Source organism: Lonchura striata, chromosome 10 (genome assembly GCF_046129695.1).
Source record: "Lonchura striata isolate bLonStr1 chromosome 10, bLonStr1.mat, whole genome shotgun sequence".
In the NCBI taxonomy this organism is placed as follows: Eukaryota; Metazoa; Chordata; class Aves; order Passeriformes; family Estrildidae; genus Lonchura; species Lonchura striata.
The window spans coordinates 11,826,886-12,115,243 of record NC_134612.1 but is presented as its reverse complement, the minus strand read 5'-3'; positions in this window follow the sequence as shown (position 1 = coordinate 12,115,243).

Below are 288,358 nucleotides of genomic sequence, written 5' to 3'. Positions count from 1 at the left end.
GGCGAGGAAAAAATAGGCACTGACTGAGCACTTCCCACCTCTGGCACTGGACCAGGAGTCACAGCCAGCACTCCACAAGTGCCAAACCCAGGAGTCAGAAACAGCCCAAGAACCACCTGGGCTGTACCATGGGGAAGATTATCTTTGCACAAATGATTTGTTCCTCAGTCCTCCCATCCCACCCTCCCTATGAAAATAATTACAGTGTACCCATCGAGCACAATATCAGAGGAGATGTTCTGTAGAATGTGTCTTTTTCTCAGCATAAAGCAAAATGTCATTTAGGTCCATTTCTGCTAAAACCCTGGCTTTGGGAGAAGAGCCTCTGTAGGAAAAACAATTGCTGCTGGGTATAAAAAATCCAGCTGGTTTGATAGTAATTATCTGTTGTTGGATTTGTAAAGTATTTGCTGTATAAATTATCCAAACATTCTTTTTTCCTTCCCCAATATTTTTGGTTTATATTTGTCTTTCCTTCAAATTTAAACGTTTTTAAACTTTAGTACTTTTAAATCCCTATTACTAGTTTTTAAAGGGATTAGGGTAAATGACTTTTATTGTGCAGTCACAATACTATTGCTTTCAAATACATCTTGGATTTCCTGTTCAAAAGAAAAAAAAAAAAAAGAGGAGGAATTTAAATAATTCACAGCAAAGCTACAATGTCTGCTTCTGCCCTGATGAATGTTTCCCTTTAGGAAAGGCAGTTCTCTTAGTAATATAACATCTGGCTTTCATCTTGAATAAATACAACAACTCAAAAGTGGGAGAGAAAGAGTAGAAAAATATGAACTTTCTGGCATATGAAGCAGCCAAAAGGTCTAATTAGCAGAAATAACACCTCACAAGCAATGCTGCTTGAGGAACTGCCATAAATGGATCTTTTGGGACAAGATGGTTCAGAAGGTCCACTTGGTCACCTTGGAGAGCTGAGGGGAGAGGGATGGCAAGAGGGGCAGCAAAGAGCTCGGGTTTGTGGCTCTGACATCCCAGCAGCTGCTGCTGGAGGGCCCTGCAGGAGCCTTCCCTGCAGGAAGGGCAGCAGGAAAGCTGTGCAGTGCCACTGGCAGCCCCCTTGGCTGCCCTTTGCCTCTGTCAGACAGCGTGTCCCACTTCTGCAGCACACATCTTGCCTTCTAAAGTGCAGTTTTGAGAAATAGACACCTGGTGTTTAGAGAAAAGTAAAGAAGTCATTTAATATTTTAGACTTTAACGAATGAAATAAAAAAAACCCACAAAAAATCCAAACAAACAAAAAACAAAATCTAGAAATAAAAATCCTCCAGAAAACCAGTGAGAGGGCAGAGATTTGACAGATGTCCCAGAATAATTTTGTTCCCCTGCTGCAGAGTGGGAGAGTGGGTGGACACATGAACGTGCTCCTGATGGAGGTATGGACCTGAATCAGCAGCTGCCATGAGCAGGGTGTCCCCAGCCTGAACCCACTTCATGTTTCTTGCCTCTCTGCTTTCCTGTGGGGAGGGCATTGGTCTGCCCTGGTCCATCAGTGAGCAGACAGACCAGGCTGGCCAGGGCTGGGGTTTTGTGTGCTGTTCTCCCTGCTGGCTGGGAGTGCTCTGGATGTGCCACAGGGACTGCGGCTCTGCTGGGCTGGCCATGGCAGCATGGGGAGGATAGCACAGGGACCTCCTCAGCTGCTGGGACATTCCTGAGCAGAGTTTGGTGCAGCTCAGAAAATCATTGTGTTCACTGCAGCTGCTGACTGGAAGCTGAGCCCAGCCTGCACAGGAGTGGCTGGCACCAGGGCAGTTGGATGTAAATGCCTTTTCATTTCTGTTCCATTTGAGCTACTGTGTAGCACTTTGCTCTGAAAGCTCTTGTAATTTAGAAGTTTTAAATTTAATGTTATGACTTTGAAAGGCAGCTAATATAATTTTTAAATTTCATGAAAACTTATCTATTTATTTTTTTTTTTTTTTTAATTCTTTTAGCCTTGCACTTTAAGGGCAAAGTCCTGGGAAATGAACCCAAGAGCTGGATCTGTCTCAGGGTCTTGTATCTTCTCCTTTTATTTGGTCTGCTTCTGTCACCCTTAAAATTCTCTAGCTTCACAGTATGCCCCTATAAGGTAAAATTCAATTCCGTCTTTCTGCAGAAGGAAAAACTGACGCACAGAGCAGATAAATTACCTGCCCAAGGTCAGAGTGTGACTGAGGGAACACTAGCACACTGATGAAACCATTTCTATTCCATTTTGATAAGCCTGAAAATGGCTCTTGTTGGGAAGCACTGGAATGGAATATCTGTAGCAATGGGAAAATATCTTTTTACCCCTTTTTCATGTATACCTTTAGCTTTTTACATCAAACCGTTACATAAACCTTGGTGATAAATTTTAGCTGCTAGTGGGTAAGCATGTATGAACAAAAGTAAATTTATAGGGAGCAGGCAAAATGTTGCAAATAAATTTGCAAGAATCCACTGTATTCTATCCTGCAAGACCACAGGGACCAAGCCTGCTCCAGCCTGCCATACAGAATTGTCACTCACAGATTGGTGTCTTACAGCAGTTTCTGAGGTGAGGGACACCAGGAGGATACAGTCAAGTTTTTTCATGATGGCCTGTTTCCATTAACTGAAAGCAAAGACCTCACATGTCAAGATCTTATGTTTCAAGAAGCTCTTAGTTGTTGACTTGACTTTTGCTTGACAGGTACAATATTGTTAATGAAAAGAGAGGACTCACTTTGTCACTATGGTGAAAACACAGAGAAAGATTTCTGTTGTGGGTTAGACTTGTTTCCTCTGGCAAAAAACCAGTTTTGTATCTGTTGTGACTCTTCTCTTCCTAAACATATAAACATCAGTTGCCCAGAAAAGTGTCATCAAAATGGAAGGAGACATTTCACTCACCCCCACCCAGGTATCAAAGCAGTGGAATTTTCAGTGCATTCTTTTATTCCCCTAGCACGTGATTTCTTGTGGTTTAACCTCTGGGCCCTGAGAGCCAGGCAAGTAGCTCACTTATCTGCATCTTCACTTTCCTTCCCAAAGCAATTCAGTGGGCTTGCACTTTAGTGCATTTTGCTGATAATTCCCACCTGGTGATATGTCTTAGAGCACTAACTAGATTGCTGCAAAGAACTCTTGGTGAAATATCCTGTTTAAAACAGTGATTATTTGAAAACCATGTAGAGAAGGAAGTTAGCCTAACAGAGATTCACAACTCCTTTGAGAGCCTATCCCAGCTCCCCCCAGCAGCTGGGGGCTGCTGTCACCGAGCCCAGACAGAACATGGTGAGGTGCTCAATGTGCTGTGAATGCTGCTGAACCCTTAGGTGGGACCAAGAAAACACCAAGATTCTCTCAGGGGTAATTGCAGCTCTGGACATCTTGTGCAATTAGGAGGAAAATGCATTCCTGGATTCAGATACTGATACTCTGAGGTTTACTTTTTCGTCTTGAAAGGCATAAAGATCACGCCAGTGGTTTTAACTGGAACACGTACAAGCTGATTTTTCCCACTGTCCCTGCATGTCTGCAGGAAATTACAACCAGGAAAGAGCCAAGCTGTGATAACTCCATCACCACAAGGGTTTGTCTCTCGCTGCCTTTAGCCCTCCATTCTGATGTGTCTGTGTTAACCTCCTTACAGTGCTGGCCCTGGCTCCGGCCGCCCCGCGAGCGCCGCGGCGGCATCAGAGAGCCCCGAGGATGATGGGGAAAGCAGCAGCAGGAGATGTGAGGAATTCTTCCTAGACACAGGACTTTCTCAGCAGCATGTATTACTCAGTCTTTCCACTTGTAATCATCACAGAGTGAGTCTTTCCTTACAAGAAGGAGAGGCACAGTCCTGCTGACATTTAATGCTCTGGCAGAGGGCTACAGACATCAGTGGGGAAAAGACCGAATTTTAATGGGTTTTGTCTCTTAAGTAAAACCTCAAAATGAATTATTTTCTCCTTGTGTATAATCGTTTCAGTAATCTGAAAATATTTATTTCTGTCACCAACAGAATAATTCTTCCCTTTGACAGAGAAGTGAAGCTCACGGTCTGTAGAGGTACCATTATTTTTGGGAAAAGGAGGTCTCAAAGGCACTTTTCTACGTGATTACAGTAACTCCTGGGTAGCCCAACTGCACTCAGGTGTCACCTCACTCAGGGGCTGTCCCACTGCTGTGGTCATTAAAAAACAGCTCAACATTTACATGAGGCTGGGTTAAAATTCATCTTTGTGAAAGACTGCATTATTTAAAAAACCCTCAGAGCCCAGCATCATTCTTGAAATCAGTTACCTAATGGGCTTTTTGATTTTTAATTATTACTATTATTATTGACTGTGTCATTTACTGTACATAAATAAGTAGAAAATGATCTCTTTTGCCAAGCTTTTTTACTGCAGTAGTGGAAATCAGCTTGTATAATACTTGCCTTTTATTTGGCTACTTGCTCTGTTTTCACACAGAAAATTGTTATAAAAAAATTCTTTTAAAACCACATAGCAATGTTTTAATACAACTGCCAAAATAATTATGATACTATTGGTAGTGCCTTGATCTTTGCAAAAATTTTCTCTTCAGCCTTCTGAGGAGGGTAGAGAGCAGAAGATGGAGCAAATTCAAGAGCTGAACATTTTCAAATAAAGATCATCTGAAGATCCAAACCCCCATGGCAGACAATGGCTGCAGCCATGGACTATGGGACCACCACTGTCTCAGCTGTTTTCTCCAGCTCTGGAGGCATCCTGTGCATAAATGCTCTTCCTCTTGCTTTGCTCATGGCTTAGAATAACATTTAATCACTATCAGTGCTTGTGCCTTCATTGGAACTCCTTTTGTCTCAAGTATCTTTAAATGGGAGCGAAAGTGATATTGGTGGAACCCATCAATGCAATGGAAGTTTTAGTGAGCAGGCAGACACTGGACATTATTAGTTTCTCAAATCTGCTTAATAACAATCCCTTGTATAACATGGTCTACTACTGCCATATTTTATTAAGTTCAGACAAACTGAACTGGCCTTCAGCAAATAGCATTTGGCTCTTGAACCAGGAGGAAATAGCTTGGTATGGTGTCATCATATTACAACAGTGATATGGTGGCTAGAGGTCAGAAATCCTGGTGTTTGTTCATTTGTATTTAATATATTGAATTTGTGATGCATTTTCTGAATTCCTGTCAGTGCTTTTCTCAATCAGAATTTCACCCTAGTTCAGGAGGAAATGCAATCAATGTGTGGCCTGTGCTCCTACAAACAAAGGGCTTCTGAAAATGTTGATATCACCGTGGGTAGGTCCAGAACACTCAAGCTGCTCCGGGTGTGCTGAACACGTGGCCAGCCCCTGCCTGCCCTGGGACCCTGCTTTGAGTCTCATCAAGGCAGGCAGCTGCTGCTGGCCCCAAACGGGTGAGAGACACGAGCAGTAGGGACTACAGACCTGTTCATCACTTTGGGACAGTGCAGGCACACAGTTTGTGGTGATTGGGATGGGGCTGTGGGAGCTCATCCCCAGTGGCTCAGCTGTGAGCAGCAGGTGAGCAGCACTGACACAATGAGCCAGGGAGTGCCCAGGGGCACTGACCAACCCCCAAAGGGAGCAGAGGGCACACAGGGGCACTGCAGCAGCGTGAGGGGATGAAAGGCTGGGCTAAAGAACAAGGGCAGATGCCTGCATTGCAGCCTGCTGAGGTGACCTGATGTTACTCTGCATGGGCAGACGCCTGATGCCTTCTGAAGAGGTAAGGTGCTACTCTGTGTGGGGTGAAGATTTCTGAAATTATATGGTGGCACTCTGGGTATTGTGGCTGTCTGAACTGTGGTTTATGCTGTGACAGGATGGCCTCTTGCACAGCCACCCACAAAAAGCTGCTTCTCCCTATGCTTAGAATTTGGCTATAAAATCCCCAGACCTCCTGCCAGCTACAATGGTTAATGTGCCAGTTAACTTTTCCTCATCTTGGGCTGCTGAATTTCTTGTTGCCTTCACTGCATGTCCCACTGAGGCCATTTTGGTGCTGCTTACCTTAGACCCTGGGTAGCTGCATGTGCAATAATCAATGGCTTCTCTGCCAATTGCTCCTTCCAGGCCAAGGGGAGCAAGGCTTCACTTGCTTCCTGTACAATAATGTCCCTGGCTCACCCCAGAAAGTTTTCAAAGCCAGGCTCAATGGGGCTCTGAGCAACCTGGTCTAGTGGAAGGTGTCCCTGCCCATGGCAGAGGGGTTGAAACTGGATGACCTTTAAGGTCTCTTCCAACCCAGGCCATTCTGTGATACTGTGAAATTCAGGTTAACTCTCATCTTCCTAAGCCACCCACAATTGTTTCTTCTCCTGTGGTGGAAACGTCCCTGTGTCATGTCTCCCTGTGGATTTGCTGGCAGGGTGAGAACATCTGCTTCTGCTCTCTGTTCCTAAACACCAGTGTATGATGAGACAGACTCAGCCAGTGGTGTTTCCATATGTTTATGGTTATCCATTTATTAATGATAGAAAAATCTCATGGTTGGGGATGAAGTGAGGGGAAGAACAAGATAACAGCATAATTTTGGTTGTTTATATTCTATTTTCTTGTATAAATATTAATTATTTCACCAAGAATTGTAAGTGATTTATCCACAGTTTATTAGCTTTAATATTTTTTACATTGAGGGAATCACTGTGACAACTGACCAACAGAAAATTAATTAGGATTCTGAATCTCTACTGCTGGTATCTTGGGGCTCTTTGCTTGGCACTGGAATCAAGCCCACATCTGCACGTGGGTTTTCCTATTAAAAGTGTATAGAGTGAAAAGAACGTTAAATATTTTTATCCAAGGTTCAAGACATGCTAGACAGGACATTAAAAAGATGTTTTCTTTGTTCGGGTTTATAATTTTGAGTGTTTACCTACCATGGATTTACAGAGGGTTATTTTCCTGTTTGTTTTGGAATGTTTTGTGTGTTTTTTGATGCTTAGAACACATCCTTTATTGCCAATTTCCTGTTTGGGTTCCCAGGATGAATGTTTGTCTTATATTTTTAATGAGGCTGAAATTAACATGGACAAGTTTGTTTAGCAACAACATACCCAACTCTTTGCGTGTCAAGGTGCCTTTTTTTTGTGTCCCACCATCATCAGCTCTTGCAGCAGGATCAGGGAAAAAAGCTGGTAATTAACTTCTGATGGAGATGGAAAATGAAGCATTGAACCTGAATCTCCGCATTCACGTTGCCATAAAGTGTGAGTAACTCTCTCTAGGCCAGCTGAATTGTATCAGAAGGAGGGAATTTGGGCAGTGTAATTCGCAGTCTTGCACAAACAAGATTTTTGAGTCTGATCTAAGGATCAGCTCTTGATTTTTGAACATTTAGCAATAAGTCTTCAAGGAGCTACAGTGACAGAGTAATTAAAAAAGGGAAGTAAAAAAGTGTTCTCCACATTCCAGAAGGTATTGAAGGGAACATCAACTTTTCTCTCTATTCAATGGGTAGTTTCTTCCTAGGAAATTCAGTTTCTGAAAATAAGTGAAGTGTTGTATCAAACCAATTGGCAGCATTGAATGAGAGCAGTGGTTTCTGTCCCTGTGTGCTTGTCTGACAGTCAGACCTTGTGGCTGGCTGCTTCAGAATCAGGATGGAGAAGTCAGAGATGGGGTGGCAGTTTTGAGCTCTTTCACAGATTTCTCCCCTGTAAGCCTCAGTAACTCACTCTGTTTTGATTTTCCACATAGGAAAATAGTTTGCCATCCCCTTCCTGTCATGGCTTCTTGAGGGCTGGTCAAGGACAGGGATGCTTCCACTGCAGCCTAATCTGGCAGCATCCAGGGTAGGAACCACCTAGCCCTTGGCTTGCATTATGCAAGCACTGCCTTGAACCTGATGAATTTAGTGTTTTATGTAACTCAGCACAGCCTGAGCACCCTCCAGCCCTGGCCAGCAGCACTGGGGACTCTCCTTGTGTGTTCCAGTGCACGTTTCTGGATGCTGTGTGCTTCTGAAAAATGTTCTTTCTGTGACAAGAAAGACCCTCAGCTTTTCTTTTAAAACATTACTATTAAACCAGTATTTCCTAGACATGCCAGAGTAGTGGTTATGTGTGATGGTTGCTAATATTTGGATATTAGTGTTTGTCTAAGAGATGTCTTCATTCTTGTGCAAAAGGAGCTGGATGAATGTCCTGCTTTCTCACTGCACAGTTATGTATCTCTCCATAAAACAGAAAGGGGAAAGAGCCCTGGCAGCTCCATATCTGCTGATGCTTTGCAGCTGCTGAAGACTGTGCTGCCACAGAATCAGGAGAGCCTGGAAGATGTGGGGTGTGAGAACAGAGTTAAAACTACTGCACTCCTATGGCTTTCAATAATGACTCTCTTTTCTGTATATTTACGTCTGTTGCTGTGCAGGGCAGTGTCAAGAAGCTGTGTGGTACTGAGGGCACTGAGCAGCCTGTGCAGCAGAGAGCAGGGACTGGGCCTCCAGCTGACTGCTGCCAAATATTAAGGGGAATAAGAGATGGGTTTGCTGGACTTGAGGAAGTTTGTAGCCTCTTGTGTGGATAAAGGTTATACAGGAGCTTTCAAAACTTGCAAAATCATTTCAGCTCAAGCAGGGAGAGGTATGAGATGAAAGCCTCCAATGTGTTTCCAGCCAAGGAGCCCCTTGGAGCTGGAGGAGGGAACTTGACTGGCAGCACCCTCACAGAGCCACCATGCCATGTGCCAGTGCTAACAGTGTCCTCTGCAGGACTCCAGATTATTTTAGAAATGGTTTTACCTTCAGAAAACATCAACGTTTTTGCATCCCACTGGTGAGCTTTGCCTTCTCTTGGAGCAGGGCTTTTGTTCACAGGGAGAAGACACGAGCAAAGATGAGCATTCTCAGGTGCTTCTGCCCTCCATTTATTTTTCATTTCCTGCTGCTGTTCACCCTGCTCCTCCACAGAGGAAGGTGCTGACTCGTTCCTCTCCAGTCTGGGGAGATGCACACTCAGCACCCCTCGATGCTGACCCTGTCCCACAGCAGGGACAGGAATGGGACGTTGTTCTCTGCAGTGTGCTCCCTCCAGGCCCTGTCAGCAAAGCATGGAGAAGGTCATGCTTGGGGCAGGATGGGGAAATGGCTTTCAATGGAAACAGAGTAGGTTTAGATTAGATATCAGGAAATAATTCTTTACAGTGAGGGTGGTGGAACAGGTTGCTCAGAGAAGCTGTGGCTGCCCCATCCCTGGGAGTATTCCAGGCCAGGCTGGAGCGGCTCTGGGCAGCCAGGTGTAGTGGAGAGGAGCATGGAATTAGTTGATCTTCAAGGTCCCTTCCAACCCAAACCATTCTGTGATTCTATGATTCTGTGATCACTTATTTGCACTTGCTAACAGAGTAGATGAAATAACAAAAACATTTGAATTTGGGGCCACTTTGCCATCTCCCTGAAAATACTTCTCAAAGGTGTGAATAACTCTGTAAACACGCAGCAGTGGAAAGCCTGCACTAAGATTTAAACCACTCAGATCCCAACATCACAGTGAATTAAAGCCAAAATAACCATGCTGTGCATTTAATCAAACAAGGTCTATTTCAAGGAAAGCTTTGATTTTTTTTTTTTTTTCTCTATGGCTTTTTCTGCATTTTGTTTAAATACACTCTGGTCATATTCTGCCTCTGACTGCTACAGTCTGATGCTCTCTTTGGAAAGACTTTTGATAGTTTTGGAAGAATTTGTATATTTATACTTCTAATTCTACAACTCAACAAATATTTTAATTTCTGATTCAATTAGGTCTGGCTCTAACCCAACCTGAACATCCCCTAGGCCTCAGGAATGACATTTAATTTTGAAAGCATTTTTCCAGGCTTGGCAAGGTAAGAAAAATGAAGCTCTCATTAAACATAGGAAGGCAACATGTTGTTTGGTTTGCAGTTTAATAATATTGTTTCCAAACAGCTTCTCAAGGAGTCACTTTGGTCTTGTACAACAAAAGCATTCCTGTTTCTAGACATAGTAAAGATTTGCAGAATAAAGTAAGAAATGCTATTTACAGTGAACAGAAAGTCCCCAGACCCTGTAAAGAATATATATGCATAATTTACTGAAATAATGTGTGTTTTTCAAGGTGTTCACTTTTCACATTCTCTGCAGTCCATCAAGGCATAGAAAGAGCAGAAAGGCTCAATAAAAACAAAATGGAAAAACAAGGAAAAATTAAAAAAGACTGAAAACGGAAGAAAATTTATATAAGGCAGAAATGAAACACTACCTTCCTTATTTTGGAATGCCCTTTTAATCCCTATGCCTATGGTTTGTTGGGTACCTGCCCCAGAGTTACCTGCATTCGTCATTAGTGGCATTTGGCTGGTCATGGGAATTCTGGCTTTTCCTCTACTGCTGTACATAAAATAAATACTTTGCTTTGTCTCCTGCTGCTCATTACCTGATTTGAGGGGGTCATTTATGGACACTTCATTTTTTTATTTTCTTTGGAGATAAAATATAATGCTTGTCAATGTGGCAGCTAGAACAGTAAGCACACAATTATGCAATGTTATGTCTTTTAAGTGACACCGTTCTGAGGAATGTGGCACAGCCAGTTTTAGAGCCTGTGGTAGCTTAATGTTTAGATGATGTGTAGAATGAATGATCTGCTGAAGCCCAGCTCAGAAGGTTCCTTCCCAGTCTGCAGAACTCATCCTTCTCCTTGCTGGTGCTGTGCTACTCTGGGTTAATATAAATCATTTTCTCATGCTAAAAAAAAGGGGTTTGTCATCTCCCTGATGGGATGTGGTGCACATTTCCTAAGTGTGTACCCAAAAATTAGTTGATGGAGAGTTTTATTCTGGAAGAGTAGAGGGTAGGCTGTTGAAATATTTTTAGATGCTTAAACAGGGAGATTCCTTGAGGGATTTTTGGGCCCTTCCTGGGATCTGTGATAATGTGGTCCAACACCTTCAGTGGTCTGGTTGTGTTGTTTTCTCTGAGTCTCAGAGAGCCCCTTGGGGGTAGCACAGAAATCATTCTTTATCACACTGGGAGTTTTCTGCTGCCTGCCAGGCAAGCAAGTCAGCTTTGAGCAGAAGTCACTGTCTGCTGGGTTGGAGGAGCCTGAGATCATTACACAGGGAGAAGTTTGTGTCATTATTCAGTATTTTGCTGACAACATAAACCTGGAAACATGATTTCATGGACTTTATTTCACAAAGTAGCCAATGCAAATAGTATTAAAAAAACTGATACCGTCAAACATGCAGACAGGAGCCTGAGGGAGTCCATGGGGCCCATATGGCCAGAAATCCTGGCCAAAAACTCTGCCAGGGAGAGGGAAGCCCACTGCAGACATGGATGGCTCTTTTCCCATGCTTAGCTCTGGTTCCTGGCCACCCCTGGTGCCAAAAAGGGCTTTGACAGTCACCTGGGGTGCTTTGCTGAATGTGCTGAAGGCCATCACAAGAAACTGCAGTAGCATCTGCTCCTGCCTGGTGGCACAGACCAGCCAGGGCTGGCTCCTGTGTGCCAGTGCCATTCCACTGCTCCCCACTCACCACCAGCACAGCTTGTGCTGACGAGTCTTCCTCTCGTGGTGCTTCTGCACTTGACAGTGAAGTGGCATTTCATTAACTCCATAACACTCTCCTCAGCTACACTGACATGCTGCAGAGCTACTGCAGAACTCTTTTAACTATGTTACCTTAGGTAATTTACTCTGCTAATTATCTTCAGGTACTTTCCATTATTTAAATGTGTATGGTTTAATGGATGACAGCAGGAAATAAATTTTGCCTTGCTGCTGGTACCGAAACAGCCACCCAAGAATTCACTGCATCCTTCAGCTGCCACACTGAAATGCACACAGAGAAAGCAGATCACTGCAACTCAGCCTGTTGCCATAAAATATAACCTTTTCAATCCATTTCTCAGCAAATCACTATTAATGACCTGAAACAGGCAATATTTGTGAACATTGCACAGAAAGTATAGTAAGCTGTATCAAATTCTGGATGTTTAATTTTTTTTGGAGACTATTATTTATTGTCAACAGTACCAACTTAATGGCAGCAGATGGGTTTACTTAGTTGCATAATCCCAATGGCAATAGTCTGTCTTCCAGAGAGGAACCTTGTCTAAGTGAGCAGGATTAGTGCAAGGTGTTATTTTTCTGGTAGTATCAGTGTGGTACCTTCAAACTTGATGGGCCATGAAGAGAGACAGTGAGCCTTTGTATTACAAGAGATCAGTGACACAAGCTGGGGAATGTTAGTGATGGGCAGGGAATTAAGCATTCCCAGCTAGTGAGCAGGGTAAGTGCTGTGAGACAAAAATCTGTCCAGCTGTGTATCTGAACACATGGACAGTGTTTCTGGAGTTCAACTCTATGTAAAAATTTTATTTCTAGTGCCTAAAATTCTTATTCAAATGGAGTAACTTTGGAAAAATGGGGTTGTTTTAAATCAAAGAAGTTAAGAACAAAGACATGCAAATAAGTAAGTCTGATAATACACATGCATCCCTAGGTAGAACATCTTTTCTCTGCAAAGAGAAAAGAAAAAGCCTTTAATTGGAGTAAAACCTTCAAAAGGAATGTTTCTACATAAATGGGGAGGGGGGAGAAGAGGCTGTTTTATTCTGTTTACAACTCCAAGAATGGATTGTGATAAAGACAGGAAACTGGAACTGGCATTATGAGTAAGATTATTTGTTCCTTGCTGAGGGCCATTAACATTGTCAGCAATTTGCATACAGGAAAAAACTCAGCTGCCTCCCCTGTTGAGATTACAACCTGAATCCATCATTGGCAGCACACCTCAGACACTTCACAGTAAATTCAACACCACAGTAGATAAACTTTCAAAAAGTTAAGAGCTTTAAGATTTTATCTGCAGCACGTGTCAGACTTTTAAACAAGATCAGGTGCCTTTTACTGTAAAAAAACAGACTTGAATCTGGTCTATTAGAGGCAATACCTCAGACACGGCCTCCAAGTAGACTTGCTTTCCCTCCTGCAGGCAGCCCAAACCAGATAAAAGAATAAAACCACTCAAAAGAAAACAGGAATTAGTGACAGCAGAAGAAATCTGAAAAGGCTGCAGTCTCAGCTTGGGAATTCAGATCAAGTCTTGTTTTCTCTTAATTAGTTGAACATTCATGGCTGGAAAATACCTAGAATGTGATAAAAATGCTGGGGGATGGGAGGCAGTCACATATTTACCTTTCTCTCCTGGGTTAGTGGCTCCATGAGGGCTTTCACTGCCCATCTGGGAAGGGAAGGAGCGTTTTGGCTGGCTGAGGGGCTGTGCAGGCTGGGGGCACACAGCACCCACTCACCCTCCTGATGGGGACTGGAGGAAGGGGGTGCAGCCGTGGATGGGCACACCATGGATGGACCCATGCACCCCATCTGTCCAAAGGCTCTTGGTTCTCTTAAACTTCATTGTAATTATTATTGGCCCAAATCCTCCCTCCCACCACTCGATTTCTGCATGACAGATATTGTGCCCTGTTACGTCCCAGGTAAGGCTTCAGTCCTCTGTCCCTGCTGCTGTCAGGAGTACAGGGTATCAATGGTCTGTTCTTACTGCTTTGCTACCCTCACTCATGACATTTCTACCCCCACTGCCCTTTTTATTTCCTATATATTTTTTAATTCCATTTCAATTTTTAATCTCCCTCAGGGAATGGGCTACTTAACCTATGGGTCACCTACCCTATATAGCATTTCATTTGTACCATCATGACTTCCACATATAAAGCCAACCTCATCTGTAAGTGCCTGTCTGTAAGTTTGAAACTTTTTTGAGGGGTGGGGGGGGAATATTATTTAGGTTGTATATTTCACTGTTTAAAATTTTCCTTTTATTAACAGGCCTTCATGAAGACAGGAAAATATCTTTGGTACTCATCCATCCACTTTTCTAACACAGTGTTGAGCTGCCTTTTAATAATTATTGCAAAATAGGTCAGGGAAACTAATTTTTTTTTTTTTCATCTCAGATCATCTTTTATTGTGCAAACCAGCTGGCCTTTGCAGCATTGTATCAGTTGTGCCTTCATAAAACTCTGCAGCCTCTCTGGAGAGTTTTGAATGAGGAATCCATTTTTCATGGCATAACACAGATAATCAAAACAAATTAGGCACACAGATAATTTAAATTCTTAGAGAAGGTGTGACCTTATTTCTAAAAAAACCCGCCCCAAATAGAATAACATCTTTAAACTTAGTAGAATAAAGATAACTAAGTCTGGATTTTCCAAAGAATAGCGTGTCCCAGATGAGTAGCATTTTCCTATCTCTAAGTTCAAGCACATAAACGCTTCCTGAAATGTGTCTTGGCCCTCTCCCTGCCCCAGCAATGTTCAGGCTTTTAAGTTTTGTATTTAGCACCTAAATCTGAAATGCCTGTTTTCTGAGTGCAGCTGTGCTGGTACAACAGCCACTGCCAGCACTCCAGGAAAAAAGTTGCCATTGAAATACTTGGGCTTGGCTTTTCAGAGCTATCTTTAAATTGTTCCTTCCAGTGTTTATTCAAATGGAGTCTTGGCTGCTCCCTCCACTGAGGAGGATTTCTGCTGACTCCAGCAGGCAGCTTTTGCTCCCCAGAGATGGACCTGTCTTAGAGCATCTTGCCCATGCCAGCAACCCGTGGAGGCTCTGGTGGCCCCCAGGCAGTTCTCAGGCGTCAGCATGTGCAAAGACTTCCCATGGCAAGTTCTTGAATGTGAAGGAGCCCCTGGTACAGCACACAGCTGTTTGCTCTTGTTCAGTAATGCCTGCTGGTGGAAAGGCCTTGGAGACATTTAGGAACTGGAGGGGACACTGCCTTGGAGGCTGGCCCTGCCCCTCTGCCCTCAGCACTGGCTTGCTTGCAGGAGGACCATGCTAAATTCCTTCAGTTTCTATGGGTTTGAAGGATTGGAACACTTCATTCTGAAAAATGGTGGTGAGCACTGTGTTGAGAAGGATGTATGGTAACAGTGGGGCAAGGTGCAGGAAAAGTCTGTGGCATGAGATCTCCCATCCATCTTTTACTTTGTTTTGCAAGATGGGACAGAATGGGAGTGGGATTAAGGTAACCATTTCATGGCTTCATTAAGTTAATGAAGAAAAGGTAATGGAAGTATACAACTGCTTTCTGCAGATGTTGCAGACTCTCGTTTGATAACTTTTATTTATTGCCCCAATATCTGTTGAGGTAAACAGCAAATGCATAACTCTGCAGCCTCTGGCCAGCTACAGAGGAGTGATGACTTCAACACTTTCAGATGCGTTGCCAAAGTCCTATGCCCATGCTATGGTTTTACTTCCATAATCATGAGTGCAGCTTTGTACACTGGAGGCTGTGTGCCATATGATGGAAGAAATAACACATCAAAAGGCAATCTTCACTGCTCTCCAAAGCAAAGCTGAAGTGCTGTGTGCTCCCAGCCCAGAGCCCTTTCTTTACAGCCTTTGTCAGAAGCCAGCCAGCTGGTGCTTCCAGTGCTGGCCCAAATTGTGACATTAACAAGTGAAATGGTGGTTACTGCTTCAGCTGTAATAGCACAGAGGATTTCAAAGCAACAGAAAAGTTATTTGAGAAGTAAAGTAGAAAACAGCAGCAAACTCCAAAGGGGGACAATCACTTGGAAGTTTACCTTTGCCCTGCTCCTGGCTATGTTTGGAGTCACTTTCTTTTCAGCCCTAGTTTGAAGGAATCGAGTATGTGATTATTGCAGCCTGCCCACAGCAGCACAGGATAGAAATGTATAGAAGAGTTTGTGGCATTTTCCTCCTTAGCTCTGCTGTGTTTTTGATGGCTTCTGGTGGCAGTGCTGTGGATATTAAAAAGAATTGGCACGTGCCCAGCAGCTGCTGCTCTCCTGTACAGCAAACTAACAACTGCTTAGTGTTGGCAAGCACACGAGCAGCACTGGTTTGGGAAATGCAATAAAAGAAATACTCTAACATACACAGTCTGTCGTTCCTTGGCTTCAGAGGAAGCTGGAAGCTCAGCTCAGCCATGCACAACTCTGCTCTACTTCCACATCACTCCTGAAAAAGCAAGACAAGTATCATACCAGTGGGAGTGTATCTCTCTGGAGACAGCTAGAAAGGGGACCAAAGCCAGGACCTGCCGGCGTACAGGCTGACAAGGCTGTAACACTGCCTTCAGTTGTGACCCTTCCAGGCTCAAGTATCTCTGAGGATTGATCAGCCTGATGTGTGCAGAGGGAAAAAAAGTGTCATTGATTCATTTATTCCTGGAAAATAATTACAGAACATTTTAAAGTATTTTGTAATATTATAATGGGCTTCTAGTTACGTAAAAGAGCTGAAGCAGTCTGGTGAAAGATGGAGTATGATTCTGTGTTGCTTTCTTTACCTTGAGCAAAGCGTGCATGGTTGGCAGTTGTTCACAAATCTAGATTACTTTTAATGAAATGGCAATTTTCACACTGGGGAAGAATAATTCAGGTAGTTGCATAATAAAGACCCCACTTTTATAAGCATCACAATCTCTTTTTCTGCCAAATTTTACATTTTGAAACGCAGGTCCCAGGTTTGGCTTTTAGTGGCTTCCTGAACTGGCATTCCTACAACTCAGACGGGTTTTAGGATACATATTGTTGCTCAGAATCTGCTGTATTTTTCTAATAAATAGTCACTTGACTCAGCTTCTTATTTAACATACACTTCATTCACTGTAGAACTTAAATTCACTTTCCAAGTCTGTTTCAATGAGCAGAGAAATGAGCAGTGATATTGTGTTGAATTTAGCTCAGCATTTTTCCTCAGGCTGGCTGTCTCCCTGACTCCTTCTAGAAAGGGCTGTACTATGCATTACCTTGCTGTGGACAGTTACACTGGTCTGCCTTAAATCTAGGAAGGCTCAGTGAGCTGGAAGAAAATACTTACTATTCCTTGATATTAGTACATGCCAAAGAGTTATTTTTTTTTCCCAGCCAAACCCTATCTCTTATATTCTCTAATCTAGCACAGAAATATAGCAGTTAATATACAGATTTTTATCTTGGCTGAAGGCCTCTTAAAAATGACACTCTTATCTGTTATCCATCAAAGAGTGTCAAAGGCCAGATCCAAAGTAAGCGGATTTCTAGGGTTTGCCTTCTTTCTGTCTAGAAGTGATCCAGGGCTTGAAGACATGCCAGGAAATACATAAGTTTTCAAAATTGTACTGTTTTTATATATGCATACAGACAAATAAAATGCAAACATAATGTGTATATGTTATGTAGCTGCTACAGAAACAATTATGAATATCCAGATATGAAAGAACTTTCTTTTTTCTTTTTTTCTGCTATAAATAAATGCAGTTCTACAATTCTTCTGAATATATGTTTATTTTTATCATTGTGCTGGAGAACACTTTTTTTTCCCCCACTATATATTTCTTTCTCCCAATAGAAGCAGATTTTTTTTTTTTAAACTTGTCCAGCCATTGTCTGGTACAGTAATATGACTCATCCCCCAAATACTGGGATATAGAATAAATCATCTGCAAACCACGTTTAATGCCATTCTTAATAACATAGTTCCAAGGAGAGCTAATCCTTTGTATTTTTTTTTAGGAGAAAGTGAGTGTTTTCCTCTGGAAATGTCTTCACTGGTCATTGAATGCCTTTCCTGTTCACTTTTGAAAGAACACAATTAAATATCTGATTAGATCTGTCAGCACACTCAGGAGAGCAGGAAGTCATGGCTGGGCAGAAATACCTTTCTACAGCAGCAAGGACTCATTTACTCCAGGGATCCATCAGCCACACAGTGCTGCTATAACAATGAACCCAAACAAATGTTGAATGATATTTTAAATATGCTTTAATTGATGATATTTTACTTTTCCTCAAAAGGAAAAAAGTAATGTTTGCCAGCTGGGATGGCTGGGATGCTTTCCTCTGTCTGTGGGGTTGGCTTCAGTTAGAGCTGCTCAAGGAACAGTTTGCTGGCCTGGACAAACACTCACTCCTGGCTTTTCCCTGCTCCCGCCCAGCTGAAATGGTGGTGATGGGTGCCCAAGGGCTGTGCCATGGCACCCTGTGTGCTGCACAGTCCCTCAGCCCAGTGCCAGGACTTGGGATGGAGCTGAAAGGAGTGGGCTGCTTCTGGCTGGCTCCCTTGGCTTCCACACCAGTCTCTTTGTCCCGTCCCTTCCTCCCCAGGCCAACAGCAACAACCAGAATTCAACCATGTTAAAATGATATTGACCTGTTGGAGGAAGTCCAGAGAAGGCCACCAAGGTGCTTAGAGGGAAGGAGCATCCCTGCTAACAGGAGAGGTTGAGAGAACTGGGATTGCTCTTCTCTCAGGGGAAAAGAAGGCTTTGGGTGATCTGATTGTGGCCTTATGGATCTAGAGCCTTTCTTTCACATTATTTTTATGTTTCTGATATCAAAGACAAACTGTGTGTTGTGAGCAATAAGCTTGTTGTGCTTGAGTAAATGAAGCATAGTGGATTTTCATAAGAGTTAGTTATTTTAGAGAGATAAATGTGCACCATCATCAGCTTTAGATAGTTCAAGAGATAAAACAATTAGCACAATGCCTTATGAGGTAAATTAATGTACCCATCAGATTTTTTTTTAGCTTTATTATAGTGTGTGGGCAGATTTTCAGGACTTTGATCATATCTAGATCTATTAATCAAACACAAATTCACTCAAGGTGAGAAGAAGGGGAAAAATAAAAGCCATTTCTGATTTGATATTAATCACAAGTTCAATTCTAAGGTCTGGTAATTATTTGAGTAGGCCCTCCTTTTGCTAGCTAGTCAGGAGACATTGAATTTTATTAAATGGGATTACTGGGTCATGACATTCACTGTATTGTGAATAGCACTTGATCAAGGAGAGTACAATGAAATAACCTTCAGACAAGGTTGTTGACACACAAAGACATCTTAAGTCAAAAGCACTTTACCATGGAGGCAATCCATCAAACTTCAGGAAAAATTTCCTTTGTTTGTAAAAGAAAGATACTTAACTGCAGTCTCACAGATCAAGTTCAGAACTCCATTTTGTGTACATCAAATAGCTGCTCCTCATGGGCTCAATGCAGTGAACAGTCTGGGGATGGGCTCTGTCTGCAAGCCTGGATAGACAGCCAGCTTTAATGCCCAACTCCCAGTGGAGTTTTTTCTGAGAAAAGCACAGGTTGTATTTGCTGCCATCTCTGCCAAACCTGGGGCTGTCACTCCCTGCTCTGCAGACCACCATTGTACCTAAAGGAAGAAGGTAAAGGGATGACTAACCCATTGCAAAAAGAGTAGTATACCTTTCTCTCCCTAAAGGGTATGCTCTGTTAGACTGAACCACTTCATCTTCAGGGAACACTGGTAACAATCAGTGGGTGATTTCATGAGTATTAAGGAGAGGCTAAGTTGAAAGACATTTGCTATGAGATCACAGACTCAGTTACGGGTGGTAGAGTGCCCCTATGACTGTCACATAACCCAAGCCACCCACCTGAATATTCCTAAAGAGACTGCCCAGTGCTGGCTCTCCATTTCCATCTAGCAAACAGCTTGAACACAGTTTGTGAAACATGAAAGCAATTTCTGTTGCCTCCTCCAACACTGTGTAGCAGCTGTTTGTGACACAGCTGGGTACCAGGGCTGGGCCTGGCTTCTGTAAATGGGGGGTGGCACTACCTGAGAGCAGGGCAGGGCTGGCATCGTGTCAGCTGAAATCCTGCAGACCATGTGAGAACACTGACCGAAGCCATAAAGGTGAATATTTTTGACACACTGCTGATCTAAGGCTGAAGTGTTCAGGACAGGCAAAATTTTCATTGCCCAATGTATTACCTCAGGCAACAATCAAACTTTGGTATGGCTGCATTTTGAGGGCAGTGCAAAGTGGATTGCTACAGAGGTGGTGCTGCTGGAGGGGAGGCTGTGCCACAAAGAAAATTGCAACATGGATCATGAGAAAAGATTAGGCAATGCAATTTAATCATCTTCCAACAGTTGCATGCAGCAGGGTATGGCTGCCTATTGGATGTCAGTGGTTGGGGCAGAGTGTCAAATGAGTGCATTTCAGCCATGTGTGTCACTGATGAACCAAGAAATCAAAAGTTCACAGGATGTTCTGAGTATGTACAAGATGAAATAATTTGAAGAGGAATAAAATGAGGTAAGGAGCAGGGAAAATACATTAGGAAATATTAAAGACCTTTTGCAAAGGCCCATTAACAGTTCTACTCAGGCACAACAGAGAAGAGAGTGAAGTGTGTGTCAGGAAGATTGAAATGAGTCACTCAGATAAAACACTGCTGTGACCTAAAGCCCCATTTTGTTGCTTTTAATGGCAAAGTACTTGGAGCAATTTATTTTTCCTCTCTAAGGTAGTTTAGTGCAACATGGAAATTGATAAGGATGATGCTGAATGGTTTTATCACAGTAGAAAAAGGAACAATTTAATTAATACAGTTATTGTATGGGTGTAAACTGGAGCTGTTTATTTACTTTTTTTTTTTTTTGTAAGATCCTATGAAGTCATCCAAGGCTTCTTGGAAAGTGAAGAAAACAAAGGAAACCCTTAACCAAACAAAGCATTCAGGTGGAGTGAATGTTCAGTGTGCCTGAACTGGTCACATTTAACTTCAAACATCTTGTCATCAGCTTAAAGAACAGTATCAAGACATCTATTTTTATCTGTCACTTTTTACTTTTCCTCCATGCAGCCTCAGGGCAAACCCTGAGAAAAATGCATAGCACACAAGGATGCTGGGGTCTCAAAGCTGTGCAATTGCAGCTTTGGTTATTCGTGCAAAGATCTGGGAGCTGAGAAGGAAACCCTTTTGTAAGTGGAAGCCAAAATGTCAAACACAGCTGGTCCTTGTCTCTTTTTAGAGTGCAGTATCAGCCTCAATTTGGCACGATTGTAGTTATTTCATTAGCAACTCAGAAGGTGAAATTGCTCTTTCAAAGGTGAGCTGTTAAAATGAAAAGATTTCAGTTCACTGCAGCCTGGAAGGCATTACAGCAGTAGTGAAGCTCTTTGTGTGACAACCTTCCTCCTCCACTGTGCCTTGGACAGTCTGAAACCAGTTCTGTGAAGAATAGTCACCTAACCTGGTTATAAAATCTATTGCAGGGAAATGCTAATGGCTGGTAATGTGGAGGAACAAAAAGAGAAAAGGCCAATTCATTTCTATGAGACTCAGCAATGGATCATGGTGTGACACACTATTGGGACTGCAGAGGAATGAGCTCCTCTTAGTGCTCGTGGATTCAGTGATTATTTATGACTGCTAACATCCATCACCCAAAGGGCAGGGTAGTGGTGCTGGTGCTGCATCATTTCTGTCCCCATTGGAAATACACAGGAGCGGAGTGAAGGGGTGTCTGAGAGCAGATTCACACACTGGTTCTTTGGACTGACTCTTCTACCATTTCCTAGAAAAGTATTGAGTAAGAAAATTATTACTCATGGCTTTAAATTTTAGGAGGGAGAGCTGTGATATGTGAGAAACAGGTCCTAGGCTCTACAGCATACACTGGGAAATTCTGACATCAAGAGAATAATGCTCTGCATAGCTCACATTTCTTCCCCTCTGTGTCACCTGGCTCCTTTTCCAAAGCACATGCACACAGAAGGACCATGGCAGGGCTGGCAAAGGACAGACTAAGAGAGGTAAATCTTCAGGAAAGAGGTGGGATTTGGCCCAGAAGTTAGTTGCTCAGGATCACTATCCAATTGCTCTGTGACACCTTCAGGTTAGGATACAGGAGGCAAAAGCAAAACCAAACCAGCTTTTTTCACTTTTAAACTTTAATTGCAAGCATCATTTTCAAATGCAAGGCTGTAGATTTGGGGTGGAGGCCACAGCATGTGTAATTTTAGGGAAGTCAGAGAAGTGAGAGTTTACTGTGGCCAAAGATTTAGGTCTTAGTAATGGATGTTGAAAATTGCAAGGAAAACAACCAGTTTAAAAATAACCCTGCATCAACACTGCTAAATTAAAAGACTTATTAGTAGCATTGAAATAACTTAATAACCACTTACATCAAGTTAAAACAACTCCCCTCTTTGACAGCAGCAGATTTCTGCCCTTTCTGGTGAGGCTGTTCTTGCTGTGTGCTCCCTGTCACTTGGGACTAGGATACAGCGAGTGGAAAGACGATGGCTTGGCAAAAATGACTCAGTTCTCATTTGTAAACTGACAATTGTGTACTGGAAAACATGAAGAGCAAACCGAGTTTGCTTTGTAAACAGTGGGAAACCTCAGCAATAGCTGCTGTAACTGTTATGTAACGCCTGAGTGAGGCACTGATTTCTGGGTGACGCCTGTGATACCGTAACAAACACTGAAAAACAGAAAGAGAAAAAGCAAAGATGAAAAACAAGTAAAGCCATAAAGAAACCTAGAGTATACGGAAGCTACTCTAGCAAATTACTGAAGAGATTATTAGTAGATATTGAACTCAAAAAACATAAGAACCAAGCATCATGTATCAAGAAAGACAATTCCCCATGGTCCGTGATATGAATTATTTTGTGTGAGGCTTTGGTGCACTCTTAGGCACCAGCTCAGCTGTTAGGCTGAGCAGAGGCTGCCTCTGTGCCCTGCCTGCCTCCCACAGGGCAAGGCACAGAGCAATCCTGCACGTCTGCTCTGGCCTGTCTGCCTGGGCTCATCACCCAACTGTTCTGTGCCCTCTCTGGTGGGCAACACAGCTGTCCCTGGGTGAGGTTAGGCTGCTTGGCTGTTAAACCAAGCAAAACAGAAGCTTAACAAGAAGGGAAGGAATGGAACATTTCTATATAAAACAGGGTTGGGAAAGCTTACAGCAGGGGTTCCTTGGACGAGCTCAGACTTGGGTGAGCTTGAGCACCCAGCACCCATGAGGCTGCTGTTCCCCAGATGGGATATTGCAAGTGCTCCCTCTTCAGTGTTCTCTTTTTCTTACAATAAAAATAATAAAAGGGATAATATTGAGCAGAGATTTTTGTGGAGTGATCATGAGCAATCAGCAGTGATATGGTGCCTCTTTAATTTCAGAACCTACTGGGTGATCCATCTTTGGCTTTGATGTTCATGGTGTGTGTCACACCCCTTGCAGGGACAAGATAGTCTCATGTGACACAGAGATGAGAAGTGAAGTTGAAGGCTTCCTTTCATATTATGGTTGGCATTCTGTGTAGTTTTACCTTGTTTTAATTTTTGCTCACAGGCTACAATTATCTGTACAGCAAAGGCTCCAAGAGTGATAGATCAACTAAAGGTAAATTTGAAATTATTCCAGCAGGGGAGATAAAATGCCTTGATCTGCACAATATTATGGTGTTAGTCAAAACTAGCCAGTTTTTGAGGCATGTGCAATAAAGTGGCCTTTTCTGTTATGTCTCTTAAATATAATGGGGCTCTATTTCTATCCTGCCAGGCTAAAAAAAAATATTAGAGTTTAAGTAAAGCAGAAATGAATTGCTGCTGAGCTGCTGCATTGCAAGTGAGTCTATGGTTCAGTAAGTCCATGGTGAAGTTGCTGCACAGTGTTAACACTGTCTAAAAAATAAAGCAAAAGAGGTATAATGAAAGCCTCCCAGGTTTATTTTCTTTGAAAATAATTTTGAATTTAGGGTCTAACCTTTATCTGTTGAATACAACTACAACCAGGGTTGAAATTTTGGGGTTGTTTAATATAGGTATAGTAAAATAATAATGGAAGTATGTAGACAGGAGCTCCATCTGCCCATACTGGTCCCCCTAGCCACATGGTTTCTTGGCTGTGAGAAGTAGTAAATTGCAGCCATTGTCAGGAAACTGGATTTTTATTGACAATAGGGCCAGTTCCACAGATCTGATCTGCTAGGGAATGAGTACATATCCACACTGTTTTCTCTGAGTGAAGCTTTTGTACTGAGAATATTTCTGTGACAAAAAGAGCCTCTTTGATTTGACCTTTCTACCTCTTGCCAATAAAAAAAAAACCCTTTAGAAATTCTTAGACTATCTTTAACCCCAGTACTCCCTTAAGGACTTCCTGGAATGACCTTTTAGAAAGCACCTCTGAAGCTGATCATGAGCTATAAATCAAACTACTTTTGAGTTCCATTATTTCTATCTGAATTACAATTCATTGCAATTTGCAGCAATGATTTACTCTAATTAAGTACACTTTGAATCAAATACTGACTTACAACACAAGGTCCTTTCCAGAAAAAATATTGACACCAATTTCTCAAGTGTGAAATTGTAGCAGACAGTAACAGATTTTTAAATTACTGTTCTTCTGTAAGGACCTGCACATACAGACCAAGGGTTGAAAATTCCTATTTCTTTCTGATTTACTTGGCTCCCACTTGTCTTGAATGATCAAAATCATTTTTGTATCTGATCCATCAATGATTCTGCATACACTGTGCTATCATTTCCAGAGTTTCTTTGGTTCCTGATTACTATTACAATAAAAAAAATCAGTCTTGCAATTATGTTTAGTAGATAGAAAGGGCTAGTTATGGCTAAATTCTACTTTTTGTGGCTTTGGAAGTCATTCCTAATGTGGTGATAGCCTTCCCAAGCTGATGACTTTAAAACAATAGTACTGTACTGCACACTGAGAGTCCCATGCAAGCTTCCTCTGACTCATGATGTTCCCTCAATACTTAATGGATGTTTTATTCACAAAAAAAGGAAGCACAGGATTAAAATTTAAGTAGAAACAAATGATTTTTGGTGCTGACTTTATGATATATTCTCTGGGTAAAGGCAAATCATAAAAGTATTTATTTTACCACATTGATATTGTTCTAGTTTTGGATTTTTGAATGCTGATTATGATAATTGGCTGGTGTGGCCATGAGCTAGACTGGGGTAGATTTTCTCCTAATCACACACATACTTCAGGGACCATTGATGCCCAAAGGTTGGTGCCATGCTCACGAAACCATATTGTAGGTGCTCTGACCCACTCTGGTTTACAGCCAACCAAAAGCAAAAAGCTGGAATTTGCAGGACCTGAGGGGAACAGATGAGCAGGAGAGGAATGGAAGGGGAGAGGGGAGCATTGACCAGTTGTCTTGCTCCTGATGACAGTGGTGTGCATGTTCCTGAGGCCATGCTGTGGGATGGGAGGTGCTGCTTCATCCCTTATCCTGTTGGGCTGTTGATGTTTGGCCAGGAATGGGCTTCCCCAACTTCTCAGTTTACTTGTTTGTGCATCAGTTTAATACTGCTACGACAGAAGGATATTACGTGAGTTAAGGAATTCATTAACAGATCTCTTCAAGCTCATCAGTGCAATTCATTACAGGAATTACAAAGCATTACTTCTGAAGATGAAAAATGTTGTGCCTTGCTGCATCTCCTGCTGTTTTCCTCTCCTGCCTCCTTCCCAGTTTTACTCTCTTTGTGCTGTAACGCTCTCGGCAGAGTACACAAGGGTTGGCCTCTGTCAGACCAGGTCCTGATGGTGTGGCTTTCCCTGACCACCAGGCATCCAGGAGAGACCACCAAGCTTGTTATACTTACATCTATTTCAAAACTAAACTCTGTATTTTAAGTAAAAGCTTACTATCTAGCCTGATTAGTTTTGGTTTGCTTTGGTTTTTCCTTTGGGCATGCCTTGATTCCTTGAATGCTCTGCAGCATCCATTGCTGGAAAACGTTGAGATTTTGCTTCCTGACGTACACAGACTTTTCTCCAAGACATCTTTTCATGGAAATTCATTTTGCTGCTGCCATGATGACTTTAAAATCTGTGCCAGTTTTGTCTTTTGGATTTGATTCTGTGAAGTCTTGCACAGCCTCCACACCTACTGTCATAAGTGGCCAGAATTAGAATTACTCTGCATGTCAGGCATTGGTACTACAGGTACTCAATCTAAGAAAATATTTTGAGAATTAAATGGAGAATGAATCATAATGAGTAAGGGAAGCTGGTGCCAGATAAATGCAGACAGAATTATGACTGCTAGACAGCCGTGTTTCCAGCTTCTAAATTTTATCTCGACTGTGGTGATAAAGACAGATTATCATTATGTGTGCCAGATTTTATGCATGTCTTTCTTTAAAGCATAAGTTTATGCTGGAAGGATCCTGGAGGTTCCTGATGCTTAATCTTAGAAATACTAGATCAACGGAAATAAAGCACTCCGGAAACAAAACACAAATTATATTTTCAAAATATTTTTTTTTGTAATTTGATCCTCCCATGTAAACAAGAGACAATAAAACCTTCTGGGAGTCTTGTTAGCCAACAGTCTCCAAACTGCAATGAAAGAAGGATTTCAAAATTATTTCACAATTGTGTTTGGATGAAACATGTGTTTACTGTATGTAAATGAACAAGACGTTCTGTTCTTTTAGGGTTCATCAGATCCTTACTGTCTTAGCTTGTTTGGCTTGTGCAGGAAAGTGCGTCTTCTTCAGAAGGTGCTGGAGAAACAGTTATTTTTCCGTGGACATTTCCACAGTTAACAAAAAAAAAAAAAACTTTCATTGAAATTTTTGCCTCAGAAGTCATTTAACTTGATCTTGCCTTATTTGGCTTGCTAGAAATAATGACAAAATAAGTTATTTAATGAAAGAGACATGGAGGCAAAATTTCCTGTGACATTAAATCGCTGTTGCAATAGCTCTCATTGTCAAGCAGCAGGCACTCAAAATGTGACTAGTCCCAACTGCTTGAAGCAGTTGATTTTTTTATGAGAATTTATCATTTCTTATCAGTATGAGAATTTCTTTTAATAGCCTGGGTGCCTGCCTATAGCCAGTCCCTGGCATGGCATGTGTGCCAGCAAGCTTCTTTCCAATCTATCAAGGAAAAAGCTGGGATCCACGGCAGACTGATAAGCTGCACTGTTATCCCATTCTTTGGGCAAAGAAGCTATCAGTAATTCACTTTAGTTATTTGTTTTTCTGGTCACTGTTATGATACCAATGCTGAGTTAGGGAGATTTTGCTGTTGTGGTGGTGGTTTGCATCTTGGATGTTTTATCTGGGTGCAATCAGAGGAAAAAAAATCTAATTGGGATTGCAAGTATACAGTACACAGGCCAAAAATGTGTATGCTTTTGTGAGCCCTGCTGCAAAGGGTGACTGCTGTGGATCAGAGCCTGGGGCACTGCATGAGGGTGAAATAAAGAGCATTTTATTGTTCTTCAGCCTCCCCTGTATTGCTGTGCCACCACCTCCACTGTTGCTAGAATTCCAGCTCAGGCATATGTGTTCACCTCTGCTGGAACAGAGGATGTGCCTCATGGAAAGTGCTGATGGATCTGTTAATCCAGGCTAGCAATGGCCTTGAATAGCGTTGAGGAAGAAGTGTGGAGCTAGACAGTGATTTATTGCTCCCAGGCCAGGAAGCAACAACAGTTGTTGTGTGCTTAGGCTGCTGACACATCCCTGTAACCTGAAAAATTCCTCAGTCTGAACTGGTTTTTGCTCTTCCCACCTTTCCATGCAGGTACTCTGGCCAGGCTGGCCATGCTTGACTGAAGGCTACAAGGAGCTGGGAAGGAGAACAACACAAGTGATCCCCTGCTCTGGGCAGAGAGCCTTAGTAATAACTGCTTTTATTGCTGTCCTTCATCTTCATCTTCATCTTCATCTACATCAATCTTACAATTTCAAATCACTTCAAGATGATAAAAGCATGTTTGTAATGAAATTTTGCTCAGTGTCATGAAAAGAATTTTTTTTTTTGTTCTTTGTGTGAATATTGAATTGATTGTTTAGTTTCTTTCCTTGCCTCAGTCCCACGCTACTCATATTTCTAGTAAGGGAAAAACCCAAATCTTTGTTTTTCCTTTTACAGCTTTATAGCTGGGATGTTGTTCTGCTTAGCAAACACAGTTTAAATTACACAGGCATCTTTTCCCATTTTGCTCTCTCTAAGTCTAAATCTCATCTAAATCCATCAAAACACTGCACAATTACCAGTCCAGCAGTGTTTTTTGCAGTAACTCTCAATTTCAATATTGCACTAAGGGAAAGTGTTACGAATGTCCTGCCTCCCTTGCAGGGTCTGCTGATACCATTTATGAAATGTTAAGGTCATTAAGGGCATAATTTCCTCCCCAGGCAGGTTTAAAGTGGCTGGTTTTGTGAGATCCTGAGTATCAAAAAAATTACTTTCTTCTTCATCTGAATTCTGTAGGTTTTTTTGGTAGGTTGCAATTCTTTAGATTCTACAGGTTATTGTGTACTGGGTTTTTCATACTTAGTTTGCTACCTATTTATTTGGCTATCTAGAAACCCAGTATAACACTGAAAATATTTCCAAATAGAAAATGTAACTAAGTACCTAATAAATGTCTATGAAACCTCTTCCAACCCATCACAATGTCAGCTGGTTTGCATTCATATGGTAATACAGGATAGAGCTACCCAAGAGAGAAGAATTATTTTTAAATAACATGTGAATACTTATTTAGTCATGCACTGGCAGCCTTGGTACAAAGCAATGCACACTTGAAAAATCTTTTTTGACATTAGATACAGGGATTAATCTCAACAGCTACAGATAGATGCTTCCCATATCATATGGCATTTAAGTAGCTGTCAGATACAGAGCATCTTTTAGAAGGACTTAGTTTGGGTTTTGATATGGATTTTTATTGCCTTATTTATTTTGTACCATCTTCCTTACATTGCTCCAACAGTCTGCCTCTTTTTCTATTTATTATATTATTCACAACCAAATATGGATTTTGCAGCATCTGTCTGTTCCAGGTTCCTGCTCTCCTGCCATCTCTTCTGTCTCTTTATCTATTTGATTGTTTTGCAATCTTTTACCCATTATCTATGTAAGCCAAGTTTGGGGATTTTGCTTTCACACCCTGCTGCTCAGCCTGCTTTGTGTAATTGGAGGATGGGTCCCACAGCTTCCAAACAACCAAAAGCACCATGTTGGAATGCAGGCACATCACCTCCTTCATGGTGCCAAATACTGCAGTAAGCAATCAGAAATTGCTCTTAATTAAATGTTCAGCATCAGTGATAGCACTATTAGTTATTAGACTGGCTAACAGAGCTTAAACCACAGGTGGCTAAACCATTCTAAAATTATCTTTGCACTAGATATAACTATCAAACATCCTAACTGGGCTGAAATTCTCAGGAGAAGGCAGGACTTATGCAAGGCTTCAAGATTCAAGAGCCTTTTGATCTACATGAGCCCAGCCTCCCATTTCATCCAGTTCACACTCCCTTGCTGTCCTTCACCACACTGAAGGAAAGGGAGTTTCCAGATATTGGCTAGAGTTTGTTGTGCTAATAAAAAAAATCTCATTTTAAAATAGGAGTGTTATTTCAAATGTTCTCTTTTTCATCTTTTCCAGAGGAGAAGCTGGAACTGCAGAAATGGGCTACTGCATCTGTTGTTCAGGCTAGTGCTAACTAGGCAGCAGTGTGGGTGTCACACATAATCCACTTTTACAGGTATGAGTCGGGGACACGGCCCCTAAGGCCCAGCAACCTGCAGCCCTGCCCTCTCCTGGGGTGGTGATATGGGCTGTGACCTTCAGAGGAGCCCAGGGCCTCTGCAATGCCCTGCTGCTGGCTCTGGGCAGAGGTGTGGCTGCTGTCACCCCAGAGGAAGCAGAGCACAGCAGTGCTGACCATGAGACTCCCCCACACCTCTGCACCTGTGCAGATTTACTCAGACTCATGGGCCACAGAATTGCATGGACTTGTCAGACACTAAAGACTGGGAGGCTGTTGGCACTGGGGATGGGGAAGAGACATTGAAACTTGCCTGACAAAAATGGTTCAAACTATCCACACCAGAGGATGTGAAAGGGGAACTTGCCACAGGGCAGGCAGTGACCACATCCTCCAAATGTGCGCAAAGGAATTCTGCTGAGACTGCTTTCCCAGAAATGCCCCAGCAAGTCACTGCTTCCTGACTGGCTCCTTGTCCTCTCTTAGTCATAACTCGGAGATAGTGAACCTGAATGTTGTAACTGGGATGCAGGTTAGGATGAACAAAACCATCAGGATGGCAATTTGAATATATCTTTGCTCGCAATCAGAACAAAAGCAAAGGTTTAAAAAAATATGCAATGAAGATTTCATGACCTTCCCAGTCTTTGTCCATTAAACATTTGCTCAGTAATACTCCAGTGTACACACAACCTGGCCAAAAAATGAACTAAATGTATTTTTCAATGTGCAGCCATCAAGACTATACTCAGGTATCGAGTACTGATACTAGAGATGTTTTAACTGAGAAATCCACTTTTTTTAGTGCTATTTGGCCATTAGAGTGAACCAGAAGGTTACTTTTTTTTAGTTGTTTTCATTATTTATTTTTTATAATTATACTTACTCAACTGTTACTTTTTAATCTGGACCTTTTCATGTTTTTTGAATTTTAAAATTTGTTAAACAAGTTTCTATCTCTAAAACCATAATTAAGAAAAATAGTCAAGTAGAGAACTAATGTAGAAGCAAATAGTTCTGAAGTATCAATTGTAGTTTACAATAGACAAAAGTCCATCTGTCACTTTATTTGATAGAAGCTAGGCCCTATCTCAAAAATTCAGGGAAATTAATAGCATTCAGTTATTCTGACCTTCCAAAATAAATAGCAATGCCCTGAAGACACACTAAAAACATATCAGGAAGTAGAATTGTTTTCTCTGTTTTAAACAACATTTCATTCAATGGAAAAATAGCCAAGGAATACATTTTTCCAGATGATTTAAGATGGAGTATGCTGATACTTGTCTCTCAATAGCAACAATCAAAATAGCATGGTTTTGTAACCACAGTGTAGACATTATCTCCACTATTAGCCCATACTTCTGTAAGAGTAGGAGTTGCCAAAAAATGGCACTTCTTCTTGTACACAAAAGCATTTGGTTTTTCAGAATATGTTTGGGGAATTTCCCCCCATTTTTCCTCAAAACCTCCCTACAGGATAGTAATTAGTAATAAATGATAAATCCACGCAAGAAAATTCAACTCAGAACTCAATATGTAAGACTCCAAACTTGAAATTGCTTTTATACTTCAGTCTTAGAATGTTTTAAGGAAACAGGGTCTGACAGACTACAACATTGTCAGTCAAAGCTTCCCTAAAATCAGAGATATGCTCAGGTCTAATTTTTTAGTTTGGAATTTTTATAAATAGCACTTTTTAAAACCAATAACAAATAATTTAAAAATCTTTGTGTAAACACAAATGGAGGCTCTCCTCAGTTAAGAAATGCTTTGCAGTCTCTAGATTTGCATTTGTATTTTATTCTCTCAGTTTAATTCAACCAGCCAAATAAATAAATAAGTATGAATTTGAATAAATATTAATCTCTCTGTGATGCAGAGAAAAGCAATTGTATTGCTTTAGTGCAGGAGGCTGGGCTCATGCTCCAAGAATGAATGCTGCTTCTGCTCAGATGAATAAACAGATGAGAGGACTTCCAGCCCATGCTCCACAAGGAACAGTGGAAAGATATGCTCACAAAATTTGGAAATACAGAAATAAGAAAAAGATTACATTTTCTTTTCAGCCTTTCTGGTTTTAATAGGAAGATGCTAAGGAAATTTTTTAGAATGCTGCCAGAAACCTTAAGGGAATGGTGCTGAAGTTCTGTGCAGCACATCAGAGAAGCTGCCGTCAGCATTCTTGGCAGCAGCTGTATTCCTGTCCTCCTGTGGTAGAGGAGTGTGCAAAAGTTGACCCAGACTGGATCTTCATGGCAGGTGGCCATTATTAAAAATCATTATTTCCTAGCATGTACTACTCACTAGTACAAGGTTTTTACCTACATTATCCAACTTTATTTTGCTGTTAATACTGGTTGTTATTCAGTCCCTAAGTTGTTCTTGGCTGCTCATAAAGTCTAAAAGGACCATGGAGAGGCAAAACTGTCCTGGGGCTATTCTACATTTCATTTCATTTCATTCAGTAATGAAATACCCACCCCAGAAGTTCTGAAAGACAGACATATAATGGTAAGGAAACTTTTCTTCCCCTTCTGTTGCACATACAGTGTCCCCATGGACCTGAGTCAATATTTCTGGAAGTATCTGTTTTGTACCAGTGATTGTGTTCCTTCTGAGACCTCCTCAGACCCACAATTCTATCTGAAATCAGCTCTGCCTTTATCTTTCTCCTCCTGAATGACCTGGCTCTCTTGAGCTTTTCTGATTTGCTTGGCAGCTTTATGAAATAATGCCTTTTAGACTGTATTAAATAATACTTCTATTTTTTAAAAATAGATGTCTTTTATACTGAATTAAATACATCTGAGAATTTTTTTACCACTTCCTAAAGCAGGAAGATGCAGCAGTTAATACAGCTCCTATTCCAAATGCTACCCTGTCTCTTTGTTTTGTCAGAAAGATTTATGAAGGAGAGCAGGGGTCATGCACATTGCAAATGTGCTTCTGCTAAAGCACTGTATTCCTGAAGGAATAAACACAGACAGTGCTGAATTACTTTGTCATCATTAGAAATTTTCAGAGTCCCATAATGTTCGTGAAAGCAGACAGGTTAGAACTGCACAGACCAGAAAATAAATGCTCACACTGAAAAATACATGGAACTCCTTAGTCCAGTGCACACAGCTTTCTTTCCTCAGCTGGGAGGAACAAGTGAGCTGGGCTGCTGCAAAGGAATGCAGGTTTTAGCTGCTTCAGTGGCTGATGGGGGAGGTTTGCTTGCAAAAAGACTCCTTGGTGTGATAATTTCTCAGCGAATGGCTAAGGAATGTTTCTTTTGAAAAAAACTGCTAAGTATTATAAATAATTTTCCAGAAAATGAGGAAAACAGTCTTCTAGGTATTAATGGATCATTTCAGTGCCCCAAAGGGAAGTTTCTATGCTTTGCCTTTTTTGAATGTGAAAATGGGATGTGGTAATCACTGCTCTTTTTAAAGAAACATGAAGATAAATCATTAATTTGGCAAATATATATTGAATAAATGCTAGTATGTTCTTGTTGCCTCTTCTTCTTTATCTGTAAAATCATTTAAAATATTAGCTTGAAAAGTTTGCTTTGCTCTCAAGATTGAAATGTTTTGCTTAGCCACTGTCTCACTCTTGAATGATGGTCCCTTATACTCCACCAAGGCAGATGATCTTGAGGCAGTGGTGTTTGCTGGGGACGTGAATGCACTGCTCTGCTGGATCATCTGGCTTCTTTTTCTCTCTGAAAAATACATGTACCACAGTGAAAATTGCTGCCACATGCTGTTAATTAGTAGCAATGACATACCAATTAATTACTACCAATGCCGGAAATTTTAATGGGCATCATTAGCTAAAAACCCTGTCGTTTTAAAAAATAATCTTTCCTGGATTCTAGATTGAAATAATTCATTCTGAGTGATGTTTTCCTGATATCCAGCAATAATCTAGACAAGTTGTTTCATTTATTACTGGTACCTCACAGCACGAAGACTCAGGTGTGCCTGCCTCCAGGTCTTCCTTTGCTGCTCACAGTTCCAGACTCCTGATTTGTCTCCATTACAGCTGCAGGAATCCTTTGTAAATCTTTGCTGTGTCACCCCTCTGAAGGATACTCAGAGCATTCACATTTTCTTTCAGGACTGAGATCCTTTCTCTTGTCCTTAGTTGTCTAATCTGCATTGGCCAGATACAGAGTGGGTTTGACTGTCCAGGGCATGTGAAGTGCAGCTCCTTTCTGTGTCCCTGTGCAGAAAACAGCATTTCACTTCTGTATCTCCAAAGCAACTGAATGTTAAGTGACACAAGTGCTACATCCACACAGGCAGGGCAGGTAAGAAAAATGCCCTGCTGGGGCTGTGTGTTCAACCTCCCTGATACAGAGATCTCCTTTCTCAGGTTTGCCAAGAGCCACCACAAATGTTTATGGACTCTAAGGCTTTTACTGACTAGCCAGTAAAATAATTCATTAGGGTAAATTATTTCAGTTGGGAGGGACCTACAATGATCATCTAGTTCAACTGCAACATTTTCTGATGCAATTTCCACTCAGTAAAAATTCATATATTTAATTTTACTTTGTTATAATCAAAAATTTATCCTATATTTTTAGAATATATTCACTGGAGTTGCAGAAAGATGCAAAAATATGACAGAGGGAAAAAAAAACCCAAAAACTCTTCACAGTTTGCTAGTAAAAATGTAATATGTGGGATAAAACAGAATACCATGCTCCTGTACAATGGATTTTGCATTTCTGTCCCTTTAGAACTTTTAAAATACTTTGGGATTTGGGTACCAGCATGATTTCCACGTATCCATGAGGTGAAATATCAAACCTTTTTCTTTCACTACTTGTGGAAATAGATTTTTTCTCCTATATTAAATTTCTGTGAAATAATATTATTGTCCAAGTCATAATCACTCAAAATGCAACAAGTAATTAATTGTGTCAATAATTCTGGAATATTTAATATGTGTAAATGTATATATATGTATATACACACACACACATACATACACATGTGCATCTTATCTAGTATATAGTAGAGATTAAGTTACAGAATTTTATCTGTAAGCCACTGCTACCAGCTCTGCAGCTTCCCTTAGACTCACAGAATGGAGTTGCTTTGAAAAAGCTTCCAAGGGAAGAGATCTATTTATCATACTATTTTCACAGTTCTTGAGGATCTTAAGCAGATATGGCATGCAAGGACTCCACTTGGCCAACTATTCAGATCACTCCTGTCTGAGAATTTATTGGATTTCATGAATTTTTAGGTAACTAGAGCACCATCATGAAAATGAATACAGGTAGAGCTGAGCTCATCCTTGCCAGCTGCTAGGATGAGAATAAGAAATTGGGACCATGTGACCATTGAACAGGGTTATAGCATAATGAAAGAGAGAAAAAACAGAAAGAAAAAGAGTGATACTAACAGAGAAAACCATGTATTTTGATGGTTTATTGAAAAATTCTTAGTCCTAGAATCTGCCAGGACTCTCTTGAGGCTTGTTCCTGTCACTGCACTGATCCAAAATAACAAAGACTGCAGCACTTAAAATATTTGTCTCATAGGAAATAGCTTGCTAGTGCAGGAGGCAGCTTTCTCATGTGCATTTTTCATGTCCTGCTACAAAAGATCAAAACATTGTGGAGGCTGTGTATTCAGTTGAGAAATGTTAAAAATGCTATTTCTGATGTAAGACATACTTTTGATATGATATCTACTGCACATCTAAAACTGTCAGGCTACAATGAAATTTGTCACCTCTATTTTACACTTGTATTAAGTGAGAACGTGACAATTGACCTCTAGTAACACCAAGTTTGACAATTCTTGTACATGTAAGTGTTACCAGAATGGTTTTATAAACCAAGGCTGTCAAACACATCCTGTTGTAATCTTCTGGGAGAGAGAAAGCTATACTGTATTTTTTAAGGCAGTATTTTTACTGTCTTACAACTCTCCTCAGGTCATATTAAATAATTTGCAATTAATTATTTTGTTAGGCAGAAAAGCTTGTCAGTGCTGAAACTAAGAATTGCTCTGTCAAGTTAGAGGTGCAGGAAAATCAAATTTGTAATTGAATCCATGTATCCTTTCAAAATGAAATAGCTGAGCTAAAAGTAAGCAAAGTGAAATGTTTAAAAGTACAAGGGACAAGTGATATCCTAGCTTCTAACTTCAAAAGCCATGAAAGGGTGGCCCAGATTTGTGTATGTAATTCTGCAGTTCACTTTTCCCTTTTGCACATTGGTATTTCTCCAATCCAACTGAGCCAAAGTTTAGTGTCTGTTTGACTCCATCTTGACAGCCTGGGCTGAATTCTCTGCTTAAAACTGGGCACATGCCAGAGGACAAAGCTTAGCTGGGCTTTACATTACATGCTTTACACCAAAACACCTTGTAAATGCTGAAAATAGTGATTTGGGGTTTTCTGCTCTGTTCCCAATAGTTTTGGAAAAGCACAGAAAAATGTCTAGATTGAATGCAAACAGACTGAAATCCTCTTGCACTCACTGAAAATAGGGAATTCTCACTGAGAGTTACAAGGAAATAAACTACCTTTGGTATGCTGATATAAACTTTGGGTGAAATCTATGAAAAGATGCAATTTAGCACAAGGCATTTTCACTAGACTTTCCTAACAGAAGAAAATGATGTTAAGTAGGTAGAAAAGGAAATTAATTAAGAAGAATGGGAAAGGAACCCCACAGTGTGCAGGGCAATGCTGGGTGCCAGCAGCCATTAGTGGAAAGCAATAAGCAGCACACCTGGACCATGTACTTCATGGAAGAAGGGGAGAGCAGTGGGAGACAAGTCACAAGCCACTGCACTTCCAGGTCACTCACTCAGTTAATTTTACAGTTTTTATTTGAAGTCAGAGATCTGTATTTTAAGGGCTGATAACATTGTATTACTAACCTGATTAATGGGTGTAACTCTAGCTCAAGCCTTTAGGAGCCTCCATATCTCAGTGCATAATATTTTTCCTTCTGCAGTCTGTCACCTGTCAGCAGTGCCTAAGGACAGTCTAAACCAGGCTTCACTCACCTGCTGGCCAGTGCTTTGAGATCCTTTGTCAGAAAGCTCCTTCTGGCAGTTATTTATAGGTCAACATTTGGGTGAGCTAATTGCAGGCAGGACCCCTGGAAAGGTAACTAAACACTTATTGCTCGTGCTGTGAGGAGAAATGATTATGTGAATTACCAAATGTCATTAATGTGCTACTCTTGGACATTTTGAACAAGCACTGCTGCATTTGGCTTTGGGGGAAGTGCTGCTCTGTCAAAACTCCTGGTGAATGTCTCCATCTCATTAAACTGGGGGATACTACTATCCTCCTGGTGTGTTTTCAAAACTTTTCCAAAATAGAAGTGCCTCAATCTCCCTTCCTTTTCAGGGAGTTTTCCTAAGAGCATTGATACCTCACACAGGCTCACCTATTTTGTACCAGTCAGACCCTGATTCCTGAATGGCACTTTTACCTGACATTGCTGTGCTTTCTGGAGCTAAGCTCAGTAAATGTGAGCTCATTAGCAATACCTTCTCTATTCCCCAAATTATCCTTGGTAATGATGCTAACTCCTTGAGAGTGGACTATGATCCATCCAGGTCCTTCAAATAACATGGTAATTAATCCTCCCCCTTTGTGCTAAACCTCTTGTTACCCAGATTTTCTGGCAATTCCTTTCCCTCTGCAGTGTTTCACAAACACCATATTGGGTCTGAGCCCCAAGACCTGCTGCAAGGTGGACATTTCAGTCAGGGACTGACTGTTCTGTCTGAAGTAATGCAAAAATAAAGGTATTCAAGTTTTTCTTTCTAAGCTGCTTTGATGAATTTGCTTTATCTTTGTTAATACATCCTATGAACTATCATTTTATCTTTACTTCTTGCTTTATAATAATCAGAAGTTATTTGCAGTTTGATAATATGAAGGGTGCCAGTTGGGCAGAATTGAAATTTTGCTTTGATTCAAACAGTTCTCCCTGTTAATTGTCATATGGTGTTTTGGAAAAGTCTGTTAGGTTTATTTAGTTTTATTTGTTTAAGTTGTGCATAACACTTGCTATGCTTGACTGTCCATTCACAACCACATGCCTAAATTCAGAGTAACTGCTGTCAAGCCATTGGGATTTTACTTATACTGAGTTGTAAGAGAAAGAGTAACTGCAGCTTCAAGGTTGAGTCTTTAATCATATTGACATCCAGTGGATTTGGCTCTGTATCAAGTCCTGCATTTCTTTAACAGGTATTAATAACCAGTTAATACAACCCAGTGATGTAAGTAGATGCCCCATACAGATTAAAAATATTAATCAGATAGTAAAAAAAAAGGAAATCTTTTTTTAGCAAGAATATTTATCTACTTCACAATTAAGCTCCCACATGATTTTGCTCAGATTTCTTCTAAAAAAAACTCTGTATTTATATGTCATTATTAGCATATGTTCAAGATCAATTTATAATTCAAAAATAACCCACATTTCTATAAAGCAACAGTTACTGAGGGTTCTTAAAACAACTCTGCAATGATCACCTTTGGAGTATTAATTTTTAAGGAGTGTGAGTTTCTGATCTCAAGTATCATCTCCATGGCTTATGCATGTTCTTTGTGACTTATGGGCATGTACAGATGACCTAATTTCTGATGTGATTGTCCACCTTTAGCATTTGGACTTTCTGCTTGTTTGCTGTTTGATGAATGAGTCCCTGTCAACAAGACTTGGTGAAATTAGTGGAATTCTTGTACTCCATGACTGTATACAAGGTTGAGTAATTGGGGGTCATTACTGGAGCTGTTAAAAAAGGAAACAGTGATGTGGGAATCTATGTCCTAAAGGCACACAGTAACCTGAGTGCCTATCAAAAACAGAAAAAGTTTAAATAAAAACAATGCAACTCGGAGGAACTGCACAGAGCAGATACAAATACAGGTTTTTCAGCAGGTGAAAAGTTGCAGTGGCAGAGACAAGGAGTGTGATTTTTAGTTTATCTATTGTTGAACACAGGCCCAAACACTGCTGTAGTGTGCTGTAGCTGTAGTAAGAGACCATCCATTCAAAACAGCACTTCTACCAGCTCCAAAAGCTGGATGACTTTTCCTTCTAGGGGACAAGAGTGTGTTGGTGTTTATCAATAAACAAAACTCAGGAATATTGCTCTGAAGGAGATACTGCATCCAATAGGCTTTCCAGCAAATAGTATTTTATCCCTAAGAGATGAAGGAAGTACTTTGACCATGCACATACCTCTGTCAGATCTGCTCTGGAGAAGCCTTTTCTTCAAGTGCTCATGTTCCCTCCAGAGCAGATGAGGGGCAGATCACACATGCTTTGCCATTATTATCCACAGGCTGTGCCTTCAGAGATGGAGTCTTACAACATTGGGTAATGAAATCTGTAAGGTCACTTTACCTCTCTTTGTCTGACAAAGAATTAACACTCCTGATGATGCTGAAAATTTAATTTTGGTATCCTTGAAGTGAAATAGGGAGTGAAATGAAGTGGGGGAGGTGGGGGAAGGGCAGGGGGAGAACATGGGGAATGTTTATTACCTTGTCCTTGCCAGAAAAGCTACAGGATAATCTTTCTGGGCACTATTAGTGTTTGAGGTGAACTGAATTTATGGCTCATAGTCACTTGCTTATTTTGGAAGTGTCTCTGAACTCATATATTTTGGAATAGAGTCCAAGACGCCACTTCTGGCATTTAAATCCCGTAATGAATCACAAGTTGAGGATATGATTCAATATCTTAAATTGCATTATCAGATTTGTGACTCATGGTTAATGACACCAAGTCTGGCAGGGTTCTCAAAGATGCCTTCAGGAACAACAATTTTTGATCATTTTTCTCGTGGTCAGGAGGTGAAGGTGGTGTGCACTGGGGTCACAGAGCTCTGTTACTGCAGACAACCAGTGTGTTGCCAAGGAAGGGCTGTGTTTGCACTTGCAAAGAGCTATTCTCCCTAACTCTCACTAGCAGTTCCACACTATAGCAATAATTTCAAAATGAAATACCCTCAAAATATGGCATGTGTGCTATTCTGTGTACATAACAGTAAAAATGCTTTTTATCCCTCTGTCTCTTCTGCTTTTCAGGGTACATATCAGCAGAGAGGAAACACAGACTGCCCTGGTCTTTGCACCAGCATCCTGCTGTAGGTATCATTCCTTGCTAGGATGACCTATATCCCCTCATGCTCCAGGACTGTGTGACTGGCAGGAAGTGCAAGAGAGGCCAAATGACAACGTCTCAGATGTGTGCTGCACAGCTAGCAATGGCTGCACTAGCACAAGGCATTAAGAACCAAGTTTCTTAAAGAGGTTTTTCTAACAGGAAGAAGAAATGAAAACCAAGAAAAATGGCATTTTTAAGGAAGGAAGTTGAGGAATAATCAACTGCAACTGTAGCTACTCAGAATATGCCTTGGAGAACTCAAGTGAAGAGGAAGAAAATGAACTAACTATTCATAATATAGCTAAACTAAAGAAGTCTTTGAGTTACCTTCACAGTCCTTTTGCCAATTTGAGAGGAATAATGCTATACCCAATGGTATCAAAGGCTGTGCTGAGATCCAACCAACAGCAAATACTCATTTCCTAGTTTTCGTTGCATATTTAGTTATCTTTACAACATAACCACAGGAATTATTCCCTGGTCTCTCTAAGGACTACTCCACATTAAAACTATAAATGATGCTGTAAGTCAGGTATTGTAGAAAATGTCTGAAAGAATATGAACAGAAAGAAATTGTAAACAGCCCCTTTCTTGTGAACTTTGTCTACAGATGCTGACAGACACAAAATCATTGTAGAAAATGTCTGAAAGAATATGAACAGAAAGAAATTGTAAACAGCCCCTTTCTTGTGAACTTTGTCTACAGATGCTGACAGACACAAAATCATTCAAGTGGCTTTGCTGCAAGAAGGTCTCTGAGATCTTAAGGTTACAATTTGGGTAACACTATTCAGCAGAAGACAATGTACTCCTAAACCTCCTTAGATGATTCAGACACTAAATAGTGCCACCCACATCTGATCTGTGTTTGGCTGAACTGCCAAAACATTAAAATCTGTGAAGAAAGCATCCTATTGAATTTAAAGTGGGTGTTCTGCTTTGAGAGAGCTGTTCTTAAACCAAACACTCCAAGCAGGGGGAAGCCTAGGACAACTCAAAGTCTGGAGTAGGTAGTTAAAGTGGAAGTTAAATTAATTTCCTCATTGCTGACTCCTGTTAAATGCTAAAAGGCACAAAGCTAGTGTGTGAAGTAGCAGAGGACATGCAAGTTGGGAAATTTTCCACTTCATGTCATTTCAATAGAGGGTCTGTTCTTTCAAGATGCTACAGACCTGGGTCCTAAGGCAGAAAAGCACAAACACCCCTCATGGATGGCAGACCTAGTTTTTTTCTGATTCTTTCAGCTGCTAGGCTTTCTCACAAGTATTCTTGTGCTTTCTTTCCAAACAGCCAGTGAGGCTCAATGAAGCCACAAAGCCACAAAAACATCTTCCTTTCACTCCTTCACTAAAGCTCTGCTCTCCTTACCAGGGGTTTGGTGGCAGTTTATTTCCCAGTGCATGAGGGCTGCTGCCATCCACACTGACCAAACACTGGCTCATGGTTTCTGTGTGATGCTCCTGCTTCATGGAACCATGTGTTATCTCTGTGATTGTAAATGCAACATGGCAGGAAGTCTCAATTTCTGTTCACAGCCAAAAACTAAAATCATTGGCCAGGAAATGGCTCCTAAGCATAGTAGTAACAAAACTACCATGCTCATGTAGCAATGTTAAGAATATCCTGAGCAGCCCTGAAAGACTGGGAAGAGGCTGATCAATAGCCTGAAGATTAATTTTTTTGTAGACAAACATGAGCAGACTGTATGTGCCTCAAGCAGGCAGGAGGAAGAGCAGGTTGACTATAACAGATAATTATGATGCATTACTTCATTTTTATATCAGGAATTGTTCTAATTTCTTTCTGCTATATTATAATCCCTTTACTGATGCTCAGGGAATATTTAGCTTCTCTGTCTTGGGCATGTCTGAGTGTCTTTCTTACTATGAAAGAAAGATATTTTAGCATCATCATCTAACATACTGGTTTACTTTGTCCAGGCTGGATAAAACGAGTCAAAACCCAAACAAGAGGTGCCACATGTTCAGTGCTTTCTCTGCTGTGAAAAGGTGTTCATTTTTCAGATGCAGATAGAACAGATGGGCTTGGTGACAGCTTGACTCGGATACACACTTTGAAACCTGTGCATTTATCTGGAGAGGAATTGGTTGGTTTTGTACAGACTATAATTTTGCATTTACACAGATCTAAACCTTCAATTTGTGCTCTTGTTTAGGAAGAAGCACTTCAGTCATAGGAACCAATTACTATGGTTATTGTAGGCCTGAGATTTTTTAATTAAAAGAAACATTTTTGCTATTTACACCAGTAGTAATAGTGAAAATCTGGATGTGACAAGCTTCTGTTAAAATAATGTATTCACTAGGATTCTCTTACAACCCAGCCCTGGCACATGTTTTTTCTTTCAGCATTCATTCTCCTATTCCTAAAATGAGCTGCCAGTCAACCTCACTTCTATACTTGTACCCTTCCAACAGCACTTGTCTAAACTAACACTTTTCTTTAGCATAACAGCAATTAAAAAACCCCCAAAACTCAAACACTATATTATAAACCTAATACACCTGCATCATGGCGAATTTGTTTTAGTTTTTGCCCAGTTTATTTCAAGAAAAAGAATGTTCAGATTTGTGTTCCTTTCAAGAGATAAAATTAAGAGTATTAAAAATCATTGTCACTATACCACTAAAGAAGAGCCGGGATATTCTCTTGTTTCCACTTGAATATCAGTCTTTGAAAGTAAGGTGGGGCTAACAGTGATTTCTCTGCTGGCTTTTTCATCATATTTAGTTGCCATCCTTGCAATGCAAACCCATTTTTTCAACATACTTTCATTCTGAAGAGCTTAAAGCTTCCCTGTAGCATTTTATTTACCAGAGCACCAGTATTGTGAGGGGGTCATTCCTCTCATTAAGATATATGATATGAAAAGAAAATGCAAAAGAGAAAAGCACAAGAACAGCAAGAGTTCTATTCCCACAGACCTTGCAGTTTTTCTAACCATTGTCCCAACCTGCCCCCAGGGAGCTCCAGGGAATATGATGCATCCATTGCTGCTGCTCTTTTGTCCTGTGACACTGATCTGTTGCCCAATAAAATATCCCTCAAAGGACAGCATGGTATCACAGCTGGTTTAGAACCTGAGAAAACCAGCTCTTTGCATAAACAGGCTCTGTCTTCCCTTTGTCCTTTTAAGAAATGTACCCAAGGATACATTTTCTTGGTATTATCTGCTAAACAGTGCTCTCCACTTTGTGCAAAGCACAATCAGAGGGTCATTAACACAAGTGAAGGCTGTCACATAATGTAATATCCTCTGCTCACCCACCTATTTTACGTACCTTTGTACTTGTCTGAGTAGATTAGGTAAAGTACAATAGTTTATAAAGAAAGAATTTCATACAAAGAAACTTACTTTCTTTTGTAGTTTATCTTTTCTTTTCTCTGTCATGGATCCGCTCCCTCCTACTGTAGTGAAAAGGGTACATTAAAATTAATATTCTAAGCTGGGGTTTTCAAAGCAGACTATGGCAGTAAAGTGTCCGAAAGCCACTGACATTCAATGGGAGCTAAGTCCTTAACCTCTTTGAAAATTCTTAGCCCAAATCCATTAAGCATACTTCAAAGAGATAATATTCACAATTCCACGAGTAATTTTCCTAACAGCCTTTTGTTCTCATTTCTGACAGGCCCTTCCTCCCTAGATCCAAGCCCCGTATTGAGGTACAAAACCAAATTGCTTCCATGTCCCTTGTAATTCAGACCTCAGCTTTAGTTCTTTTGAGGGATTTGTTTTTATATTTAATGACACACAATAATTTATGTCTATAAGACACAAAATAATATTCTGCAATATTGCTTTTCCATCTCTAGCTGGTCTCATCGGTCACTACACCTCTTATAATTGGGTGTAACTGGGGCTTTATAAACACACACCAGTTCACTCAGGTTTTTTGACTCTTTACTGTGAAAAGTGAATTCCCATATTGTGTTTTTTTGTTTACGGTCACTTGTGATATTTTGACAAGAATTAATTCATCTCTACCAGTCTACCTCCCATTTTGTCAGCCTTTCCTTCTAAAACAGCAGTTGTGACTTGTCACATCATTTACTTCAGTCATTTATACTGATTTTTCTCTTCACACCCTGGCAATCATAACATGAGAAGGCTTCACTGATTAAATTAATCAGGTACAGAAAATGTAATCTGACCAGAATTTTCGCAATTAGTGATAAAAATACACGATCAGAAGGCAGATTTTAATTGCACTGAAAGTCAAAGGATGTTGTAGTAACAAACCCTTACTGAGAATCTGCTGCACTACATTGACACCTTGTGGCTGGTTCATCTTAATGCAAAGTATTCACCCAGACTAGTAGGAATATGAGTAAAACGTAAAACCTGTGGGGAAAATATTTTAATTTTAAATACTCACAGTGAATGGGAGCCTGATGAAGGGAATTGATCAAGCTCCACTTTAAATCTCAGTCTGACCCAGCCCAAACTCAAGTATATATGTTCTTCAGTGCTGAACACAGAACCAAGACCTATACATTTCTGATTTTCACTACAGTTCAGATCTCTGTGGGATCCAGCCTTGAAGTGTGTGTCCCAAACTTACCTCAGGCTGCCCTTCTCTAGCTGGCATGGTGTATTTCAGCTTCCACAATGAAGATAGTGGGATAAAGAATGAACAGATTTTGTTGCAATGGTATCTGCTGCCAAAATAGAATGAGATTAAAATTACATTTACAGAAGGGAATGCAAACTTTAGTGTGTGTGTGTGAAATAACACTCTAGAAAGGTCAAACAGAATGAAGATGCAGCATGAGCAGTCTTTTTCCCTGCCTGCCCGATGGAGAGGAAATGGCACAGTGCAGGAAGCCTGTTTCAAACAGGCAGATGGGCTGTGACATAAACCCGAGGCAGCTCATCTGCTCAATATGTAATCACCGTATTTGAAACCATTTTCCTACAGTCTTCCTGAGAAACACAGAACTACCATGAATTCACATAGGAAAGGAACTGCTGAAATGTTCATAAAGGGAAGGATTTGAAAAGGAGTCAGATAAATCACTTACAAAGAGTGCTCTGGCCAGCAGTCAGTGAATCACTGAGCAACATTCAATGACTTCTTAGGAAGACTAAATCCATCATATGAGCCTACTCTTCCCCAAAACCCATTAAATGTGCTTTGGATCATTCCTTTACAAACCTGGAGACTTCCTATATCAGTCAGTGCCATCACATGAAACTGAAGTTAATTGTTTCACTGAAGAACCACACTTGAATGACGACTTCCACAAAATAAGGGCTAGTTATCCACTTTTTGAGAATGGGAAAACTGGACATCAGGGAATCCCTCCTTTCTCCTGCTTATTTTCCCCTTGGAATAACGAGATGAGGCTGCTTGGAGGCCCTGCTGCTGCCTTGGCAGAGGTGTCAGTCACCCACAGCTGGAAAGGGCATTCACACCAGGATCTGTGGTGATGCTCTGGTGTCTGTGGACCTTGAGCACTTCTGGGATACCTTTGGGCAAGAATGGCTGAGTTGGGGACCAGCCTGCATTGATGGCAAGGGCCCAGTTCCAAAGTCAAGGATATGAAAGGGAGGAAGAAGAGGGTGGGAAGGATGCCTGGACAAACTCGGTCTGCACCCATTTGTATCTCTATCCAGAGCTCCACAATAATTGTTTTGAGGTTCAGACAGTTTGTCATTAATTTTCTGTGTCTAATTTTATTAATTAAGAAAATATGTGGTCTTTTGGCCACATGGGAGTATACAGTAACACAATTCCATGAGGATGTGGTTAGGAGTTGAGTGATCTGTGGCTCTGCCCATGGGAGAGTTTCTAGAAAAGCAAATATCTGCCGGATAAACCCTGCCTCTTGTCATGGATCACAGCCAAGTAGCCTCAGCTTAAGGATAGCTATTAACATTAAACAACCAGTAAAATTTTGTTAGTTCAAATTGCAGTAGAGTTAAATGATGATTCTTTAAAAAGAATTACAGTAATCTATTCATTGCCATGGAATAAGATATAATTAAAGAGATTCCTCCAGCAATATCTCAATTACATATATTTTTGTTCTAAACTGGCTTTTAAAAGATTCCTTAATTGAACCTTAATTTACTCACTACAAAACTGTAGCTCAATGCAATAATAAGTATCCTTAATACTGCCATGCAAGGCACTACTGGAGAAGAAACCAGTCTTTGAGGAGAGGTGTAAAGGCAACATGTCCTAAACAAAACCTGAAACCTTGGGCCACTGCTGTTGGATGTAAATTGATTATGAACTTCTCTCATCTCTCCATAAACACTTATTGCCAGTATTCAGTAAAGGAAAAGACAGCTGAAATTACAGAGTCTTTCCCCTCTGAGTTAAAGAAGGTGTGGTGTTTGGAGGAAGGTGGAAAAGGAGTGGAAATGTCCTTGGGAAGTCAAGAATCCTGAAGTACAGCAGAAAGCTTCAGCTGCTCTCCAGAGTAGTGAGGACACTGCACATCCCAGTAGCAGGATTCTTTCCTACTCTTATATAGAAGTGATATGTGCAACCTGCTGCATTACTGAGCAGCCCAGAGCTGGGGCCATTCCATGTGCTCTTTGCATTAAAAGTAGTTTTCAGTCTTAGCAAGCTCTTCAATAGAATTCTTCTTGCAACACACCCAGACCTCTTTCTCACAGCACACTATTCCCAGCAGCTAGTTTGCATAAATGCATTGTGATTTGGAGACTGAGGTAAATTCACGTACATACCTGTGAGCTGTCCTATGTCTGTTGTCCCCACCAACTGTTAAATTTCCCAGGGATTTTAGTTTTTAAATTTACTAAGCCAGAACAACCAAGGAATATATTCCAGGCCACACAGAAAGTCTGTGTTAGGGAAAGTATATCAAGGTAATGCTTTAAGCACAACCAAGGTTCCCTTTTTCTTTTTTGTTCTTCTCTATAAAGAACCTATGAAATCTTTTCACTCCCTTTTAGATCCCTGCCTTCCTACACTTTGGAATCCTGCCCAAATCCCTTCCTGCCTAACAGATATTCTCACATCCCCTGTGCTCTGCTCTTCAGATAACTACAGGAGTGAGCACAGCAGCTGCCTGGATGACAGCCATCAACCCAGCCCTCTCTGCTCTGTGGTTTTCCCAGCTCTTGCAATGAATACATACTGACTCATGAAAATGATAACAGATGTGAAAAAATTACAGCTTTACCACCTGTTGCTAGTGTAATGGATTTAATTACTGGCAGACAGCTTGAATTATTTTGAGGTCTTTTACAAAAGGAAGATTTCTTTATCCCCCGTGGGAGATCCTTGTTGAGAAAATTGTGGTTCCATAAAGGCAATTCACAACAGGGGATAACCCTGCACCACAATACCCTCTGGTTCCTTACAGATTCCTCCCCACCAGGAATTTTCCCTTGCATCTTTCTCTGATATGTTAATTATTTATTTGCCTAATTGACCTGATGAATGTATCTCAGTTATATACTTTCAAACTGTCCTTAAACTGACCATAATTTCAGGGTTGTTTTGCCCACCACACTGGTATTCACCCTTATACCCTTATACCCATATTATATATGGGTGCTTTGGCTACCATAATTCAGAAAAAGAGAAAGAGCAGTAAAACTCAAGCCATAGTCACTCCAGGTACTCATTGCAAGTGGAAAGATAACTGCAAATACATCCTGTGTGGGCATTTTTAAATTCCAACTCTGACCTTGTTCAGTGAAATTGTTTCTACTCAGCATCTGTATGGGTATCTGAAAATTTCCATATTGCTACTGATAAGTGTGAGACAATGGATTTAATTGAGCACTAGTATGTTCAAGCTAGATTATATCTTCAGTATGTGCTTGAGACTGGGAGACTGGGAAAGAATATCCTTATTTATAGCATGATGTCTGCTGAGTGGCCATTGAGTTTAAGAGGTTAAACTGAGCTTCTTCATTATGGATTGACCTCAGAGTATCCACACAGAGAAGGCAGAGGGCAAGCTGGAAAAGGAAGATCTTGTGCTATGCCCTCTACTCACTGGTGGGAGGACTTGATCTAAGATCTGGACCTGTTTGGAGAAAATTTTGACTGAGTCCTTTGCTATCTGCATCACCTGAAAAGATCAGTGTGGACTCTCATAATTTCTCTCTGGTTTGGGAAAAAAGAATAAGGAAACACCTGTACAATAAACCACTTTCTGCATGTTGTAACACAAAGCTTCAGTGAGAAAACAGCCAGCATGAGACACAGCACTTGTGTGTGTGTCACACTGAAAAGTACCACTGTGTAAACAACTGGCTTCAAGACACCACTACAGATATACTGCCAATTTAAAATACACTTGCTTAGTTAAGTGAGAGCTGCTGGAAGAGCAGTAAATGGCAGAAAGCTGTGACCCCAGAGACAAGGAGAAAGGAAAACAGGGAACCAGCAAAAAGGTAGCACTAAGGGCCTTAGCAAGCAACAGAAGTGGATAAAAATACATGTTAAATCTCAACATATATGCTACTGAATTTTTACCAAATAAGAGCTAGAAGAAAGAAAGTAGAATCAAATTGGAAAGCATGATATAAAGAAGATGTAGTCTGTCTCTCACTTTTCTCTCACTTTTTGTCTCCAAGCCAAATTTTATGCATAGAGTGGTGTATTTATTTTCTTTAGCATCATTGTCAGCTATGGTGGAAGGTTATTTGTGCCATCATTATCAACTTGGTCTTATTGATTGCAGTCTGCAGCTCAGATTTTGCATTTCTTTTGTCTAGTAAGCTCTTCCCAGTCCTTTTTTTTTTTTTTTTTTTTTTTTTTGGTCATTATAGGACCATCAGTAATTGTTTTGTGTAGTTAAAAAAATTGAAAAATTGAGAGAGAGAGAATAAAAGAAACATAGAAGGAAAAAAGGCTTCTTTAAATTCAGCTGTGTGTTCTTCAGGAAGCTGATCACTCCTCCTGAAAAAAGATATCAGGGGTTGCTTAGCAATAGAAAGATGGCATCCTGCCTGTCAGATGACCCTTTTCAGATGATTTCCTAGATAAGTACAATAATTGGAGGGAAGCATCTTTTGTGGTTGGCTGCCCCTTGCAATGTCTAGGTTAACACAAGGAGAAATGCTATGCTTCAGCTACTGTGCTGCAGCTGCTGGCATCTCTTTTCTGGGGAATTAGAATATAACAGTACATGATATTGCTTTACTTAGCATTATCTTCAGCTAACATTATTTTTTAAATATTATTTTTATTCCTATAAAGACATATTTAGGAATGGCTGCCATCTATACAGACATAACAATACAGAAATTGTTTCATTAATGATCAGGAACTAAAGTTACTTCTTCTGAAAGAGAGGTTGTTAAAAGGCTAATTTCCCTAAGCAAGAACGTATGATACAACAAAAGTTATAATGAGAAAACCGACACGTGAGCACATTTGTCTATTGTGAGTTCAGGAGTTTTTGTAATTCCAAGTGGTGTCTGCTCATAATTCCGCTGTCACTGTTACAGCCTCCTTAATTTTATTTCTTTTTCTCCCCGTTGTTATCACAGGGAAGAGCGCAGAATTTCCTCCTCAGAGCTGCATTTCTGCGTGCGGCCATGCAGTGGCACAGGAGACCAGGGATGTGTAGAACGCGGTGGTTCTGAGGCAGGAGCTGCTCAGGTGCGAGGCTGGGCGGCCGGCGGCTGAATGCCACTCCCAAAGGCCGCGCCGATGGCTCGGCAGCCCGCGGTGCTGTGCCCGCCCGATGGAGCGGGGCGCTGCCAGGACAGCGACAGGGACCGGGGCAGCGACAGGGACAGGGACAGGGACCGGGGCTGGGGCAGCGACAGGGACCGGGGCACCGACAGGGACCGGGGCAGGGGCAGGGGCCGGGACAGCGACAGGGACCGGGGCTGGGACAGCGACAGGGACCGGGGCAGCGACAGGGACAGCGACAGGGACCGGGACAGGGACCGGGGCAGGGACAGGGACCGGGGCAGGGACAGGGACCGGGGCAGGGACCGGGGCAGGAACCGGGGCAGGGACAGGGACCAGGGCAGGGACAGGGACCGGGGCAGGAACCGGGGCAGGGGCAGGAACAGGGGCAGAGACCGGGGCAGGGACCGGGGCAGGGACAGAGGCAGGGGCAGCACCAGGAACAGGGACCGGGACAAGGGCAGCGACAGGGACAAGGACCGGGGCTGGGACAGGGGCAGGGGCAGAGGGAGGCAGGGCGCTGCCCTTGCACTCTTTGCTCCCCCCTGCGCACAGAGCTGGCACCATGGTCTGTGGCACACTCTGCTCCAGCTCCTGCATTGGCTGTGACACACTGCTCCAGCTCCTGCATTGGCTGTGACACTCTGCTCCAGTTTCTTCATTGTCTGTGGCTCTCTGCTACAGCTCCTGCATTGGCTGTGACACTCTGCTCCAGCTCCTGCATTGGCTGTGACACTCTGTTCCAGCTGCTGCATTGTCTGTGGCTCTCTGCTCCAGCTGCTGCAGGTGTTGCCTGTCCCGGCTGCCGGGTGGGCAGGGCCTGGCTTGCATGGCTGGATGCTTCTGCTGAGGCGTTCCCTGCTGGGTTGGTGGCACTCTGAGACACTTCTGGCAGGCCTGCAAAGCTTTGTGCCTGCTCTAGGAAATGGCAGTCATTTCTCTCCCTGCTTGGGAAAGGCTCAGGGTGCTCCGTGCCCCATTTACCAGCTCTGTTAATCGCCTCCCTCCATTAATCAGGCTCCTGGACTCAGAATACCCATTCCACACCTGGTAAGGAAAAGATGTCCACAGGTCCCCACTGCTCATCCTTGGTACACACTGGAACCATCCTCGGGGCAGACCTTCATCGGGTGTCAGAGAAATGGCAAAGGCGTTTCATTCAGGTGAGGACAATGTGATGAGGGCTCTGACCCTTCCTGACATCCTGGAGACTGCAGCAATACCGTGGCTGCAGAGCCCTCAGTGCACTCAGGACAGCACTGGTGAGGTCTCTGTAAATATATAAATGGAAGATGAGTCCACTTTGTGCAGCCCATGCTGGGATGATCATTCTTTCTGTACTCCAAGGAATATTATGCCTCATACTTGGATCGTTTTCATGAAAGGAACTATTTCTTCCCTTTGGTGGTGCCAGGCAGCAGGAAGAAGGGGGAAGAGTCTGCATGAGACTACTTAATGCCTTTGTAGAATTTTATTTCAGGCTTTTAAATCTCCTTGGTGTGAATGAAACGGGTTCAATTTTAGAATTAATCTTGGGTTTTAAAAGAGAGCTTTCTTCACATTTTCCTAACTCTAAAATTTAGAAGGGACCTGAAATTACAAGTCAAAATCAAAGCAAAAAAAGCTGAAAGGAAGCATTGAATTCTGACCCCTTCCATTGCCAACATCATCCCTCCTGCCTCTTTAACCAAGATGAGACACCCAGGAGTTTATTTTGAAACTCAGATATGTCATCTCTAGAGCACAAAAATAAATTAAGTGTCCAGGCTTTGGATCTATTTTTTCTGGTACAAAGACTGATAAAAGGTGTAACTACACAATGAGCTGATTCCAATTACCCCTAATGATAACCTCAATGCCAGGAACTACATTCCTCTACATTTAAACCCTTGTGCTCAGAGACACCACACACATCCCATCCACACAGGTAAGGACACAGAGATCCTCCAGGTGGCAATATAGCCATATTTTCCTTTTTTTTTTTTAATCTCAGAATTTGAGAGACAAGCTGCTTAGATTCTGGACAGCAAGAGCTTGTGATTTAAATTTATCTGTAAATATTGCATTTCTTTACTCTATTTATTTATAGTGACAACTATTCAGCGTGTGTGTATATATATACCTATGTATGTACATCTATTTAAAACATATGTCTTTGTGTATATACATAGATGTACCCGCATTTACTTCCCACTATAGCAGTGCAAGCTACATGTCTGCATTCTGCTCTGCCTCAGCTGAACTCTGCTGCAGATGAAGGAGGAAGATGTCCTGATGAGAAGGAACAAAGAGGGATGACATCCGTTTAATTTCTAATTAATTAATCCGTCGTGATTAACACCTGACATTGAAGCAGTTGTGTTTAGTCTCTGCTGAGTGTCTGATCCAAAGATAGCTGCAGTGAGTGTTGCAAGGGAGAATGATCCAAACTCGGTGCTCCAGTGGAGATGGTGTCCCAGTGTTTTGGCAGTGGGGACTCCTCTGGATGTGCAGGGTGGCACCTTCCCTCACCCTTCTCTGTGCTGGTTTCTGCTCAGCTCCAGAGCAGGAAAACAGGGAAATAGGCTAAAGGGAAATCTGGTTGGTAAAAAAAATTAAAAGGAGGCTTCTCTTTGCATCTTGCTACTTGTAAAATACACAAGTGTGAGCTGAAAGCAGGTGTAGTACTACTGGACTCAAGGAAATGCAAAATTTAAATCAAGTTATTCCTTTGCAATGTAGTCTGTCTTGGCTGTACTCACACTGAAGTGGATCAGGAATTTTTCCAATGCATTCTAGCTTCCATAGCACGATAAGGTACATCAGCTGCAGTTTAGATTTGGAAAAACGAATTACTGACAAAGCATTATCATGAGTTTACTTCTTCCCATAAACCCAAGTGGCATAGTTAGCAGCATGCATATTTGCCTCAGGATGCCATTTGGACTTTGACATGCCTCCTGGCTGGCTCTCACCCACAGCACACTGGGGTTTACATTCGCTTTCCTGAATCTTAGATTTCTGCAGACACCCCAGAAATGTTCTGATTCATTGTCCCTGTAGCTCTTGCTGGTTGGTGAGCAGCCAACATCAGACACTTGTGGTAGAATATGGTGTTTACTTTGATGAATTAATAAATTATATAGCTGACCTAATATCTTTGAATATAAAAGTAGAATTTCAGCTTGAACATAAAATGTAAATCAGTGGTTGAAAAAATACTCCAAAATAGCACCACAGAAACCAGAGGAATTGAATTAATGTATAATTCAAACAGTTTAGCTAGGAGCAACAATTCTATTTTAATATTGTGAATGTTTCTAAATAAAAACCATGTTCTGATGCTTGATTTCTTTTTCTTTGAGCCCATTTTTTGTTGTTGTTGAAGATATGAATGGTAATTAAAAACAACAGTGAATTATGAAACTATTAAAAGCTGAGATTAAAAATTAAAAAATGGAAATCCTGTGATTTATGTTACTGAGCTCCTAAGGCACATTTAAAGCAAACTCACCAAGAAATTCATGCTACTTCCATGTCAGCCATTTTATTCAATACAAACCTAATTTACTGAAAAGATGTACTGTGTTCCAGTTAATACTCAGTTAAAAATTTAGTTTGTGGCACTGGTCAGTATATTAACTTCTGAGCCCTATGTTGTTAGTGGCCTCGGGGTGTAAAGTATGTTAGAACTTGCTAAAGATGAGTATTTTATCTCACAGAAGGAAAGGTGATGTGTTTGGGGTGCGCTCTGCAAAGTCAGAGATTATTTTTAGAAGTTCCACAGTCCATTTATGCAACCCTTTTTGTGAGCCTGGGAGTGCCACTTACCTGACACTCATGGACTCCAAACCCAGCGCAGTGATCAGCTGCAGTGCCTGGTTGAGCTGGGATTGCTTTTAGGACCACAGAGCCACCAACACCCCCATCATCCCTCAGCTCACCATTACTAGAGTTTACATATTACATATATGTAAATACCACACAGGTTACTGCTCCAGTTAATGACCTCTGTCTAAGCAGGTTGTTTGGTCTGGCATGGTTTGAAGCTCCTGCCTTGATAACCCAGAACGTTCATGCATTATGAACTGGATTTAACAACAGGATCTAATAGAAGGGAGTAATTAAATACCTAATTGCTGTTGCATAAGTGCTTTGAAACCCTCCTGCGTTCCAAATTTATGTAAACCACATGGGAGAGAGCCCTAGGCCCACAGTGAATTTCTTTAGGTTTTAAATAAGAACTTAAGAAATGAAGCTCCTGCAGTGTTTCATTATTTTAATTGATGCAATTACTGTAAGAAAAAATATAATTAGCCCAATTTCTGTTATTTATTTATAAAAAATTCAGGTGCAGCACAGTGATATTTTTCTTAGGCCTTCACATGATCCATCAATAAAGAAAGATGATTTCAATTACTCAGCAGCATGGAGACAAGGACTATTACTAAATATCATCCCACCTCAACAGACAAGCAGATAACTTTCTATATATTGATACAAATGACATGGATATTTTGTTGAAATGCCATGACGCAGAAATAAAGACTATATTTGTTGTGGTTTTATTTTCTGGGAATCCAAGATAAAAAAACTGCATGTCCTCTTTTGGCTAACACGGAAACCCTAGGGGACAGGTTTATGAACTGCTAGAAAGCATTCTGCATCTGAGTAATTCAATTCACAGAAGCTTCATTTCTCAGCTTTAACAAATTACAAAATAGATATATATAAACTCAAATTTTTGCACTGTCACTGTTCCCCACTGAAACAAATAAGCTGTAGAGAGACTAATGGCATGAAGCGACCAACATTCAACTGGCACCAAATGAACAAATATCTACAGGAGCAGAAACCTGCTTCATCACCTACAACCTTCTCCCTAGCCTACCACAAAAGCAACAACTCCAAAGGACTGGCTTATCCAGCATGGGCTGCAAATGATCACTGTCACAATTACTTTACTCCCTTTTCCTTCTTTACAGTTCATAAACAAAATGAGATCAGTCTGCAAGCAGACAGCAAAACCTAGATGAGGAGATGGCCTCACAGAGTATAGAATGTATACCCATGCTGATGTTTCAGGGATTGAAACATATACTTTATGAGGCATAATTGCTACATGTCTCTCTCATCAAGGTATATTTTATCTTGGAGTGCTGTGCAGCTGATGTTTTGAGGTTTTCACATAAACATCTATTGAAAGGAGAAGCCAACAGGTCAAACTGCACCTTACTGCAGAAGAGAAAGCACTGAGCTTCAACAGTATCTTAGAGAATATATACACTGATCCAGGCAAAAAAAAAATGTTAAAAATCAAAGTCAGAGCAAAATGAAAAAAAGAGAACCATGGCTTACCCCATATATCTTCTAGCTTACATGTTATTCACCTTCTGTCCCCAGGCACCTTGAGAAGGGCAAATAGGATTTATTGACACAGAGGAGTGGTTGCAGTTTGTAAAATAAAGAATCTTTTGTTGTAGAGTGCTGCTACCCTTCCTTTAACAAAGAACTTGCTGCTGCTTACTGCATGAAAGATAATCTACCCATTACTCTGTTTATCACTTCACTGTATTTCTCATCCAGCTGCTGTTTCATCTACAAGCAGCTTGAAGCAAGCATGATGTTTTTGGATTATGTCCTTTGAAAAGATCCCATTCCTGTGAAATCCAGGTGCCCAAAGGGAAAGTTTATGCAAAAATAAAATGTAGTGGCAAAACATAAAAGTGCAGTCACAAAACGTTGAGGACAAATACACAAGTCTGAACTGTTTCCTGGCTTTGATGGTCCTGACTGCATTGATCTCTGGAAGAATCCTTGGGTGGAACTAAGAGCTGACCCAGAGGCAGTCACCAGTAGCTCTGTAGGAGGTCTGTCCTGCATAGATTCATGTAATGAAAAAATAGATAACTTTTTCTTTTCCTTAATTAAGTTAGAGTCCTGGAGGTTCATACTCCCAATGTGATACATTAAAATCCTGCTATAGGATTTGCCTAGATATATCCTTAATTATAGTATCTTGACTTCACATTGATGCAGCTTCTTGAGTGCATTTGTATTGACAAATTGGAGTTATAAAGGATAACTTGGAATCTGGGAAGTTATAAAAAAAGAAAAGCAGCAGGGAGGTAACGTATAGGCAGAATCATCTCTTTCATATGGCATGCAATGCTCGGGGTTTTAGCACAGAGAGGTGGAGTGATGGAGTAGGAGATGGAGTGGTCAAACCTTCTTTACATTGTCTACTAGACACTGGATCTGTCAGGAGATGCCCAAACCTTAGCTAGAAAAGGAAAAGCAATATTCTCATAGCTTTGAATATCTAAAAGGATTGTGAATACTAGGATAAGAATTAAAAATGCTCCAAAAAAGTATATTGTTCAATGTCTGAAGCCTGTACCAACACTGAGCATATATGTTATTGCTTTTATGGTGATTTTAAATAATATTACTGGAGAAGTAAATCATCTAGGGTGATATTAATGAGAAATTATAGCAGAGACTGTAGGAGAGGTATTGCTCTCATATGGGATCTGTGCTGCATAGCTAAAAAGCATCAGAACTTCTTCTAAAATGATTGATTTTACTATTGTTTCATTTTGCTCACAATATCATACCTTTTTGTGTTTTTAAAGAATATTTTTAATTTCCTTTTGTTAATTTTCATTTTCCTGTTTTAAGATGTTGTTTATTGACAAGCTTTGCTTTAATCTAATTTGACTAAGCTGTTCTGTGTCCATTCATTCCTCGGTTACCTCGCTTGACATGCCCTTGGAAGTGAAGCTGCAACTCCACTGCTGCACTTTCTTTGCCTGTCACTGCCATTATTTGCTTTCTGCTTAAAGTATCAGCTTGATAATGATAGCCCTTGTTGTTTATCATGGTGTCTGAGCATAACTAAAGCACTGGGGTAGAGGATCATGGACTTGCTCAAAAATAACTCCCGATAAAGTAAAATTAATGAAAATGTGTTGCCTTTCATTTATAAATGGAGGTTCTGCTGTCCTGACTTTGGGAGCTTTGGTCTCCTACACAAATCACTCCACTGTTGTGACTTCTAGGAGCAGAAAACTGCCTTTGTGCTGTAAAACACTGATCTTTTCAGGTAGGTGCTGCTGGATAACTGCAAATTCTTGCAAATGCTGGCCACACTGTGCAAATCTTTCCGAATCACATCCACATTAAATCTGCCATTACCTGTAGCAATATCCTGCTGATCTAGGCTTCAGTTTATCTCAACAGCTCCTCTACAGGTGTTTTTGCAGATTGCTTTCTTTAACCCAAGTGTTAATAGTTACAGAGTGGGAATATTTGTCATGTTACTAACACTTCTGACAACCTGAATAAGCAACAATATTATAAATAAGGCAGTTTCCATGGTTAAATATACAGATTATACAATCCTTATTCAACCAAATCTTTATAATTACTGAGTAAACATTGAGTAAGAAAAGCTGGCTGAGGAAGCATTGCAGAGGTAGCTCAAACAGCTCTGCACTGAAGGGTCCTTCATGATGATGAACATTGTAGCAATTCTTCTTAACAAGCTGTGTATATGTTAATTCATCAGCTAGTGCCACTCTTTTTTACTATTATAGAAACAGATATAGCTGTCCAGTATCTAAGCGTAGCCCAAAGATCTTATATTTTTTAAAGGTAAGACTTGTAGAACTTACTCCATACATAGTGAAGACTAACTCAAATATATTTCATGGTTGTTTTGTTGTGTTGGACATGACCATTAAAATAACATGTATATCATCAATAGCCAAGTTAGTAAACTGCAGCGAGGGAGAGAAAAGAAAATTAATTGCCAGAACTTTGACAATGCCTTGTGCTTTGCTCACTTCCTGAGATTTTCAGCCTCTCAAAGAGCTGGATTAATACCCTGGGGGTCCTAGCCTCTCCCTAATGGAAATGTTTCAGTGACATTTTTTGTTCCCTTTGGAAAATCAGGCATCTTTGAGAATACTATCTCTGAAAATATAGAAAACACTATTTAGCTATTAAGTACTTTATAGAGATTAATAATTTCGTTAATACAAGTGCTTGTAGCAATTCCTGCCAGACAGGACATTTTAATCCTCTCCTTGAATTCCCTGTATTTAGCTAGGTAGCTATGCTAAACATGAATTCCAAAGAAGCATCACTCACAGAACTGAGTATTTTCAGGTGTGGTATGCTGTTGTTAATGTCTATGTGACCTGTGTGACAGGATTAGTGCCTAAACTGCCATTCTGAGACTATGCAAAACAAACCTCCAATTAGCTTAAGGAAAAATAAAATAACAGATCTCCTCTAGGGTAGATACATTTACTTCATATTTAAGAAAGTCATGCTTCAGTTATTTTATCAGGGCTTAACAGCTCTGCCCCTGGCTCCAATTTGTTGTTGACATTGTAGTCAAAAAAGGGCAGAAGATGACCTGTTGTTCAAATAGGAGAAGGAAAATGAGGTAATGTCATTATGGAGAACACAATGTACCACAGATATGGTACAAATATGTACCATATAGCTCACAAATATGCTGAGCTATCAGCTATTCCAACTCAGCACTCAAGGCTGCTACCTGAGAGATCTCTGAGAAAATTGAATAGTATGGGGTGGGGGGAGGTGGGAGGGTGGGGGGAGGTGGGAGGGTGGGGGGGAGGGGGAAAGGAGTATGCAGAACCTCATGGTTGATTCTGTAAGAATGAAAAAGAGGAGGAGGAATTCAGCTCAGAGTAAAGTCCTTGCTTGCAGACCCGTTAGGCAGCACATCCAAAAGTGTCTGAGCACTGCTCCTCATCCCAAGGGTGTGGACAGTGGACTATCCACTTGAAAGGCAATTTAACACGCACAGAGAAACAGGCTGGTAACAGCACCTAAACACTGGCTCCACCCTGGCTGCAAGGGTGATCTTCCACAGGAATCCCAATCACCCAGCAGTAGAACAAGGGCACAGGGCTGCTTTTATAGACACTAAAAGGTAACTCAGCACAAGCTTTACATTATCTATCAACAAAATTGTTTTGCTCTTTTATCTTCTGCTGGTGTTTTTTTTTTTTTTTAACCTTCTTATAGTGAACTGAATTCTAATTCCAGTTTTCATTCAAATTGCTTTTAGATTCAGCATTTTAAAATATTCTTCTGTGTTCAGCACTGCTCTCCTGCCTAAGCAGCCATTCCCCCCATACCTTGTGTCTCTAACGTTTAGAGCAAGCAAGAACGTCCTCGCTTAGCCTCTGTTGTAGAAGACTACACAAGCTAAGCTTGTCACAACCTTTGTGCCAGATCAGTTCTCCCTTTCCTGGTGATCTCAGAAACACTGTTCGTCATCTGCTTCAGTTTATACCCATTGTTTTCTAATGCAACATGTCAGGATGCTTGGTGAACATCAGCATATCTAACAGGCTTTGAGGATAGCACTAGAATCACAGAATAACAGGTTGGAAGTGACCTCAAGAAACATCTGGTCCAATCTTTCTTGGGAAAAGCATTGTCTAGACAAGATGGTCCAGCAGCCAGTCAAAATTAATCATAAAAGTATCCAATGTTGGGGAATCTGCCACTTCCCTGGGAAGTGGTTAATTGTTCTCACTGTGAAAAATTTTCCTTACATGTCCAATAGAAATTTACCCAGGATTAACTTGCGCACCTCATCTTTTCCATGTGACTCTTTGCAAAATAGATAGTCTTCCTCTTCTTTGTAGCCACTTTATAAATACAGGAACATGGTGCACACAAATAGTTCTCTATTCCTGGGTGCTCTTCCCCATGTCATGTTCAGAAATGCTTAAAGGTAAACACAGATGTTTGGAGAAATCTGAAAGATGTACTAACTATTTCAGCATATATCAACCTGATGCTGAAGAGCATCTGGAAGAAAGGCTGTGAGAGAAAACTGCCTTCAGAAATGCTGACCAAAATCCATGTCTACTCTTCCTCTCTACACTGCTGCAAATTTATATCAGGTTTCATATTGCCAGTGGATTTACAGGGCCAGACTCTTGCACAGAACTAGATCATTCCCGTGGGTTCCTTCCAACCCAGACCATTCTGCCATTCTATGATACAATATTGGGTAGGGTTTAAATTATAAATACAGATGTAGCACAAAGATTTATGCCAAAGGTGTCTTCCCCACAACTGAAGGGCTTGGATTAACCCTTTCCTTCTATTCTTTCCTGCTCTGCCAGATGAGATGGGCTCTGTGCAGAGAGGTGCAGTACTCAGTCCTCATATAATTGACAACAAAAATAACTATCAAAACAGCTTTTAAAATTATTTTCTAGGTAGCTCCTGCATTCTTCCCATTGCACAGCTCCTACTGAGCTGTGAGCAATAACCATGCTAGAGAAACTATACTTTTAAATTTCTTTTACCAATGTGTCTAACAGATTGCCTCAGCCCCTATAACCTAGTATCTCTGCAGTGACTTCAGTGTTTTGAAAAGCACTTTGACCTGCTGAAAAGCTGATTTGTAACATCATGACTTTTAAAAAATCTAAAATTAGGTTTTATTATAATTTTTATGTAAAACTATTGTTTAAAATTCACATGTCATACAACACAAGACGACAAGAACAAAAAAGGAAATGCGTAATTTCTTTTAAAAAAAATCTGAACTTTGAAAATTAGCATTACTGTCAAGAAAACTGTTGCTCTGTGGCAGTAGGTACTGCTTCCTTCCCTAGAAAGTACTCTAAAAAGTGATATGGTTATAGCATTTCCTGTTCCACTTTACTCAGCTGCTCAATATCCAGATCATGAAATACATGCATCTTGCAAAATAGCTGTTGCTATGGAGACCTCAAATATTTAATTGGAGAAAAAATAGCTGAATAAACTTTCATTTACAAGCTAACAGAAGGTGGTTGACAGCCTTAACTCAAGGAATGCTTTCTTTTGTTTTGCTTCCCTTTTACTTCCTATTTTAGTTTTGTTATATATTCACCAAAATAAATGTTTCCATCTATCCTGTTTTTCTCTGTATTTGAACAGGAAAGGTTTTTAGGAAATCCTGAATGAGAATTTAACACTTGGGATAGGAATGGTGGCTGTTGTATGTTTCTAGTTACAGTAGTACTAATATTTGAATAGGCTCATTTTCTGCTTTAACCGGGATAAATCAGTACCCTGTACACACATATTATGCAATATTATGACTGCAGAAAAAGTCTATATTCCTTAGCTGTGAGCAATTATTCTCCCTTGCAAATGCCTTCAATGTCTAGGACCTACCTGATGAGTTTGAGATAAGTGAATATACTGCTCTTTAAAGATACCCCAACTGTGAAGATACAACAACTATTTCTCATTTACACATAGATGAGATAAATCAGCTGGGTTGAAGATAAATGTCTCAGCTCCAACCTATTTGTTTTTGGGGAGGAGAAGTCTGTGCACATATAACTTTTGCAAGAACAGTTGTGCAAATCAACCAGAATTATCACCTTTGTTTACACGTTCATGAATTTCAATTTTTTTAAACCTGAGCTGATTCAACTCTCTCATTTGCATTTCATCCTTTCAGAAAAGTTCAAATATCTTCCCTAAGTAATGTCTAGAAACCAAAACTATGTTTCTTTCAGAGAATTCAGAAGAAATTCTGTTTCCTGACGAGCTCCACACACAAGGATTGGCAGAGTTCTGCTTCTCCCCTAACCAGCAGTGCTGCCTCCTAGAACAGCTGATAATTGCAGTGTGTCTGGGGCAGGAGAGAAACTCCAGCAGAGTTCTGGTCTGGACTGCAAAGCCCCTAGCATGGAGCATGGCGAGTTACTCCAGCCCTGACTTAGCCTCTGGATAGATGGCTAATAGGGTAAAGTCATGGCTTGGCCATACAGTAGGGCCTGATGGCCACATGTTCTACCATGTGCTCTAATACTGCTCATAAATTTCCTTAGTAAATTAATGAAAAATTAAAGGGATACTTTGCTATATCTACAGATTTGATCAGTGGGTTGGCTGATTTGCCTCCCTGCTATTTGCAGTTCCTGGATAATTTTCTTCCAAAACTACCAGTAAATCTAAAGAATAAAATAGCAGTATTTGTACTGCGTATGGATCTGAGATCACTGAATTTCAGTGTACTTACAAATACTCAAATATACCTAAAAAGGAACTCACAGGTGTCACAGAAATGGAATATTCACTTCATGGTTCCTGAATGCCTGAGAGACTCCAAATGTTTGTTCAGTTCTTCTGTGATATCTGATTTTGAACTGTATAGTTGCTTAACACTTAATACAGTAAAAATTAGTAAAATGGAATTTTACTAGTACTCATTGTATCAGAGAATGGTTCACAGCTTTTAAATGAGATTTGCTGTCTTGGAAACAACCAGCTTTCTAGAGGAAGTAAATGACAATTCCAGAATTGCTTCCTCAAGGCAGAGGAAGCCACAACGATTATTGAAATTAGGAGAGAGGCTTAGAAGCAATTGGAGGATGTAGAAGAGACATTGAAAGCCTTTACATGGCTTCAGTGATAGACTCTGCAAATTAGTGAATTTGCACATTGCTTTGGAGCTGCATCAATGACAATAAAGTTGTAAATCCCTAGAAAATTAGTATCAATACATCCTGACAACTGCACCCTTAGAGTGATTCAAATAATGATTTAAAAAATTGACTTATCCACCAAAAGCTGGTCCTTACATAAGACAATTAGTTTGGGAAAGGGAAAAATAGTTGCAATATGGGAATCTGAGCAAAGAAAACCAGGCATGATGGACTTACCACATGCTGAGGCTCCCCAGTCATAAAAAATATTCCTCCAGAGCAGAACTGTGCTTATCTGTTTTCCAGGGATTTTGAGAGCTGCATACATCCAACTGTGCATTCACATTGCTGTGTTGAATATTCCATTAGATGCTGCTGTATTCCCTCGTGACTTGCTGGAAGTAGCAGCTCTTTTTCATTGTCCTGTGTTTGAAGTTTTTTGAAAAGAAATCCACAACTCAAACAAATGGGAATTATGCCTCCCACTGAACCATCATGGGAACTGTTGATACACTTAGACAAGCACTGTGATAAAGGATAAGAAATGTAAATAAATTGTGAATTGAAGAAAAAGCATACACCAGCTATGCTGCATGGATCTCATGAGCAGCTTCATTTGTCTTTCATGAAGGCTCCCTGGTGTCCAGGTGGGTTCATCCATGTCCACAAGGGCTTGAGCTGCATTCTGCACACACTGGAGGTCCATGCTGTGCTCTGATTCCCCAGAGCAGACACACTCCAAGTGAGGCTGTGAAAAAAGGAAAGCTTAAAAGTAAGTCTGACTTCTAGCAGTGTTTCAGGTAGACTTACAGGATGGGGAAAATTTTTAGTTTTTTTTAATTTTTTATCAGAATAAAAGCAAGAAATTAAATGCTCTAAATCTATTCTACTGTTATGGCATCTGTTTTTACAAATATAACATTTTTTAGCAAGAATGATCCTTTTTATTTGATAGCTTGTCAATTCTAGGGAATTTGAGGAATAAGAATTAATAATATTTAGGTAATTTATCCCTGAATGTAATCTGTAATTTTGTGGAAAAAGGGAATATGTGTACATTGTGCTTATCAGACTCTTCTCTGTGGTCTTCACTTTGCCCTTACCCTGGGCTCTGGGCAGTTAGCACAGGGAGACAGATGCTGAGCTGGCATTTCCTCTACCTAAAACTTGATTTTTATTTCCTTTTTAAAATATGTATATCAAAAACTGTAAAAACTACAAAAATGAAAAAAAGGCAAATCCTCAGCTTCAAATAACATGTTAGTTCCTAATTAAGACAAATTTTGATGATCTAGCAGACAGTTTTAGAGAACTGCAGTTACAGATCTATTTCTGGATTTCTATTTTAGGTCTCAATGCCAGATATTAAGTACTTTGCTATGTTTTCTCAATTTAGATAGTCTTGCTGGCTTCAAATGAGTCTACTCCTGTGTTTAAATCCCTGGATGAATCAGCTCCTTAATCCGCCCTTATTAAACAAATTGCATTATGTATAAGGAAACTCTCAGGACTTGTACTATTATCTCTTGTGGAAATATTTGAGTTAACTCAATGTCAATAAGACCCACAGCTTAAAACCTGTGAAAAACACAGAGCTTCACAGAGCAATAGAAATTTATTTAAACAGCAAATATGATAATAAGCTGGAACAAGAGTGCTAGAAGGTTATTTGTCAATATAATCTTAGGCATCTTTGATTTTCCTGTAAATTTCAAACTGATATCTGCATTAATAATTTTATGTCATATTACATCACAAGGCAAAATTTTTTTTAATGAAATGACAATATTTCTGAAAGGCCTTTGGCAATGTGCAAGCAGATATTGTGCAGAATCTTAGCATTTTTAGAATTTTATTATTTTTTTTAGACATCATGAGTTGTCTGCAGCCTACCATGAATTGTAGGGTTTGGCTACACTGTTAATCTGGAAGCTATACATTTAATCTCTCTGTGGTATGGGACAAAAAGTTATTCATGGAAGTCCTAGAATAATTTTTATCTGATCTCAGTGAGGACAGTTTAGTTTTAGAAAAATTGTTCCATTTTAAAAGAGCCCTGGCCCAAGAAATAATGAGAACATAAGCCATGTTTTTGTTCAGCTTTACACAGTCCCACTTATTTCAGTCCCTTGAAAACAAACTGTGATAATTATTACACATATTATAGATGAAGAAACTCAATTTCCTTTAGTCCCTAAAAGCTGAAAAATACTATTCTAAATCAAAGGAATTTACTCTTGGGCTTGTCAAAACAGCATGAACATTACAGGTTCACTGAAGTCCTGACTGTAAATGTCACAGTCTTCTTATCATCACTGAGTTTTGGAACCTGGAATAATTTATTAGTATTATTTTGTAATATTTTTTCTTAGCAGAGCAAGAGACAAGGAAATTGTGTTTACATATGGTTAGGTTTTCTTTTGTTTTGGTATCATGTCGTTATCACAGTGTCTAGATGCTCAGTAGATTATATATTTACCCTGTGTGCAGAAGGGCACAAATGTATTGCTGCAATCCAGGTCTTGAGCACACTCTGTGTTTGGATAGAGGCATGAGCTCCCAGTGCTATTTCTATCAGCCCTGCAATGGAAACTGCTCACTCCAAATTAACCTGACTTTGCTGGGGAAGTCACTTGGATAATAAGGCTCAGGAGCAGACATAGAGAACACAGCATCAACCTTGGACTATTTGCTGCTGCAGGAATTAAAATAAGTTCAGCATGATGTTTCACAAAGATCCAGATTTATCCCACTCTCTCCAGTGTACAGTTCTAATAGTATTACCTGCTAAAAAACCCTCAAACCAACAAACCAATAACAGCAAGGATACTTCATTCAAATAAGATAGATCCTGCTGGAAATTCCTTCTCATCTGATTTTCATTGAATTGCATTTAAATATAACCACATCTGGATAATAGAGAGACATATACTCATCTTCAAAAGAAATTATTTATAGTAAATCCCTGAAGATAACTCCAACATTATATATTTCCTCTCTATATAGCTCCATGTGTTTATTGCTCTATATTTTCCTAGTACTACTTTTCAGTAGAGACTGTGTTAAATATATAGGTAAAGAATTCAGAAAGCTGTAACAGAACCCTTCATATTTCCTTGAAACTGTATGTCTTAATAGTATTTTTTCAGGTGGAATGTGAATATTTTTGAATTAATTAATTCAGAAAAAGACCACTGACTTAAAAAAAATCATAAAGACCTGCATAATCAAATTATGGATCAAAATATGGATTGCCATATTAATATTCAACTGAGGAATGATAGCTAGAAATGTGCTTCAGCTTCAGTTTCCATTATTCTTGGCTTTAATATATTGTGTGGTTGTGTTTTAGGCTCATTTCTATCAGACTCATTTTGAGAGTCAGAATAGTAGGAAAAGCAAATGAATAGTTCAAAATATAGCATTTAAAATTGCTATGAAATAAAATCCATGTATTAGGACAAAAATGGGAAAAGTTCATTATTTTTGGTATGCTATCTTCTACTGAGTTTCATTTTCCCAAAAGAAGAAAACTCATAAAGAAATTAACTGCAGAACTACATTCAGGCCTGCAAACTATTACAGATCTTTGAGCTGCATAGAAATATATATCTGTCCTAGAATGGAATAGAGCATTAAGTATGTAACTACAGCTATTTAATAAGATCAACATCTTTTGACTGAGTCCAAGAGAAAGACAGCTACCAAAATAAGGTATTGTATCAACAAAGGTCTAATCTAATCCATGTTTCCTTGTTTGCAAGCTTTGCCATTACTTGTTTTTATAAACACAATTTTCTAAGGCTGGATATCTGTTTAAGGTCGAGGGTACCACTTCTGCTAACTGAACATTACAAGACATGCAACAAGTAGATTTCCTTGCAATGTCTGGCCTTGGAATGGGACAATTTATTAGCACTTCTTTTCACTAGACAATTAGCTGAAGCCAGGTACTTGAGCTATTTCTCTTCAGTAAGGATAACTTCAGTAAAAGGCCATACAGTAAAGTAACATAAAGGTCAGTAGTCTTATGGCAGTTATTTATCCTTCTTGTGATAATTCAACTTCTACACCTCTCTTTGTCCTCTAGGAAAATTGCTATTACACATGCTTTAATCATTAGAGGAATGGCCTGTGCTTTACAGAAATGATAGAGCTGTAGGAGACAGGAGAGGGTTAAAGTCATTCAATCAGTGTCTGTCTCTGGCTGGTCATGGGAACAGCTGATTTGGATCCAGCCTTCCCACAGCAGCCAGTTCACATGGAAAACGTCACTGTAGCACTCACATTAATGGCTTTTGAGCACAGAAGGACCTCACTTAGGAGGGTCTGAAATATCACTCAAGGTAACCTGGTGGTAAAGAGAAATTCATGCTACCAAACAAAACTACTGTAATTTTGTATCTCCAAATGTACCTCCAATATTTGCAGTATTCTATTAATCTGGTTTTGTTATTGGTTCATCTGCTGTATGGTTTTCATCAATTTCTCATGAAAATGTTTCATTTGAGGTAGTTGTATTTTATCACAACTCAGGAACAATGGACCTACAGCAGCACATTGAATCTCAATCTCTTCAAAATAGTGGAAAAGAACAAACTAACAAAAATAAGCTCCATCCGTCTCTATTCCCTACAATTATATAAACTACCAAACATAAGCAATTGTTGACTTTTGCTAACATCAGTGTGGAATCTTAATGAGTAAAATCTAAATGAGATAAAATGGAGCTAAATATTTACTGTTGGGGCAATAATTTCCAGTAGCAGTTGGCAGCCATGTGTGTAATGAAGAATACTTTTGCAATAAAAAAAAGCCCTGCAATCTTTTCCTTAGCTGCAATAAGATTTGACTGGAGCAGTAACAGCTTCAAGAGGAGAACCCCTAAGTTTGAAGAGTCAAGAAGCTCGTAAAGATATACTGCTAATCCAAGGTGGTTTAGAGTCAGTCAGCCCTCTCAGAGGTTTTTATAGAATAGTGCCAAGACAATATATATTAAAAAGAAATCTGATGGTTCCAATGAGTCTTTTTTCCCCTTCACTGCTCTCCTATTCCAGTTAAAATTCATGGAAACATGGTACTCAATCTTGATCTGAGCTCTGCACAGCTGAGATTTATTAGGACAATAATCAGCACAGCCCCTGACTGTGAGTTCAATAACCATAACGCTATTTGAAAAGTTGTTTATAGTCCTCAAGTTTTTATATAAAACACAGCCAGTTTTCAAAGTGCCCCAGTGCCCCTCAGTACTCAAGCCTCCTGACTAGTCAAGTGAAATTGCTGTCATGAAAAGAAATCCTTCAAAATCAGAAACATGAGAGATGTGCTTCCAGGATGTGAAGGAATATGCCTTAACTCTCTCTTGACTCCTGCATTTCAAGGTTGCTTTGCATACTTCACAGCAGCTTTCTCTGCACGTGTCTGGCTATTCCTTCAAGGCTGGGCCAGTCAAAATAGCTTAGCACTGACCTGTGCTGAAAACTTGATCCTTTCTTCTCTTTACAAATTGCTTAAAAGTCTCAATAAATGCATGTGTTGTTCACAATTGCTCTAGAAAAATCTTTTAAGGTTTTTTCAGTTTCTGGAGTGTTTGTCCAGCCAACTCAGATGGCTGGCTCCTTGGCCTGTGTTGTTAGTTTTATGGGCTTAGGTGGATGTACAGCTATTTTTGCCCAAGTGGACAGCTTATGTGTTTACAGCAGAAAATGAGCTACATTTCTATCCCTTGGTTTCCTGAGGCTAAGGAAATAGATTAATAGGATACAAATACTAACTGGGCATAGGATAAGGACTAGTTTTACTTGCAGCCTGCCATGTTATTGATACATTTTAAATACAGAAACACTGATCCACTTTTGATTTGACACACAAGATGGCTTGGAAATGATTTTAAATTGTCACTGTTATTATTTTTTTCCTTTTTTCAGTTGTATTTTGTTTAAGTAAAAGTGGCAGTTCTGGTCAAGTTGAGAGTCTCAGTACACATTCTTTTAAAACATAAAAAAAACCCCATTTTGTGTGTCCTATCAATAGTGGAAAATAAGAGTTTAAAAACAAAAGCAGCATAGTATAACCTGAAGCTGATTATTCCATCTTTAATTCTCTAAAATAAAATAAATCCCTACACTTTTCTTTGTAACACAGAAGGTTCTGAATGCTTTTGTATGACTTCTTGCAAAACATTACAATTTTACAGTTTATTATATACTTGGTTGATTTGTTTTTTTGGGTCTTTGCTATTTGTTTGGTTTTTTTTTTTCTCCCAGAAATGCAGACATTGCATACTAAAAGACAAAACTTTTAATATAAATAGGTTTATTCAGCACACATCTTTTCTTCCTGCTGTCAGCTAGAATTGACTGTCACAGGAAAGCATCATGTAGAAAATGTGCCCTATACAGACTTCTAAATTTGGAAAATCTGCATTTTTCCTTCAGCACAGGGCTCTGAGTCTTACTAATTCAGAGAGGAAGGCATCATGACAACTCTGCATGCCCTGCTGAAACAAGCTGTTCTCTCACCCTCCTCACACACACGGGACAATCCAATCCCCACTTACCTGAGATACCCTCGTGTTTGTCTGTCATTCCATCTCCTCTGGACTCTCGAGAGCCTACTACTCATTTCATAGACAGGGATCAGTGGGCTTTGTATGAAAAGGCAGCAACAGCAGATTAGTAAAAATATTCATTCTTTGGAATTAACAGTGTGATGTCCTTCACTATGGAATGCTGGGCATGTCAGGGGAAATGTCAATCTCTGTACATCTGCCGCAAGATACAGGGCCTTCAGTCATCCTCATTCCCATCCCTTCCTCTCCTGCTGCACAGAAATGTGATTATATCCACCAAAATCTAAAACCTGGCTATGAAATAACTCAGAAGTGCTGCAGTGAGTGGTGGTTAGTGCTGCTGCAGCCTCTGCCCAAGGCATTGCCACCATCGTGTGCTAAGTGTCAAAGCTGTCAAATGGTCTACCTAGAATTCTCTTGTTCCGAGGGGCTGCATGCAAATCTCTACAGTGATACCCCAGCTGGTGCAGAAAAAGCCTTGACACTGTGCTAGCCCTGTTCTACACAAAACTTTGGACTTCTATCACCACTTGTAATGACAAATCCAGAACCATCACAATGGAAAAAGTTAACTCGATCCCAGCCACTCCCACTACACTCAGACTATGTGACTTTTGTAATGGCTGCTCAGATACACCATTTCTCTGTTTAGAGGAAGGCCAGAATCACTTTTTCTGCTATAGCTATATATATATATATATACATATATATATATATTTAAATGCTTTTCAATAAATCCAAACCATTGCCATGTGTCAATTTCAAAGCTAAAGAGTAAGTGGAGTTAATTTTCTCTAGGGACATAAAAATATTAATAGTTTATAAGCAGAGGCGTCCCCAGAATATCTTCCAAAGCAGGAGTGTGAAGGATAAACTGAGCAGTAGTTGCAGCTGGATGAACTAATGTAGATTAATTTCCTGCAGTTTTCTGAAAAGAAATAATCGAGGAAGACATGCTATTATCCCACAGTAGGAGACTTCCACTGGGAAGTATTTGCACAAAGAGATTTGTGCAATCACAGGAATCCACATCTGTTTTTGTCCTTCTACCCCCTTTAGCCTCTACTGACAACCCCCAGCCCCCTTGGATCACTGGTTTATTTCCAGCCGTTTGAGGCCACTTTTGGCCTCTACTTTTTTTCCTGTCTATGGTCCACTACTATCCCCCACCTCCGTTCAGCCTCAATTTTATTCTGGGACTCCAATGACCTTTGAGTCTACCAAATCCTTTCATCTCTACTTTTTCTGGTCTCACACAAACTTTCAGCCTGCCACTCCTTTCAACTGCTACATATTTTCTGGCCTTGCCTCTTTCTCCAAGCCTCTTCTTTATTTATTTTTTTTTTTTTTTATTTTGGGTCTCCTTTCAAACCTTTTTTCTTTGCCAGTACAAGATGTCAACAATTTGAAAGTGGGACACAGGCCTTTTTTCTGGTTTTGAGCACTAATCTGTATAGCCAAGGGCAATTGCAGTCTGCTTTTAAAACTGTTTTTTTCTCCCAAGATTGGTGAAAAAGGCAGACAGCAGATATAAACTGGACTTCTCATTTCACTGCTCTCTCCAAAGAGTCAGAATACAGTTTGCCTAATTAGACCAAATTCTGCTGTTTTGAATTATGAATTTGTGTTTATCTCAATGAGAAGGCTATGCACTAAATAAAGACAGTAATATTTAGCCTTATTTGTTATCTACTTTTCTCCTTCCTCACTGCTGTGAAATTTTTGTTGGTATCAATTTGCTGAGGAATCACTACAGCAATTTGTAATATATAAATCTTGAAAATTTTGATGAAGGAAATTTTAATTTTACAGCACTGGAGTCAAAGGAAATTTTGTTATTAATAACAACCGGTGCAGGAGCAAGGCAAAAGTTGTCTTTGAGACATGCAAGCCTTTGAGAAATACATCAGATAAAATACCAGAGACATGCTTTCTCCCTTAAAGATTTTTAAATGAGCAGCACTTACTAGAAAAGTTTGACTTGGCTGGAAGTATTTGATCATTGCCCCAGCTTTTATCAGAGGTTTATTACTTGAGAGAAAGAACTCTTTGTCTAATTTAACCATTTTTTCCCACTGACAAGCAGGAGAATTTACTGCATAGATATTTTCAATAGCCCTGCAAAATTTGCTGTGTGCAATGTCCCAACACCCTCTCTCTATGAAAGAAGATTGAGCAGAAAAGACAGGAGCTGGCAAGGAGTGTAACAGGGACCTTTCCCCCCTTGCTTCATCCATTTCCCCAACAGCAGGGACCCTCACATGCCACTTGCTGCTGCTTCTTTTCAAATATATTCTTTAAGGATTTTGAGCCATTTCTCACTGCTCCATAGATAAAAAGCAAAGAGGTCTAAGTGCTTGAGAGTCATCACAGCCCCATCAGACCCTGCTGACACCCCTGAAAGACTCCCCCAGACTCCACCTTGCATGCTGTAAATTTAATGTCCATGAGGCAGAAGCACACTGAAAATCCCAGGCCTCTTTAAAAGCAGCTAGGTTACTCTTCACTCATTTGTTTGGCATTTTGGGGGAGTTAGCTGGTCTCTCTCAGCACTGCAATTAGCTCACTGGGTATTTTGGGGCATGGTGGATGCTTTTCTTCAAAATCTGCTAGGTGCTTATCACAACAGAAGACTGGCACACAGGTAGACAAAACTTGTGTCAAGAAGGGCCACCAGACCCCTGAAGAATGGTGTTGCCTTTACAAACAAAAGAATTCTAGGTGGAATATTAGCTGGTCATTTTTACCCTGCTGAATTCAGAGTGAAAGGAGAAATGTATCCTTAATTTAGACTTGATATTAAAGGTAAATATTTATGTCTGTTGATGGAGGCACAGATGAAATGTCTATTAACATCTGTCATAGGAGGCTGTGGCTGGAAAAGAAGATGGCATGGGTGCAGTAATGGCACACCAAGGAATTCAGCTACATGACCTGTAGCATTTAGAAATGACAAAGCATGCTCTAAATGTCTTGATATGAAGAAAGTGTCCCTTTTTAATGGAAAAATAGAATTTAATACTCTACTTGAATATTTTTTTGGTGTTAATGTAAGTAATTTTTTATATAAACAGCCATTATTATCAGAATTCATAATATGTTTTTTTCTTATTTACTGTAGTAAATTAAACAGGATCAATATGTAGAAATAAATCCACATCTTCATTTCTGCAGAGGGCAGATGTGAATTAAGGAAAGATTGGTTATAAGAAATATTAATCTTGATGCAGAAAGGCAAGGAAACTTAAAAGTCTTCTAGCTCACCCTTTTTTTCTAGCCTGATGTATATATATATATATATATATATATATATATATATATATAGCAGTATCATTCTTCCATTGCCTTTAGATTTCTGCTTTCAGTATAAGATCTTTTTCCATGCTGTGTCTTTCTTGCCTCTCAGTCTGGATGTCATAGAAAAAAATGTAATGAATAATAGCAATTTTGATAGGGATATTAAGTTCTATTCCTCACCCTTAAGGCAATCTCTGATGATTACAGACAAATGACATAATGGGGAAATGAAATCTTTTATCTGAGGAAAAAAAATAATTATCTGAGAGTCACTATGAATTACTTTTTTTCTGAGAGTGACCAAGTAGGACTAAAGCATGCCAGCAACAGAAACAAGGGGCAATGGACACAGACTGAACACAGGAAGTTCCACCTGAATGTGAGGAAAAACCTCTTTACTTTGAGGGTGACAGAGCACTAGAGCAGACTGCCCAGAGGCACTGTGGAGTCTCCTTCTCTGGAGATACTCCAAACCTGCCAAGATGGGGTTCTGTGTAAACTGCTGTAGGTGACCCTGCTTTAGCAGGAGGCTGGACTAGACGAGTTCCAGAGGTCCCTCTGGAGTCAGTCTGCGCCTTTGTGACTCTGGGATCTCTACTTTTATCAACTACAGCCATGTGTTCATATCATATTCCCTATCAGTTGGCCAGTGGCACACATTTATGAGAGACAAAGGTAGAGATAACAGAACAACAGAAAAGCAGGCAAAAAAAGACCAACAAAAAGATTCTACCAATTTCATAAGTTAAAAAAAAAAAAAAAATTGTAGGAAGCTTCACCTTACAAATAGGGAAATGGAAGCAGAGAATTCAGTTAGGTGTAAGTATTGCCTTCTACCCAGTAATTGCTGATAAGATCTCAAATGTTCTGCAATCAGCCACAGCCTCAGCATTGAGTGACTCACCTGTAAACTGCAGTAGTTTGCACTGGCATTAACACTGTCATGTTTTATGTAAAGCAAATGCAAGCTCTAAACTTTTTCTGCTACTTGGCTTCCATCAAATCCAGTTTTTTCAATACACCTCCCCCCCCCCCTCCCCCCCTTAGTTTTAAATTATTAATACATTTTGGGGTATAAAAATGGTTACCTCATGTTTTGGATCAGGTCAGAAACATTTTTCACAGAATTGTCTCCTATCTTCAACTGTTCCATTCTGCAAAAAAGCTGCGTGTTGCCAGAGAAGGATTAGAAATTAATTTACAAAGAACGACTAGGAGAACACATTCAGTGAGTCTTCTGCCCAGCTTTTGCTCACCTAATACACAGTCTGTGTCAGATCCCACTAAAACCCACTGGGATTACCAATGGGGTCAGTGTAATTGAAGTCTATAAAAAATTTAATACTCCTTTTTTTGTTTATAAAAACATATAAGAACAGCTAATACATGTTTTGCCTGAAACATCAATAATGCAGATAGTATTTCAATAACTAAAAATGAATTATTCCAATGTTAAAAAGTAAAAATGCTGGTTTGCTAAATTTTGTATATTATCAATTTTTTTTCTGTAATAATATAATGAGAAAAGGTTTATTGGAGTGAAATGAGAGCTTTAGAAGATTTTTAAGATTCTTAGTAGACAAAATTGCACAGAATGATCACCCCATAGTGTAATTATTCCAAAAATACAATTAAAAGACAGCATTGAGCACTTTCAGAGTGCCCAAGGAGACTCGAATATGTGCTTTTGGAACTGCTGGGTCAAAACACTGTTGTTATCCTCAGCAGTTACTGAAGGCAATAATTTAATCTCCTTACTAGATTTCTTAACAGTCTAAAGCACTCTGTCAATGAAGATTTCGTGTGTCAAAGTGATAAAAGTCAAATTTTCCATTGCCTTTTAGTACTGTAAACTAGAAGTTAAGGATCTGGAAAATACCCTCATTTAAGAAGCTAATTTCAAGGGAATTAAAGAATTAGCCAAAATTATTAAACGTATTATGGTATAAAAGAAGCCTGGAAACTCAGAAAATTATTATGTTCAAATCCCTACTTGCAATCACAAAGGCATTAAACACTTTCCTTTGCTAATAATGAATATAAATGCTTTGGAGATCATTATACATTCTTGAAATTTTTAGACATTCACTTTAAACCCTTAGAAGAAGATCTTATCTCTAATGTTCATAGGAATGAAAAATTGAAGGTCCATGGTTGTCAAAAATCCAAGACGGAAATTAAATTATCATTCCCTGTAACTGCACATACTTTCTTTCTTCTTTAGATTCTTAAATATGGTTCCTGATCATTTTAGACTCTCAAATGAAGTGTTGGTGATTTTGACCTTGGAAATGAATAACTAACTCAGAAATAATCACCAAGCTATTTATTTGAACAAGTCTCAGGCAATGAGCTCATAGGGAACCATTCCCTTCCTTGACTTTCAACTCAACAGTTAACCTGAACAGATCAAATTTTGGATGACTGAAACTCTAATCAAAAATAAAATTGTAAAATAAAATTAACCTCCAGGTCCAGTTATAAAACTATAGATTAAACAGTTAGTGGGATTCAGCAAGTGGGATTCACCAGTGACTATTACACATTAAAACTTCTACAGAGATTGATGGATAAAATTCAGCCATTTATTTACTCAGTTTCTCATCCAGAAGCTCTGTATAAAAAGCCCTTTGGGGAGAAAACGATCTAGGACATCTCAATTAAACAATCTGTCTTACTGCTATCATAGAGAAACTTGGAGAAATGTCAGAGAATTATTTTCTTTTGTTTTAAAACAATTTTTTTTAATATAAACTATTTTTTCTATTTTTTTAGCTTTTATTTTAATACAATCCTTCTGACAGCCTCTCAGCCCCCTCAGTATGACCTGCTGGTTGGAAAGGTAGCATGAGGAGGTAAACTGTGGGGCTAAACTGCAGTGGAATAAGAGACAAAATATGTTCTGAAAAGATGGGGAAAAAATTTAAAATCCTCATCCTCTAACTTTACTATCTTCTAGTTGTGCCAGAGTTACCTCACAATCATTTTTTATCTGATAATTCACAATTTTCAAACTTCATCCCCATCCTTAGCATTACCATAGATAACATATATCAAACCAAAACCTGAAATGGACTCTCCATTTATTTCAGCTCTCAGACAGGTGGGATTGAGTTAAAATACAATGAGTAATGTTTCTTTCTTTGTTGTGAAATTCAAAAATTTACATGATGTGCCCATCACCTTTCCTCCAGTCTTCAACATACACAGGCATTGTAAAAATAGTATCAGCTAAATCTTTCTTGCTATTAAACAGTTCCATCCACACCACTTCACTTCCACAAACTCCATTCACTTCCATTCCCTGCTGGGACCTGTAGTTATATGCTGAGTGGGTCTTACAAAAACCCTGCATGAGTTCTGGTTCAAACACACAACCCTCCCACCAAAACCATCCAGTGATCTCTCCATTCTATTTTTTTTTAAATGCAACTGTTTTTATACAGGAAAATTTTGCATCATGAGAAACTTGAGTGAGACAGTGGTGGACTGTAAATCTTCAGGGAACACTGATTATATTCTACATGTCTCCTACGCTCAATCAACTGTCACTATAAAGAAAATATTCTCCACTCACTGAAAGTAAGAGTGGAGCTATGTTGTGGTCCAATCTCTTCAGAATTTATCTACAATTTACAGGTATAAGTAGACAGCTACAGACATAGTAAAAATGTTAAAAACCATAATTTGATAGTAAAAATGTCCTTATATGAAAAGCAGCAGTGACACAAGCTCTGAAGACTTTTTTCCTTATTACTGGAGATTACATCTCTTTTAACTTTACCATTTTATCTTCAGAGAAAGCTGATATGAAAATCGTTAGAATATGGATTATGACAGTTCAATACATTTGTCTAGTCACAAATGCCAATTTGCATTTCTTTGTTATTTCCTACTCTTTATAATCTTTTATTGTCATTTCCAATAATGGCCATCATAAGTGAAGAAATTCTCAGACTTTTCATCCTCAGATAAAATGGAAAAGAAAAAAAAAAATCCAGAAACTGTAACTAAACACAAACCATGCAGAACAAAGACAATGAGGGTGGCCAGTTTCTAAAACTTGTTTTGTTGCTAATTTAGTTTTAGGTTTTCCTTCAATAGCTATATGTAAAAAAGAAATAAACTGATCTGATATTTAAACACAAGAAAAGATTCTGAGTTTTGAAGTTCCATTACCTCAGTAAGCAAGATTAGACTGAGACCATTAAATGTGCAATTTGCCACAACTACTGTGAGGAATGACAATATTTTGAAATTAGCATCTGCAGTGGTTCCCATTATTGCAACTTTGCTTCTCAGTAGGCAAGAATGCAATTCTTCTCCCTTTTACTTACCTATTTCTGTTCACCTAATGTTAAGAAAAAGACCAAGCCCAAAATAAAATCCAAAACAAAGGCAAAAATCCCAATAGCTGAATACTATAGTGCTATTTTGCTGTAAAATGTCAACGTGAGCCATTAAAACTTTTACAGATCAAAAGGCATTTTAATAACTTTCCTTATGGCTTGAAAATTAAAGTAAGTAGAAAAGACTGCTATTTCCTATGGAAACAGAAAAGGTTTAATTTTCGCAATTGACATAATTGTGGTAAAAATGCACGGTGCTCTGCAAAAAGTATTTAGTACGAACATTCTTCCTTTAGATATCACCAAAATAAACTGTATCTTTGTTCCTTCATATTATTTGTCTTTTCAGAGTAAAGTATAACCAAACTTTTCCTGTGAGGACTGAGGTTCAGCACCTACCTTTTGTTAAATCTCCTGAAACCAACACTGAGAAAAGAGCCATACACTCCTGCATGTGTTTATAGAGGTTTCATTCCCAGAAGTGTTGTCATGAGTTACATCGGGATAATTGGAGCTATTTATCAGCATATCCTAAATAAACAGGTTTGTTATATTTTAAAAAGTCTAATATCATACAGTCTGTGCTCAATGAAATGAATCAGAAGATAATGCTAAAGGTACTAACATTATTGGAAAACCTAGGCTTCCAGCAGAGTTAGAGAAGCGCCTATGTGAAAGCTACTTAAAACCCGTGACTCAGCTTCTGCTGGCAGCTCTTCCAGGGCTGCCCTGGGCTCAGGGCTGCTCCCAGCTCTGCAGCCAGCAGATCCAAGCCCTGGTGCCAGCTTGTGCAGTTGCAGAGCTGTCAGGGTCGGCTGTGTGGCAGCCTCAGAGCTCATGGCCTGTTGCTACTAATGTCCCTGATGTCCCCATTTATCCACCTCCTCAGTTCCAGAGCATGAGGAACAACCTAGCTAAAGGTGTAATCTAAAATATAGCCAGCAGTGAAGTAGTAACTACAACATTACAGGTCACTGACTTCCACAGCTATTGGAATAAATGAGATAGACTCTGCAGACATGTACTGACATGGCAAGCAGCTGACCAGTTGGCTGGGTTGAGTGAAAAACCTTCTGTCCCAGAGCTATAGGTGATTGCTGCCCATCCTGCTCCAGCAGTTTAAAATCCAATAGAAACTGTTAAACAAGATATACTAAAGACTTAAAAAAAAAAAATCCTAGAGAAATGACAGATAGAGGTATTTTATTTCAATGGAAGAGGAGCAGACAAGTTGGAGCAGTGGGTTGCCATCATAAATCTGTGTAGGAGCTCCCTAACTGGAAAAAGCTCACAGCCCCCGGGACCATACCTTTTAGTTGCATTTCATTCTTAGTGAGCATCAGACTCATGGGAAGCCCCAAATCCAGAAAGGGAAATAAGTTAAGGAGAGAGGCAGGCTCACACCAAATGGCTTGGTTATTATTCAGATAAACTGTGTTTATTCCCTCTGTACTTTACAGTTCAGATATAAACCAGAGCTTCTGCTGAGCAGGGCTCTTGTCACAGCATCCTCCCTAGCTCTGTTTCCATTTTCTGTATCTATTTCCAGTGTGCATTAAAATAACTCAAGTTCATTTGCAGCATCAGCTGTGATCTCTAACTACTGTTATTTTCATATCTAAAAATAATTCAAGTTTATTTATGGCATTGTTTTGACTACCCAACTGCTGATGTCAACCAACATCATAGAAAGAGAATCAATGACCAGGCTTAAATTATTTTCAACTGCAGACAAGAGAATTTGAAAAGATTGATGATAAATCAAGATGATTCTGCAAGAAAGCCTCTGGAATGTACTGGCATTTCAATTTTATTAAGAAATAATAAACAGCCTCCAGCAATAATATGTTTCCACAAGACAGTTGTGCTTTAGCAAGTATGTGTGTGCCAATGATAAGAGTTATTTCCATACTTTTCTTTTGACGTGAAGCATTCAGGCCTTGCACTTGCACAGCTGAAATGCAGAAACTTTATGAATTTAAATTTTTTTTAGGATACAAAATTGTCTCAAGAATTCAGTGGCTGCATATGGAAACTGCTTCTGGAAATAAATTCTAGTATAATTTTCTATTGAAAGTACTTTTTATTTAACTTTTTAAATCCTTATTATTTTCACTTTTAATAGCTTAGTTTTAATGTGGAACTTTTGTATTTCTGTGTCATAGCTGGAAGAGCAAATCTTTGTTACAACTACATCAGTGAATTGTGGCTGATTCATCCCTGACTCATTTTGCTAAAGTTCTTAAATATATCCATTTTCTGGTCTCACTTCAAGTAATTTATTTTAGGTCTGGGCTTTTTTTTCATCTAGGTAGAAATCCCTTTTCTATTGGCATTGCATAATTTAGGCTGAAAAGAAAACACAATCAAATTTAGCTGCTCAGTTCATTTTGAGAGGCTGAGTAAAGCCAAATATTGGACTTATCTGTGTGTGTAAAAACAAAGCCAAAATGTTTGTCCTGGAGTCCCTACAACAGTGAATTCCATTTGTGCAGTACCTTCATGGTCCACTCTACTCTCCTGAAACTTTTCAGTTGTTTTTAGTGTGAAAGGTCAGAAAGTCTCAGCACTGACCTTTGAAACAGATTTTTTTTTAAAGTTAAATTTTGAGCTAGATTGGAAATTCTGCTGTTTTAATTATTTAAAACTAGAAAAACTGAAGGCATGTCCTGAATCAGAGTCACAATAGTTCTAGACAAGAAAGCAAACTGGATCCTCCATCATATGAATTTAGAATTGATGTTCAGTTCCTCTGTGTTATCTTCTTGAAACAGTCTGACTGGCAAAGCAAAAAAGCTCCTTCGTTGCTAATTTTATAGTGCTATTTTTTATTGAAGTTAATGCCATAAAAATCTTATAGAAAAGTTTGCATTAGTTCTGCAAAACAGAATCTGTCTCTACTATCATATTTTAAAATATTAATGGAAAACTTTTCTGCAAAAGGAACCCCAAATATTTCTGAGCAAAAAAATTTCTAATACGAGATGTTTGCCAAGGATGATGTTTTTACAAGGACCCCCAAAAGGATATTGAATGCCATTGAATTCATGGGATTTTTTTTTCTTGCTATTAAGAATTCATCATTTATTGACATCTACACGTTGATTAATGATCTTTAGCTACTAAAATAATCTTCTTATGGATATGAGTGAGCTAAAGAAGCATTAATGTGTACCAAAGGTAACACCAGTAACACCAACTTAACATACAAGAAACGTTCATATCAGTGACAAATCATTTAATAATACTGCACAAGCTTAATCACTAAGGAGGAATGAAAGGGTATGGCAAGGCTTATCTCCAATTTGAAATGGATTTGCTAACTTTAACTTAATGCTCTCAAACACTGTAGCGTAACAGAAAGAGGATCCACAGATTTGTCATTCATCAAGTGTTTCTACAAACCTGAATTTTCTGTGACTAAAGATCTGCTATTAATTCATTTTCAATTGACTGATTCTAAAGACGCAGAGCAATTTACATGAAAATACTAATTTTGAACATGCTTTTAATGAAATGCTTATTAAGGGCAAACACTATAATTTGAAGAGCAAAATATGTTATTTCATTGTAATGCATTTAATTTTATGCTGCTCAGAATCATGATTTTAAAACTTCTCCCACAAATGTACATTAGTTGCGCTGAATTTCAGACACATAGTTTTATTTTTCCTTGTAAACAACCCCTGCCTGCACTATCCAGCGCAGTCTTTGTTATGTGCTACTCAGAGGAGCCAAAAGCCTTCAGCACCATCAGCTCTGGGCACGGGAGCCTTGGGCTTTGCAGGTGTCCTGGCAGCTGCAGCGCATGCGGTGCTGCTGCGGCAGAGCTGCGCTGCTGGCGCTGCTGCCGCGCCTCACGGCTCCCCTAGGCCCTGCAGCCAAAGGTCTGCCAGCACAGGCACTTGTAAGAGGCTTGTGAACAAACAGAAATAAAAACCAAAGCAAGGCCGCTGTTGGTGCGGGATGTCCGCACAGCTCCCTGTGATGAGAGCTAAAACTCCTCGTTTATATCATGGGTGTGCTGGAAGCTTGGAGCTTGCAGCTCTCCACGTGATAAAGGCACGTTCCTACAGAGCTGCACAGGAACCTTGGTCACCCCTCAGCCTCTGGCCTGCACGAAAATACGACCTCCCAACCACCCTGTCTTCCTGGGGGACAGAACTTTAACTCCATTCTTATTTGACCTGAAGCAGAAGCCATCTGGAGAGAAAATATCAAAGAATTACTGATGAATAGTTTTCCTTGTGGTTGAAGCAGTTTTATGTTTTTATTAGTCCAAGCCTAGCTGAAACTACTTCCAGCAAGCGACACAACTATCCAAACATGCCAACAAGGACCTGACTCAATTCAAACACTTCCAGCTCATGTTGCACTGTCTGACCCCAAATGTAACTCCTGTGCTTTAGAAGGGAAGTAAGAAACCTGCACAGAGAAGCCTCCAAGCATGAAATGTTAACAGAAGTCTCCAGTCCTGTCTGAAGCCCCTCATGTACTTCAGATGTGTGCAAGGGATGCACCTTGTAGGTGGGGTGTGGCTTCTACCCCAGGTCAGGCTGCAAACAAGGTGCCCAAAAAGAAGAGACATCACAGGTGAAAAACAATAGAAACAGCAAACTTTTTGTATCTGACACTTAAACCATGACACCAAGCTAGTTCAGGTAGCCACTAACATCCCATTACATTGGTATCTCATGCACATACAGGGAAAAAGCTGATGTGTTAATTCCTAGCATGTTTGTATTAACACAGCTTTTATGATCAGTTAAACTGGGCCACAGCATGGTCCTGTCCATGACAAATTTTTTGTAGGTATGAACACATGCATAACCCAGAGTACAGGAACTATCCATTTATTATAAAGCTTTTCTCAGCTTTATACACTTTTCCTGAGGGATGCTTTTCACTTGCTGCAGTGCCTTTTTTACTAGGCAACCCTCAGTGGTTACACTTCTGTGGAGTTATTTTGGGGGGAGGAATTCAGGGAGACTCAGCCCTTTCCAGGTGTTCTGAGGCTGGCTGCTACATAACAAAAGAGGGGATTCATTTAGGTTCTCTGCAGTGGCTTCAGCTCCTCTGAATACTGACTTTCTGCCATGATCATCTGTTGGCCTTACAGATTGGCAGGCTTCCTGCCTGATGTGGTTGAAGATTTATCTTTCTGGATTACTTTTGTTTTTGTTACCACCAAATTGTTGGCAGATTTTTTCAGCTGCATTTTTAGGTTGAGAGGACGTAAAAAAATGGTGACACTATGGATTGGTGTTCTCTAGCACTGAATTTCCTCAGGCCTGTGTGCATCATGAAATTCTTGCTCTTTTGCAGTGTCACATTTAAGGCTTGAGTAAAATATATCTTTGAGTGTCTTTATTTTACCTAGTCAGGCATCTACTACAAAGCCTTGCTGTTTCGGAGCATGTGTACTTGTGTATGAAAGCTCTTTTTTTACCATGGTTTAGACTACACTTATTTCTTCAGTAGTGTGTCTAGAAACAGAAAGAATTACTTTTAATACACTATTAGTATTACCAGTGTGTTGTTCTAAATTCACACTGTACTCCCTGAATGCCAGCATCATCGAGGATTTGCCACAAGCAGCTGCCTGCAGTCCCTCCTTATTTACTGTTCACTGCTTGTTCAGCAACAGAAATGCAAATATGAGGAGTCCAGCAGAGATTAGGTGATAATTAGACCGGTCCCCAGCTCCTGTCCTGAGGCTGTAGCAGGGTTTTTCTACCTCTTCCCAAGCTGCTGCCCTGACCTTCTGTCTCCCCTTTCCCAGCTTTAGGCCACATCTTGCTTCCCAACACTCACACTCCCTCTCATGCTCACCATGCAGCCTCTCTTTCGTTAAAAAAAAAAAAAAATATTGCAGTTAATATTTTCCTGAACTGAATGCTTTATAGAAAGAATTAAATTGTTTTTTTGTTTTCATGTTTAATGCATGCCTACCATCCTAAAACACAGTCCTGTCAATGCACAGGAGAGATCCTGTCAGAGGAATGAATAATTGTACTCCAGCTCAATCAAAGCTTGATCAATCCTTACTTTCATTTATTTCCTGATCTCCTCCTTAGTGGACTTGCTGCAATTAAAAAAAAAAATTGGATTTTTTTCTAAATAGTCACTAAATGCTGCATGCACAAATGTTCTTTAGCATCTCACTTCAACCTCCTGCTGCTGCTTAGAAAGCTGTGCTGTGCCTGTGGCAGAAACATTGCATACATTAATCATCAGGGAAGATGGTGCCAAGAAGCTAGGTAATAGCTTTACTAATATTTGTTCCTCTAAAGATTGGGAAACAACAACCGAACTTAAAATCCTTGTTAAAATTTAGTTTACTGAGGAGAGTTCATTATTCCAAGGTATGGCAGCACATCAATACAAGATGTGGGTATCAAAGACAGGCAAAGCTGAGGCTGCTGATAACTCACCCCTGTCTCCACACCACTTTAGGGTAACTTACCCTTAGAAAGGAGCCCACAGAGGTTTCACATAAGTGTGCATCCAGGAAAGGCTCCATCTCTGGGGGCCAGACCCACCAGCAGGGGGAAGAAAGAGCGCTGCCAGTGCAGCTGGGAATGACACGAGGCTGGACCCAACTGCAGCTGAAGTTGTCCTTCACTGCAGCAGAAGACAGGCTCAGCCCAGCTGGGAAAGCAGTGCCAGCAGAGGCTGTTCTGCACTCTTGTCTAGAGGAAATGCAATCCTGCACAGCCTGCTACCGTTTCATCTTTTTCAGACATACCTTTTCAGTTCCCCAGTTTCTTGCTTCTGCTTTATGCAGTATAGTTTCTGGTTTTCTTCATGGATAAGATTAACTCTATTTTTTTTACATTTAAGTTTGGATATATCTGGAAAATGAAGAAATGTCTATTGTGTTCGTCTGTACCACCAGACTCAATCTGTCATCAATCTGTCATTTCTTCAGTCATCAACTGAAGAAATAATTTCCATTTCACAATATAACATCTCCACTGGAGAAATTTAATGGAATTGTTTGTCCATTTATCACTTTGTGTTCGATTTAATAGCAAACTGCTACAGGCTTAAGTAATACAATAAATTTAACATGTAAATACAATAATCCATAATTAATTGAGAATGTCTATACTGGAACAGAAAATGTGGGTGAATAGGAATTAAAATCATAAGGAAAGTATAATTTATTTTTGATAAAACTGCAATTTGTTTATCACACTTAATAATTAAATTCACAGCACAGAACAATCTTGGATTTTTGAATTCCCCTTACATTTTCTTTTCCATGTTATGACTCAGATAGTCACTTCTCCTGTCTCACTACTAAAAATAAAGGGAAAATAAATCTGAAGTCATAAAACTGTTACCTTCTAGCTAAGTTCTCATAAAGGAGAATAAAGAATAGAGACACTTCATCATTAGAAAACCAGTGATGGGAGAACTGTTCTTTTTCAAAAAACAACTACATATTTCTTTGTTCAATGACAGGAATTACAGTGTTGAGCAGTTACAGATCAAACACTGAATTCAGAGACAATCACAAACAGGCAAAGGATTAATATTGTATTCAGAATGGTAAACATCAAGCTGTTACCTTCAATCTGACTGAAAAATTCCCTGCAATTCTAGACACACCCTGAAATCTTTCAAGACTTTTATGCGTTTTCAGTCTCAATATTTGAAAGTAATCTAATAATACACTCAGTAACAAAATTCAAAGTGTGTAGATTTAATTAATTAAATTCCTTAAGGACAAAAATAGTATATTCCCTTTTTTTTAGCAAGTCAGTATAGTCTGTTAGGATGCTTCATGCAATGCTATAGCATTTCAGTCATGCCAAGTCGTGTGTGACAAAGAAAGGAAAAAGGAGCTCCTGCTTAGTCCAGCAAGCCTGGTATGATAAAATCTAGGAGGATAAGACAGTTTTTAAACAGATTCCTTTTAAATATAAGGGTAAACTACTGGTTATCTGCACTTTAGTACTTAGCTGGGTGTTGTTTTTCCAGCTTGCCTTACATTCCTTCAGGGACCTGCTGCCCCAGGCCCATCTCCAGAGTGCTTACCCTTGGTCCAAGTCATTCCTCCTACACTTGGTGACAATAAGATCTATTAATTGATTCTTGCTTACAAAATTAATATCTGGAAGAGGTTCAGAGCTTCCTCAGGAGCACAAATCTCAACTTCTTCTCTGCTCTCCTGAGCCTTTTATACATTTGTTTTTATTGTTAACTGCTGTGGATAAAACCCTGGGCCCTCTTCACCAGGAGGTCTTGCTGTTGCCATATCTCACAACAAGGTCAGTTCTACCTGCTAAGTCACTGAAACCACTTTCTTCTCCCAGTTAGTCACTAACTGTGTGTTTCTCATTATGGCACAGAAAGTCTGATTTGAAACAGAGTGGTTCATCTTGGTTTTTGGGTTGTCTAAGTCTGAACACCCTTGTCTGACTGGCATCACTGTACCCTGCAGTTCACTCATTTGAAAGCCTAAATCAGCAATGGATCCTGTGAATCTCAGTTAGATGACCATGGAAGCACACATTTCCTTTACCCACTCTTTGTATTGGTTCTGTATTTGAAAAACATCATGCAACACTTCTTTGCCCAACTTTCCGAAAAGGAATCTGTATCCAGAACTAGGAGCAGCACCACAGAAGGACCATTAATTAGTAGCAATTTTTCCTTCACATTAGTGTTGCAATCATCACTAGTAAGTGGGCCACAAATTGAAAAATGAAGAGATAAAGTATTAATAGTTGATTTTATGACTTAATGAAGCAGGAGACCTGTAACGCGTAGTACAATGGTGCTTGATTATAATAACGAATAATATAATGCATTATACACAAAGGAGCAACAGTTCAGTTTCATGCAGATGGCCTGACTTTGGAAAACTTGTGTTATCACACTAATAATGTAATGTAATTTACATGGACCTTATAATCCATATATATTTCTTCCTCTCTGTATGAGAAAGGGTAGACTCATGGACATATTGACATATGAATCATGTTGCAGTGAATATGGAGCCCTTCTGGGGGAAAAATTACAGAGGAGGGTGACATTATTTCTGGAGACCTCTGGGTAGAGAAACCGAACCAAAACTTCTCTGCAACCCTATAACTTTCTCTCTTCCTAAAGTGAGACAAAAAAAAAAAAAAAAAACAAAAAACAAAACCAAAGGAAAATTAATTTTCTAGGACTTTTTTTCTCCTAACTTCTTTCTTCCATGGATATTTCTGTGCAAGTGTGTGATGTGGCACATGGACATTCACCAACCCCTAATCCACACATTTGCATTTGTGGAGCTTTTATGTAATAGGGCACAGACCTGCTACAGTTCTTTGGGTTCTACCAGCAGAAAGAATAATTAATGAAGAATAAATGAGGCATCCAACTTATGAAAAATCTTGCATCCTAGCTGGTGCAAGATTGTGCCAGACTCCTGAGATTTCTTTTCTGCTTATCCTTATTATAATTTTGAAGCATCTTTTAATCAAATCAGTGAGGAAATGACCTGAGATCCTGCTCTAGTCCTTTCCTGTGAAGAAAATATAAAAACAGATCTAAGGCAGTTGAACAAAATATGCAGAAACTTGGGTTAGCTAATTTGTTCAAGAAAAAAAAAAGCTTTATTCCCTGAATTCTTGGAAGAAAGAAATGTATTATGTGGTGTAGAAATTATTTTTCTTCTCCCACAAAATAGATAAAATTTTCAAACTCATTTTGCATAGTTAAAATAGAAGGTGTTTTCCTTGTGCTTCCTTTCCCTGCCAAATTTTATTTCTATTTGCTTAGTACTGATCATTAGCAGTTTGTGAGCATGTACAGCACTGTTGTTGATGATATTGGATATCAACTTCTGCCCATAAGAAATGGGCTCGGAACAGTTTTTGTTCATTTTCTTACAAAACAAACTATTTTCTCCTTTCCATTCCCATCCTGATGTTTCTCAGAGCATCAAATATATCCATTTTCTAGTTGAAATATGGTTTTCAAAGAAACAAGCAGCATGAAATGAAATTGCCTTGTGCCACCCCCTGCCCCACTGTGCCCTCCTGACAATATCCTGTTGTTAGTCTTTAGAGAAAGCTGAAAATATGGATTGGCACTTGGCTTGCACAGCAACATCACTCTGTCAGGACAAATGTGGTGATTTGGCCATCACAATAAACAGAATATGAACAAAAACTGCCTGGGAAGGAGACATTGCTCTGTTTTCTGTGTCCTGTATGGGCAAAGGATTTAGCAGATTCCCTTCAGTGAAGGGGGGCTCTGCAGCAGCAGGGATTTTATGAGACACTGTGGCATGACTTTCTCACCTGAAATCCCAAATGTTCTTCCTGGGTTTGTGCCCATCAGAGCTGCTTGAAGGGTTGAGACTGTCCTGCAGAATTTGTCCTTACATCTGATCAGGTTAAATTGATTTATTTCATGTTCCTCATATTTCTTTGCACAAAAACCCACAAAAGCCTAAGCCTGCAACCTTCTTAACACTGGGAGCATAGCAAGATTTGGGAAGCAACAAACTCAGATATTCTGCCTCTGAAATCTCTGTCAATCACTCCATAAACAGCATTTCCAAAGTCACCATCCTCTTTAGCATTCAGACACAGCAATAAACTCAACTGTTGCAGTTTGATTACTTGGTTATTTGAAAAAGAGAGAAGATAATTTAAATCATATTTCTGGCCCAGCAGAACTGATACAGAAGCTACTTCACCAGGGCAACTGCAACAGCACATGAAGAAAATGTCTGAAAAATAAGAGATCTGAGACAATCTCTCTATGCTATGAAAAAGTTAGACTAAGCCATACCACTTTGGCTTTCCTCACATCTCACAATCCTTAGGCTGAGCAACTGAAGGAACACAAAACTGCATGTAGCTGTGAAAGAAGACCCCAGCTGCCAAAGTGCTCCACAATACCTGATTCCTCATCATCCTCTCTTGCCCAGGGAGGTGGCTAATTACCACTGTCCATGACAAGTTCACATAAATAGTGTTCTTTATCATTTTTCTGCTCCTCTAATACCAGTTGATTTCATTGTCAAATGATATATCCTTCCTCCAAAATAATACCTAATCTCTCTCTTTTTCAAATATGGCAAATTTGATTCATATTGTAATGCAAGCAAAGGCTGAAATATTTTGGTGTCTTCCCTCTGAATTGAGAACTTCCATTGAGCTGTCTGTGCCAATATATGCTTCCACATATTTGGTCCATATCTGGATGTTTTGCATTACATGGATGTGCTGGATATCTTGGAACAAAATGCTTATGATGAAGAAGCTATCTGGAGTCAAAAAATCTTTGATCTGATCCTAAACAGTAACTTTTTGTTTCATAAATAAACTTTTTTATACCTCCTGTAAAGTCAAAATTTTCCTCACTAAACTAGAGGTAGGTTCAATAATCAACATAGAGAAAACCACCCTTTAAAAATAGACCAGCCCATTATCTTGCTCATGCAAGTGTGTTACACAGATTGATCTCTGCAGACATCTACACTCCTCTGAAACAATGATTAGAGATAAATATCTTATTTGCAGTTCATTGTACCTGTTTATGCCCATGCTTCCTGTGAGAGTTACAGGAGCAATTGGCTATTTCTCTGTTTGGGCCAGTGGAGTAGGGAGCTCTTTCTGATAGACCTTTGGGTACTACAATAATAATAATTGTGATTCATAATTTTATAGTAGTGATAGATTATTTTTCCTGTTGCCTAAAGCTGTGTGTTGGCGTGAGATGAGACATTTCTGCCTGCAGTGGTTCTGTGCTGCTCCAGTGAGAGGTCACCAGCCTGCCCAGATGAGCAGCTGTGTGCTCTCTCCTGGCGCCTCTTGGGCAAAGCAGCCAGCAGCAATTAGTGTAATAGTATAAATTAGTATAACAATATAAACAATTTAATCAGCATGCTTGAATTAGACCCACAGTTTTGCTTAAAATGGATTACAAGAATGCTTGATGCCCTGAGAGCCTGTATCTCCAGCAACCAGGCACCAAGGGGAGATCAACTTCTTCACCCCATCAGCCTCCAGCTGGATCAATTCATATCCACAGCCCCATGCCTCTTTGCACATGTTCTGCTTCCTTGTGTTTTTCTCTTTTTTTAGTTCCTTGACATCCTAATGCTAAGCCCAAGAACAGAGCTGAATATTTTTGCAGGTAATTTAACATGCAACCACCTTTTGTCTCATGTGCTCCACCTGTGTCCATGGTAACAATTTCCATCTTCTACTTTGGTGTAAAACAAGTTTAGCTTGGTTACAGTTTGTATTTTTCACTGCTGTCAGACCCATTAACATTTTCTAAAAAAACCTGAGTTTAAAATACAAAATACCTTCCTTGCTCATGGGAAAAGGCTTAACTTAAATGACTGTCATGTGTTGAAATGTAAAATGAATTATTGTTCAGCTCTGCACATCTCTTGAATAGCATAAAAAAGTAATCAAAACAGGCCTGACTTCAAAAACCCAAGTATAAGTCCTGGAATATTTACATCACAATAAAATTGGAAGCAGTCCTCATTATATGAGCAAACTTTAAAGAGGAGTAATTGTATTAAAATAACATCAACTGTCAGACACGATTGAAGGAATGAGAAGTTCTCCTGAATGCTCTTTCAAATGGTGACTGAGTCAGTGTTCCTCTTTCAAACAATTTTCACTACAATTTAGTAATATTTTTTTCCCTCTCAATGGCTAGATTGAAACCAGGTAACAATTGCACTTCCCTGAAGAGAAACTCAGTTTCTAAGAGCAATGTATAAAGAGCAGTTGATAATTCTCACTTATAAAGGGGGAGCTCCTTAAAAGAATAAACTAAAGGCAAAGAAATCAAGACAGAAAACATTAATTTTGAAAAGTGTCCCTTAAGACAGGACTACACTTTTTAAATGTGAAATAGCAGCATCCTGTTCTTGGAAACTGCAAACTATTTGTCTTTGAAGGCTAATGCTCTCTCCCACCTTTAGCAAGCTCTTTTCACTTTGTTTTCTTGCATACATCTGTGCTTTACAGAAGCTCCAGGGTTGATATATACTTGTCTTTGATGCTCAGGCTACCTTGCTAGAAATGAAACTGATTTTCTGCTCCTCAGGATTTTATGCTTGGGTTCCTACAAGAACTATAAGCTGTTTACCTGTTGTCCAACAGTGTAATACAGGCAAAATAGGTTTTCCACTCTTCGTATTGATTTTTCTGCTAGCTCATTTGACTGTGCAAAGAAAAGCTTTAACAACAGGTGCTTGAAATGATATAACAGAAAGTATTGCCTCAGTTATTTAGTTCTGTAAATATCATGACAGAACCATATGCCCTCTTTGAGTTCAGAAATATAAATCACAGGAGAACCAACAAAATTCTTTGTTTTGGAACCTATCATTAGAGAAAGGCTTCAAATATTAAAACTAAAATAAACTGAGGAAAATGAGCCATAAAAAAGCATTTTGGATTTGTGAGTGCCTTTGGCCCAAAAGGATTTTTAATTGAAAGAAAATGGTTATTATACTACTGCTCAATTAAAAACAATTAAGCTTTTTCACATTGCACTGAATATCAATATCATAAACCTCTTAAAATCCCAGCTAAATCTTAAAGTCCCAATTACTCCCTGTGGTATTCCAGATGAGTTAGTGAAGGATAAATGGAGCACAATCTATGCCTGACTCATCCCCAAAATTCGTTTTGAAAAGTACACCCAATAAAATCGATGGAGAAGTGCAGCATTGTCCTATGAGCAGATCCCTTCCAGCTGCAGGAAATCAGGGATTGTCATTGCTTGAGAGATACACAGCTCTTGTAATACTACTGGTCATTGATGCTCCTCTGTTCTGGCACACCAAGCACAAAACTGAACATTATTTAATAAGAATAAAAAATGTGTTTTGCACATGAAAATGAAGGCTGATAAACTTTAATAAGAAGAAACCTGAATTATTTGACCATAGCTCTGATTGTCTTGGTGAAAACGAGGAAAAATGAGATACGTTTCCAACTGTCTAAAAGGTCATATTTCTTTTTATTACAATAGTCTTAACTGTAATTAGATAAGTCATTTTGCTGCCCATTTTCAGATAACCTAATACAAATATCAGGATAGAGGCACTATTAGATTCATTGATTTCTATATACTCAGGACCTATGAATAGTTTTAAAATAAGTGCACAGGAAATGCACAATTTTGTGAATAAATCTTTTCATTTCTCCAAAGAAACAAATGAAAAGCAAGCCCCTAGGAAACCATTATTTCTACTTAATCCCAAAGCTTTTTCACAACCAAGATTAGCACCTCCTTATGCAGGGCTCTTTAGTTAGTAACCCATTTCTCCACTTTGCCTCTTGTGCACAATACTTGGCAACGCTTCCTCCAGTGAGTGGGGATGGGAGGGAGGTGCCTATGTGTTTTATCAAAGCCTATTGCATTTATTTGGCACAGAAGAGGAAGTGCTTTCAGCATACAACTGTGGGGCTACTCTTAGGTGGTCAGAAGAAGCACTCATTTATACACCTGGCAAACACAGTGGCCTCTGGTGATTCATTGACAGCCAATGTAGCAACGGGGAGATAACACCTGAGTAAATATGCCTGAGGATGCTTTCACATGCAGGCTTCAAGAAAGTAGGAGAAAGCCCTTTTCCAAGCCACCTCTCCTGCTTTTAGCAATGGTTTACAGTGAGAAATTTAAAATAGAGCCGAGATCTCAACTTCATAGTAACAGATAATAATTACTGCTTGGGGATGCTGCAGCAGGAACGGGTAAAGCTTGATGAGGAATGCATGAAACAGAAAGTCATGCACCACAAAGACTCTGCCTTCTACTTGTGCTGTCTGCACCTCTGTTCAAAAGAGAAACCTTGGCCTCATCATGTATGCTGAGTCTTAAGCATGACTGCAGGAACACAAAAGGTCCTATCCAGGGAAATGTCTCATCAAATTGGTCTGGCAGCTGTCCTCTAAGTCAATTGATTGCCAGATGTGCCTTTCTGGCTTTCTTGTCCACCTGGTCACTCTGATCACGTCATCCACCTGGTACCATCCATTGGGTCCATGCTACAGATATGGACTTTTCCTGCATTCCCCAGATCCTGAGTGCTTGATTTTGACTCTTCTGTCACCAGCCAATCTACCGGTTGGCTAGAATTAAAAATTATGTTCTTGGAACTCCTTCCCCAAATATATCATTATTGTTCAAAATTGTCTGGCGCAAACTTTTGAGTTAAGTGCTGAAGAAAATTTCCATCATGAAAGAGCCAAGCACATGACAATCTATGAAATTCAGAAACAGCTTTTTTATCACCTAGAAGACATCTCACTGATGATTTCGATACTTATTGTGTCAAAAATATTGAATTTTTTTTTCATTTTTCCAACTGCATATAATACAGGATATTATCTTTCCACAGAGTTCTATTTTGCTTATATCTTGGCACCATGGCAATGCTCTTTCTGAAAAAGCTGAAAGTTTTCTGGGGAGAAAGGGCTGCCATTCCTTTGGAGATGCAAAACTTCTGCACTCTGATGACAATGCTTTTAAATATGGTAATTTGCACACCTTCTCAGGCTTTAGGTGCAGTATATTCTTAAAGAATAAACCTATGTTTTCAAGATTCATACATTACAAAACACCAAAGTCTATAATCATAACAATATAAAACTGCACACACACAAAAAAAAAAGTAGATGTGGGTTACAATCTTCAAAGGTAACTCCATAAAGATCTTTACAACAACCTTTTATCTCAGTTTTAGCATTTTTTATCAGCTGACCTCATATATATGTATTTTGAATAGTAGAGAGAGAATATATAGAGAGAAAGGCCTAGAGTAAACCTATATGCCAGGCTAACAGGTCTTAACAGAAAAAATGAAAATTATTAGAATAAATCATGTTATTCCAATCTTCCACTCTCATTGTATGCTTGCTTTACATCCCCTGGCTATAAGATTTTATAGCTCTGACTACACATCCCATTTAAAATTCTGAGTGAACCTCTCTGAATTCTAATTAATTATTAATTGCAAAATGTTGCTTATAGAAGAGATAGATTATTTTTTCCATGGGAAATTTAAAAGCCAGACAAACATCCAGGAACTACAAAGCAGAAACATGAAAATCATGCTTGTGGCATTTCTCTTGAATTCATTTCAAGAGCTCTCTCTGTGCATGTTTCTGGAAACCAGGAAAGGAAATAGTAGCACATTGCAGGAAGATGTGCTGTATAAAAAGTTTACTCTTTCAAATACAGCAAACAGTGTGATGTGCAAATATATTTTCTTCAATTTTTTTACACTGTTCTAGAACTTCAGATAAACTTCCTCTTGTAAGAATGCACCTCATTAACTATAAGGCATAACAGCAAGAGTTGTAGCTTAAGAAAGAGGGATGGTGGAAGTAGTCAAGTGGAAAGTGAGTCCTCCTTTGGGTAGGTAGCTCAGGCTTAACAGCTTTCCAATAAATCCTGTTCCTGCTGGGCCTCTTGGCTTCAGTGATCCTTCAGGCAAAAAAAGTCCAGAGAACAACAAGCAGCGCAAACTTGGGTATCAGCAATAGCTTTTAAGGATGAAATGAATTATTATCCTAACTTCTTACAGTGAGACAACTCCCAACCAGAAGTCACATATCATTAATGGATAGATACAGTTATCAAATATTTCATAGCAAAAGAAGCTTATGAGACACTGAGATATAGGCAGGCTTTTCTGAATAATCTATCCTTAGTCAAGAAGAGTGAAGCACTTAAATCACATTTAATTTTTAGGAGGTACTTAGCATAGTACCTTAGTCTTTTCCTCTCTCCAGCCTGTGGAATGCCATTGAACTGGTATCCAAATACCTTATTAAATTAGAGAAACAGCTAAAACTACATGGGTTAAAAGCATTAAGGATCCCATCCTCTAAGTGCTAATCTTCTGACTACTACAACAAGCAAAACAGACACTCTTCATGTCAAAGATACTGCTCCCAAGCACCCTGGAATGATATTTGCCTTTGCTGCTCCTAGAAAACACGTTGCTCCTCTGTACAACAGAGAGCTCACCAAGCCAGCTGCGTTGGTAAGGTCCACGACCTTGTTTCCACCTGGCTGCTCTTTCTAACTCCCATCCACCTTTCTCCAGTTTCACCAATTTCCACCTGGATGTTCACCTCTGCCCAGCAAAGAACACACCTGCCTGAGTGTGCAGTCTCAGTGACATTCTAGTTTGGGGTGTTCAGACAGTTAATGGCTTAACTTAGACTGCTCCTTTGAGGAATGAATGTAAAGGAGCCCCCTCTACTTTCACCTTTTCTGGATAACATGATAGTATCAAGCAGGTTTTTCCTTAGTTTCCAAGAGAATTTTGACTTTGTGACAGACTAGCAATTAAAATATGATTGCTTCCACCATCAGGAAACTGTATCATGTTATCCAAGACATGGCCTCTCCAGCATGCTACAGTCTTTTGTAAGAGCCTCTGATCAGTTATTTATGGAAAGATTAAGACATGGCTTGGGTTCACCATTTACTTTCTGTGCAGATATTGGATATCCTGGTTAACCCTGGGAGAATCAAGGTCTGAAAATGGCCAACTGCTACTGGTCTAACATTAGAGCTGCAAAAGAATGAATGACAGGAAAAATATAAATAAAGTCACTTTCTCCTCCCACAGCACTCACTGAGTTCTCAGCACATTTGTCCTGCAGTGCACGACTGTTCAAAAGTACCCAGAGCATCTGAGTGAAGACATCAAACAGAACCTCTCTGTACCATGAACTGAATACAAACTGCAAAGGAAATTGCTCCATTAGGTAGCTGACAAAGGTGTCACTAGGTCTGTAGTCAGCTCAGACTGAAAAATATAAATATGCTTTTTCGATAGCAGGTGCAAATCCCTGTTGTCTTAGAAGCAGCAGGAAAACAAGCCAGGGAGACTGCCAAAAATAACAATCAAAAGTCCCAAGAGACACAAATTCCAGTCTCCTAACAGGCATGCACATTCAGAGTTGATCACTGACATAAAATACTAGAAAAAAATCTTAAAATTTGCATCTGTATTTCCTTAGGAGTTTGCAACTATCAAAATACAGAGTTCAGCCCAAGTGCAAGCCATACATGATGATGGGAAATATGGTATTCCCTTGGGCTTGTACTGTTCCACTGCTTACATATGCCAAATGTATCATTCACAGCAAATGAAATAAACTATATTATCAGGATGAGCATTAAAACAACTAACCAGGATATTTCTCACTCAGAGAAAATTTCATGCATTATAAATTCAATAAAAAGTTCTTTCAATTTCGAACACACACAAGAGCTCCTCTATTAGCAAAGGACAAGCACTTGTCAGGACCAAATTGATTAGCATTTCTTCCATTTACCATAAGCAGTGAACAAATGATGCATCTAATATTTGCAAAAAGCAACCTGGAGGGCAAGAAAGAGAGCAGCTGTTTCCAGTTGGAACTATAATTAGTGGGAAGCTTTCATTGTGCAATTGTTTTAATGCTCTATATTGGGATCCAGAAACAGTTTAATAAATAATCACATAATAAAATAATAAATAAATTAATGAATGACTAAATAAATAAACAAAGTCTATAACACCTGCTTTTGTGGACTTCTCAAGGCTGAACTGAGTCTCATGATGGCATATGGTGGGCTTTTAGCAGCATGTAGTTAACTAACAGGTCATACATAGTAAACTACGTTAAACATAATTCAATCTGTTGCACAGTAAAATAGGGTTTTAGGAGCACTGGCTACCTTGAAGTCACAGAACCACCATAATATGGGTCAAAAGTCTGGACTGACCCACTGCTCAAAGTGGGCCAACATAGAGGAGGTTACAGCAACATACAACATTTTCAATTAATTTCTTTGAATTCATTTCAGTAAAAGAAGTATATAAAATTTGGATGGGGGCTAGAGGTGACACATGAATCTAAAAGCCACCAACATTATAGCAAATAATTACAGCTAGGAAAAGAAGGTGATTTTTCAGTGGATGTCATTCAGAGATACTACTACATCAAGATGACAAAAAAAATTAACACCTACTAATAATGAAATAAAAACTTAAAAACCCCAATAAATTCTGGTATTAGTTCTCAGATCGATCTTGTGATACTCTGATATTACCCCCTGGACTAATGCTGATCTGTACTTACAGGCTCCTGTGAAGCCTGCAAAGTTGGGCAGATGCTTGCAGAATATGCACAGAAAAACTCATAAAGCCATTTCTGAGTATAGCCACATTTGTTCCACTCACAGAGGGTCCCAAGAGCCTCACTCAGAACCTGAAGACAGAATTAAACCATCAGGTTTTTAAACCAATTTTCATTAGCTTGTTTATATTTAACTTCAGAATTTGAGAGGAATTTAATCTAGATCATACCCTTCACAAAAACTCTAGAGAAACCTAGAAGTGATTCTCAATTAAAGAAGAACAAAACTGCATGAATTAAGTGCAAGAAAATGAAGTATTATCAAGGTTTTCAGAAGGAATCATGGTTTTCTAATCCATTATCCATTTGTTTGATGTGTTAGATTCATATCCCTGGCACATAGCTTTCAGAAATGCTGCAACGTTCCTTGCAACCTTGGGCTACTCACACATGGGTTTGGCTACTACATGTCTGGCTAGAGCTGGTGTAGGTGAAGGAGTTACACATATTAACAGTAATGATAATTGCCTGAAAAATCTCAGAAATCTCAGAGATTGGGATTTAATAAGAGCCCAGCATGGAAGTAATGAAGCAAAAAATATCTAGCTACCATCAAGACTATGTTTGGAATCTTCTTTCTTCATTATTCTTCATTTAAATGTCTAGCGTGATATTCAAGACCTCATTCCTATTCTCCATATATTACAAATTATTTTAAAAAGGGATTTTTTTTGTTAATTGTCTGCACAGTGATGTTCAGACCAAATAAATCAGTATTATGTAAGATACTATTAAAAGGGCACTAATACAAATGCTCTTATTTTGCTTGGACCTCAGGGCAGTAAACAAAATTGCATTCTGCAAAAGCAAAATTCTTTACTCCTAATTAGTTCAAGTAAATGCACAAATCCAATTTCTGCCTTAGGGTATAGCTATGTGAAGAATTTGCCATGCTGATGGCTACTGGTTCAAGTGAGATTATGAAGGGCAAAATTTATTCCTGACTACAGACAATATTAGAGATTTTTAGAAGCTTGCCTGCAAAACAACTAAATCTGAGCAAAATTTCATATGAAGTGAACTCAATAATTTCCTCTCTATTTTCTTGAATTAGAAATAAATCTAGTTTTCAGGAGCAGCTTATAAACTCTGTGTTAGCAAACCACAGGCCAGAGATGTAAGAGTTTGGAAAAGCAGGACACTTCTCACTCTCAGGCTTTTCTGCCATCAGCTGTCACACTAAGAACACATTGCGGCTACTGCCAGTGGACCTGCTGTCACTGGAACAGGAAATCTGCTGGCTTTTAGGACATCTAACAGCCCTTCTCTATTATCTGTGACCTATATAGCATTATTTCCTTACAGTAAACATTGAACTTTTTGATCTATTAAATTTTTAAAACCCATCAAACCAAAACTGAAAGCTCATTTAAAATCAGGAAACAACCTGCTTTTTGGAAATATATATACACACAAATTTGTGTGCACACATGCAGATCATACCTCTGATCTCTACTCAGAAATTAAGGCTATTCCCACAAGAAATTCCTATCAATCTGTACACAGAGATTCTACCAACACATTTCAGCTTTATATAGGAATAAAATTTAGAGGTCCTTTCTACATGGCAAAAAATACATTATATTTTTAATAAGCTACTCTGGCAAATAAGATCTCTTCTAAGAAAGAGGAAAGAACTTTGGAATAAGTTATGGTGAATATCTCACTCCATAGAAAATTGAAAAGACTTGTTTCCATATTCTTCTCAGAGTGTCATATTTACAAGAGTAAGTGCATTGCACTCATATTCTTAGACAAGTAGGCAATGTGGTTATCAAAAAGCTTTTGTTACCTCAGATCAACAATTAATCTTGTTTCTTCTTCCCAGTTTGTAACCTGGTGAAGGTACAGCATTGTCATTCTGCAACTCCTCTCTGCCTTAATGTAGGGACCCAATGACATTGGTCCCAAACTGTTTGATGACCTGAGTTCAGCTCTGCCAGATCAGCAGATCTGAAGGCATCTTTGTCAATCAGAGGAAGCAAAACTGGCTGTGGGTGGATTTGAGAAAATCAGTATACATTAGCATAATCCAGAAATGTCACATCTGAGCTGGCAGGCAACTAAATTAGACACAGAATGACAAATAAAAAGGAATCAAACATACATCTAAAATTAGTGGTGACTTCATGGAGGAAAAAAATATTTTTGTAAGATAAAAGAATTAAAATATTTGTCATACATCCCACAGTAGCTGAACAAATGACCTGGATGAAAAGTAAGAAGAAGTAAATAATATCTGAGAAATGAAAATTAAGCTCATATGCTTACTGCATGCAGACAGTACCTAGAAGAGTTACTTTTAGACAGTTGTTTTAAAACTTTTCACCCTTTAGCTTTCTAAGGAAAAATAGCACAAAGGAAATCTATCAGAAGCCTATACCCTCTAAGTTATGAAAAGTTGTATAACTTGGGAATGGAGTTATAATGGAGAGAATTATCTCCACCTCTGACCCTTTTTTATATCTTCTATGTCATAAAATTTTCCTCTCAAAATGGCCTTGATTTACAGCCTATTGAAAGCAATAGTATTCCACTTAAAATCTGTGCCTATGTCTTGATTATCACAATGTGATTTTCCAAGAGGTAGCTAAAATGAATAAATAGCTTACCAAATTTCATCTTGCCATAGGAAATTGTTCTATTCATAAATGGCTTAGGATCACAGACTAAGGCAGCAGCTAAGCAGAAAAAATAGGTTTATGCCATAGATTTTCTATTTGGATCACATGTATGGGCACACTTCTTTCAAAAGCTCAAAATTTCCACAGTATTTCTACAGCATTTGCATAAAGTATGTGTTTTCTGTCAGTCTGGAAGGAATACACATAGCACTACCTATACCAGTCCTGTTCTCTCTTTGAAACCCTAAACTGTTGTTATTGGACATTGGACACAGAAGCTTGGTGAGTTCAAGAGAGAAAAAGATCGTGTTTTATTTGAACATCTAGCATTTATAAAATTTCAAAAGTGACCGTGTATTAGAGGATGGAATTCCCACCTCTCCAACCACACTGGTCCAAAGATCAATCATTTCTCTCAACCCATAGAGAAATATGTAAACTATTCTATTTATACATTAAATTGTGTGGGAAATCTGACTCTCAAATATGTAAACATTATCAGAGGGCTAAAGAAAATCAAAGCAACACTAAATCATCTTCTGCCTCCAAACCAACCACTCATTCTCATGAAAGCTGAACAATAAACTAAACAATATTTCAATCTGTATCAGTTTTTCCCGTATAAACAAGAAAGATAATACCCTTCATTGTTTGTCACTTGGTGGCAAAGGATGGAAACTCAGTCTGATATAAAAATCAAAGTTCTTCAGCATTTTAACAGAACACATTAGGTAAAGAAGAAAAGATGCCAGAGATATGTTTCTGGGAAAGAATCACATATGTTTTACAAATTTTGAGCATCACAGACAGGAAAGAGAGAAGGAAACAAAGGAAAAGAGCTGGCAAAATGAAGACAAAGAGGAATATGAAAGAGAGAAGAGCTCAGCAGTGTATTAGGATAAGGTGATGAGATTTACTACTAGTAGTAAGGAGACAGATTTCCAGACAGGATGAAAGAATTGAGCTTGCTTGTAAGGCTGGTTTTTCCCTTGCTTATACAGCTGCCCATGCACCACAGATTTGTAATTAGTGCAAACTTTCTCAAAGGATTGCCTACAACATCCATAGTCTGATTTGAGTTTTATTAAACCTTGTGGGCCCTGAGAAAGAAATACTAGGGACATATAAATGTAGAACAGCAGAGCACATGCTACCTTTAAACAGCACTCACTACCATTGCATTACCACTGACACATGCTGAATTGTCTTTCTTGGATAAAACCTCCTACTTTCTAACTGCTTCTTTGTTCCTACCAGAAACCCACTTGAATACCTGTAGATAAACAGGTTGAGGTCCCAGGTCCCTGAGGAATTTACCTAGGAACAATCTATAGGACTTCAAGGCACCAAAATGTACAGTGGTGGTGCTCTCCTTATGCATTTGCAAAGGTCTCTGCAGTGAGACACTTCCCACAGTAGCATTTAACTGCCTTCAGATTTAATGAGGTTGCTATTTTTTGTTAAATTTTCTAGATTTCTGTGACATATTTTTGTAATAACTTAATCTTTCATTAGTCATGGAGATGAAAGTGTTCAATTAGCTGTTTTGACACTTTTGACTGTACTAAATAAAATCTTCAAGTATTTCCCAATGATAATGTCTCCTATCTAACAGATTTTCTGGAAAGATTGTACTTAATGTAAGCAAAGGAGGACATAATCAATTATATAACCAGTCCAAAAAATGATAGGATAATGCTATAGGAGAGCCTTGATGGAAAATTAATAGTTGCTTGTTAGTTTATGCCTAAAGTCCTGCAGAGTCAGTTCTGTCGAGATCTTTTCTAACCTGAAAAACCCCACCAGAGCTAGAGGGAAGAAAATCCTCAGAAATACACCTGAGTATCTCAGCACATTATAAAATAAATTTTGAACACAAATGACACACAGCAGTGACACAGAGGACACCCTTCCTTAGAGAAAACTATGATATGGCACTCAGCAGTGGCTCCTTCCATCCTGGCTGCCCCTATAGCTCAGATAAATCTGGTATTCTTCTGTGAGTAGCAGCATGTTTGAACTGGGCCAAAAGAGATACACAAGACCTCAATAAAGATCCTTAAGGGAGAACCATGGAAGCTGGTTCTTGAGTATACGAGCCAGATGCTCCAAGCACTCCAAGGCTGGAGGAGCTAAGTCATTCCATGATGAACACTATTCAATCAAAGCCCTTCATGCAGTTCAGCTGCTCTTCCAGGATCAGAGGAGCTTCTCCAGAGCTTGGCTTAATCAATTTTAGCATAATTACAATCTTCCATCTCTGAGATGAGCTGGTAGTATCTCTTGTTGAGTGAGTCACCAAGATGAGCCTGGATTGTTTGTGTGTGTGGAGAAAGAGTGAGCTTGACTCTGCTGCCATCCATGCACAGTCACCGTGGGATGTGTTCCAGGCTGCACTGGCACCAGCCTCATTGCACACCAAAATAAGAAAGAGAGGCACAGGAGCATGAGGGTTAATGTATTCTCTGGGAGACAAACTACCAGTCCTTAATAGGAGAGGATAATCCCTGAGAGGGGAAACTTTTTTTTTTTAAATAGCAATTCTAGTTCAGAGAATCCTATTCCTGTTTTTTTTTTACTTTCTATAAAATTAACCGTGCTCTTCTGAGACGGGAGTTTGGCTTTTCTTATTAAGGATTTTTAAAAACTTTTAATTTTTTTATGTAAGTTGACATTTTCTTTCTTTACAATCTTTGGGCAACACTGATGCCTGCTAGACAGTAAAGACAAATTTGGGCACTACTAGTTGGTGAAGTTCTTCAGAAAGTCTTCAGAGTTGCCTTTGGTTGGGATTTTTTAAAACTGCAAAATATATAAGATTTCACAATGTGAATCAAGAAACACTCCTGTATTTCTATGTTATATTTTGTTTTGCTTTTCTTTTTGATATACACATTTTCTAAGATTCTTTGAATAAAAACCATCCAGCACAGCTTAAAATTTCAGAGATTTTTGGCTGAAGGAAAGAGGCTAGAATTTAAAATATAAAACAAGTCCATTCTTCAAGGATGAACTGCTGCTCATGCTGATCTTTTGAAATCAAGAGGACCCAAGGTAAGAACACATATTTATTTGCAGGATATACACGTCTAGCCAGTGTCAATTACTTCATGAAAAGATTTTTGCAGTAAGGAGCAGAGGGCTTCTTATTATAAGGACCACAGTGAAAAGGTATGTTCTGAAGCAGACCCCCATGTTATCACTGGAAGTCAGTAAGATCTCCAATGACAATGAATATTTAAGGGTAAAAAATGTGCTCTCTCAAGAAACCTACAGAGTTAAAAATACTTCATAATGATAAAACTTTCCAACCAGCATTTGTCCAGAACCATCCCTATTGAGCTTTGAGTGTGTCCACAGCTGGAAGATTTTCAATATACAGTAGAGAAATGTAAGAATATTTTTATTCATCATTAGGAAAAAAGCACAATGTAAGCCTGAAAAAAAAACATAAAAACTGAAACAACTGCACCTTTTGAGGCTAAGTTCATTTTGGCTGGGTTTTCTGTAATTGCAGCTTCTTTGTTCACCTGAGCTGTCTTTGTCCTCAAAGTTCAGACCACTTTTGCCTAAGTAATTGTCTCTTTGGTTTTGTTCATCAACAGCTACCTTTCTACTTCTCTGCTTTCTCACATCCTCTCTCCTTTGAGGATCATTGGATTGCCATGTTCTACATTAGAGTTTGGAGATCACTTTGTCCTTGGAGCTTCCCAGCCAGTTACCTTAGCTAATCATACTAATTTTCAAAGAAAAATTGAGTTTTCTGTAGAGCAATGTAACCTATAGCATAGGTGGTTAATGAAAGTTTTAACATATGTCTTGATTAATTTTCACTTTTTCCAGAAATTAATATTAATTTTGTAGGAGAAATCTGAAAAAAATCCTAGTTTTAAAATAAATCCAGCTTAGTTGAAAACAGCTATTTCTCTTTATCAAATTACAGATATTTTTCTTTATCAAATTACAAAATTACCTAGATGATACTGTCTTAAATCTAACAGTATGTTGAAGAAGATAACTAAAGCCTTTTTTTTGTTTGTTTCTTTATTTCATTGCAAATATTATATACAATCAGCATGGGTTTGGTCTTATTGTTTTTTCCTTAATCCTACCTTCCCTTTCTCCCTGAAAGTGTGTATACTCTAATCTGTCATGAGAGAGAAACATCACAGGCAAAAGAGGCTTGATTGCCAGACACAGAAATGTTCTCATAAAAGCCTGAGTTGAAGACTGATGAAATCCTTGGGAATTTTGCACTCAACAGTCTTTGGATTAAGACCAGACTGACCATACATAAACAGTTCCTACAAAAAAAAAAAAACTTTCCTGATCATTGATGTTAGCTGTAGTTAAACATACTAATGAAATATTAATTCTTCCCTTTGAGAATATTTTATATGACTGATGCAAAAAAAGTATTTGATCAAAAATTAAATGCAAACATAGAACCCACAAATTTAGCAAGTGTTGAATTTTGCATAAGGAACCACAAACAAAATCTAGAGACTGAATAATACAGATAAATCAAAGAAATGAGTAAGCCTGTTTTTGAAAAGCAAAATTTTGTCAGACCTGAAATAGAAGACTGAGAAAAATGTGACTTTGTTTTAAGTTACATCTCCTTCCCAAGGCTCCCACACTGCCTATTCTGTTATGGAAATGTGTGTTGTTTATTAGAGCAGGCTGATTCCAGAGGACATGCCCTGTCTCTGGGCATTCATTTCCATGAATGCAATGGCAGGTTAGCACCTAAAGTGGGAAACTCCTCAGTCTCTTGAAACAGGATATCAATTCACAGAGAATGTTCAAGGGATGAAAACATTTACAGGCCTTTGTTTCTACCTTGTCTGGTGAGCAGGCAAAAAAAGTGCAGTCTTCTTTACAATAATTCCAGTTTTTTCATTATTAGACAAACAATGTAATTGAAAACACAGGGAGGTTAGCCTCCTAGGGTAATATTTTACTAAGTCTCTTCTCTTCCAAATGAACATGGACAAGTATGTTAACCCCCTGGGCTGCCAAATAGGAACAAGCAGAAAGGAGATGACTGGAAAGAACATGGAAAATGCCAGGGCTGTCATCTCTGATCTGGGAAACCTGCAAAACTCACAAGATAAAGGTGCAGGAAATGCTTCTTAAGATTAAGTACTTATAAAATTTTGTAACTGCTTAGAGAAGCCTTCAGGAAGCATCCCCTTAGGTACATTTGCATTTTTTAACAAATCCATTGAGCAAATTAGTTAGGTGAGGGGAGAGTGACCATTAAAGCTGCATTTGGAAAAAACAACCTTTTTTCCTAAAATTACTCTACTGTTAGATAAAGGACAAAAGGGTCAAGAACAGAAGTGAGAGGTAGGAGGCATATCCCACTCACAATGCAAGGGACACAAACCACAGACTCAGAGAAGATTCTGAGAGGGCAGCAAATATGAAGTGGGGAGGATGGCAGACCTTTAAGGCATGTGGTAATTGCCAAAGAATCTTTTTTCATCCAGCCCATTTCTTATGATACATTATTGTTTAAATATTTTAATAAGGCAATACTTCTCCCAAAACTGAAAAAGAGACATTGCAGAGAAAGAAAGAATAGGGTCCCACTGGCTGACAATAGAAGGCTGCTAGAGGCAGCCTTGTCAGCCTGTGCTTGAAGCAGCTCTTCCAATCATCAATGTCATTGTTTTATCTGTAAGTTGTAGCAAAGCTACAAGTCTGTTTTTCAGTGGAAGAGCTGCTTCTGAGTTGTGCCACATACAGAGTGCTGATGATAAGGAAATGTAGGCTGTTACTAAAATAAAAGCAGACTCCCTGAGAGGTATGTAGCAATCTCACACCTGACTGAGCAGGAACAGGAAGTACAAATGGCTGCTTGCACAAATTCAAAGCCAAATTATATCATCAGTGGGAATGCATATCCAGTCCAAAGCACACCTGTGCAAGGCTCACCACAGGGTGTGCAGTCGGAGATGGACGTTGCATACAAAGGATCTGGCTACAGTCCTGACTGGGAAGCAGAGCTTTTCTGAGAAGCAGTGCCTTAACATATGGAGCTATGGGCCCGAGCCAGGACATTGACTACACAACTGACCCCTGGTTATACAACTTGTTAGAATATACAGTTAGACTTGTAAGAATATGTTCTTAGATGATGCTGCAAGAGAAAACCAGACATAAATTAAAAACTGCTCAACTCTCTCTATATACTTCCATGCTGTATTTATATATATATATATATATATATACATATATATATATATATATATATATATATAAACATGACATGGATATATATAGAGTTTATGCAAGGAACCAGTGGTAGCAGAAGTCTAGATTAAATGACCAACAGCACTTGAGTTACAAATATTGATCTAAACAATCTGCTTTGCATCTTCAAACAGCCACATAACAAGAAGAAAGTGTCCCCAAGTCAGCCAGTGACAAAGGACATTCCAATTTAGGATGCATTGCCAAGGTCAGGATACCGACTGCTGGAATGGCCAGTTTTGGGCCACCTTGGGAATGTCAGCAGAGGCTGCAAACACATCCCTGAGTTAAAAAGCACTGACAGAGGTGTGAGTGTTTCCATCATGTTCCGCCCTAGTTGTATAAGAAAAATAATTACACTGTCTGGGGCTGAGTTAGGATTCTAGTCACCTTAGTTTCCCTGGATAATCAATGAAGAGGGAAAAGCTCGTTCAGGTAAGAGTTTAGATCAAACCCTGAATTACCTGTGTTAGCTCCATTACAGAAGTGCAAATGAAGCTGGAGAGCCAGGGATATCAGCCTTGTCTGCAGCTTGGGTGCCTAGCACTTAGCATCCCAGACAAATAAATATGCAAAGGATGCAAATACCTATCCCACCCTCAGGTTTCATGGACTCAGCACAGGTAAGGGGATGTGCTGGCAGGGAATAATCATCAGCATGGATTTATAATAAACTCAGCGGGAATGTGTTGTTTATTCTTCTACATGTTCATAGTGGATTTGGACAAGAAGTAACAAGAGAAGACCATAAAATTATATGATTCTACCATGTGAAGTTCACTGGATTCCTAAGAATAGTAAATGCTGTGCATGAGCAGTTGTCAGGAAGAGTTACTTCTCAGACAAGTATTCACATCTAAGACTTAGCAGAGGGATGCTGGAAGAAAGAGAATTATTTTGAATGATTCCCTACATTTGTCCATGAAATAATTTAAGAAACATCTAGAGTCAATGTTGTTTAGGTATTATGTATCTTTTTGAATGAAAGAATCAGGATTATGATGGATACTGAATAATGAAATGCCTAATTTAAGAAGTTTGCTGGTATTCCTGGAATGGAATTTTATGTGCACTGCAGATATACATAATGGTTCACTAAGGTGCTTTCAGGCATAAAATCTATTCTTGTAATGGTCAATGAATGCAAAACAGCTTTAATATCAGAATTAAAATCTCCCCATAGATTTTTTTTTTTTTTTAATTTATGTATTCCATCTACTCCTGCATTTTAGAAAGTAGGAGGTTCATTCAAGGGGTTGCCAAGGATTTTATGGTCTTTGGAGAAGAAAAGCAGATGGTCACAGAAAGATGAGCACTTCAAACATTGCAGTAGATTTGGGAAACAGACCTACAGCTGCCTGGGGATATACATGAGAATTTTAAAAGGTTATTAACTGAACTACCACAAGCTGGGAAAATAACTCAAAACCAGATGCAATCACTAATTGCTCACTTGAACTTTGCCTATGAAGTTATTTCAGCAGGAAGAATATTTTTATGCTGACTCTAAACAAAATTTAGAAAAGGAGATAATTAATAAGATTAAGAAGGCAATTAGAGCTGGTGATGCTTGAAATTCTCTGTGAATGCTGCACATTTGAATTCATTAGGTGACAGTAACTGCACAGATTCATAATACATGGAACCACTTTATCCTGGAATGGACATCAACAAACTCAACTGTTCATTTTCATTGGTTCACACACAGTTAGAAGAAACCACAAATACCAAAAGAGCTTTCAAATACTCCAAAGAAGCTGAATTTTAGCTTATGCTCCCATTAAGCATAAAGAGTCCTTATCCTATCTGCTACGCAGGTAGCATAAAAACTATTACTACTACTGATAAGAGACTTTTATCTAACAAGGTATAGTAAAGCTTTTTGTCCATATCCACAAATTAGAACAGAAAAATAAATCAAATCTGGAGTTCTGACAGACCAACTCACTCAATCTTCAGTCTTAAAGTATTTGCAGTGGAAAAGCAACCCAACAAAACAGGATGAAATGTAACTGATGCCAGTGAAGAAAACACAAGAATGGCACAAATGTAGCTGCAATGTAAAATTCCACAAATGGATTCCAGAGCTATTCTGCTGCAAGATTTAAAGGGAAAAATTATGAAAAGTGAAGCTAAGAACTTTGTCCTTGGTTCTACTACAAGAGCTATAAGACTGAAAGAAATCTGTTACTGTGAGGCAACATCAGCACTCATGAGGTATTACATATCCCTCTGAGCAGATGCACAGGAACACACAGAATAAAGATTTCTTAGGCTGCCAGCAGTGTTCAAATACTAAGCAGACAAATGCTCCATTGCTTAAGCAAAACTGTGTGTTGGTTGCAAAGAGGAGTGTACACACTTGTCCTTTGCAGCCAACACACAGCTGCTCAGAAACAGCAGCAATAGAAGGCTCTGAAGAATGGGTTCGTTGCCAAGTGGTTCAGAATTATGCCACGACTGCAGACATGAAGAGTAGCTTCATGGGATCGAAAGAGAACAGAGTTCTGTTTTCACATTTGAGGTCCTCTTCAGTGCACCTATTGCATTAAGATAGGATTTCTTCAAAAGAAATACTGAGTTGAACAATAAAAATGCCCACATTTTAGCAGGAATGCCACCAGCCTATCATTCTGAGTAGGAATGAACTACTACTATCACACTTTCTACTTTCAGTTATCCACTGCTTACAATTTCCACAAATCTCCCAGCTAGGGGCTATCAAGAAATACAAGTTACAATTGCTATTACCCAAATGTGACTTGACAAATATGTTCAAAAGTAATTTTGTGAATTTATGTGAATAGCAGAAAATCTATCCATAGAAAAATAATGTATTTCCCTTTTAAGAGATCTAGGAATAGAGACAAGTTAGAAAATCAATTCAAATAAAATAATTCAGCTAGCTGCCCTAGCCACAATGCTGTGGTTCCAGAGTGGGATATCAAGCTGTATATCAGAATTTTTGCTATATTAGCAAAATCCCAATCTTCTTTTTGATATATGCAAAAATGCATGCATGGAAAAGCTCCAGGCCCACACTGCCCTTGCTTATATTTCCAAATATACTCAACAACCTGCAAGTTAAGACTACAAATTTTAACACAGGGAGTTTTCTCCCCTATGAGCGTTAAAATGTGTGCCATTCTTACCACTCTCCTTTTCAGCCTGATCTTAAACATTTGTAGATAGTATTGCCAGATATTTTCCTGCCTGAACCTATTTCCCTGCCCAGCATTTCCAGAGTTTACTAGAGACTGTTTTTTTAATCCAGCTTTTTTAAATTCTCCCTTCATAATGTCCATTTGCCCCTATGTGAAATTACAGATGTATATTCATGTGGTCACATTGCAACAACTATTTTTACTATGGAGCCCAGTCTTTTAATCACTCCTGAGAGTTGTTCTTCCTCCATTTTACATATTAGAATGAATTATCTCACTGTCAAGGAGGAAAATTAAAACTATGCTCTCCATGAAAGTCAGCCTGATTGTTCCTGTGTTTGCAATGACATATCTATATAAACATTGTCATGTGAGATTGTTCTAAGATTTTACAAAATAGCATTTTAGAGTTTATTAAATCTTATTATTTCTGGCATCATTCCAACTAGTTTTCTCTCTCTCTACCTGAGTCACATATGCTGTCCCTTCAGTAAAAAAATCAAATTATGTAGCCATGCATCCCAAAAGCAAAAAAAAAAGCCCCGTTCAGTGTTTTCCCTTTCTGTAGCAGTCTTGTTCCTTCTGTCAATGTGATACAAGGATCTTTATAACACCTTTAACAGGAAATTTTATCAAAAGAAAGGGTCCACAGCATCTCCACCTTTGATAAGCAGGCCAAGAGCTGCCACAGATGTAATTCCTGACAGAGCATTAAAAGTACATGAAGCTTTAAGCAATTTTTCCTCCAGGGTCAGATGAGTCAGCTGCTGCTTGGCCCAACAGGAGCTCAGGGTTGGCAGCTCCATAAAGAACTGAGCAAACACATTCTTCAGCATTATTTGTATTCCAAATGGAGATGCAAATACAGCAGCAAACCCCAACTGTTTTTCTGTCCTTTAGGAAATCATTTTATCTTTGATGATTTGAGATTACACATAAAGATTGAGTGCCATATTTTGCAGACTCTTACTCCCCCAAGAGATTTTAAAATGCGTGATTTCATTGCCCAGTAACATGTCACTGGATGTTTGCCAAAACAAGATATTGTTTTATTAAACATGGAAAGGTAGCTCCTATTTGTTATTTGCATTTGTGTAAGAAAATGATAACTTATATTCTTAGAACAAAAGACTTCTATATATCCTGTGGCTCTCCCTCTACTGCTCTTCAATTTCACTTATATAAAAAGAAAAAAAAGAGAGAAACACCTGAAATCTTAAATGCTGCTGTGATAGTGACTGGTTATTTTGCAAAAAAAAATGTGTTTCTTTTCTAGAGCTTTGGAGCCACTGTGGGTCGTTATTCTACACCTCCCAAACAGCTCTCCCAAGTGCTGGGTTGGGCAGTGCTTTTTGTGGTCAGCTACTAAAATTGTTCTTCACTTCCAAATCATCAGATCAAAATTAGGAGAGATAAACTTCATCCATAAAAATTTAGATAATCCCTTGCAGTTTGAGGGGCTTCTAACTCTGCTCTTAGCACTTTTCTATATGACCTTTATAATGCATACTTAACACTGTGGTTTAATCCTTGGGTACATCAGAATCTGTATTAAAAAGTATGTCAAAGTATTCTAAAAAGTCAAATCCTTTTAAGAAATTGATGACTTTTATTCAGAACTGGATACTTCAGATTAACTAAATGCTGCTCACTAGATTTTGTTTTAAAACGTTCAAAGCAAAACTATTCTTTAGAGTCAAATCAATTAAATTAAACAGAGAAATGGACAGGAAACTCGTGTCATCAAATCAATTCAAGGCCCATGGTGCTTCCTTTGATAACATATATTTTCAGAAACATGGTATTACTAGTAGTGCAAAGATTAATGTACTATTTATGCTAAATCTATCCTCAGACTGAAGATTTATTACCCTTTTTTTGGTCAACTACTTTATGTTCCATTTTTAAATGTTCTTTTTTTTACTGAACAAGTATACCCACTTGATATTAGTCCCTCCCCCCAGCACTGTCAGTATCATATGATTCCAAATCTCCCTTTTCATTTGGATTAGACAGGTACATGCATCTGGAGCACAGGTCAGAACATGAACAACAGTTCAACGAAAATAGCAACATTGCTGAAAATTTTAACAATTGCCATCCCTCCATCTTCCAGTTAGCATTGAGATGACAGCAGAAGCTTTATGTATTATCCCATTAAAAATTTAGCAGTGCCAACTGTACTATGCAGTGATATTTTGTTTCACATTTAAATGTCACATTTTAGTATCTATATAAACAAGCGGCTGTTCTGAATCTACAACAATAAAATAAAGTTTTGTGCAGTATATTTTGATGTAAAGTTTGCAAAACACAGAAAACTAATTTCTGAAATACTCAGGCACCTGTAGTATTTAAGGAGCTGGGGCAATGGGGATGAAAAGAGAAGATTATACTTGCTCTGCTCCCTAAGCAGTTTTGGGGCAGAGGTGGAAATTCTGGCCTCAAATTCTTCTTTTCTTTGTGAATTAATTAATCCAAATTACCTACAGTAAATAGAGATCATTGTGTCTCCTCTGTAGGTTCAGTTGGTGGAGTTTTGCAGGGATGAGTCCCCAAACACAGACCCTGTTCTGCTGCTCCCAAGCCTCCTGGACCAGCTGGGAGCAGCTGCTGTAGGAGGCAGGACACCTCATTAGAGGGACATCTGGCCTGACTTTCCAATGCCTTCTCACATCCTCAAAGCCAGAGAGATGGTACCATCCTGCCCACCCTCTGCACCTGCCCTGTGCTGCAAAAGCCTGTGCAGGAGCTGCAGCCCATGGCTGGGTACAGAGAGCTCAGTGAGACTGTGCTGGGACAGCTGCAGCCAGCCCACTGCACTGCACACTAACCATGAGCTAAACAGACCACTTAGCTCAGGCTCAGCAGCATTATTAGTGCTCCTCATGGGTTGGCACTGCTCTGCACATCAGTTAATAAACATTTCTGACCCTCCTGCTCTTGTGCCTTATGAGCTCCAACCACTGTTACTGAGCTAATAGACCCAGCTGGAGCATTGAGAATATGCTTGTGCTCAGCCCCACCAGCATGGTGCATCTGCATCCATCAGCAGGGCTGATGAGCCATCCTCTGCACCATGACATGACTGCTGCTGCTTCTAGAGCCCTGGCAGCTGCACTAAAGTCTTCAGTGTGATGTATCTTAGGCATGAAAAACCTGTAATCTATCTTATTAAAGACTGGTCTTGTAAAATCCAAATCTTGTTGTTCCTGATCCTTACAGCTTTCAAAGAGACCCATTTACTGCATCTTTCCATGCTGTTCCCATTTTGCTACCATTTAACACACATGAAAACACTGCTGACAGTCTAAATCATAGTACATGTACCTGGTAGCTCTTTGAAAAACCCGATGAGACAAAAACCCCAAGAAACAACAATTAGAGAGGTAACAAAACCAAAGCTTGACTGTGACTTAGTGCAGAGCCTCTGTGAGCTGAGTGCTGCTTGCTCCAGTGGGTGATTTCACTATTTTCCTGCCACTTCTCACAGTGACCCATGCACAAGGACTCTGAGACTCTCTGAACTCCTTCCTCAAAACACAGGCAGACTAGCACCGAGATGCTCTTTTCTTTTCACCCACGACCTTCCTGTCATAAATAAAATTGACAGTTATAAGCAATTCATTTGAGAGGTGTTTTCTTCTGGGGCAAAAACTAAATTATTAAACAGCATTTGCAAACACATGTTTAATTTCTGGAAGTTGAGTTACTTTACTAGACAATGTACAGTTGCTTGGTTTGTTGTGCTCTTGAAGTAAAAGTGACCAAGTAGGAGATGCCACATCTTTGAGTTATTGTAGATGATGGAGAACAGACTGTGGGACCAATTTAGTGATAATGTCAGAAGTAAGCTGCCAACAGATAAATAACGTTGCTCATGTAACAGCCAGACAGCTGAAACATGTCCTGCTCAATGCACTACAAAGACAGACTTTCTGTACTGTCCCATTCAATTATTCTTCTCTTGTTTCTTGTTTCCCAGCAGATAATTGGATTTTAAGAGAAGGTATGTTCAATTTCCAGGGCTTCATTTCTCTTCTTTTTTCCTTCTGATTTCACACAGACTCACAGACTCTTATCTTCATGTCCTGTATAGAATCAGCTAAAGCCTTTCTAAACTTCTAAGCTACCCTAGAAGTCAAAAAAAAAAAAAAAAAAAAAAAAAAAAAAAAAAAAAGTAAAGGACTTTATCCTGCTAAGCAGGGAGAAGTGCTCATAATGTGGTGAAGGCACCACTGTTACAACATCTAAAGAATCTGCAGGAAAATGGGTCTCCACAGAATCAGTATCTTAATAAGAATAAAATATGATTTAACTGAGAAAAAGGAACTTCTTTATTTAAGCATACATTCAAAATGAGAGTAAAAAAACAGCGACTGTTTCTATCCTAATATTAAGACCATTAGTCAGAATGCATTCCTGTAGCAGCTTTCCTTCCATAACAAAAGGAGGTATTATAACACACTGTAGGAAACAATATATATTTTATTAAAATATGATGAAGAAATTTCTCAATTCTAAACTCATGAAATGCATATAGATTGCCGGTTTTCAGTGATTTTTGATTGTTGTTTGTTCAGGGCTTTTTCTTCTTAGCAGAAAGTAAATGCTTGTAACAACTTAGAGAAAGACCTGACTTGACTACAATGCTGTACCTTCTTGGATGGACAAGAAGTATTCATTAAACTGCCTTCTGAAAGATTGAATTACCAGTTATATATTATTCAAAGAAAAGTCTTGCTTTCAGCCCAGAAAGGCAATATTCTTAAAACTGTCTGGGCAATTCTTTCCCAGCAAGTACTTCCCCATAAACGGAAGGAACTGAGCACACTCCTGTCATTTATGAATCTGTGCTTTCCCTTCCCACAGCAAGCAAGGTTGTGATACTGCCTCCATTTGCTAATTCTGAGTGCCATGTCTAGAGATGCCCAGTAAGTCATGCTGGGAACAGCCATAAACCAATGAGCACCAGCCCAGCACCTGCAGCAGCCCAGCACCCATGTGACAGAAAACAGCACACCACCAGGTGTGGCTCTTCACAGCTTTAAAATCCCAAATCCATCCAAGCTACTCTTGAAAAGCAAAGTCTCCAGGTGCAGATTCCACTGGCCACTCCAGCTATACCAATTGCTCCAGCTGGTCTGCTAGAGGGTACATGCTTGTAGGGTCTCTGAGAATGGTGTCAGAAAAAATGCTGGAAAACTGGATCATAATATATGCAAAAGACTTGACACTTTGAGAAATGAGTAGGCCCTTCCAGCAGTAGCCCAGGAAAGGATCAAAATGGTTTTCATTCCATTCTTCCTCTCAGGGGTTCATCAAATCTCACTTTTGAAAAGCAGCCAGGGAGCTTCAGGCTGCTACAGTAACTCCCAGGAGCTGCTTGGACCAGCTCAAGTGTGAAGCAAGAAACCATAAACAGCTGCCTGCCTCTCCAATTAATCTCTGCAAACTGCTTGCCCTCTGCAATACAGGCAAAGGATCTCCAGTGCTATTTTTACATGGCATGCTTTGACACACTGTCCAGGAAGAACACATAACTTGTGTCTTGTTATCATCTCTTAATTCTAACCCTCTCTGTAAATCTATATAGGACTACCTTTGCTAAAGCAGCACATAACTATGTGCTACATAATATCTCAAATATGGTCAATAACAGTTATATAACAGCCTTGCTATAAAGCCTAAATAATGAGATAGGCCAGAAGAAACCACAGTGGTATCTCACCTGGTGTACTTTTTCAAACGAAATGCCCCTTATCCCTTTTGACAGGTTCAAAGCCAGCCCAGGACACACAGCCATCTGCGCACAGGACGGCAATAAATGTGACTTCTGTTTCTGCCTGAAGAAGGTGCCACCTTCAAGCTGGGAGTAAACATATGTAAGCCAAGGCACTCCAGAAGAATTCAGATATTTTCAAATCACCCTTATTCCTCAACCATCACTCTTTTTTGGAAAGTGTCTTTTCAACTAAGCTATTCTTATCTTCACTCTTTATTTTCTGTAAACCTGCTTAACACCCTTCCTTAGTGCTTTTGTTTGACTATAAATGAACAAACAGCTTGTTTTCCACAAAGGTCACATTTTCCCTTGAAGAGCAATTTATACAAAGCTTATGGCAGGATTCTTATTTGTTGCCTAAAGGTATTTAATTCTGATTATGCCCTTTGCTAGCATTATGCAATTGCCATGGTATAGGCTGCCCAAATCAAAAATAAAAATCCATTATCATGTGCTCATGTAGTCAAGGCTGATCTTTAATTATTTATCAAGATTTCATGAGTGAGGACTGTATAGAACAAGTATTGTTAACTAGGATTACTTGATAACTTATAGGAGACATATGTATCAGTTAATTATTGCAACAATTATCTATTACATATCAGAAACCTGTATCTTCCTCATTTAAAAACTAGGGTTGTTTTATTAAACAGTATACTATTATTATTGGCTATTCAGAGAAGTAGAAGGGTTAACAATGAGATAGGTGTGCACTCAAAATGGAGCTGATGCAGCTCAAAATCAACTTCTAGCTTGACTTCTACCCAGTTCTGGCAGAAATGACATGAAAAAGAGAATCCCCATGGCAGGGAACAATGTACAAGTCTCTTCTGCAACAGCAAGCAGAAACTCTTAGGTAAAAAGTGTTTATTTGTCCCCACTGACAGAAAGCATAATTGGAAATGTTAATATGCTTGACACAGAAAAAGACTATAATCCTTTCAAAACATCAAAATTACTTCAAAGAGCTCCTGATGCATTGATTTTTTTTACCCCTGACATTAAAATAAAAGCAGAAAGAATGCTAGTATAGACTCCCTGTGTACTACACTGTCCTTCCAGCACTGAAATAGAGCCTGCAGGACAGAGATCAGTCAGGAAGTTTTACATTCATTTGGCCCCAGCTGAGATTACTTCAGAGCAGTGTTGTAAAACTCCTGTTCAGAAACCAGCCTGGACACAATGCCCTTTAATTCTAGATTCAGATGTAGCAAAGCACACAGAGCAATTCCATTCATCAACCACATGAATACCCTTAAACCCAACAAATTTATCTACCTAACAACTCTAGCTTACACTATTAAAACTTTAAGACATACATAAATTATCTCATGACACTTCTCTTTTCAATGAAGTAAAGATAAGAAAAAAGGCCTGGGTTTAAGTGTGCTGAATTTCTCTCTTCATGGGCTTTCAGGGGAAGTTTTAAAATGTTTTTCTTCAGTCTGCTGAATGTTGGGAAAATTGTACAATTAGTTTCATCCATACCACATGAGGGTTAGTGGAGATAAGAAGAAATTACATTGCTACATCCCAGAGGTACTCCTTGAGAATGACCTAAATTTAAAAGGTCTAATTGTCTACTTATATAAGTTTAAAAATGGCTGCTTTTGCCAATTCTATGAAGAAAAGTCAAGAGCTCTCATCAAGAGACAGAATCTCTACAGGCATTGGCACACCACCAGTTAGGGCTTTTACCTACCTCATATTTATAGCAGAGAAGTGCCACAACACAGATCCCTGGCATAAGCAAGGAGATTGTGTGATTCTCAAGATGTAACTGATTTTCCAGCTTCCCATTAATTCAGTTTTACCCTGTAATGGCATCTAGAATGTTGCACTCATGTAGATCTATTTTTCAGACCATTTCCCCCCACCCCGTGTTTGCTTGTCTCCTGTGCATGTTCAACCAATCTGTAAAGTTCTGAAAAGAACAAATTAGGCAGTGCCAGTGACGCTCTAACACTGTGCCTGAGGACCTTTCCTGGGTTCTCACCTTTACCTCTGAACTAATGACATGTAAATATCATCACTTCAGCCTTCATAGCTTAGGAAAATCAAAGCATCCTGAGGGCAAATGTAGGTATAAAGGAAAGCCGTTTATGTCTTCACTCAGTTGAACTCACGTAATAAGACTGTGCCTCAGGCATTTTATCTGTCATTTTAATATGTCAAGTGAATGGGTTATTGGCTTATTTCAGAGAGGGAACTGTCTCATTGGGAGGGGACATCTTGACTTATATGTGACCTGGCTTTCTCCCTGAATAGCCAGACTTTGATTCAAATGCAAATATCTTCAGGGCAGCTTTCAACATGATCAGTGTGTAAAAGCCATCAATAAAAGGAACCAAAAGATGACTAAAAATAATAAATGTCAAGCATGTGAGATGTCCATTAGTTTCTTCCTGACCTAGATCCATAAAATAGAAAGCAAACAGCAGGTGCCTGGCAAATTGATCTTCAGGAGTGCTTAGAAATATTAACCTTCCTGGTGCTTAGTCATTTACATCACTCCACTGCATGTTCAGTCCATTGAACAGTTCCAGCTCTCTGTGCTTTTCACCTTTTTTTTATGGAAAAGAACATCTGATTGACCAAGCTCTGCTCTATGGTTCTCATTACTCTAGCTTTGTTTGTCAGGAGAGAGATGCGCAAAAATTAACAACTAAGCAGAATTTTAATCTACTGCAACACCTATGGAAATTTATGCAAAAGTTAGAACTAGTAGCAAAGACAATTTTTCAGGCAAGTTCATACTAAAAAAATTTGAAAAAGTTTCTGTGGTGTGAGGAAAGTTTCAGTGCAAACTGAAATCCTTGGCCTGCACCTTTTATGGAATATTCCAGTTACCAGGAACACTGTGCAACCACAGACAGTCTCTATTTCTTAAAGATTTATAAGTATTAAATATTTTGCAGGGTGGACTGTACCTAAAGAAGTACTGCATTGTCCAGTGTGAAGCCTTCACTCTCCTATTTTAGTGAAAGGATTAAAACTCTATCAGCTCCAATCCCTAAGTAAATCTGCACAGGCAGAGTAGAGTGAGTCCCATCTTCTTGCTGAGCTATTTTAGAAAGTAAAATCAGACATAGCAAGTCTAATTGCAGTGTGTTTTCTCTGACAGAGAAGGCAGGAATGGAACCAGAAAGAAAACTCCTTAGACTGGAGACAGAGTTGCAAATTCTGTTCTCAAATAGGCAGAGGAATTCGGGAGTTCTTCGCCACTTACAGTGTTACTGTGAACAGAATCTGACCACTCCTTTCCAGGGTACTTATCAAATAACATAAGCAAGAAAGAGATAACCTAAGTATCTTCTTGCTCTGCATTCTCCACTGCCATATTTCTTCAGAAGAGACTTACTGTTGTATGTCTGCACTCCATAACAAGTACTAATTTGTGTAAAAAAGCTGTTAATATGTATTCAGTCAGCTCTGACATTTGAAAACTCTCCTTTGGATCTCAATTAAGTATCAAAAGTTAACTTTTTCTGTAATGTTTGTCAAACAAACTGGGATTTGTAAGTGGTCTTCTTGGCACAAAAAGGTCCAGGAAGATTTTTTTTATGATTAAATGGGATTTCTTGTATTTCCATTTCAGCTCATTGCTTTTTGTCCTTTCTTCAGACATCCCTAAAAAGAGTTTGGCCCCATTGCTTTTACACCCTCATTAGACAGTTATACACATTGATAAGACACTCCTCACAGAGCTCTTCTCCAGACTAAACAAGGCTTAGTTCTCTCAGCCTTTCCACGTCTGAGAGATGAACCAAGTCCTCACTCACCCTCATGTGTTGGTCCTTCATGAGGCTTGCTTTTGTAGGTCTGTGTCTTTTAGACTGGAAAATCCAGAACTGAACCCAGATTTCCAGATGTGTCTCAGCACTGCTGAGTGGAAGGACAAGGATCACCTCTTAACTGTGGAAACGCTCTTCCTAATGCAGCCCAGCAGACTGTTTTCCTTTGCTACCTTAAAGGCACATTGCTGGTTCATGGTCAACCTTGTGTTCATCTACACCCTCAGAAACCTTTCTGCTGTCTCCTTCCAGCCAGCCAGCCACTGACGCCCTGTACATAATACAGGCATGTAAACAGATACAGGAAAACAGCCCTCAACCCATGCCTTCTTAAGAATGCTAATTAATTGGACAAGAAGCAAACAAACAGCTGCAGATATAATCCCAGGATTACAGTAAATGCCTCCTGGTAACCAAAAGAGGTTATCAAAAAAAAAAAAAAAAAAAAAAAAAAAAAAAAAAAAAAAAAGTTGCCACAACAATGACGAGAGCTCTCTCTGGAAGGAAATACTAGATACAAAAGTGCTCTCTACTGCAGCAGGAAGCATCATCACAAAAAGCAGTGTCTGGAATACAAACAAAGCAAACCCAGAAATTAGATACAAACTTTAAGCTACTGAGACAAAGAAAAGTATTTCTTTCATCTGTTGTTGGAGGCACAGACACCATGTCCTTGAAGATAAAAGGTACAGCAACCTTGTCACAGCTGCTTACTTCAATGCATTCCATGCCCTGATCCAGTCTGATCATGTACATTTTATGTATATTAGCCCATGCTTAGACCCTATTTTTAGGTTAGATGAATCAGTTTCCTTCCAGTGCTGTAGTTCATCCAGGGATAGTTTGTTCCAAGGACTATTCTGTATACAGAGCATGCAAAAAGTGCTTTGTCACATTGAACCCATTTGCTCTACACACTAGTCCATCAGCATCCCAGCAAGTTCTGCACCATCCAACACTTCCTGCCCTCCTACAGGCTGTGTTCCAGCCCCTTTGTGTCCCAAGCCCTTCTGCACAAGTTCTGAGGCCACACTGAACAGGAAGGCAAAGACTTATCTCTCCTGACAGGGAACAAGCAGGTTTCTGTAATGCAGGATGTCATTCCAGCCAACACAAAGCATAAGCACATCTGCATGTCATTAGCAGAAAATAAAAACTACTATGTGTGTGTAAAACCTACCTAGCAGAGGCAGAGAGGCTGAAGACAGTGAGGAGGACAAGAGTAAGGACACAGCCCTGCTCTTTACCAGTGCACACTACAAGAGAGCACATTTCAACACTCATCACTGCAGCTGCTGACTCCACTTCATTGGAAGTGGAGATATATCTAAGATGTATTTACACTTCACTGGCCACTGTCACAAGCTCTGCAAGAAAATCAAGCGATGTTAATTAACAAAATAATGGGTCTAATAAACACCTTACAGGCAGTTCCTTTGTGGGGGAAGGGAAAGAGACACTGGGGTTCTCCCTAGAATGCTGAACATGGAACAAATATCAAATGTAAATACATATTAAATATATTTAAAAAAAACTGAACTGATATCTCTCTCTAAAGATCTTTTAAAAGAGCACTTTTCTAACTTGGTCCACAAAATCTAAAAGGCAAACAAATCAGGGATGCAAACACATTATTCCAACACTGGCATGAGCACTGTAGCTCCCGTTCACCATACATTTCCTACATTATACTGTGTAGAGTTGTCCCACATGATCAGCTTTTGGGAATTTCTGCCACCACTGGAGTTAAGAGGTCACACACATGACTTAGGAGCACAGTAGTTGTGCTTCAGTAAGGCCATGCAATTAGCAGCCTAAAAGTAAGTAGTTCCTATAGTTTCTATACATGATTTATTAATAAAGATTAATAAGACAAATATTCATAATTCTCCTTTTGCTTTGCTGTAGCTAGAAATAGATAATTTTGAATAACTATGAAATTGAGGAGGTAAGCTTTGCAAGGTGCACCTGAAAGGAACGCATTGCAGACTCACATAATGCTCAATGAAACTTCCAATTATAAAGCAATGAATGAAAAATTAATGTAAATGTATATTGTCAAGGGCATTACAAATCTAAACATCACAATTAAGATCAAAGTTTATTTCCCTGGGAGAGTATTCATTGAAGCAATCAAGAAATCTTTGCATAAATCCCATTAATTTTCTATAGCAAAACCAAAACACCCGAATATAACTTCCTAACCAAATTGGCTCTTGAACAAATAAGCATTATCACTTTAAAAGAATGACAGGTTTATGGCTGAAAAATAATGCTCAGGAAGCCGTATAAAGCAGCATCATTTTAAGCAGCCATCTCTCTTTTTTTGAACAAAATTAATATTTTAAACTAACTTTCTTGCAGTACATTGATCAAACTTTCCCTCTGAACACAGCAAGGAAAAATTGTCAAAAAGTCAATATTCTTCTGACAGTATATCTGAGAGGCACATCCTTCAACATCACAACCTGTCCGTCATCTGTGCAAAAGTCTGACTGACTCGTGGTAGATGAATAACATTGTCTCGTCGAGTATTACTGAAACATGTTTTTTTAAATAAAAGGATGGCATTTCTTCTATACTGAACGCTGCATTCCAAAGTTCATTTCTTACTGTTAAAGCAGAGTTTTAGTTCATATGCCTGAACTGATGTTTGACAGCTCAGACTGGTGGGAGTTGGCATCAGTCCTTTGGTATGCAGTTAATGGCTGTGAACAAGAAACTGGAGCTGACAAAGTCTATATATGAAACCTTACAGTTTGTTCCAGTCCTGTCAATACAAGGCAGATGATGATCGAGAAATGGTTTCCTAAAATGCCTAAATATTTTTGGGAGAAAAAATTCACCAGCTTTTAAGGAAACTCCTCTAAGAGTTGCAAACCTTTTCTGGAAGCTTTCCACACCTGATTCCCCCTCCTCTCAGATGAAGAGGTTTGCTTTCACTGAAAAAGGTGATTACTATTTTTGATCTGTTGTTTTCATTAGCACACTACTTCAAATACCTCTTCTACAGATTACTTATGGCCTTGAGCATGCCATATATCCTTGAACTCTTTGCCAAACCGATTTTACACAACAAAATATCTACAGAATATATGGAAATGGCTCAGTTACATACACACATGCAGAGATATCTGACTGAACTAAACCATGTCTTGGGTTGAGAGAACATCAGAAAGGGTTCCATGCTGTTTACTGGAACACACAAGACTTTCCTCAGTAACTGCCAGAAGCCAGAGCCTGGGAACAGAAGTGTAAAAGAACTGTACTTTTACAGAACTGTAAAAGTAAAAACCAAAAACTTTGTCAGTGACAAAGTGACTTCCCATCATGGCAATTCTGCAAACTGCTTTCAAATTAAAGCAATCATGTGTGTTCATTAGTCAGACTGTAATGAGCAAAATACAATTTCCTCTAGTAATACTGCATTCTGCCTTCACCAGGGGAGAGAAAAAAAGAAAAAAAGAAAACATACTTACTGTAAGGAAATATTGAAATAACTTAAACATTATCTTGTAGAAGAGGCTGAAGAGGTTTAAATACACAATATCATTAGGTACTATTTACCTCCAGGATTTTGAAGGATTTATGGAGATACTAAAAATTTTTCATTTCCCTCCGAACTTCAAAGTACATGAAATATTAGTCTTTAAAAATAATTAAACTGAAACCCCAAACCCAACAAAAACAAACAAAACAAAACAACAACAAAAAAAAAAAAACCTGAAAGAAGAAGCAGCTTACTTGGAAAATATCCACTCATGAAAATTTCTCAGCCCTTGCAAAAGGTCATTTTAATGGATGAGAATGAATACATCAGCTACTTCAATTCTGTCTTCAAAGGCTATTTGGAAAGACTTTCATGTATGTCTGACTAGCAAAGGTGGAATACAGCATCTAGGAACTAGCAGGGATTTCTAGCTTGCTATTTCTTTAGAGGCTTTTTAAAATCAAAGCAGAAATTCAACTTGCTGTTTCATTTCTAGTATTTTGGACAGAGATTGAAAAAGTCTGAGACTGACAAGCTAAAGGAAGTTAAGCATATTATTGTATCATGCTCTAATCAGTTTGGGATATTTACTTTCAAAAAATGTCCCAGACATAAAGATAAAACGCAACTAGTTGCTCATGGACATAGGACTTTAAAGGCTGCAGGGAGTGAAAGTAGTATGCACAATACAAGAAATTCCAGGAGCTGGCATTCTTTGAACTGCCTCACTGCACTCTGCTCAATGTTCCCACAGCTCCAGCAGCTCTCAGGATGATCAGCCCTAACTGTAGAAGGAAAGGACCAGAAAGAGGAGAAAGAGAAACAAAACCAGTGAACTTTCCTGTTTTCCTGTTCAACTGCTTCTTTTCTGGGCAGTTGAGCAATTAAGTTTCTGGATAGCAGATTTCAAGTCAGAATAAAGTCCTTCTATTGAGTTCAGTTAGACTTGATAAGGACCTATCAATATTACCCCAACCTTTTTAACAGAACTGAAAAAAAAATTCTGGAACAGAAAACACTCAGCTTTCTTGATGAAATAAAATCATGAAAGTAGGTATGTTGCATTTCTTCTCAAGATACATCTGGACAGAACAATTATCATGTCCCAGATGTATTATCTTGATAGATAAAAAACTCACTAGGCTTTTTTCCTGTCTCTCGGAATTGGATTTGCTGCTTGGATTAGAACTCAGTAAAATTACAATTTTCATGTCTTAAGTTACCATCCAATATTAAGATGCATTATCTAGACAGTGACACCTGTAATATTAGTTCTTAGAGTAGCTGAGTTGCATTCCTCAAAAGTGCTGAAAGAAGAGTACAGAATTGTTTCCAATGAGAAACTTTTGGGCCCACCAGCGCCAGACTTGAATAAACAGGAGTTCAGCAGAGGGCAAGCTGAGATGTTCAGGGCTGGAACATTTTCCCTATGAGGAGAAGATGAAGGAACCTGGCTTGTCAAACCTGGAGAAGACAAGGCTTCAAACAGGACGTAAGAGCATCCTTCCACACAACCTGATCAACAACACACAAGCAGGCTCTTCACAACAGTGCATGATGGAAGCATGAAGCAGCCATAAGTTGAAACAAGAGCATTTTGAACTAAATATAATGAGAGGGAAAACCCCAAGTGCAATCAAACAGTGGAACAGGTTGCCAAGAAAGGCTGTGTGGTCTCCAAGCGTGTATGTCTTCATGACCAGACTGAATAAATCCATGAGTAATCTGATCTGATCTTGTAGCTGTCTCAGCAGGAGGCTGGATAGGAGATCTCCTATGGTCCCTTTCAACCTGAATTACCTAAAAATCCTATAATGGCAGGCTCATATGTCAAAATTAATACTATTTTGCAAAAAATTGAAAAAAAATTAAAAGATACATCACTACTTAGACTGCAGTGCATATAAAAAATGAAATTGTATGTAACAGGGCAGAACTGAAAAAAATTTACAACCTTCTAGAAAGATTAGAAGAGGGTTTAATTTAGATGCTAATTCCACCAAGTAGTATGTTTATTTTCAAGAGCAGGGCTGTTCCCTCAGCTTATTAGTAGCATATTTGCATGAAAATGTGATCTATGCTTCTTCACCACTCACTCATCTGCTCTTCCTGATTATGTCTCATTTGAAGCCACAGTCTGCAAATAATTGTTATGCTATAGAAAGATGATGTTGAGTTCAAGTAGAGAAAAATTACAGGAGGAGAAAGAATACTTAGAAAGAAATATTATGTTTTCCCCTGAACATCTGTTTGTCCATAAAAACTTGAAAAGAAAGAGTAAAGGAAAATACAACTGCAAAAAAAAAAAAAATCCTACAGCCAAATAAGAACCTTTCCATAAGGCAAAAACACATGAACCAATCATCATCCAAAGAGAATTATCAGAAAGATGGAAAAAGACTTTTTATGAAGACCTGTAGTGACAAGGAACAAGGATTTGAAACTGGAAGTAAAAAATATTAATTTGTATCTAAGGAAAAACATTTTTCCAATGAAGGTGGTGAGACATTAGAAGAGGTTAGACAGAGAAAACATGGATGCCTTATAATTGGAAGTGTTCTAAGTCAAATTAGACAGGGTTCTGAGGAATCTGAAAAGTTAGAGATGCTCCTGATCATGGCAGGGGGTCTCAACAAGATGACCTTCAAAGGTCTCTTTCAACTAAAACAAATTTAGGATCCAGTTAAGAGATGGGATTAGAATAAATCTTGCTTCCCCACAGAGAAATCTCTTTGCAAATGCATTTGCATTGTGTCCATTGACATGTGTTTACCCAAGGCAAATACTTGCTAAAATGTTTGCTCATATGAAAGAAAATTCTACCCTCAAGGGAAAAAAAATATAGCCCAATATTACATTGAACTATGTAATTTGAATAAGAGCAAAATAGCTCTGATCCCTTCAAATCACCAGGTAGAAATTAGGACTACTGGGCAAAAGAGTCCCTCCTGATCTGCAAAACTATTCAGAGCACTGAGTAGCTCTTAGGGTAAGCTTGGCTACCAGTTTTACAAAAATGACTTTCCCTTTTCTTACTGCTCTGTTTACTGTACACCATAAATACACTAAGAGTAGAAAAAAGTGAAAGATGAAAATTTCTTGAATATTATGAAATACAATGATTTTTCTGTTCCACATATGATGTCTTCATGAACAGTCATAAATTTCTTTGAAAATCAGGGGTATTTTTTCAATTGTTTTTTCACTTACTCATTTTTTTATAGAAGTAAGTTCCTCTGGAAATATTTTTTCAATAATTTCTGGTGTAAAGAAGTTGGGAATTTACATAACAAATAAAAAAGTATTTGCAATGGAGATATATCACCACCACTACTTTCTAGTAATAACATAAATCCTAAAAGCTTTCATGTTTCTAATCTATAAATAAAATTTATATCAGCAGTATGAAAAAGGCAATGTCTTTATTGTCTTTCAGAACTACATCTTCTAGTCTTACAGCATATCCTTCTTTCCAGTTTGCCAAGCAAGCTGACCTAGATTTTGAAACAAACAGGATCTAAAAATAGACTATTTGCTAAAATAAGTGTTGCACAGAGACCTCTGCAGTCAGCAATACTCTAAATCTCATAAGAAGGACATTCTGCTGTAAAAATATGGTATTTTTGTGCCAAATTTCAGCTTAATGCATTTTATTTATGAAAAAGTGTTCTCTTTATTTCAGTGTGGTAAAGTGAATAGGTCTTAAAATACAGCAATAAGATTGTGACATTTGTATTAAAGACTTACCAGAATATATAGAGTGAAATTCTTGGCTCCACTGATATTCAGAGAAATGTTGCTATCACCATTGAAAGAGCAGTTTCCATTCAAAAAATTAATTCCCACTGGCAGATTCTAGAAGCTGGCCCTTAAAGCCAGAAGCAACCTTCAGGTCCTATCTTTTCAGAAGCAAGTTTTAATTTCTTCAATCCCTTTTTTACTAACCACAATCTTGAAAACTTCTGGGTATGATTACTTTGTTTATTTCTTTGCTTCATCTTCAGCTTTGACTCTTGGGCATAGTAGAAGGCAGGACTTACCTCAAACTTCCTAACACTGAAGTCAACAAAGCTCCTTCAGTTGGTTCTGTGTGATGGTATTTTCAGAGCCATGGCCCACACAGGCAGTGTGCTTTAAAGAATCAACATCTTAACTCAGAGAAAAACACAGTAGAGGTGATTCTGTTTTCTCAAAAAACTTAACTTCATTTGCAAACCCTTATTGTTTCTTGATCAGAAAGCCCTACTCAGTAGGGCATCATATGACAAAACATTTAAAAGTCCACATTCCACACTACCCATTAAAATAGTGGACAACTCTAGCCTGGAGCTGAGCTACAGAATTTTGTTAGGTTTGTTTCTTTTCCAAGGCAGAAGAATGGTTTCATTTGGTACCATAGGCAGAATTTATTATTCTACCTTCCACTGGCCACTAACCTCTTTATTTTCCAGTGACTTGGAAGCCCATCCAAAAAATAAAACTAACTGCACAAGAACTTCTGTTTGTTCAAATCAATGTGGCTCCACTGAATTTATTGAAGGATCAAGAAGACAGCCCAACAGAAAATTTGTCCTGGCTGCTTTAGATGTTACATTTAGCTGGGTATTAATGTGATTATGGTTGATACTTGTTCCTGCTGTCTCTCAGATTCAGTTTCCTGCTGTGAGAAATATCTGATGCACACTGGTTGTTGTAAATTAAAGTGCCTATGGTAATGATAGGTGAAATGAAGCCAATATCAGAGGCTGTCTGCTGATTCAACCAGAGAACATCTGAACCCTGTTGCCAAATTGGCTTTTTTTTTTTTTTTTTTTTGATAACTACAGTGTCTGCTACATTCAGAGTGACCAAAAAAACCACACAACATAACAACAGTGTTTAAATCCTCCTGGCTCTGTAAAACTAATTTTTCCCCCATATTAAGATAAAGCCTTTACAGAAGGACTTCAGCTGAGCTGTGTGGCCAGTTCTAGCTGGGGCAGGATCAGCAGGATTTAGTCCAATATTGTTTCTAACAGAAAGACAGGACAGCAATGCAGTGGGCTGAGCACATAATGCAAGAAAATAGATCAATATCATGTCTTTGGCCACTACCACAATTTTACTGTAATGTCTAATTAGGTGAGTGATTTCATGCTAATCTAGCAGTGATTTAAAACAGGAACTTCTTTCTTCCAATTTATACTACCCTTCAGGAAAATGAGTGGCCCAGACTGTAGCCTGGGCAAATCAATGCCAAAGTCAAATTGTTTTATACTAGCTGGAGCTTCAACCCAAGAGCTAAATTTTACTTTCAGAAATTTTAGATTAAAATGTCATACAAAAAACCACAGAGTATTCAAATGGTGCAGTGAAAGAATAAAAGCTCTGTGTATGCATTACTCCATGCACACACTCGTTCATGCACACAGACACTCTAAGCACAAACAGATGCCTGTGAATGAAGTGCCATGCCAGTGAACAACCTAGGCTGGGATCAAGGTGGGAGACCAAATAGGTTGTCAAATGACTGCAGACTATAGGAAACTTCCCTCACCAGCACAGAAAAACACAGGTGAAAAACACTGTCAGAGTAAGATAAAAAACCCAAAACAAACAAACAACAACGTCCCCCTCCCCCCCAAAAAAAAAACCTACACAGAATTACTCCATGTTTCATGATCAATCTTTCTAATGTCAACCTTCCTAATGTGAAAGAAAGCCCTACCTTTCCCAAGAGCACAGACATTCTTTTCTTTGCAACCCTTTCTGATTTTCCCAGGCGGAATTACAGACTGCTGCATGTTCAGATATGTGGGGATTAGCAATGATGCCAGAGATCTTACCATCATCAACTCAGCTGCCTGGGAAGTTTGTAAGCCTTGCAGAGAGGATATTCCACGGCCTGATGAAAGGTTGAGCCTGAGTGCTGAGATCCTATTCAGCAGTTTTGGGGATTAACTTTCCTTGAATGTTGACCCTAGACACTAGTTTGTCCTTTTTTTTTTTTTTTTTTTCAGATTTCCCACATATATTTCAAGTTCTGAGTAAAACTGTTATGAACAGAACAATAAATGGTAGCTAGAGATAACAAATGGCTGAAGCCAACCCAGGAAATTTATGGGGCCCAGAGGGGTTGGAGGAGGAGAACAGTGTTGAGGGGGGAAAAGGGTCAGAAGAGGACCAAAGTTCCAATGAGAATGAGGAATAAAAGTAAAAAAAGAATCAGAGATTTTTACTTGTGGAGAGGGGCCTTTTGGATACTTTTTGTGTCCCAGGCAATGGGATATTTGCTAGGGACCTAAGGGTCTGAGTCTAACCACAAAGTAGAAAGATTTCAATGAGTATCAGATCGGACGCTAACAGCAGGTAGAAATTCAGATTTCACTTATTTTAAGCATAAGTTAGATTTAAATTATGTGTTCCCTGGGAGATAACAATTCCACATTCCATTTAGAGAACATAATTGCATCAGCTGATAGTTTCAGAAAGCAGTATCTATTCTTTTTGCCAGTGTCTTCCCTGACAATCTATCATTTTAACCAATGCAATTAGGATGAAATAAGATTGAGTATTTTCCAGTTTTAGTTTCAAAACAGCTTCTAAGTAGGTCATGTGAATTACAGTGTCTGCCAAAAGGCCAAGTTAGTGTGATTTAATCAAACATGGCCAGTGGGGACAGTTTGCAGAAATCATATACAAATACTTCACCATGCATCAGCACATCAATATGCTCATTCTAAAATATGCATCCTTTTTTGAGCCCATGAAAAGAAACTCTCAAGAAAATAACATGAATTTTAAAAGAATAAAAGATTGCCTGCTACGTGGTATTATTGGTCAAATAATAAACACCTAAATCAATCTCATACATCTACAAAAGCAAGCCAGTCCTGACAAATAGCTAGAACCAACAACAAATGAAGCAGCATTATAATAGATTATAACAGATGTTATCAGAGTTGATACATAGTTGTTTATTTGAATCTGTTTTCTTTTATTATAATATAAGGTCCTCATTATGTATATAAAAGTCTGAGAGATAAAACAAATTATAATTCAATATACACAAAAAATATCAAATATCATATTTTTTCATATTTTTCCCTCATGGATAGCAAAATTAGTGCTTTGCAAATATGCTAATTTAAAAGAATTATTTATGCAAATGTATTTCACAAATTATTCCTTAAATTATTTACAGTATGACATACTAGTTGCTGTGTTCATTTATTTTCTATAGGGAAAATTCTATAAACACCATCAATATGCAGTATACTTTCTAGTCACATGCAAGTTTTTCTTAGCATAATTAATTTGGCATTACAATTAAAATGAACATGTAGCTCTCCTTACCTACTATCAAAGTAGCTACTTATCCAAAACAAGCAAAACTGCTGATCCTGGCATTACAAGTAAGCAAATTTTACACTCACCCTCCTGATGGCAATAATTGCCACACTGTCTCATTTATCTTCTTTAGCTAAAAAACCAAAAAATTCAACTCCCAAAGAAACCCTTCCTACTTTCAAGAAACCAACATAAAATCATGTCCTGGAGTTCCCATTCAAAGCCCTTTATCCACAACAGTTAAGTTTAAAGAGAAGGAAGGCTGACACATAACCTACAAAAAGCAATACATTTCTTTCTCCTTTACCACGTGGATTTGCTGCAGATATTCCAATAACCAGTAGCTAAAACCTTAAAATGAAGGACCTTGTCATTAAATGTAATCTAAGCAAAGACTTAATGAATATGCTGCAGATGGTAACCACAACATGCATAAATAAGTAGGAAGTGTAGAAAATCAGTGGATTATGATCCAGAATGTCTCAACATGACAAACTCATTCTGAGATGCCACAGGACTATTCCACTGCAGAAATGCTGTTTCTGTTTCCTCTGAAGCAAGGTCAAGCACTATATTCTTCATGGAAGTTAATATACTTCAGTTCTAGGACTTTGACTTTAAACCAAGTGCCATCCCTGCATGTTTGCTATGTTCCTTCTGTCCTGAAACTCATGGCAATATGTCCCAATGTTGAGGTCAATACAGACCCACCACCATTGACTTCAAAATATGGGTGATTAAAGCCCTCAGGCTTTTTTTATAATTCATTCCTTACACCAGTGAAAGGATCGATGTGGGGAACACTAATTTAACAACTCTCAGTAGAGCCAGTGCGTTTTCTTTTAATTATTAAGGAGCTCAGCATCTAATTCATTGCTGGTGGGAGGGCAATTGCTCTGAAAACTACGTACACAATTTCTGCATTCAATTTCATGTATTTCATCATCACACATTTAAATTTTCTGACAGCAGCTAGAGGACATGTTATATAGATACAAATAGGTGAAATTGTAATTCATATTACATCTGGCAGAAAAACTAGATTTTTGAGGATTTTCTGGCCTTGATGTCAGCATGAGTTGGCAACTGAGAAAATGCATTTAACATCTTTTTATTCACTAAACTGTTTTGATTCAGAAATTCTGTGAAAGATCTGACATCTAATTATCATATTTAAACAATAAATTCAATGTAGATATAATGAAGATGTATATCTTATTCAAGAGAGTAAAAACAGACTCAAAACCACATTAAAAACAAAGAGCAAAAAACAAGTCTCTTAATGAGTCTCACCACATTGTGCAAATCTGGAAGTGCCTCTTGTGTATATCTATGTTTCTGGCAGTTCCATTTCAGCTTTAGAGAGAACAGCTTACTAAACTTTAGAAGGCTGTCACCAGACACAAAGGAACCTCTCTGTATTTACTCTATCAAGAGCATATCAGCAGCAGTGGTTAATATCATCCTTATCATCACATGGCATTAAGAAGACCCTAGAAACATTTCACTGCCTATCCTTGCAGTAAACAAAAACAAATCCCTTGTAGAACATATATACTACCGTCAGAAGATGTATTTCAAGATCGTGCATAAAATATTCCCAGAAGCAAAGCAGGGATTAAGAAATACACAATGATATGAAACACAGGGTTTTTTCACAACACTGACCTCCCCCAGCTAGGACAAGAGTGGAACCCAGTAGAGACACACAAAAGAGATTGGCTGCCCTTGTATTCCCTACACACACCTATACCTGCACATTTCAGCAGGCTGTGGTTTTCTGATGCACAAACCACGACTATTGGGACATTTATTTTACTTCATATTTGCTCATGAGGGAGGGGCCAGGCAATAAATTTACTCATGAATCCTTCTTCTGATGAAAAATGGAGTTTTGTCTCATTGATATAATTGGCTTCATGCTGTGCAGTTCACCAGTTTGTTGACATCCAGGCAACTGGTATGAATTTCAAGGGGCAAAGAGATTAAGCCCAGTTCAACAGGACAGAACAAATTTCAATACTTGTGCAGAGATGTTTCAAGAAAGATGTAAAAGAACGATATGTAAGTAAGAGTAACTAGTGCTTAAAGATTTTACCAAGAGGCTAACTCTGACGTGTGTGAAGTCCTCCCTGAATAGCAATTTTCATTTGTCAGAACACCACTCAGGACAATTCTAGCAATAAAACAAAATCTCAAGAGGCATGTTGGTTTATTTTTCCCCTAGATAGACAACATGATTTACATAAGTAGTAAACAGCATCCTTGACTGTTTCAAGACTGTTCCCAGGATGTTTGATCAGCTTGTAAGTAGTTCAGACTACTAGGGAAATTTCAGTTTTGGTTTTGGAGTATTTGTGATTTTTGGGTATGTATATAAAGAAATATATATATCTATATAAAGCAGCCTTGATTTTATAATTACTCCGGTTTGTACTTTGTCTTAAAAACACAAGTGTTTGTATGTAAGTCAGTGACATTTGTCATATATTTATTACTCATTACAGCTGGCAATGGCTGCATGAGTAAAATGGAACAACATTTTCATTTGTTACACAGAAAAAAACAAAACCCACAGATGCTTCCTCAGAGCTTTCTTCAATGGAAAAACTCCAGCAGTTTCTTTGACCACTTGATGTAGACAGATTACAGGTAATTTTCAAGTGTGTAGACTTGACCTTTGCACCCCTTCTACTAATTTACGTCATGACTTGGGAGTGCCTATTCAGCCTCACAAGACACAGCATTTTGGTAGTCAGGTCCTGTGAAGGTTCTGTTCTCAAGACTAGAGGACTGAAACCTGCAAAACCTGACAAAATCAGACTGTAACCTGCAATGCAGATTTAACAATGCAGTAATTAAACAAATGCAGTTTCCTTAATACTGTGTACAAGTGTATTTGATTCTGTTCTCAACAGTTCTGCTGTACATTTGATCTAAACCAATAAATCGAGACAAATAGGAAAGTTTGAAGCTAACTTTTTTTCAAAATTACCTTATCTTAAAAATTTTCCTAACTCCCTATGATTCTACATTTATTTAGTGCTTTACACACACTGGATATTATTATTTTCATTTTTTTCAGGAAGAAAATCTTTAGTGCCAAGCACTACTTTCCAGATAAGTCTGATATGAAGAACATTGTAATTATCAGAGTCTGAGGTGAGCTTCTGAAATAAGCTTCTGAAATAAGGTTTTTGCATACCTAAGTAAATAATTTTTTTTAGCAAGATCCACATGTCACTCTGCCTTGCAGAATTATTGCATAATTTATAATGTCACTAACTTTGTAGGTAATTGTTTCCCACTTAATTGATCATATCTTCTAGAGGGTTGACTGTTCCACTGATACAAGAAATTATTTCCTCTTCATGGTTATCAGAGAGTGCCAGGTGAAATAGATGGAAAACTACCAGTCAGCTATCTTTTTTGAATATTAAGAAAAGTGAAAATTAACTTGGGGATTTGGGTGATTGGAAATTTGTTTGTTTACTTCCTTGTTTGGTTTTTCTTAATATCAAACACCTGCAATTAAGTTTACATGTTACTTCTCTGAACAGAGCCACTCCTGGAAATCTTTGAAAAATATTTTTGAAGAAAAAATTACAACAGTTTGTTATGTGGAAGGATCAAATGGCAAAAGCTCAGGAATGTCTGTTTAGACGACCCAAGAATTTATCACCCTTCAAGTATATTTTACATCTTATTTTTCAAGTACATAAACAGTTTTCCACTAGCTTTTGGTCTACAAAGCAGATTGAGAGACATTTGACAGGATTCTCTCTTGACATCACAGACATAATTAAAAACACAGAAATAGAAGCAACTTTTTTCAAGCAAATTGCAGTTTCATATCAAAACCAAAACAAACAGCACTGCATTTGCAGAGCTTTATCATCCATCACACATAAGCAATGGAGGATAACAGTATAAATACCATACTTTTTATTAAAAAGTGCATTCTACCATGAAAAACTGAAAACAAGAATGCCTTCAAAGCACAGTATATCCTTTGTCAGCACAACAATAAATATGAACAGCAACAACTTTATGCTAGATCTGGCAATGGGGTGGGATGGTGTGCTGTTTGTGTTGAAAAAGTTGTAGCAGTCTCTGTTCAAGGCATATTATTAGGAACTCTTAGCTTTCAATAGGGCCAACAAAAAGCACCACAGTACAACTAATAATTGTTAGGCTCCAAAAAATACTCATAGAGTGAAATGCTTGTGAAGTTACTGAAGAATAACAGCACAACATTTTGATATATTTTTTTCTTACAGATTCTCTGTAGGAACAAAAAGGCTATTATATCTGTTTCTAAGAAACGAGAAATGGAATGGGCAATGAGGTGGGTGACTAAGGGCCTGACGTAAAAATGGAGAGGTATCTAAAGGCTGCTAAATCATCTAAGTAGTTCAAATACCTTTTAACCATTTAAATTATAGGAGTAGGGCAGTATTTAGAAGATATGTATTTAAGTGTCCATTGTTTCTTTTTTTTTTTTTTTTTTAATGCAAATGGTTCTGCATTTTTCTTTTATATGACTGTAAGGAATGTTTTAAAACTCTCTGTTGCTGAGCTTTGTCTGCCTGGATGATCCATAGTATCCATTCATTACTGAGGAAATAATATTCTGTGATAGTCCTGAACTCTTCTGACATCTTCAGAGGTTGCAGGCAGAGTGTGATTCTGCTGGTAAAGTAGATGGGATATGCAGAGGTGTGACTGACATTTTCCAGGAACAAAGGAGCTCTGCACACATGGGTGCACCTGGGGTGTAGCATACAGGAGAAAGAGCAGGTGAGGAGTAAGGCACACAAAACTGCTCCCTCTCCTAGAAATGTTCAGACGCAGCAAAGCACACAGAGCTGTTACTGCCAAAATGAGTGCAAAAGATGAGCTCCACTGCATTTAGAACAGGTTTCCTGACCCTCAGCTCTGAAATCCTTCTCCATATCAAGCTAAGATATTTAGGGCTGGCAGCAGAAATGGCATTTATCTCTCTGTGCTCCCTTTGCTTTCTGTAAGGACTCTGAACCAAGTTCCTCACCACCATGGCTCAGAGGAGAGGAGCACCAGCACAGATTGCAAATCAGATCATAGAATCACAGAATATGAGGAGTTGTAAGGGACATACCAGGGTCATCAAGTCCAACTCCTGGTCCTAAGCAGGGCACCCTCAGAGTCACACCATGGGCCTGAGACCATTGTCCAAACACTTCCTGAACTCTGTCAGCCTTGGTGCTGTGAGCACCCTGGGGAGCCTGTTTTGTATTCAAACACACTCTGGGTGAAAAACTGCTATGGGATTGTATGTCCTCAACAGTAAACGAACTCCATGGTTTATCTTGGAGAATACAGCACACACTAAAGGCAGGTAGGAAATTTGGGTAAGATCTGTGAAGGAATACTGGCACCAGCTTGCTGAAAGTAGCTGCCTGGCCATTCATGGGACACACTAGGAGAGGTGGCAGCTCCCAAGGGAGATACAGGAAGACAGTAAAGAGAGCACATCAGACAGAAGCAGCTGAATCACAGTATTCAGGACATGGATTCCGCTGTGTTTAAGATATCAGCATGTCTACTGTCTCTCTAGATCTGAGTCCTAGATTTTGCAATTAGTGCAGAACCATGGACTGCAAAGAGCTGTTCCATGAATGTACAGCAACCCATCCTATGTCTGCATGTAACTGATGGAACAAACCTTCTCTGGTTATCAATGTTAACAAAATAAACTTCCTAAATTTCAAAAAGAAAGATCTTTGTAAAGGAAAAGAAAAAAGGAAAAGGCCTGCTTGACCAAGAACCATATCACTGTTCTTCTGGCTAAATCTGCACTACTCAGATAAGGGAGTTGCACTTCAGTAGCCCCATCTTTAAACAGAGTTGAGGATTTCCACAGTGTAATGCATGTCAGCACTAATAACTTGGCACAAGTCAACCTCTGTTATCAGAATAAACAGCCCATTTACTTATCCATAAATTTCTAGTTTCAATATGCCTCATCCAAATTACATGCAAGACAAATTTGCACCGAAATTATACAAAAATGCCAGTCTATATTGAGGGGTATTAATAGCATTGATAAGCACAGTACCACAGAAATGAAGATAAAACCTATCCATTCCACTTCAGGATCCAAACCATTTCTAGACACATTCAACGTTTCAAAGTTACCTTTTTTCCCCATATGCATTGAAAAAATTCAGCATTAAAAGAACTGTCTATAAGCCCCTCCAACTATCCTCCCTAGTGGATTTTACTCAGGGGATAAAAAAGATTTCTCAATTTCAAACAGTTACCCCCAAGGTACTAGTCAGACTAATACCCCAAACCAATGAAAAACAGTGCTCTGCTCTTTCCAGTGCTCACTGAGAGACAGGATTCTGAACTTTGACACTGTCACCATCTTAATCCTTGGTTATTATTAAGCAATTACAATTCAGCACTCTATGGTATGTATGTGTGTGTGTGTGTATATATATATTTGTGTGTGCATATATATATTCACTAATCTCAAACTCTGAAAACACCTTCCAAAAACACAATGCTTGATTTTGACCTGCTACACACATTTTTCTCTTTACTCTAATTTCAGCCTACGATTATAAAACAGGAGCATTAATACCCTCTTACTTGTTTCAGGGTTATGGAGGTTAATTTATTAATGCCCATGAGATTGTCTGAGGTAGCCAAATTGAATGCGTGGATAAATGCAAACGCACTAGATCAGCAGGAATGCTTTAATTAACTACAGCCTCAATACTCAATCACTCAGTAAAGCTAATCAAAACACTATTGCAGGAAACCAAAGAATATTTATAGAAATTCTACAGAAAAAAATTGCATCAGCATTTACCTGTGTATATACAATAATAATTATTTTCTTAATAATTTTGCATTTATTTTGCTGAATTTCTTTGTTCCATTTTAAAGTTGCTCCCTCCAAGCTAGGCCAAATTGAAATAACTGAGAACACCAAATTTACTTCTTAGTATTCAGCACAAAGTTTATTGCAACTTAGAATGCAATTAAGGACTTTTTTTTAAGAGCCAACTTTGATTTTGAGAGTATGGTCAAAGTGTTCACAATAACAGAAAGGTTACTGTAATACTTCTCTGCATCCAAGTATAGGAAAATAGAGAAAATTTATACTTAAATTAATGATTGCCATGTAGCTAGATATATCACAATATCTCAAACACATGGCAGAGCAAAAGCAAAAAAATATTAATAGGAATGTTCTCTAATCTAACGCTATTTGATTAAGCAAATATACCACAAAAATACTATAGGAAGAAGGCTGCAGGTATAGAAATGATGTACTGAAATCCTCTAATTTCTTTTAAAAGATTTTTCTTAAAGAGTTTATGTGGATAAGTCTTATTGAAAGTATGAATTTGGTGTTAGGTCATTGTCACATCTGTGTTGTGGACAGAATCAATTCCTGCCCTTCACCCAATATGGTTTAAATCTGATGTCTGACTTAGTTAAATACCAGCAGTACCTGAGCCTGAGCCCTGTCCTTACACACATGATGAGTTTTGAGCACAGTACCTGATGCACAGAGATGTGTTGTACCTGGTCTGGGAGCTCCAGGAGCCACAGGGGCTGCTGAAGGCCCCAGCAGAGGTGCAAGGACTGGGGAGCTCTGGCTGAGCACTGTGGGGCTGGAGCAGTGCCCAGAGGCAGAGCCTGGCAGCTCCAGCCCAGCTGTGGGCACAGGGTAGCAGTGGGCACAGCCAGCCCTGCCTTGTTTCCAGTTCTCTGCAAGGTCTGCAGGGAGCTTTACTCTATGCTGCAGCCACTTCTTATTCCTATTTGTGTGTGGAAAAATATCCCTGTGGGACTCTCTCTAAAAAAAAATGTTTACAGAACTAATTAAGTGGAAACTGCTACTGACCTTTTAATACTAATTATTTCTGACAGTGTTCTAGAATAATTAAAACAGGAAGAATAGAGCTCTTAAAGGAAACAGCTGTAGTGTGCTGAAATGCTATACCTGTCACAGCTGCCTCTCCAGCCCCACAAGGACTTTTTCAGCCACAAATGCCTGTGCAAAGCAAAGTCACCACACTGGTGACTTCGTGCCTCCTCCGCAGTGCTCAGCCTTGGAAACAAACACAAAATGCCCCTTTGTTCTGCTGACAGCTTTACTAACTGCAAGGAGAACTAAGTTTGGGTTGATTTGCACCAAGGACTGGCTGATCTCACAACACAGACATTAGAGAATTAGATTTACTGTTCATTTCAGAAAACAAGCTATCCCAGCAGCATCCCAGCCGCACCAGCCAAGCATCCAGTCCACAGTACAGGCACATCAAGGAAACTAGCTCTAAAGCAGAGAAACGGAACAAAGCAGTAAACCCTCATAGTTTTAATTATGCACAGCAATTACACAGGAACCAAAATTTCTTTATGCCAGAAGATTGAGCAAAAGCCAAAAGGATCACTTATTCATTACTACTTTGCAGTCATTTCATACTTTGTTGAACAACTTAAAAGCCTTGAGAGAACAAACAAGCGGCAATTTTGCTTTGAAAGGTTAAGCCCAAAAGGGAATTAGAGGCTGAGGCAATAACTTAGTAAAAAATACACATTCTGTGGACTGTAGTTAGAGCTGTGTAAATAACTGTCTTGTCCACCCATTGGCCAAAAGAAAAAAAGGGGGAAAGAATTCATTCTAGGTTGCACAGAGAGGCAACATTGCCTCTCTGTACAACCACCACAGAGCAGAAATGTCCCCAGTCAGGGATAACAGCTCTGTTCACATGGGGGGTGACTCCTAGACATAGGTTGGATTTTTCATCTAATCCATCATTTTCTTTCTGCTCAGAAAACACCCAGGTTCCTGGGAAGGCCACAACTAAAACATTTTAATACATGCGTATAATTGTTTTCCACTTCATTATTCATTTGCTCTCTTCTGACTTCCCCTTCTTTCCCCTTACAACAGCAGCTGCTCCCCAGTCTACTGTTTGGGTTTCTTTCTTCTCACTTTTTAAATCAGTACATATTGCAGTTCGAAAAATGGGCTGAGATGCACACTGCTCATTGGGTTGAACATTTGTAAGGACTAATAACTCCCACAGCATGGGAAAATAGAATATGACCATCACAACCAAATTAGTTTGACTTTAGGTTTCTTCTTTTGCTCCTCCTCCTTACTGTTAATGCAAGAATTTATTTGACTTTGTAATTTTTTATTAGAAACAAAGATCCATCTCAAATTTTCTCTGGTCTTCAATATTTGTGTTATTAAATAGCTCACTTATTTTTATCTTATTACTCAGTTCAACTGCCAAAATGCCAGTATAATCCAAAGCCTGTCACTAGATGGAAAAAATGTTTAGGAAAAGATACAAGAACTATGGCCTTTTATGAGCATTATCAACAACTGTGAACACTTGTTGTGACTCTACCTTTATCCATATAGCTGTTCCTGGAAATGTCCTTGAAACCCTGCTTGTAAATACTACATTAAAGCTTCTAAAATATGTGAAAGAGCTTTGGTTTGCCATATTCTAAAATATGTGAAAGAGCTTTGGTTTGCCCTTAATTTTCATTCCTCTACTTGGGCATGATGAAGATGGAACTCCGTATTTATACTTGCTTTTTGAATGAGAGAGGATGTTCTTCCAAAAAGACTTAATCTGATCAGTATTTGCACAGGATGAAAGAAGTGAAGAGTTGTATAAACCTTAGAGAGAACTCTGGTCCCCAAACAGAGACCAAATTTGTTCAGAATAAAAATGGTAGAAGTGTGATCTGTTGCACCACATGTGAAACAATTTCATATAAAGATTTTAATTTTGAAACTCATAAAATTTTTGTTCCTTCTCAAATTTCAACCTATTCTGCTGCTGCTGGTTTTTTTTACTTCACAGCCTGTAAAGTGTCAATTCTATACAGACATCAATAGTGTTTCAGCCTCCACCACTCCTAAGGTTATATGGTTTCCTCTGCAAAAAAACTACAGCTCCTGTAAAATAAACAGCTACTTTTCAGTAAAGAATGTGTTACCTAGAAGAATCATTGTTTACCAAGGAGACAACTGCTCAGCAAAGCTGGAGTTGTTTGACCCCATTACGGAGGCAATCATCAAAGAACAGAAGTTTCAAATACACTTCATAATGTGGTAAGTAATCTATAGACACTTCATCCAGCTTTTATAGAAAACATTGCACAGGATATGCTTTTACTCTCATATAGAATACTGAACAGCATTCAATCAATTTTTTCACACTGCTAACCTACAGGGTAATGCATGTGAAACACACACATTTTGTTCCAAATCCCTGATCTATGTTATCCTCAAATGCTAAAGAGAAAAACAAGAGTACCAAGAAATATTTTCCTCATTGTCAAGTATTCCCTTTATACACTAATAAAAAGGTGAGAAAACATCACTGATCTCCAAACGGCATTACATTTGTTCATAGGTTAGAAATGAAATAATAAATATGGTTTAACTATCATTTGGTTTACATAAACATAAGTACTTATGAATTAAAAGCTCTTGAACCTTTACTGTAATTATAGCACACTCTTGAGTGTACAATTAAAAGAAGATACAGCAATCAAACATTCTGTTGTCCCATGGATTGTAGGATTCCACTTTATTTGCAAGTGACATATTTCTATGACATACTTTATTAAAATCTGTATGCGTGTTTATTTGCATTTAAGTTTCTGTTCCAAAGTAGCTCAAATAACCTGGATACCCATGGCAGCAAGCTCCTTTAGCTTTGAAAAAAACAGTAGAATAAAGAGTTTAGGATTCATTGGTACCAGCATTTGAGTACAGAGACTTTGTACATCCCAGTTAAGCCCTTAATCCCAGTAGGCATTTTGAGAACACACACTCTTGTAACACCTCATTTGAGCTGATCAATTTTATTCTCTTCAGAAAAAAATTGCCACAAACCTGTACCACATGACAGCTGGAATGTGCTGCAGGATTACCTCATAATAATTAGCAGCAATGAAACCCTGTGGATATCCTAGAAACTTCTAAATTTACCTAAACAGCAAAGATTGACAAAACACAAAAGCGACCATGCTGGAATGGCACAGCATAAGGTGTGAGTTGGAATGGAGAAGAGCAAAACATCAACACAGCCACAAGGGCATCACGGCAGCCTAGTAAAGCAGCATGTATAGCTCCTTGCTGTGATTCAGTAAGGACTGCATAAATTCCTAAAAAAGGATTAATTTAAAAATAATTAAACAAGGACAAGTTTCTTCAAAAATGAGAATTATACTTTGCTGAGAAAAGTAATGTGATATTACATGGTCACCTAGCTGAACTTACTGTACCTTTTTTCCTTTACCTTAAAAACCTTAAATAAGAAAGATTTTCCTAAATTAATAAAAATTACTCCAGGCACATTCAAAAGAAATTTCCTCCATTAAATTCAGCTTTTTCACCTTTATGACAAAGCTGAAAGCCACTATAACTTTATCTACTCCTTTGTGCAGCAGAAGTAGAACTAAATTTTGAGCAAGACCACGTTTTTTGAAATACAGATCTGTGATTCAAACCTATCTCCTATTATATGCTCACAAGTAACTACCATCACAGGAAGTGGAAAAGAGCAGTGGAATTTCCTTCATTAATCTTGAGAGCACTGAAGCAGGAACAATTCCATCCTGCAGTTCCTCAGACTATAACAATCCCCCAGATAAATTGTCTAAACTTTTGAGATTACTGCTGGTTGCAATGTCTTCCTGTTGATACTTTTCTGGATTTCTATGTATTTCTATCTATATTCCTACTTACAGTGAAATGAATTAAAAGAGTTATAAATTTATTAAAAGGTGATATAACCAAATTAAAGACTAATAATTAATAAACTTTACTAATTCATCATTAGCCTGAACTAGTTACATTTAAAATATTCTTTTAGTATGTATTATTTTAGTAGATTCACTTCACTTTTGACAAAACCCATAATATTGTCAAGAAATTCCACAAAAATTACTGAATAGAAACACTCTAAGGTGACAGCAGTCATATTAAATGACTCTAGAAACAAAGAGTTTTAACTCTCTTTAACAGGACAATAATCACAGCTGAAGCATTTGTATATATAAAATATCTTAGTAGCAAGACCTTAGCTTTGTATTTTTACCTCAGTTTCTGCCTGGTAAATTATGAAAGATGATTTTTACATGTTGTTTACTATTGGAATAGTTAACCATTTTTCTTCTACTTTTATTTGCTGACATCCCATTTTAAGCACATAAAAAATTGTCAGTTTTCCTAAAATACTAATCTGAAAACATATGCATGATTACTTGAGTCCTTGGGTATTTGAGAAGTGGTTTGTAAGCATATGGTTTAACATTAAAGCAGAGCTACAATGTTGCATAAAACCTAAAGAGTGATGACTTACCTGATTTAGGCCTGAGTTTCACTTCTGCTTGGTCTTGATTGAAATGCAGCACATGGATCTTCAAGGGCATCTGCATCACCCATTTAATAGATTCTGTAAGCAGAGAATTAAGATGGTCCTTGAATTTTAAATTATTTGCTGAATTATGATTTGATTATTACATTTTGCAGGAGTTCAAAGTTACATACATAATATATATGGCACAAAATTCTGATTTTACCACAAGAGTCATATTGAACAACCATTCTTATTCTCAGACATGAGGACATACAGTATTTTGCTAGAAGCGGCAAGACTGGGAAACAAACAGCTCTCTCTGGACATGAGCTGGGATGAAAGGGACAACAGGGTTTCTTTGAGCACACTTGGCAGCAGAACTGCTTTCTCCTGCCTCAAGAATGCTCTGCAGAACAAGATCTCATGGGGAACAGAGGGAAGCTTGGGAAGATGAGCAGGGATCCAGGTAGCAAATAATGCTTCTAGGATATAGAAGAGAACAGCAGGGATAGAAAGCATCTCTTACTTTCTTCCTTTCCCTTCCCAAGGCTGCCATAACTCTCTACTGCCATAACTTTTGTTCCTTTTTTTAATGAATAAAACATCTACTGCTACATCAGTCTAGTTCCCACAAAGAATTTGTCCCATTTCTTTCCCTCCCATCTTCTGTGCTTCATTACATATGCCATTTCTCCTAAGCCTCTGTCTCCCTAATTGTATGAATTAGAGAACAGATTAGAAGCAGCGAGGTTTGTACCAGATACCAGATCTGCTCTTCTTGCACCACTCTGTTAGATTTAAGGCAAAGGCTCTTTGACACTGTCACCCTTTCCTGTTCATAGATCAGCAGATAAGCAGCATGCCAGCAATGGTGCTTAAATTGCATAAGTACCAGTCTCCAACTACTATACTCAAAAATAGTTCTGATTCTACCTGGAGCTTGTCTTTAACATATTTTTTAACAGCAGAGCTCTTCCAACAGACAAGTACTACACACTCTGGGGGCATATGCCAAGAGATGGCACAGTCAAATGGAATAATGGTTTCCTACCTACAGATGTATTTATAATTTTTGCTTCCATTGCAGATAAAAAAATTATAACGGCCTCTCCCTCAAAGCACCTCAAGACAGAAAGATTTCCAAAAGTTGTGCAAGCTTTTCTTTCACACAGAATGGCTTGGGCTTCAAAAAGAAGATCAGACCAAATACCTTTGCTGTAGCTATGTTTGTAAGAAGGTAAAACAGCCATAATGATTCCCTGCAACAGTGGAGGGCTTTTGTCTGCCTTTCTCCTATTTTACAGTAATTGGTTACTATTTGGACATTTGGTTTTTTTCAAGAAATGAAAAGGTAGATGCAAGTTGCAAACCATATCCTCCCCTTCACCTCAGGGGCTACTCTGAACGTTGGTTAAGGGAGGGTTTACTGCGCATGCTCATTATTTCTATACAATGATTACCTTCTGCAACTACAGGTGTTGTCATTTAGCTAATTAAACCCAGGTTGTCCCAAATCCTGCAAATCTCCTGCAAATGAGAGATTCAGGCAGCTGAATTACCTGATTTGGCTCTGCAGTGATCATGTGAGAAAGTGGAGGTCTAATTAACAGTAGAATAATCATTTAGTTCTATCCATATTCATTAACAGTCTCAGTCTGTTTGTTAGAGACATTAGGTGGCATGCTGTAAGACCCACAACATTCTTGTTCTCCATCAGGAAAAAAACAAGTTAAAGCAGAATCCAAGAAAATCCCCCCATGTAGGTTATTTTTTGTATTTTCCCAAAACAGTGAACACTGTGTTAGCTAAAAGGAAGAATGTATCTAACTCTGCTAACATTGCAGAGAAGCGAAGTGAGTCTGAAAAAGTGGTACCAATTAACACCACCTTGTAGTCTTTTACAGCAGGTGTGGTACTAAATGCCAGCACAGCCTGAATATCACACCTGCTCAGGTTTAATTAATACCATTAAGGGATTAATGTCTAGCTCACACAAACCATCCCCCCCACCCCCATGGATCCCCATGACCTGCATTAACTTTAGGACTTCAGTGAAAGTTTCCAATATCATTGTTATGCAAAATAAAGGCTACAAAGAATGTAGATGTGCTGGTTTCTGTACCTGAAACTGCTTTTCCTAGAAGAGATCACTTGACTTCCTGCCAGTTGCAGTGCTGCCATCAGTATGCTAAATGTACCGTGTGTCTTCTTAAAATAGCAGCAGCCTCTGCAGCCCTGGCCCAGCAGGCAGCATCTCGGTTGTTCTGAACTGATTTAACTGATCAGGTGTCAGAAGCTGAACATCAGACCTAAGCTTCTTCCCCAGCTAACTGGGATGACAGCACTGCTCATTCCCTTAGCCATAACAATGAGCATCAGAGCAGGAACATGATTCAGGCCACCAGAACATACCAGGTCCAAAGCACAGAAATTATGTCTTTATACCCAGAGATGACCAAATCCTGCTATAGAACATATATATATTTTTTTCAACATCAGAAAGCGAGATTCACAGTGCACTATGTAAGGAAAACTTACAACCTGTTTCTTTCTCCTTTGCCCCATGACTGATTTATGAGTCAGAATATGACAAAGCTAATGGCTAAAAAAAAAAGCTAAAAAGCCATGCACAAGGATTCTGCCACAATAATGTGGGAGCACAAGTCTTCTGTTTGAAATAAGGGATAGCCTCTCCACTGGAAAGAAGAGGAGTATTCAGGAAAACTGCATTTCAGATCCTGTAATTGACCTAGTGGCAGCAGAAAGGCTGCCACTTTTTGCAAAGAAAAAAATATGGGAGAAAGCAAAAAAAAAAAGCAAGGGAATCAATGGCATGTAATTTTTCACTACCTAAAATGCCTAGTCTTCTGTGATTTAGAAAAATAATTAGAAATATGCTGATGCTCTAACATGCAATTGTTCTGAAGCTCTATCACTCTCCTGGGCTTTCAGCAATTGGCTGATTTACAGAGATATGGAGACTGTTTCAACACTACAAGTGCAAAAAACTGTAAGTTAATTGTAATTCTTCATCATTTATTGCTGTTGCTTTGAATGCTCTTTAATGTTGCAATCAAGAGAAACCAGCCATAAACACCTACATTGTTTGTTTTGTTGGGTTGGGGTTTTTTAAAATATATTTCTCTCTAAAGCTGAAGGAATCCATCAGTGATAGTGAAAGAGAATTGTAAACATCTTTCTGATAACTTTCAATAATCTGAGATAAAGAAACAGGCAACAAAAAGGTCTTGGAAATGAAAGCAGAGAAACAGCCAAGCCCTTCCCCAGCACAGCTCATTTGGGTATTGCTTCTCTTAGACTGGTAGCCAATACTAATGAGACATTAAATAGCAAGGGAAAACAGCAAGAAGAAATCAAGCCTCAGAAAAAGCCTCAAGAAAGAAGGGCATTGATAAAATGAGTATAATGACACATTAACTCTACCATCCAAGGTCAGACTGAATGTGCCCCTTCATTGCAACAGGTAAACCGACACATTCCAACACTAAGTTCACAGTCAACTTTCCCCATGGCAAATACAATAGCCAGCACAAAAATAACAGTTTTTACACAGCCTGCTAGCTTTGCTCTTATTCTGAAACTCTCCATTTCTCACTGTCCACATCAGCAGATACAGGGTGCTTCAGCTGCATTATCTGCTGGCTTTGATGGTGTGTACAATTACAGGGTTTTGCCCATTTACTAAGATATACTCTGCCACCCTTTAGAAGTGATCTCTCTCTCCCACTATTGAAATAGCAGATCACAGACTCTGAAAAGACTATCAAAGGAAGGATTTTGACTTCTTTCTCTGCTTATGCACATTTCCCTTTCCCAGCTAGGGCTGGCAGCAGACAGGCTTAATTCAACTCCCCTTAATTGCACTGGCAGCTCACTTAGATTCACTGACTTCAGCTGAAGCACAATTAAGAGAATAGTGGATAATTCAAAGCTTAGAATTCTTTTTCTCCTAAAACCTGTGCAATTAATCTCTTCAACCTAACTTATAGACATACCTTGGAATGTATTGCTTTTTCTACCATGCATGCAAGAAAACTGTTAATGTTGATGTTTGACACCTTTTAGGATTTTCTTTTTAAAATATTTATCAGTATAACTCCATGGAGAGCTGCACATTATTGTGTAGGTTTAGGATCAATTTCTGTGAAATTATTTTGGGAAAACTATAACTAATTAATATAAATAGTGAATTTGCTCTCATGTTCAGTCAGCTGCAAAATTCTAATCTTCATATAACATGAACACAACTCTGATGATTTTTCTGCCAGGGAGCAAATACAGGGCATTTCCCAAAGAGATTTAATGGATGAGATGAAGGATGAGTGTTTGAAATAGATAAAGGAAAAAAAAACAGGGATGGGGGAGGGGGAAGGAAACCAAAGGCTTGCTTTTTTCCCCAAATGCTGATGTTTGCAGCAAGATATTAAATTATTCTAAGACACAAATTATGAGTAATTGAGACAATTCTCACATCTTCCTTGTGCCTATATAGCACTTATGAAAGAAAGATATATTTCTGTGACAGAACACAGACTTCTTCTGCTTCACCAGAATGAGTAAGGGAGAAAACAAAACACACCAGTGCTCTTTGGAGAGTGTGTCTCTCTTGCATGAACTCCACTTCCCTAATCAGTTCATTTTAAGGTAAATGACTGCACGTAGCAATCTCACATGTGGAAAATTATTCCCAAGCATGGGAAAAGGACAATAGAAATTCAAAACTAGTAACTGGACATTCACTTCAATATTGCATTAATAAAAGCTTTCCAGGATTAATAAGATTATCAATGATAACAATATTAATAACATTGCTTTGGTCAAACTCTAACTTTCCTATTCACTTTTTTTCCAGATAAATCCACATTGACTTTCATAAAAGGTTATTATGTGGAGAAAACCTCTGGCCTTCCTTTCTTCAGTTATTATATGTAGCTTTCAAATTAACACACATGCCTTTTTTTATTCATTTTATCACTTGTATATAAAGAAAACAAATATTTTGAGACACGATCTACTGCTTCTCCCATGGAACAAATGCATTTCACAGCTCTGACTTTAGCTTTTGAAGTACAATGCACCACACAATTATTTTGGAAAACAAAGCACACAGAGCAACAGAGGTACAACGAACACAGAATATGCTTCTTCTAACTCAGGCAAACCCACACAGGGATGTTGCAGCCTAAATTGCAAAACAAGCACTGCCAGCCTCATCTAACACCCCAAAACCTCAAGCTATCCACTGCCACTCATTGGTGAGGAAATCCAAAGTACCTGGCTTTGGGATAGCTCAGCAAGGCCTTGAGCACAGGTTCTCTTTCTACCTCCCATTTCAGAACAGCAGGGTCCCCGTGCTGGGGATCTCCTGGAGCACAACCTGAGCAGATCCACACTGGAGCTGGCTGCAGCTTGTGGCTCCACGGGGCTAAAATGTGTTGTTTTACTTAATCTTCACTGCACAGATGCATTCCAGCACCAACAGTGCTGTTGCAGATATTAAGAGTTTTGATAATCTAACTAGAAAATGTCAGCTGTGGTGCCAGAACACTGGGGGAGTGAAGCTGAGGGAGAATAATTTAATTTAAAATGCTGACTCTTTAAATTCAGTTCTGGTTTGCCCCTCTCCTTTTCTTCATTTGCATTACCAAACCAAAACAAGATTTCTCTGTGTGTTTTAGTTTCTGTGTTTTTGAGAGAAAAGAAAAAAAACTGTTCTTCACCTACAAAATCCACTGACTGAGGAGAAGGATGCTAACGGTATCCTATGGTCTGGTGAGAAGATGAACAGCAAGATTCACTTCATACACACACACGTAAAGATTCTTCTCCCATTTTTTCTTTATTTATTACCAACCAATGTCAAGCCCACATTTCTCTTTCTAGGTCAACTGGGATAGCTTAGGACCTTTGACTCGTCAAAGAGTAGTTGAAAATCACATTTGGCTTTTCTCAAGCTTTCAGAAATTATATTAAAGCATCTTTCTGCCTTTGCTCCTCTATAAATTTGTAGAGTCAATGCTACATCATTTCCCCCACTTCCATCAAAGAGATAGGAATGCAGCTTTCTTCCTCTTTTTGTGGACTTGACCCTTTGGAGTAGAGTCATTTACATAATTCTAAAATTTTAAAATTGTGAAAGTTTTCCTATTTCATGTCTGTCTATCATAGAGAATGCAAAGTATTCTTATCTAATACAAATTCTGCAATTTGGGATTTCGATATCTTAACATGCTGGAAACAGGAAATTGTGAAATTCATCTTGCAACTGACAAATTGCACTACTATTGTAGCAAGTAAATATTTTTTTTTGAGTTTTTAAGCTATGTAATGTTGTTTTGAATTGAAATGAATACATGAACAGAAGAAATACTTTTTATGTATTTCAGTTTTTTGTAGCTATGCAAATAGAAATTTATAAATGTCATTATTTGCAAAAAGCAGCTTAACACTAGTTTAGAGAAGTATATAGGATCCTAAGCTAGTGTTATCCTGGATTTTAATTATAACAAAAGAGAAATATAAATATATATTTAAAACCCTTTAATGTTTGTCTCTCAAACACATACATGCACGAATCCTGAAACCAGAAACAAAAAACTTCTCTGCTGGTTCCAACATTGCCATATTCTAAGAAATCTTGCTTTATTTGTTATTGTTGTATAGTATCTCTGCATTTCCATAGCACTTTTCTGTGGATATTCTAGTTCTGTGGTCTTTAGGACAACATCACAGATACTTCCCTCAAAAGAACTGGTTTTCAAAATTTTTTTTTTCAGACAGGGAATCTGGTAAAAAGAAAATTTTCCCCTCTTGCTTCATGGCATATTTCATTCTGAAACCCTAATCTATTTTCCATTATGGCAACGTCACTGAACCTGAGTTTTATTCATGTCCATATGACTGGCTGGGGGCTAATGAAAACATTACCTCAAAACAAACCACCACCACTGGAAAAACCCCCAAAAACCCCCAAACAAAAAAACCACCAAAACTCCACAAAACCCCTAGGCTAGTAGGGCTTCCAGGAAATCCAGAGTTTTGCTTTTCACCTTTACATAGGCTTTTAGTTCTAAAAAGGATCAAAGTTTTTTTAGTTAAAGCATCAAAGTAAGGAGACAAATTCTGAGATTAAATAGAACAATCTTTCCATGGGACACTTTTTAAAATGCAGTGTAGTGTCTACAACCTAAAAATATACTTTAACAGAACCAATACCCTTTCTTTAGTAAAAAACTGGGAAAATTTATTTTCCACAAAAGAATTCATAAAGCACAACCTCCCAATTTAGAGTCATTAGCATATGCTAAACCACTAATTGAGGAACTTTTCTCTTTGCTTCTACTGTTAATGGAACAAATACCCAGTAATGAGAGCAGGATTCCAAAAGTTTTCCTACCAATTTCTCAGCAGTCTGAAGGCCCTCCACGTGCAAACTGTGGAAGCCTCAACACAGAGCAGATCTTCTGTGTTGCTATGGAAGAGCAGATTCTCTACATGGATACTGTAAGAGGAAAAAACTCAAACCTATTCCTATTTAATTCAAAAAACACTTTACTGAATCTTTTTCCAAATAACTTATTCAATAATCTGATTCACACACTTAGGGTTTTCCAATATTTCATGTAAAAATAAACCCTAAAAATATTAAGGCTTCTTTCTGGCTCACTTTGATGTTGTTTTTGAAGTACATTTCTGAGGGCTGTAGTAGAGTCTTTTCTTAAGATGTATTGCTGGCTGGTCGGCCAGAGGTAGTAGGACTTTGCATTTTCTGTCTGAATCTATCTACTAAGATCTACACACTGAGAATGATTCTTACATAAGCTAGTTTTTCCACAACAAAAGATGTATATGAAATAGTTTCTCCACTCTGAAAAGCAAGGATTAGAACTTCACATTCTTGCATGAAATTGTCTAACAACTTGGAAACCAACCCATCTTGCCATGGAAAAGATCACAGGGCAGATATTATCTGTGCCATTTAAGTAAGAAATATGAGATCAAGCTTTACCGGTAAAGTAAAACCAAGTTAAATCAAAAAAAAAAAAAAAAAAAAAAACAAAAAAAAAAACCCAAAACAAAACAAAACAAAAAAAAAACCCCACAAAAAAACCCAAAAAAAAACCCAAAAAAAAAACCAAAACACAAAAAAACCAACAACAACAAAACAATGACAATAAAAAAACCCCACCAATTAATCACTAGAGGTTCATATCAGAGACAATGTGCTAAATGTGTGCACAGTTCCTACTGCAGTAGTAAATAGACATCATGTACATACTCACTCCAATACACAACAGGATCACAGAATCATTTCCATGACACATACATTTTCAGACAAATCTATTTGATTTAATCCAGGGAACTGAAGAATCTGCTTTAAAAATACTTTAAGTGATAAAGACTGTCAAAACCAGTAGTCTTTTTCAGTAGTCTATTTGGAGTTATTAAAAAAAAAAACAAAGTAAAAAAACCAACCACATGCAAAAAAACTAAATAAATACATTAAGACTTTGTTCTCCCTTTCACCTACATAATATGCACTGTCACTTTGCCATGAATAGATAAAAAGGATTAAAACTGCATCTGTTTCCCCCACAGATTAAGAAGATTGCTGAAAGGCAAAGTAGAAGCTGGCTTCTCTACATGTCAGCTCTCATATAAAACATCCTGTAGCAACAGGACAACTGTGATGAAAGCTGAATGCCAACCTTCCAGCTGAAAACAAATCTTGCTGGGAAATTAGCTGAAAGGGACACCACAGTTACCATGATTGTCTTTGTTTATCACATGCCACACTATTAATTTGTTACATAATCAAAACACTACCAAAGCATAATTTAAAAGTATGTGTTTGTTTACATGCAAAGACAAGAAATACACATATTAAAATCTTTTTGTTTTTGTAGATGTTTGATAGCTTGGAAAAAAGCATCCAACAGGACTTGGTATTTAAAGAAGAGCCTTTCAAATTATGATAACATCTTGCATGTATTATTTATCTTAGTATGTACAGGGCAAGGTCAGCATGGACAGGAACACTTCATGTTTCCAAATACAAGCCCATGTACAGGTATAACAAAATTACCTTAAATATCTACCAGAAACACACATCTCCTTAACCCCTCCAGCAGAATCAGACTGATGTCTGCTGAGCTGCAGTCCTTCAGCATAAAATGTCATAGTTTACATCTTTTTTGGCACCGAGGCTGGGAGCCTTGTGGAGGAGCTGAGGGTTTGCACCATCTCAGCATCAGCCCGTGAGCTCCATGAACATCATGAGTGCTTAGTGATGGGGAGAGCTCCAGAGGAGCTACTGGCTTTTGCTTTGATGGCAACAAAAAATTTACCAGGGTGATATTGCAAATACAGTAAGATCCTTGTTCTGCAAACAGTTTCTCTGATCCTTAACAGAATTTGCTAAGAAACTTCTACAGCTTAACATGGAAATACTTTTAGGTCTGTAAACCAGGCAAGAGTGACCGTGAGCTGTGTGCCCTGATGATAACAGCACTTGATGCCAGGCATTTTGTCTAGTCTACTACTATGCCATTTCATGCTTTTTGAGCTTGATGCACGTTTCTTTTTGTAAAATTGATTGCATTATTCCTCTGGAAACATTAAACGTATGTCAAAAGCTGCAGCACAACTTACTGAGGAAAAAAAATATAGTAAAATGGTCTAGTACTTTATACATAAATGACAGGTAACTTTGGATTTAACCATGCACTTGTTAAACAAATACAAAAAAACTGTAATTTATGATATATTCTAATTTATGATATATTCTTCAGCTTTTAATTTTGCTCTCAATTTTGTTATTGTTAGCTATAAGAACATGCAGCAAATCTGGCTTTTTCCATTGTCAGCTTAGGCAACAGAAGAAATTTGGGGGTTTTAAATTAAGAGGGAAATCTTCCAGATTCAGCTCTGACCATACACCATTTCATGTTAAATAAAGCCAAGAAAAGCCTAAAAACTTAAATTACCACCAGGTTTCACCAATTTTTCTTCTCTGAAAAATATTTACAGCTTGGTTTCAAATAAATTTGTGGGGACTGGGAGAGTGATTGGGTTGGTTTTTTTTGGGCATCTTTTGCAGAAGCCAAAGGACCAGGCTGAGGAAGGTGGGTGGAGGCTGTAAAATAGTCCTTCCATAGATGCCTCTGTATGACAGCCAAAAGCCACAGGGCTGTTTTCTGGTTTCATTACAGTCTCTACTCCTGCCTTTCACTTGTAAAGCTGACAGTACAAATGGGGCCACTCCATGCTGAACTTCACATAAGTATTGGGATAAGAAGCATTCCTCTGAGTGTGCTGTGCCATCACAGAGACCAAGGCCCTCTCTGAGCCCCATCTGACATACTGCCCTTTGGGAAGCCAGGAGCTTTCAAAGCCACATAAGCCCTCTTCCAGTGTAACCCACCACACATATAAAGGTTTTAGACAAAAAAGCAAACAGCCCTGACTCTTTCAGCTAACACATCAATTTAGGGGATGTAGCTTCCATTACTGCTGTCAGGAAGCATCAAAAGGCATGAAGGCACCAGAATAGATCAAACATCCAGCTATGTCTTGCTGAGAGTTATATATATATATACTTCAGAGAGGGGTATGGCTGGTCAGAAGAGCAACAGAAGGCAACACAGGGTGGGTCAGGACACAACCAAGGCTTTTTAGCAGGTGGTCTAGAGACTTCAACGAGCACCTGAGCACATCTCTGGCAGCCCTCAGAAAGAATCAGTTCCTCTTAACCCTGTCAAAATAGAAAAAAATAATAAACCTGAGTAAATTAATTGAAACTATTAGTAGTGTTTTAATTTTTTTTTTTATTTTGAGCCTGTATGAGGTATAAGCCAGGAGCTACAGCTTCTCTCACACTGTTCTTGCTTCCCTCCCCACACTACTTTTGAAAGCACAGCACAGATGCTTTCCCAGCAGTGTGTTGTTCTGCTGCCAATTCCTTTGTCTTGCTTGCACTGTCACCAACTGTACTCTTCTGGGGGTAGCCTTTTCTGTTCCTAACAAGATGTATTTCACAAATCACAAATTAAAGCACCGCAACAGGTCTCCTGACATGAACAGAAAAATTGTGCCTGCTGGAGCACAAGCACAAAGGAGGAAGAGATTCATTGCCAACAGACATACATAACTAGAAACAGAAAAACTGCAAAAAATTAGTTTTAAAACCTGGTTATGTGGTAGCTCTAGAAGAAATATCAAAGACATGGCCTTAATATAGAACAATGGCCATAACACACATGCTACTTCATGTCTCTCCAAACCAGAGGAATTGCTAAGCTGGGTATGGGATGCCTAATTACTTTGAGTCATGTTGCTCTCAAAATATTTTGCCACATTTTATAAAAACATGTGAAATGGTGAAATATTTAAAACATGCCAGATTCCTCTTAAATGGGAACTACTCTTTCTTGAGTGCTTAACCTACTTCTACAACCAGGAAATTTAATATCTTTAATATTAAGAGCAAATTAATCTCTAAATAAAATATTTTACAGCTACTCAGTTTTTTGAATGTAAATATAAATGAGCTACTTTGTTCACATCAGTTCAAGGAAAAGAATAATTTATTACATGTATTTTGGTATCTGTGTTAACTCTCCAAAACATATTGTGGAAGTTATCCCAGATTCCTTATTAGCAAATTTAAAGAAAGCAGCATTACTTTTTCTGTGAAGACACTTTTCCATTTGCATGTTCTTTGATGCTACTTTCTATATTATAGGTATCTCATTCATATTTACAGATGCAGTATGCAGTATAACATTTCAAGACCAAAGCTGAAAGAAAACACAAACACACACATTCAATTCATTAAAATTCCTCTTAGGTCATAATACAATTAAAAATAAGAGAACAAGAAAGAAGACAAACATTGCTAGCTCCACAATAATGTTATTAGGTTAAGGACATGACAATTAACAATCTATTGTCTGTGATTTTATTTCTACAGTATTTTATTGTTAGAGAAGTAATGACAAAGCTTGATTGCACACAGGTATGCACTGATATAATGAACATTTGTTTACTGCCTGAAATAAGTCACCCTTGGTAAGTACACTCAGGGTTCTCAGAGTTGTTTGGAGCTCAGCCACAACCAAAAACCAGCAAACACTGTGCCCACACTAATTTCTTTAGGCCCCCTACAATTACCAGAGGCAATAACTGGCTCTTTATGGCACTAAATAATGTTATTCTTCATAGCACTAAGTCTCCTTGAATAATATTTTGTGCAGATGACATCTGTTCCTTTTAAATTCATCAATATAGATAATTTTGTTCTCAATACATCTCAATGGTAAGAACTTTAGACCTATTCTATACACTTCCTAGTGCAATGGCCTGGATATCATTGGTTGTGCTAAAGCACAGATATGTTTCTAGAACCCTTACTTGGCTTAAATCATGAGACACAGCCATTCTTAAAGCTGGAATACTTAAACCTCTCTCATGTCCCCCTAATCTTTGGAAGCACAATTTTCCTGAGAACTCCTGATGCTCTGACAGTCCCCATTGAGTAGAAGCAAAGGTTTTGCTCCTGGGTGTGACCATGAGTTAGATGGTTCTGTTCCATTGCTGATACTCTACTGGCAGCCGAGATATGAGATTTCACCTCATTTTTACTCCTTTGTGTGTTGTATGCAACACACTGGCACTATTGATTTAATAGAGACACCCTGGGCTTTATAGGTGACATTTCATATTATTAGGTAGCTTCATCTTTATTATAAACACAGTCATTAGAAATTGAACAGCACTGTCTCTCCACCTCTTTTCTTATATGCTTTTCTACTTTATTTTTACATGTGCATGTGATAATGTGTATTTTAATTATTTTAAAATTTAAGTATCCAGAAGGAAGAAATCTGCTACATATCTGAGTTAAATATAACCCACTCCTTTCTAGACTCTTTCTTCCATTAATACAATTTCAGACAAATCCAGTGACAGTATGTTTAATCTAACACAGAGGTACAACACGAAGATGACACAGTGTAAATTTCTGGGGTTGTTGGGTTTTGTGGGTTTTTTTAAATTTTTGTTGTTTTTTCACTTGTTGGGTTTTGTTTTTTTTTTTTTTTTAGGAAACTTTCGCTTGCATTCTCCTTATCTGATGTGTACACCGTCTCCAACAGAGAGTTTTGTTGATGACAGTGCAAGAGACACCAGAGGTACTACATAAATTTATGTCACACTTAACTGAATAGTAGGAGTGAAGAGTATTTCCTAAAATTAGACTGACTGTTTCCATGGAAACAAGAGAGCACAAACTGAATTGTAATAACTTGACTTTATAAAGTCAAAAGAAAGGGCATCTTTATACATTTTGTTGACAAAAGGACGGAAGCCAGTAGTTTATTATTTATGGGATTTCACCTTTAGGCATATTTCTGATCCTTATTTTGTTCAGAAGAAATGAGTTGTTGCTTTTGAGGTCAGGGAGGTTCACATTGACATAAAAGGTATAGGGTATCCCTGTTAACAAATAATATGCTCTCCCGAATAACACAGATGAGAGCTTGAACATAGAAACACAGTTTGAAGACATTAAGACTAATGTTCAAATGGAATTTAACATTCATCTTCAGAAAAAAAAAAATCAGAAAAGGGAGAAGGATACCTGTTTCCAAATTGCTAGCAATGGAAATCAACATCAATCCAGACATTGTCCCAGTGATACAATATATTTTCTCTGTTAAAGAGGAAAACAAAAGGAAAATAAATACATCCTGCAACACAAATACATCCCAAGGCGAGGAGGGACTGGAAATTGTTAAGGAAAATGCTTAGGGATGATTTGCTAAACTACAATAGTTGATTTTGTGAAATCACTCTAGTCCTCTGCCCCAATTAGATGAACACTCCCTACTGATATCCTCCTGGAACTACCACCCCAGGGTTTGATATGGTGCTCCAGAAACAGAGACAATTGCTAATCATGAAGGTTTCCCTCTCTTCCTACTGGACAGGCTCTCTGTTTCTACAGCCAAGGATTAGTTATTCAATGTAGCCCACTGGGGGCTTCACATCTAAACACAGAACGTCTCATTGTCCTCTCACATTGTTTGATTGCTCACTTGGGTATCACATGCAAGTTTTAATAGTTATTTTAGCAGTTCTAATAACTACTTTGAAAATAACAATGTCAAATGTCACAGCCCGCACAAACAAAAAAAGCAGCTCCCTGACAGTGATTGCTTCTTGACAATTATCCAAGTTTTAATCCCTTGTCTCTGTAATGGTGACCTGTTTATCATTCTCATTTCATGGGCAAAATTCTGACCATCAGCAGCTCATGTTTTCTACAAAAATAGTTATATCAACAGTATTGCCTGCATAAGTTAAACTTGTAACCCAGAGAGAAGAGACATATCCTTTCAAAGTAATGATCTGGTTCTTTAGCAATACACTTATTTCTTCTTTTACTGTAACTTTCTTGTAATACTTTTTTATTGAATCCTATAACAACTACTCAAAAACTATACAAGGAATCAATGACTAATAGTTCCTTTCTACTTTCAGCCATCACAAAAAACAGGTTTAGCTTCTTTCACTTTTAGGCAATTCTTCCAACATTCTGAAATGAGCTAAACAGATCAATAGTCAATAGCCTGCACAGCTCTTCAAGGGAGCCCACTTAAAACTTTGTGATGTGAGTTTGTTAATGAACTCTAGCTCATTGTATGACGTGAATTCTGGTAGTTTTAGTACCTATACCGGTGACATATTTAGCCCCAGATAAGGAAGGGGAAAAAAATCAACACACCTTTCTTTAGAACAGGCTGAAAGGAGAGGCAGACTGAGACAACAGGGATTTTCCTGCTTCAGGTAACGTGCTGTACCTTGTCAAAGGGGCCAGGGAATAACTCCTGATAGGATTCATCTCCTTTAGCTCTAGGACTGGACACCAGCATGGAAAGAGACTGATGGAAAGCACCAGCAGATTTGCTTTCAATCTCACTTTGGATTTGCCACCAAAGAAGTGAAAGACACCTCTGATTGGGCAGCTATTCAATTTTACTTCAGAATTCCAGAGGAGCCTCAGACTGAAGACATTAGATTTACTTGCCTAAAGCAAAGTGTCATGAACTTGATTATAGTATTGGAAGGATATAACAAAAGACAAAGCATAAAAATAGTAAAGCATAATCCCTCTGAAAAACAATTAATTCCTTATTTTTCAAGCAGGATGACTATAAACCTTGTTCATTATTTCTTAGCCATTTAAAAACTACATAATGGCAAAATATTTTCTGCACATTTTTATTTTATCATGATACACTTTTTGTAGCCAATTCTCTGTAGAAGGTACACATAACACTACACAAGTCTGGCTGCCCTTTGGGGAGTGCAGCTATCTTCTAGTTTTTTAAGTCCAACCTATTACACATCAGAGTATATCTGTTCATGAAGAAGTCAAGAAAGCTGAGCAACATTATGATTTTTATTATATCTCAAATGTAGCTTGAATTACGTAAGAATACTCTTAATATTGCTTTGAAAATTGTCACAATGGAAAGTACTTCATAAATGAAGAACAAGAACTTAGCTTAAAAAAAGCAAAGAATGAGAGACCAATCAAATAAACAGGATAACATATAATCATAATTACATCATATTCCTCTTCACATCTTAAAAGAACTTTATCAACACAAATTTTCACAGAAGGCCTGCCTGGAATTAATGCATCATCAAGATAATTTAAAGAATTCAGAAGCAGAGGAATTCAAACATTTTTGAAGTTCATACAGAAGAGCAGCAGATCCAGTATCAAGACAAACATATCCTTGCAGACTTGCCAAATCAATTTAATGGAAGTGGCTCTCAGTTCTTGTTCTCAGAGGCCTGGCATTACAAGCCTGACACTGTTATTTGCTTCTGTCCTGGACTATGCTCTGGATCTAGGCTCTTCTGCCTTTCATGCCCAAGAGGTTTTAGTAGCATTTAGTGATCTGCCAAACACATTCAGTCTGGAGCCAGTGATACAATAAATAGATCCTGTATTTTAAGGGACAATGTATATGGAAGAGTAGAAGTAGTCATAGGTCACAAGCAGTGGTAAAGTAGAGTGAAGCAAGAGTGGAGCAACAGATACAAGGCAAGAGGACAAGACCACCTTGGGACCTTGGCTAATTCCAACTTTATTTTTTTAGAACACTGAAAGTTACTGTAAGGTGAATACATAAATAGAGAAAGACAGAAATATTTAGGAGCAGAATTCTATTTAAAAAAATATTTTGGTTACTAATAAGGTATCAAATATTTCTCTTTTTTGGGTGTACACACAGGGCATGCCAACAGACACGTATAAGTGTTACTCTCACCATATAACACAAGTCTTGTGTCTTCCTCTTGGACAAGCACAAGCCGTGTCTTTCCCTGTCTTCCCACTGCACTTCATTGCTTGTGTCATTTACACCTAGATCAGAAAACTTGTTCCAACAATGCATTTTCATGTTAGATGGAACAGGTTTCTAGGCCACATTTAGACTCAAGATGGTTTTATAAGAAAGAGAACATGAGATGAAAAGGAGCAACTTTTGCAACATTACATTAGCTATGTTTAGTGTTTTTTGAGATATAAATATTCCATGCTCCAATACATTAAAAATTGCCTAATCAATCCAATGGACTTTCTCACAGAAGACTTCTCCAAATTTATAATGCTTTAATATTGAGTGCTGACAGTAAGTGCAGCATGGGGAAGGACAGAATTAGAGAGTGAATAAGAAGAGCTGTACTGGTAAACAGAAGAAACAACTCAAAAATAAATATTTTTAGTTATAAAAAAGCAGTCTTAGGGATGCAAGAAAACTACTGGAATCCCTATCTGTATGGACTTGTGGTGCTTTATATGACTTGGTGTTTGAAATGCCTTTCATATAATTTATATTGTTCCCACAGAAGTCAGTAGGCTTCATGCAGAAAAGTCAAATATATGGAATCCCAGGCAGATAGGTTGGTATAAACCTGCCAAAGTAAACTGAAATATTGCAGCTATTTAAGATGGCCATGGAACTTGTTTCAACTTAAGTTAAATTTTGTTGATTTTTTTAGTTCAGTTTGTGGAGGGTTTTTTGGGGGGTTGGTCTATTTTACTGTGGGTTGTTTTGGTTTGGTTTTGTTTTTTTTAGTAAGATTCTTAGTCTATTTAATTTATTTATTCTTAACTGAAGGGAAAAAGTTACTTCAAAAATTGATCCAAAAGTATATTGACAGCTGGTGGGACTGATACAAGTATTTGTACAGTATTTTCCATATAGGGTTCCATCTCCATTTTAACATCTGCATTTTAAGTTTATGTCATTAAACTTAACAGCTTTTTAAATACAACCTATACATTTAACTCCTTTGTGTACTTTCACACAGAATATCCAAATATACCAATAAAGAAACATATTTTGAATGAGCACTACTAAAGCATATTTTTTGTTAGAATGGGGCTTTTTTTGTAACTTTCCCATTGTAACTGCCTGGGTATTTTATGGTTTTGCAATGCTATCTTCATTGGCAAGGATAATATTCTATGACAGATAAGAAAAGGAACCAAAAAGAAAAAAAAAATGTGAAACTGGACCTGTGAAAAGAATTTTGCAAAGACTGAGAATACTGAAATGCAAAGCAGATGCCCATTCATCTTCCACTGCAACTTGTAAGAGTAAGGAAAATAGTTTTAGAAGTGATTAACTGAGGTGGTCTTCAGAAAAAGTCACAGGTGAAGATGCAAGATTTTACTTCATTTTCCAGACCTTTCACAATTCACAAAAGGATGTGGCCTTGAACATTGTTTACATGTATGTATATTAAAATCTAGTCTAACATCACAGTGAAATCACAATACTGCCTTTCTATGCCTTCTTCTCATACCTTCTCTCCCTGACTTTTCAAACAACACAGAGCCCCATGGGAGGCTAAAGACTCCTCCATGACCATCCTGTACACTGCTACAAGACTAATAATATCCCAAAATATTTTCTATGTGCAAACCACACAAGCAGTGTAAGAAATATTACATAAACAACTATACATACCTTTTTATACCATATTAAAAATTCCCAAAGAACACAAAGTTTTCATATCTGTTAGGTAACAGAATATTTCGTAGATATAAATACAACTAAAAGATGGGGTTTGCAATTATCTGTAACAAATCATTAATAGGTTTTGAATTCAGAGTTAGACCATGAAATCTCAGATGCCCTAGCTTTTTTCTTGTCAGCCTGCTGGCACAGACTCTTGCATCAAGAACTGTGCAGTACAGAGCTTCCAGCGATCCCTCCGAGTTCAGGGCACCAGGAGAGCAGGATCAAGCAGCTGGAATTAGAAATTATGCAGGGATGGTCTTTTACAAATGTAGATGTGAATTTGCCATTCCATTTTATGGTTTGTAGTGAGGCATTGTAACTGAATGTGACAGAACACTGCAGGAGGGCAGTTCTGCTTCACAGAATTGTAAGGGAAGTGGGTAATGCTGATGCTTTACAACTGTAGGCATGTTTTTCCACAAATAAGCTCTATCCACAAATGCACATATACAACTAGAAGTCAAAGGTACTAAGGCACTCATTTCAGGGAGAGGGAAAGGCAGAAGAAAACACAGTTACAACAGAAATACTGTCTTACAACCAGCACTAACTTTGCCATTAATACATCCAATTACAGCAGATTTCTCCTAACAGCTCAGGTGTGCCATATCTTGCAGAGTATCAGCCCTTCTGCCTACAGATTCAGACAATGTAATAAGATGAAAAGATGAGTGAGAGTCTCAAGTTAGTAGGAAAGTTTCTTCTGCAGTTATCCTTACTAAAATTTCCTGCAAAACCAGACCTCTATTTAGCAAACTTTTGGCATTTATTTTTCCTTTTCACCAAAACAAAAGGCTCCTCCACAGCACTCAAACTTTAGCACTCAGATGCAGTGCAGAAAAGGCTCTTGAATTCCAAGTAACAGGAAAAAACTATAAATATAGAGCAATATAGAGATTATTCAGGAATGGGGAAGGAGTTACATGCTAGAATTCAAAAGAGCCTTTTGATAGAAGATTTGCCAAAATATACCCAAATAGACTGAAAGATTTTTTGCAGTCAGGGCCAGGGGCCCCTGGGCACATCCTTTTTCCATTTTCCCTGGGAAAGAAAACTCAGCAGTCCAGGTTCCTGATGTCAGTTTGTAGGGCTCCCTTGGGTCTATCAGGGCAGCACAAGTTTGAGGTGGGGACAACTTCGGTGTGGTGTCCATCCTTCGATATAAGGATTTTTTGCAGTGAGGTCCCTGCCCAGGGCCAGGGGCCCCTGTGCACATCCTTTTTCCATTTTCCCTGGGAAAGAAAACTCAGCAGTCCAGGTTCCTGATGTCAGTTTGTAGGGCTCCCTTGGGTCTATCAGGGCAGCACAAGTTTGAGGTGGGGACAACTTTGGTGTGGGGTCCATCCTTCGATATAAGGATTTTTTGCAGTCAGTGCCAGGAGCCCCCGGGCACATCCTTTGGCCATTTTCCCTGGGAAAGAAAACTCAGCAGTCCAGGTTCCTGATGTCAGTTTGTAGGGCTCCCTTGGGTCTATCAGGGCAGCACGAGTTTGACGTGGGGACAACTTCGGTGTGGGGTCCATCCTTCGATATAAGGATTTTTTGCAGTCATGGCCAGGGGCCCCTGTGCACATCCTTTTTCCATTTTCCCTGGGAAAGAAAACTCAGCAGTCCAGGTTCCTGATGTCAGTTTGTAGGGCTCCCTTGGATCTATCAGGGCAGCACAAGTTTGAGGTGGGGACAACTTCGGTGTGGGGTCCATCCTTCGATATAAGGATTTTTTGCAGTCAGGGCCAGGGGCCCCTGGGCACATCCTTTTTCCATTTTCCCTGGGAAAGAAAACTCAGCAGTCCAGGTTCCTGATGTCAGTTTGTAGGGCTCCCTTGGGTGTATCAGGGCAGCACAAGTTTGAGGTGGGGACAACTTCGGTGTGGGGTCCATCCTTTGATATATGGATTTCTTGTAGTGAGGTCCTGGTCCAGTGCCAGGGGCCCCTGTGCACATCCTTTTTCCATTTTCCCTGGGAAAGAAAACTCAGCAGTCCAGGTTCCTGATGTCAGTTTGTAGGGCTCCCTTGGGTGTATCAGGGCAGCACAAGTTTGAGTTGGGGACAAATTCGGTGTGGGGTGCATCCTTCGATACAAAGATTTTTTGCAGTCAGGGCCAGGGGCCCCTGGGCACATCCTTTTTCCATTTTCCCTGGGAAAGAAAACTCAGCAGTCCAGGTTCCTGATGTCAGTTTGTAGGGCTCCCTTGGGTCTATCAGGGCAGCACAAGTCTGAGGTGGGGACAACTTCGGTGTGGGGTCCATCCTTCGATATAAGGATTTTTTGCACTGAGGCCCAGCCCAGGGCCAGGGGCCCCTGTGCACATCCTTTTTCCATTTTCCCTGGGAAGGAAAACTCAGCAGTCCAGGTTCCTGATGTCAGTTTGTAGGGCTCCCTTGGGTCTATCAGGGCAGCACAAGTTTGAGGTGGGGACAACTTCGGTGTGGGCTTCATCCTTCGATATAAGGATTTTTTGCAGTGAGGTCCCTGTCCAGGGCCTGGGGCCCCTGGGCACATCCTTTTTCCATTTTCCCTGGGAAAGAAAACTCAGCAGTCCAGGTTCCTGATGTCAGTTTGTAGGGCTCCCTTGGGTCTATCAGGGTAGCACAAGTTTGAGGTGGGGACAACTTTGGTGTGGGGTGCATCCTTCGATATAAGGATTTTTTGTAGTGAGGTCCCTGTCCAGGGCCAGGGGGCCCCTGGGCACATCCTTTTTCCATTTCCCCAGGGAAAGAAAACTCAGCAGTCCAGGTTCCTGATGTCAGTTTGTAGGGCTCCCTTGGGTCTATCAGGGCAGTACAAGTTTGAGGTGGGGACAACTTTGGTGTGGGGTCCATCCTTCGATATAAGGATTTTTTGCTGTCAGGGCCAGGGGCCCAGGGCCAGGAGCCCCTGGGCACATCCTTTTTCCATTTTCCCTGGGAAAGAAAACTCAGCAGTCCAAGTTCCTGATGTCAGTTTGTAGGGCTCCCTTGGGTCTATCAGGGCAGCACAAGTTAGAGGTGGGGACAACTTCGGTGTGGGGTCCATCCTTCGATATAAGGATTTTTTGTAGTGAGGCCCCAGCCCAGGGCCAGAGGCCCCTGGGCACATCCTTTTTCCATTTTCCCTGGGAAAGAAAACTCAGCAGTCCAGGTTCCTGATGTCAGTTTGTAGGGTTCCCTTGGGTCTATCAGGGCAGCACAAGTTTGAGGTGGGGACAACTTCGGTGTGGGGTCCATCCTTTGATATAAGGATTCTTTGCAGTCAGGGCCAGGGGCCCCTGGGCACATCCTTTTTCCATTTTCCCTGGGAAAGAAAACTCAGCAGTCCAGGTTCCTGATGTCAGTTTGTAGGGCTCCCTTGGGTCTATCAGGGCAGCACAAGTTTGAGGTGGGGACAACTTCGGTGTGGGGTCCATCCTTCGATATAAGGATTCTTTGCAGAGAGGCTCCAGCCAAGGGCCAGGGGACCCTGGGCACATCCTTTTTCCATTTTCCCTGGGAAAGAAACTCAGCAGTCCAGGTTCCTGATGTCAGTTTGTAGGGCTCCCTTGGGTGTATCAGGGCAGCACAAGTTTGAGGTGGGGACAAATTCGGTGTGGGGCCCATCCTTCGATATAAGGATTTTTTGCAGTCAGGGCCATGGGCCCCTGGGCACATCCTTTGGCCATTTTCCCTGGGAAAGAAAACTCAGCAGTCCAGGTTCCTGATGTCAGTTTGTAGGGCTCCCTTGGGTCTATCAGGGCAGCACAAGTTTGAGGTGGGGACAACTTCGGTGTGGGGTCCATCCTTCGATATATGGATTCTTTGCAGTGTGGCCCCAGCCCAGGGCCAGGGGCCCCTGGGCACATCCTTTTTCCATTTTCCCTGGGAAAGAAAACTCAGCAGTCCAGGTTCCTGATGTCAGTTTGTAGGGCTCCCTTGGGTGTATCAGGGCAGCACAAGTTTGAGGTGGGGACAAATTCGGTGTGGGCTCCATCCTTCGATATAAGGATTTTTTGCAGTCAGGGCCAGGGGCCCCTGGGCACATCCTTTTTCCATTTTCCCTGGGAAAGAAAACTCAGCAGTCCAGATTCCTGATGTCAGTTTGTAGGGCTCCCTTGGGTCTATCAGGGCAGCACAAGTTTGAGGTGGGGACATCTTCGGTGTGGGGTCCATCCTTCGATATAAGGATTCTTTGCAGTGAGGCCCCAGCCCAGGTCCAGGGGCCCCTGGGCACATCCTTTTTCCATTTTCCCTGGGAAAGAAAACTCAGCAGTCCAGGTTCCTGATGTCAGTTTGTAGGGCTCCCTTGGGTGTATCAGGGCAGCACAAGTTTGAGGTGGGGACAACTTCGGTGTGGGGTCCATCCTTCGATATAAGGATTTTTTGCAGTCAGGGCCAGGGGCCCCTGGGCACATCCTTTTTCCATTTTCCCTGGGAAAGAAAACTCAGCAGTCCAGGTTCCTGATGTCAGTTTGTAGGGCTCCCTTGGGTCTATCAGGGCAGCACAAGTTTGAGGTGGGGACAACTTCGGTGTGGGGTCCATCCTTCGATATAAGGATGTTTTGCAGTCAGGGCCAGGGGCCCCTGGGCACATCCTTTTTCCATTTTCCCTGGGAAAGAAAACTCAGCAGTCCAGGTTCCTGATGTCAGTTTGTAGGGCTCCCTTGGGTCTATCAGGGCAGCACAAGTAGTGAGGTGGGGACAACTTCGGTGTGGGGTCCATCCTTCGATATAAAGATTTTTTGCAGTCAGGGCCAGGGGCCCCTGGGCACATCCTTTTTCCATTTTCCCTGGGAAAGAAAACTCAGCAGTCCAGGTTCCTGATGTCAGTTTGTAGGGCTCCCTTGGGTCTATCAGGGCAGCACAAGTTTGAGGTGGGGACAACTTCGGTGTGGGGTCCATCCTTCGATATAAGGATTTTTTGCAATCAGGGCCAGGGGCCCCTGGGCACACCCTTTTATCATTTTCCCTGGGAAAGAAAACTCAGCAGTCCAAGTTCCTGATGTCAGTTTGTAGGGCTCCCTTGGGTCTATCAGGGCAGCACAAGTTAGAGGTGGGGACATCTTCGGTGTGGTGTCCATCCTTCGATATAAGGATTCTTTGCAGAGAGGCTCCAGCCAAGGGCCAGGGGACCCTAGGCACATCCTTTTTCCATTTTCCCTGGGAAAGAAACTCAGCAGTCCAGGTTCCTGATGTCAGTTTGTAGGGCTCCCTTGGGTGTATCAGGGCAGCACAAGTTTGAGGTGGGGACAAATTCGGTGTGGGGCCCATCCTTCGATATAAGGATTTTTTGCAGTCAGGGCCATGGGCCCCTGGGCACATCCTTTGGCCATTTTCCCTGGGAAAGAAAACTCAGCAGTCCAGGTTCCTGATGTCAGTTTGTAGGGCTCCCTTGGGTCTATCAGGGCAGCACAAGTTTGAGGTGGGGACAACTTCGGTGTGGGGTCCATCCTTCGATATATGGATTCTTTGCAGTGTGGCCCCAGCCCAGGGCCAGGGGCCCCTGGGCACATCCTTTTTCCATTTTCCCTGGGAAAGAATACTCAGCAGTCCAGGTTCCTGATGTCAGTTTGTAGGGCTCCCTTAGGTGTATCAGGGCAGCACAAGTTTGAGGTGGGGACAAATTCGGTGTGGGGTCCATCCTTCGATATAAGGATTTTTTGCAGTCAGGGCCAGGGGCCCCTGGGCACATCCTTTTTCCATTTTCCCTGGGAAAGAAAACTCAGCAGTCCAGATTCCTGATGTCAGTTTGTAGGGCTCCCTTGGGTCTATCAGGGCAGCACAAGTTTGAGGTGGGGACATCTTCGGTGTGGGGTCCATCCTTCGATATAAGGATTCTTTGCAGTGAGGCCCCAGCCCAGGTCCAGGGGCCCCTGGGCACATCCTTTTTCCATTTTCCCTGGGAAAGAAAACTCAGCAGTCCAGGTTCCTGATGTCAGTTTGTAGGGCTCCCTTGGGTGTATCAGGGCAGCACAAGTTTGAGGTGGGGACAACTTCGGTGTGGGGTCCATCCTTCGATATAAGGATTTTTTGCAGTCAGGGCCAGGGGCCCCTGGGCACATCCTTTTTCCATTTTCCCTGGGAAAGAAAACTCAGCAGTCCAGGTTCCTGATGTCAGTTTGTAGGGCTCCCTTGGGTCTATCAGGGCAGCACAAGTTTGAGGTGGGGACAACTTCGGTGTGGGGTCCATCCTTCGATATAAGGATTTTTTGCAGTCAGGGGCAGGGGCCCCTGGGCACATCCTTTTTCCATTTTCCCTGGGAAAGAAAACTCAGCAGTCCAGGTTCCTGATGTCAGTTTGTAGGGCTCCCTTGGGTCTATCAGGGCAGCACAAGTGTGAGGTGGGGACAACTTCGGTGTGGGGTCCATCCTTCGATATAAAGATTTTTTGCAGTCAGGGCCAGGGGCCCCTGGGCACACCCTTTTTCCATTTTCCCTGGGAAAGAAAACTCAGCAGTCCAGGTTCCTGATGTCAGTTTGTAGGGCTCCCTTGGGTCTATCAGGGCAGCACAAGTTTGAGGTGGGGACAACTTCGGTGTGGGGTCCATCCTTCGATATAAGGATTTTTTGCAATCAGGGCCAGGGACCCCTGGGCACACCCTTTTATCATTTTCCCTGGGAAAGAAAACTCAGCAGTCCAAGTTCCTGATGTCAGTTTGTAGGGCTCCCTTGGGTCTATCAGGGCAGCACAAGTTAGAGGTGGGGACATCTTCGGTGTGGTGTCCATCCTTCGATATAAGGATTCTTTGCAGAGAGGCTCCAGCCAAGGGCAAGGGGACCCTGGGCACATCCTTTTTCCATTTTCCCTGGGAAAGAAACTCAGCAGTCCAGGTTCCTGATGTCAGTTTGTAGGGCTCCCTTGGGTGTATCAGGGCAGCACAAGTTTGAGGTGGGGACAAATTCGGTGTGGGGCCCATCCTTCGATATAAGGATTTTTTGCAGTCAGGGCCATGGGCCCCTGGGCACATCCTTTGGCCATTTTCCCTGGGAAAGAAAACTCAGCAGTCCAGGTTCCTGATGTCAGTTTGTAGGGCTCCCTTGGGTCTATCAGGGCAGCACAAGTTTGAGGTGGGGACAACTTCGGTGTGGGGTCCATCCTTCGATATAAGGATTTTTTGCAGTCAGGGACAGGGGCCCCTGGGCACATTCTTTTTCCATTTTCCCTGGGAAAGAAAACTCAGCAGTCCAGGTTCCTGATGTCAGTTTGTAGGGCTCCCTTGGGTCTATCAGGGCAGCACAAGTTTGAGGTGGGGACAACTTCGGTGTGGGGTCCATCCTTCGATATAAGGATTTTTTGCTGTCAGGGCCAGGGGCCCAGGGCCAGGGGCCCCTGGGCACATCCTTTTTCCATTTTCCTTGGGAAAGAAAACTCAGCAGTCCAGGTTCCTGATGTCAGTTTGTAGGGCTCCCTTGGGAGTATCAGGGCAGTACAAGTTTGAAGTGGGGACAACTTCGGTCTGGGGTCCATCCTTCGATATAAGGATTTTTTGCTGTCAGGGCCAGGGGCCCAGGGCCAGGGGCCCCTGGGCACGTCCTTTTTCCATTTTCCCTGGGAAAGAAAACTCAGCAGTCCAGGTTCCTGATGTCAGTTTGTAGGGTTCCCTTGGGTCTATCAGGGCAGTACAAGTTTGAGGTGGGGACAACTTCGGTGTGGGGTCCATACTTCGATATAAGGATTTTTTGCTGTCAGGGCCAGGGGCCCAGGGCCAGGGGCCCCTGGGCACGTCCTTTATCCATTTTCCCTGGGAAAGAAAACTCAGCAGTCCAGGTTCCTGATGTCAGTTTGTAGGGCTCCCTTGGGTGTATCAGGGCAGCACAAGTTTAAGGTGGGGACAACTTTGGTCTGGGGTCCATCCTTCGATATAAGGATTTTTTGCTGTCAGGGCCAGGGGCCGAGGGCCAGGGGCCCCTGGGCACATCCTTTTTCCATTTTCCCTGGGAAAGAAAACTCAACAGTCCAGGTTCCTGATGTCAGTTTGTAGGGCTCCCTTGGGTCTATCAGGGCAGCACAAGTTTGAGTTGGGGACAACTTCGGTGTGGGGTCCATCCTTCGATATAAAGATTCTTTGCAGTGAGGCCACAGCCCAGGGCCAGGGGCCCCTGGGCACATCCTTTTTCCATTTTCCCTGGGAAAGAAAACTCAGCAGTCCAGGTTCCTGATGTCAGTTTGTAGGGCTCCCTTGGGTGTATCAGGGCAGCACAAGTTTGAGGTGGGGACAAATTCGGTGTAGGCTCCATCCTTCGATATAAGGATTTTTTGCAGTCAGAGCCAGGGGCCTCTGGGCACATCCTTTTTCCATTTTCCCTGGGAAAGAAAACTCAGCAGTCCAGGTTCCTGATGTCAGTTTGTAGGGTTCCCTTGGGTCTATCAGGGCAGCACAAGTTTGAGGTGGGGACAACTTCGGTGTGGGGTCCATCCTTCGATATAAGGATTTTTTGCAGTCAGGGCCAGGGGCCCCTGGGCACATCCTTTTTCCATTTTCCCTGGGAAAGAAAACTCAGCAGTCCAGGTTCCTGATGTCAGTTTGTAGGGCTCCCTTGGGTCTATCAGGGCAGCACAAGTTTGAGGTGGGGACAACTTCGGTGTGGGGTCCATTCTTCGATATAAGGATTTTTTGCAGTCAGGGCAAGGGGCCCCTGGGCACATCCTTTTTCCATTTTCCCTGGGAAAGAAAACTCAGCAGTCCAGGTTCCTGATGTCAGTTTGTAGAGCTCCCTTGGGTCTATCAGGGCAGCACAAGTTTGAGGTGGGGACAACATCGGTGTGGGGTCCATCCTTCGATATAAGTGTTTTTTGCAGTGAGGTCCCTGCCCAGGGCCAGGGGCCCCTGGGCACATCCTTTTTCCATTTTCCCTGGGAAAGAAAACTCAGCAGTCCAGGTTCCTGATGTCAGTTTGTAGGGCTCCCTTGGGTGTATCAGGGCAGCACAACTTTGAGGTGGGGACAACTTCGGTCTGGGCTCCATCCTTCGATATAAGGATTTTTTGCAGTCAGTGCCAGGGGCCCCCGGGCACATCCTTTGGCCATTTTCCCTGGGAAAGAAAACTCAGCAGTCCAGGTTCCTGATGTCAGTTTGTAGGGCTCCCTTGGGTCTATCAGGGCAGCACGAGTTTGAGGTGGGGACAACTTTGGTGTGGGGTCCATCCTTCGATATAAGGATTTTTTGCAGTCATGGCCAGGGGCCCCTGGGCACATCCTTTTTCCATTTTCCCTGGGAAAGAAAACTCAGCAGTCCAGGTTCCTGATGTCAGTTTGTAGGGCTCCCTTGGGTCTATCAGGGCAGCACAAGTTTGAGGTGGGGACAACTTCGGTGTGGGGTCCATCCTTCGATATAAGGATTTTTTGCAGTCAGGGCCAGGGGCCCCTGGGCACATCCTTTTTCCATTTTCCCTGGGAAAGAAAACTCAGCAGTCCAGGTTCCTGATGTCAGTTTGTAGGGCTCCCTTGGGTCTATCAGGGCAGCACAAGTTTGAGGTGGGGACAACTTCGGTGTGGGGTCCATCCTTTGATATATGGATTTCTTGTAGTGAGGTCCCGGTCCAGTGCCAGGGGCCCCTGTGCACATCCTTTTTCCATTTTCCCTGGGAAAGAAAACTCAGCAGTCCAGGTTCCTGATGTCAGTTTGTAGGGCTTCCTTGGGTGTATCAGGGCAGCACAAGTTTGAGTTGGGGACAACTTTGGTGTGGGGTCCATCCTTCGATACAAAGATTTTTTGCAGTCAGGGCCAGGGGCCCCTGGGCACATCCTTTTTCCATTTTCCCTGGGAAAGAAAACTCAGCAGTCCAGGTTCCTGATGTCAGTTTGTAGGGCTCCCTTGGGTCTATCAGGGCAGCACAAGTTTGAGGTGGGGACAACTTCGGTGTGGGGTCCATCCTTCGATATAAGGATTTTTTGCAGTGAGGCCCAGCCCAGGGCCAGGGGCCCCTGGGCACATCTTTTTTCCATTTTCCCTGGGAAGGAAAACTCAGCAGTCCAGGTTCCTGATGTCAGTTTGTAGGGCTCCCTTGGGTCTATCAGGGCAGCACAAGTTTGAGGTGGGGACAACTTCGGTGTGGGGTCCATCCTTCGATATAAGGATTCTTTGCAGTCAGGGCCAGGGGCCCCCTGGCACACCCTTTGGCCATTTTCCCTGGGAAAGAAAACTCAGCAGTCCAGGTTCCTGATGTCAGTTTGTAGGGCTCCCTTGGGTCTATCAGGGCAGCACAAGTTTGAGGTGGGGACAACTTCGGTGTGGGCTTCATCCTTCGATATAAGGATTTTTTGCAGTGAGGTCCCTGTCCAGGGCCAGGGGCCCCTGGGCACATCCTTTTTCCATTTTCCCTGGGAAAGAAAACTCAGCAGTCCAGGTTCCTGATGTCAGTTTGTAGGGCTCCCTTGGGTCTATCAGGGTAGCACAAGTTTGAGGTGGGGACAACTTTGGTGTGGGGTGCATCCTTCGATATAAGGATTTTTTGTAGTGAGGTCCCTGTCCAGGGCCAGGGGCCCCTGGGCACATCCTTTTTCCATTTCCCCAGGGAAAGAAAACTCAGCAGTCCAGGTTCCTGATGTCAGTTTGTAGGGCTCCCTTGGGTCTATCAGGGCAGTACAAGTTTGAGGTGGGGACAACTTTGGTGTGGGGTCCATCCTTCGATATAAGGATTTTTTGCTGTCAGGGCCAGGGGCCCAGGGCCAGGAGCCCCTGGGCTCATCCTTTTTCCATTTTCCCTGGGAAAGAAAACTCAGCAGTCCAAGTTCCTGATGTCAGTTTGTAGGGCTCCCTTGGGTCTATCAGGGCAGCACAAGTTTGAGGTGGGGACAACTTCGGTGTGGGGTCCATCCTTCGATATAAGGATTTTTTGTAGTGAGGCCCCAGCCCAGGGCCAGAGGCCCCTGCGCACATCCTTTTTCCATTTTCCCTGGGAAAGAAAACTCAGCAGTCCAGGTTCCTGATGTCAGTTTGTAGGGTTCCCTTGGGTGTATCAGGGCAGCACAAGTTTGAGGTGGGGACAAATTCGGTGTAGGCTCCATCCTTCGATATAAGGATTTTTTGCAGTCAGAGCCAGGGGCCTCTGGGCACATCCTTTTTCCATTTTCCCTGGGAAAGAAAACTCAGCAGTCCAGGTTCCTGATGTCAGTTTGTAGGGTTCCCTTGGGTCTATCAGGGCAGCACAAGTTTGAGGTGGGGACAACTTCGGTGTGGGGTCCATCCTTCGATATAAGGATTTTTTGCAGTCAGGGCCAGGGGCCCCTGGGCACATCCTTTTTCCATTTTCCCTGGGAAAGAAAACTCAGCAGTCCAGGTTCCTGATGTCAGTTTGTAGGGCTCCCTTGGGTCTATCAGGGCAGCACAAGTTTGAGGTGGGGACAACTTCGGTGTGGGGTCCATTCTTCGATATAAGGATTTTTTGCAGTCAGGGCAAGGGGCCCCTGGGCACATCCTTTTTCCATTTTCCCTGGGAAAGAAAACTCAGCAGTCCAGGTTCCTGATGTCAGTTTGTAGAGCTCCCTTGGGTCTATCAGGGCAGCACAAGTTTGAGGTGGGGACAACATCGGTGTGGGGTCCATCCTTCGATATAAGTGTTTTTTGCAGTGAGGTCCCTGCCCAGGGCCAGGGGCCCCTGGGCACATCCTTTTTCCATTTTCCCTGGGAAAGAAAACTCAGCAGTCCAGGTTCCTGATGTCAGTTTGTAGGGCTCCCTTGGGTGTATCAGGGCAGCACAACTTTGAGGTGGGGACAACTTCGGTCTGGGCTCCATCCTTCGATATAAGGATTTTTTGCAGTCAGTGCCAGGGGCCCCCGGGCACATCCTTTGGCCATTTTCCCTGGGAAAGAAAACTCAGCAGTCCAGGTTCCTGATGTCAGTTTGTAGGGCTCCCTTGGGTCTATCAGGGCAGCACGAGTTTGAGGTGGGGACAACTTTGGTGTGGGGTCCATCCTTCGATATAAGGATTTTTTGCAGTCATGGCCAGGGGCCCCTGGGCACATCCTTTTTCCATTTTCCCTGGGAAAGAAAACTCAGCAGTCCAGGTTCCTGATGTCAGTTTGTAGGGCTCCCTTGGGTCTATCAGGGCAGCACAAGTTTGAGGTGGGGACAACTTCGGTGTGGGGTCCATCCTTCGATATAAGGATTTTTTGCAGTCAGGGCCAGGGGCCCCTGGGCACATCCTTTTTCCATTTTCCCTGGGAAAGAAAACTCAGCAGTCCAGGTTCCTGATGTCAGTTTGTAGGGCTCCCTTGGGTCTATCAGGGCAGCACAAGTTTGAGGTGGGGACAACTTCGGTGTGGGGTCCATCCTTTGATATATGGATTTCTTGTAGTGAGGTCCCGGTCCAGTGCCAGGGGCCCCTGTGCACATCCTTTTTCCATTTTCCCTGGGAAAGAAAACTCAGCAGTCCAGGTTCCTGATGTCAGTTTGTAGGGCTTCCTTGGGTGTATCAGGGCAGCACAAGTTTGAGTTGGGGACAACTTCGGTGTGGGGTGCATCCTTCGATACAAAGATTTTTTGCAGTCAGGGCCAGGGGCCCCTGGGCACATCCTTTTTCCATTTTCCCTGGGAAAGAAAACTCAGCAGTCCAGGTTCCTGATGTCAGTTTGTAGGGCTCCCTTGGGTCTATCAGGGCAGCACAAGTTTGAGGTGGGGACAACTTCGGTGTGGGGTCCATCCTTCGATATAAGGATTTTTTGCAGTGAGGCCCAGCCCAGGGCCAGGGGCCCCTGGGCACATCTTTTTTCCATTTTCCCTGGGAAGGAAAACTCAGCAGTCCAGGTTCCTGATGTCAGTTTGTAGGGCTCCCTTGGGTCTATCAGGGCAGCACAAGTTTGAGGTGGGGACAACTTCGGTGTGGGGTCCATCCTTCGATATAAGGATTCTTTGCAGTCAGGGCCAGGGGCCCCCTGGCACACCCTTTGGCCATTTTCCCTGGGAAAGAAAACTCAGCAGTCCAGGTTCCTGATGTCAGTTTGTAGGGCTCCCTTGGGTCTATCAGGGCAGCACAAGTTTGAGGTGGGGACAACTTCGGTGTGGGCTTCATCCTTCGATATAAGGATTTTTTGCAGTGAGGTCCCTGTCCAGGGCCAGGGGCCCCTGGGCACATCCTTTTTCCATTTTCCCTGGGAAAGAAAACTCAGCAGTCCAGGTTCCTGATGTCAGTTTGTAGGGCTCCCTTGGGTCTATCAGGGTAGCACAAGTTTGAGGTGGGGACAACTTTGGTGTGGGGTGCATCCTTCGATATAAGGATTTTTTGTAGTGAGGTCCCTGTCCAGGGCCAGGGGCCCCTGGGCACATCCTTTTTCCATTTCCCCAGGGAAAGAAAACTCAGCAGTCCAGGTTCCTGATGTCAGTTTGTAGGGCTCCCTTGGGTCTATCAGGGCAGTACAAGTTTGAGGTGGGGACAACTTTGGTGTGGGGTCCATCCTTCGATATAAGGATTTTTTGCTGTCAGGGCCAGGGGCCCAGGGCCAGGAGCCCCTGGGCTCATCCTTTTTCCATTTTCCCTGGGAAAGAAAACTCAGCAGTCCAAGTTCCTGATGTCAGTTTGTAGGGCTCCCTTGGGTCTATCAGGGCAGCACAAGTTTGAGGTGGGGACAACTTCGGTGTGGGGTCCATCCTTCGATATAAGGATTTTTTGTAGTGAAGCCCCAGCCCAGGGCCAGAGGCCCCTGCGCACATCCTTTTTCCATTTTCCCTGGGAAAGAAAACTCAGCAGTCCAGGTTCCTGATGTCAGTTTGTAGGGTTCCCTTGGGTCTATCAGGGCAGCACAAGTTTGAGGTGGGGACAACTTCGGTGTGGGGTCCATCCTTTGATATAAGGATTTTTTGCAGTCAGGGCCAGGGGCCCCTGGGCACGTCCTTTTTCCATTTTCCCTGGGAAAGAAAACTCAGCAGTCCAGGTTCCTGATGTCAGTTTGTAGGGCTCCCTTGGGTCTATCAGGGCAGCACAAGTTTGAGGTGGGGACAACTTCGGTGTGGGGTCCATCCTTCGATATAAGGATTTTTTGCTGTCAGGGCCAGGGGCCCAGGGCCAGGGGCCCCTGGGCACATCCTTTTTCCATTTTCCCTGGGAAAGAAAACTCAGCAGTCCAGGTTCCTGATGTCAGTTTGTAGGGCTCCCTTGGGAGTATCAGGGCAGTGCAAGTTTGAGGTGGGGACAACTTCGGTCTGGGGTCCATCCTTCGATATAAGGATTTTTTGCTGTCAGGGCCAGGGGCCCAGGGCCAGGGGCCCCTGGGCACGTTCTTTTTCCATTTTCCCTGGGAAAGAAAACTCAGCAGTCCAGGTTCCTGATGTCAGTTTGTAGGGCTCCCTTGGGTGTATCAGGGCAGCACAAGTTTGAGGTGGGGACAAATTCGGTGTGGGCTCCATCCTTCGATATAAGGATTTTTTGCAGTCAGGGCCAGGGGCCTCTGGGCACATCCTTTTTCCATTTTCCCTGGGAAAGAAAACTCAGCAGTCCAGGTTCCTGATATCAGTTTGTAGGGTTCCCTTGGGTCTATCAGGGCAGCACAAGTTTGAGGTGGGGACAACTTCGGTGTGGGGTCCATCCTTCGATATAAGGATTTTTTGCAGTCAGGGCCAGGGGCCCCTGGGCACATCCTTTTTCCATTTTCCCTGGGAAAGAAAACTCAGCAGTCCAGGTTCCTGATGTCAGTTTGTAGGGCTCCCTTGGGTCTATCAGGGCAGCACAAGTTTGAGGTGGGGACAACTTCGGTGTGGGGTCCATCCTTCAATATAAGGATTTTTTGCAGTCAGGGCCAGGGGCCCCTGGGCACAACCTTTTTCCATTTTCCCTGGGAAAGAAAACTCAGCAGTCCAGGTTCCTGATGTCAGTTTGTAGGGCTCCCTTGGGTCTATCAGGGCAGCACAAGTTTGAGGTGGGGACAACTTCGGTGTGGGGTCCATCCTTCGATATAAGGATTTTTTGCAATCAGGGCCAGGGGCCCCTGGGCACACCCTTTTATCATTTTCCCTGGGAAAGAAAACTCAGCAGTCCAGGTTCCTGATGTCAGTTTGTAGGGCTCCCTTGGGTCTATCAGGGCAGCACAAGTTTGAGGTGGGGACAAATTGGGTGTGGTGTCCATCCTTCGATATAAGGATTCTTTGCAGAGAGGATCCAGCCATGGGCCAGGGGCCCCTGGGCACATCCTTTTTCCATTTTCCCTGGGAAAGAAACTCAGCAGTCCAGGTTCCTGATGTCAGTTTGCAGGGCTCCCTTGGGTCTATCAGGGCAGCACAAGTTTGAGGTGGGGACAACTTAGGTGTGGGGTCCATCCTTCGATATAAGGATTTTTTGCAGTCAGGGCCAGGGGCCCCTGGGCACATCCTTTTTCCATTTTCCCTGGGAAAGAAAACTCAGCAGTCCAGGTTCCTGATGTCAGTTTGTAGGGCTCCCTTGGGTCTATCAGGGCAGCACAAGTTTGAGGTGGGGACAACTTCGGTGTGGGGTCCATCCTTCGATATAAGGATTTTTTGCAGTCAGGGCCAGGGGCCCCTGGGCACATCCTTTTTCCATTTTCCCTGGGAAAGAAAACTCAGCAGTCCAGGTTCCTGATGTCAGTTTGTAGGGCTCCCTTGGGTCTATCAGGGCAGCACAAGTTTGAGGTGGGGTCAACTTCGGTGTGGGGTCCATCCTTCGATATAAGGATTTTTTGCAGTCAGGGCCAGGGGCCCCTGGGCACATCCTTTTTCCATTTTCCCTGGGAAAGAAAACTCAGCAGTCCAGGTTCCTGATGTCAGTTTGTAGGGCTCCCTTGGGTCTATCAGGGCAGAACAAGTTTGAGGTGGGGACAAATTCGGTGTGGGGTCCATCCTTCGATATAAAGATTTTTTGCAGTCAGGGCCAGGGGCCCCTGGGCACATCCTTTGGCCATTTTCCCTGGGAAAGAAAACTCAGCAGTCCAAGTTCCTGATGTCAGTTTGTAGGGCTCCCTTGGGTGTATCAGGGCAGCACAAGTTAGAGGTGGGGACATCTTCGGTGTGGTGTCCATCCTTCGATATAAGGATTCTTTGCAGAGAGGCTCCAGCCAAGGGCCAGGGGACCCTGGGCCCATCCTTTTTCCATTTTCCCTGGGAAAGAAAACTCAGCAGTCCAGGTTCCTGATGTCAGTTTGTAGGGCTCCCTTGGGTCTATCAGGGCAGCACAAGTTTGAGGTGGGGACAAATTCGGTGTGGGGTGCATCCTTCGATATAAGGATTTTTTGCTGTCAGGGCCAGGGGCCCCTGGGCCAGGGGGCCCCTGGGAACATCCTTTTTCCATTTTCCCTGGGAAAGAAACTCAGCAGTCCAGGTTCCTGATGTCAGTTTGTAGGGCTCCCTTGGGTCTATCAGGGCAGCACAAGTGTGAGGTGGGGAAAACTTCGGTGAGGGGTCCATCCTTATATATAAGGATTTTTTGTAGTGAGGCCCCAGCCCAGGGCCAGAGGCCCCTGGGCACATCCTTTTTCCATTTTCCCTGGGAAAGAAAACTCAGCAGTCCAGGTTCCTGATGTCAGTTTGTAGGGCTCCCTTGGGTGTATCAGGGCAGCACAAGTTAGAGGTGGGGACATCTTCGGTGTGGTGTCCATCCTTCGATATAAGGATTCTTTGCAGAGAGGCTCCAGCCAAGGGCCAGGGGACCCTGGGCACATCCTTTTTCCATTTTCCTTGGGAAAGAAACTCAGCAGTCCAGGTTCCTGATGTCAGTTTGTAGGGCTCCCTTGGGTGTATCAGGGCAGCACAAGTTTGAGGTGAGGACAACTTCGGTGTGGGGCCCATCCTTCGATATAAGGATTTTTTGCAGTCAGGGCCAGGGGCCCCTGGGCACATCCTTTTTCCATTTTCCCTGGGAAAGAAAACTCAGCAGTCCAGGTTCCTGATGTCAGTTTGTAGGGCTCCCTTGGGTGTATCAGGGCAGCACAAGTTTGAGGTGGGGACAACTTCGGTGTGGGGTCCATCCTTCGATATAAGGATTTTTTGCAGTCAGGGCCAGGGGCCCCTGGGCACATCCTTTTTCCATTTTCCCTGGGAAAGAAAACTCAGCAGTCCAGGTTCCTGATGTCAGTTTGTAGGGCTCCCTTGGGTCTATCAGGGCAGCACAAGTTTGAGGTGGGGACAACTTCGGTGTGGGGTCCATCCTTCGATATAAGGATTTTTTGCAGTCAGGGCCAGGGGCCCCTGGGCACAACCTTTGGCCATTTTCCCTGGGAAAGAAAACTCAGCAGTCCAAGTTCCTGATGTCAGTTTGTAGGGCTCCCTTGGGTGTATCAGGGCAGCACAAGTTTGAGGTGAGGACATCTTCGGTGTGGTGTCCATCCTTCGATATAAGGATTCTTTGCAGAGAGGCGCCAGCCAAGGGCCAGGGGACCCTGGGCACATCCTTTTTCCATTTTCCCTGGGAAAGAAACTCAGCAGTCCAGGTTCCTGATGTCAGTTTGTAGGGCTCCCTTGGGTGTATCAGGGCAGGGCAAGTTTGAGGTGGGGACAACTTCGGTGTGGGGCCCATCCTTCGATATAAGGATTTTTTGCAGTCAGGGCCAGGGGCCCCTGGGCACAACCTTTTTCCATTTTCCCTGGGAAGGAAAACTCAGCAGTCCAGGTTCCTGATGTCAGTTTGTAGGGCTCCCTTGGGTCTATCAGGGCAGCACAAGTTTGAGGTGGGGACAATTTCGGTGTGGGGTCCATCCTTCGATATAAGGATTTTTTGCTGTCAGGGCCAGGGGCCCAGGGCCAGGGGGCCCCTGGGAACATCCTTTTTCCATTTTCCCTGGGAAAGAAAACTCAGCAGTCCAGGTTCCTGATGTCAGTTTGTAGGGTTCCCTTGGTTCTATCAGGACAGCACAAGTTTGAGGTGGGGACAACTTCGGTGTGGGGTCCATCCTTCTATATAAGGATTTTTTGCAGTCAGGGCCAGGGGCCCCTGGGCACATCCTTTTTCCATTTTCCCTGGGAAAGAAAACTCAGCAGTCCAGGTTCCTGATGTCAGTTTGTAGGGCTCCCTTGGGTCTATCAGGGCAGCACAAGTTTGAGGTGGGGACAACTTTGGTCTGGGGTCCATCCTTCGATATAAGGATTTTTTGCTGTCAGGGCCAGGGGCCGAGGGCCAGGGGCCCCTGGGCACATCCTTTTTCCATTTTCCCTGGGAAAGAAAACTCAGCAGTCCAGGTTCCTGATGTCAGTTTGTAGGGCTCCCTTGGGTCTATCAGGGCAGCACAAGTTTGAGGTGGGGACAACTTCGGTGTGGGGTCCATCCTTCGATATAAAGATTCTTTGCAGTGAGGCCCCAGCCCAGGGCCAGGGGCCCCTGGGCACATCCTTTTTCCATTTTCCCTGGGAAAGAAAACTCAGCAGTCCAGGTTCCTGATGTCAGTTTGTAGGGCTCCCTTGGGTGTATCAGGGCAGCACAAGTTTGAGGTGGGGACAAATTCGGTGTGGGCTCCATCCTTCGATATAAGGATTTTTTGCAGTCAGGGCCAGGGGCCTCTGGGCACATCATTTTTCCATTTTCCCTGGGAAAGAAAACTCAGCAGTCCAGGTTCCTGATGTCAGTTTGTAGGGTTCCCTTGGGTCTATCAGGGCAGCACAAGTTTGAGGTGGGGACAACTTCGGTGTGGGGTCCATCCTTCGATATAAGGATTTTTTGCAGTCAGGGCCAGGGGCCCCTGGGCACATCCTTTTTCCATTTTCCCTGGGAAAGAAAACTCAGCAGTCCAGGTTCCTTATGTCAGTTTGTAGGGCTCCCTTGGGTCTATCAGGGCAGCACAAGTTTGAGGTGGGGACAACTTCGGTGTGGGGTCCATTCTTCGATATAAGGATTTTTTGCAGTCAGGGCCAGGGGCCCCTGGGCACATCCTTTTTCCATTTTCCCTGGGAAAGAAAACTCAGCAGTCCAGGTTCCTGATGTCAGTTTGTAGAGCTCCCTTGGGTCTATCAGGGCAGCACAAGTTTGAGGTGGGGACAACATCGGTGTGGGGTCCATCCTTCGATATAAGTGTTTTTTGCAGTGAGGTCCCTGCCCAGGGCCAGGGGCCCCTGGGCACATCCTTTTTCCATTTTCCCTGGGAAAGAAAACTCAGCAGTCCAGATTCCTGATGTCAGTTTGTAGGGCTCCCTTGGGTGTATCAGGGCAGCACAAGTTTGAGGTGGGGACAACTTCGGTCTGGGCTCCATCCTTCGATATAAGGATTTTTTGCAGTCAGTGCCAGGGGCCCCCGGGCACATCCTTTGGCCATTTTTCACTGGGAAAGAAAACTCAGCAGTCCAGGTTCCTGATGTCAGTTTGTAGGGCTCCCTTGGGTCTATCAGGGCAGCACGAGTTTGAGGTGGGGACAACTTTGGTGTGGGGTCCATCCTTCGATATAAGGATTTTTTGCAGTCATGGCCAGGGGCCCCTGTGCACATCCTTTTTCCATTTTCCCTGGGAAAGAAAACTCAGCAGTCCAGGTTCCTGATGTCAGTTTGTAGGGCTCCCTTGGGTCTATCAGGGCAGCACAAGTTTGAGGTGGGGACAACTTCGGTGTGGGGTCCATCCTTCGATATAAGGATTTTTTGCAGTCAGGGCCAGGGGCCCCTGGGCACATCCTTTTTCCATTTTCCCTGGGAAAGAAAACTCAGCAGTCCAGGTTCCTGATGTCAGTTTGTAGGGCTCCCTTGGGTCTATCAGGGCAGCACAAGTTTGAGGTGGGGACAACTTCGGTGTGGGGTCCATCCTTTGATATATGGATTTCTTGTAGTGAGGTCCCGGTCCAGTGCCAGGGGCCCCTGTGCACATCCTTTTTCCATTTTCCCTGGGAAAGAAAACTCAGCAGTCCAGGTTCCTGATGTCAGTTTGTAGGGCTTCCTTGGGTGTATCAGGGCAGCACAAGTTTGAGTTGGGGACAACTTCGGTGTGGGGTGCATCCTTCGATACAAAGATTTTTTGCAGTCAGGGCCAGGGGCCCCTGGGCACATCCTTTTTCCATTTTCCCTGGGAAAGAAAACTCAGCAGTTCAGGTTCCTGATGTCAGTTTGTAGGGCTCCCTTGGGTCTATCAGGGCAGCACAAGTTTGAGGTGGGGACAACTTCGGTGTGGGGTCCATCCTTCGATATAAGGATTTTTTGCAGTGAGGCCCAGCCCAGGGCCAGGGGCCCCTGTGCACATCCTTTTTCCATTTTCCCTGGGAAGGAAAACTCAGCAGTCCAGGTTCCTGATGTCAGTTTGTAGGGCTCCCTTGGGTCTATCAGGGCAGCACAAGTTTGAGGTGGGGACAACTTCGGTGTGGGGTCCATCCTTCGATATAAGGATTCTTTGCAGTCAGGGCCAGGGGCCCCCTGGCACACCCTTTGGCCATTTTCCCTGGGAAAGAAAACTCAGCAGTCCAGGTTCCTGATGTCAGTTTGTAGGGCTCCCTTGGGTCTATCAGGGCAGCACAAGTTTGAGGTGGGGACAACTTCGGTGTGGGCTTCATCCTTCGATATAAGGATTTTTTGCAGTGAGTTCCCTGTCCAGGGCCAGGGGCCCCTGGGCACATCCTTTTTCCATTTCCCCAGGGAAAGAAAACTCAGCAGTCCAGGTTCCTGATGTCAGTTTGTAGGGCTCCCTTGGGTCTATCAGGGCAGTACAAGTTTGAGGTGGGGACAACTTTGGTGTGGGGTCCATCCTTCGATATAAGGATTTTTTGCTGTCAGGGCCAGGGGCCCAGGGCCAGGAGCCCCTGGGCACATCCTTTTTCCATTTTCCCTGGGAAAGAAAACTCAGCAGTCCAAGTTCCTGATGTCAGTTTGTAGGGCTCCCTTGGGTCTATCAGGGCAGCACAAGTGTGAGGTGGGGACAACTTCGGTGTGGGGTCCATCCTTCGATATAAGGATTTTTTGTAGTGAGGCCCCAGCCCAGGGCCAGAGGCCCCTGGGCACATCCTTTTTCCATTTTCCCTGGGAAAGAAAACTCAGCAGTCCAGGTTCCTGATGTCAGTTTGTAGGGTTCCCTTGGGTCTATCAGGGCAGCACAAGTTTGAGGTGGGGACAACTTCGGTGTGGGGTCCATCCTTTGATATAAGGATTTTTTGCAGTCAGGGCCAGGGGCCCCTGGGCACATCCTTTTTCCATTTTCCCTGGGAAAGAAAACTCAGCAGTCCAGGTTCCTGATGTCAGTTTGTAGGGCTCCCTTGGGTGTATCAGGGCAGCACAAGTTTGAGGTGGGGACAACTTCGGTGTGGGGTCCATCCTTCGATATATGGATTCTTTGCAGTGTGGTCCCAGCCCACGGCCAAGGGCCCCTGGGCACATCCTTTTTCCATTTTCCCTGGGAAAGAAAACTCAGCAGTCCAGGTTCCAGATGTCAGTTTGTAGGGCTCCTGTGGGTGTATCAGGGCAGCACAAGTTTGAGGTGGGGACAAATTCTGTGTGGGCTCCATCCTTCGATATAAGGATTTTTTGCAGTCAGGGCCAGGGGCCCCTGGGCACATCCTTTTTCCATTTTCCCTGGGAAAGAAAACTCAGCAGTCCAGGTTCCTGATGTCAGTTTGTAGGGCTCCCTTGGGTCTATCAGGGCAGCACAAGTTAGAGGTTGGGACAACTTCGGTGTGGGGTCCATCCTTCGATATAAGGATTCTTTGCAGTGAGGCCCCAGCCCAGGTCGAGGGGCCCCTGGGCACATCCTTTTTCCATTTTCCCTGGGAAAGAAAACTCAGCAGTCCAGGTTCCTGATGTCAGTTTGTAGGGCTCCCTTGGGTGTATCAGGGCAGCACAAGTTTGAGGTGGGGACAACTTCGGTGTGGGGTCCATCCTTCGATATAAGGATTTTTTGCAGTCAGGGCCAGGGGCCCCTGGGCACATCCTTTTTCCATTTTCCCTGGGAAAGAAAACTCAGCAGTCCAGGTTCCTGATGTCAGTTTGTAGGGCTCCCTTGGGTCTATCAGGGCAGCACAAGTTTGAGGTGGGGACAACTTCGGTGTGGGGTCCATCCTTCGATATAAGGATGTTTTGCAGTCAGGGCCAGGGGCCCCTGGGCACATCCTTTTTCCATTTTCCCTGGGAAAGAAAACTCAGCAGTCCAGGTTCCTGATGTCAGTTTGTAGGGCTCCCTTGGGTCTATCAGGGCAGCACAAGTGTGAGGTGGGGACAACTTCGGTGTGGGGTCCATCCTTCGATATAAAGATTTTTTGCAGTCAGGGCCAGGGGCCCCTGGGCACATCCTTTTTCCATTTTCCCTGGGAAAGAAAACTCAGCAGTCCAGGTTCCTGATGTCAGTTTGTAGGGCTCCCTTGGGTCTATCAGGGCAGCACAAGTTTGAGGTGGGGAAAACTTCGGTGTGGGGTCCATCCTTCGATATAAGGATTTTTTGCAATCAGGGCCAGGGGCCCCTGGGCACATCCTTTTATCATTTTCCCTGGGAAAGAAAACTCAGCACTCCAAGTTCCTGATGTCAGTTTGTAGGGCTCCCTTGGGTGTATTAGGGCAGCACAAGTTAGAGGTGGGGACATCTTCGGTGTGGTGTCCATCCTTCGATATAAGGATTCTTTGCAGAGAGGCTCCAGCCAAGGGCCAGGGGACCCTGGGCACATCCTTTTTCCATTTTCCCTGGGAAAGAAACTCAGCAGTCCAGGTTCCTGATGTCAGTTTGTAGGGTTCCCTTGGGTGTATCAGGGCAGCACAAGTTTGAGGTGGGGACAAATTCGGTGTGGGGCATATCCTTCGATATAAGGATTTTTTGCAGTCAGGGCCATGGGCCCCTGGGCACATCCTTTGGCCATTTTCCCTGGGAAAGAAAACTCAGCAGTCCAGGTTCCTGATGTCAGTTTGTAGGGCTCCCTTGGGTCTATCAGGGCAGCACAAGTTTGAGGTGGGGACAACTTCGGTGTGGGGTCCATCCTTCGATATAAGGATTTTTTGCAGTCAGGGACAGGGGCCCCTGGGCATATTCTTTTTCCATTTTCCCTGGGAAAGAAAACTCAGCAGTCCAGGTTCCTGATGTCAGTTTGTAGGGCTCCCTTGGGTGTATCAGGGCAGCACAAGTTTGAGGTGGGGACAACTTCGGTGTGGGGTCCATCCTTCGATATAAGGATTTTTTGCTGTCAGGGCCAGGGGCCCAGGGCCAGGGGCCCCTGGGCACATCCTTTTTCCATTTTCCCTGGGAAAGAAAACTCAGCAGTCCAGGTTCCTGATGTCAGTTTGTAGGGCTCCCTTGGGTGTATCAGCGCAGTACAAGTATGAGGTGGGGACAACTTCGGTCTGGGGTCCATCCTTCGATATAAGGATTTTTTGCTGTCAGGGCCAGAGGCCCAGGGCCAGGGGCCCCTGGGCACGTCCTTTTTCCATTTTCCCTGGGAAAGAAAACTCAGCAGTCCAGGTTCCTGATGTCAGTTTGTAGGGTTCCCTTGGGTCTATCAGGGCAGTACAAGTTTGAGGTGGGGACAACTTCGGTGTGGGGTCCATCCTTCGATATAAGGATTTTTTGCTGTCAGGGCCAGGGGCCCAGGGCCAGGGGCCCCTGGGCACGTCCTTTATCCATTTTCCCTGGGAAAGAAAACTCAGCAGTCCAGGTTCCTGATGTCAGTTTGTAGGGCTCCCTTGGGTGTATCAGGGCAGCACAAGTTTGAGGTGGGGACAACTTCGGTGTGGGGTCCATCCTTCGATATAAGGATTTTTTCAAATCAGGGCCAGGGGCCCCTGGGCACACCCTTTTATCATTTTCCCTGGGAAAGAAAACTCAGCAGTCCAAGTTCCTGATGTCAGTTTGTAGGGCTCCCTTGGGTGTATCAGGGCAGCACAAGTTAGAGGTGGGGACATCTTCGGTGTGGTGTCCATCCTTCGATATAAGGATTCTTTGCAGTGAGGCTCCAGCCAAGGGCCAGGGGACCCTGGGCACATCCTTTTTCCATTTTCCCTGGGAAAGAAAACTCAGCAGTCCAGGTTCCTGATGTCAGTTTGTAGGGCTCCCTTGGGTGTATCAGGGCAGCACAAGTTTGAGGTGGGGACAAATTCGGTGTGGGGCCCATCCTTCGATATAAGGATTTTTTGCAGTCAGGGCCAGGGGCCCCTGGGCACATTCTTTTTCCATTTTCCCTGGGAAAGAAAACTGAGCAGTCCAGGTTCCTGATGTCAGTTTGTAGGGCTCCCTTGGGTCTATCAGGGCAGCACAAGTTTGAGGTGGGGACAACTTCGGTGTGGGGTCCATCCTTCGATATAAGGATTTTTTGCTGTCAGGGCCAGGGGCCCAGGGCCAGGGGCCCCTGGGCACATCCTTTTTCCATTTTCCCTGGGAAAGAAAACTCAGCAGTCCAGGTTCCTTATGTCAGTTTGTAGGGCTCCCTTGTGTGTATCAGGGCAGTACAAGTTTGAGGTGGGGACAACTTCGGTGTGGGGTCCATCCTTCGATATAAGGATTTTTTGCTGTCAGGGCCAGGGGCCCAGGGCCAGGGGCCCCTGGGCACGTCCTTTTTCCATTTTCCCTGGGAAAGAAAACTCAGCAGTCCAGGTTCCTGATGTCAGTTTGTAGGGTTCCCTTGGGTCTATCAGGGCAGTACAAGTTTGAGGTGGGGACAACTTCGGTGTGGGGTCCATCCTTCGATATAAGGATTTTTTGCTGTCAGGGCCAGGGGCCCAGGGCCAGGGGCCCCTGGGCACGTCCTTTATCCATTTTCCCTGGGAAAGAAAACTCAGCAGTCCAGGTTCCTGATGTCAGTTTGTAGGGCTCCCTTGGGTGTATCAGGGCAGCACAAGTTTGAGGTGGGGACAAATTCGGTGTGGGCTCCATCCTTCGATATAAGGATTTTTTGCAGTCAGGGCCAGGGGCCTCTGGGCACATCCTTTTTCCATTTTCCCTGGGAAAGAAAACTCAGCAGTCCAGGTTCCTGTTGTCAGTTTGTAGGGTTCCCTTGGGTCTATCAGGGCAGCACAAGTTTGAGGTGGGGACAACTTCGGTGTGGGGTCCATCCTTTGATATAAGGATTTTTTGCTGTCAGGGCCAGGGGCCCAGGGCCAGGGGCCCCTGGGCACGTCCTTTTTCCATTTTCCCTGGGAAAGAAAACTCAGCAGTCCAGGTTCCTGATGTCAGTTTGTAGGGCTCCCTTGGGTGTATCAGGGCAGCACAAGTTTGAGGTGGGGACAAATTCGGTGTGGGCTCCATCCTTCGATATAAGGATTTTTTGCAGTCAGGGCCAGGGGCCTCTGGGCACATCCTTTTTCCATTTTCCCTGGGAAAGAAAACTCAGCAGTCCAGGTTCCTGTTGTCAGTTTGTAGGGTTCCCTTGCGTCTATCAGGGCAGCACAAGTTTGAGGTGGGGACAACTTCGGTGTGGGGTCCATCCTTCGATATAAGGATTTTTTGCAGTCAGGGCCAGGGGCCCCTGGGCACATCCTTTTTCCATTTTCCCTGGGAAAGAAAACTCAGCAGTCCAGGTTCCTGATGTCAGTTTGTAGGGCTCCCTTGGGTCTATCAGGGCAGCACAAGTTTGAGGTGGGGACAACTTCGGTGTGGGGTCCATCCTTCAATATAAGGATTTTTTGCAGTCAGGGCCAGGGGCCCCTGGGCACGTCCTTTTTCCATTTTCCCTGGGAAAGAAAACTCAGCAGTCCAGGTTCCTGATGTCAGTTTGTAGGGCTCCCTTGGGTCTATCAGGGCAGCACAAGTTTGAGGTGGGGACAACTTCGGTGTGGGGTCCATCCTTCGATATAAGGATTTTTTGCAATCAGGGCCAGGGGCCCCTGGGCACACCCTTTTATCATTTTCCCTGGGAAAGAAAACTCAGCAGTCCAGGTTCCTGATGTCAGTTTGTAGGGCTCCCTTGGGTCTATCAGGGCAGCACAAGTTTGAGGTGGGGACAAATTCGGTGTGGTGTCCATCCTTCGATATAAGGATTCTTTGCAGAGAGGCTCCAGCCATGGGCCAGCGGCCCCTGGGCACATCCTTTTTCCATTTTCCCTGGGAAAGAAACTCAGCAGTCCAGGTTCCTGATGTCAGTTTGTAGGGCTCCCTTGGGTCTATCAGGGCAGCACAAGTTTGAGGTGGGGACAACTTCGGTGTGGGGTCCATCCTTCGATATAAGGATTTTTTGCAGTCAGGGCCAGGGGCCCCTGGGCACATCCTTTTTCCATTTTCCCTGGGAAAGAAAACTCAGCAGTCCAGGTTCCTGATGTCAGTTTGTAGGGCTCCCTTGGGTCTATCAGGGCAGCACAAGTTTGAGGTGGGGACAACTTCGGTGTGGGGTCCATCCTTCGATATAAGGATTTTTTGCAGTCAGGGCCAGGGGCCCCTGGGCACATCCTTTTTCCATTTTCCCTGGGAAAGAAAACTCAGCAGTCCAGGTTCCTGATGTCAGTTTGTAGGGCTCCCTTGGGTCTATCAGGGCAGCACAAGTTTGAGGTGGGGTCAACTTCGGTGTGGGGTCCATCCTTCGATATAAGGATTTTTTGCAGTCAGGGCCAGGGGCCCCTGGGCACATCCTTTTTCCATTTTCCCTGGGAAAGAAAACTCAGCAGTCCAGGTTCCTGATGTCAGTTTGTAGGGCTCCCTTGGGTGTATCAGGGCAGCACAAGTTAGAGGTGGGGACATCTTCGGTGTGGTGTCCATCCTTCGATATAAGGATTCTTTGCAGAGAGGCTCCAGCCAAGGGCCAGGGGACCCTGGGCACATCCTTTTTCCATTTTCCCTGGGAAAGAAACTCAGCAGTCCAGGTTCCTGATGTCAGTTTGTAGGGCTCCCTTGGGTCTATCAGGGCAGCACAAGTTTGAGGTGGGGACAAATTCGGTGTGGGGTGCATCCTTCGATATAAGGATTATTTGCAGTCAGGGCCAGGGGCCCCTGGGCACAACCTTTTTCCATTTTCCCTGGGAAGGAAAACTCAGCAGTCCAGGTTCCTGATGTCAGTTTGTAGGGCTCCCTTGGGTCTATCAGGGCAGCACAAGTTTGAGGTGGGGACAATTTCGGTGTGGGGTCCATCCTTCGATATAAGGATTTTTTGCTGTCAGGGCCAGGGGCCCAGGGCCAGGGGGCCCCTGGGAACATCCTTTTTCCATTTTCCCTGGGAAAGAAAACTCAGCAGTCCAGGTTCCTGATGTCAGTTTGTAGGGCTCCCTTGGGTCTATCAGGGCAGCACAAGTTTGAGGTGGGGACAACTTCGGTGTGGGCTTCATCCTTCGATATAAGGATTTTTTGCAGTGAGGTCCCTGTCCAGGGCCTGGGGCCCCTGGGCACATCCTTTTTCCATTTTCCCTGGGAAAGAAAACTCAGCAGTCCAGGTTCCTGATGTCAGTTTGTAGGGCTCCCTTGGGTCTATCAGGGCAGCACAAGTTTGAGGTGGGGACAACTTTGGTGTGGGGTGCATCCTTCGATATAAGGATTTTTTGTAGTGAGGTCCCTGTCCAGGGCCAGGGGCCCCTGGGCACATCCTTTTTCCATTTCCCCAGGGAAAGAAAACTCAGCAGTCCAGGTTCCTGATGTCAGTTTGTAGGGCTCCCTTGGGTCTATCAGGGCAGTACAAGTTTGAGGTGGGGACAACTTTGGTGTGGGGTCCATCCTTCGATATAAGGATTTTTTGCTGTCAGGGCCAGGGGCCCAGGGCCAGGAGCCCCTGGGCACATCCTTTTTCCATTTTCCCTGGGAAAGAAAACTCAGCAGTCCAAGTTCCTGATGTCAGTTTGTAGGGCTCCCTTGGGTCTATCAGGGCAGCACAAGTGTGAGGTGGGGACAACTTCGGTGTGGGGTCCATCCTTCGATATAAGGATTTTTTGTAGTGAGGCCCCAGCCCAGGGCCAGAGGCCCCTGGGCACATCCTTTTTCCATTTTCCCTGGGAAAGAAAACTCAGCAGTCCAGGTTCCTGATGTCAGTTTGTAGGGTTCCCTTGGGTCTATCAGGGCAGCACAAGTTTGAGGTGGGGACAACTTCGGTGTGGGGTCCATCCTTTGATATAAGGATTTTTTGCAGTCAGGGCCAGGGGCCCCTGGGCACGTCCTTTTTCCATTTTCCCTGGGAAAGAAAACTCAGCAGTCCAGGTTCCTGATGTCAGTTTGTAGGGCTCCCTTGGGTCTATCAGGGCAGCACAAGTTTGAGGTGGGGACAACTTCGGTGTGGGGTCCATCCTTCGATATAAGGATTTTTTGCTGTCAGGGCCAGGGGCCCAGGGCCAGGGGCCCCTGGGCACGTCCTTTATCCATTTTCCCTGGGAAAGAAAACTCAGCAGTCCAGGTTCCTGATGTCAGTTTGTAGGGCTCCCTTGGGTCTATCAGGGCAGCACAAGTTTGAGGTGGGGACAACTTCGGTGTGGGGTCCATCCTTCGATATAAAGATTCTTTGCAGTGAGGCCCCAGCCCAGGGCCAGGGGCCCCTGGGCACATCCTTTTTCCATTTTCCCTGGGAAAGAAAACTCAGCAGTCCAGGTTCCTTATGTCAGTTTGTAGGGCTCCCTTGTGTGTATCAGGGCAGTACAAGTTTGAGGTGGGGACAACTTCGGTCTGGGGTCCATCCTTCGATATAAGGATTTTTTGCTGTCAGGGCCAGGGGCCCAGGGCCAGGGGCCCCTGGGCACGTCCTTTTTCCATTTTCCCTGGGAAAGAAAACTCAGCAGTCCAGGTTCCTGATGTCAGTTTGTAGGGTTCCCTTGGGTCTATCAGGGCAGTACAAGTTTGAGGTGGGGACAACTTCGGTGTGGGGTCCATCCTTCGATATAAGGATTTTTTGCTGTCAGGGCCAGGGGCCCAGGGCCAGGGGCCCCTGGGCACGTCCTTTATCCATTTTCCCTGGGAAAGAAAACTCAGCAGTCCAGGTTCCTGATGTCAGTTTGTAGGGCTCCCTTGGGTGTATCAGGGCAGCACAAGTTTGAGGTGGGGACAAATTCGGTGTGGGCTCCATCCTTCGATATAAGGATTTTTTGCAGTCAGGGCCAGGGGCCTCTGGGCACATCCTTTTTCCATTTTCCCTGGGAAAGAAAACTCAGCAGTCCAGGTTCCTGTTGTCAGTTTGTAGGGTTCCCTTGGGTCTATCAGGGCAGCACAAGTTTGAGGTGGGGACAACTTCGGTGTGGGGTCCATCCTTCGATATAAGGATTTTTTGCTGTCAGCACCAGGGGCCCAGGGCCAGGGGCCCCTGGGCACGTCCTTTATCCATTTTCCCTGGGAAAGAAAACTCAGCAGTCCAGGTTCCTGATGTCAGTTTGTAGGGCTCCCTTGGGTGTATCAGGGCAGCACAAGTTTGAGGTGGGGACAAATTCGGTGTGGGCTCCATCCTTCGATATAAGGATTTTTTGCAGTCAGGGCCAGGGGCCTCTGGGCACATCCTTTTTCCATTTTCCCTGGGAAAGAAAACTCAGCAGTCCAGGTTCCTGTTGTCAGTTTGTAGGGTTCCCTTGGGTCTATCAGGGCAGCACAAGTTTGAGGTGGGGACAACTTCGGTGTGGGGTCCATCCTTCGATATAAGGATTTTTTGCAGTCAGGGCCAGGGGCCCCTGGGCACATCCTTTTTCCATTTTCCCTGGGAAAGAAAACTCAGCAGTCCAGGTTCCTGATGTCAGTTTGTAGGGCTCCCTTGGGTCTATCAGGGCAGCACAAGTTTGAGGTGGGGACAAATTCGGTGTGGGGTGCATCCTTCGATATAAGGATTATTTGCAGTCAGGGCCAGGGGCCCCTGGGCACAACCTTTTTCCATTTTCCCTGGGAAGGAAAACTCAGCAGTCCAGGTTCCTGATGTCAGTTTGTAGGGCTCCCTTGGGTCTATCAGGGCAGCACAAGTTTGAGGTGGGGACAATTTCGGTGTGGGGTCCATCCTTCGATATAAGGATTTTTTGCTGTCAGGGCCAGGGGCCCAGGGCCAGGGGGCCCCTGGGAACATCCTTTTTCCATTTTCCCTGGGAAAGAAAACTCAGCAGTCCAGGTTCCTGATGTCAGTTTGTAGGGCTCCCTTGGGTCTATCAGGGCAGCACAAGTTTGAGGTGGGGACAACTTCGGTGTGGGCTTCATCCTTCGATATAAGGATTTTTTGCAGTGAGGTCCCTGTCCAGGGCCAGGGGCCCCTGGGCACATCCTTTTTCCATTTTCCCTGGGAAAGAAAACTCAGCAGTCCAGGTTCCTGATGTCAGTTTGTAGGGCTCCCTTGGGTCTATCGGGGCAGCACAAGTTTGAGGTGGGGACAACTTTGGTGTGGGGTGCATCCTTCGATATAAGGATTTTTTGTAGTGAGGTCCCTGTCCAGGGCCAGGGGCCCCTGGGCACATCCTTTTTCCATTTCCCCAGGGAAAGAAAACTCAGCAGTCCAGGTTCCTGATGTCAGTTTGTAGGGCTCCCTTGGGTCTATCAGGGCAGTACAAGTTTGAGGTGGGGACAACTTTGGTGTGGGGTCCATCCTTCGATATAAGGATTTTTTGCTGTCAGGGCCAGGGGCCCAGGGCCTGGAGCCCCTGGGCACATCCTTTTTCCATTTTCCCTGGGAAAGAAAACTCAGCAGTCCAAGTTCCTGATGTCAGTTTGTAGGGCTCCCTTGGGTCTATCAGGGCAGCACAAGTGTGAGGTGGGGACAACTTCGGTGTGGGGTCCATCCTTCGATATAAGGATTTTTTGTAGTGAGGCCCCAGCCCAGGGCCAGAGGCCCCTGGGCACATCCTTTTTCCATTTTCCCTGGGAAAGAAAACTCAGCAGTCCAGGTTCCTGATGTCAGTTTGTAGGGTTCCCTTGGGTCTATCAGGGCAGCACAAGTTTGAGGTGGGGACAACTTCGGTGTGGGGTCCATCCTTTGATATAAGGATTTTTTGCAGTCAGGGCCAGGGGCCCCTGGGCACATCCTTTTTCCATTTTCCCTGGGAAAGAAAACTCAGCAGTCCAGGTTCCTGATGTCAGTTTGTAGGGCTCCCTTGGGTCTATCAGGGCAGCACAAGTTTGAGGTGGGGACAACTTCGGTGTGGGGTCCATCCTTCGATATAAGGATTTTTTGCTGTCAGGGCCAGGGGCCCAGGGCCAGGGGCCCCTGGGCACGTCCTTTATCCATTTTCCCTGGGAAAGAAAACTCAGCAGTCCAGGTTCCTGATGTCAGTTTGTAGGGCTCCCTTGGGTCTATCAGGGCAGCACAAGTTTGAGGTGGGGACAAATTCGGTGTGGGCTCCATCCTTCGATATAAGGATTTTTTGCAGTCAGGGCCAGGGGCCTCTGGGCACATCCTTTTTCCATTTTCCCTGGGAAAGAAAACTCAGCAGTCCAGGTTCCTGTTGTCAGTTTGTAGGGTTCCCTTGGGTCTATCAGGGCAGCACAAGTTTGAGGTGGGGACAACTTCGGTGTGGGGTCCATCCTTCGATATAAGGATTTTTTGCAGTCAGGGCCAGGGGCCCCTGGGCACATCCTTTTTCCATTTTCCCTGGGAAAGAAAACTCAGCAGTCCAGGTTCCTGATGTCAGTTTGTAGGGCTCCCTTGGGTCTATCAGGGCAGCACAAGTTTGAGGTGGGGACAACTTCGGTGTGGGGTCCATCCTTCAATATAAGGATTTTTTGCAGTCAGGGCCAGGGGCCCCTGGGCACAACCTTTTTCCATTTTCCCTGGGAAAGAAAACTCAGCAGTCCAGGTTCCTGATGTCAGTTTGTAGGGCTCCCTTGGGTCTATCAGGGCAGCACAAGTTTGAGGTGGGGACAACTTCGGTGTGGGGTCCATCCTTCGATATAAGGATTTTTTGCAATCAGGGCCAGGGGCCCCTGGGCACACCCTTTTATCATTTTCCCTGGGAAAGAAAACTCAGCAGTCCAGGTTCCTGATGTCAGTTTGTAGGGCTCCCTTGGGTCTATCAGGGCAGCACAAGTTTGAGGTGGGGACAACTTTGGTGTGGTGTCCATCCTTCGATATAAGGATTCTTTGCAGAGAGGCTCCAGCCATGGGCCAGCGGCCCCTGGGCACATCCTTTTTCCATTTTCCCTGGGAAAGAAACTCAGCAGTCCAGGTTCCTGATGTCAGTTTGTAGGGCTCCCTTGGGTCTATCAGGGCAGCACAAGTTTGAGGTGGGGACAACTTCGGTGTGGGGTCCATCCTTCGATATAAGGATTTTTTGCAGTCAGGGCCAGGGGCCCCTGGGCACATCCTTTTTCCATTTTCCCTGGGAAAGAAAACTCAGCAGTCCAGGTTCCTGATGTCAGTTTGTAGGGCTCCCTTGGGTGTATCAGGGCAGCACAAGTTTGAGGTGGGGACAACTTCGGTGTGGGGTCCATCCTTCGATATAAGGATTTTTTGCAGTCAGGGCCAGGGGCCCCTGGGCACATCCTTTTTCCATTTTCCCTGGGAAAGAAAACTCAGCAGTCCAGGTTCCTGATGTCAGTTTGTAGGGCTCCCTTGGGTGTATCAGGGCAGCACAAGTTAGAGGTGGGGACATCTTCGGTGTGGTGTCCATCCTTCGATATAAGGATTCTTTGCAGAGAGGCTCCAGCCAAGGGCCAGGGGACCCTGGGCACATCCTTTTTCCATTTTCCCTGGGAAAGAAACTCAGCAGTCCAGGTTCCTGATGTCAGTTTGTAGGGCTCCCTTGGGTCTATCAGGGCAGCACAAGTTTGAGGTGGGGACAAATTCGGTGTGGGGTGCATCCTTCGATATAAGGATTATTTGCAGTCAGGGCCAGGGGCCCCTGGGCACAACCTTTTTCCATTTTCCCTGGGAAGGAAAACTCAGCAGTCCAGGTTCCTGATGTCAGTTTGTAGGGCTCCCTTGGGTCTATCAGGGCAGCACAAGTTTGAGGTGGGGACAATTTCGGTGTGGGGTCCATCCTTCGATATAAGGATTTTTTGCTGTCAGGGCCAGGGGCCCAGGGCCAGGGGGCCCCTGGGAACATCCTTTTTCCATTTTCCCTGGGAAAGAAAACTCAGCAGTCCAGGTTCCTGATGTCAGTTTGTAGGGCTCCCTTGGGTCTATCAGGGCAGCACAAGTTTGAGGTGGGGACAACTTCGGTGTGGGCTTCATCCTTCGATATAAGGATTTTTTGCAGTGAGGTCCCTGTCCAGGGCCAGGGGCCCATGGGCACATCCTTTTTCCATTTTCCCTGGGAAAGAAAACTCAGCAGTCCAGGTTCCTGATGTCAGTTTGTAGGGCTCCCTTGGGTCTATCAGGGTAGCACAAGTTTGAGGTGGGGACAATTTTGGTGTGGGGTGCATCCTTCGATATAAGGATTTTTTGTAGTGAGGTCCCTGTCCAGGGCCAGGGGCCCCTGGGCACATCCTTTTTCCATTTCCCCAGGGAAAGAAAACTCAGCAGTCCAGGTTCCTGATGTCAGTTTGTAGGGCTCCCTTGGGTCTATCAGGGCAGTACAAGTTTGAGGTGGGGACAACTTTGGTGTGGGGTCCATCCTTCGATATAAGGATTTTTTGCTGTCAGGGCCAGGGGCCCAGGGCCAGGAGCCCCTGGGCACATCCTTTTTCCATTTTCCCTGGGAAAGAAAACTCAGCAGTCCAAGTTCCTGATGTCAGTTTGTAGGGCTCCCTTGGGTGTATCAGGGCAGCACAAGTGTGAGGTGGGGACAACTTCGGTGTGGGGTCCATCCTTCGATATAAGGATTTTTTGTAGTGAGGCCCCAGCCCAGGGCCAGAGGCCCCTGGGCACATCCTTTTTCCATTTTCCCTGGGAAAGAAAACTCAGCAGTCCAGGTTCCTGATGTCAGTTTGTAGGGTTCCCTTGGGTCTATCAGGGCAGCACAAGTTTGAGGTGGGGACAACTTCGGTGTGGGGTCCATCCTTTGATATAAGGATTTTTTGCAGTCAGGGCCAGGGGCCCCTGGGCACGTCCTTTTTCCATTTTCCCTGGGAAAGAAAACTCAGCAGTCCAGGTTCCTGATGTCAGTTTGTAGGGCTCCCTTGGGTCTATCAGGGCAGCACAAGTTTGAGGTGGGGACAACTTCGGTGTGGGGTCCATCCTTCGATATAAGGATTTTTTGCTGTCAGGGCCAGGGGCCCAGGGCCAGGGGCCCCTGGGCACGTCCTTTATCCATTTTCCCTGGGAAAGAAAACTCAGCAGTCCAGGTTCCTGATGTCAGTTTGTAGGGCTCCCTTGGGTCTATCAGGGCAGCACAAGTTTGAGGTGGGGACAACTTCGGTGTGGGGTCCATCCTTCGATATAAAGATTCTTTGCAGTGAGGCCCCAGCCCAGGGCCAGGGGCCCCTGGGCACATCCTTTTTCCATTTTCCCTGGGAAAGAAAACTCAGCAGTCCAGGTTCCTGATGTCAGTTTGTAGGGCTCCCTTGGGTGTATCAGGGCAGCACAAGTTTGAGGTGGGGACAACTTCGGTGTGGGCTCCATCCTTCGATATAAGGATTTTTTGCTGTCAGGGCCAGGGGCCTCTGGGCACATCCTTTTTCCATTTTCCCTGGGAAAGAAAACTCAGCAGTCCAGGTTCCTGATATCAGTTTGTAGGGTTCCCTTGGGTCTATCAGGGCAGCACAAGTTTGAGGTGGGGACAACTTCGGTGTGGGGTCCATCCTTCGATATAAGGATTTTTTGCAGTCAGGGCCAGGGGCCCCTGGGCACAACCTTTTTCCATTTTCCCTGGGAAAGAAAACTCAGCAGTCCAGGTTCCTGATGTCAGTTTGTAGGGCTCCTTTGGGTCTATCAGGGCAGCACAAGTTTGAGGTGGGGACAACTTCGGTGTGGGGTCCATCCTTCAATATAAGGATTTTTTGCAGTCAGGGCCAGGGGCCCCTGGGCACAACCTTTTTCCATTTTCCCTGGGAAAGAAAACTCAGCAGTCCAGGTTCCTGATGTCAGTTTGTAGGGCTCCCTTGGGTGTATCAGGGCAGCACAAGTTTGAGGTGGGGACAACTTCGGTGTGGGGTCCATCCTTCGATATAAGGATTTTTTGCAATCAGGGCCAGGGGCCCCTGGGCACACCCTTTTATCATTTTCCCTGGGAAAGAAAACTCAGCAGTCCAGGTTCCTGATGTCAGTTTGTAGGGCTCCCTTGGGTCTATCAGGGCAGTACAAGTTTGAGGTGGGGACAAATTCGGTGTGGTGTCCATCCTTCGATATAAGGATTCTTTGCAGAGAGGATCCAGCCATGGGCCAGGGGCCCCTGGGCACATCCTTTTTCCATTTTCCCTGGGAAAGAAACTCAGCAGTCCAGGTTCCTGATGTCAGTTTGCAGGGCTCCCTTGGGTCTATCAGGGCAGCACAAGTTTGAGGTGGGGACAACTTCGGTGTGGGGTCCATCCTTCGATATAAGGATTTTTTGCAGTCAGGGCCAGGGGCCCCTGGGCACATCCTTTTTCCATTTTCCCTGGGAAAGAAAACTCAGCAGTCCAGGTTCCTGATGTCAGTTTGTAGGGCTCCCTTGGGTCTATCAGGGCAGCACAAGTTTGAGGTGGGGACAACTTCGGTGTGGGGTCCATCCTTCGATATAAGGATTTTTTGCAGTCAGGGCCAGGGGCCCCTGGGCACATCCTTTTTCCATTTTCCCTGGGAAAGAAAACTCAGCAGTCCAGGTTCCTGATGTCAGTTTGTAGGGCTCCCTTGGGTCTATCAGGGCAGCACAAGTTTGAGGTGGGGTCAACTTCGGTGTGGGGTCCATCCTTCGATATAAGGATTTTTTGCAGTCAGGGCCAGGGGCCCCTGGGCACATCCTTTTTCCATTTTCCCTGGGAAAGAAAACTCAGCAGTCCAGGTTCCTGATGTCAGTTTGTAGGGCTCCCTTGGGTCTATCAGGGCAGAACAAGTTTGAGGTGGGGACAACTTCAGTGTGGGGTCCATCCTTCGATATAAAGATTTTTTGCAGTCAGGGCCAGGTGCCCCTGGGCACATCCTTTGGCCATTTTCCCTGGGAAAGAAAACTCAGCAGTCCAAGTTCCTGATGTCAGTTTGTAGGGCTCCCTTGGGTGTATCAGGGCAGCACAAGTTAGAGGTGGGGACATCTTCGGTGTGGTGTCCATCCTTCGATATAAGGATTCTTTGCAGAGAGGCTCCAGCCAAGGGCCAGGGGACCCTGGGCCCATCCTTTTTCCATTTTCCCTGGGAAAGAAAACTCAGCAGTCCAGGTTCCTGATGTCAGTTTGTAGGGCTCCCTTGGGTCTATCAGGGCAGCACAAGTTTGAGGTGGGGACAAATTCGGTGTGGGGTGCATCCTTCGATATAAGGATTTTTTGCTGTCAGGGCCAGGGGCCCCTGGGCCAGGGGGCCCCTGGGAACATCCTTTTTCCATTTTCCCTGGGAAAGAAAACTCAGCAGTCCAGGTTCCTGATGTCAGTTTGTAGGGCTCCCTTGGGTCTATCAGGGCAGCACAAGTGTGAGGTGGGGAAAACTTCGGTGAGGGGTCCATGCTTATATATAAGGATTTTTTGTAGGGAGGCCCCAGCCCAGGGCCAGAGGCCCCTGGGCACATCCTTTTTCCATTTTCCCTGGGAAAGAAAACTCAGCAGTCCAGGTTCCTGATGTCAGTTTGTAGGGCTCCTTTGGGTGTATCAGGGCAGCACAAGTTAGAGGTGGGGACATCTTCGGTGTGGTGTCCATCCTTCGATATAAGGATTCTTTGCAGAGAGGCTCCAGCCGAGGGCCAGGGGACCCTGGGCACATCCTTTTTCCATTTTCCTTGGGAAAGAAACTCAGCAGTCCAGGTTCCTGATGTCAGTTTGTAGGGCTCCCTTGGGTGTATCAGGGCAGCACAAGTTTGAGGTGAGGACAACTTCGGTGTGGGGCCCATCCTTCGATATAAGGATTTTTTGCAGTCAGGGCCAGGGGCCCCTGGGCACATCCTTTTTCCATTTTCCCTGGGAAAGAAAACTCAGCAGTCCAGGTTCCTGATGTCAGTTTGTAGGGCTCCCTTGCGTCTATCAGGGCAGCACAAGTTTGAGGTGGGGACAACTTCGGTGTGGGGTCCATCCTTCGATATAAGGATTTTTTGCAGTCAGGGCCAGGGGCCCCTGGGCACAACCTTTGGCCATTTTCCCTGGGAAAGAAAACTCAGCAGTCCAAGTTCCTGATGTCAGTTTGTAGGGCTCCCTTGGGTGTATCAGGGCAGCACAAGTTAGAGGTGGGGACATCTTCGGTGTGGTGTCCATCCTTCGATATAAGGATTCTTTGCAGAGAGGCTCCAGCGAAGGGCCAGGGGACCCTGGGCACATCCTTTTTCCATTTTCCCTGGGAAAGAAACTCAGCAGTCCAGGTTCCTGATGTCAGTTTGTAGGGCTCCCTTGGGTCTATCAGGGCAGCACAAGTTTGAGGTGGGGACAACTTCGGTGTGGGGCCCATCCTTCGATATAAGGATTTTTTGCAGTCAGGGCCAGGGGCCCCTGGGCACAACCTTTTTCCATTTTCCCTGGGAAGGAAAACTCAGCAGTCCAGGTTCCTGATGTCAGTTTGTAGGGCTCCCTTGGGTCTATCAGGGCAGCACAAGTTTGAGGTGGGGACAATTTCGGTGTGGGGTCCATCCTTCGATATAAGGATTTTTTGCTGTCAGGGCCAGGGGCCCAGGGCCAGGGGGCCCCTGGGAACATCCTTTTTCCATTTTCCCTGGGAAAGAAAACTCAGCAGTCCAGGTTCCTGATGTCAGTTTGTAGGGCTCCCTTGGGTGTATCAGGGCAGCACAAGTTTGAGGTGGGGACAACTTCGGTGTGGGGTCCATCCTTCGATATAAAGATTCTTTGCAGTGAGGCCCCAGCCCAGGGCCAGGGGCCCCTGGGCACATCCTTTTTCCATTTTCCCTGGGAAAGAAAACTCAGCAGTCCAGGTTCCTGATGTCAGTTTGTAGGGCTCCCTTGGGTGTATCAGGGCAGCACAAGTTTGAGGTGGGGACAAATTCGGTGTGGGCTCCATCCTTCGATATAAGGATTTTTTGCAGTCATGGCCAGGGGCCTCTGGGCACATCCTTTTTCCATTTTCCCTGGGAAAGAAAACTCAGCAGTCCAGGTTCCTGATGTCAGTTTGTAGGGTTCCCTTGGGTCTATCAGGGCAGCACAAGTTTGAGGTGGGGACAACTTCGGTGTGGGGTCCATCCTTCGATATAAGGATTTTTTGCAGTCAGGGCCAGGGGCCCCTGGGCACATCCTTTTTCCATTTTCCCTGGGAAAGAAAACTCAGCAGTCCAGGTTCCTGATGTCAGTTTGTAGGGCTCCCTTGGGTCTATCAGGGCAGCACAAGTTTGAGGTGGGGACAACTTCGGTGTGGGGTCCATTCTTCGATATAAGGATTTTTTGCAGTCAGGGCCAGGGGCCCCTGGGCACATCCTTTTTCCATTTTCCCTGGGAAAGAAAACTCAGCAGTCCAGGTTCCTGATGTCAGTTTGTAGAGCTCCCTTGGGTCTATCAGGGCAGCACAAGTTTGAGGTGGGGACAACATCGGTGTGGGGTCCATCCTTCGATATAAGTGTTTTTTGCAGTGAGGTCCCTGCCCAGGGCCAGGGGCCCCTGGGCACATCCTTTTTCCATTTTCCCTGGGAAAGAAAACTCAGCAGTCCAGGTTCCTGATGTCAGTTTGTAGGGCTCCCTTGGGTGTATCAGGGCAGCACAAGTTTGAGGTGGGGACAACTTCGGTCTGGGCTCCATCCTTCGATATATGTGTTTTTTGCAGTGAGGTCCCTGCCCAGGGCCAGGGGCCCCTGGGCACATCCTTTTTCCATTTTCCCTGGGAAAGAAAACTCAGCAGTCCAGGTTCCTGATGTCAGTTTGTAGGGCTCCCTTGGGTGTATCAGGGCAGCACAAGTTTGAGGTGGGGACAACTTCGGTCTGGGCTCCATCCTTCGATATAAGGATTTTTTGCAGTCAGTGCCAGGGGCCCCCGGGCACATCCTTTGGCCATTTTCCCTGGGAAAGAAAACTCAGCAGTCCAGGTTCCTGATGTCAGTTTGTAGGGCTCCCTTGGGTCTATCAGGGCAGCACGAGTTTGAGGTGGGGACAACTTTGGTGTGGGGTCCATCCTTCGATATAAGGATTTTTTGCAGTCATGGCCAGGGGCCCCTGTGCACATCCTTTTTCCATTTTCCCTGGGAAAGAAAACTCAGCAGTCCAGGTTCCTGATGTCAGTTTGTAGGGCTCCCTTGGGTCTATCAGGGCAGCACAAGTTTGAGGTGGGGACAACTTCGGTGTGGGGTCCATCCTTCGATATAAGGATATTTTGCAGTCAGGGCCAGGGGCCCCTGGGCACATCCTTTTTCCATTTTCCCTGGGAAAGAAAACTCAGCAGTCCAGGTTCCTGATGTCAGTTTGTAGGGCTCCCTTGGGTCTATCAGGGCAGCACAAGTTTGAGGTGGGGACAACTTCGGTGTGGGTTCCATCCTTTGATATATGGATTTCTTGTAGTGAGGTCCCGGTCCAGTGCCAGGGGCCCCTGTGCACATCCTTTTTCCATTTTCCCTGGGAAAGAAAACTCAGCAGTCCAGGTTCCTGATGTCAGTTTGTAGGGCTTCCTTGGGTGTATCAGGGCAGCACAAGTTTGAGTTGGGGACAACTTCGGTGTGGGGTGCATCCTTCGATACAAAGATTTTTTGCAGTCAGGGCCAGGGGCCCCTGGGCACATCCTTTTTCCATTTTCCCTGGGAAAGAAAACTCAGCAGTCCAGGTTCCTGATGTCAGTTTGTAGGGCTCCCTTGGGTCTATCAGGGCAGCACAAGTTTGAGGTGGGGACAACTTCGGTGTGGGGTCCATCCTTCGATATAAGGATTCTTTGCAGTCAGGGCCAGGGGCCCCCTGGCACATCCTTTTTCCATTTTCCCTGGGAAAGAAAACTCAGCAGTCCAGGTTCCTGATGTCAGTTTGTAGGGCTCCCTTGGGTCTATCAGGGCAGCACAAGTTTGAGGTGGGGACAACTTTGGTGTGGGGTCCATCCTTCGATATAAGGATTTTTTGCTGTCAGGGCCAGGGGCCCAGGGCCAGGAGCCCCTGGGCACATCCTTTTTCCATTTTCCCTGGGAAAGAAAACTCAGCAGTCCAAGTTCCTGATGTCAGTTTGTAGGGCTCCCTTGGGTCTATCAGGGCAGCACAAGTGTGAGGTGGGGACAACTTCGGTGTGGGGTCCATCCTTCGATATATGGATTCTTTGCAGTGTGGCCCCAGCCCACGGCCAGCGGCCCCTGGGCACATCCTTTTTCCATTTTCCCTGGGAAAGAAAACTCAGCAGTCCAGGTTCCAGATGTCAGTTTGTAGGGCTCCTGTGGGTGTATCAGGGCAGCACAAGTTTGAGGTGGGGACAAATTATGTGTGGGCTCCATCCTTCGATATAAGGATTTTTTGCAGTCAGGGCCAGGGGCCCCTGGGCACATCCTTTTTCCATTTTCCCTGGGAAAGAAAACTCAGCAGTCCAGGTTCCTGATGTCAGTTTGTAGGGCTCCCTTGGGTCTATCAGGGCAGCACAAGTTAGAGGTTGGGACAACTTCGGTGTGGGGTCCATCCTTCGATATAAGGATTCTTTGCAGTGAGGCCCCAGCCCAGGTCCAGGGGACCCTGGGCACATCCTTTTTCCATTTTCCCTGGGAAAGAAAACTCAGCAGTCCAGGTTCCTGATGTCAGTTTGTAGGGCTCCCTTGGGTGTATCAGGGCAGCACAAGTTTGAGGTGGGGACAACTTCGGTGTGGGGTCCATCCTTCGATATAAGGATTTTTTGCAGTCAGGGCCAGGGGCCCCTGGGCACATCCTTTTTCCATTTTCCCTGGGAAAGAAAACTCAGCAGTCCAGGTTCCTGATGTCAGTTTGTAGGGCTCCCTTGGGTCTATCAGGGCAGCACAAGTTTGAGGTGGGGACAACTTCGGTGTGGGGTCCATCCTTCGATATAAGGATGTTTTGCAGTCAGGGCCAGGGGCCCCTGGGCACATCCTTTTTCCATTTTCCCTGGGAAAGAAACTCAGCAGTCCAGGTTCCTGATGTCAGTTTGTAGGGCTCCCTTGGGTCTATCAGGGCAGCACAAGTGTGAGGTGGGGACAACTTCGGTGTGGGGTCCATCCTTCGATATAAAGATTTTTTGCAGTCAGGGCCAGGGGCCCCTGGGCACATCCTTTTTCCATTTTCCCTGGGAAAGAAAACTCAGCAGTCCAGGTTCCTGATGTCAGTTTGTAGGGCTCCCTTGGGTCTATCAGGGCAGCACAAGTTTGAGGTGGGGACAACTTCGGTGTGGGGTCCATCCTTCGATATAAGGATTTTTTGCAATCAGGGCCAGGGGCCCCTGGGCACACACTTTTATCATTTTCCCTGGGAAAGAAAACTCAGCAGTCCAGGTTCCTGATGTCAGTTTGTAGGGCTCCCTTGGGTGTATCAGGGCAGCACAAGTTAGAGGTGGGGACATCTTCGGTGTGGTGTCCATCCTTCGATATAAGGATTCTTTGCAGAGAGGCTCCAGCCAAGGGCCAGGGGACCCTGGGCACATCCTTTTTCCATTTTCCCTGGGAAAGAAACTCAGCAGTCCAGGTTCCTGATGTCAGTTTGTAGGGTTCCCTTGGGTGTATCAGGGCAGCACAAGTTTGAGGTGGGGACAAATTCGGTGTGGGGCATATCCTTCGATATAAGGATTTTTTGCAGTCAGGGCCATGGGCCCCTGGGCACATCCTTTGGCCATTTTCCCTGGGAAAGAAAACTCAGCAGTCCAGGTTCCTGATGTCAGTTTGTAGGGCTCCCTTGGGTCTATCAGGGCAGCACAAGTTTGAGGTGGGGACAACTTCGGTGTGGGGTCCATCCTTCGATATAAGGATTTTTTGCAGTCAGGGACAGGGGCCCCTGGGCATATTCTTTTTCCATTTTCCCTGGGAAAGAAAACTCAGCAGTCCAGGTTCCTGATGTCAGTTTGTAGGGCTCCCTTGGGTGTATCAGGGCAGCACAAGTTTGAGGTGGGGACAACTTCGGTGTGGGGTCCATCCTTCGATATAAGGATTTTTTGCTGTCAGGGCCAGGGGACCAGGGCCAGGGGCCCCTGGGCACATCCTTTTTCCATTTTCCCTGGGAAAGAAAACTCAGCAGTCCAGGTTCCTGATGTCAGTTTGTAGGGCTCCCTTGGGTGTATCAGGGCAGTACAAGTATGAGGTGGGGACAACTTCGGTCTGGGGTCCATCCTTCGATATAAGGATTTTTTGCTGTCAGGGCCAGGGGCCCAGGGCCAGGGGCCCCTGGGCACGTCCTTTTTCCATTTTCCCTGGGAAAGAAAACTCAGCCGTCCAGGTTCCTGATGTCAGTTTGTAGGGTTCCCTTGGGTCTATGAGGGCAGCACAAGTTTGAGGTGGGGACAACTTCGGTGTGGGGTCCATCCTTCGATATAAGGATTTTTTGAAATCAGGGCCAGGGGCCCCTGGGCACACCCTTTTATCATTTTCCCTGGGAAAGAAAACTCAGCAGTCCAAGTTCCTGATGTCAGTTTGTAGGGCTCCCTTGGGTGTATCAGGGCAGCACAAGTTAGAGGTGGGGACATCTTCGGTGTGGTGTCCATCCTTCGATATAAGGATTCTTTGCAGTGAGGCTCCAGCCAAGGGCCAGGGGACCCTGGGCACATCCTTTTTCCATTTTCCCTGGGAAAGAAACTCAGCAGTCCAGGTTCCTGATGTCAGTTTGTAGGGCTCCCTTGGGTGTATCAGGGCAGCACAAGTTTGAGGCGGGGACAAATTCGGTGTGGGGCCCATCCTTCGATATAAGGATTTTTTGCAGTCAGGGCCAGGGGCCTCTGGGCACATCCTTTTTCCATTTTCCCTGGGAAAGAAAACTCAGCAGTCCAAGTTCCTGTTGTCAGTTTGTAGGGTTCCCTTGGGTCTATCAGGGCAGCACAAGTTTGAGGTGGGGACAACTTCGGTGTGGGGTCCATCCTTCGATATAAGGATTTTTTGCAGTCAGGGCCAGGGGCCCCTGGGCACATCCTTTTTCCATTTTCCCTGGGAAAGAAAACTCAGCAGTCCAGGTTCCTGATGTCAGTTTGTAGGGCTCCCTTGGGTCTATCAGGGCAGCACAAGTTTGAGGTGGGGACAACTTCGGTGTGGGGTCCATCCTTCGATATAAGGATTTTTTGCAATCAGGGCCAGGGGCCCCTGGGCACACCCTTTTATCATTTTTTCTGGGAAAGAAAACTCAGCAGTCCAGGTTCCTGATGTCAGTTTGTAGGGCTCCCTTGGGTCTATCAGGGCAGCACAAGTTTGAGGTGGGGACAACTTCGGTCTGGGGTCCATCCTTCGATATAAGGATTTTTTGCAATCAGGGCCAGGGGCCCCTGGGCACACCCTTTTATCATTTTCCCTGGGAAAGAAAACTCAGCAGTCCAGGTTCCTGATGTCAGTTTGTAGGGCTCCCTTGGGTCTATCAGGGCAGCACAAGTTTGAGGTGGGGACAAATTCGGTGTGGTGTCCATCCTTCGATATAAGGATTCTTTGCAGAGAGGCTCCAGCCAAGGGCCAGGGGACCCTGGGCACATCCTTTTTCCATTTTTTCTGGGAAAGAAACTCAGCAGTCCAGGTTCCTGATGTCAGTTTGTAGGGCTCCCTTGGGTCTATCAGGGCAGCACAAGTTTGAGGTGGGGACAAATTCGGTGTGGGGTGCATCCTTCGATATAAGGATTATTTGCAGTCAGGGCCAGGGGCCCCTGGGCACAACCTTTTTCCATTTTCCCTGGGAAGGAAAACTCAGCAGTCCAGGTTCCTGATGTCAGTTTGTAGGGCTCCCTTGGGTCTATCAGGGCAGCACAAGTTTGAGGTGGGGACAATTTCGGTGTGGGGTCCATCCTTCGATATAAGGATTTTTTGCTGTCAGGGCCAGGGGCCCAGGGCCAGGGGGCCCCTGGGAACATCCTTTTTCCATTTTCCCTGGGAAAGAAAACTCAGCAGTCCAGGTTCCTGATGTCAGTTTGTAGGGCTCCCTTGGGTCTATCAGGGCAGCACAAGTTTGAGGTGGGGACAACTTCGGTGTGGGCTTCATCCTTCGATATAAGGATTTTTTGCAGTGAGGTCCCTGTCCAGGGCCAGGGGCCCCTGGGCACATCCTTTTTCCATTTTCCCTGGGAAAGAAAACTCAGCAGTCCAGGTTCCTGATGTCAGTTTGTAGGGCTCCCTTGGGTCTATCAGGGTAGCACAAGTTTGAGGTGGGGACAACTTTGGTGTGGGGTGCATCCTTCGATATAAGGATTTTTTGTAGTGAGGTCCCTGTCCAGGGCCAGGGGCCCCTGGGCACATCCTTTTTCCATTTCCCCAGGGAAAGAAAACTCAGCAGTCCAGGTTCCTGATGTCAGTTTGTAGGGCTCCCTTGGGTCTATCAGGGCAGTACAAGTTTGAGGTGGGGACAACTTTGGTGTGGGGTCCATCCTTCGATATAAGGATTTTTTGCTGTCAGGGCCAGGGGCCCAGGGCCAGGAGCCCCTGGGCACATCCTTTTTCCATTTTCCCTGGGAAAGAAAACTCAGCAGTCCAAGTTCCTGATGTCAGTTTGTAGGGCTCCCTTGGGTGTATCAGGGCAGCACAAGTGTGAGGTGGGGACAACTTCGGTGTGGGGTCCATCCTTCGATATAAGGATTTTTTGTAGTGAGGCCCCAGCCCAGGGCCAGAGGCCCCTGGGCACATCCTTTTTCCATTTTCCCTGGGAAAGAAAACTCAGCAGTCCAGGTTCCTGATGTCAGTTTGTAGGGCTCCCTTGGGTCTATCAGGGCAGCACAAGTTTGAGGTGGGGACAACTTCGGTGTGGGGTCCATCCTTCGATATAAGGATTTTTTGCTGTCAGGGCCAGGGGCCCAGGGCCAGGGGCCCCTGGGCACGTCCTTTATCCATTTTCCCTGGGAAAGAAAACTCAGCAGTCCAGGTTCCTGATGTCAGTTTGTAGGGCTCCCTTGGGTCTATCAGGGCAGCACAAGTTTGAGGTGGGGACAACTTCGGTGTGGGGTCCATCCTTCGATATAAAGATTCTTTGCAGTGAGGCCCCAGCCCAGGGCCAGGGGCCCCTGGGCACATCCTTTTTCCATTTTCCCTGGGAAAGAAAACTCAGCAGTCCAGGTTCCTGATGTCAGTTTGTAGGGCTCCCTTGGGTGTATCAGGGCAGCACAAGTTTCAGGTGGGGACAACTTCGGTGTGGGCTCCATCCTTCGATATAAGGATTTTTTGCAGTCAGGGCCAGGGGCCTCTGGGCACATCCTTTTTCCATTTTCCCTGGGAAAGAAAACTCAGCAGTCCAGGTTCCTGATATCAGTTTGTAGGGTTCCCTTGGGTCTATCAGGGCAGCACAAGTTTGAGGTGGGGACAACTTCGGTGTGGGGTCCATCCTTCGATATAAGGATTTTTTGCAGTCAGGGCCAGGGGCCCCTGGGCACATCCTTTTTCCATTTTCCCTGGGAAAGAAAACTCAGCAGTCCAGGTTCCTGATGTCAGTTTGTAGGGCTCCTTTGGGTCTATCAGGGCAGCACAAGTTTGAGGTGGGGACAACTTCGGTGTGGGGTCCATCCTTCGATATAAGGATTTTTTGCAGTCAGGGCCAGGGGCCCCTGGGCACAACCTTTTTCCATTTTCCCTGGGAAAGAAAACTCAGCAGTCCAGGTTCCTGATGTCAGATTGTAGGGCTCCCTTGGGTCTATCAGGGCAGTACAAGTTTGAGGTGGGGACAACTTTGGTGTGGGGTCCATCCTTCGATATAAGGATTTTTTGCTGTCAGGGCCAGGGGCCCAGGGCCAGGAGCCCCTGGGCACATCCTTTTTCCATTTTCCCTGGGAAAGAAAACTCAGCAGTCCAAGTTCCTGATGTCAGTTTGTAGGGCTCCCTTGGGTGTATCAGGGCAGCACAAGTGTGAGGTGGGGACAACTTCGGTGTGGGGTCCATCCTTCGATATAAGGATTTTTTGTAGTGAGGCCCCAGCCCAGGGCCAGAGGCCCCTGGGCACATCCTTTTTCCATTTTCCCTGGGAAAGAAAACTCAGCAGTCCAGGTTCCTGATGTCAGTTTGTAGGGTTCCCTTGGGTCTATCAGGGCAGCACAAGTTTGAGGTGGGGACAACTTCGGTGTGGGGTCCATCCTTTGATATAAGGATTTTTTGCAGTCAGGGCCAGGGGCCCCTGGGCACGTCCTTTTTCCATTTTCCCTGGGAAAGAAAACTCAGCAGTCCAGGTTCCTGATGTCAGTTTGTAGGGCTCCCTTGGGTCTATCAGGGCAGCACAAGTTTGAGGTGGGGACAACTTCGGTGTGGGGTCCATCCTTCGATATAAGGATTTTTTGCAGTGAGGCCCCAGCCCAGGGCCAGGGGCCCCTGGGCACATCCTTTTTCCATTTTCCCTGGGAAAGAAAACTCAGCAGTCCAGGTTCCTGATGTCAGTTTGTAGGGCTCCCTTGGGTGTATCAGGGCAGCACAAGTTTGAGGTGGGGACAACTTCGGTGTGGGCTCCATCCTTCGATATAAGGATTTTTTGCAGTCAGGGCCAGGGGCCTCTGGGCACATCCTTTTTCCATTTTCCCTGGGAAAGAAAACTCAGCAGTCCAGGTTCCTGATATCAGTTTGTAGGGTTCCCTTGGGTCTATCAGGGCAGCACAAGTTTGAGGTGGGGACAACTTCGGTGTGGGGTCCATCCTTCGATATAAGGATTTTTTGCAGTCAGGGCCAGGGGCCCCTGGGCACATCCTTTTTCCATTTTCCCTGGGAAAGAAAACTCAGCAGTCCAGGTTCCTGATGTCAGTTTGTAGGGCTCCTTTGGGTCTATCAGGGCAGCACAAGTTTGAGGTGGGGACAACTTCGGTGTGGGGTCCATCCTTCGATATAAGGATTTTTTGCGGTCAGGGCCAGGGGCCCCTGGGCACAACCTTTTTCCATTTTCCCTGGGAAAGAAAACTCAGCAGTCCAGGTTCCTGATGTCAGTTTGTAGGGCTCCCTTGGGTCTATCAGGGCAGCACAAGTTTGAGGTGGGGACAACTTCGGTGTGGGGTCCATCCTTCGATATAAGGATTTTTTGCAATCAGGGCCAGGGGCCCCTGGGCACACCCTTTTATCATTTTCCCTGGGAAAGAAAACTCAGCAGTCCAGGTTCCTGATGTCAGTTTGTAGGGCTTCCTTGGGTGTATCAGGGCAGCACAAGTTTGAGGTGGGGACAACTTCGGTGTGGGGTGCATCCTTCGATACAAAGTTTTTTTGCAGTCAGGGCCAGGGGCCCCTGGGCACATCCTTTTTCCATTTTCCCTGGGAAAGAAAACTCAGCAGTCCAGGTTCCTGATGTCAGTTTGTAGGGCTCCCTTGGGTCTATCAGGGCAGCACAAGTTTGAGGTGGGGACAACTTCGGTGTGGGGTCCATCCTTCGATATAAGGATTTTTTGCAGTGAGGCCCAGCCCAGGGCCAGGGGCCCCTGTGCACATCCTTTTTCCATTTTCCCTGGGAAGGAAAACTCAGCAGTCCAGGTTCCTGATGTCAGTTTGTAGGGCTCCCTTGGGTCTATCAGGGCAGCACAAGTTTGAGGTGGGGACAACTTCGGTGTGGGGTCCATCCTTCGATATAAGGATTCTTTGCAGTCAGGGCCAGGGGCCCCCTGGCACATCCTTTTTCCATTTTCCCTGGGAAAGAAAACTCAGCAGTCCAGGTTCCTGATGTCAGTTTGTAGGGCTCCCTTGGGTCTATCAGGGCAGCACAAGTTTGAGGTGGGGACAACTTTGGTGTGGGGTCCATCCTTCGATATAAGGATTTTTTGCTGTCAGGGCCAGGGGCCCAGGGCCAGGAGCCCCTGGGCACATCCTTTTTCCATTTTCCCTGGGAAAGAAAACTCAGCAGTCCAAGTTCCTGATGTCAGTTTGTAGGGCTCCCTTGGGTCTATCAGGGCAGCACAAGTGTGAGGTGGGGACAACTTCGGTGTGGGGTCCATCCTTCGATATATAGATTCTTTGCAGTGTGGCCCCAGCCCACGGCCAGCGGCCCCTGGGCACATCCTTTTTCCATTTTCCCTGGGAAAGAAAACTCAGCAGTCCAGGTTCCAGATGTCAGTTTGTAGGGCTCCTGTGGGTGTATCAGGGCAGCACAAGTTTGAGGTGGGGACAAATTATGTGTGGGCTCCATCCTTCGATATAAGGATTTTTTGCAGTCAGGGCCAGGGGCCCCTGGGCACATCCTTTTTCCATTTTCCCTGGGAAAGAAAACTCAGCAGTCCAGGTTCCTGATGTCAGTTTGTAGGGCTCCCTTGGGTCTATCAGGGCAGCACAAGTTAGAGGTTGGGACAACTTCGGTGTGGGGTCCATCCTTCGATATAAGGATTCTTTGCAGTGAGGCCCCAGCCCAGGTCCAGGGGACCCTGGGCACATCCTTTTTCCATTTTCCCTGGGAAAGAAAACTCAGCAGTCCAGGTTCCTGATGTCAGTTTGTAGGGCTCCCTTGGGTGTATCAGGGCAGCACAAGTTTGAGGTGGGGACAACTTCGGTGTGGGGTCCATCCTTCGATATAAGGATTTTTTGCAGTCAGGGCCAGGGGCCCCTGGGCACATCCTTTTTCCATTTTCCCTGGGAAAGAAAACTCAGCAGTCCAGGTTCCTGATGTCAGTTTGTAGGGCTCCCTTGGGTCTATCAGGGCAGCACAAGTTTGAGGTGGGGACAACTTCGGTGTGGGGTCCATCCTTCGATATAAGGATGTTTTGCAGTCAGGGCCAGGGGCCCCTGGGCACATCCTTTTTCCATTTTCCCTGGGAAAGAAACTCAGCAGTCCAGGTTCCTGATGTCAGTTTGTAGGGCTCCCTTGGGTCTATCAGGGCAGCACAAGTGTGAGGTGGGGACAACTTCGGTGTGGGGTCCATCCTTCGATATAAAGATTTTTTGCAGTCAGGGCCAGGGGCCCCTGGGCACATCCTTTTTCCATTTTCCCTGGGAAAGAAAACTCAGCAGTCCAGGTTCCTGATGTCAGTTTGTAGGGCTCCCTTGGGTCTATCAGGGCAGCACAAGTTTGAGGTGGGGACAACTTCGGTGTGGGGTCCATCCTTCGATATAAGGATTTTTTGCAATCAGGGCCAGGGGCCCCTGGGCACACCCTTTTATCATTTTCCCTGGGAAAGAAAACTCAGCAGTCCAGGTTCCTGATGTCAGTTTGTAGGGCTCCCTTGGGTGTATCAGGGCAGCACAAGTTAGAGGTGGGGACATCTTCGGTGTGGTGTCCATCCTTCGATATAAGGATTCTTTGCAGAGAGGCTCCAGCCAAGGGCCAGGGGACCCTGGGCACATCCTTTTTCCATTTTCCCTGGGAAAGAAACTCAGCAGTCCAGGTTCCTGATGTCAGTTTGTAGGGTTCCCTTGGGTGTATCAGGGCAGCACAAGTTTGAGGTGGGGACAAATTCGGTGTGGGGCATATCCTTCGATATAAGGATTTTTTGCAGTCAGGGCCATGGGCCCCTGGGCACATCCTTTGGCCATTTTCCCTGGGAAAGAAAACTCAGCAGTCCAGGTTCCTGATGTCAGTTTGTAGGGCTCCCTTGGGTCTATCAGGGCAGCACAAGTTTGAGGTGGGGACAACTTCGGTGTGGGGTCCATCCTTCGATATAAGGATTTTTTGCAGTCAGGGACAGGGGCCCCTGGGCATATTCTTTTTCCATTTTCCCTGGGAAAGAAAACTCAGCAGTCCAGGTTCCTGATGTCAGTTTGTAGGGCTCCCTTGGGTGTATCAGGGCAGCACAAGTTTGAGGTGGGGACAACTTCGGTGTGGGGTCCATCCTTCGATATAAGGATTTTTTGCTGTCAGGGCCAGGGGCCCAGGGCCAGGGGCCCCTGGGCACATCCTTTTTCCATTTTCCCTGGGAAAGAAAACTCAGCAGTCCAGGTTCCTGATGTCAGTTTGTAGGGCTCCCTTGGGTGTATCAGGGCAGTACAAGTATGAGGTGGGGACAACTTCGGTCTGGGGTCCATCCTTCGATATAAGGATTTTTTGCTGTCAGGGCCAGGGGCCCAGGGCCAGGGGCCCCTGGGCACGTCCTTTTTCCATTTTCCCTGGGAAAGAAAACTCAGCCGTCCAGGTTCCTGATGTCAGTTTGTAGGGTTCCCTTGGGTCTATGAGGGCAGCACAAGTTTGAGGTGGGGACAACTTCGGTGTGGGGTCCATCCTTCGATATAAGGATTTTTTGAAATCAGGGCCAGGGGCCCCTGGGCACACCCTTTTATCATTTTCCCTGGGAAAGAAAACTCAGCAGTCCAAGTTCCTGATGTCAGTTTGTAGGGCTCCCTTGGGTGTATCAGGGCAGCACAAGTTAGAGGTGGGGACATCTTCGGTGTGGTGTCCATCCTTCGATATAAGGATTCTTTGCAGTGAGGCTCCAGCCAAGGGCCAGGGGACCCTGGGCACATCCTTTTTCCATTTTCCCTGGGAAAGAAACTCAGCAGTCCAGGTTCCTGATGTCAGTTTGTAGGGCTCCCTTGGGTGTATCAGGGCAGCACAAGTTTGAGGCGGGGACAAATTCGGTGTGGGGCCCATCCTTCGATATAAGGATTTTTTGCAGTCAGGGCCAGGGGCCTCTGGGCACATCCTTTTTCCATTTTCCCTGGGAAAGAAAACTCAGCAGTCCAAGTTCCTGTTGTCAGTTTGTAGGGTTCCCTTGGGTCTATCAGGGCAGCACAAGTTTGAGGTGGGGACAACTTCGGTGTGGGGTCCATCCTTCGATATAAGGATTTTTTGCAGTCAGGGCCAGGGGCCCCTGGGCACATCCTTTTTCCATTTTCCCTGGGAAAGAAAACTCAGCAGTCCAGGTTCCTGATGTCAGTTTGTAGGGCTCCCTTGGGTCTATCAGGGCAGCACAAGTTTGAGGTGGGGACAACTTCGGTGTGGGGTCCATCCTTCGATATAAGGATTTTTTGCAATCAGGGCCAGGGGCCCCTGGGCACACCCTTTTATCATTTTTTCTGGGAAAGAAAACTCAGCAGTCCAGGTTCCTGATGTCAGTTTGTAGGGCTCCCTTGGGTCTATCAGGGCAGCACAAGTTTGAGGTGGGGACAACTTCGGTCTGGGGTCCATCCTTCGATATAAGGATTTTTTGCAATCAGGGCCAGGGGCCCCTGGGCACACCCTTTTATCATTTTCCCTGGGAAAGAAAACTCAGCAGTCCAGGTTCCTGATGTCAGTTTGTAGGGCTCCCTTGGGTCTATCAGGGCAGCACAAGTTTGAGGTGGGGACAAATTCGGTGTGGTGTCCATCCTTCGATATAAGGATTCTTTGCAGAGAGGCTCCAGCCAAGGGCCAGGGGACCCTGGGCACATCCTTTTTCCATTTTTTCTGGGAAAGAAACTCAGCAGTCCAGGTTCCTGATGTCAGTTTGTAGGGCTCCCTTGGGTCTATCAGGGCAGCACAAGTTTGAGGTGGGGACAAATTCGGTGTGGGGTGCATCCTTCGATATAAGGATTATTTGCAGTCAGGGCCAGGGGCCCCTGGGCACAACCTTTTTCCATTTTCCCTGGGAAGGAAAACTCAGCAGTCCAGGTTCCTGATGTCAGTTTGTAGGGCTCCCTTGGGTCTATCAGGGCAGCACAAGTTTGAGGTGGGGACAATTTCGGTGTGGGGTCCATCCTTCGATATAAGGATTTTTTGCTGTCAGGGCCAGGGGCCCAGGGCCAGGGGGCCCCTGGGAACATCCTTTTTCCATTTTCCCTGGGAAAGAAAACTCAGCAGTCCAGGTTCCTGATGTCAGTTTGTAGGGCTCCCTTGGGTCTATCAGGGCAGCACAAGTTTGAGGTGGGGACAACTTCGGTGTGGGCTTCATCCTTCGATATAAGGATTTTTTGCAGTGAGGTCCCTGTCCAGGGCCAGGGGCCCCTGGGCACATCCTTTTTCCATTTTCCCTGGGAAAGAAAACTCAGCAGTCCAGGTTCCTGATGTCAGTTTGTAGGGCTCCCTTGGGTCTATCAGGGTAGCACAAGTTTGAGGTGGGGACAACTTTGGTGTGGGGTGCATCCTTCGATATAAGGATTTTTTGTAGTGAGGTCCCTGTCCAGGGCCAGGGGCCCCTGGGCACATCCTTTTTCCATTTCCCCAGGGAAAGAAAACTCAGCAGTCCAGGTTCCTGATGTCAGTTTGTAGGGCTCCCTTGGGTCTATCAGGGCAGTACAAGTTTGAGGTGGGGACAACTTTGGTGTGGGGTCCATCCTTCGATATAAGGATTTTTTGCTGTCAGGGCCAGGGGCCCAGGGCCAGGAGCCCCTGGGCACATCCTTTTTCCATTTTCCCTGGGAAAGAAAACTCAGCAGTCCAAGTTCCTGATGTCAGTTTGTAGGGCTCCCTTGGGTGTATCAGGGCAGCACAAGTGTGAGGTGGGGACAACTTCGGTGTGGGGTCCATCCTTCGATATAAGGATTTTTTGTAGTGAGGCCCCAGCCCAGGGCCAGAGGCCCCTGGGCACATCCTTTTTCCATTTTCCCTGGGAAAGAAAACTCAGCAGTCCAGGTTCCTGATGTCAGTTTGTAGGGCTCCCTTGGGTCTATCAGGGCAGCACAAGTTTGAGGTGGGGACAACTTCGGTGTGGGGTCCATCCTTCGATATAAGGATTTTTTGCTGTCAGGGCCAGGGGCCCAGGGCCAGGGGCCCCTGGGCACGTCCTTTATCCATTTTCCCTGGGAAAGAAAACTCAGCAGTCCAGGTTCCTGATGTCAGTTTGTAGGGCTCCCTTGGGTCTATCAGGGCAGCACAAGTTTGAGGTGGGGACAACTTCGGTGTGGGGTCCATCCTTCGATATAAAGATTCTTTGCAGTGAGGCCCCAGCCCAGGGCCAGGGGCCCCTGGGCACATCCTTTTTCCATTTTCCCTGGGAAAGAAAACTCAGCAGTCCAGGTTCCTGATGTCAGTTTGTAGGGCTCCCTTGGGTGTATCAGGGCAGCACAAGTTTGAGGTGGGGACAACTTCGGTGTGGGCTCCATCCTTCGATATAAGGATTTTTTGCAGTCAGGGCCAGGGGCCTCTGGGCACATCCTTTTTCCATTTTCCCTGGGAAAGAAAACTCAGCAGTCCAGGTTCCTGATATCAGTATGTAGGGTTCCCTTGGGTCTATCAGGGCAGCACAAGTTTGAGGTGGGGACAACTTCGGTGTGGGGTCCATCCTTCGATATAAGGATTTTTTGCAGTCAGGGCCAGGGGCCCCTGGGCACATCCTTTTTCCATTTTCCCTGGGAAAGAAAACTCAGCAGTCCAGGTTCCTGATGTCAGTTTGTAGGGCTCCTTTGGGTCTATCAGGGCAGCACAAGTTTGAGGTGGGGACAACTTCGGTGTGGGGTCCATCCTTCGATATAAGGATTTTTTGCAGTCAGGGCCAGGGGCCCCTGGGCACAACCTTTTTCCATTTTCCCTGGGAAAGAAAACTCAGCAGTCCAGGTTCCTGATGTCAGTTTGTAGGGCTCCCTTGGGTCTATCAGGGCAGTACAAGTTTGAGGTGGGGACAACTTTGGTGTGGGGTCCATCCTTCGATATAAGGATTTTTTGCTGTCAGGGCCAGGGGCCCAGGGCCAGGAGCCCCTGGGCACATCCTTTTTCCATTTTCCCTGGGAAAGAAAACTCAGCAGTCCAAGTTCCTGATGTCAGTTTGTAGGGCTCCCTTGGGTGTATCAGGGCAGCACAAGTGTGAGGTGGGGACAACTTCGGTGTGGGGTCCATCCTTCGATATAAGGATTTTTTGTAGTGAGGCCCCAGCCCAGGGCCAGAGGCCCCTGGGCACATCCTTTTTCCATTTTCCCTGGGAAAGAAAACTCAGCAGTCCAGGTTCCTGATGTCAGTTTGTAGGGTTCCCTTGGGTCTATCAGGGCAGCACAAGTTTGAGGTGGGGACAACTTCGGTGTGGGGTCCATCCTTTGATATAAGGATTTTTTGCAGTCAGGGCCAGGGGCCCCTGGGCACGTCCTTTTTCCATTTTCCCTGGGAAAGAAAACTCAGCAGTCCAGGTTCCTGATGTCAGTTTGTAGGGCTCCCTTGGGTCTATCAGGGCAGCACAAGTTTGAGGTGGGGACAACTTCGGTGTGGGGTCCATCCTTCGATATAAGGATTTTTTGCAGTGAGGCCCCAGCCCAGGGCCAGGGGCCCCTGGGCACATCCTTTTTCCATTTTCCCTGGGAAAGAAAACTCAGCAGTCCAGGTTCCTGATGTCAGTTTGTAGGGCTCCCTTGGGTGTATCAGGGCAGCACAAGTTTGAGGTGGGGACAACTTCGGTGTGGGCTCCATCCTTCGATATAAGGATTTTTTGCAGTCAGGGCCAGGGGCCTCTGGGCACATCCTTTTTCCATTTTCCCTGGGAAAGAAAACTCAGCAGTCCAGGTTCCTGATATCAGTTTGTAGGGTTCCCTTGGGTCTATCAGGGCAGCACAAGTTTGAGGTGGGGACAACTTCGGTGTGGGGTCCATCCTTCGATATAAGGATTTTTTGCAGTCAGGGCCAGGGGCCCCTGGGCACATCCTTTTTCCATTTTCCCTGGGAAAGAAAACTCAGCAGTCCAGGTTCCTGATGTCAGTTTGTAGGGCTCCTTTGGGTCTATCAGGGCAGCACAAGTTTGAGGTGGGGACAACTTCGGTGTGGGGTCCATCCTTCGATATAAGGATTTTTTGCAGTCAGGGCCAGGGGCCCCTGGGCACAACCTTTTTCCATTTTCCCTGGGAAAGAAAACTCAGCAGTCCAGGTTCCTGATGTCAGTTTGTAGGGCTCCCTTGGGTCTATCAGGGCAGCACAAGTGTGAGGTGGGGACAACTTCGGTGTGGGGTCCATCCTTCGATATAAGGATTTTTTGTAGTGAGGCCCCAGCCCAGGGCCAGAGGCCCCTGGGCACATCCTTTTTCCATTTTCCCTGGGAAAGAAAACTCAGCAGTCCAGGTTCCTGATGTCAGTTTGTAGGGTTCCCTTGGGTCTATCAGGGCAGCACAAGTTTGAGGTGGGGACAACTTCGGTGTGGGGTCCATCCTTTGATATAAGGATTTTTTGCAGTCAGGGCCAGGGGCCCCTGGGCACGTCCTTTTTCCATTTTCCCTGGGAAAGAAAACTCAGCAGTCCAGGTTCCTGATGTCAGTTTGTAGGGCTCCCTTGGGTCTATCAGGGCAGCACAAGTTTGAGGTGGGGACAACTTCGGTGTGGGGTCCATCCTTCGATATAAGGATTTTTTGCAGTGAGGCCCCAGCCCAGGGCCAGGGGCCCCTGGGCACATCCTTTTTCCATTTTCCCTGGGAAAGAAAACTCAGCAGTCCAGGTTCCTGATGTCAGTTTGTAGGGCTCCCTTGGGTGTATCAGGGCAGCACAAGTTTGAGGTGGGGACAACTTCGGTGTGGGCTCCATCCTTCGATATAAGGATTTTTTGCAGTCAGGGCCAGGGGCCTCTGGGCACATCCTTTTTCCATTTTCCCTGGGAAAGAAAACTCAGCAGTCCAGGTTCCTGATATCAGTTTGTAGGGTTCCCTTGGGTCTATCAGGGCAGCACAAGTTTGAGGTGGGGACAACTTCGGTGTGGGGTCCATCCTTCGATATAAGGATTTTTTGCAGTCAGGGCCAGGGGCCCCTGGGCACATCCTTTTTCCATTTTCCCTGGGAAAGAAAACTCAGCAGTCCAGGTTCCTGATGTCAGTTTGTAGGGCTCCTTTGGGTCTATCAGGGCAGCACAAGTTTGAGGTGGGGACAACTTCGGTGTGGGGTCCATCCTTCGATATAAGGATTTTTTGCGGTCAGGGCCAGGGGCCCCTGGGCACAACCTTTTTCCATTTTCCCTGGGAAAGAAAACTCAGCAGTCCAGGTTCCTGATGTCAGTTTGTAGGGCTCCCTTGGGTCTATCAGGGCAGCACAAGTTTGAGGTGGGGACAACTTCGGTGTGGGGTCCATCCTTCGATATAAGGATTTTTTGCAATCAGGGCCAGGGGCCCCTGGGCACACCCTTTTATCATTTTCCCTGGGAAAGAAAACTCAGCAGTCCAGGTTCCTGATGTCAGTTTGTAGGGCTTCCTTGGGTGTATCAGGGCAGCACAAGTTTGAGGTGGGGACAACTTCGGTGTGGGGTGCATCCTTCGATACAAAGTTTTTTTGCAGTCAGGGCCAGGGGCCCCTGGGCACATCCTTTTTCCATTTTCCCTGGGAAAGAAAACTCAGCAGTCCAGGTTCCTGATGTCAGTTTGTAGGGCTCCCTTGGGTCTATCAGGGCAGCACAAGTTTGAGGTGGGGACAACTTCGGTGTGGGGTCCATCCTTCGATATAAGGATTTTTTGCAGTGAGGCCCAGCCCAGGGCCAGGGGCCCCTGTGCACATCCTTTTTCCATTTTCCCTGGGAAGGAAAACTCAGCAGTCCAGGTTCCTGATGTCAGTTTGTAGGGCTCCCTTGGGTCTATCAGGGCAGCACAAGTTTGAGGTGGGGACAACTTCGGTGTGGGGTCCATCCTTCGATATAAGGATTCTTTGCAGTCAGGGCCAGGGGCCCCCTGGCACATCCTTTTTCCATTTTCCCTGGGAAAGAAAACTCAGCAGTCCAGGTTCCTGATGTCAGTTTGTAGGGCTCCCTTGGGTCTATCAGGGCAGCACAAGTTTGAGGTGGGGACAACTTTGGTGTGGGGTCCATCCTTCGATATAAGGATTTTTTGCTGTCAGGGCCAGGGGCCCAGGGCCAGGAGCCCCTGGGCACATCCTTTTTCCATTTTCCCTGGGAAAGAAAACTCAGCAGTCCAAGTTCCTGATGTCAGTTTGTAGGGCTCCCTTGGGTCTATCAGGGCAGCACAAGTGTGAGGTGGGGACAACTTCGGTGTGGGGTCCATCCTTCGATATATAGATTCTTTGCAGTGTGGCCCCAGCCCACGGCCAGCGGCCCCTGGGCACATCCTTTTTCCATTTTCCCTGGGAAAGAAAACTCAGCAGTCCAGGTTCCAGATGTCAGTTTGTAGGGCTCCTGTGGGTGTATCAGGGCAGCACAAGTTTGAGGTGGGGACAAATTATGTGTGGGCTCCATCCTTCGATATAAGGATTTTTTGCAGTCAGGGCCAGGGGCCCCTGGGCACATCCTTTTTCCATTTTCCCTGGGAAAGAAAACTCAGCAGTCCAGGTTCCTGATGTCAGTTTGTAGGGCTCCCTTGGGTCTATCAGGGCAGCACAAGTTAGAGGTTGGGACAACTTCGGTGTGGGGTCCATCCTTCGATATAAGGATTCTTTGCAGTGAGGCCCCAGCCCAGGTCCAGGGGACCCTGGGCACATCCTTTTTCCATTTTCCCTGGGAAAGAAAACTCAGCAGTCCAGGTTCCTGATGTCAGTTTGTAGGGCTCCCTTGGGTGTATCAGGGCAGCACAAGTTTGAGGTGGGGACAACTTCGGTGTGGGGTCCATCCTTCGATATAAGGATTTTTTGCAGTCAGGGCCAGGGGCCCCTGGGCACATCCTTTTTCCATTTTCCCTGGGAAAGAAAACTCAGCAGTCCAGGTTCCTGATGTCAGTTTGTAGGGCTCCCTTGGGTCTATCAGGGCAGCACAAGTTTGAGGTGGGGACAACTTCGGTGTGGGGTCCATCCTTCGATATAAGGATGTTTTGCAGTCAGGGCCAGGGGCCCCTGGGCACATCCTTTTTCCATTTTCCCTGGGAAAGAAACTCAGCAGTCCAGGTTCCTGATGTCAGTTTGTAGGGCTCCCTTGGGTCTATCAGGGCAGCACAAGTGTGAGGTGGGGACAACTTCGGTGTGGGGTCCATCCTTCGATATAAAGATTTTTTGCAGTCAGGGCCAGGGGCCCCTGGGCACATCCTTTTTCCATTTTCCCTGGGAAAGAAAACTCAGCAGTCCAGGTTCCTGATGTCAGTTTGTAGGGCTCCCTTGGGTCTATCAGGGCAGCACAAGTTTGAGGTGGGGACAACTTCGGTGTGGGGTCCATCCTTCGATATAAGGATTTTTTGCAATCAGGGCCAGGGGCCCCTGGGCACACCCTTTTATCATTTTCCCTGGGAAAGAAAACTCAGCAGTCCAGGTTCCTGATGTCAGTTTGTAGGGCTCCCTTGGGTGTATCAGGGCAGCACAAGTTAGAGGTGGGGACATCTTCGGTGTGGTGTCCATCCTTCGATATAAGGATTCTTTGCAGAGAGGCTCCAGCCAAGGGCCAGGGGACCCTGGGCACATCCTTTTTCCATTTTCCCTGGGAAAGAAACTCAGCAGTCCAGGTTCCTGATGTCAGTTTGTAGGGTTCCCTTGGGTGTATCAGGGCAGCACAAGTTTGAGGTGGGGACAAATTCGGTGTGGGGCATATCCTTCGATATAAGGATTTTTTGCAGTCAGGGCCATGGGCCCCTGGGCACATCCTTTGGCCATTTTCCCTGGGAAAGAAAACTCAGCAGTCCAGGTTCCTGATGTCAGTTTGTAGGGCTCCCTTGGGTCTATCAGGGCAGCACAAGTTTGAGGTGGGGACAACTTCGGTGTGGGGTCCATCCTTCGATATAAGGATTTTTTGCAGTCAGGGACAGGGGCCCCTGGGCATATTCTTTTTCCATTTTCCCTGGGAAAGAAAACTCAGCAGTCCAGGTTCCTGATGTCAGTTTGTAGGGCTCCCTTGGGTGTATCAGGGCAGCACAAGTTTGAGGTGGGGACAACTTCGGTGTGGGGTCCATCCTTCGATATAAGGATTTTTTGCTGTCAGGGCCAGGGGCCCAGGGCCAGGGGCCCCTGGGCACATCCTTTTTCCATTTTCCCTGGGAAAGAAAACTCAGCAGTCCAGGTTCCTGATGTCAGTTTGTAGGGCTCCCTTGGGTGTATCAGGGCAGTACAAGTATGAGGTGGGGACAACTTCGGTCTGGGGTCCATCCTTCGATATAAGGATTTTTTGCTGTCAGGGCCAGGGGCCCAGGGCCAGGGGCCCCTGGGCACGTCCTTTTTCCATTTTCCCTGGGAAAGAAAACTCAGCCGTCCAGGTTCCTGATGTCAGTTTGTAGGGTTCCCTTGGGTCTATGAGGGCAGCACAAGTTTGAGGTGGGGACAACTTCGGTGTGGGGTCCATCCTTCGATATAAGGATTTTTTGAAATCAGGGCCAGGGGCCCCTGGGCACACCCTTTTATCATTTTCCCTGGGAAAGAAAACTCAGCAGTCCAAGTTCCTGATGTCAGTTTGTAGGGCTCCCTTGGGTGTATCAGGGCAGCACAAGTTAGAGGTGGGGACATCTTCGGTGTGGTGTCCATCCTTCGATATAAGGATTCTTTGCAGTGAGGCTCCAGCCAAGGGCCAGGGGACCCTGGGCACATCCTTTTTCCATTTTCCCTGGGAAAGAAACTCAGCAGTCCAGGTTCCTGATGTCAGTTTGTAGGGCTCCCTTGGGTGTATCAGGGCAGCACAAGTTTGAGGCGGGGACAAATTCGGTGTGGGGCCCATCCTTCGATATAAGGATTTTTTGCAGTCAGGGCCAGGGGCCTCTGGGCACATCCTTTTTCCATTTTCCCTGGGAAAGAAAACTCAGCAGTCCAAGTTCCTGTTGTCAGTTTGTAGGGTTCCCTTGGGTCTATCAGGGCAGCACAAGTTTGAGGTGGGGACAACTTCGGTGTGGGGTCCATCCTTCGATATAAGGATTTTTTGCAGTCAGGGCCAGGGGCCCCTGGGCACATCCTTTTTCCATTTTCCCTGGGAAAGAAAACTCAGCAGTCCAGGTTCCTGATGTCAGTTTGTAGGGCTCCCTTGGGTCTATCAGGGCAGCACAAGTTTGAGGTGGGGACAACTTCGGTGTGGGGTCCATCCTTCGATATAAGGATTTTTTGCAATCAGGGCCAGGGGCCCCTGGGCACACCCTTATATCATTTTTTCTGGGAAAGAAAACTCAGCAGTCCAGGTTCCTGATGTCAGTTTGTAGGGCTCCCTTGGGTCTATCAGGGCAGCACAAGTTTGAGGTGGGGACAACTTCGGTCTGGGGTCCATCCTTCGATATAAGGATTTTTTGCAATCAGGGCCAGGGGCCCCTGGGCACACCCTTTTATCATTTTCCCTGGGAAAGAAAACTCAGCAGTCCAGGTTCCTGATGTCAGTTTGTAGGGCTCCCTTGGGTCTATCAGGGCAGCACAAGTTTGAGGTGGGGACAAATTCGGTGTGGTGTCCATCCTTCGATATAAGGATTCTTTGCAGAGAGGCTCCAGCCAAGGGCCAGGGGACCCTGGGCACATCCTTTTTCCATTTTTTCTGGGAAAGAAACTCAGCAGTCCAGGTTCCTGATGTCAGTTTGTAGGGCTCCCTTGGGTCTATCAGGGCAGCACAAGTTTGAGGTGGGGACAAATTCGGTGTGGGGTGCATCCTTCGATATAAGGATTATTTGCAGTCAGGGCCAGGGGCCCCTGGGCACAACCTTTTTCCATTTTCCCTGGGAAGGAAAACTCAGCAGTCCAGGTTCCTGATGTCAGTTTGTAGGGCTCCCTTGGGTCTATCAGGGCAGCACAAGTTTGAGGTGGGGACAATTTCGGTGTGGGGTCCATCCTTCGATATAAGGATTTTTTGCTGTCAGGGCCAGGGGCCCAGGGCCAGGGGGCCCCTGGGAACATCCTTTTTCCATTTTCCCTGGGAAAGAAAACTCAGCAGTCCAGGTTCCTGATGTCAGTTTGTAGGGCTCCCTTGGGTCTATCAGGGCAGCACAAGTTTGAGGTGGGGACAACTTCGGTGTGGGCTTCATCCTTCGATATAAGGATTTTTTGCAGTGAGGTCCCTGTCCAGGGCCAGGGGCCCCTGGGCACATCCTTTTTCCATTTTCCCTGGGAAAGAAAACTCAGCAGTCCAGGTTCCTGATGTCAGTTTGTAGGGCTCCCTTGGGTCTATCAGGGTAGCACAAGTTTGAGGTGGGGACAACTTTGGTGTGGGGTGCATCCTTCGATATAAGGATTTTTTGTAGTGAGGTCCCTGTCCAGGGCCAGGGGCCCCTGGGCACATCCTTTTTCCATTTCCCCAGGGAAAGAAAACTCAGCAGTCCAGGTTCCTGATGTCAGTTTGTAGGGCTCCCTTGGGTCTATCAGGGCAGTACAAGTTTGAGGTGGGGACAACTTTGGTGTGGGGTCCATCCTTCGATATAAGGATTTTTTGCTGTCAGGGCCAGGGGCCCAGGGCCAGGAGCCCCTGGGCACATCCTTTTTCCATTTTCCCTGGGAAAGAAAACTCAGCAGTCCAAGTTCCTGATGTCAGTTTGTAGGGCTCCCTTGGGTGTATCAGGGCAGCACAAGTGTGAGGTGGGGACAACTTCGGTGTGGGGTCCATCCTTCGATATAAGGATTTTTTGTAGTGAGGCCCCAGCCCAGGGCCAGAGGCCCCTGGGCACATCCTTTTTCCATTTTCCCTGGGAAAGAAAACTCAGCAGTCCAGGTTCCTGATGTCAGTTTGTAGGGCTCCCTTGGGTCTATCAGGGCAGCACAAGTTTGAGGTGGGGACAACTTCGGTGTGGGGTCCATCCTTCGATATAAGGATTTTTTGCTGTCAGGGCCAGGGGCCCAGGGCCAGGGGCCCCTGGGCACGTCCTTTATCCATTTTCCCTGGGAAAGAAAACTCAGCAGTCCAGGTTCCTGATGTCAGTTTGTAGGGCTCCCTTGGGTCTATCAGGGCAGCACAAGTTTGAGGTGGGGACAACTTCGGTGTGGGGTCCATCCTTCGATATAAAGATTCTTTGCAGTGAGGCCCCAGCCCAGGGCCAGGGGCCCCTGGGCACATCCTTTTTCCATTTTCCCTGGGAAAGAAAACTCAGCAGTCCAGGTTCCTGATGTCAGTTTGTAGGGCTCCCTTGGGTGTATCAGGGCAGCACAAGTTTGAGGTGGGGACAACTTCGGTGTGGGCTCCATCCTTCGATATAAGGATTTTTTGCAGTCAGGGCCAGGGGCCTCTGGGCACATCCTTTTTCCATTTTCCCTGGGAAAGAAAACTCAGCAGTCCAGGTTCCTGATATCAGTATGTAGGGTTCCCTTGGGTCTATCAGGGCAGCACAAGTTTGAGGTGGGGACAACTTCGGTGTGGGGTCCATCCTTCGATATAAGGATTTTTTGCAGTCAGGGCCAGGGGCCCCTGGGCACATCCTTTTTCCATTTTCCCTGGGAAAGAAAACTCAGCAGTCCAGGTTCCTGATGTCAGTTTGTAGGGCTCCTTTGGGTCTATCAGGGCAGCACAAGTTTGAGGTGGGGACAACTTCGGTGTGGGGTCCATCCTTCGATATAAGGATTTTTTGCAGTCAGGGCCAGGGGCCCCTGGGCACAACCTTTTTCCATTTTCCCTGGGAAAGAAAACTCAGCAGTCCAGGTTCCTGATGTCAGTTTGTAGGGCTCCCTTGGGTCTATCAGGGCAGTACAAGTTTGAGGTGGGGACAACTTTGGTGTGGGGTCCATCCTTCGATATAAGGATTTTTTGCAATCAGGGCCAGGGGCCCCTGGGCACACCCTTTTATCATTTTCCCTGGGAAAGAAAACTCAGCAGTCCAGGTTCCTGATGTCAGTTTGTAGGGCTCCCTTGGGTGTATCAGGGCAGCACAAGTTAGAGGTGGGGACATCTTCGGTGTGGTGTCCATCCTTCGATATAAGGATTCTTTGCAGAGAGGCTCCAGCCAAGGGCCAGGGGACCCTGGGCACATCCTTTTTCCATTTTCCCTGGGAAAGAAACTCAGCAGTCCAGGTTCCTGATGTCAGTTTGTAGGGTTCCCTTGGGTGTATCAGGGCAGCACAAGTTTGAGGTGGGGACAAATTCGGTGTGGGGCATATCCTTCGATATAAGGATTTTTTGCAGTCAGGGCCATGGGCCCCTGGGCACATCCTTTGGCCATTTTCCCTGGGAAAGAAAACTCAGCAGTCCAGGTTCCTGATGTCAGTTTGTAGGGCTCCCTTGGGTCTATCAGGGCAGCACAAGTTTGAGGTGGGGACAACTTCGGTGTGGGGTCCATCCTTCGATATAAGGATTTTTTGCAGTCAGGGACAGGGGCCCCTGGGCATATTCTTTTTCCATTTTCCCTGGGAAAGAAAACTCAGCAGTCCAGGTTCCTGATGTCAGTTTGTAGGGCTCCCTTGGGTGTATCAGGGCAGCACAAGTTTGAGGTGGGGACAACTTCGGTGTGGGGTCCATCCTTCGATATAAGGATTTTTTGCTGTCAGGGCCAGGGGCCCAGGGCCAGGGGCCCCTGGGCACATCCTTTTTCCATTTTCCCTGGGAAAGAAAACTCAGCAGTCCAGGTTCCTGATGTCAGTTTGTAGGGCTCCCTTGGGTGTATCAGGGCAGTACAAGTATGAGGTGGGGACAACTTCGGTCTGGGGTCCATCCTTCGATATAAGGATTTTTTGCTGTCAGGGCCAGGGGCCCAGGGCCAGGGGCCCCTGGGCACGTCCTTTTTCCATTTTCCCTGGGAAAGAAAACTCAGCCGTCCAGGTTCCTGATGTCAGTTTGTAGGGTTCCCTTGGGTCTATGAGGGCAGCACAAGTTTGAGGTGGGGACAACTTCGGTGTGGGGTCCATCCTTCGATATAAGGATTTTTTGAAATCAGGGCCAGGGGCCCCTGGGCACACCCTTTTATCATTTTCCCTGGGAAAGAAAACTCAGCAGTCCAAGTTCCTGATGTCAGTTTGTAGGGCTCCCTTGGGTGTATCAGGGCAGCACAAGTTAGAGGTGGGGACATCTTCGGTGTGGTGTCCATCCTTCGATATAAGGATTCTTTGCAGTGAGGCTCCAGCCAAGGGCCAGGGGACCCTGGGCACATCCTTTTTCCATTTTCCCTGGGAAAGAAACTCAGCAGTCCAGGTTCCTGATGTCAGTTTGTAGGGCTCCCTTGGGTGTATCAGGGCAGCACAAGTTTGAGGCGGGGACAAATTCGGTGTGGGGCCCATCCTTCGATATAAGGATTTTTTGCAGTCAGGGCCAGGGGCCTCTGGGCACATCCTTTTTCCATTTTCCCTGGGAAAGAAAACTCAGCAGTCCAAGTTCCTGTTGTCAGTTTGTAGGGTTCCCTTGGGTCTATCAGGGCAGCACAAGTTTGAGGTGGGGACAACTTCGGTGTGGGGTCCATCCTTCGATATAAGGATTTTTTGCAGTCAGGGCCAGGGGCCCCTGGGCACATCCTTTTTCCATTTTCCCTGGGAAAGAAAACTCAGCAGTCCAGGTTCCTGATGTCAGTTTGTAGGGCTCCCTTGGGTCTATCAGGGCAGCACAAGTTTGAGGTGGGGACAACTTCGGTGTGGGGTCCATCCTTCGATATAAGGATTTTTTGCAATCAGGGCCAGGGGCCCCTGGGCACACCCTTTTATCATTTTTTCTGGGAAAGAAAACTCAGCAGTCCAGGTTCCTGATGTCAGTTTGTAGGGCTCCCTTGGGTCTATCAGGGCAGCACAAGTTTGAGGTGGGGACAACTTCGGTCTGGGGTCCATCCTTCGATATAAGGATTTTTTGCAATCAGGGCCAGGGGCCCCTGGGCACACCCTTTTATCATTTTCCCTGGGAAAGAAAACTCAGCAGTCCAGGTTCCTGATGTCAGTTTGTAGGGCTCCCTTGGGTCTATCAGGGCAGCACAAGTTTGAGGTGGGGACAAATTCGGTGTGGTGTCCATCCTTCGATATAAGGATTCTTTGCAGAGAGGCTCCAGCCAAGGGCCAGGGGACCCTGGGCACATCCTTTTTCCATTTTTTCTGGGAAAGAAACTCAGCAGTCCAGGTTCCTGATGTCAGTTTGTAGGGCTCCCTTGGGTCTATCAGGGCAGCACAAGTTTGAGGTGGGGACAAATTCGGTGTGGGGTGCATCCTTCGATATAAGGATTATTTGCAGTCAGGGCCAGGGGCCCCTGGGCACAACCTTTTTCCATTTTCCCTGGGAAGGAAAACTCAGCAGTCCAGGTTCCTGATGTCAGTTTGTAGGGCTCCCTTGGGTCTATCAGGGCAGCACAAGTTTGAGGTGGGGACAATTTCGGTGTGGGGTCCATCCTTCGATATAAGGATTTTTTGCTGTCAGGGCCAGGGGCCCAGGGCCAGGGGGCCCCTGGGAACATCCTTTTTCCATTTTCCCTGGGAAAGAAAACTCAGCAGTCCAGGTTCCTGATGTCAGTTTGTAGGGCTCCCTTGGGTCTATCAGGGCAGCACAAGTTTGAGGTGGGGACAACTTCGGTGTGGGCTTCATCCTTCGATATAAGGATTTTTTGCAGTGAGGTCCCTGTCCAGGGCCAGGGGCCCCTGGGCACATCCTTTTTCCATTTTCCCTGGGAAAGAAAACTCAGCAGTCCAGGTTCCTGATGTCAGTTTGTAGGGCTCCCTTGGGTCTATCAGGGTAGCACAAGTTTGAGGTGGGGACAACTTTGGTGTGGGGTGCATCCTTCGATATAAGGATTTTTTGTAGTGAGGTCCCTGTCCAGGGCCAGGGGCCCCTGGGCACATCCTTTTTCCATTTCCCCAGGGAAAGAAAACTCAGCAGTCCAGGTTCCTGATGTCAGTTTGTAGGGCTCCCTTGGGTCTATCAGGGCAGTACAAGTTTGAGGTGGGGACAACTTTGGTGTGGGGTCCATCCTTCGATATAAGGATTTTTTGCTGTCAGGGCCAGGGGCCCAGGGCCAGGAGCCCCTGGGCACATCCTTTTTCCATTTTCCCTGGGAAAGAAAACTCAGCAGTCCAAGTTCCTGATGTCAGTTTGTAGGGCTCCCTTGGGTGTATCAGGGCAGCACAAGTGTGAGGTGGGGACAACTTCGGTGTGGGGTCCATCCTTCGATATAAGGATTTTTTGTAGTGAGGCCCCAGCCCAGGGCCAGAGGCCCCTGGGCACATCCTTTTTCCATTTTCCCTGGGAAAGAAAACTCAGCAGTCCAGGTTCCTGATGTCAGTTTGTAGGGCTCCCTTGGGTCTATCAGGGCAGCACAAGTTTGAGGTGGGGACAACTTCGGTGTGGGGTCCATCCTTCGATATAAGGATTTTTTGCTGTCAGGGCCAGGGGCCCAGGGCCAGGGGCCCCTGGGCACGTCCTTTATCCATTTTCCCTGGGAAAGAAAACTCAGCAGTCCAGGTTCCTGATGTCAGTTTGTAGGGCTCCCTTGGGTCTATCAGGGCAGCACAAGTTTGAGGTGGGGACAACTTCGGTGTGGGGTCCATCCTTCGATATAAAGATTCTTTGCAGTGAGGCCCCAGCCCAGGGCCAGGGGCCCCTGGGCACATCCTTTTTCCATTTTCCCTGGGAAAGAAAACTCAGCAGTCCAGGTTCCTGATGTCAGTTTGTAGGGCTCCCTTGGGTGTATCAGGGCAGCACAAGTTTGAGGTGGGGACAACTTCGGTGTGGGCTCCATCCTTCGATATAAGGATTTTTTGCAGTCAGGGCCAGGGGCCTCTGGGCACATCCTTTTTCCATTTTCCCTGGGAAAGAAAACTCAGCAGTCCAGGTTCCTGATATCAGTATGTAGGGTTCCCTTGGGTCTATCAGGGCAGCACAAGTTTGAGGTGGGGACAACTTCGGTGTGGGGTCCATCCTTCGATATAAGGATTTTTTGCAGTCAGGGCCAGGGGCCCCTGGGCACATCCTTTTTCCATTTTCCCTGGGAAAGAAAACTCAGCAGTCCAGGTTCCTGATGTCAGTTTGTAGGGCTCCTTTGGGTCTATCAGGGCAGCACAAGTTTGAGGTGGGGACAACTTCGGTGTGGGGTCCATCCTTCGATATAAGGATTTTTTGCAGTCAGGGCCAGGGGCCCCTGGGCACAACCTTTTTCCATTTTCCCTGGGAAAGAAAACTCAGCAGTCCAGGTTCCTGATGTCAGTTTGTAGGGCTCCCTTGGGTCTATCAGGGCAGTACAAGTTTGAGGTGGGGACAACTTTGGTGTGGGGTCCATCCTTCGATATAAGGATTTTTTGCTGTCAGGGCCAGGGGCCCAGGGCCAGGAGCCCCTGGGCACATCCTTTTTCCATTTTCCCTGGGAAAGAAAACTCAGCAGTCCAAGTTCCTGATGTCAGTTTGTAGGGCTCCCTTGGGTGTATCAGGGCAGCACAAGTGTGAGGTGGGGACAACTTCGGTGTGGGGTCCATCCTTCGATATAAGGATTTTTTGTAGTGAGGCCCCAGCCCAGGGCCAGAGGCCCCTGGGCACATCCTTTTTCCATTTTCCCTGGGAAAGAAAACTCAGCAGTCCAGGTTCCTGATGTCAGTTTGTAGGGTTCCCTTGGGTCTATCAGGGCAGCACAAGTTTGAGGTGGGGACAACTTCGGTGTGGGGTCCATCCTTTGATATAAGGATTTTTTGCAGTCAGGGCCAGGGGCCCCTGGGCACGTCCTTTTTCCATTTTCCCTGGGAAAGAAAACTCAGCAGTCCAGGTTCCTGATGTCAGTTTGTAGGGCTCCCTTGGGTCTATCAGGGCAGCACAAGTTTGAGGTGGGGACAACTTCGGTGTGGGGTCCATCCTTCGATATAAGGATTTTTTGCAGTGAGGCCCCAGCCCAGGGCCAGGGGCCCCTGGGCACATCCTTTTTCCATTTTCCCTGGGAAAGAAAACTCAGCAGTCCAGGTTCCTGATGTCAGTTTGTAGGGCTCCCTTGGGTGTATCAGGGCAGCACAAGTTTGAGGTGGGGACAACTTCGGTGTGGGCTCCATCCTTCGATATAAGGATTTTTTGCAGTCAGGGCCAGGGGCCTCTGGGCACATCCTTTTTCCATTTTCCCTGGGAAAGAAAACTCAGCAGTCCAGGTTCCTGATATCAGTTTGTAGGGTTCCCTTGGGTCTATCAGGGCAGCACAAGTTTGAGGTGGGGACAACTTCGGTGTGGGGTCCATCCTTCGATATAAGGATTTTTTGCAGTCAGGGCCAGGGGCCCCTGGGCACATCCTTTTTCCATTTTCCCTGGGAAAGAAAACTCAGCAGTCCAGGTTCCTGATGTCAGTTTGTAGGGCTCCTTTGGGTCTATCAGGGCAGCACAAGTTTGAGGTGGGGACAACTTCGGTGTGGGGTCCATCCTTCGATATAAGGATTTTTTGCAGTCAGGGCCAGGGGCCCCTGGGCACAACCTTTTTCCATTTTCCCTGGGAAAGAAAACTCAGCAGTCCAGGTTCCTGATGTCAGTTTGTAGGGCTCCCTTGGGTCTATCAGGGCAGCACAAGTTTGAGGTGGGGACAACTTCGGTGTGGGGTCCATCCTTCGATATAAGGATTTTTTGCAATCAGGGCCAGGGGCCCCTGGGCACACCCTTTTATCATTTTCCCTGGGAAAGAAAACTCAGCAGTCCAGGTTCCTGATGTCAGTTTGTAGGGCTCCCTTGGGTCTATCAGGGCAGTACAAGTTTGAGGTGGGGACAAATTCGGTGTGGTGTCCATCCTTCGATATAAGGATTCTTTGCAGAGAGGATCCAGCCATGGGCCAGGGGCCCCTGGGCACATCCTTTTTCCATTTTCCCTGGGAAAGAAACTCAGCAGTCCAGGTTCCTGATGTCAGTTTGCAGGGCTCCCTTGGGTCTATCAGGGCAGCACAAGTTTGAGGTGGGGACAACTTCGGTGTGGGGTCCATCCTTCGATATAAGGATTTTTTGCAGTCAGGGCCAGGGGCCCCTGGGCACATCCTTTTTCCATTTTCCCTGGGAAAGAAAACTCAGCAGTCCAGGTTCCTGATGTCAGTTTGTAGGGCTCCCTTGGGTCTATCAGGGCAGCACAAGTTTGAGGTGGGGACAACTTCGGTGTGGGGTCCATCCTTCGATATAATGATTTTTTGCAGTCAGGGCCAGGGGCCCCTGGGCACACCCTTTGGCCATTTTCCCTGGGAAAGAAAACTCAGCAGTCCAGGTTCCTGATGTCAGTTTGTAGGGCTCCCTTGGGTCTATCAGGGCAGCACAAGTTTGAGGTGGGGACAACTTCGGTGTGGGGTCCATCCTTCGATATAAGGATTTTTTGCTGTCAGGGCCAGGGGCCCAGGGCCAGGAGCCCCTGGGCACATCCTTTTTCCATTTTCCCTGGGAAAGAAAACTCAGCAGTCCAAGTTCCTGATGTCAGTTTGTAGGGCTCCCTTGGGTCTATCAGGGCAGCACAAGTGTGAGGTGGGGACAACTTCGGTGTGGGGTCCATCCTTCGATATAAGGATTTTTTGTAGTGAGGACCCAGCCCAGGGCCAGAGGCCCCTGGGCACATCCTTTTTCCATTTTCCCTGGGAAAGAAAACTCAGCAGTCCAGGTTCCTGATGTCAGTTTGTAGGGCTCCCTTGGGTCTATCAGGGCAGCACAAGTTTGAGGTGGGGACAACTTCGGTGTGGGCTTCATCCTTCGATATAAGGATTTTTTGCAATCAGGGCCAGGGGCCCCTGGGCACACCCTTTTATCATTTTTTCTGGGAAAGAAAACTCAGCAGTCCAGGTTCCTGATGTCAGTTTGTAGGGCTCCCTTGGGTCTATCAGGGCAGCACAAGTTTGAGGTGGGGACAACTTCGGTCTGGGGTCCATCCTTCGATATAAGGATTTTTTGCAATCAGGGCCAGGGGCCCCTGGGCACACCCTTTTATCATTTTCCCTGGGAAAGAAAACTCAGCAGTCCAGGTTCCTGATGTCAGTTTGTAGGGCTCCCTTGGGTCTATCAGGGCAGCACAAGTTTGAGGTGGGGACAAATTCGGTGTGGTGTCCATCCTTCGATATAAGGATTCTTTGCAGAGAGGCTCCAGCCAAGGGCCAGGGGACCCTGGGCACATCCTTTTTCCATTTTTTCTGGGAAAGAAACTCAGCAGTCCAGGTTCCTGATGTCAGTTTGTAGGGCTCCCTTGGGTCTATCAGGGCAGCACAAGTTTGAGGTGGGGACAAATTCGGTGTGGGGTGCATCCTTCGATATAAGGATTATTTGCAGTCAGGGCCAGGGGCCCCTGGGCACAACCTTTTTCCATTTTCCCTGGGAAGGAAAACTCAGCAGTCCAGGTTCCTGATGTCAGTTTGTAGGGCTCCCTTGGGTCTATCAGGGCAGCACAAGTTTGAGGTGGGGACAATTTCGGTGTGGGGTCCATCCTTCGATATAAGGATTTTTTGCTGTCAGGGCCAGGGGCCCAGGGCCAGGGGGCCCCTGGGAACATCCTTTTTCCATTTTCCCTGGGAAAGAAAACTCAGCAGTCCAGGTTCCTGATGTCAGTTTGTAGGGCTCCCTTGGGTCTATCAGGGCAGCACAAGTTTGAGGTGGGGACAACTTCGGTGTGGGCTTCATCCTTCGATATAAGGATTTTTTGCAGTGAGGTCCCTGTCCAGGGCCAGGGGCCCCTGGGCACATCCTTTTTCCATTTTCCCTGGGAAAGAAAACTCAGCAGTCCAGGTTCCTGATGTCAGTTTGTAGGGCTCCCTTGGGTCTATCAGGGTAGCACAAGTTTGAGGTGGGGACAACTTTGGTGTGGGGTGCATCCTTCGATATAAGGATTTTTTGTAGTGAGGTCCCTGTCCAGGGCCAGGGGCCCCTGGGCACATCCTTTTTCCATTTCCCCAGGGAAAGAAAACTCAGCAGTCCAGGTTCCTGATGTCAGTTTGTAGGGCTCCCTTGGGTCTATCAGGGCAGTACAAGTTTGAGGTGGGGACAACTTTGGTGTGGGGTCCATCCTTCGATATAAGGATTTTTTGCTGTCAGGGCCAGGGGCCCAGGGCCAGGAGCCCCTGGGCACATCCTTTTTCCATTTTCCCTGGGAAAGAAAACTCAGCAGTCCAAGTTCCTGATGTCAGTTTGTAGGGCTCCCTTGGGTGTATCAGGGCAGCACAAGTGTGAGGTGGGGACAACTTCGGTGTGGGGTCCATCCTTCGATATAAGGATTTTTTGTAGTGAGGCCCCAGCCCAGGGCCAGAGGCCCCTGGGCACATCCTTTTTCCATTTTCCCTGGGAAAGAAAACTCAGCAGTCCAGGTTCCTGATGTCAGTTTGTAGGGCTCCCTTGGGTCTATCAGGGCAGCACAAGTTTGAGGTGGGGACAACTTCGGTGTGGGGTCCATCCTTCGATATAAGGATTTTTGGCTGTCAGGGCCAGGGGCCCAGGGCCAGGGGCCCCTGGGCACGTCCTTTATCCATTTTCCCTGGGAAAGAAAACTCAGCAGTCCAGGTTCCTGATGTCAGTTTGTAGGGCTCCCTTGGGTCTATCAGGGCAGCACAAGTTTGAGGTGGGGACAACTTCGGTGTGGGGTCCATCCTTCGATATAAAGATTCTTTGCAGTGAGGCCCCAGCCCAGGGCCAGGGGCCCCTGGGCACATCCTTTTTCCATTTTCCCTGGGAAAGAAAACTCAGCAGTCCAGGTTCCTGATGTCAGTTTGTAGGGCTCCCTTGGGTGTATCAGGGCAGCACAAGTTTGAGGTGGGGACAACTTCGGTGTGGGCTCCATCCTTCGATATAAGGATTTTTTGCAGTCAGGGCCAGGGGCCTCTGGGCACATCCTTTTTCCATTTTCCCTGGGAAAGAAAACTCAGCAGTCCAGGTTCCTGATATCAGTTTGTAGGGTTCCCTTGGGTCTATCAGGGCAGCACAAGTTTGAGGTGGGGACAACTTCGGTGTGGGGTCCATCCTTCGATATAAGGATTTTTTGCAGTCAGGGCCAGGGGCCCCTGGGCACATCCTTTTTCCATTTTCCCTGGGAAAGAAAACTCAGCAGTCCAGGTTCCTGATGTCAGTTTGTAGGGCTCCTTTGGGTCTATCAGGGCAGCACAAGTTTGAGGTGGGGACAACTTCGGTGTGGGGTCCATCCTTCGATATAAGGATTTTTTGCAGTCAGGGCCAGGGGCCCCTGGGCACAACCTTTTTCCATTTTCCCTGGGAAAGAAAACTCAGCAGTCCAGGTTCCTGATGTCAGTTTGTAGGGCTCCCTTGGGTCTATCAGGGCAGTACAAGTTTGAGGTGGGGACAACTTTGGTGTGGGGTCCATCCTTCGATATAAGGATTTTTTGCTGTCAGGGCCAGGGGCCCAGGGCCAGGAGCCCCTGGGCACATCCTTTTTCCATTTTCCCTGGGAAAGAAAACTCAGCAGTCCAAGTTCCTGATGTCAGTTTGTAGGGCTCCCTTGGGTGTATCAGGGCAGCACAAGTGTGAGGTGGGGACAACTTCGGTGTGGGGTCCATCCTTCGATATAAGGATTTTTTGTAGTGAGGCCCCAGCCCAGGGCCAGAGGCCCCTGGGCACATCCTTTTTCCATTTTCCCTGGGAAAGAAAACTCAGCAGTCCAGGTTCCTGATGTCAGTTTGTAGGGTTCCCTTGGGTCTATCAGGGCAGCACAAGTTTGAGGTGGGGACAACTTCGGTGTGGGGTCCATCCTTTGATATAAGGATTTTTTGCAGTCAGGGCCAGGGGCCCCTGGGCACGTCCTTTTTCCATTTTCCCTGGGAAAGAAAACTCAGCAGTCCAGGTTCCTGATGTCAGTTTGTAGGGCTCCCTTGGGTCTATCAGGGCAGCACAAGTTTGAGGTGGGGACAACTTCGGTGTGGGGTCCATCCTTCGATATAAGGATTTTTTGCTGTCAGGGCCAGGGGCCCAGGGCCAGGGGCCCCTGGGCACGTCCTTTATCCATTTTCCCTGGGAAAGAAAACTCAGCAGTCCAGGTTCCTGATGTCAGTTTGTAGGGCTCCCTTGGGTCTATCAGGGCAGCACAAGTTTGAGGTGGGGACAACTTCGGTGTGGGGTCCATCCTTCGATATAAAGATTCTTTGCAGTGAGGCCCCAGCCCAGGGCCAGGGGCCCCTGGGCACATCCTTTTTCCATTTTCCCTGGGAAAGAAAACTCAGCAGTCCAGGTTCCTGATGTCAGTTTGTAGGGCTCCCTTGGGTGTATCAGGGCAGCACAAGTTTGAGGTGGGGACAACTTCGGTGTGGGGTCCATCCTTCGATATAAGGATTTTTTGCAGTCAGGGCCAGGGGCCTCTGGGCACATCCTTTTTCCATTTTCCCTGGGAAAGAAAACTCAGCAGTCCAGGTTCCTGATATCAGTTTGTAGGGTTCCCTTGGGTCTATCAGGGCAGCACAAGTTTGAGGTGGGGACAACTTCGGTGTGGGGTCCATCCTTCGATATAAGGATTTTTTGCAGTCAGGGCCAGGGGCCCCTGGGCACATCCTTTTTCCATTTTCCCTGGGAAAGAAAACTCAGCAGTCCAGGTTCCTGATGTCAGTTTGTAGGGCTCCTTTGGGTCTATCAGGGCAGCACAAGTTTGAGGTGGGGACAACTTCGGTGTGGGGTCCATCCTTCGATATAAGGATTTTTTGCAGTCAGGGCCAGGGGCCCCTGGGCACAACCTTTTTCCATTTTCCCTGGGAAAGAAAACTCAGCAGTCCAGGTTCCTGATGTCAGTTTGTAGGGCTCCCTTGGGTCTATCAGGGCAGCACAAGTTTGAGGTGGGGACAACTTCGGTGTGGGGTCCATCCTTCGATATAAGGATTTTTTGCAATCAGGGCCAGGGGCCCCTGGGCACACCCTTTTATCATTTTCCCTGGGAAAGAAAACTCAGCAGTCCAGGTTCCTGATGTCAGTTTGTAGGGCTCCCTTGGGTCTATCAGGGCAGTACAAGTTTGAGGTGGGGACAAATTCGGTGTGGTGTCCATCCTTCGATATAAGGATTCTTTGCAGAGAGGATCCAGCCATGGGCCAGGGGCCCCTGGGCACATCCTTTTTCCATTTTCCCTGGGAAAGAAACTCAGCAGTCCAGGTTCCTGATGTCAGTTTGCAGGGCTCCCTTGGGTCTATCAGGGCAGCACAAGTTTGAGGTGGGGACAACTTCGGTGTGGGGTCCATCCTTCGATATAAGGATTTTTTGCAGTCAGGGCCAGGGGCCCCTGGGCACATCCTTTTTCCATTTTCCCTGGGAAAGAAAACTCAGCAGTCCAGGTTCCTGATGTCAGTTTGTAGGGCTCCCTTGGGTCTATCAGGGCAGCACAAGTTTGAGGTGGGGACAACTTCGGTGTGGGGTCCATCCTTCGATATAAGGATTTTTTGCAGTCAGGGCCAGGGGCCCCTGGGCACACCCTTTGGCCATTTTCCCTGGGAAAGAAAACTCAGCAGTCCAGGTTCCTGATGTCAGTTTGTAGGGCTCCCTTGGGTCTATCAGGGCAGCACAAGTTTGAGGTGGGGACAACTTCGGTGTGGGGTCCATCCTTCGATATAAGGATTTTTTGCTGTCAGGGCCAGGGGCCCAGGGCCAGGAGCCCCTGGGCACATCCTTTTTCCATTTTCCCTGGGAAAGAAAACTCAGCAGTCCAAGTTCCTGATGTCAGTTTGTAGGGCTCCCTTGGGTCTATCAGGGCAGCACAAGTGTGAGGTGGGGACAACTTCGGTGTGGGGTCCATCCTTCGATATAAGGATTTTTTGTAGTGAGGACCCAGCCCAGGGCCAGAGGCCCCTGGGCACATCCTTTTTCCATTTTCCCTGGGAAAGAAAACTCAGCAGTCCAGGTTCCTGATGTCAGTTTGTAGGGTTCCCTTGGGTCTATCAGGGCAGCACAAGTTTGAGGTGGGGACAACTTCGGTGTGGGGTCCATCCTTTGATATAAGGATTTTTTGCAGTCAGGGCCAGGGGCCCCTGGGCACATCCTTTTTCCATTTTCCCTGGGAAAGAAAACTCAGCAGTCCAGGTTCCTGATGTCAGTTTGTAGGGCTCCCTTGGGTGTATCAGGGCAGCACAAGTTTGAGGTGGGGACAACTTCGGTGTGGGGTCCATCCTTCGATATATGGATTCTTTGCAGTGTGGCCCCAGCCCACGGCCAGCGGCCCCTGGGCACATCCTTTTTCCATTTTCCCTGGGAAAGAAAACTCAGCAGTCCAGGTTCCTGATGTCAGTTTGTAGGGCTCCCTTGGGTGTATCAGGGCAGTACAAGTATGAGGTGGGGACAACTTCGGTCTGGGGTCCATCCTTCGATATAAGGATTTTTTGCTGTCAGGGCCAGGGGCCCAGGGCCAGGGGCCCCTGGGCACGTCCTTTTTCCATTTTCCCTGGGAAAGAAAACTCAGCCGTCCAGGTTCCTGATGTCAGTTTGTAGGGTTCCCTTGGGTCTATCAGGGCAGCACAAGTTTGAGGTGGGGACAACTTCGGTGTGGGGTCCATCCTTCGATATAAGGATTTTTTGCTGTCAGGGCCAGGGGCCCAGGGCCAGGGGCCCCTGGGCACGTCCTTTATCCATTTTCCCTGGGAAAGAAAACTCAGCAGTCCAGGTTCCTGATGTCAGTTTGTAGGGCTCCCTTGGGTGTATCAGGGCAGCACAAGTTTGAGGTGGGGACAACTTCGGTGTGGGGTCCATCCTTCGATATAAGGATTTTTTGAAATCAGGGCCAGGGGCCCCTGGGCACACCCTTTTATCATTTTCCCTGGGAAAGAAAACTCAGCAGTCCAAGTTCCTGATGTCAGTTTGTAGGGCTCCCTTGGGTGTATCAGGGCAGCACAAGTTAGAGGTGGGGACATCTTCGGTGTGGTGTCCATCCTTCGATATAAGGATTCTTTGCAGTGAGGCTCCAGCCAAGGGCCAGGGGACCCTGGGCACATCCTTTTTCCATTTTCCCTGGGAAAGAAACTCAGCAGTCCAGGTTCCTGATGTCAGTTTGTAGGGCTCCCTTGGGTGTATCAGGGCAGCACAAGTTTGAGGTGGGGACAAATTCGGTGTGGGGCCCATCCTTCGATATAAGGATTTTTTGCAGTCAGGGCCAGGGGCCCCTGGGCACATCCTTTGGCCATTTCCCCTGGGAAAGAAAACTCAGCAGTCCAGGTTCCTGATGTCAGTTTGTAGGGCTCCCTTGGGTGTATCAGGGCAGCACAAGTTTGAGGTGGGGACAACTTCGGTGTGGGGTCCATCCTTCGATATAAGGATTTTTTGCAGTCAGGGACAGGGGCCCCTGGGCACATTCTTTTTCCATTTTCCCTGGGAAAGAAAACACAGCAGTCCAGGTTCCTGATGTCAGTTTGTAGGGCTCCCTTGGGTCTATCAGGGCAGCACAAGTTTGAGGTGGGGACAACTTCGGTGTGGGGTCCATCCTTCGATATAAGGATTTTTTGCTGTCAGGGCCAGGGGCCCAGGGCCAGGGGCCCCTGGGCACATCCTTTTTCCATTTTCCCTGGGAAAGAAAACTCAGCAGTCCAGGTTCCTTATGTCAGTTTGTAGGGCTCCCTTGTGTGTATCAGGGCAGTACAAGTTTGAGGTGGGGACAACTTCGGTCTGGGGTCCATCCTTCGATATAAGGATTTTTTGCTGTCAGGGCCAGCGTCCCAGGGCCAGGGGCCCCTGGGCACGTCCTTTTTCCATTTTCCCTGGGAAAGAAAACTCAGCAGTCCAGGTTCCTGATGTCAGTTTGTAGGCTTCCCTTGGGTCTATCAGGGCAGTACAAGTTTGAGGTGGGGACAACTTCGGTGTGGGGTCCATCCTTCGATATAAGGATTTTTTGCTGTCAGGGCCAGGGGCCCAGGGCCAGGGGCCCCTGGGCACGTCCTTTATCCATTTTCCCTGGGAAAGAAAACTCAGCAGTCCAGGTTCCTGATGTCAGTTTGTAGGGCTCCCTTGGGTGTATCAGGGCAGCACAAGTTTGAGGTGGGGACAAATTCGGTGTGGGCTCCATCCTTCGATATAAGGATTTTTTGCAGTCAGGGCCAGGGGCCTCTGGGCACATCCTTTTTCCATTTTCCCTGGGAAAGAAAACTCAGCAGTCCAGGTTCCTGTTGTCAGTTTGTAGGGTTCCCTTGGGTCTATCAGGGCAGCACAAGTTTGAGGTGGGGACAACTTCGGTGTGGGGTCCATCCTTCGATATAAGGATTTTTTGCAGTCAGGGCCAGGGGCCCCTGGGCACATCCTTTTTCCATTTTCCCTGGGAAAGAAAACTCAGCAGTCCAGGTTCCTGATGTCAGTTTGTAGGGCTCCCTTGGGTCTATCAGGGCAGCACAAGTTTGAGGTGGGGACAACTTCGGTGTGGGGTCCATCCTTCGATATAAGGATTTTTTGCAATCAGGGCCAGGGGCCCCTGGGCACACCCTTTTATCATTTTTTCTGGGAAAGAAAACTCAGCAGTCCAGGTTCCTGATGTCAGTTTGTAGGGCTCCCTTGGGTCTATCAGGGCAGCACAAGTTTGAGGTGGGGACAACTTCGGTGTGGGGTCCATCCTTCGATATAAGGATTTTTTGCAATCAGGGCCAGGGGCCCCTGGGCACACCCTTTTATCATTTTCCCTGGGAAAGAAAACTCAGCAGTCCAGGTTCCTGATGTCAGTTTGTAGGGCTCCCTTGGGTCTATCAGGGCAGCACAAGTTTGAGGTGGGGACAAATTCGGTGTGGTGTCCATCCTTCGATATAAGGATTCTTTGCAGAGAGGCTCCAGCCAAGGGCCAGGGGACCCTGGGCACATCCTTTTTCCATTTTCCCTGGGAAAGAAACTCAGCAGTCCAGGTTCCTGATGTCAGTTTGTAGGGCTCCCTTGGGTCTATCAGGGCAGCACAAGTTTGAGGTGGGGACAAATTCGGTGTGGGGTGCATCCTTCTATATAAGGATTATTTGCAGTCAGGGCCAGGGGCCCCTGGGCACAACCTTTTTCCATTTTCCCTGGGAAGGAAAACTCAGCAGTCCAGGTTCCTGATGTCAGTTTGTAGGGCTCCCTTGGGTGTATCAGGGCAGCACAAGTTTGAGGTGGGGACAACTTCGGTGTGGGGTCCATCCTTCGATATAAGGATTTTTTGCTGTCAGGGCCAGGGGCCCAGGGCCAGGGGGCCCCTGGGAACATCCTTTTTCCATTTTCCCTGGGAAAGAAAACTCAGCAGTCCAGGTTCCTGATGTCAGTTTGTAGGGCTCCCTTGGGTCTATCAGGGCAGCACAAGTTTGAGGTGGGGACAATTTCGGTGTTGGGTCCATCCTTCGATATAAGGATTCTTTGCAGTGAGGCCCCAGCCCAGGGCCAGGGGCCTCTGGGCACATCCTTTTTCCATTTTCCCTGGGAAAGAAAACTCAGCAGTCCAGGTTCCTGATGTCAGTTTGTAGGGTTCCCTTGGGTCTATCAGGGCAGCACAAGTTTGAGGTGGGGACAACTTCGGTGTGGGGTCCATCCTTCGATATAAGGATTTTTTGCAGTCAGGGCCAGGGGCCCCTGGGCACATCCTTTTTCCATTTTCCCTGGGAAAGAAAACTCAGCAGTCCAGGTTCCTGATGTCAGTTTGTATGGCTCCCTTGGGTGTATCAGGGCAGCACAAGTGTGAGGTGGGGAAAACTTCGGTGTGGGGTCCATCCTTATATATAAGGATTTTTTGTAGTGAGGCCCCAGCCCAGGGCCAGAGGCCCCTGGGCACATCCTTTTTCCATTTTCCGTGGGAAAGAAAACTCAGCAGTCCAAGTTCCTGATGTCAGTTTGTAGGGCTCCCTTGGGTGTATCAGGGCAGCACAAGTTAGAGGTGGGGACATCTTCGGTGTTGTCCATCCTTCGATATAAGGATTCTTTGCAGAGAGGCTCCAGCCAAGGGCCAGGGGACCCTGGGCACATCCTTTTTCCATTTTCCCTGGGAAAGAAACTCAGCAGTTCAGGTTCCTGATGTCAGTTTGTAGGGCTCCCTTGGGTGTATCAGGGCAGCACAAGTTTGAGGTGGGGACAACTTCGGTGTGGGGCCCATCCTTCGATATAAGGATTTTTTGCAGTCAGGGTCAGGGGCCCCTGGGCACATTCTTTTTCCATTTTCCCTGGGAAAGAAAAGTCAGCAATCCAGGTTCCTGATGTCAGTTTGTAGGGCTCCCTTGGGTCTATCAGGGCAGCAGAAGTTTGAGGTGGGGACAACTTCGGTGTGGGGTCCATCCTTCGATATAAGGATTTTTTGCAATCAGGGCCAGGGGCCCAGGGCCAGGGGCCCCTGGGCACATCCTTTTTCCATTTTCCCTGGGAAAGAAAACTCAGCAGTCCAGGTTCCTGATGTCAGTTTGTAGGGCTCCCTTGGGTCTATCAGGGCAGCACAAGTTTGAGGTGGGGACAACTTCGGTGTGGGGTCCATCCTTCGATATAAAGATTTTTTGCAGTCAGGGCCAGGGGCCCCTGGGCACAACCTTTGGCCATTTTCCCTGGGAAAGAAAACTCAGCAGTCCAAGTTCCTGATGTCAGTTTGTAGGGCTCCCTTGGGTGTATCAGGGCAGCACAAGTTAGAGGTGGGGACATCTTCGGTGTGGTGTCCATCCTTCGATATAAGGATTCTTTGCAGAGAGGCTCCAGCCAAGGGCCAGGGGACCCTGGGCACATCCTTTTTCCATTTTCCCTGGGAAAGAAACTCAGCAGTCCAGGTTCCTGATGTCAGTTTGTAGGGCTCCCTTGGGTGTATCAGGGCAGCACAAGTTTGAGGTGGGGACAACTTCGGTGTGGGGCCCATCCTTCGATATAAGGATTTTTTGCAGTCAGGGCCAGGGGCCCCTGGGCACAACCTTTTTCCATTTTCCCTGGGAAAGAAACTCAGCAGTCAAGGTTCCTGATGTCAGTTTGTAGGGCTCCCTTGGGTGTATCAGGGCAGCACAAGTTTGAGGTGGGGACAATTTCGGTGTGGGGTCCATCCTTCGATATAAGGATTTTTTGCTGTCAGGGCCAGGGGCCCAGGGCCAGGGGGCCCCTGGGAACATCCTTTTTCCATTTTCCCTGGGAAAGAAAACTCAGCAGTCCAGGTTCCTGATGTCAGTTTGTAGGGTTCCCTTGGGTCTATCAGGACAGCACAAGTTTGAGGTGGGGACAACTTCGGTGTGGGGTCCATCCTTCGATATAAGGATTTTTTGCAGTCAGGGCCAGGGGCCCCTGGGCACATCCTTTTTCCATTTTCCCTGGGAAAGAAAACTCAGCAGTCCAGGTTCCTGATGTCAGTTTGTAGGGCTCCCTTGGGTCTATCAGGGCAGCACAAGTTTGAGGTGGGGACAACTTCGGTGTGGGGTCCATCCTTCGATATAAGGATTTTTTGCAATCAGGGCCAGGGGCCCCTGGGCACACCCTTTTATCATTTTTTCTGGGAAAGAAAACTCAGCAGTCCAGGTTCCTGATGTCAGTTTGTAGGGCTCCCTTGGGTCTATCAGGGCAGCACAAGTTTGAGGTGGGGACAAATTCGGTGTGGTGTCCATCCTTCGATATAAGGATTCTTTGCAGAGAGGCTCCAGCCATGGGCCAGGGGCCCCTGGGCACATCCTTTTTCCATTTTCCCTGGGAAAGAAACTCAGCAGTCCAGGTTCCTGATGTCAGTTTGTAGGGCTCCCTTGGGTCTATCAGGGCAGCACAAGTTTGAGGTGGGGACAACTTCGGTGTGGGGTCCATCCTTCGATATAAGGATTTTTTGCAGTCAGGGCCAGGGGCCCCTGGGCACATCCTTTTTCCATTTTCCCTGGGAAAGAAAACTCAGCAGTCCAGGTTCCTGATGTCAGTTTGTAGGGCTCCCTTGGGTCTATCCGGGCAGCACAAGTTTGAGAAGGGGACAACTTCGGTGTGGGGTCCATCCTTCGATATAAGGATTTTTTGCAGTCAGGGCCAGGGGCCCCTGGGCACATCCTTTTTCCATTTTCCCTGGGAAAGAAAACTCAGCAGTCCAGGTTCCTGATGTCAGTTTGTAGGGCTCCCTTGGGTCTATCCGGGCAGCACAAGTTTGAGGAGGGGACAACTTCGGTGTGGGGTCCATCCTTCGATATAAGGATTTTTTGCAGTCAGGGCCAGGGGCCCCTGGGCACACCCCTTTTCCATTTTCCCTGGGAAAGAAAACTCAGCAGTCCAGGTTCCTGATGTCAGTTTGTAGGGCTCCCTTGGGTCTATCCGGGCAGCACAAGTTTGAGGAGGGGACAACTTCGGTGTGGGGTCCATCCTTCGATATAAGGATTTTTTGCAGTCAGGGCCAGGGGCCCCTGGGCACATCCTTTTTCCATTTTCCCTGGGAAAGAAAACTCAGCAGTCCAGGTTCCTGATGTCAGTTTGTAGGGCTCCCTTGGGTCTATCAGGGCAGCACAAGTTTGAGGTGGGGTCAACTTCGGTGTGGGGTCCATCCTTCGATATAAGGATTTTTTGCAGTCAGGGCCAGGGGCCCCTGGGCACATCCTTTTTCCATTTTCCCTGGGAAAGAAAACTCAGCAGTCCAGGTTCCTGATGTCAGTTTGTAGGGCTCCCTTGGGTGTATCAGGGCAGCACAAGTTAGAGGTGGGGACATCTTCGGTGTGGTGTCCATCCTTCGATATAAGGATTCTTTGCAGAGAGGCTCCAGCCAAGGGCCAGGGGACCCTGGGCACATCCTTTTTCCATTTTCCCTGGGAAAGAAACTCAGCAGTCCAGGTTCCTGATGTCAGTTTGTAGGGCTCCCTTGGGTCTATCAGGGCAGCACAAGTTTGAGGTGGGGACAAATTCGGTGTGGGGTGCATCCTTCTATATAAGGATTATTTGCACTCAGGGCCAGGAGCCCCTGGGCACAACCTTTTTCCATTTTCCCTGGGAAGGAAAACTCAGCAGTCCAGGTTCCTGATGTCAGTTTGTAGGGCTCCCTTGGGTCTATCAGGGCAGCACAAGTTTGAGGTGGGGACAATTTCGGTGTGGGGTCCATCCTTCGATATAAGGATTTTTTGCTGTCAGGGCCAGGGGCCCAGGGCCAGGGGGCCCCTGGGAACATCCTTTTTCCATTTTCCCTGGGAAAGAAAACTCAGCAGTCCAGGTTCCTGATGTCAGTTTGTAGGGCTCCCTTGGGTGTATCAGGGCAGCACAAGTTTGAGGTGCGGACAACTTCGGTGTGGGGCCCATCCTTCGATATAAGGATTTTTTGCAGTCAGGGTCAGGGGCCCCTGGGCACATTCTTTTTCCATTTTCCCTGGGAAAGAAAAGTCAGCAATCCAGGTTCCTGATGTCAGTTTGTAGGGCTCCCTTGGGTCTATCAGGGCAGCACAAGTTTGAGGTGGGGACAACTTCGGTGTGGGGTCCATCCTTCGATATAAGGATTTTTTGCAATCAGGGCCAGGGGCCCAGGGCCAGGGGCCCCTGGGCACATCCTTTTTCCATTTTCCCTGGGAAAGAAAACTCAGCAGTCCAGGTTCCTGATGTCAGTTTGTAGGGCTCCCTTGGGTCTATCAGGGCAGCACAAGTTTGAGGTGGGGACAACTTCGGTGTGGGGTCCATCCTTCGATATAAAGATTTTTTGCAGTCAGGGCCAGGGGCCCCTGGGCACAACCTTTGGCCATTTTCCCTGGGAAAGAAAACTCAGCAGTCCAAGTTCCTGATGTCAGTTTGTAGGGCTCCCTTGGGTCTATCAGGGCAGCACAAGTTAGAGGTGGGGACATCTTCGGTGTGGTGTCCATCCTTCGATATAAGGATTCTTTGCAGAGAGGCTCCAGCCAAGGGCCAGGGGACCCTGGGCACATCCTTTTTCCATTTTCCCTGGGAAAGAAACTCAGCAGTCCAGGTTCCTGATGTCAGTTTGTAGGGCTCCCTTGGGTGTATCAGGGCAGCACAAGTTTGAGGTGGGGACAACTTCGGTGTGGGGCCCATCCTTCGATATAAGGATTTTTTGCAGTCAGGGCCAGGGGCCCCTGGGCACATCCTTTTTCCATTTTCCCTGGGAAGGAAAACTCAGCAGTACAGGTTCCTGATGTCAGTTTGTAGGGCTCCCTTGGGTCTATCAGGGCAGCACAAGTTTGAGGTGGGGACAATTTCGGTGTGGGGTCCATCCTTCGATATAAGGATTTTTTGCTGTCAGGGCCAGGGGCCCAGGGCCAGGGGGCCCCTGGGAACATCCTTTTTCCATTTTCCCTGGGAAAGAAAACTCAGCAGTCCAGGTTCCTGATGTCAGTTTGTAGGGTTCCCTTGGGTCTATCAGGACAGCACAAGTTTGAGGTGGGGACAACTTCGGTGTGGGGTCCATCCTTCGATATAAGGATTTTTTGCAGTCAGGGCCAGGGGCCCCTGGGCACAACCTTTTTCCATTTTCCCTGGGAAAGAAAACTCAGCAGTCCAGGTTCCTGATGTCAGTTTGTAGGGCTCCCTTGGGTCTATCAGGGCAGCACAAGTTTGAGGTGGGGACAACTTCGGTGTGGGGTCCATCCTTCAATATAAGGATTTTTTGCAGTCAGGGCCAGGGTCCCCTGGGCACAAACTTTTTCCATTTTCCCTGGGAAAGAAAACTCAGCAGTCCAGGTTCCTGATGTCAGTTTGTAGGGCTCCCTTGGGTCTATCAGGGCAGCACAAGTTTGAGGTGGGGACAACTTCGGTCTGGGGTCCATCCTTCGATATAAGGATTTTTTGCAATCAGGGCCAGGGGCCCCTGGGCACACCCTTTTATCATTTTCCCTGGGAAAGAAAACTCAGCAGTCCAGGTTCCTGATGTCAGTTTGTAGGGCTCCCTTGGGTCTATCAGGGCAGCACAAGTTTGAGGTGGGGACAAATTCGGTGTGGTGTCCATCCTTCGATATAAGGATTCTTTGCAGAGAGGCTCCAGCCATGGGCCAGGGGCCCCTGGGCACATCCTTTTTCCATTTTCCCTGGGAAAGAAACTCAGCAGTCCAGGTTCCTGATGTCAGTTTGTAGGGCTCCCTTGGGTCTATCAGGGCAGCACAAGTATGAGGTGGGGACAACTTCGGTGTGGGGTCCATCCTTCGATATAAGGATTTTTTGCAGTCAGGGCCAGGGGCCCCTGGGCACATCCTTTTTCCATTTTCCCTGGGAAAGAAAACTCAGCAGTCCAGGTTCCTGATGTCAGTTTGTAGGGCTCCCTTGGGTGTATCAGGGCAGCACAAGTTTGAGGTGGGGACAACTTCGGTGTGGGGTCCATCCTTCGATATAAGGATTTTTTGCAGTCAGGGCCAGGGGCCCCTGGGCACATCCTTTTTCCATTTTCCCTGGGAAAGAAAACTCAGCAGTCCAGGTTCCTGATGTCAGTTTGTAGGGCTCCCTTGGGTCTATCAGGGCAGCACAAGTTTGAGGAGGGGACAACTTCGGTGTGGGGTCCATCCTTCGATATAAGGATTTTTTGCAGTCAGGGCCAGGGGCCCCTGGGCACACCCTTTTTCCATTTTCCCTGGGAAAGAAAACTCAGCAGTCCAGGTTCCTGATGTCAGTTTGTAGGGCTCCCTTGGGTCTATCCGGGCAGCACAAGTTTGAGGAGGGGACAACTTCGGTGTGGGGTCCATCCTTCGATATAAGGATTTTTTGCAGTCAGGGCCAGGGGCCCCTGGGCACATCCTTTTTCCATTTTCCCTGGGAAAGAAAACTCAGAAGTCCAGGTTCCTGATGTCAGTTTGTAGGGCTCCCTTGGGTCTATCAGGGCAGCACAAGTTTGAGGTGGGGACAACTTCTGTGTGGGGTCCATCCTTCGATATAAAGATTTTTTGCAGTCAGGGCCAGGGGCCCCTGGGCACAACCTTTGGCCATTTTCCCTGGGAAAGAAAACTCAGCAGTCCAAGTTCCTGATGTCAGTTTGTAGGGCTCCCTTGGGTCTATCAGGGCAGCACAAGTTTGAGGTGGGGACAACTTCGGTGTGGGGTCCATCCTTCGATATAAGGATTTTTTGCAGTCAGGGCCAGGGGCCCCTGGGCACATCCTTTTTCCATTTTCCCTGGGAAAGAAAACTCAGCAGTCCAGGTTCCTGATGTCAGTTTGTAGGGCTCCCTTGGGTCTATCCGGGCAGCACAAGTTTGAGAAGGGGACAACTTCGGTGTGGGGTCCATCCTTCGATATAAGGATTTTTTGCAGTCAGGGCCAGGGGCCCCTGGGCACATCATTTTTCCATTTTCCCTGGGAAAGAAAACTCAGCAGTCCAGGTTCCTGATGTCAGTTTGTAGGGCTCCCTTGGGTCTATCCGGGCAGCACAAGTTTGAGGAGGGGACAACTTCGGTGTGGGGTCCATCCTTCGATATAAGTATTTTTTGCAGTCAGGGCCAGGGGCCCCTGGGCACATCCTTTTTCCATTTTCCCTGGGAAAGAAAACTCAGCAGTCCAGGTTCCTGATGTCAGTTTGTAGGGCTCCCTTGGGTCTATCAGGGCAGCACAAGTTTGAGGTGGGGTCAACTTCGGTGTGGGGTCCATCCTTCGATATAAGGATTTTTTGCAGTCAGGGCCAGGGGCCCCTGGGCACATCCTTTTTCCATTTTCCCTGGGAAAGAAAACTCAGCAGTCCAGGTTCCTGATGTCAGTTTGTAGGGCTCCCTTGGGTGTATCAGGGCAGCACAAGTTAGAGGTGGGGACATCTTCGGTGTGGTGTCCATCCTTCGATATAAGGATTCTTTGCAGAGAGGCTCCAGCCAAGGGCCAGGGGACCCTGGGCACATCCTTTTTCCATTTTCCCTGGGAAAGAAACTCAGCAGTCCAGGTTCCTGATGTCAGTTTGTAGGGCTCCCTTGGGTCTATCAGGGCAGCACAAGTTTGAGGTGGGGACAAATTCGGTGTGGGGTGCATCCTTCTATATAAGGATTATTTGCAGTCAGGGCCAGGGGCCCCTGGGCACAACCTTTTTCCATTTTCCCTGGGAAGGAAAACTCAGCAGTCCAGGTTCCTGATGTCAGTTTGTAGGGCTCCCTTGGGTCTATCAGGGCAGCACAAGTTTGAGGTGGGGACAATTTCGGTGTGGGGTCCATCCTTCGATATAAGGATTTTTTGCTGTCAGGGCCAGGGGCCCAGGGCCAGGGGGCCCCTGGGAACATCCTTTTTCCATTTTCCCTGGGAAAGAAAACTCAGCAGTCCAGGTTCCTGATGTCAGTTTGTAGGGCTCCCTTGGGTGTATCAGGGCAGCACAAGTTTGAGGTGGGGACAACTTCGGTGTGGGGCCCATCCTTCGATATAAGGATTTTTTGCAGTCAGGGTCAGGGGCCCCTGGGCACATTCTTTTTCCATTTTCCCTGGGAAAGAAAAGTCAGCAATCCAGGTTCCTGATGTCAGTTTGTAGGGCTCCCTTGGGTCTATCAGGGCAGCACAAGTTTGAGGTGGGGACAACTTCGGTGTGGGGTCCATCCTTCGATATAAGGATTTTTTGCAATCAGGGCCAGGGGCCCAGGGCCAGGGGCCCCTGGGCACATCCTTTTTCCATTTTCCCTGGGAAAGAAAACTCAGCAGTCCAGGTTCCTGATGTCAGTTTGTAGGGCTCCCTTGGGTCTATCAGGGCAGCACAAGTTTGAGGTGGGGACAACTTCGGTGTGGGGTCCATCCTTCGATATAAAGATTTTTTGCAGTCAGGGCCAGGGGCCCCTGGGCACAACCTTTGGCCATTTTCCCTGGGAAAGAAAACTCAGCAGTCCAAGTTCCTGATGTCAGTTTGTAGGGCTCCCTTGGGTCTATCAGGGCAGCACAAGTTAGAGGTGGGGACATCTTCGGTGTGGTGTCCATCCTTCGATATAAGGATTCTTTGCAGAGAGGCTCCAGCCAAGGGCCAGGGGACCCTGGGCACATCCTTTTTCCATTTTCCCTGGGAAAGAAACTCAGCAGTCCAGGTTCCTGATGTCAGTTTGTAGGGCTCCCTTGGGTGTATCAGGGCAGCACAAGTTTGAGGTGGGGACAACTTCGGTGTGGGGCCCATCCTTCGATATAAGGATTTTTTGCAGTCAGGGCCAGGGGCCCCTGGGCACAACTTTTTCCATTTTCCCTGGGAAGGAAAACTCAGCAGTACAGGTTCCTGATGTCAGTTTGTAGGGCTCCCTTGGGTGTATCAGGGCAGCACAAGTTTGAGGTGGGGACAATTTCGGTGTGGGGTCCATCCTTCGATATAAGGATTTTTTGCAGTCAGGGCCAGGGGCCCCTGGGCACATCCTTTTTCCATTTTCCCTGGGAAAGAAAACTCAGCAGTCCAGGTTCCTGATGTCAGTTTGTAGGGCTCCCTTGGGTCTATCCGGGCAGCACAAGTTTGAGGAGGGGACAACTTCGGTGTGGGGTCCATCCTTCGATATAAGGATTTTTTGCAGTCAGGGCCAGGGGCCCCTGGGCACATCCTTTTTCCATTTTCCCTGGGAAAGAAACTCAGCAGTCCAGGTTCCTGATGTCAGTTTGTAGGGCTCCCTTGGGTCTATCAGGGCAGCACAAGTTTGAGGTGGGGACAACTTCGGTGTGGGGTCCATCCTTCGATATAAGGATTTTTTGCAGTCAGGGCCAGGGGCCCCTGGGCACATCCTTTTTCCATTTTCCCTGGGAAAGAAAACTCAGCAGTCCAGGCTCCTGATGTCAGTTTGTAGGGCTCCCTTGGGTCTATCAGGGCAGCACAAGTTTGAAGTGGGGACAACTTCGGTGTGGGGTCCATCCTTCGATATAAGGATTTTTTGCTGTCAGGGCCAGGGGCCCAGGGCCAGGGGCCCCTGGGCACATCCTTTTTCCATTTTCCCTGGGAAAGAAAACTCAGCAGTCCAGGTTCCTGATGTCAGTTTGTAGGGCTCCCTTGGGTGTATCAGGGCAGCACAAGTTTGAGGTGGGGACAACTTCGGTGTGGGGCCCATCCTTCGATATAAGGATTTTTTGCAGTCAGGGCCAGGGGCCCCTGGGCACAACCTTTTTCCATTTTCCCTGGGAAAGAAACTCAGCAGTCCAGGTTCCTGATGTCAGTTTGTAGGGCTCCCTTGGGTGTATCAGGGCAGCACAAGTTTGAGGTGGGGACAATTTCGGTGTGGGGTCCATCCTTCGATATAAGGATTTTTTGCTGTCAGGGCCAGGGGCCCAGGGCCAGGGGGCCCCTGGGAACATCCTTTTTCCATTTTCCCTGGGAAAGAAAACTCAGCAGTCCAGGTTCCTGATGTCAGTTTGTAGGGTTCCCTTGGGTCTATCAGGACAGCACAAGTTTGAGGTGGGGACAACTTCGGTGTGGGGTCCATCCTTCGATATAAGGATTTTTTGCAGTCAGGGCCAGGGGCCCCTGGGCACATCCTTTTTCCATTTTCCCTGGGAAAGAAAACTCAGCAGTCCAGGTTCCTGATGTCAGTTTGTAGGGCTCCCTTGGGTCTATCAGGGCAGCACAAGTTTGAGGTGGGGACAACTTCGGTGTGGGGTCCATCCTTCAATATAAGGATTTTTTGCAGTCAGGGCCAGGGGCCCCTGGGCACAAACTTTTTCCATTTTCCCTGGGAAAGAAAACTCAGCAGTCCAGGTTCCTGATGTCAGTTTGTAGGGCTCCCTTGGGTCTATCAGGGCAGCACAAGTTTGAGGTGGGGACAACTTCGGTGTGGGGTCCATCCTTCGATATAAGGATTTTTTGCAATCAGGGCCAGGGGCCCCTGGGCACACCCTTTTATCATTTTTTCTGGGAAAGAAAACTCAGCAGTCCAGGTTCCTGATGTCAGTTTGTAGGGCTCCCTTGGGTCTATCAGGGCAGCACAAGTTTGAGGTGGGGACAAATTCGGTGTGGTGTCCATCCTTCGATATAAGGATTCTTTGCAGAGAGGCTCCAGCCATGGGCCAGGGGCCCCTGGGCACATCCTTTTTCCATTTTCCCTGGGAAAGAAACTCAGCAGTCCAGGTTCCTGATGTCAGTTTGTAGGGCTCCCTTGGGTCTATCAGGGCAGCACAAGTTTGAGGTGGGGACAACTTCGGTGTGGGGTCCATCCTTCGATATAAGGATTTTTTGCAGTCAGGGCCAGGGGCCCCTGGGCACATCCTTTTTCCATTTTCCCTGGGAAAGAAAACTCAGCAGTCCAGGTTCCTGATGTCAGTTTGTAGGGCTCCCTTGGGTGTATCAGGGCAGCACAAGTTTGAGGTGGGGACAACTTCGGTGTGGGGTCCATCCTTCGATATAAGGATTTTTTGCAGTCAGGGCCAGGGGCCCCTGGGCACATCCTTTTTCCATTTTCCCTGGGAAAGAAAACTCAGAAGTCCAGGTTCCTGATGTCAGTTTGTAGGGCTCCCTTGGGTCTATCCGGGCAGCACAAGTTTGAGGAGGGGACAACTTCGGTGTGGGGTCCATCCTTCGATATAAGGATTTTTTGCAGTCAGGGCCAGGGGCCCCTGGGCACACCCTTTTTCCATTTTCCCTGGGAAAGAAAACTCAGCAGTCCAGGTTCCTGATGTCAGTTTGTAGGGCTCCCTTGGGTCTATCCGGGCAGCACAAGTTTGAGGAGGGGACAACTTCGGTGTGGGGTCCATCCTTCGATATAAGGATTTTTTGCAGTCAGGGCCAGGGGCCCCTGGGCACATCCTTTTTCCATTTTCCCTGGGAAAGAAAACTCAGCAGTCCAGGTTCCTGATGTCAGTTTGTAGGGCTCCCTTGGGTCTATCAGGGCAGCACAAGTTTGAGGTGGGGTCAACTTCGGTGTGGGGTCCATCCTTCGATATAAGGATTTTTTGCAGTCAGGGCCAGGGGCCCCTGGGCACATCCTTTTTCCATTTTCCCTGGGAAAGAAAACTCAGCAGTCCAGGTTCCTGATGTCAGTTTGTAGGGCTCCCTTGGGTGTATCAGGGCAGCACAAGTTAGAGGTGGGGACATCTTCGGTGTGGTGTCCATCCTTCGATATAAGGATTCTTTGCAGAGAGGCTCCAGCCAAGGGCCAGGGGACCCTGGGCACATCCTTTTTCCATTTTCCCTGGGAAAGAAACTCAGCAGTCCAGGTTCCTGATGTCAGTTTGTAGGGCTCCCTTGGGTCTATCAGGGCAGCACAAGTTTGAGGTGGGGACAAATTCGGTGTGGGGTGCATCCTTCTATATAAGGATTATTTGCAGTCAGGGCCAGGGGCCCCTGGGCACAACCTTTTTCCATTTTCCCTGGGAAGGAAAACTCAGCAGTCCAGGTTCCTGATGTCAGTTTGTAGGGCTCCCTTGGGTCTATCAGGGCAGCACAAGTTTGAGGTGGGGACAATTTCGGTGTGGGGTCCATCCTTCGATATAAGGATTTTTTGCTGTCAGGGCCAGGGGCCCAGGGCCAGGGGGCCCCTGGGAACATCCTTTTTCCATTTTCCCTGGGAAAGAAAACTCAGCAGTCCAGGTTCCTGATGTCAGTTTGTAGGGCTCCCTTGGGTGTATCAGGGCAGCACAAGTTTGAGGTGGGGACAACTTCGGTGTGGGGCCCATCCTTCGATATAAGGATTTTTTGCAGTCAGGGTCAGGGGCCCCTGGGCACATTCTTTTTCCATTTTCCCTGGGAAAGAAAAGTCAGCAATCCAGGTTCCTGATGTCAGTTTGTAGGGCTCCCTTGGGTCTATCAGGGCAGCACAAGTTTGAGGTGGGGACAACTTCGGTGTGGGGTCCATCCTTCGATATAAGGATTTTTTGCAATCAGGGCCAGGGGCCCAGGGCCAGGGGCCCCTGGGCACATACTTTTTCCATTTTCCCTGGGAAAGAAAACTCAGCAGTCCAGGTTCCTGATGTCAGTTTGTAGGGCTCCCTTGGGTGTATCAGGGCAGCACAAGTTTGAGGTGGGGACAACTTCGGTGTGGGGTCCATCCTTCGATATAAAGATTTTTTGCAGTCAGGGCCAGGGGCCCCTGGGCACAACCTTTGGCCATTTTCCCTGGGAAAGAAAACTCAGCAGTCCAGGTTCCTGATGTCAGTTTGTAGGGCTCCCTTGGGTCTATCAGGGCAGCACAAGTTAGAGGTGGGGACATCTTCGGTGTGGTGTCCATCCTTCGATATAAGGATTCTTTGCAGAGAGGCTCCAGCCAAGGGCCAGGGGACCCTGGGCACATCCTTTTTCCATTTTCCCTGGGAAAGAAACTCAGCAGTCCAGGTTCCTGATGTCAGTTTGTAGGGCTCCCTTGGGTGTATCAGGGCAGCACAAGTTTGAGGTGGGGACAACTTCGGTGTGGGGCCCATCCTTCGATATAAGGATTTTTTGCAGTCAGGGCCAGGGGCCCCTGGGCACAACCTTTTTCCATTTTCCCTGGGAAGGAAAACTCAGCAGTACAGGTTCCTGATGTCAGTTTGTAGGGCTCCCTTGGGTCTATCAGGGCAGCACAAGTTTGAGGTGGGGACAATTTCGGTGTGGGGTCCATCCTTCGATATAAGGATTTTTTGCTGTCAGGGCCAGGGGCCCAGGGCCAGGGGGCCCCTGGGAACATCCTTTTTCCATTTTCCCTGGGAAAGAAAACTCAGCAGTCCAGGTTCCTGATGTCAGTTTGTAGGGTTCCCTTGGGTCTATCAGGACAGCACAAGTTTGAGGTGGGGACAACTTCGGTGTGGGGTCCATCCTTCGATATAAGGATTTTTTGCAGTCAGGGCCAGGGGCCCCTGGGCACAACCTTTTTCCATTTTCCCTGGGAAAGAAAACTCAGCAGTCCAGGTTCCTGATGTCAGTTTGTAGGGCTCCCTTGGGTCTATCAGGGCAGCACAAGTTTGAGGTGGGGACAACTTCGGTGTGGGGTCCATCCTTCAATATAAGGATTTTTTGCAGTCAGGGCCAGGGTCCCCTGGGCACAAACTTTTTCCATTTTCCCTGGGAAAGAAAACTCAGCAGTCCAGGTTCCTGATGTCAGTTTGTAGGGCTCCCTTGGGTCTATCAGGGCAGCACAAGTTTGAGGTGGGGACAACTTCGGTCTGGGGTCCATCCTTCGATATAAGGATTTTTTGCAATCAGGGCCAGGGGCCCCTGGGCACACCCTTTTATCATTTTCCCTGGGAAAGAAAACTCAGCAGTCCAGGTTCCTGATGTCAGTTTGTAGGGCTCCCTTGGGTCTATCAGGGCAGCACAAGTTTGAGGTGGGGACAAATTCGGTGTGGTGTCCATCCTTCGATATAAGGATTCTTTGCAGAGAGGCTCCAGCCATGGGCCAGGGGCCCCTGGGCACATCCTTTTTCCATTTTCCCTGGGAAAGAAACTCAGCAGTCCAGGTTCCTGATGTCAGTTTGTAGGGCTCCCTTGGGTCTATCAGGGCAGCACAAGTTTGAGGTGGGGACAACTTCGGTGTGGGGTCCATCCTTCGATATAAGGATTTTTTGCAGTCAGGGCCAGGGGCCCCTGGGCACATCCTTTTTCCATTTTCCCTGGGAAAGAAAACTCAGCAGTCCAGGTTCCTGATGTCAGTTTGTAGGGCTCCCTTGGGTGTATCAGGGCAGCACAAGTTTGAGGTGGGGACAACTTCGGTGTGGGGTCCATCCTTCGATATAAGGATTTTTTGCAGTCAGGGCCAGGGGCCCCTGGGCACATCCTTTTTCCATTTTCCCTGGGAAAGAAAACTCAGCAGTCCAGGTTCCTGATGTCAGTTTGTAGGGCTCCCTTGGGTCTATCCGGGCAGCACAAGTTTGAGGAGGGGACAACTTCGGTGTGGGGTCCATCCTTCGATATAAGGATTTTTTGCAGTCAGGGCCAGGGGCCCCTGGGCACATCCTTTTTCCATTTTCCCTGGGAAAGAAAACTCAGCAGTCCAGGTTCCTGATGTCAGTTTGTAGGGCTCCCTTGGGTCTATCCGGGCAGCACAAGTTTGAGGAGGGGACAACTTCGGTGTGGGGTCCATCCTTCGATATAAGGATTTTTTGCAGTCAGGGCCAGGGGCCCCTGGGCACATACTTTTTCCATTTTCCCTGGGAAAGAAAACTCAGCAGTCCAGGTTCCTGATGTCAGTTTGTAGGGCTCCCTTGGGTCTATCAGGGCAGCACAAGTTTGAGGTGGGGACAACTTCTGTGTGGGGTCCATCCTTCGATATAAAGATTTTTTGCAGTCAGGGCCAGGGGCCCCTGGGCACATCCTTTGGCCATTTTCCCTGGGAAAGAAAACTCAGCAGTCCAAGTTCCTGATGTCAGTTTGTAGGGCTCCCTTGGGTGTATCAGGGCAGCACAAGTTTGAGGTGGGGACAACTTCGGTGTGGGGTCCATCCTTCGATATAAGGATTTTTTGCAGTCAGGGCCAGGGGCCCCTGGGCACATCCTTTTTCCATTTTCCCTGGGAAAGAAAACTCAGCAGTCCAGGTTCCTGATGTCAGTTTGTAGGGCTCCCTTGGGTCTATCCGGGCAGCACAAGTTTGAGGAGGGGACAACTTCGGTGTGGTGTCCATCCTTCGATATAAGGATTTTTTGCAGTCAGGGCCAGGGGCCCCTGGGCACATCATTTTTCCATTTTCCCTGGGAAAGAAAACTCAGCAGTCCAGGTTCCTGATGTCAGTTTGTAGGGCTCCCTTGGGTCTATCCGGGCAGCACAAGTTTGAGGAGGGGACAACTTCGGTGTGGGGTCCATCCTTCGATATAAGGATTTTTTGCAGTCAGGGCCAGGGGCCCCTGGGCACATCCTTTTTCCATTTTCCCTGGGAAAGAAAACTCAGCAGTCCAGGTTCCTGATGTCAGTTTGTAGGGCTCCCTTGGGTCTATCAGGGCAGCACAAGTTTGAGGTGGGGTCAACTTCGGTGTGGGGTCCATCCTTCGATATAAGGATTTTTTGCAGTCAGGGCCAGGGGCCCCTGGGCACATCCTTTTTCCATTTTCCCTGGGAAAGAAAACTCAGCAGTCCAGGTTCCTGATGTCAGTTTGTAGGGCTCCCTTGGGTGTATCAGGGCAGCACAAGTTAGAGGTGGGGACATCTTCGGTGTGGTGTCCATCCTTCGATATAAGGATTCTTTGCAGAGAGGCTCCAGCCAAGGGCCAGGGGACCCTGGGAACATCCTTTTTCCATTTTCCCTGGGAAAGAAACTCAGCAGTCCAGGTTCCTGATGTCAGTTTGTAGGGCTCCCTTGGGTCTATCAGGGCAGCACAAGTTTGAGGTGGGGACAAATTCGGTGTGGGGTGCATCCTTCTATATAAGGATTATTTGCAGTCAGGGCCAGGGGCCCCTGGGCACAACCTTTTTCCATTTTCCCTGGGAAGGAAAACTCAGCAGTCCAGGTTCCTGATGTCAGTTTGTAGGGCTCCCTTGGGTCTATCAGGGCAGCACAAGTTTGAGGTGGGGACAATTTCGGTGTGGGGTCCATCCTTCGATATAAGGATTTTTTGCTGTCAGGGCCAGGGGCCCAGGGCCAGGGGGCCCCTGGGAACATCCTTTTTCCATTTTCCCTGGGAAAGAAAACTCAGCAGTCCAGGTTCCTGATGTCAGTTTGTAGGGCTCCCTTGGGTGTATCAGGGCAGCACAAGTTTGAGGTGGGGACAACTTCGGTGTGGGGCCCATCCTTCGATATAAGGATTTTTTGCAGTCAGGGTCAGGGGCCCCTGGGCACATTCTTTTTCCATTTTCCCTGGGAAAGAAAAGTCAGCAATCCAGGTTCCTGATGTCAGTTTGTAGGGCTCCCTTGGGTCTATCAGGGCAGCACAAGTTTGAGGTGGGGACAACTTCGGTGTGGGGTCCATCCTTCGATATAAGGATTTTTTGCAATCAGGGCCAGGGGCCCAGGGCCAGGGGCCCCTGGGCACATCCTTTTTCCATTTTCCCTGGGAAAGAAAACTCAGCAGTCCAGGTTCCTGATGTCAGTTTGTAGGGCTCCCTTGGGTCTATCAGGGCAGCACAAGTTTGAGGTGGGGACAACTTCGGTGTGGGGTCCATCCTTCGATATAAAGATTTTTTGCAGTCAGGGCCAGGGGCCCCTGGGCACAACATTTGGCCATTTTCCCTGGGAAAGAAAACTCAGCAGTCCAAGTTCCTGATGTCAGTTTGTAGGGCTCCCTTGGGTCTATCAGGGCAGCACAAGTTAGAGGTGGGGACATCTTCGGTGTGGTGTCCATCCTTCGATATAAGGATTCTTTGCAGAGAGGCTCCAGCCAAGGGACAGGGGACCCTGGGCACATCCTTTTTCCATTTTCCCTGGGAAAGAAACTCAGCAGTCCAGGTTCCTGATGTCAGTTTGTAGGGCTCCCTTGGGTGTATCAGGGCAGCACAAGTTTGAGGTGGGGACAACTTCGGTGTGGGGCCCATCCTTCGATATAAGGATTTTTTGCAGTCAGGGCCAGGGGCCCCTGGGCACAACCTTTTTCCATTTTCCCTGGGAAGGAAAACTCAGCAGTCCAGGTTCCTGATGTCAGTTTGTAGGGCTCCCTTGGGTGTATCAGGGCAGCACAAGTTTGAGGTGGGGACAATTTCGGTGTGGGGTCCATCCTTCGATATAAGGATTTTTTGCAGTCAGGGCCAGGGGCCCCTGGGCACATCCTTTTTCCATTTTCCCTGGGAAAGAAAACTCAGCAGTCCAGGTTCCTGATGTCAGTTTGTAGGGCTCCCTTGGGTCTATCCGGGCAGCACAAGTTTGAGGAGGGGACAACTTCGGTGTGGGGTCCATCCTTCGATATAAGGATTTTTGCAGTCAGGGCCAGGGGCCCCTGGGCACATCCTTTTTCCATTTTCCCTGGGAAAGAAACTCAGCAGTCCAGGTTCCTGATGTCAGTTTGTAGGGCTCCCTTGGGTCTATCAGGGCAGCACAAGTTTGAGGTGGGGACAACTTCGGTGTGGGGTCCATCCTTCGATATAAGGATTTTTTGCAGTCAGGGCCAGGGGCCCCTGGGCACATCCTTTTTCCATTTTCCCTGGGAAAGAAAACTCAGCAGTCCAGGCTCCTGATGTCAGTTTGTAGGGCTCCCTTGGGTCTATCAGGGCAGCACAAGTTTGAAGTGGGGACAACTTCGGTGTGGGGTCCATCCTTCGATATAAGGATTTTTTGCTGTCAGGGCCAGGGGCCCAGGGCCAGGGGCCCCTGGGCACATCCTTTTTCCATTTTCCCTGGGAAAGAAAACTCAGCAGTCCAGGTTCCTGATGTCAGTTTGTAGGGCTCCCTTGGGTCTATCCGGGCAGCACAAGTTTGAGGAGGGGACAACTTCGGTGTGGGGTCCATCCTTCGATATAAGGATTTTTTGCAGTCAGGGCCAGGGGCCCCTGGGCACATCCTTTTTCCATTTTCCCTGGGAAAGAAAACTCAGCAGTCCAGGTTCCTGATGTCAGTTTGTAGGGCTCCCTTGGGTCTATCAGGGCAGCACAAGTTTGAGGTGGGGTCAACTTAGGTGTGGGGTCCATCCTTCGATATAAGGATTTTTTGCAGTCAGGGCCAGGGGCCCCTGGGCACATCCTTTTTCCATTTTCCCTGGGAAAGAAAACTCAGCAGTCCAGGTTCCTGATGTCAGTTTGTAGGGCTCCCTTGGGTGTATCAGGGCAGCACAAGTTAGAGGTGGGGACATCTTCGGTGTGGTGTCCATCCTTCGATATAAGGATTCTTTGCAGAGAGGCTCCAGCCAAGGGCCAGGGGACCCTGGGCACATCCTTTTTCCATTTTCCCTGGGAAAGAAACTCAGCAGTCCAGGTTCCTGATGTCAGTTTGTAGGGCTCCCTTGGGTCTATCAGGGCAGCACAAGTTTGAGGTGGGGACAAATTCGGTGTGGGGTGCATCCTTCTATATAAGGATTATTTGCAGTCAGGGCCAGGGGCCCCTGGGCACAACCTTTTTCCATTTTCCCTGGGAAGGAAAACTCAGCAGTCCAGGTTCCTGATGTCAGTTTGTAGGGCTCCCTTGGGTCTATCAGGGCAGCACAAGTTTGAGGTGGGGACAATTTCGGTGTGGGGTCCATCCTTCGATATAAGGATTTTTTGCTGTCAGGGCCAGGGGCCCAGGGCCAGGGGGCCCCTGGGAACATCCTTTTTCCATTTTCCCTGGGAAAGAAAACTCAGCAGTCCAGGTTCCTGATGTCAGTTTGTAGGGCTCCCTTGGGTGTATCAGGGCAGCACAAGTTTGAGGTGGGGACAACTTCGGTGTGGGGCCCATCCTTCGATATAAGGATTTTTTGCAGTCAGGGTCAGGGGCCCCTGGGCACATTCTTTTTCCATTTTCCCTGGGAAAGAAAAGTCAGCAATCCAGGTTCCTGATGTCAGTTTGTAGGGCTCCCTTGGGTCTATCAGGGCAGCACAAGTTTGAGGTGGGGACAACTTCGGTGTGGGGTCCATCCTTCGATATAAGGATTTTTTGCAATCAGGGCCAGGGGCCCAGGGCCAGGGGCCCCTGGGCACATCCTTTTTCCATTTTCCCTGGGAAAGAAAACTCAGCAGTCCAGGTTCCTGATGTCAGTTTGTAGGGCTCCCTTGGGTCTATCAGGGCAGCACAAGTTTGAGGTGGGGACAACTTCGGTGTGGGGTCCATCCTTCGATATAAAGATTTTTTGCAGTCAGGGCCAGGGGCCCCTGGGCACAACCTTTGGCCATTTTCCCTGGGAAAGAAAACTCAGCAGTCCAAGTTCCTGATGTCAGTTTGTAGGGCTCCCTTGGGTCTATCAGGGCAGCACAAGTTAGAGGTGGGGACATCTTCGGTGTGGTGTCCATCCTTCGATATAAGGATTCTTTGCAGAGAGGCTCCAGCCAAGGGCCAGGGGACCCTGGGCACATCCTTTTTCCATTTTCCCTGGGAAAGAAACTCAGCAGTCCAGGTTCCTGATGTCAGTTTGTAGGGCTCCCTTGGGTGTATCAGGGCAGCACAAGTTTGAGGTGGGGACAACTTCGGTGTGGGGCCCATCCTTCGATATAAGGATTTTTTGCAGTCAGGGCCAGGGGCCCCTGGGCACAACCTTTTTCCATTTTCCCTGGGAAGGAAAACTCAGCAGTACAGGTTCCTGATGTCAGTTTGTAGGGCTCCCTTGGGTGTATCAGGGCAGCACAAGTTTGAGGTGGGGACAATTTCGGTGTGGGGTCCATCCTTCGATATAAGGATTTTTTGCAGTCAGGGCCAGGGGCCCCTGGGCACATCCTTTTTCCATTTTCCCTGGGAAAGAAAACTCAGCAGTCCAGGTTCCTGATGTCAGTTTGTAGGGCTCCCTTGGGTCTATCCGGGCAGCACAAGTTTGAGGAGGGGACAACTTCGGTGTGGGGTCCATCCTTCGATATAAGGATTTTTGCAGTCAGGGCCAGGGGCCCCTGGGCACATCCTTTTTCCATTTTCCCTGGGAAAGAAACTCAGCAGTCCAGGTTCCTGATGTCAGTTTGTAGGGCTCCCTTGGGTCTATCAGGGCAGCACAAGTTTGAGGTGGGGACAACTTCGGTGTGGGGTCCATCCTTCGATATAAGGATTTTTTGCAGTCAGGGCCAGGGGCCCCTGGGCACATCCTTTTTCCATTTTCCCTGGGAAAGAAAACTCAGCAGTCCAGGCTCCTGATGTCAGTTTGTAGGGCTCCCTTGGGTCTATCAGGGCAGCACAAATTTGAAGTGGGGACAACTTCGGTGTGGGGTCCATCCTTCGATATAAGGATTTTTTGCTGTCAGGGCCAGGGGCCCAGGGCCAGGGGCCCCTGGGCACATCCTTTTTCCATTTTCCCTGGGAAAGAAAACTCAGCAGTCCAGGTTCCTGATGTCAGTTTGTAGGGCTCCCTTGGGTCTATCAGGGCAGCACAAGTTTGAGGTGGGGACAACTTCGGTGTGGGGTCCATCCTTCGATATAAGGATTTTTTGCAGTCAGGGCCAGGGGCCCCTGGGCACATCCTTTTTCCATTTTCCCTGGGAAAGAAAACTCAGCAGTCCAGGTTCCTGATGTCAGTTTGTAGGGCTCCCTTGGGTGTATCAGGGCAGCACAAGTGTGAGGTGGGGACAACTTCGGTGTGGGGTCCATCCTTCGATATAAGGATTTTTTGCAGTCAGGGCCAGGGGCCCCTGGGCACACCTTTTTCCATTTTCCCTGGGAAAGAAAACTCAGCAGTCCAGGTTCCTGATGTCAGTTTGTAGGGCTCCCTTGGGTCTATCAGGGCAGCACAAGTTTGAGGTGGGGTCAACTTCGGTGTGGGGTCCATCCTTCGATATAAGGATTTTTTGCAGTCAGGGCCAGGGGCCCCTGGGCACATCCTTTTTCCATTTTCCCTGGGAAAGAAAACTCAGCAGTCCAGGTTCCTGATGTCAGTTTGTAGGGCTCCCTTGGGTCTATCAGGGCAGCACAAGTTTGAGGTGGGGACAACTTCGGTGTGGGGTCCATCCTTCGATATAAAGATTTTTTGCAGTCAGGGCCAGGGGCCCCTGGGCACATCCTTTGGCCATTTTCCCTGGGAAAGAAAACTCAGCAGTCCAAGTTCCTGATGTCAGTTTGTAGGGCTCCCTTGGGTGTATCAGGGCAGCACAAGTTAGAGGTGGGGACATCTTCGGTGTGGTGTCCATCCTTCGATATAAGGATTCTTTGCAGAGAGGCTCCAGCCCAGGGCCAGGGGACCCTGGGCATATCCTTTTTCCATTTTCCCTGGGAAAGAAACTCAGCAGTCCAGGTTCCTGATGTCAGTTTGTAGGGCTCCCTTGGGTGTATCAGGGCAGCACAAGTTTGAGGTGGGGACAACTTCGGTGTGGGGTCCATCCTTCGATATAAGGATTTTTTGCAGTCAGGGCCAGGGGCCCCTGGGCACAACCTTTTTCCATTTTCCCTGGGTAGGAAAACTCAGCAGTACAGGTTCCTGATGTCAGTTTGTAGGGCTCCCTTGGGTCTATCAGGGCAGCACAAGTTTGAGGTGGGGACAATTTCGGTGTGGGGTCCATCCTTCGATATAAGGATTTTTTGCTGTCAGGGCCAGGGGCCCAGGGCCAGGGGGCCCCTGGGAACATCCTTTTTCCATTTTCCCTGGGAAAGAAAACTCAGCAGTCCAGGTTCCTGATGTCAGTTTGTAGGGCTCCCTTGGGTGTATCAGGGCAGCACAAGTTTGAGGTGGGGACAACTTCGGTGTGGGGTCCATCCTTCGATATAAGGATTTTTTGCAATCAGGGCCAGGGGCCCCTGGGCACACCCTTTTATCATTTTCCCTGGGAAAGAAAACTCAGCAGTCCAGGTTCCTGATGTCAGTTTGTAGGGCTCCCTTGGGTCTATCAGGGCAGCACAAGTTTGAGGTGGGGACAAATTCGGTGTGGTGTCCATCCTTCGATATAAGGATTCTTTGCAGAGAGGCTCCAGCCATGGGCCAGGGGCCCCTGGGCACATCCTTTTTCCATTTTCCCTGGGAAAGAAACTCAGCAGTCCAGGTTCCTGATGTCAGTTTGTAGGGCTCCGTTGGGTCTATCAGGGCAGCACAGGTTTGAGGTGGGGACAACTTCGGTGTGGGGTCCATCCTTCGATATAAGGATTTTTTGCAGTCAGGGCCAGGGGCCCCTGGGCACATCCTTTTTCCATTTTCCCTGGGAAAGAAAACTCAGCAGTCCAGGTTCCTGATGTCAGTTTGTAGGGCTCCCTTGGGTGTATCAGGGCAGCACAAGTTTGAGGTGGGGACAACTTCGGTGTGGGGTCCATCCTTCGATATAAGGATTTTTTGCTGTCAGGGCCAGGGGCCCAGGGCCAGGGGCCCCTGGGCACATCCTTTTTCCATTTTCCCTGGGAAAGAAAACTCAGCAGTCCAGGTTCCTGATGTCAGTTTGTAGGGCTCCCTTGGGTCTATCAGGGCAGCACAAGTTTGAGGTGGGGACAACTTCGGTGTGGGGTCCATCCTTCGATATAAGGATTTTTTGCAGTCAGGGCCAGGGGCCCCTGGGCACATCCTTTTTCCATTTTCCCTGGGAAAGAAAACTCAGCAGTCCAGGTTCCTGATGTCAGTTTGTAGGGCTCCCTTGGGTCTATCAGGGCAGCACAAGTTTGAGGTGGGGACAACTTCGGTGTGGGGTCCATCCTTCGATATAAAGATTTTTTGCAGTCAGGGCCAGGGGCCCCTGGGCACAACCTTTGGCCATTTTCCCTGGGAAAGAAAACTCAGCAGTCCAAGTTCCTGATGTCAGTTTGTAGGGCTCCCTTGGGTGTATCAGGGCAGCACAAGTTAGAGGTGGGGACATCTTCGGTGTGGTGTCCATCCTTCGATATAAGGATTCTTTGCAGAGAGGCTCCAGCCAAGGGCCAGGGGACCCTGGGCACATCCTTTGGCCATTTTCCCTGGGAAAGAAACTCAGCAGTCCAGGTTCCTGATGTCAGTTTGTAGGGCTCCCTTGGGTGTATCAGGGCAGCACAAGTTTGAGGTGGGGACAACTTCGGTGTGGGGCCCATCCTTCGATATAAGGATTTTTTGCAGTCAGGGCCAGGGGCCCCTGGGCACAACCTTTTTCCATTTTCCCTGGGAAGGAAAACTCAGCAGTACAGGTTCCTGATGTCAGTTTGTAGGGCTCCCTTGGGTGTATCAGGGCAGCACAAGTTTGAGGTGGGGACAATTTCGGTGTGGGGTCCATCCTTCGATATAAGGATTTTTTGCAGTCAGGGCCAGGGGCCCCTGGGCACATCCTTTTTCCATTTTCCCTGGGAAAGAAAACTCAGCAGTCCAGGTTCCTGATGTCAGTTTGTAGGGCTCCCTTGGGTCTATCCGGGCAGCACAAGTTTGAGGAGGGGACAACTTCGGTGTGGGGTCCATCCTTCGATATAAGGATTTTTGCAGTCAGGGCCAGGGGCCCCTGGGCACATCCTTTTTCCATTTTCCCTGGGAAAGAAACTCAGCAGTCCAGGTTCCTGATGTCAGTTTGTAGGGCTCCCTTGGGTCTATCAGGGCAGCACAAGTTTGAGGTGGGGACAACTTCGGTGTGGGGTCCATCCTTCGATATAAGGATTTTTTGCAGTCAGGGCCAGGGGCCCCTGGGCACATCCTTTTTCCATTTTCCCTGGGAAAGAAAACTCAGCAGTCCAGGCTCCTGATGTCAGTTTGTAGGGCTCCCTTGGGTCTATCAGGGCAGCACAAGTTTGAAGTGGGGACAACTTCGGTGTGGGGTCCATCCTTCGATATAAGGATTTTTTGCTGTCAGGGCCAGGGGCCCAGGGCCAGGGGCCCCTGGGCACATCCTTTTTCCATTTTCCCTGGGAAAGAAAACTCAGCAGTCCAGGTTCCTGATGTCAGTTTGTAGGGCTCCCTTGGGTCTATCCGGGCAGCACAAGTTTGAGGAGGGGACAACTTCGGTGTGGGGTCCATCCTTCGATATAAGGATTTTTTGCAGTCAGGGCCAGGGGCCCCTGGGCACATCCTTTTTCCATTTTCCCTGGGAAAGAAAACTCAGCAGTCCAGGTTCCTGATGTCAGTTTGTAGGGCTCCCTTGGGTCTATCAGGGCAGCACAAGTTTGAGGTGGGGTCAACTTCGGTGTGGGGTCCATCCTTCGATATAAGGATTTTTTGCAGTCAGGGCCAGGGGCCCCTGGGCACATCCTTTTTCCATTTTCCCTGGGAAAGAAAACTCAGCAGTCCAGGTTCCTGATGTCAGTTTGTAGGGCTCCCTTGGGTGTATCAGGGCAGCACAAGTTAGAGGTGGGGACATCTTCGGTGTGGTGTCCATCCTTCGATATAAGGATTCTTTGCAGAGAGGCTCCAGCCAAGGGCCAGGGGACCCTGGGCACATCCTTTTTCCATTTTCCCTGGGAAAGAAACTCAGCAGTCCAGGTTCCTGATGTCAGTTTGTAGGGCTCCCTTGGGTCTATCAGGGCAGCACAAGTTAGAGGTGGGGACAAATTCGGTGTGGGGTGCATCCTTCTATATAAGGATTATTTGCAGTCAGGGCCAGGGGCCCCTGGGCACAACCTTTTTCCATTTTCCCTGGGAAGGAAAACTCAGCAGTCCAGGTTCCTGATGTCAGTTTGTAGGGCTCCCTTGGGTCTATCAGGGCAGCACAAGTTTGAGGTGGGGACAATTTCGGTGTGGGGTCCATCCTTCGATATAAGGATTTTTTGCTGTCAGGGCCAGGGGCCCAGGGCCAGGGGGCCCCTGGGAACATCCTTTTTCCATTTTCCCTGGGAAAGAAAACTCAGCAGTCCAGGTTCCTGATGTCAGTTTGTAGGGCTCCCTTGGGTGTATCAGGGCAGCACAAGTTTGAGGTGGGGACAACTTCGGTGTGGGGCCCATCCTTCGATATAAGGATTTTTTGCAGTCAGGGTCAGGGGCCCCTGGGCACATTCTTTTTCCATTTTCCCTGGGAAAGAAAAGTCAGCAATCCAGGTTCCTGATGTCAGTTTGTAGGGCTCCCTTGGGTCTATCAGGGCAGCACAAGTTTGAGGTGGGGACAACTTCGGTGTGGGGTCCATCCTTCGATATAAGGATTTTTTGCAATCAGGGCCAGGGGCCCAGGGCCAGGGGCCCCTGGGCACATCCTTTTTCCATTTTCCCTGGGAAAGAAAACTCAGCAGTCCAGGTTCCTGATGTCAGTTTGTAGGGCTCCCTTGGGTCTATCAGGGCAGCACAAGTTTGAGGTGGGGACAACTTCGGTGTGGGGTCCATCCTTCGATATAAAGATTTTTTGCAGTCAGGGCCAGGGGCCCCTGGGCACAACCTTTGGCCATTTTCCCTGGGAAAGAAAACTCAGCAGTCCAAGTTCCTGATGTCAGTTTGTAGGGCTCCCTTGGGTCTATCAGGGCAGCACAAGTTAGAGGTGGGGACATCTTCGGTGTGGTGTCCATCCTTCGATATAAGGATTCTTTGCAGAGAGGCTCCAGCCAAGGGCCAGGGGACCCTGGGCACATCCTTTTTCCATTTTCCCTGGGAAAGAAACTCAGCAGTCCAGGTTCCTGATGTCAGTTTGTAGGGCTCCCTTGGGTGTATCAGGGCAGCACAAGTTTGAGGTGGGGACAACTTCGGTGTGGGGCCCATCCTTCGATATAAGGATTTTTGCAGTCAGGGCCAGGGGCCCCTGGGCACATCCTTTTTCCATTTTCCCTGGGAAAGAAACTCAGCAGTCCAGGTTCCTGATGTCAGTTTGTAGGGCTCCCTTGGGTCTATCAGGGCAGCACAAGTTTGAGGTGGGGACAACTTCGGTGTGGGGTCCATCCTTCGATATAAGGATTTTTTGCAGTCAGGGCCAGGGGCCCCTGGGCACATCCTTTTTCCATTTTCCCTGGGAAAGAAAACTCAGCAGTCCAGGTTCCTGATGTCAGTTTGTAGGGCTCCCTTGGGTGTATCAGGGCAGCACAAGTTTGAAGTGGGGACAACTTCGGTGTGGGGTCCATCCTTCGATATAAGGATTTTTTGCTGTCAGGGCCAGGGGCCCAGGGCCAGGGGCCCCTGGGCACATCCTTTTTCCATTTTCCCTGGGAAAGAAAACTCAGCAGTCCAGGTTCCTGATGTCAGTTTGTAGGGCTCCCTTGGGTCTATCAGGGCAGCACAAGTTTGAGGTGGGGACAACTTCGGTGTGGGGTGCATCCTTCGATATAAGGATTTTTTGCAGTCAGGGCCAGGGGCCCCTGGGCACATCCTTTTTCCATTTTCCCTGGGAAAGAAAACTCAGCAGTCCAGGTTCCTGATGTCAGTTTGTAGGGCTCCCTTGGGTCTATCAGGGCAGCACAAGTTTGAGGTGGGGTCAACTTCGGTGTGGGGTCCATCCTTCGATATAAGGATTTTTTGCAGTCAGGGCCAGGGGCCCCTGGGCACATCCTTTTTCCATTTTCCCTGGGAAAGAAAACTCAGCAGTCCAGGTTCCTGATGTCAGTTTGTAGGGCTCCCTTGGGTCTATCAGGGCAGCACAAGTTTGAGGTGGGGACAACTTCGGTGTGGGGTCCATCCTTCGATATAAAGATTTTTTGCAGTCAGGGCCAGGGGCCCCTGGGCACATCCTTTGGCCATTTTCCCTGGGAAAGAAAACTCAGCAGTCCAAGTTCCTGATGTCAGTTTGTAGGGCTCCCTTGGGTGTATCAGGGCAGCACAAGTTAGAGGTGGGGACATCTTCGGTGTGGTGTCCATCCTTCGATATAAGGATTCTTTGCAGAGAGGCTCCAGCCCAGGGCCAGGGGACCCTGGGCATATCCTTTTTCCATTTTCCCTGGGAAAGAAACTCAGCAGTCCAGGTTCCTGATGTCAGTTTGTAGGGCTCCCTTGGGTGTATCAGGGCAGCACAAGTTTGAGGTGGGGACAATTTCGGTGTGGGGTCCATCCTTCGATATAAGGATTTTTTGCAGTCAGGGCCAGGGGCCCCTGGGCACATCCTTTTTCCATTTTCCCTGGGAAAGAAAACTCAGCAGTCCAGGTTCCTGATGTCAGTTTGTAGGGCTCCCTTGGGTCTATCCGGGCAGCACAAGTTTGAGGAGGGGACAACTTCGGTGTGGGGTCCATCCTTCGATATAAGGATTTTTGCAGTCAGGGCCAGGGGCCCCTGGGCACATCCTTTTTCCATTTTCCCTGGGAAAGAAACTCAGCAGTCCAGGTTCCTGATGTCAGTTTGTAGGGCTCCCTTGGGTCTATCAGGGCAGCACAAGTTTGAGGTGGGGACAACTTCGGTGTGGGGTCCATCCTTCGATATAAGGATTTTTTGCAGTCAGGGCCAGGGGCCCCTGGGCACATCCTTTTTCCATTTTCCCTGGGAAAGAAAACTCAGCAGTCCAGGCTCCTGATGTCAGTTTGTAGGGCTCCCTTGGGTCTATCAGGGCAGCACAAGTTTGGAGTGGGGACAACTTCGGTGTGGGGTCCATCCTTCGATATAAGGATTTTTTGCTGTCAGGGCCAGGGGCCCAGGGCCAGGGGCCCCTGGGCACATCCTTTTTCCATTTTCCCTGGGAAAGAAAACTCAGCAGTCCAGGTTCCTGATGTCAGTTTGTAGGGCTCCCTTGGGTCTATCAGGGCAGCACAAGTTTGAGGTGGGGACAACTTCGGTGTGGGGTCCATCCTTCGATATAAGGATTTTTTGCAGTCAGGGCCAGGGGCCCCTGGGCACATCCTTTTTCCATTTTCCCTGGGAAAGAAAACTCAGCAGTCCAGGTTCCTGATGTCAGTTTGTAGGGCTCCCTTGGGTGTATCAGGGCAGCACAAGTGTGAGGTGGGGACAACTTCGGTGTGGGGTCCATCCTTCGATATAAGGATTTTTTGCAGTCAGGGCCAGGGGCCCCTGGGCACACCTTTTTCCATTTTCCCTGGGAAAGAAAACTCAGCAGTCCAGGTTCCTGATGTCAGTTTGTAGGGCTCCCTTGGGTCTATCAGGGCAGCACAAGTTTGAGGTGGGGTCAACTTCGGTGTGGGGTCCATCCTTCGATATAAGGATTTTGTGCAGTCAGGGCCAGGGGCCCCTGGGCACATCCTTTTTCCATTTTCCCTGGGAAAGAAAACTCAGCAGTCCAGGTTCCTGATGTCAGTTTGTAGGGCTCCCTTGGGTCTATCAGGGCAGCACAAGTTTGAGGTGGGGACAACTTCGGTGTGGGGTCCATCCTTCGATATAAAGATTTTTTGCAGTCAGGGCCAGGGGCCCCTGGGCACATCCTTTGGCCATTTTCCCTGGGAAAGAAAACTCAGCAGTCCAAGTTCCTGATGTCAGTTTGTAGGGCTCCCTTGGGTGTATCAGGGCAGCACAAGTTAGAGGTGGGGACATCTTCGGTGTGGTGTCCATCCTTCGATATAAGGATTCTTTGCAGAGAGGCTCCAGCCCAGGGCCAGGGGACCCTGGGCATATCCTTTTTCCATTTTCCCTGGGAAAGAAACTCAGCAGTCCAGGTTCCTGATGTCAGTTTGTAGGGCTCCCTTGGGTGTATCAGGGCAGCACAAGTTTGAGGTGGGGACAACTTCGGTGTGGGGTGCATCCTTCGATATAAGGATTTTTTGCAGTCAGGGCCAGGGGCCCCTGGGCACAACCTTTTTCCATTTTCCCTGGGTAGGAAAACTCAGCAGTACAGGTTCCTGATGTCAGTTTGTAGGGCTCCCTTGGGTCTATCAGGGCAGCACAAGTTTGAGGTGGGGACAATTTAGGTGTGGGGTCCATCCTTCGATATAAGGATTTTTTGCTGTCAGGGCCAGGGGCCCAGGGCCAGGGGGCCCCTGGGAACATCCTTTTTCCATTTTCCCTGGGAAAGAAAACTCAGCAGTCCAGGTTCCTGATGTCAGTTTGTAGGGCTCCCTTGGGTGTATCAGGGCAGCACAAGTTTGAGGTGGGGACAACTTCGGTGTGGGGTCCATCCTTCGATATAAGGATTTTTTGCAATCAGGGCCAGGGGCCCCTGGGCACATCCTTTTTCCATTTTCCCTGGGAAAGAAAACTCAGCAGTCCAGGTTCCTGATGTCAGTTTGTAGGGCTCCCTTGGGTCTATCAGGGCAGCACAAGTTTGAGGTGGGGACAAATTCGGTGTGGTGTCCATCCTTCGATATAAGGATTCTTTGCAGAGAGGCTCCAGCCATGGGCCAGGGGCCCCTGGGCACATCCTTTTTCCATTTTCCCTGGGAAAGAAACTCAGCAGTCCAGGTTCCTGATGTCAGTTTGTAGGGCTCCGTTGGGTCTATCAGGGCAGCACAGGTTTGAGGTGGGGACAACTTCGGTGTGGGGTCCATCCTTCGATATAAGGATTTTTTGCAGTCAGGGCCAGGGGCCCCTGGGCACATCCTTTTTCCATTTTCCCTGGGAAAGAAAACTCAGCAGTCCAGGTTCCTGATGTCAGTTTGTAGGGCTCCCTTGGGTGTATCAGGGCAGCACAAGTTTGAGGTGGGGACAACTTCGGTGTGGGGTCCATCCTTCGATATAAGGATTTTTTGCTGTCAGGGCCAGGGGCCCAGGGCCAGGGGCCCCTGGGCACATCCTTTTTCCATTTTCCCTGGGAAAGAAAACTCAGCAGTCCAGGTTCCTGATGTCAGTTTGTAGGGCTCCCTTGGGTCTATCAGGGCAGCACAAGTTTGAGGTGGGGACAACTTCGGTGTGGGGTCCATCCTTCGATATAAGGATTTTTTGCAGTCAGGGCCAGGGGCCCCTGGGCACATCCTTTTTCCATTTTCCCTGGGAAAGAAAACTCAGCAGTCCAGGTTCCTGATGTCAGTTTGTAGGGCTCCCTTGGGTCTATCAGGGCAGCACAAGTTTGAGGTGGGGACAACTTCGGTGTGGGGTCCATCCTTCGATATAAAGATTTTTTGCAGTCAGGGCCAGGGGCCCCTGGGCACAACCTTTGGCCATTTTCCCTGGGAAAGAAAACTCAGCAGTCCAAGTTCCTGATGTCAGTTTGTAGGGCTCCCTTGGGTGTATCAGGGCAGCACAAGTTAGAGGTGGGGACATCTTCGGTGTGGTGTCCATCCTTCGATATAAGGATTCTTTGCAGAGAGGCTCCAGCCAAGGGCCAGGGGACCCTGGGCACATCCTTTGGCCATTTTCCCTGGGAAAGAAACTCAGCAGTCCAGGTTCCTGATGTCAGTTTGTAGGGCTCCCTTGGGTGTATCAGGGCAGCACAAGTTTGAGGTGGGGACAACTTCGGTGTGGGGCCCATCCTTCGATATAAGGATTTTTTGCAGTCAGGGCCAGGGGCCCCTGGGCACAACCTTTTTCCATTTTCCCTGGGAAGGAAAACTCAGCAGTCCAGGTTCCTGATGTCAGTTTGTAGGGCTCCCTTGGGTCTATCAGGGCAGCACAAGTTTGAGGTGGGGACAATTTCGGTGTGGGGTCCATCCTTCGATATAAGGATTTTTTGCTGTCAGGGCCAGGGGCCCAGGGCCAGGGGGCCCCTGGGAACATCCTTTTTCCATTTTCCCTGGGAAAGAAAACTCAGCAGTCCAGGTTCCTGATGTCAGTTTGTAGGGTTCCCTTGGGTCTATCAGGACAGCACAAGTTTGAGGTGGGGACAACTTCGGTGTGGGGTCCATCCTTCGATATAAGGATTTTTTGCAGTCAGGGCCAGGGGCCCCTGGGCACATCCTTTTTCCATTTTCCCTGGGAAAGAAAACTCAGCAGTCCAGGTTCCTGATGTCAGTTTGTAGGGCTCCCTTGGGTCTATCAGGGCAGCACAAGTTTGAGGTGGGGACAACTTCGGTGTGGGGTCCATCCTTCAATATAAGGATTTTTTGCAGTCAGGGCCAGGGGCCCCTGGGCACAAACTTTTTCCATTTTCCCTGGGAAAGAAAACTCAGCAGTCCAGGTTCCTGATGTCAGTTTGTAGGGCTCCCTTGGGTCTATCAGGGCAGCACAAGTTTGAGGTGGGGACAACTTCGGTGTGGGGTCCATCCTTCGATATAAGGATTTTTTGCAATCAGGGCCAGGGGCCCCTGGGCACACCCTTTTATCATTTTCCCTGGGAAAGAAAACTCAGCAGTCCAGGTTCCTGATGTCAGTTTGTAGGGCTCCCTTGGGTCTATCAGGGCAGCACAAGTTTGAGGTGGGGACAAATTCGGTGTGGTGTCCATCCTTCGATATAAGGATTCTTTGCAGAGAGGCTCCAGCCATGGGCCAGGGGCCCCTGGGCACATCCTTTTTCCATTTTCCCTGGGAAAGAAACTCAGCAGTCCAGGTTCCTGATGTCAGTTTGTAGGGCTCCCTTGGGTCTATCAGGGCAGCACAAGTTTGAGGTGGGGACAACTTCGGTGTGGGGTCCATCCTTCGATATAAGGATTTTTTGCAGTCAGGGCCAGGGGCCCCTGGGCACATCCTTTTTCCATTTTCCCTGGGAAAGAAAACTCAGCAGTCCAGGTTCCTGATGTCAGTTTGTAGGGCTCCCTTGGGTGTATCAGGGCAGCACAAGTTTGAGGTGGGGACAACTTCGGTGTGGGGTCCATCCTTCGATATAAGGATTTTTTGCAGTCAGGGCCAGGGGCCCCTGGGCACATCCTTTTTCCATTTTCCCTGGGAAAGAAAACTCAGCAGTCCAGGTTCCTGATGTCAGTTTGTAGGGCTCCCTTGGGTCTATCCGGGCAGCACAAGTTTGCGGTGGGGACAACTTCGGTGTGGGGTCCATCCTTTGATATAAGGATTTTTTGCAGTCAGGGCCAGGGGCCCCTGGGCACATCCTTTTTCCATTTTCCCTGGGAAAGAAAACTCAGCAGTCCAGGTTCCTGATGTCAGTTTGTAGGGCTCCCTTGGGTCTATCAGGGCAGCACAAGTTTGAGGTGGGGACAACTTCGGTGTGGGGTCCATCCTACGATAAAAGGATTTTTTGCTGTCAGGGCCAGGCGCCCAGGGCCAGGGGCCCCTGGGCACATCCTTTTTCCATTTTCCCTGGGAAAGAAAACTCAGCAGTCCAGGTTCCTGATGTCAGTTTGTAGGGCTCCCTTGGGTCTATCAGGGCAGCACAAGTTTGAGGTGGGGACAACTTCGGTGTGGGGTCCATCCTTCGATATAAGGATTTTTTGCAGTCAGGGCCAGGGGCCCCTGGGCACACCCTTTTTCCATTTTCCCTGGGAAAGAAAACTCAGCAGTCCAGGTTCCTGATGTCAGTTTGTAGGGCTCCCTTGGGTCTATCAGGGCAGCACAAGTTTGAGGTGGGGACAACTTCGGTGTGGGGTCCATCCTTCGATATAAAGATTTTTTGCAGTCAGGGCCAGGGGCCCCTGGGCACAACCTTTGGCCATTTTCCCTGGGAAAGAAAACTCAGCAGTCCAAGTTCCTGATGTCAGTTTGTAGGGCTCCCTTGGGTGTATCAGGGCAGCACAATTTAGAGGTGGGGACATCTTCGGTGTGGTGTCCATCCTTCGATATAAGGATTCTTTGCAGAGAGGCTCCAGCCAAGGGCCAGGGGACCCTGGGCAGATCCTTTTTCCATTTTCCCTGGGAAAGAAACTCAGCAGTCCAGGTTCCTGATGTCAGTTTGTAGGGCTCCCTTGGGTGTATCAGGGCAGCACAAGTTTGAGGTGGGGACAACTTCGGTGTGGGGCCCATCCTTCGATATAAGGATTTTTTGCAGTCAGGGCCAGGGGCCCCTGGGCACAACCTTTTTCCATTTTCCCTGGGAAGGAAAACTCAGCAGTCCAGGTTCCTGATGTCAGTTTGTAGGGCTCCCTTGGGTCTATCAGGGCAGCACAAGTTTGAGGTGGGGACAATTTCGGTGTGGGGTCCATCCTTCGATATAAGGATTTTTTGCTGTCAGGGCCAGGGGCCCAGGGCCAGGGGGCCCCTGGGAACATCCTTTTTCCATTTTCCCTGGGAAAGAAAACTCAGCAGTCCAGGTTCCTGATGTCAGTTTGTAGGGTTCCCTTGGGTCTATCAGGACAGCACAAGTTTGAGGTGGGGACAACTTCGGTGTGGGGTCCATCCTTCGATATAAGGATTTTTTGCAGTCAGGGCCAGGGGCCCCTGGGCACATCCTTTTTCCATTTTCCCTGGGAAAGAAAACTCAGCAGTCCAGGTTCCTGATGTCAGTTTGTAGGGCTCCCTTGGGTGTATCAGGGCAGCACAAGTGTGAGGTGGGGACAACTTCGGTGTGGGGTCCATCCTTCGATATAAAGATTTTTTGCAGTCAGGGCCAGGGGCCCCTGGGCACACCTTTTTCCATTTTCCCTGGGAAAGAAAACTCAGCAGTCCAGGTTCCTGATGTCAGTTTGTAGGGCTCCCTTGGGTCTATCAGGGCAGCACAAGTTTGAGGTGGGGTCAACTTCGGTGTGGGGTCCATCCTTCGATATAAGGATTTTTTGCAGTCAGGGCCAGGGGCCCCTGGGCACATCCTTTTTCCATTTTCCCTGGGAAAGAAAACTCAGCAGTCCAGGTTCCTGATGTCAGTTTGTAGGGCTCCCTTGGGTCTATCAGGGCAGCACAAGTTTGAGGTGGGGACAACTTCGGTGTGGGGTCCATCCTTCGATATAAAGATTTTTTGCAGTAAGGGCCAGGGGCCCCTGGGCACATCCTTTGGCCATTTTCCCTGGGAAAGAAAACTCAGCAGTCCAAGTTCCTGATGTCAGTTTGTAGGGCTCCCTTGGGTGTATCAGGGCAGCACAAGTTAGAGGTGGGGACATCTTCGGTGTGGTGTCCATCCTTCGATATAAGGATTCTTTGCAGAGAGGCTCCAGCCCAGGGCCAGGGGACCCTGGGCATATCCTTTTTCCATTTTCCCTGGGAAAGAAACTCAGCAGTCCAGGTTCCTGATGTCAGTTTGTAGGGCTCCCTTGGGTCTATCAGGGCAGCACAAGTTTGAGGTGGGGACAAATTCGGTGTGGGGTGCATCCTTCGATATAAGGATTTTTTGCAGTCAGGGCCAGGGGCCCCTGGGCACAACCTTTTTCCATTTTCCCTGGGGAGGAAAACTCAGCAGTACAGGTTCCTGATGTCAGTTTGTAGGGCTCCCTTGGGTCTATCAGGGCAGCACAAGTTTGAGGTGGGGACAATTTCGGTGTGGGGTCCATCCTTCGATATAAGGATTTTTTGCTGTCAGGGCCAGGGGCCCAGGGCCAGGGGGCCCCTGGGAACACCCTTTTTCCATTTTCCCTGGGAAAGAAAACTCAGCAGTCCAGGTTCCTGATGTCAGTTTGTAGGGCTCCCTTGGGTCTATCAGGGCAGCACAAGTTTGAGGTGGGGACAAATTCGGTGTGGTGTCCATCCTTCGATATAAGGATTCTTTGCAGAGAGGCTCCAGCCATGGGCCAGGGGCCCCTGGGCACATCCTTTTTCCATTTTCCCTGGGAAAGAAACTCAGCAGTCCAGGTTCCTGATGTCAGTTTGTAGGGCTCCGTTGGGTCTATCAGGGCAGCACAGGTTTGAGGTGGGGACAACTTCGGTGTGGGGTCCATCCTTCGATATAAGGATTTTTTGCAGTCAGGGCCAGGGGCCCCTGGGCACATCCTTTTTCCATTTTCCCTGGGAAAGAAAACTCAGCAGTCCAGGTTCCTGATGTCAGTTTGTAGGGCTCCCTTGGGTCTATCAGGGCAGCACAAGTTTGAGGTGGGGACAACTTCGGTGTGGGGTCCATCCTTCGATATAAGGATTTTTTGCTGTCAGGGCCAGGGGCCCAGGGCCAGGGGCCCCTGGGCACATCCTTTTTCCATTTTCCCTGGGAAAGAAAACTCAGCAGTCCAGGTTCCTGATGTCAGTTTGTAGGGCTCCCTTGGGTCTATCAGGGCAGCACAAGTTTGAGGTGGGGACAACTTCGGTGTGGGGTCCATCCTTCGATATAAGGATTTTTTGCAATCAGGGCCAGGGGCCCCTGGGCACATCCTTTTTCCATTTTCCCTGGGAAAGAAAACTCAGCAGTCCAGGTTCCTGATGTCAGTTTGTAGGGCTCCCTTGGGTGTATCAGGGCAGCACAAGTTTGAGGTGGGGACAACTTCGGTGTGGGGTCCATCCTTCGATATAAAGATTTTTTGCAGTCAGGGCCAGGGGCCCCTGGGCACAACCTTTGGCCATTTTCCCTGGGAAAGAAAACTCAGCAGTCCAAGTTCCTGATGTCAGTTTGTAGGGCTCCCTTGGGTGTATCAGGGCAGCACAAGTTAGAGGTGGGGACATCTTCGGTGTGGTGTCCATCCTTCGATATAAGGATTCTTTGCAGAGAGGCTCCAGCCAAGGGCCAGGGGACCCTGGGCACATCCTTTGGCCATTTTCCCTGGGAAAGAAACTCAGCAGTCCAGGTTCCTGATGTCAGTTTGTAGGGCTCCCTTGGGTGTATCAGGGCAGCACAAGTTTGAGGTGGGGACAACTTCGGTGTGGGGCCCATCCTTCGATATAAGGATTTTTTGCAGTCAGGGCCAGGGGCCCCTGGGCACAACCTTTTTCCATTTTCCCTGGGAAGGAAAACTCAGCAGTCCAGGTTCCTGATGTCAGTTTGTAGGGCTCCCTTGGGTCTATCAGGGCAGCACAAGTTTGAGGTGGGGACAATTTCGGTGTGGGGTCCATCCTTCGATATAAGGATTTTTTGCTGTCATGGCCAGGGGCCCAGGGCCAGGGGGCCCCTGGGAACAGCCTTTTTCCATTTTCCCTGGGAAAGAAAACTCAGCAGTCCAGGTTCCTGATGTCAGTTTGTAGGGTTCCCTTGGGTCTATCAGGACAGCACAAGTTTGAGGTGGGGACAACTTCGGTGTGGGGTCCATCCTTCGATATAAGGATTTTTTGCAGTCAGGGCCAGGGGCCCCTGGGCACATCCTTTTTCCATTTTCCCTGGGAAAGAAAACTCAGCAGTCCAGGTTCCTGATGTCAGTTTGTAGGGCTCCCTTGGGTCTATCAGGGCAGCACAAGTTTGAGGTGGGGACAACTTCGGTGTGGGGTCCATCCTTCAATATAAGGATTTTTTGCAGTCAGGGCCAGGGGCCCCTGGGCACAAACTTTTTCCATTTTCCCTGGGAAAGAAAACTCAGCAGTCCAGGTTCCTGATGTCAGTTTGTAGGGCTCCCTTGGGTCTATCAGGGCAGCACAAGTTTGAGGTGGGGACAACTTCGGTGTGGGGTCCATCCTTCGATATAAGGATTTTTTGCAGTCAGGGCCAGGGGCCCCTGGGCACATCCTTTTTCCATTTTCCCTGGGAAAGAAAACTCAGCAGTCCAGGTTCCTGATGTCAGTTTGTAGGGCTCCCTTGGGTCTATCAGGGCAGCACAAGTTTGAGGTGGGGACAACTTCGGTGTGGGGTCCATCCTTCGATATAAAGATTTTTTGCAGTAAGGGCCAGGGGCCCCTGGGAACATCCTTTGGCCATTTTCCCTGGGAAAGAAAACTCAGCAGTCCAAGTTCCTGATGTCAGTTTGTAGGGCTCCCTTGGGTGTATCAGGGCAGCACAAGTTAGAGGTGGGGACATCTTCGGTGTGGTGTCCATCCTTCGATATAAGGATTCTTTGCAGAGAGGCTCCAGCCCAGGGCCAGGGGACCCTGGGCATATCCTTTTTCCATTTTCCCTGGGAAAGAAACTCAGCAGTCCAGGTTCCTGATGTCAGTTTGTAGGGCTCCCTTGGGTCTATCAGGGCAGCACAACTTTGAGGTGGGGACAAATTCGGTGTGGGGTGCATCCTTCGATATAAGGATTTTTTGCAGTCAGGGCCAGGGGCCCCTGGGCACAACCTTTTTCCATTTTCCCTGGGGAGGAAAACTCAGCAGTACAGGTTCCTGATGTCAGTTTGTAGGGCTCCCTTGGGTCTATCAGGGCAGCACAAGTTTGAGGTGGGGACAATTTCGGTGTGGGGTCCATCCTTCGATATAAGGATTTTTTGCTGTCAGGGCCAGGGGCCCAGGGCCAGGGGGCCCCTGGGAACATCCTTTTTCCATTTTCCCTGGGAAAGAAAACTCAGCAGTCCAGGTTCCTGATGTCAGTTTGTAGGGCTCCCTTGGGTCTATCAGGGCAGCACAAGTTTGAGGTGGGGACAAATTCGGTGTGGTGTCCATCCTTCGATATAAGGATTCTTTGCAGAGAGGCTCCAGCCATGGGCCAGGGGCCCCTGGGCACATCCTTTTTCCATTTTCCCTGGGAAAGAAACTCAGCAGTCCAGGTTCCTGATGTCAGTTTGTAGGGCTCCGTTGGGTCTATCAGGGCAGCACAGGTTTGAGGTGGGGACAACTTCGGTGTGGGGTCCATCCTTCGATATAAGGATTTTTTGCAGTCAGGGCCAGGGGCCCCTGGGCACATCCTTTTTCCATTTTCCCTGGGAAAGAAAACTCAGCAGTCCAGGTTCCTGATGTCAGTTTGTAGGGCTCCCTTGGGTCTATCAGGGCAGCACAAGTTTGAGGTGGGGACAACTTCGGTGTGGGGTCCATCCTTCGATATAAGGATTTTTTGCTGTCAGGGCCAGGGGCCCAGGGCCAGGGGCCCCTGGGCACATCCTTTTTCCATTTTCCCTGGGAAAGAAAACTCAGCAGTCCAGGTTCCTGATGTCAGTTTGTAGGGCTCCCTTGGGTCTATCAGGGCAGCACAAGTTTGAGGTGGGGACAACTTCGGTGTGGGGTCCATCCTTCGATATAAGGATTTTTTGCAATCAGGGCCAGGGGCCCCTGGGCACATCCTTTTTCCATTTTCCCTGGGAAAGAAAACTCAGCAGTCCAGGTTCCTGATGTCAGTTTGTAGGGCTCCCTTGGGTGTATCAGGGCAGCACAAGTTTGAGGTGGGGACAACTTCGGTGTGGGGTCCATCCTTCGATATAAAGATTTTTTGCAGTCAGGGCCAGGGGCCCCTGGGCACAACCTTTGGCCATTTTCCCTGGGAAAGAAAACTCAGCAGTCCAAGTTCCTGATGTCAGTTTGTAGGGCTCCCTTGGGTGTATCAGGGCAGCACAAGTTAGAGGTGGGGACATCTTCGGTGTGGTGTCCATCCTTCGATATAAGGATTCTTTGCAGAGAGGCTCCAGCCAAGGGCCAGGGGACCCTGGGCACATCCTTTGGCCATTTTCCCTGGGAAAGAAACTCAGCAGTCCAGGTTCCTGATGTCAGTTTGTAGGGCTCCCTTGGGTGTATCAGGGCAGCACAAGTTTGAGGTGGGGACAACTTCGGTGTGGGGCCCATCCTTCGATATAAGGATTTTTTGCAGTCAGGGCTAGGGGCCCCTGGGCACAACCTTTTTCCATTTTCCCTGGGAAGGAAAACTCAGCAGTCCAGGTTCCTGATGTCAGTTTGTAGGGCTCCCTTGGGTCTATCAGGGCAGCACAAGTTTGAGGTGGGGACAATTTCGGTGTGGGGTCCATCCTTCGATATAAGGATTTTTTGCTGTCAGGGCCAGGGGCCCCTGGGCACATCCTTTTTCCATTTTCCCTGGGAAAGAAAACTCAGCAGTCCAGGTTCCTGATGTCAGTTTGTAGGGCTCCCTTGGGTCTATCAGGGCAGCACAAGTTTGAGGTGGGGACAACTTCGGTGTGGGGTCCATCCTTCAATATAAGGATTTTTTGCAGTCAGGGCCAGGGGCCCCTGGGCACAAACTTTTTCCATTTTCCCTGGGAAAGAAAACTCAGCAGTCCAGGTTCCTGATGTCAGTTTGTAGGGCTCCCTTGGGTCTATCAGGGCAGCACAAGTTTGAGGTGGGGACAACTTCGGTGTGGGGTCCATCCTTCGATATAAGGATTTTTTGCAATCAGGGCCAGGGGCCCCTGGGCACACCCTTTTATCATTTTCCCTGGGAAAGAAAACTCAGCAGTCCAGGTTCCTGATGTCAGTTTGTAGGGCTCCCTTGGGTCTATCAGGGCAGCACAAGTTTGAGGTGGGGACAAATTCGGTGTGGTGTCCATCCTTCGATATAAGGATTCTTTGCAGAGAGGCTCCAGCCATGGGCCAGGGGCCCCTGGGCACATCCTTTTTCCATTTTCCCTGGGAAAGAAACTCAGCAGTCCAGGTTCCTGATGTCAGTTTGTAGGGCTCCCTTGGGTCTATCAGGGCAGCACAAGTTTGAGGTGGGGACAACTTCGGTGTGGGGTCCATCCTTCGATATAAGGATTTTTTGCAGTCAGGGCCAGGGGCCCCTGGGCACATCCTTTTTCCATTTTCCCTGGGAAAGAAAACTCAGCAGTCCAGGTTCCTGATGTCAGTTTGTAGGGCTCCCTTGGGTGTATCAGGGCAGCACAAGTTTGAGGTGGGGACAACTTCGGTGTGGGGTCCATCCTTCGATATAAGGATTTTTTGCAGTCAGGGCCAGGGGCCCCTGGGCACATCCTTTTTCCATTTTCCCTGGGAAAGAAAACTCAGCAGTCCAGGTTCCTGATGTCAGTTTGTAGGGCTCCCTTGGGTCTATCCGGGCAGCACAAGTTTGAGGAGGGGACAACTTCGGTGTGGGGTCCATCCTTCGATATAAGGATTTTTTGCAGTCAGGGCCAGGGGCCCCTGGGCACATCCTTTTTCCATTTTCCCTGGGAAAGAAAACTCAGCAGTCCAGGTTCCTGATGTCAGTTTGTAGGGCTCCCTTGGGTCTATCAGGGCAGCACAAGTTTGAGGTGGGGACAACTTCGGTGTGGGGTCCATCCTTCGATATAAAGATTTTTTGCAGTCAGGGCCAGGGGCCCCTGGGCACATCCTTTGGCAATTTTCCCTGGGAAAGAAAACTCAGCAGTCCAAGTTCCTGATGTCAGTTTGTAGGGCTCCCTTGGGTCTATCAGGGCAGCACAAGTTTGAGGTGGGGACAACTTCGGTGTGGGGTCCATCCTTCGATATAAGGATTCTTTGCAGAGAGGCTCCAGCCAAGGGCCAGGGGACCCTGGGCACATCCTTTTTCCATTTTCCCTGGGAAAGAAACTCAGCAGTCCAGGTTCCTGATGTCAGTTTGTAGGGCTCCCTTGGGTCTATCAGGGCAGCACAAGTTTGAGGTGGGGACAAATTCGGTGTGGGGTGCATCCTTCGATATAAGGATTTTTTGCAGTCAGGGCCAGGGGCCCCTGGGCACAACCTTTTTCCATTTTCCCTGGGAAGGAAAACTCAGCAGTCCAGGTTCCTGATGTCAGTTTGTAGGGCTCCCTTGGGTCTATCAGGGCAGCACAAGTTTGAGGTGGGGACAATTTCGGTGTGGGGTCCATCCTTCGATATAAGGATTTTTTGCTGTCAGGGCCAGGGGCCCAGGGCCAGGGGGCCCCTGGGAACATCCTTTTTCCATTTTCCCTGGGAAAGAAAACTCAGCAGTCCAGGTTCCTGATGTCAGTTTGTAGGGCTCCCTTGGGTCTATCAGGGCAGCACAAGTTTGAGGTGGGGACAACTTCGGTGTGGGGTCCATCCTTCGATATAAGGATTTTTTGCAATCAGGGCCAGGGGCCCCTGGGCACACCCTTTTATCATTTTCCCTGGGAAAGAAAACTCAGCAGTCCAAGTTCCTGATGTCAGTTTGTAGGGCTCCCTTGGGTCTATCAGGGCAGCACAAGTTTGAGGTGGGGACAAATTCGGTGTGGTGTCCATCCTTCGATATAAGGATTCTTTGCAGAGAGGCTCCAGCCATGGGCCAGGGGCCCCTGGGCACATCCTTTTTCCATTTTCCCTGGGAAAGAAACTCAGCAGTCCAGGTTCCTGATGTCAGTTTGTAGGGCTCCCTTGGGTCTATCAGGGCAGCACAAGTTTGTGGTGGGGACAACTTCGGTGTGGGGTCCATCCTTCGATATAAGGATTTTTTGCAGTCAGGGCCAGGGGCCCCTGGGCACATCCTTTTTCCATTTTCCCTGGGAAAGAAAACTCAGCAGTCCAGGTTCCTGATGTCAGTTTGTAGGGCTCCCTTGGGTGTATCAGGGCAGCACAAGTTTGAGGTGGGGACAACTTCGGTGTGGGGTCCATCCTTCGATATAAGGATTTTTTGCTGTCAGGGCCAGGGGCCCAGGGCCAGGGGCCCCTGGGCACATCCTTTTTCCATTTTCCCTGGGAAAGAAAACTCAGCAGTCCAGGTTCCTGATGTCAGTTTGTAGGGCTCCCTTGGGTCTATCAGGGCAGCACAAGTTTGAGGTGGGGACAACTTCGGTGTGGGGTCCATCCTTCGATATAAGGATTTTTTGCAGTCAGGGCCAGGGGCCCCTGGGCACACCCTTTTTCCATTTTCCCTGGGAAAGAAAACTCAGCAGTCCAGGTTCCTGATGTCAGTTTGTAGGGCTCCCTTGGGTCTATCAGGGCAGCACAAGTTTGAGGTGGGGACAACTTCGGTGTGGGGTCCATCCTTCGATATAAAGATTTTTTGCAGTCAGGGCCAGGGGCCCCTGGGCACAACCTTTGGCCATTTTCCCTGGGAAAGAAAACTCAGCAGTCCAAGTTCCTGATGTCAGTTTGTAGGGCTCCCTTGGGTGTATCAGGGCAGCACAAGTTAGAGGTGGGGACATCTTCGGTGTGGTGTCCATCCTTCGATATAAGGATTCTTTGCAGAGAGGCTCCAGCCAAGGGCCAGGGGACCCTGGGCAGATCCTTTTTCCATTTTCCCTGGGAAAGAAACTCAGCAGTCCAGGTTCCTGATGTCAGTTTGTAGGGTTCCCTTGGGTCTATCAGGACAGCACAAGTTTGAGGTGGGGACAACTTCGGTGTGGGGTCCATCCTTCGATATAAGGATTTTTTGCAGTCAGGGCCAGGGGCCCCTGGGCACATCCTTTTTCCATTTTCCCTGGGAAAGAAAACTCAGCAGTCCAGGTTCCTGATGTCAGTTTGTAGGGCTCCCTTGGGTCTATCAGGGCAGCACAAGTTTGAGGTGGGGACAACTTCGGTGTGGGGTCCATCCTTCAATATAAGGATATTTGCAGTCAGGGCCAGGGGCCCCTGGGCACAACCTTTTTCCATTTTCCCTGGGAAAGAAAACTCAGCAGTCCAGGTTCCTGATGTCAGTTTGTAGGGCTCCCTTGGGTCTATCAGGGCAGCACAAGTTTGAGGTGGGGACAACTTCGGTGTGGGGTCCATCCTTCGATATAAGGATTTTTTGCAATCAGGGCCAGGGGCCCCTGGGCACACCCTTTTATCATTTTCCCTGGGAAAGAAAACTCAGCAGTCCAGGTTCCTGATGTCAGTTTGTAGGGCTCCCTTGGGTCTATCAGGGCAGCACAAGTTTGAGGTGGGGACAAATTCGGTGTGGTGTCCATCCTTCGATATAAGGATTCTTTGCAGAGAGGCTCCAGCCATGGGCCAGGGGCCCCTGGGCACATCCTTTTTCCATTTTCCCTGGGAAAGAAACTCAGCAGTCCAGGTTCCTGATGTCAGTTTGTAGGGCTCCCTTGGGTCTATCAGGGCAGCACAAGTTTGAGGTGGGGACAACTTCGGTGTGGGGTCCATCCTTCGATATAAGGATTTTTTGCTGTCAGGGCCAGGGGCCCCTGGGCACATCCTTTTTCCATTTTCCCTGGGAAAGAAAACTCAGCAGTCCAGGTTCCTGATGTCAGTTTGTAGGGCTCCCTTGGGTGTATCAGGGCAGCACAAGTTTGAGGTGGGGAAAACTTCGGTGTGGGGTCCATCCTTCGATATAAGGATTTTTTGCAGTCAGGGCCAGGGGCCCCTGGGCACACCTTTTTCCATTTTCCCTGGGAAAGAAAACTCAGCAGTCCAGGTTCCTGATGTCAGTTTGTAGGGCTCCCTTGGGTGTATCAGGGCAGCACAAGTTTGAGGTGGGGTCAACTTCGGTGTGGGGTCCATCCTTCGATATAAGGATTTTTTGCAGTCAGGGCCAGGGGCCCCTGGGCACATCCTTTTTCCATTTTCCCTGGGAAAGAAAACTCAGCAGTCCAGGTTCCTGATGTCAGTTTGTAGGGCTCCCTTGGGTCTATCAGGGCAGCACAAGTTTGAGGTGGGGACAACTTCGGTGTGGGGTCCATCCTTCGATATAAAGATTTTTTGCAGTCAGGGCCAGGGGCCCCTGGGCACATCCTTTTTCCATTTTCCCTGGGAAAGAAAACTCAGCAGTCCAGGTTCCTGATGTCAGTTTGTAGGGCTCCCTTGGGTGTATCAGGGCAGCACAAGTTAGAGGTGGGGACATCTTCGGTGTGGTGTCCATCCTTCGATATAAGGATTCTTTGCAGAGAGGCTCCAGCCAAGGGCCAGGGGACCCTGGGCATATCCTTTTTCCATTTTCCCTGGGAAAGAAACTCAGCAGTCCAGGTTCCTGATGTCAGTTTGTAGGGCTCCCTTGGGTGTATCAGGGCAGCACAAGTTTGAGGTGGGGACAAATTCGGTGTGGGGTGCATCCTTCGATATAAGGATTTTTTGCAGTCAGGGCCAGGGGCCCCTGGGCACAACATTTTTCCATTTTCCCTGGGAAGGAAAACTCAGCAGTCCAGGTTCCTGATGTCAGTTTGTAGGGCTCCCTTGGGTCTATCAGGGCAGCACAAGTTTGAGGTGGGGACAATTTCGGTTTGGGGTCCATCCTTCGATATAAGGATTTTTTGCTGTCAGGGCCAGGGGCCCAGGGCCAGGGGGCCCCTGGGAACACCCTTTTTCCATTTTCCCTGGGAAAGAAAACTCAGCAGTCCAGGTTCCTGATGTCAGTTTGTAGGGCTCCCTTGGGTCTATCAGGGCAGCACAAGTTTGAGGTGGGGACAACTTCGGTGTGGGGTCCATCCTTCGATATAAGGATTTTTTGCAATCAGGGCCAGGGGCCCCTGGGCACACCCTTTTATCATTTTCCCTGGGAAAGAAAACTCAGCAGTCCAGGTTCCTGATGTCAGTTTGTAGGGCTCCCTTGGGTCTATCAGGGCAGCACAAGTTTGAGGTGGGGACAAATTCGGTGTGGTGTCCATCCTTCGATATAAGGATTCTTTGCAGAGAGACTCCAGCCATGGGCCAGGGGCCCCTGGGCACATCCTTTTTCCATTTTCCCTGGGAAAGAAACTCAGCAGTCCAGGTTCCTGATGTCAGTTTGTAGGGCTCCGTTGGGTGTATCAGGGCAGCACAAGTTTGAGGTGGGGACAACTTTGGTGTGGGGTCCATCCTTCGATATAAGGATTTTTTGCAGTCAGGGCCAGGGGCCCCTGGGCACATCCTTTTTCCATTTTCCCTGGGAAAGAAAACTCAGCAGTCCAGGTTCCTGATGTGAGTTTGTAGGGCTCCCTTGGGTCTATCAGGGCAGCACAAGTTTGAGGTGGGGTCAACTTCGGTGTGGGGTCCATCCTTCGATATAAGGATTTTTTGCAGTCAGGGCCAGGGGCCCCTGGGCACATCCTTTTTCCATTTTCCCTGGGAAAGAAAACTCAGCAGTCCAGGTTCCTGATGTCAGTTTGTAGGGCTCCCTTGGGTCTATCAGGGCAGCACAAGTTTGAGGTGGGGACAACTTCGGTGTGGGGTCCATCCTTGGATATAAAGATTTTTTGCAGTCAGGGCCAGGGGCCCCTGGGCACATCCTTTGGCCATTTTCCCTGGGAAAGAAAACTCAGCAGTCCAAGTTCCTGATGTCAGTTTGTAGGGCTCCCTTGGGTGTATCAGGGCAGCACAAGTTAGAGGTGGGGACATCTTCGGTGTGGTGTCCATCCTTCGATATAAGGATTCTTTACAGAGAGGCTCCAGCCAAGGGCCGGGGGACCCTGGGCACATCCTTTTTCCATTTTCCCTGGGAAAGAAACTCAGCAGTCCAGGTTCCTGATGTCAGTTTGTAGGGCTCCCTTGGGTCTATCAGGGCAGCACAAGTTTGTGGTGGGGACAACTTCGGTGTGGGGTCCATCCTTCGATATAAGGATTTTTTGCAGTCAGGGCCAGGGGCCCCTGGGCACATCCTTTTTCCATTTTCCCTGGGAAAGAAAACTCAGCAGTCCAGGTTCCTGATGTCAGTTTGTAGGGCTCCCTTGGGTCTATCAGGGCAGCACAAGTTTGAGGTGGGGACAACTTCGGTGTGGGGTCCATCCTTCGATATAAGGATTTTTTGCTGTCAGGGCCAGGGGCCCAGGGCCAGGGGCCCCTGGGCACATCCTTTTTCCATTTTCCCTGGGAAAGAAAACTCAGCAGTCCAGGTTCCTGATGTCAGTTTGTAGGGCTCCCTTGGGTCTATCAGGGCAGCACAAGTTTGAGGTGGGGACAACTTCGGTGTGGGGTCCATCCTTCGATATAAGGATTTTTTGCAGTCAGGGCCAGGGGCCCCTGGGCACATCCTTTTTCCATTTTCCCTGGGAAAGAAAACTCAGCAGTCCAGGTTCCTGATGTCAGTTTGTAGGGCTCCCTTGGGTCTATCAGGGCAGCACAAGTTTGAGGTGGGGACAACTTCGGTGTGGGGTCCATCCTTCGATATAAAGATTTTTTGCAGTCAGGGCCAGGGGCCCCTGGGCACAACCTTTGGCCATTTTCCCTGGGAAAGAAAACTCAGCAGTCCAAGTTCCTGATGTCAGTTTGTAGGGCTCCCTTGGGTGTATCAGGGCAGCACAAGTTAGAGGTGGGGACATCTTCGGTGTGGTGTCCATCCTTCGATATAAGGATTCTTTGCAGAGAGGCTCCAGCCAAGGGCCAGGGGACCCTGGGCAGATCCTTTTTCCATTTTCCCTGGGAAAGAAACTCAGCAGTCCAGGTTCCTGATGTCAGTTTGTAGGGCTCCCTTGGGTGTATCAGGGCAGCACAAGTTTGAGGTGGGGACAACTTCGGTGTGGGGCCCATCCTTCGATATAAGGATTTTTTGCAGTCAGGGCCAGGGGCCCCTGGGCACAACCTTTTTCCATTTTCCCTGGGAAGGAAAACTCAGCAGTCCAGGTTCCTGATGTCAGTTTGTAGGGCTCCCTTGGGTCTATCAGGGCAGCACAAGTTTGAGGTGGGGACAATTTCGGTGTGGGGTCCATCCTTCGATATAAGGATTTTTTGCTGTCAGGGCCAGGGGCCCAGGGCCAGGGGGCCCCTGGGAACATCCTTTTTCCATTTTCCCTGGGAAAGAAAACTCAGCAGTCCAGGTTCCTGATGTCAGTTTGTAGGGTTCCCTTGGGTCTATCAGGACAGCACAAGTTTGAGGTGGGGACAACTTCGGTGTGGGGTCCATCCTTCGATATAAGGATTTTTTGCAGTCAGGGCCAGGGGCCCCTGGGCACATCCTTTTTCCATTTTCCCTGGGAAAGAAAACTCAGCAGTCCAGGTTCCTGATGTCAGTTTGTAGGGCTCCCTTGGGTCTATCAGGGCAGCACAAGTTTGAGGTGGGGACAACTTCGGTGTGGGGTCCATCCTTCAATATAAGGATATTTGCAGTCAGGGCCAGGGGCCCCTGGGCACAACCTTTTTCCATTTTCCCTGGGAAAGAAAACTCAGCAGTCCAGGTTCCTGATGTCAGTTTGTAGGGCTCCCTTGGGTCTATCAGGGCAGCACAAGTTTGAGGTGGGGACAACTTCGGTGTGGGGTCCATCCTTCGATATAAGGATTTTTTGCAATCAGGGCCAGGGGCCCCTGGGCACACCCTTTTATCATTTTCCCTGGGAAAGAAAACTCAGCAGTCCAGGTTCCTGATGTCAGTTTGTAGGGCTCCCTTGGGTCTATCAGGGCAGCACAAGTTTGAGGTGGGGACAAATTCGGTGTGGTGTCCATCCTTCGATATAAGGATTCTTTGCAGAGAGGCTCCAGCCATGGGCCAGGGGCCCCTGGGCACATCCTTTTTCCATTTTCCCTGGGAAAGAAACTCAGCAGTCCAGGTTCCTGATGTCAGTTTGTAGGGCTCCCTTGGGTCTATCAGGGCAGCACAAGTTTGAGGTGGGGACAACTTCGGTGTGGGGTCCATCCTTCGATATAAGGATTTTTTGCAGTCAGGGCCAGGGGCCCCTGGGCACATCCTTTTTCCATTTTCCCTGGGAAAGAAAACTCAGCAGTCCAGGTTCCTGATGTCAGTTTGTAGGGCTCCCTTGGGTGTATCAGGGCAGCACAAGTTTGAGGTGGGGAAAACTTCGGTGTGGGGTCCATCCTTCGATATAAGGATTTTTTGCAGTCAGGGCCAGGGGCCCCTGGGCACACCTTTTTCCATTTTCCCTGGGAAAGAAAACTCAGCAGTCCAGGTTCCTGATGTCAGTTTGTAGGGCTCCCTTGGGTGTATCAGGGCAGCACAAGTTTGAGGTGGGGTCAACTTCGGTGTGGGGTCCATCCTTCGATATAAGGATTTTTTGCAGTCAGGGCCAGGGGCCCCTGGGCACATCCTTTTTCCATTTTCCCTGGGAAAGAAAACTCAGCAGTCCAGGTTCCTGATGTCAGTTTGTAGGGCTCCCTTGGGTCTATCAGGGCAGCACAAGTTTGAGGTGGGGACAACTTCGGTGTGGGGTCCATCCTTCGATATAAAGATTTTTTGCAGTCAGGGCCAGGGGCCCCTGGGCACATCCTTTTTCCATTTTCCCTGGGAAAGAAAACTCAGCAGTCCAGGTTCCTGATGTCAGTTTGTAGGGCTCCCTTGGGTGTATCAGGGCAGCACAAGTTAGAGGTGGGGACATCTTCGGTGTGGTGTCCATCCTTCGATATAAGGATTCTTTGCAGAGAGGCTCCAGCCAAGGGCCAGGGGACCCTGGGCATATCCTTTTTCCATTTTCCCTGGGAAAGAAACTCAGCAGTCCAGCTTCCTGATGTCAGTTTGTAGGGCTCCCTTGGGTGTATCAGGGCAGCACAAGTTTGAGGTGGGGACAAATTCGGTGTGGGGTGCATCCTTCGATATAAGGATTTTTTGCAGTCAGGGCCAGGGGCCCCTGGGCACAACATTTTTCCATTTTCCCTGGGAAGGAAAACTCAGCAGTCCAGGTTCCTGATGTCAGTTTGTAGGGCTCCCTTGGGTCTATCAGGGCAGCACAAGTTTGAGGTGGGGACAATTTCGGTTTGGGGTCCATCCTTCGATATAAGGATTTTTTGCTGTCAGGGCCAGGGGCCCAGGGCCAGGGGGCCCCTGGGAACACCCTTTTTCCATTTTCCCTGGGAAAGAAAACTCAGCAGTCCAGGTTCCTGATGTCAGTTTGTAGGGCTCCCTTGGGTCTATCAGGGCAGCACAAGTTTGAGGTGGGGACAACTTCGGTGTGGGGTCCATCCTTCGATATTAGGATTTTTTGCAATCAGGGCCAGGGGCCCCTGGGCACACCCTTTTATCATTTTCCCTGGGAAAGAAAACTCAGCAGTCCAGGTTCCTGATGTCAGTTTGTAGGGCTCCCTTGGGTCTATCAGGGCAGCACAAGTTTGAGGTGGGGACAAATTCGGTGTGGTGTCCATCCTTCGATATAAGGATTCTTTGCAGAGAGACTCCAGCCATGGGCCAGGGGCCCCTGGGCACATCCTTTTTCCATTTTCCCTGGGAAAGAAACTCAGCAGTCCAGGTTCCTGATGTCAGTTTGTAGGGCTCCGTTGGGTGTATCAGGGCAGCACAAGTTTGAGGTGGGGACAACTTTGGTGTGGGGTCCATCCTTCGATATAAGGATTTTTTGCAGTCAGGGCCAGGGGCCCCTGGGCACATCCTTTTTCCATTTTCCCTGGGAAAGAAAACTCAGCAGTCCAGGTTCCTGATGTCAGTTTGTAGGGCTCCCTTGGGTCTATCAGGGCAGCACAAGTTTGAGGTGGGGTCAACTTCGGTGTGGGGTCCATCCTTCGATATAAGGATTTTTTGCAGTCAGGGCCAGGGGCCCCTGGGCACATCCTTTTTCCATTTTCCCTGGGAAAGAAAACTCAGCAGTCCAGGTTCCTGATGTCAGTTTGTAGGGCTCCCTTGGGTCTATCAGGGCAGCACAAGTTTGAGGTGGGGACAACTTCGGTGTGGGGTCCATCCTTCGATATAAAGATTTTTTGCAGTCAGGGCCAGGGGCCCCTGGGCACATCCTTTGGCCATTTTCCCTGGGAAAGAAAACTCAGCAGTCCAAGTTCCTGATGTCAGTTTGTAGGGCTCCCTTGGGTGTATCAGGGCAGCACAAGTTAGAGGTGGGGACATCTTCGGTGTGGTGTCCATCCTTCGATATAAGGATTCTTTACAGAGAGGCTCCAGCCAAGGGCCGGGGGACCCTGGGCACATCCTTTTTCCATTTTCCCTGGGAAAGAAACTCAGCAGTCCAGGTTCCTGATGTCAGTTTGTAGGGCTCCCTTGGGTCTATCAGGGCAGCACAAGTTTGAGGTGGGGACAAATTCGGTGTGGGGTGCATCCTTCGATATAAGGATTTTTTGCAGTCAGGGCCAGGGGCCCCTGGGCACAACCTTTTTCCATTTTCCCTGGGAAGGAAAACTCAGCAGTCCAGGTTCCTGATGTCAGTTTGTAGGGCTCCCTTGGGTCTATCAGGGCAGCACAAGTTTGAGGTGGGGACAATTTCGGTGTGGGGTCCATCCTTCGATATAAGGATTTTTTGCTGTCAGGGCCAGGGGCCCAGGGCCAGGGGGCCCCTGGGCACATCCTTTTTCCATTTTCCCTGGGAAAGAAAACTCAGCAGTCCAGGTTCCTGATGTCAGTTTGTAGGGCTCCCTTGGGTCTATCAGGGCAGCACAAGTTTGAGGTGGGGACAACTTCGGTGTTGGGTCCATCCTTCGATATAAGGATTCTTTGCAGTGAGGCCCCAGCCCAGGGCCAGGGGCCTCTGGGCACATCCTTTTTCCATTTTCCCTGGGAAAGAAAACTCAGCAGTCCAGGTTCCTGATGTCAGTTTGTAGGGTTCCCTTGGGTCTATCAGGGCAGCACAAGTTTGAGGTGGGGACAACTTCGGTGTGGGGTCCATCCTTCGATATAAGGAATTTTTGCAGTCAGGGCCAGGGGCCCCTGGGCACATCCTTTTTCCATTTTCCCTGGGAAAGAAAACTCAGCAGTCCAGGTTCCTGATGTCAGTTTGTATGGCTCCCTTGGGTCTATCAGGGCAGCACAAGTGTGAGGTGGGGAAAACTTCGGTGTGGTGTCCATCCTTATATATAAGGATTTTTTGTAGTGAGGCCCCAGCCCAGGGCCAGAGGCCCCTGGGCACATCCTTTTTCCATTTTCCCTGGGAAAGAAAACTCAGCAGTCCAGGTTCCTGATGTCAGTTTGTAGGGCTCCCTTGGGTGTATCAGGGCAGCACAAGTTAGAGGTGGGGACATCTTCGGTGTGGTGTCCATCCTTAGATATAAGGATTCTTTGCAGAGAGGCTCCAGCCAAGGGCCAGGGGACCCTGGGCACATCCTTTTTCCATTTTCCCTGGGAAAGAAACTCAGCAGTCCAGCTTCCTGATGTCAGTTTGTAGGGCTCCCTTGGGTGTATCAGGGCAGCACAAGTTTGAGGTGGGGACAACTTCGGTGTGGGGCCCATCCTTCGATATAAGGATTTTTTGCAGTCAGGGCCAGGGGCCCCTGGGCACATCCTTTTTCCATTTTCCCTGGGAAAGAAAACTCAGCAGTCCAGGTTCCTGATGTCAGTTTGTAGGGCTCCCTTGGGTGTATCAGGGCAGCACAAGTTTGAGGTGGGGACAACTTCGGTGTGGGGTCCATCCTTCGATATAAGGATTTTTTGCAGTCAGGGCCAGGGGCCCCTGGGCACATTCTTTTTCCATTTTCCCTGGGAAAGAAAAGTCAGCAATCCAGGTTCCTGATGTCAGTTTGTAGGGCTCCCTTGGGTCTATCAGGGCAGCACAAGTTTGAAGTGGGGACAACTTCGGTGTGGGGTCCATCCTTCGATATAAGGATTTTTTGCTGTCAGGGCCAGGGGCCCAGGGCCAGGGGCCCCTGGGCACATCCTTTTTCCATTTTCCCTGGGAAAGAAAACTCAGCAGTCCAGGTTCCTGATGTCAGTTTGTAGGGCTCCCTTGGGTCTATCAGGGCAGCACAAGTTTGAGGTGGGGACAACTTCGGTGTGGGGTCCATCCTTCGATATAAGGATTTTTTGCAGTCAGGGCCAGGGGCCCCTGGGCACATCCTTTTTCCATTTTCCCTGGGAAAGAAAACTCAGCAGTCCAGGTTCCTGATGTCAGTTTGTAGGGCTCCCTTGGGTCTATCAGGGCAGCACAAGTTTGAGGTGGGGACAACTTCGGTGTGGGGTCCATCCTTCGATATAAAGATTTTTTGAAGTCAGGGCCAGGGGCCCCTGGGCACAAACTTTGGCCATTTTCCCTGGGAAAGAAAACTCAGCAGTCCAAGTTCCTGATGTCAGTTTGTAGGGCTCCCTTGGGTCTATCAGGGCAGCACAAGTTAGAGGTGGGGACATCTTCGGTGTGGTGTCCATCCTTCGATATAAGGATTCTTTGCAGAGAGGCTCCAGCCAAGGGCCAGGGGACCCTGGGCACATCCTTTTTCCATTTTCCCTGGGAAAGAAACTCAGCAGTCCAGGTTCCTGATGTCAGTTTGTAGGGCTCCCTTGGGTGTATCAGGGCAGCACAAGTTTGAGGTGGGGACAACTTCGGTGTGGGGCCCATCCTTCGATATAAGGATTTTTTGCAGTCAGGGCCAGGGGCCCCTGGGCACAACCTTTTTCCATTTTCCCTGGGAAGGAAAACTCAGCAGTCCAGGTTCCTGATGTCAGTTTGTAGGGCTCCCTTGGGTCTATCAGGGCAGCACAAGTTTGAGGTGGGGACAATTTCGGTGTGGGGTCCATCCTTCGATATAAGGATTTTTTGCTGTCAGGGCCAGGGGCCCAGGGCCAGGGGGCCCCTGGGAACATCCTTTTTCCAATTTCCCTGGGAAAGAAAACTCAGCAGTCCAGGTTCCTGATGTCAGTTTGTAGGGTTCCCTTGGGTCTATCAGGACAGCACAAGTTTGAGGTGGGGACAACTTCGGTGTGGGGTCCATCCTTCGATATAAGGATTTTTTGCAGTCAGGGCCAGGGGCCCCTGGGCACATCCTTTTTCCATTTTCCCTGGGAAAGAAAACTCAGCAGTCCAAGTTCCTGATGTCAGTTTCTAGGGCTCCCTTGGGTGTATCAGGGCAGCACAAGTGTGAGGTGGGGACAACTTCGGTGTGGGGTCCATCCTTCGATATAAAGATTCTTTGCAGTTAGGCCCCAGCCCAGGCCCATGGGCCCCTGGGCACATCCTTTTTCCATTTTCCCTGGGAAAGAAAACTTAGCAGTCCAGGTTCCTGATGTCAGTTTGTAGGGCTCCCTTGGGTGTATCAGGGCAGCACAAGTTTGAGGTGGGGACAAATTCAGTGTGGGCTCCATCCTTCGATATAAGGATTTTTTGCAGTCAGGGCCAGGGGCCGAGTGCCAGGGGCCCCTGGGCACATCCTTTTTCCATTTTCCCTGGGAAAGGAAACTCAGCAGTCCAGGTTCCTGATGTCAGTTTGTAGGGCTCCCTTGGGTGTATCAGGGCAGCACAAGTTTGAGGTGGGGACAACTTCGGTGTGGGGTCCATCCTTCGATATAAGGATTTTTTGCAGTCAGGGCCAGGGGCCCCTGGGCACATCCTTTTTCCATTTTCCCTGGGAAAGAAAACTCAGCAGTCCAAGTTCCTGATGTCAGTTTTTAGGGCTCCCTGGGGTGTATCAGGGCAGCACAAGTTTGAGGTGGGGACAACTTCGGTGTGGGGTCCATCCTTCGATATAAGGATTTTTTGTAGTGGGGTCCCAGCCCAGGGCCAGAGGCCCCTGGGCACATCCTTTTTCCATTTTCCCTGGGAAAGAAAACTCAGCAGTCCAGGTTCCTGATGTCAGTTTGTAGGGCTCCCTTGGGTCTATCAGGGCAGCACAAGTTTGAGGTGGGGACAACTTCGGTGTGGGGTCCATCCTTCGATATAAGGAATTTTTGCAGTCAGGGCCAGGGGCCCCTGGGCACATCCTTTTTCCATTTTCCCTGGGAAAGAAAACTCAGCAGTCCAGGTTCCTGATGTCAGTTTGTATGGCTCCCTTGGGTCTATCAGGGCAGCACAAGTGTGAGGTGGGGAAAACTTCGGTGTGGTGTCCATCCTTATATATAAGGATTTTTTGTAGTGAGGCCCCAGCCCAGGGCCAGAGGCCCCTGGGCACATCCTTTTTCCATTTTCCCTGGGAAAGAAAACTCAGCAGTCCAGGTTCCTGATGTCAGTTTGTAGGGCTCCCTTGGGTGTATCAGGGCAGCACAAGTTAGAGGTGGGGACATCTTCGGTGTGGTGTCCATCCTTAGATATAAGGATTCTTTGCAGAGAGGCTCCAGCCAAGGGCCAGGGGACCCTGGGCACATCCTTTTTCCATTTTCCCTGGGAAAGAAACTCAGCAGTCCAGCTTCCTGATGTCAGTTTGTAGGGCTCCCTTGGGTGTATCAGGGCAGCACAAGTTTGAGGTGGGGACAACTTCGGTGTGGGGCCCATCCTTCGATATAAGGATTTTTTGCAGTCAGGGCCA